Consider the following 268,496-nt stretch of genomic DNA (forward strand, 5'->3'; position numbering starts at 1 on the left):
GTTATATAAAACACTTTAAAATTTCATTAGTACTGCAATGAAACATGATCATCATGATTATACTGGACTTTGAGACTGATCTGAAAATCTATATAAAAGTTACAAGATATTTACTGTTAACATATATTTAGTAAAAAATAACTATACAGTACGAATACTGGTTTATTAATATAATGAATATTGTGATCTCTGCGAAATTGGTATTTTTATTAAATATTCTATAACTTTTACATGCATTTTCAGATTGGTTTCAAATTTGATCAATATAATCATTATAGTTATGTTTTGTGAATTTCAATAAATAAATAAACAAAAAAATAATTTATATAACATATACAATTATATATAAAAGCTTTTAACTTCATTCGTGAGTCACTATAGCTGTGTAATAATTATACTAATTCAAAAAGGGCGCGTAACAAATCGTGTAGTTTCGTGTTTTCTCGGAAGATTACGCCATCTTATCTGTAGCGGTAGCGAATAGCGTCACTAACGAAAGGGGCGACAAGTGCCACGGTCGAACTATTTACTTGAATCTGTGTGCGAGTTGATTTAGTGTGTGGGTCAAAGCGAAGGGGCAAAAAAGAAGTCATCCTAGGAATCGCTGCCATCACACGTAAGTAATGAATATATATTGAATACACGATGAAAAAAGGTCATTATCGTCGGTACAAATATTGGTGGTTGCGAAACCTCTACATTCAAATTAATTTTCCATAACATTGAATCTGGCGGTTGAACACGATACACTATAAGTTGTAATCATGTTTCGCACAAAGTGGTAATAGATACTTTACTTTGATCTTTCTCACTTTATTCCTACGAAATGTGGCATTTAATAGTGATCTGTTTAAATATTCTCTTTTCAGTAAAGAACACGATCACTCATCTTTCTATCGGTTCTTGCAAATGGAGCACAGTCATAAGAATACCGACTGTTATTTTTTCTATTACTCAACATGCACAAAGGTATGTAAAATATAAAATGCACGAAACATTCGTTGTATTTAATCATCACCGTAAAATTTTAGATGTTGGATAGATTTGTTCCATATTGTTTCTGATACATTGAATTCGCGAGGTTAGATCGGCCATGTTGGTGGCAGGCTCTACGATATCATCCGTCGTTTTAAAATAATTAGTGAATCGTGTTATTTATATACTACAACAGTTGTATTTCTTCATTTCATGATTACTTTGAACCTTTTTAACTTTGAAAAATTAACTCTCTTATATTGTTTACTGCGTTCGTGTCCGAAACAATTTTTGTTACTCATGATGATAATATTAATTGAAAATTGTGATGTTTGTCATTATGTATAAATAGTTAAATATTTATTTTCATAATGTATTATGAGAAATTATATGAAATAACATTAACTGTCGATTTTTGAATTGTTGAAGTTTGAATTATAGATTAGGTTGCAGTATTTACAATGTACATGAGCACTGCAACTATTAATGATCATAATTCTTTGTTAGTTCATTATTATTATACTTTTGATGTATTTGTATTTTATTATTTGTTTTTTTTAAATTTATAATTATATTTGTAGGGTGATAACTGTCCATTTAGACATGAACCATCTGCCTTGGGTTGTGAAACAATGTGCGTATATTGGAAGCAGGGCAAATGCTTTGATGAACATTGTAACTTTAGGCATATGGAATTAAGAGTAAGCATCATCCAAATATTACAAATAGATAAATCATTAATTGGAATTTTAAATAGTTTACTAATGTTTCTTTGTTACTTGTTCCAATAGAAAAATCGCAAGTCGATCCCATGTTATTGGGAAACACAACCTGGCGGTTGTAGAAAACCACACTGTTCATTTATGCATAAAAATGCTCGTACAATTACTAATGATCCTATTAATCCAGTAAAAAATTTTGATTTAACATCAAAAACAATGAATCAAGAATGGTCAAATCGTCAAGGTAAGAATATTATGTTATCATATGGGGTATTTCAAAATTAAACAATCAAATTATGTCAATATATAGAACAAGCATACTACATAAATATAGAAAATATTTCATTAACAAATATGTTTAAATGAGAATATCAAGTATGAAGTAATAGCAGATTTGTTAATATGGTTAATATTTTTTTGTTAATATTTCAGTATGAAAGTAAATCAACAGTGTTTAACTAAATTGTTTATTTTAATTATATGTATTATTTTAAAGTATTGTTAGTTTAATTAAATATAAATTATTACTATATGACAGCAAAAAGAAAAAAAATATGTGTATCCATTTAATTTTACATTTCAAAATACTATTCTTGTTTTTAATGAGAGCTTTATTATTTATTAATGAAATATTAAATGTAACATTCTGCATATTTTGTTTCTATATTATGTTGAGCTTTCTCGTGAATGTTATGCGATACATTATTGTTGTTATAACCTTTCATACAGGAATAAAATAAAATAAAAGGTCAATGATATTTTCGTGATTAATATATTCATTATAATTAATTAGTAAATTTTAAATTTCTGTTACATTCATAAAATATATTATTTAATTATTTAATTGCTTCATTTTAGAATACCCTGTATATTATGATTTTACAATATTTCATAATCTTATGTTATTTTCATTTACTTTATAAGATCTTTTTTCATTACTAACAGATGACACAAAATATGATGGTAGTAGTACTGAATCAGATCAAGGTAGAGGAAGCAGTGAAGCAGGCAGTTTTATTGGCAGTCCAGCTGTTGATCCTCTTATCGTCAAATTTGAAGAAGGTATGAGGCTTTACTAGCCCCCCCGTCCATCTTTCAGCGTACATTATCTTACGTCGGCTACTCTTTCCCTTCCACCTAATCTACAAACAAGCATAAATATTCCTAATGCACTGAGTATTCCGAGTAATCTGACAATCCCTAATAACGTGTCTAACAGTCTCAACATACTAAACAATATTAACATTACGAACAATTTGAATATACCACAAGCTAATGTACAAAACTCACAAACTTCCCCTTGCCATCATGCATTATCATTTTCTCACCCACAAAATTTACATTCACATTCTCCTGGACAGTCATTGTCTCCACTACAAAATCAACAGAATTCTCCGCTGCTTCAGCAGCCATCATATTCACCTATTCATACTCAGCAAACTTCTCAACCTCAAACATCAAGATTTCCTTTCCCATACCTTGAAATGACGTCATATAGACGATTTTAAAATTGCCAGGAATGCCCTAATTGTAACAATGTAAGTTTCTATCGACCAATAACCAGTATAGAAAAAATACCTTAATAAAATATTAAAACAAGGGAGAGAAACACAGATAAAATTATATGAAACAACTAAACATTGTCTTTTAAAAAAAGCTGGTGTAAAGTATTGTATAAACGTACAACATATACAATGCTTTATATGTAAAAGTGAAAAAGTTATACTTTCTATTTTGCAGTAAAATTTATTACAGATTTTTATATTGATTGAGCACCAGGAATGTTAGTACATTTCCGATACTTAATCGATTTTCACTTAATTTATCCGATTCATACAAGACTTATAAATTAATACAATTAAGTTATTTAAGAAAGAAAAAGAAAAAAAAAAGACAAGTTCATTATGAGAAAACAGCTTAAGCTGCATCAATGTCACTAAAAACTTATATAATATTTTGCTAATAGTAATGGCTTTTGATAGTGTCAGATACATATTGATGTATTGTAAATTTCCACAAGATACGTTTTAAATTTCCTCTTCAATAATAAAGACTGCACTACTTAGAATTTACTGGTACATATAATAAAATATTAATAGTTTTTATTTAGCTTACATAAAAAACGAAAGAGAGATAAAGATATATATGAAATTATATATATATATATATAAATATATGCAAGAAGAATATTTCATTAGTTATGGATATGTAGTGAAAAAGCAATAGGTGATCTATATCGTCGTCTTTATTATTGGATAGAATAAGGTTATAAAATTATATTGATATGTGAAGGATTTCTTTGAAAGATCATTTCGTAACACTTTAAGAATTATAGTCAAAGGTGTGTGTTGTTTCAATATAATGATTAAATTACACATATAATTTTGTATACACATACAGTGTATACCATGGGGAAGAGGGATAACATGCAACATTTAGATTGATCCGATAACTCTGTGTTCTCAATGATATTGGTTTAAATTTACCGACTAGTTGTAATCAGAATTTACATCTATATTTGAACACAGTTATGGTTACATTATATTTATATTATAAATTAGAAAGTTGAGAGTAACTATATCATCAAAAATGAGCATGGTAACCTAATCATAAACTAAAGGAAAAAAAAAAAACAAAAAAGTTAACAGAATAGAACGAAAAAAGAAAAAAAAAAACGTAGATTTGAATATCAATTTTTGCAGGGGCTGCTATATCTAAACTTTGCCTGTAGCCCTCTAACTGCCTATGGCTATCTTTCTCCAGCGGCAGCGCGATGAGCCTTGAATTTTCCCGAATGCCGCATAATAGAAAAAACAAGATCGGAGTACTCACGTCTTTTCGTTGTGCTATAACACTAACGAAACACGAACCTATACCGGATGAAATAAGAAGATAGCTATGGGTCGTCGCTTTGCCACACACACACGATTTGAACTCGCACAGATTTCTTGATAACCAATTCGACATCCGAGACTGGTTTAGGGTGAAGTAGTTTGTTTAGTTTTTAATGGAGACTGAGTTTTCATATGTTTGATGTTTGATCGTTTGAAAAAGGCTCAAAAGAAAGGATACTTCTTTCGTTAGAGAGATGCCCTTGAAGCATAACCATTTGTGCAAAGTGATGAAAAAAAAAAAAATAAAATAAAATAAAAAATCCAAAAAAAGATTATTCTAACATGTACTAATTTTTTGTTTGTGATTTTTAATACGGTTATGCTTTGAGCTACATGAAGTGTAAGCGAGAGAAAAAAAATTATTCGAGTCGAATACTGCCCCAGATATATGCGCACATACGCGCATTTCTTTTTGGTATAATGTTGTATGTATTTTTTACATGCGATTCGTAATAATGTTTTTCGTTTGAGAAGAAAGAAAGACGATAAAGGCGAGATGGACGAACAAGAACGAACAAAGATATATGAACCTTCATTTATAAGGATATATATACATATGTATAAGCAGTATCCGATTCAATCGTAATATCCCAGCCTTGATTTATAATATAGCGCGTACACACGAAAGAAATATGATAAATGCCTTCATATGTTTTGGCTTCCCACACGAATTAGCGAGTTTTCAAATGGCATGGGATAATAAGTATAAAACGAGCAATAGCAGTATAGCTATTCGTGTTTAGGCGAAATTTGTTAATACCGGCGTGTTGTATCAAAATTTTGTTGTGTTGTACAAACAGAAAGGAAAGAAAATCGCTTCTAAATCTTTCGATGTATAAAAGAGGGAAACGAATATTTTTCATCGAATCACGCTGCACGAGACAACAGGAATCTTGAATCTGTATAAAAGAAATTCTAACGTAAACATAAAATCTTGCAGCATGTTTCGTTTTACTCAAAGTTTCAATTATCGAAAATGTAAGAAATCTCCATGGTGAACGAGAACGAATGAGAAATTAATGACAGCATCGGGATTAAGAGAACTTTTTATTCCGATGATTCCTTTTAACGAGTTTTTTCAAATTTGTTGATAAGTGAATGTTAATCGTTCGATCTCGACCGAGGGAAATTTTATAGCTTAGATTCGTTTCTTTCGCCGATGATATCGTTATTCGATTATGTTGGATATTCTTGTACTTCGTTTTCCTACGATGAATCAGCGATTAAGAAGATTAGAGCAGAAAGCGAAGTAGATCGCACGGGAATATCAAATAAACGATCGAACAGTGAGGTTATATAATATAAATAGGAAAAAGCTACGAGTATAAGTATATGAATATATATCGTCACAAATATATATTTGTGTATTTATACATAGAAACGAGATAATTCCTAAGGAAAGAGGAAAATGCAACTTTATATCACGTATTGCATGCATACACAGATACATATTTACATATACGTACTCTTAAAAAAGAAAAAGAAAAAAAAAATAATAAAAAAAGAGAAATAAGAGCGGAACTTGGTGGAATAGTACGTGTAAATTTTGTTTCAGTCGCATCGTGATCGAGTAATAATTATATAATTGCTTCATTATTAGAAATATTTAAAAAAGAGGAAAAAAGACGTAGAATTTCTCATCATAAAAATATTCTAGATCCCAATGAAAGCAAGAATATATATGTACATATATATATGAATATACATATATTCCTTATTTTTATTACGGAATACTATTTGCGCCTAGATCCGCACGAAGAGATATGATGAAAATAAAAAAAAAAAATTAAGTGTAATCTACATTACGAGACTACCGTACAGCATGACGAAGTAATTATATTCTATTTAACTGCTAAATGATGTATTCACGATCGAAATTAATCGTCGCCGTGTCTGAATGTCATCATCGATTACGAAATCGATAAATTCGGGATTATTATTGATTCTGCGATTTTATACGGGTAGGATTCTACGTTCTAGAGCCTAGATTTTTGTCTTTACCTTTTATTGAATTTCTCTTTCTTATTTCGATGATAGCAAAAACAGCAACAACAAAGAAGGGTTAGAATAGAAAAAGAAAAGAACCTGTTTAGTTTGAGATAGGAATAGCGGTGATGTCGAATCTCAAGATAACACTGCAGGATCTTTGTATTTTTTGTTTAACTCTTGAACATAAATATGCGAATGAAAAGAACAAAATTTGTGATGTAGATGAAGAAACGCGCATGGTGAAGGGAGAAGGAATGAAAAGAAGAATGAGAAATGCGGATAAGCTTGAAAAAAAGAAAAATTATATATTATAGGCGATATAATAAGTGAGAGAGTGCGTGTATGTACGAGAAATTTCTCGATTTTTCGCTTTTTTTCCTTTTTTTTCGCTATTAACAGCCTCTTGTCAGGAAAGAATATTCATTTAAAAGAAAAAAATGAAAAAGAACAAGATAATAGTACGATACAGGTCAGTTGGATAATTACAGGCCATTGTAATTATTGAAATAATCGTTTTCCAATATATGTTTTTGTAATATATTTGCAAATAATGAGAAATAGAGGATCGCGTTCGCGAGAGTTAGAAAGAAGTCAGAGAATGGCGAAAGACGCGAAGAATGAGAAAAAGTTCCGTGACAGGCACGCTATACTGTCGAAAATAGATGCAGAGTTAAATGATTGTTTGAAATGCGACAAGATCGTCTTTTGACCCGTTCTCGCGCAGCAAGTGCAATTATCGCATGTTCTTTTCAAAGCACATGGCCTGTAATGCGTGCCACCTCTTGGCGAATGCGTGTGTGCGTGCTTATTGAGAGACGAAATAGTGTAAAACTTAACTTAGTACGTTTAACGAGCGAGGAGAAGGAAAGAAAAGAAAAAGAGAGAAAAAAGATCAGTAGCTGGACTCGTGTCGCCGGCGACGACCTTTAATCGCTATTTATTATAGTCGAATAACATTAGTAATTTTAATATATCGTTTGTTTCGTTCGTGTCAACGTTCAGCCAATCAAACGATGCTGATTTGCTTTGATTTACAATCAATTACTGTGAGGATCTTTCGATCGATTGAAAGAGTCGTTGATTATAAAATCATTCGCTTATCACAGGATCGGTAATTTACGTTCTCGTTTTCTATTGTATTTTATGAAAGAAAAATTTCTCGGTCGATCATTGCAAGTTATATAATAACGCTCTTTATATAAATTCTTTTTTGTTTCGTTGGTATTTTTCAAAGGTCTCAAATTTTAAAGCTTTCCTTTTTTTTCCCTTTTGTAACATGCTTCTCGAGTTGTGTTTTCTTCTCCGTTTTAAGGGGTGTTCGATATGCTTTTTTGTTTTTCTTTGATCTGTGAATTATTTTTATTTTTAATTGTTAGTTATCGTGTGCGTTCAGCTACAAATTGTTCTTAAATCATTGTCCTCCATCCGGGAGATGGATCTTTATTCGAATTATATTATATTACTTCGTCGATAGATGACTTTTTTTTCTGTTTTGTTCCTTTTCCATTTTTATTTATTGTTACCAAAAGTCGTCATTGCAGCGGCATGACCGTTATTATCTGTCATTCGTATCTCTGTTGTATTGATATATATTGTTACTTATTTGCGTATTTTTCCTCGAATTGTAACGCATGTGTTCTCGAAGTCGCGCGTGCGATGCTTGGATCAACGGCAATTTCAAAAATTTGTGTCTCTGTTCCGATATCTCTAATTCACAAAAAGAAAAATTTGCAAAATATCAACAGGAAAATATAATTATTGAAATAATTAACACGGAAAGAATTATTTTATATTAAGAATGCAAAAAATTATATAGTTTTTAATGATTGAATCATTTCATTGAAAAATTAATAAAGAACGAAGGAAATTGTCGTTGAGTTCGTTTAAAATAACTTGTAAACCTTTGTTTGGCGATTTACGATAAAACAAAAGGTGACCAAGTCTCTTCAATTTCAAGAATAAAAACTGATTCGATTAAAAGTGAGAGAGTGGGGGGTGAGAAAGTAGAGAGAGAAAGAGAGAGAGAGAGAAACAGACAGACAGACAGACGGACAAATAGACAGGCGGACAAAGAATGAGAAGAGAGAGAGAGAGAGAGAGAGAGAAGTAGAGATTATACGCTGAATATGCGATAAATAATTCCGTACTAATCCATGTAAACGAATGGAAAATATTAATTTTTACCGAGACGATTATTTGGATTCCAATAAACTTGATGCCATGAAATGAAAGGGAAAATAATGCTAGTGTGACAGAGACAATTTTTCCAATTTATTATTTATTTATAAAGATACAAGATTCGCGTTTTATAAAATTAATTGTATCGTCTTTTTACATTGGTCGAATAGCTTTTTTGGGTCTACTTTTTTGCATTTGTTGTATCGAATCTGAAACTATCACAAATAGTTTATCTAAGGCATTATTGTACAACAATTGCATCGTGCTTTAATATCTAATTAAAAATTAAGAAATATTCTATTTAAAAATTATAAAACACTGTAACTTTTTAACTGATTGATTCATTAATAATTTAATGATTAAAAATTACAAAGTAATGTATTTTAATATTTCGTTTAGTTTTAAAGTCGTCGCTATTTGCCCTGGACTAATAAGTAATCAGTAAATTGCAAAAGCATTCTCAGCGTTGAAATAAATATTATTTGTGATAGTTTTTCTTTCAAATTGCGTTTCAAAATTTTTCAGAATTTCTCATTGAGTGTTGCGAAGCATTTGATCCTTACTAATCTGTGTTTTGTGAAATTTACCATGTCTGCCGCTCTTTTACGTTAAAACTATGCATCGCGACACTTGATATTGCAAATGCCGCGTAGTGACACACTATACCTTTTTTCACGATCGAATTGTTGTCCGGAATAATTTAATCCACGTGATTGCAAATGGATGATCAAATTAATCTGTAAAATGTTCACAAACATTGTACCTAGTTAAAAAAGAAAAGAAAAAAAAAACAAGAAAAGGGAGATTTTTCGACAACTACTAAATTAAAGATAATTAGACAATTAGATAATTTCATTCGAAACTCGGCTTTCCTAGTTATTTTGTCAACGTCAACTTTTTTCTTTGTCGATGATCGATTCTTTGACTGTGTTGTGCCATTGTCGAGCGTTTACCCACGTTTTCTTATTTTTAATATATCTATAATATTTATTATATAAGTATATATATATATATGTATGTATATATATACGCATATATATTAAATATTATATTAAACATTATATTAAATATATATAAAATATTTATATATTTATATATATTCATATCCATATATATATAAATAAATAAATATATTAAATATATATATATTATACAATATACATTATATGTATTATATATATATATACATATATATTGTAAAAGTCTTAGGCCATTTAAAAAATATTTTTATACAGGAACAAGTCTTTATCGTGCTTCTTGTTTGTAGGTTTTGTCGATCCACAATTTATTTAGGAATAGTATTTTAAATTAGAAAAGGAAATCAAAAACGTGAAAATTATTTGAAATGTTAAAATAGAGATGACAGTTTAAAATAAATTTGTTCACATATTATTCAGAGAAAACAAAAGAAAGTTGCACGAAATATCAATTATTTCAAATTAATAAATATTTTTCAATATATTATTAATAACTCTTGAATTTATATTTTTTTTTTAGCAAATTACCAATAATTCTAGAGTCAAATATTTCTCCCGTAGTTAAAACGGAATTTATTTTTTAATAAACGAAAATTAAATTTTTTAATAAAAACAAAAGATTTCCATTTGATACCTGGCTTAAGATTTTTGCATAATATTGCATATATATATATATATACATATGTATGTATGTATATAGAAGAAAGAGAGACAGGGAAAGATTGTTTTAAATATTGGATGGTTCGTGTACTTCCCAATTGTGTGGAGAAAGAAGCCTGGAGGGAACTAGAAAAAAATCCAAAAGTGACGAATTTTTAAAGAGATTTTTGAAAAGTAATTAGTAAACAGAGAACTAAAAAGAGAAAGAGAGAGAGATAGAGAGAGAGGAAATAAGAGAGAAAGGAGCACAAAGAGATAATAAGGACGACGATATTAATTTACCTATTGGATTTTAAGCATAGATTACCTGATCACGTAAAATCAAAGAAGTTTGTACAAGTAGTGCTAGTTACTCTTAAACGGTAGGAAATAAGAAATTGTTAAAAGGGACGAAAAGAAAAAGAAAGACACAAAAAGAGATAGAAAAAATGAGGAAAGAGATGGATCACCGAACTCATATCCAAGGAAAATCGGTCAAAGTATTGGAATTGTACTCTACACTTTCGTTGTTTCTATTTTCAAACTTAAACTTTTCCCTATAACCTCAACTGGAGATCGAAGGCTACTTCAATCTACCAAAAGCGACAATTAGACAATAACAGAAATAATCTACGATCAAAACTCAGAATAAGCTCACTTTAGAATTAATTAAGAGTCTTTCGAATAATTCTAATCTAAAAGATACTTGGAAGACGCCAAATAGAATTTTAAAACGAATCAGAAGTAAAGATAGAGATTTTTAAATGAAAATTCTTAAACAAATCAAAAGTAAAGACAGAAATTTTTTAAAATATTTGTAAAATGTTGTAAAAAAAACGAGAGATGAAACATATCTAAGGATTTTAACAACAAAATGGAACATCCTCGTTCAATAATAAAACAGAGATTTCCGCAATTTCGTGGTATGTTTCTTCCAGAATCGGACAATGAAAGTGTACCGTCTCCGGTAAAGCCGCAGCTGAGGGTACCATACTGCAAAACATACGAGGAGATTCGTCTGGAGGAGATTCAAGCCGAAAGCGCCGCCTACTATTCCTATAAGGCTGAAGACTATCAAAGTGATGCTAGTGACGGGAAGATCAAGACCCGTAGGACCAAACAAATCTGTCGGTATCTGCCAATGCGCAACGATTCGAGCGACAAAAAAGAATTGGACTTCGAGGTTCTCTCATTGGATGAGATTCGTCGCCGAAAATACAAAGGTTTTGAAGAAAATAAAATCAGAAGCACAGAATCGATGGATTCAATCAATACAAAGGAATCGACAGAATGTCTGAAAGACGCCGTAGAAACAGAGGCTGAATTTAAAGAAGCAATTTCTGTTAGAGGAGTGAAGAGACATTTGAAAAATGTAGAAGAGGACACTTCTAAGTGCAAAGTGAAGTGTAATAACGATCGTAGCGCCATCTCGAGCAGTGTGCCGCCTGTGAAGCTCAGAAGATCTCCAAAGAGGTTAAGTTTGCTGCACAGTGAAGAACGAGATGGAAAAATTGGTCAAGAGGAGCCAATCGAAGAAAAGAAAGAAGGATTTGGTAGAAATAGTCCCGAATCAAGTTCTATAGAAAGATTGAACGAATCAAATTCGACGAGTTCGAATAGTAGACCTAGGAAGAATGAAGTTGAGGTTAGATTATGTGATAGCAGCACGAACGAGGATCAGGTGCAATTAGAAATAAGTGAAGAGAAGAAATCGGTTGATACGTACAATGTGGTGGATTCTAAAGAAGCAGACAGTTTGTTGAATGAAAATGAAGAGGATTATTTGACATTGGACACGTCGTCGGATGATATTTTGAAGGATATCGACGCGTTGCTCAAAGATAAAACGTGGAGGCGAAGCTAAGGAAAGGTGTACTTATGTGAAAAATCGACTGGAATAACATTTGCTCATTTTCTATGGTTTGTTTCTCTTTCTATCAATAATCGATGAGTGGAGAAATAAAATTCTTCGGTCGACTTGCTTTCCACATTTTCGAGCTGACTGAGGGATTCTGTCTGGTTTTTTTTACCACAAATGAGATAAGCGAGACTGTCCATAGATAGAATTTTGTCGTAGGTTGATTCTTCAATAAACGAAGAAGATTTTTAGATAATTATTGTACTAATTATCGTTGTGGAGACTAGTAAAAAATGAGGAGAATCGTATCTTCGAATTCGATTGTTTCGTGGAGGCCTGTATTCTATTTAAGCGATATGGGCGTAATTTGTGTCTGAAGGAATGAATGAAGAATTTTAGATTCTTGCGTGGTTATTGATCAATACTTAATATTTTTGTTCTGATTTAGCAGAATATACAGGGTATCCCAGTAATCAAGGTATGATTACACAACACTCTACGTGATAAAGCAAATTGAAAATATAGAATAACATTTGCAAAACTTGTCAAATATACTTAACTTTTGCTAATTCCAGGCTACACAGGAGTAGATAATCGATATGAGGTTATTCTATGTGCGGAAATAATTACAAACTGTAGAATACAATTTTTTCATAGGATCAATTTCCGTTTCCGACAATATTAAATTCGACAATTTGTTAAATGCACGTATTACATCAAATGACTTTAAACGGAAGAATTGTATTCCACATTTTTGTCTGATTTTCGCATGTGGAATATTTTCCTGCTGATTGTTCACTCGCATACGAATAAGTAATTATTCGAGTTCACGTGTTGTACCAAACAAATCTTTAAATTCGATTTTATTAACAATGAAAATTCCGTATGAAAAACTTTTATTTTATATCTTCAAGTTATTTTTTACGTAGAATCACGCATTTGTTGATTGTACTACGATAGCTGGGGATACTCTGCATCCTTAGTATTTTCAATATTTTTAAAATTTAATATTCAATTTCATTCAATTTCATTTTTTCTTTTATCTACTTAATATAAAATAACTAACAATTGGAAGAATGAATGATTGATTTGAAAATATAAATTAATTTGGGAAAAATAGTTTCGATTTAATGTTTGCAGAAGGTTCACGAACCTTGCTTGTTTATTATTCCAATATTTTTCCGTTCGATATGATTTTAATACAGTGTTATGTATCTTATTATATAATTTCTGTGTTATAACATTTGGTCACGAATGCATTTGCACCGTTTTTATTTATCCTTTCGTATTTTTCTTCCGATTATTATGCGCGTTTTATTTATTCGAACAAACGAGATGAAATTTCTTGTACATCATATATGTATTATATTTATATACAGAGTGTAAAAATATAATGATTTGAAATTTTAAAAACTTACAATACTTATTAAGCGGATTAAAAGATGCTTAATCAATATCGAATCTATAATTAATTTTTTCAACAAAAATGTAATTTTATATTTTCAAACAATTTAGGTACTTACGTCTCGTGGTAATACTATTATTAAAATTTATTATATAAATCAAATTTAATAAAATTTAATAATAAAATTCATAATAATAAAATTTAATAATAAAATTTTAGAACCAATGTTGATTGAACATTTTTTATTCTCTTCAGTAGATATCGTAAGTTTTTAAAGTGTGAGATACTTGCTTTTTTAACATTTCTATTATACAGGATAATTCATCTAATTTTAAGTCACCAAAAATGGCTTATAACTCTGATTTTTTATATGAAATGTATATCATGTGACTTTTCTCTGAAATGTCTTTTCTTATAACAGTCAAAATTACACGATTAATTTAATTACTCTGTATATAAATAATGAAATAATTTAAACAAGATGCTGAGAATATTTTATTCTCGTGTAGAATGAGATACTTAACGAATAATATTTGACTGCATCTCCATATTTATTAAAAATACGTTGTTAGAAAAACATCGCCTTTAAGTATATTTTTTACTGTCCAATGTTTTTGCAATTATTTTTGATTCAAATTATTTTTATTTTGGAGCAATACTTTTCGTCGTTTAACATCATTTGCAGAATATTAAATGATCCTTAAAAGAAGTCGAGACAAATTATAAATAATATGTCGAGATGAGTAAATTTTTAAATAATGATGCTTCTTAATTGGCAGTAAAAATTAGAATATTTATTAAATTAAAAATATTTGAAGACCAATATTGGACTCAAAATGTCAATTACATTCTTCGTTTTGTAGAATGATTTAAATTTCGCTTTCGCTAAAGATTTTTCAAAAGCAGTTTCGATTGAAATTCAATCGAAATCAAGATATAATTGATTATTATAAAATTACAGTAGGATTAATTTGTCCAAAATTTTGTATTCTATGAAAAATAATAACAACTAATAAGATGGTATCAATGTGTGTACATGCCTGTTTAATGTGAAATTTTTTGATCTATTCTATTTTAGATATATTACGAAACTTTGAATCGAATGGAACAGTTCTCTGACATTTCGCTAGTATTGTCAGTAGCTTTACTGTAATATTAACAATTTATACTTTTAATTTTGTTGTCAATTTCAAAATGTCGTTAGATATTTGTTCAAGAAGAAAAGTTTCGTAAAATATCGAAAATATAAATTATCAAAAAAGTGTGGATGAAAAAATGAACTTTATTACGAGAAAGTAACATAACATGAATGACGATTGAAAATAATTAAAAAGTATTTAAAAAATAAATATAGATTAATTAAATAATAATTTTTTAATTTAAATAAATGTTATTTTCTAGATGAATTGGTACAAAAGATTTGAGCATTTTTTTAAAATATGAAATTTTTACATTTTTAAGTGATATTCAATTCTTTTTTAATCAAACCATAAACCTATACGCTTAGAATCAAGCTACACCTGTTCTTAGACGAATAAACCAAATTCTGTAAAAATTGTTGTCTACGTTTTATTCGATATGAATTTTGTGGTAGGAATTAGAAGGTCAATGAATTCCATGTTGTTTCTCCAAAAGTTAAACGAATTTGTAGATCATTCATTCTATTGGTCATTCGATATTTCTACAGATCGAGGTATCTTCTAATGTGACTGTGTCAAAGAAGTATTAAATTGGAACAAATATACGATTGTTACATTTGCAAACTACTGCACGTTATGTTTGTTTTCCTTTATTATAAGTTCTATTATATTGATTTATTGGTACTTTTTAAAATTGAGATATAGAAATGATGAAGAAACACTCGAATTCATTATTTTTAAAGTAATGAATTAAAGTAGTGTTGTAATATGTATTTTAGTAGAATTTTTTAATTGTAATTTTATGATAGTAACTTATATTTGAAAATGTCTGACTTATGAATTATTTAAAAATTCACGTAGATTTCATTTTATACTTTGCACAACCTCAATATAATATAACTCAATATAATCAAATATTTGAGAACGTCAAGGTAAGTGTTATTCAAAATTAAAATATATAGATATTAATTAATATATTGTGAAATAATATTAAGAAGGAAATTGTATTTATTTGTTTTATATAAAATGACAAAAATCGCATTTCTTTTTTTTTAAGATAACTTCAGAATGAATTTGTTTTTCTCTTTTGTACGGACTGATACATTTCGTTTAGCATACTTGTATTTTTTTAAACAAATGACTCGGATATTTGGTCATTTACAAAATAATAAATAAAATAATTCTTTCGAAATATTATTTCACACGTTCAAAATACATATGTTGAAGTGTTTTTTCTCAAATAAAAATTCTCAAGGAAAATAAAGCGGGTTTTAAAAATTATGTTTCTATGCTTTCGTGGCATATAAATTAACAGTTTCAAAATATTTTATTATATTTCAAAGAATAATGCAATCGAATATTAATACGTATAAAGTTTATTTTTAAAGTACTCCAAAATTAGTTTCAAAAATTAAAATAGGCTTGATTCGTAAGAAATTAATATTAAGGACATCCATGCGTAAAAAGTAACGTTCTATGACCAACATGTTGAAGAAATAAATATTTTATTACGAAATCTCTTTCCTTTTGGATAGAGATAACTATTATTGTCCGAAATAAATACATACGTATATATGTCGAAATAAGTTATTTATTTGATATAAATAGCGTTTAAAAATAAAAACGAGAAGGAGAGCACTCATTGTCAGTGCGGTAGGAGCATAACTACGTACATATTATATAGTTTTTGTTGTATGAAAAGATACTATTTAGTATTAATTATTTTCAACGTAATATAAGCTAAAAAAATAAAATAAAATACAGATAATTGTAGAAGCTTGAAATAAACGTCAGGTCTCTTCTATAACATCTATTAATTAATTATTAATATTTATTATAATATCTTTTATGTTATTTTAAATATGTTGGTATAACTTATTTTCAGTTTCAGTTATTAACAATAATTATTAGCAATTAATAAATTATTTGATAGATTTTATCGAATCTATAACGCATAGATGTAATATGAATATGTATTGTTAAATCGATATCCTGCTGTAAATAATGAAGAGTCGAAGAAAAATAAGAAGATGGAATTTTGAATTGTAAGGTAAGTGGTAAAATCGAATATTACTTAAATGCACACACTATTTATTTTGAATGCATAATCGTACGGTTAACATACCTGGTTTCGCGTCATTCTGGTTGATCAAAATCTTCCACCGGATATAAATCATGAGTTCAACCTCGCTTTTTAATCGGATATTTGGGGGATTAGAATCAACTATAATATAAATGTGAAGATATTCTTTACGATGTACACACAACAAACGTTCAATTACTCTTGCTTCTTTCCGACTCCTTACACGAATATAAATAATACCGACTTAAAAACTATGTTTTTTTTACGCTCTCCGTTTTTTTGTTTTATTTATTCGCCTATAGAAATTACGTCTAAGAAACTGTGGTTTAAAATCTCTGCGAGACTCTTGATTGCTAACGAGATTTTTTCTTTAACGATACCATTTTCCTCTATTTTTTTTTTTTTTTTTTTTCATTATTGTTGTTCTTCCGCAAAAATAATCATTTCGCGAATTTTATTCTACAACTTCTTTTCTCTTAAGTTTTTAAACAAATTCTTTCCTTCTTCGAATTGTTCGCTGCTCTGATTCGGATATGAATTATTTTTTCTTTAATTTATGTTATGATAAGTAAAATTGTGGCCTCGTAGTCGGAGAAAATAACGACGCTTGGAATTAAGCTTGGTTTACATCGAAGAATGATAAATATTTATGCACAATGTTTTCTTGTAAGAAAATACATACGTCAGATATTAGGAAAGATTTTTTTTTTTTAATTTTGGAATCAAAAAATACAACATAATTACAAACAACAAAAATAGTAGTCATTATATATTAAGCTTGGTCGAGGTATTAAGATTTTTAATTATAGAGTAAATTTTGTAATTTACGAATTATCAAATTTGCAAATCTTTTGTTTCACGAATTTCAAATCTTTAAATTTTCAATTTTCCAAACTTTCAGGTTTCTGAACTTTCAATTTTTTTTTTTCATATTTTCCACTTGAATTTTCAAAATGATAAAAAAATAGAATGTTATGTAATAATTGAGGAAGGACATCTTAACTAGTGATAATAAATATACCTATACATAAATAAACAAAACTTTCCTAACATCGTCTGTATCATACATAGCGCTAACAAAAATCGAAAAGTAAATATAAGATTCAAACGTGATATATGTCCATTAATGTTTACCTCCAATTTTCCTGATTTATTCGTATGACTGTGTTATATTGCCACTCGTAACAAAACATTTTAAACATCTACTTCTCACCGGATGTCTCAAAGACATTTTCTAAATAGATAAGTTGTTCGATTTCTGCTGGTCGATAATAAGGTATTACACCGATATACCTTGGCTATCTATAATTACTTAATTATCATCGAAACGAAAACACTTCGTTACGTAAATCCCGCTAACAACATATTGAAAAATTTCGGTACCTAGTAGGTTCACTACAAAGAAATTTCATCTATGATGTCATCATGGACTACCATAGATGTTGGCCAATTTGATGCCATTTCGACTCATTGATAAATGCTTTTTGTAATCGTAACTCGCGATACAAACAAGAGTTATCTTTTATTTAAGAAAAAAATTGCACACGTTCTGAGAACTATTTTATTTATCATATTAGAGACCAAAGGAATTTCCTAGTCAAGAATATCTTTTTATCTTGCGGTTGCTTTTAAGGCTCATATAGAAACGTTTGAAAATTAGGAAACATGTTTGAACGTTAAAATCTTATATGGGGATTCAGATGAAACACTGATGGTAAAGTGAGAATCCACGTATACGATCGAATACCTTGATTAACTCGAACCTCTATAGTTTGGAAACCTTTATAAGATTACAATTTTTGTATATGTTCTCTTTCGCTACTGCGAAAAGATTTAAACTTATTTTACTTCGAATTATTTGTTACGCCTTTGACTGTGTTATTTTACCTCTATAACTCGAATTAGAAGAAGCCCAATCTCTGTCGCGAGTTGAATTTTCCTTCTATATCGATAGATATCAATATATGTATACATATACGTACGTATCTATGTCTTGCAATGAGAAATCGTATTTTAATCTGCACTCGCCATGATTCTGATTCTTGCATCATATGCGTGCTCGTCACATACAATCTATATAACATAAACTGCCATTTAGTTTTCTAAACAAATAATAGGTCTCTAAAAGTTGAATGTGTTCTTCTTCGAGCTTTTACAATTCGGAGAATATTAACCCTTAACACTTTGACTGCCACGTTGGTCATTGGTGACCAGAGCGCTTGAAATTCTTACAATTGTAAAAATTGTATGAAAATTGACAATTAGGGTATTTTGAATATAACCGATAAATTGAAGATACATTGAAACAAAAAGTGCCCCATTGAACAATTAAACATGTCAATTAGAATATCAATAAAAAAAAAAAAAGAGAATAAATCTTGCATCTAACGGTGCACTGTGTTTGCATCCATATCTTTGAGGAGTAATCTACGAATATTATTATAAACACAGCTTAGAAAATAATCGTAAACGCTGCTTTATAATCATATATATAATTGAAGTTAGAAGTGTGCACATACATACATAGAATGAGCAAACACTGTTTACTAATATCTTCTACACGTTCCAAATATATATTGTGGACGTTTTGCTTACGATGAAATAACGAATGCGATTAGTTCGTTGATATAAACGAAGCATTGTTATAATACATCACTATCAACTGTTACCAAAACGCCACGGTGGTCATCCGTGACCACCAATAAGATAAACGGTCCATTGGGCAAGAATGTTGTCTTACATCATCAATTTATTATTATTTTACCATTATATGCTTTGAATAATAAAAATACTCCCTGAACGTCCTGAACGAAACACGTGATTTCGGTATGACAGTCAAAGTGTTAATTGATATTGTTGGGTCGGTGGTGTTTTTAACGGTGTGAGTTAAGACACTTGATTTTAAAGTACTTCATTTCAATTTATATTCTGGATTTTTATATGATAAAGACCATCAGGAGGATTTATTATATAACATATAGAGAACACAAACTAAAATTGAATATTCTAGAATTAAGTAAACAATTCAAGGTAAATCTTTGTATCTATTATGCCTCTTTTGGTGCCGTTTTCGTTTGTTAAATCTCTCTTATTAGATCAGATTAAACTTTCTTATAGATCGGACAAACCCTTCACAACTCGAAGATTTTAGGTTTTCCATTGAGATTCGAGTCATCGAGGTTCCACTGTATCAACAATTACTTTCTTAAATGTTTAGTACAAGATCAATTGCCCCTTTAGCATTTTCTCATTTTTCAAGATATGTTGAGATATTTGAAGCTCCCGCTTTTTACCTTTTAAGTAAAGGTATATTATAAATTACGGATATTAGTTCTTTTCGAGATAGTACGGTCCAAAATAACATTTGGAAAACCGGGTGATGAGACATGGATCCTATCATTGGACTGCGGATTTCTATAGAAAGTTCGAAAATGCTCGGACACATAGAACGCACATAATATGTAAAAATATACTTTCGATATAAAATATTGAAATATCTTAATTCGATATAAAATATAAAATATCGAATGTACAGCATTTTCTAATATTTATTAGGTAAAACAATATTATACCTATGTAGTTTTCATTTTGTAAATTATGTTCATAAAAATAGAAATTTGCATAAATATCCGCAGTCCACGCATTACAAATGAAAGCCATTTATATTTTATTTTTAGAATTATGTATAACCTAAAACTTTTCTAAATGTTAGTATATCATAATTCGTATCGTTATATCATTGTGTCCATTATTAACAAAATTCGTTTCGAAAGAGTCGACGTTTACGTGTCCATATTATATAACAAATTTGCTAATGCTCTCAGTTCTACTATATGGCTTCAATTTCTTTCACAGAAATTTTACTTTTATTCAATAAATTCATATTCCGCAAAATAATTTTGTTCGATCCAACTTCTTTGGTCTCTAGCATTAGAAAAAATACAACAGCTATATAGAAATGTAAAAGAGATCAAGTGATTACAATCGTTTACGGCATAAACATTACACTATTACCATAGCTGTTTTGATTGTTTTTATAATCAATACGTACTGATTATGTTAATTCCCGACCTGTTTTATTTTCTTCTTACAATATCGACGATACGCGAGTCTACGACTAAGAGACTTCTAAAGATGATCTTTCTGTAAGTCTGCTCGAGGCAAAAGTGTCTTGTCATCATGCTTTTAGGCGTGTACGAGCATTTTCAAAGTAATATTTACCAATCGATCGCTTTCTCCTCGATCGATATTCACGAAGCTCGAATTTCATATTTTTCGTGGATAAGTCTCCGTTCAGAAGTATCAAGATATTTTCTGGTTTAATAACTCTATCTGGATGCAATAATCGCTGTAAATTATCAATTACATGATTATAGACGATCATGATTTTGCACGTACGACAATGATATTAAGAGTTTGCAAGAGTTACAAGGCGAATGTACTGAATTAGATGATCCTAATTAACAATTAATGTTCCTTTGACACGACATATTCTTGAATTTCAGAATTTATAAATCTTCAAATTTTAGAATCTTCGATTTCTTAAATATTCAAATTTTGAAATTTTTGGATGTTTATGTCTTTCGATTGATAAGTAAGTCTTTGGACTTTTGAATTTTCAAACTTTCAAGTTGACAAACTTTTGAGTTTCCAAATTCTCGAATCTTCGAATTACGAAGCTTCAAACTTACGAATTTTCAAAATTTTAGCGTTTCTGAAATAGCAAATATTAAAGTTTTCGAATTCACCGTTCCCGAATTTGTCCAAACTCTCGAATTTTCAAATTCTCAAACTTTCAAATTTCTGGATTTTCAAATCTTCAGAATTTTCGAATTTTCAAATATACGATTTTTGTATGTATCTTGAGATTCTGTTACCTCCATCTGTTTTTCAAATTATATATTCATTCTTAAGGATTGCAGTAAGAATTTCCCAATTATTTCCAACATTAACCTCACGTTCTGTAAATATCTTAATACTTACGAACAGTGATATATTTCAAAAGATCGGATGAAAAATCACTTGAAGAAAAAGCAACTGAACATAATTTCTAATTTATACTCGTTCACGTCTAATGATTTGCAAAAACTTTCATCTCGCACAAAAGAAACTTTTTGCGAAACTTCTTCTTTTTTATGCTTGATAGATCTTGTATCAGACGTGACGTATATCATTGTCATTATTTTTTATTCTCCTTCCTCCTTCCTATGTTCTTCGAACGATTTTCAAGAGATCGCCTTTGAATTCTCAAAGGCAGTCGACGATCATCGACGACAGTTGAATCGATATTTTACTGAACGATTGCAAGAGCTGCCCTTTCATCGATTTCGAACGTCTTCTCCTTGCGTTCTCTTGTATCTAACGTTTGTAAAATTAACGTAAGTCAAAGAAGCTCAAGCCTACGGAGAGGATGTCGACACCGATGACCACCACGGTCACTGTAACCGAGGGGACCAATATTGCGCTGCCATATCTGGTGCTGGTTGACCTGGTACTGCAATCGGTACACTGACACCTGGTGATATCAGACCTGCAAGATGATTTAACGTTTATTCAATGGGTTTCTTTTATTGCTTAACGCATTGTGGATCAGATATTTCATTGTTGACTACGACCAGCTATCTTTTGCGTGAAACATTTTAAAATTACTTATTTATTAATTGTTAGTAGTTAAAAATCATTGCCATGTTAGATATTTATTTTTAAACAAATATTTCAAAATTATACGCGTTTGCAAAATAAAGGTAATTATAATTTTTCACGTATTAAAAGTTTCTTTAAGTATGATACTTAGCAAAACGTTCATTTCTTTTTCCATTCCTAATGCATACTATGTTGTGTTTTGCGTTACAGCGGAATAACAGTTCTTGATTGATGAGGTAAAAATTGCAAGATATCTTGTCAACAACTGCTAAAGACGCAATACAAAATGGTAAATATCTCGTTATTCGTTCGCAATCTGTTAAGATTATATACGTATCGTTAGACGTACATTTACTTACGAAAGTATTCGCACAGTTATGGAAACCTTTCACAATTATAGTAAAACCTCGTTTATGCGAACAACTTAATGTTCTATTATTCGAACTAGGACCGAGCATAATTTCAGTTATGCAAAAATAATTATGACGAATATATTCCTGATAAACACGAATAGAACATTATATACAAAGTAAATTCTATCGCGCGTAGTTTGACACAACGATGGAATTTTATTTACGTTATCAAATAATAATTCAAGCTATTAAATGTTTCAAGATAAGAATTTTCGATGTATATGCGCTATATCACGGTGTAGTGAATTTGAAAAATAAAAATAAACAGGTATAAAACGTAGTCGACTTTATGAGTTGAAGATAAATTGCAAAATCCTATATTTATAATTTCTCTCTTTAATCCTAAAAAAAATTGATAATTGAGACAGATGATTATAAATCGTACAATATACTCTATTGTGACATAAAGAACAACCAGATATGTATATACCCGATATATTTAAAAAATGTATATTTGAAATTGAAGTATATGTTCGAAATGTTGAACATTTATAACATTTTTCAGGTCTTTAGCAAGATTTAGAACCGTAAGCGAATTTTATAGGTACATAATTTGTTAATTGCTAAACCAATGATTGTAATACGTCATTGTTTTTTTTCTCTTTATTATCATCACTTTCAGTGATCTTAATACGATAATATCGAATCAAACTTTTCTATGTATTGTAAGGCAAGTACGTAAAATTTAAACATTACGAAACTTCTATTCATTCTGTATGTGAAGATACCAGATAATAGAAGCCAATTAAACACGAGCATATAAAATCAATGATCAATCTTTTCGTTAGTACGCTTATTTTCTAATCTTTTAATTTTTTTCTAATTTTTAATATTTAAAATTTATTTCTTAATTTATTCTAATTAATTTTTATTATCTTTTTTTTTATTAATAAAACACCAGCTTGTGAAGAACGATTATTATTAAATAAAAATATTCATAATCACGTTCAATATCATATTAATGATTAACGAGTGACCATATTCTCATCATTAACTTACGACCTTTTCTGACCTAAAATGACCTTTTACCACAGCTCTTTAAATTTATATCTCGCACTCTGGGCATAGAAATATTAAAAATATTAAAGGACGTTATCTAAAAAAAAAAAAAAAAGTCCGGTCACCTTCAAACCTACGAATCTTCGCGATAAAACTACTTTTATCACGCTATCATGAGCTATAGTGTTTTTTATATATAGTTACGAAACTTTATAATTTAAGGCTTTATAATTCAGGGATCTATGTTAAGATATTCAGTTAACATTAGAATTTTTCTGTGTTCTACCCGGTTTGGTCCATATTTTTAAGAAACATAATAATAAAATAATAATTTAAAAAAAGATAAATAATTTGTTTCATTATAATTTAACCGTGTTTTAGTGAAGTTTTGTGAGTATACGATAGGACTATGAAGAATAAAAAATAAGTTTTTATTTACATATTATTTACTTTTTGCATATGTAATTTTCAAAGGAAGAAATGGCCACTGAAAGAATTGACAAGTATTGCTCAAAACAGCATGCATTAAAAGATTATGATAATTATTCAGTAAAGGGTGCATCTCACCGATTTCAATGATTTTGAAATGTTCTCGTTTCATTTTCCTATAGATATGTATAATATGTCATTGTATAATATGTATATTATGTATAATAATGACCGTACGGTCACAGTTCCCAAGATATTCCCAAAAAGTTTCAATAAAATCTCAATTAAATTAATCTTATGATTATACTTCGTTCTGGAGTAGTCCGCCATGGTTTTGTGTAGTTTAAACTAAACTTATCTAATTCATCTATAAGAAAAACAACCATTTTTAATACTGTATAAACGAATAAAGAACAATGAATGGTTTATAGGCTGTACTAAAGTATTAAAGTAGTTCCGACAAAGCCAGCATGAAATATTTTTCGATGAATCGATTGATATGTGGAATGTCGCAGTTTAATCTTCAATTTGTCAAAAATCTTAACAAATACATCTACCGCCGTTGACAAATTGTTTGTAGTATAAGAATATATAAAACAAATTGTTAATTAATACATATAGTTCTAAACATAGACTGCTTTATTACTTGAAAACTGAAGCTGAACGGATGTTACATTTATAGGAAAAATTCGTACAGAATGTTACACTTGACAACATATTTTAAGGTCATCGAAATTGGCGAGGTGTGCCCTTTGCTGCATAATTACCAAAATTAAATCTTACAGATTATTTAGATTAATACAGTGAATCATCTTTCAAGGTATTGTATCCCTTTAAAATCCCCCAAAAATCAGAAAAATCATATTATTAAACTTGAAATATGATGATATATATGATGATATATATCATGATATATCATGATATATATGATATATATGATATACATGATATATATGATATATATCATATATATATATATGATGATATATGATGAGATATGATGAAATATGATGAAACTCTCTGATCTAAGAACCGCCCAAGCCACCCAAACTTGATTTAGAGGCTAACAGAGACAACAACATTCGTATATATTCATAAGTACATATACAGGGTGATACTATTGCAGCCATGTAACGCAATTTGAACATGCTTTAAAATAAAGTGTGATTCCTTCATATTTAATTTGTAGTTATTTTATTACATTAAAACGTTATAAATTGAAAATCGCTTTCAAACGACGTTTTATCTTTACTGTTTACATTCGGTAATCTAAACCAGTTTAAATAAGCCAGTTTGCAATAATCATAATCTATTTATTGCAACTGTTTTGTCTTTAAATAGGATAGCGATAAGGATTTCTAAGCCTTAGGTGCCAGTGAATGTAGTTTTAACTAAAAAAACGTATCTTTTCACGCGGCCCATATAGCTGAAATTTCACACAGACAGGCAATGTGTTAAAAATAAAATGCATCGGAAAGTTATTATTTACCATTTCCATTTTGCAGATAAAAATATCATGTAACATGTTTCTTGAGTTTGTTTTAATAACCACTGCAATGTATTAGGCTGTCCGAAAAGTTTCTTTCGTTTTGTAAGGAAATAATACACACACAGTTTATTGAATTATGCACGAACATAATAATAGAAATATGACGAAATGAATTATACTTAATTCAAAAAAATAATATAAAACAGAAATTGTCGTTCATCTATTATCATCTTATAGAAGGAAAGAAACTTTTCGGACGACCTAATAATAAGAAAAAACATATGTAGTCCCTTTTATAAAACCCGAGGCTATCTTGGTTTCGCTTTGAAAGTAAACGATTTTCAACTTATGTTGTTTTAAAACTTTCGTTACATTCCGTACAAATTTCGTTACATAGCCGTAAATGGTTGAAAAGTCGTGCGTCGCGTTAGACCGAATGCACTGTATAGATTGCAAATGGAATTCTGTAACGATAAAAACAGCTTGGGTAACGCAGAAGCGAGTATAATCCATTACCGGGAGGTTGAATAGCGTGTTATCCGTGGTAGTCCATCGGCTAAAGTGCAAGCAGCGAGTGCAGTGAGTGCGGTAGACACTCACCGGTGGAGCTGGTGTTTTGATTGTACTGGTTCAGGCCCGCGGTATGGTATGGTTGAGTGGGACTGCACGTGGGCCGTGCCCCGTATCCAAGATGAAGAGGCTCGTAACTCGGTGGGCGAGCCACACCACACGAGTATCCGTTGTCTCGTTGTTGAAGACACGCTCCGGGACTCGGTCCCACCGTCATGCCCACGGTCATGCCCATAGGGCCCATCCCACCGCTCGTTGATAACGATGACATGCTGCTGGTAGTGTGCTGGTTTTGCTGACTTCCACCGGACATAGTGAAACTCGGCATCGACGTCATGGGGCTGATAGGTTTTACAAAAATATGTTAATTTTGGTAATACGATATCTGGTAGTATATGTGCTAATAATAATTGCACTCGTAGGATATATATTATATTACGATGTAATATAATATACACATATATATCGCATATGTATATTTATATATGTTAATTCTGATAATATAATATTTGATAATGCAATGTCTAGATTATGTTTTATATTATGATAGAAAGTCGTCTACTATGAATATATATACTAATATTTGCATTTGTCACATATGTCTGTCATTGAACCGAAAGGTTTTCCAAATAATGATATCGAATATGGACGTGTAGATAATATTTCCTTTTCTCCAAGCGGGTGGCAAAGAATTGCCGTTTTTAAAAGTGCGTCTCGGCCTATAGAAGTTTAGGAAGCTTTGTATTATTTAAATATCGAACTCTATTTGACGTGTTCGTAGCCGGCGACGTCTTTTCTAACGTTTCTACGTCATTTTTAAATCCTCAGGTTATCTCTTTTCGTATTTACAACTAGTTATATGCAATTTATAACGAATAGGGCAAACCATTGGATGGCCTACAGATTTTTAACAAATTATTTTATATCACACTGGATGACAAATAATAGATAAAAGTTTCGTCTGTTCAGCGATAAACAAACGATCAACAACTTTGAAACAGTAATCAATTTACGGCGTTTAGCTATGGTCTCTTGGAAATTATTAATATTTAATTAGGCAGCGTCCGATTAAAGTTCTTACGTCAGAACCGACACCTGGCAGCGAATGCGTTAGCAAATCATGTTAATTCTCACCTGTATGAATCAGGCATGCTTGGTATTCCTGGATAAACAGCTGTGGGCGCGAAACCATGATGTATCCTGGGTGGAGAGGGCGGTGCTTGCGGGGGTGGTTGACTAGCCAAAATACCCGAGGCTGGCGGCGGTGTTGGATGGCCAGCGCCAACTAGACTCACACCTCCGGCGTGCTGTTGCTGTTGTTGCTGCTGCTGCGACTGTTGTTGCTGTTGCTGTTGCTGTTGCGACTGCTGGTGTTGCGGGTTGTCCCTCCGTTGCGTGCGCAATTTCTCTTCGCGCCGCCACTTCGCCCGCCGATTCGAAAACCACACCTGAGTTAGTGAACGAGAAGACAGACGAAGATACAGGTCAATCGCTAGGCTACAGGTTCCGCTTAATTTCGGTCGTCCGGAGTATTTCTTTACTGTTTTATATTTTTTGCGCGATATTCTAAAGATGACGCGAACTCGATAGTAGGGAATTGGCAAATTGGACATTTTGGATATATACAGTGCATTCTTTGGGGTTTACTGTGGCTACAGAAAGTATTCACACACATCCCTATTTTCCAATGAAACGTTTTGTTATCAGGTTCTACGTTTCAGTCTCATAGTATCAAATATTTGTCACACGAGAGTACTACTAAATGATACGAAATCTGCTATACTTGGATTTAATTAATTGGTATGCAAATACTATAATAAATACTACATATATGAGAATTCTATGTTACGCAGATCCATGCCTCTTGGAAGTGTATTCTAGGTGGTGAATTATTCTGCATAGATTTTTGTAACATATTGTTACAAGAACTTAATAGTCACAGTGTGCAACGCCAAGGCTAATGTGCATAAAAATTGGGAAAATGACCGCTTTTTCGATATTTGGAATATTGACTAAATACAGAAAGCGGTCAGACGTTTTCGGAACTTCCCACAAAGTGGACATCTCGAAACAATTGCCCCAAAAATATTTCATATTGCACACAAAGTATATCCTTTCAATTGATCGCTGCGAATATCTCTAAAATCATTCGTGATACGGAAAAATGTTTTGAACAAAAGTTAAATGACTCCGATGTGGGTATAATTTAATGTCAGTAAACAACTACTATCAAGAACAACCTTGCGACACAACTTTATTTTTTTTAACGAAACCATATATCTTTTAATACATTAAGGGAGAAATATATATATGTTGGAGATGAAAGGACACCGAAGCCTTCTCTTTGCAAAAATCCCTTAACACTGTAATATAGATTCTACCCTAGACGTAATTAAGCAATTGTCGTCATTCAATCCGATTGTATTTGTTCGAGATTTGTGATAATAAGCTTGGGCTCGTAGCCGCGGTCAAGGGATGAACGTTTTATCTAACAAAGGTATGCAGTAATTGTATAGCTCTCCTTAAAAAGAAATCGTTGTAGCGGCACTCGACAGTAAACATTCCAACGCTTTCTGTCCCGTGGCTCGTCACACGCAGACCCTATTCTCCGGGTAAGATGATTACCAGATGTCGACGCATCTCCACAGTACACGTTCAGCTAGCCTGAGGACTCGTTATAAATCTGAAGATTTAGTTAACTAAAGTCCTTCAAACAGACAAACAGTCTTTGTCCCAACTACGGAAAGATAGGGGAAATCTATTTTTTTCACCAACGACGCTTCCCGCTAGCAACTTTCCCTCAAGGGAGGCAAGCATCCTTCTCTAACCACCAACATAGAAATTGACCAACTAACAGCAACGTCAATTTCCCTCACTTTCCGAATAAAGGCATCTCTCCACGAATCCGATGGTCTCGTGTCCTTGGACACACCCCATCATAGTTTTCCTCTGCAGCATCATCGTGAGGGAAAGACATTCTCTAGTGAGGTCGCTCGGTGTATATTCTATGTTTTAACAAAGAATTATTTCAGTAATACTTGTACCGTAGACAAGGAAGTTGGGTACAACTTGGACTTTGGAAGAAAACGCATTTGTCCTGTTGGCCGCGGATTCGTTATTGAACCTAGGATCATTGCCATTAGCTTCTCGAGTATCTGATTACCACGGTTACTTGTCAAATTCTGTAATAATAGTAAATATCTCCTCTACTGCATAACAATAATGTCTAGTCCAAATGAAGATTCGTTTCATGGCCTTAACCCTAATCATAATGTGAACCCGACATATATATATATATATATTGTAAAAACTAATAGTTTTTCGACATAAATAGATAAATTGCCTTTTAGAAAGAATACCAAGATAGGTCGATTGATGTATTAAGAAATGTATGGTTTCATTAAAATGAATAAAGTTGATCTGTATGTTTCTACCTACAGAAATACTACTTCTCATTAAACCCTCGGAACCATTTAATTTCTGTTTTGCATTATTTTCCGATGTCATGAATAGTTTCAGAGATATTCGGAGGAATCGATTGAAATGGGACAGTTTGTAATCGTACAGTAATAATGTAAACAAATAAACATGATTGGGGAAGAAAGCCGATTCCGCAACAGTCTATTAGATGTAGGATTTCTGTGCTTATAGTCTTACAGCATGCAAATTGAAATACATTAGGAATTTTAACATATTAGTAGTGCCGATATTTAATTTTTAATATGGTATTATAAAATATGTTGCTTCGTTTTTTATATAAGTTACAAAACAATTATGAATATTACGGTAAAAATTTGCAAGTAGGTATGTTTTGTTTATAAAAGCATAATATTCTTTCCTTTATATAACAGTAGTATAGGGAAATGATTATCACAAGAAATGTAAATATATAGCGATTATTCGGTAATTAAGTGAATCAAGTGAATCACTAATGTAGAATTCGTCAGAGACTATAAGTATGATGTTTTTAGATGAAGAAACCTATTATTTTCAATGAGGTGTTAAGGATATCGACATATAAGAATTAGTATTACAACTACCAAAGCATATAAATACGATTGGTATCAATTTTTCTATATTTCCAATTACTAAAATCATGCAAGTGTCTATTCTTTTTAATTTTGTTTAAAATTTATCGTAAATTGAACAATTATATAAACAATGAGATTTAGAAAAGAAACTGGACAAATTTTCATTCGAATTTTGTTTCCTACTTATAACTAATAGCGTTGTGTTTGCGTGTATGATTAGGTACACATGCCGTGTAATAAAGTAACTATGCAATAACTATATTATACTTAGTATTTTAAAGGTTTAATAGTAAGCGATTAAGGGATGAAGAATTCGTTGCCTCGTTAAAAGAAATTCTTTATATTATAATGGTAGGCGATTCACCTTTGAAATTTGAAGACGAATAATAAACAATAAAGGTGTTAGAAAAAAAATTATTGTGATCAATTATACTTGAAAACTTATTTAATATACCGTGACTCCCATCAATATTCGGACATTTATTAGTTTATTATTCCTCATTTAGAAAAAATATGTATATTAGATAAAATATATGATTCTATCAACTGCAATATTTGTTTTAATATATCAAAATATAGATAAATAGTTAATTATTAGAAATAAATGTTTATAATAATAATGTTCTGCAAATCGTGGTGTCTGAACATTAATGCGAGTCACTGTATGTAGTTAGAGAATATATGTATGTAGTCACCTGTATTCGAGCTTCCGGTAGACCAATCTTTCCAGCAAGTCTTTCCCTGGCGAAAACGTCTGGATAATGCGTTCTCTCAAATTCCTTCTCGAGAGCGTCGATTTGCTCGTTACTGAAGCTTGTACGATTCCTTTGAAGCTTCCTTTTTAAACGAAGACGCGCCTGATCGTCGTCCGTGCCTCCGGATACACTTCCGGCGTTGCTGTTGTCACCTCCACTGTTCGTTTCGTCCGAATGTGCACCACCCTCCAGTTCTGCAACTATAAAAAAAGTTAACAATTTATGAGTCAACTTTTAACATTTATTATACATTTAAGATGGCTGTTTATGCGGTATATTAATCTTTTACTAAATGCATATACGTCTGCAGCAAACGTCTTGCAATTTCTATGTATGTGCATTCTCAGATTGAGAATGTATTTTAATAATTTTATATAATTTTATAAATTATATATTTTTTTAAATTTTATATTAATTTTTATTTAAATTATAATTTTTTATATTTCTTTAAAATTAAAAATTAATTTAAATAATTATTATTAAATAATATAATTTAAAAATTTTAACTTCCTTTCAATAAATTTTATAATTATATATTCTTTTAAAAAAGATTTCAATTATTTAAAATATTTATATAAATTAAATAAATTTCTAAATTTAACAAAATTTTAATTTTTAATATTAATCTAATTTATATATATATATAATAAAAAAATTAATTTAAATTATTATTATTATTATTATTATTATTATTAATAATATAAATTATAATTTAAAAATTTAATCTCCCAATAAATTTTATAAATTATATTTTTAAAAATTTAAATTTTTTTAAAAAATAATATTATTATATATATTTCATTGTACATTCTCCTACTTTAATTATAAAAAATCAATTTATTTATTTTATTTATTTATTATATATATATTCTGAGAAACCATTATAATCATGACAATCGTGTCTCATTACAGTTCTAAATGTTTTACGTAACACGTACAATTACATGTATATAAATATTTCTTATGATATATGTGAAAATACTTTTGCGAGTCACTGTTGATATTGTATTGGGCGGTTACAAAAGTTCGTTTTGTTACGAATTCCTATCAAATATTAAAATGTTCATTTTACAATTGTGATTTTAAGTCGGATTAGTGATATACATATTATGTTCCTAATGTAATATTCAGATTACCTGAATAAAAGCGTTTTCAATCGGCAAAGGGACAATTAAAATAATATAAATTAAACACTTAGACATGAAAAGAGATATTTAGATATAGTAAATGTATTTCTATATCTAATGAGATAATTAGCAGAAGAGGGGAATTTATGAATTAACAATATACGATATCGAAGTTTTGAAATTAACTCGCAATTGTTAATAATTGAATATATCCAGATGGTAAGAAGAAATTACTGTAGCAAATTAATTATTCATATTATAGTTACCTGTTAAAATATGTACGTAGAGGTTTATTATAATAATTTATTGGTTTATAATTGTTGGTCCTTTCGTTACACGTATGTTTTTTAAAGGTTATCGGCATAAAGTGTTTCCTTTCAAGCCGAATACATATATTATAAATTATATAAAAGCACAAATGAGACAGCAAACGTATTACGGAGTTATTCACCGATGTAAAATAATTGGAACCAATGGCGTTCATTTTGATTAAAATTTTATATCCATTGATTCTTGTATAATTGTAATTTTACTTTCCATGACATGTTATTCGAAAAGGATTAAAAAATTAAAAAATTTCATCAACGATTTAGAATTATTAAACTTAACTTAAAAATACCTATAACTTCACTTTCAAACGTGAATCATACTAATAATTTATATAATTAATTGATTTAAAATAGATTTCCAGAGAAAATTAGGTTCAATGTTGAATTGGAAAATTTAAAAATAAAATTCATCGCTATTTGTCTCCCACTCCAAAGAAGGTTTACGGAATAAAATATTATTTACCATATACCATACATTATATATTATAAATATATTTACTATAAATAACGATGCAGTGGATTAAGTAATAATACTACTAATTTATGATAATCTGATAACACTTCCAATCTAGTTTCTATGTAGGTATATTTCTCCATATTAAAATGTTCAACTTCCCTGGTAAAAAAATAATCGCGAATTATGCGAAATCCTCCGTAAATCGATCCCCAAACCCTATCGATCTCATACAACGTCGCGAGTTTTTACCGACCCTCTCCCTCTTCGTTCCTTCTTTTTCGAGGGTCGTCGACAGAGGCCTTCGTCAGTTTTCTTATATAAATATCCACGTGCGTGCACGGTCTCGTGCATGTATACGTGCATGTAGAAACGCGAGGGGGAGGATTCGAGGGAAAGGAGGCGTTGCTGGGCGAACCTTATCGTCGGTTTCTGGGTGAGCGCGTCGAGGCGTCACTGGGTTTTGGCTCGACGACGAGAACTGCCTGGGGGTTGCACTGGGGGGAGGGTGGGGGAGCTGGTGGAATGGCTGGCTAGGGAAAGAGGGACGCACGATAAGACGCCGAGCGTCCCGACGCCAGTGTCCCTGTTCTCCCTAGCACGATACGCCTCTGTCATCCGTGCAAAGTGCCATCTTCTCTCTCTCTCTCTCTCTCTCTGTCTTCTTCTTCTTCCCTTTACTCTTCCAGTTCTGCTATTCTTTTTGCTTCCCCTTTTTATCTCTGGCTTCTATCTTTCACCTTCTTGCTTTAATTTTCACCTTCGTCGTAGTCTCTTCTTTGTTTCACTTCTTGGGACGATAATCTTCACTTTGGAGTCTTTGCTTTGGAGTCTTCGACGCGTTAATGGAAACCTGATAACAACTTCTCGATAGGGTCGAGCTACCCGTTTCTGTCGAGCCTTGCCGCTTCTTTTCCGACACTTACTGTCTGAGTTAGGTCTTTCTTCGCTTATTTTGGCAGTCTGCTGTATCGTTTTGTACCATGGATTAGGCAGATGCTAATTCATTGTTGGTCAAAGACGTACTAATAAGTTTTATCTTAGAATTAATAATAAATATTGTAATCGCTTTAATACGTCTATTGGAAGATCCTATTCTACATTCTACTTTAATTTGAAATTTTTTAACTTATTTGTTACTACATATAATCATGAAAAATGACTATGTGAAATCATATGCAAAGTTGATGAATTATTGGTTAAAGCTGGAATTTTAGTAACTGTTCTATGTTGTAACAGATTAAGAGCACTTTTAGTTAGTATGATTATAAAGACCATATAGGAGAGATACGGTAAAGATATAGTAAATTTGAGTGCTATGCTTGAAATATTGTATTCTATTTTTATTTTAAATTCACCATTGAATAAATTGCATTTAATTGAATTTAATAAATACAATTTTGGCCGCATAATTTATTTCATAAATGAAAAGGTTACAAAATTCAAAATACAGTTCTTTACCGATTTCTCATACTCAAACTAAACACATTAACAAACGTATTATCTTCCTTTCAAAATCATCAACAGAAACGTTCATTTCTTCTCTACCGTATTATTTATCTATTAAATATTATAACAAATACTATAAGATAAATATTTTATATATTTTTGTCCATTACGTGCATTTTATATATTTCTGCACCTTCAAATTTCCTATAAATATAAAAAGATCTACAGTTTAGTGATGTATTACCATTTGCCTAAGAAGGACGATGGTTTTCATAATGATATCGTCGAGGAAGTGAGAGAACTCGAGAGATAATCCGTAGTCTCCCCTTTCATGGATGCGGTTAAGGTTCATCGTGGAAGCTGGCAGGGAGCCACGTTTCTAGTACTAAACTTCTCGTGGAATCGGAGGGCTGTTACACCAAGTTTCCACTACAGGATGTAGAATCCAGAACAATGTGGAACTTCCTCTTCCTCTTGCTTCTTTCGTCTTCCATCCTTCGCTCGTTGTCTGTAGCTTCCGCCTCCGGTTAGTTCTACTTTTCGCCTGTCGTTCTCCCTTCTCTCCTCTCTCCTCTTCTCATCGTCGTTTTTTCCACCTCTCACAGTTTACACTTCGTTTGCCCTAGTTTTTCTCGTTTTTGTTCCACTGATTGTTTCTTTCGATTTTTCTACGCTCTTCTCTCTCTTTTTTTTTCGGGCTATTTTGCGTTTACTTTTGCGAATTTTAAGTCTCGTTTCGTTGGTCTTATTCTTCCTTTTTAATGTATGGTCGTTTTGGTAAGATTGCTTTTTAAAGTAAGTTTTTGTCATTCATGTATTTAATGCAGATTCTTGTATTTTGCTTTATACATATTATCTTTCATTAAGCGTCGATGCAAATTCCGACTATTATTTCTTTTTATTGCGAGTATTTAACAAAGACTTGCATTTATTCTACATTTGGAAAAAAGAAACACTACATATATCAAAAGAGGAGAATATATTTATGAGAAATTGATGAACAATTTGCGTACATGAAAGAAAGCAGAAAATTCAAACATCCTACAACATTTTAAATATTAATACAAATTACTATTATTTTCCCTTCGAATGTTAATATAAATTACTACCGGTCGCTGATGACCAATTATTATTGATAGCGCGAAGCAAATATAAAAGCTGAAAACAATCGATGTTGAAGCAATTTGAAAAATTAACATTCAAAGTTAGTTTCAGTGAAAACAATCTCGAAATAAATCACTCTTCTAAGATGAATCTGAACGTATATTTCAAAGTAAAACGTGCCAAACTTCTTTTCCCTGTAGATATATTTGTTACATTTGTAATATGTAAGCAAATTATAATACATAATTTTAGCGACTACTATTAATCAAGAAAAATCGCATAATATCACAAGCAAATTCAATTTTAAGATTATATTGATTTTAGATGTTTTGTTTGTTAGTCACGAAAACATTTTTTCCAATTACTTGAGTCATTCAACATCGAAAAATTACATTACGTTACCATTAAGCTTTCAAAACGCCTTACATACGCATATTTACATATTCACTATTATAGCAAATTTGAGTTACATATAATACAAATAATTTGACACGAATTCAATAGAAATAAATTTTTGGTATTTTTCATCTTTTTCGATTAATAATTTAAAACTCATTAAGTATATAGTACGTATGTAATAATTTAACATCTAAAGTCCATTTGAAAATATCACCATATGTATAATATATTTGAAATATCATCAATGAGGTATTATAATCTCGAATGTGTTAATTTTCGTAAAGTTCGGTGTTAATATTAATATTCGTGAATTTTCAAAAATAATATGTACATAGTATTAAAATTAAAAGAATGCCGATGCTTTAGCAGAAACGTGAAAATGAAGTCGGCCATCGCGCTTGAGCGAGCTTGAACTCGGGTTGGTGGATAATACGTTGAACGACGATATGAGAGATTTGGTTGGGGCGAAAGACCAAGGACGAGAGTAAGAGTAAGAGAAACTGAATGGCTAGAAGGGATTCCCCTCCAACGATACATTCTCCTCTCGCTTCCAACATCTGTTGCGATCTTTTCGTTTTTTCCCCGACATCTCTTGCGAAATTACAAAAGACTGATCCTTTTATCATAGAAAATATCTCGCTTGGTATGAAACGATTACGGAAAGTGGAAAAATGTAATTTTATACTTTGTACATTTACATTTTTATATGTTTAACCCTTCTAGTTCAAATACAATGCCATAAATTTCACATCTTAAACTTTATCGTCTGTAACATAATTTGTATTTTTGTATTTTCACACCATTTAACATTATTTCTATGCTATTTAAATTCCGCTACATATTATTTTAATATCTGTTGCTTACGATTAAACAGTCGAAATTATGTGTTTGTTATATCCGATGCTAAAAATACAAGAAATGTAACATAATTTGTATTTTTGTATTTTCACACCATTTAACATTATTTCTATAGTATTTAAATTCCGCTACATATTATTTTAATATCTGTTGCTTACGATTAAACAGTCGAAATTATGTATTTGTTATATCTGATGCTAAAAATACAAGAAATGTAACGTAATTTGTATTTTTGTATTTTCACACCATTTAACATTATTTCTATGCTATTTAAATTCCGCTACATATTATTTTAATATCTGTTGCTTACGATTAAACAGTCGAAATTATGTGTTTGTTATATCTGATGCTAAAAATACAAGAAATGTAACATAATTTGTATTTTTGTATTTTCACACCATTTAACATTATTTCTATGCTATTTAAATTCCGCTACATATTATTTTAATATCTGTTGCTTACGATTAAACAGTCGAAATTATGTGTTTGTTATATCCGATGCTAAAAATACAAGAAATGTAACATAATTTGTATTTTTGTATTTTCACACCATTTAACATTATTTCTATAGTATTTAAATTCCGCTACATATTATTTTAATATCTGTTGCTTGCGATTAAACAGTCGAAATTATGTGTTTGTTATATCCGATGCTAAAAATACAAGAAATAATTTTATCCATTTCAAACGAAAAGCGTTCAGTCCTGATTGTTGCTCTTCGTGTGCCTATGATCGTCGATTTTTCAACAGCTGATCGGTTTTTAATCGAAACAATGCTACTTTGATCGCTTTTACGTAACAATAACTATAGCTTCAACGATACGTAACTGGCTCGTGACCAATTGTTATATTTAAATCAATGTGTGGGATTTTGATGGTTGAACGGGAGGTCCTTTTCATTATGGAATTGATCGATGGTCAATGATTGGTAAAGTGGCGAACGCTATTTGGAAGTGGCGCGGTTGTTTCGTCGAAACGTTTTTAATACGCTTCGGTTAGTCTTGTGTTGTTTGGCTTCCTTGTCGGGTAATTGTTGCTGTTTAGGCGTGGTTAAGCATTGAGAAGTGGCTTTCCGCGAACTTTCGGATGCAGGTTTCGTGTATTTGTGAATTTTATGGGTTTTAAAATAGTATCTAAAAGATAAGATATAAGTAATGTTAAATAGTGTAAAAACACAAATAGGTAGGAAGATACTCGAAAAGAAAGGCAGTGTATTAAAAAATATTTAGATAAGACTAAAAGTCGAAATATAAAAGAAGAATGGTATGTCTGAAACGAAACAAAAATTCATTTCAATAATGCCAAATCCTGCCAGAAATGGTTTCTTTTTGTCTCCTAAATTCTGAAGAGTCTCTCGAAGAAGCAGAAAGGCACGCGTACGGTACCATACAGAAGTTCAACCTCAGACCATAGAGAAAAATAGTTCCTTTGTTGTTACACCCTTCCATCCAACTCTTCTGATGATCGTTCACGCATTTCCAATCTTCTCGAGGACTTCTCGTGTTACGAGAAATAATAAACTGTACACTAGCCACGAGTGGCATATTCGTGGTTGCCATTGTAGCAGCCGTGGTTCGTTCGAGTGCGATAGAAAAATTCCAGGGGCGAAGTGGCGACGTTTAGCTGAGTGCACCGACCACCATTATCGGCGTTAATAATGCCGTTCGCCACTCGTGTGCTCGCGGCCATTACCCAGCCAGCTTTTTCTTTTCACCGATACTGCTCTGGACTGGCTGCGTCACTTTATAGCTTGAGTTTCTCGATTCTCGAGTTAGGGACGATGTTTTAACGGTCTCGCGAACGAGACCGTAGAAATCCACAGCGTTACGAGCTCTCATTATTCTTCAGACTTCTCCTCCGCCGCATACACGCAAATTGTCGACTCTATGCTGTCGTAAGGATGTTTGACTATTTTGAGGATTTCTCTGCGAGAAGTGGGAATGTTGGGATATAAAATTGTATTCTTGTTGCGACACGCAATTGGGTTGGCTTATAATATTAAATTTGTTAGACGATAGAAAAATGCTGTTAAGAGGAAAGTTACAGCAGTGTCTATTTTCCTATGACTTCACTTTCTTTATAAGCGCAACGATGTATCAAAATTGCACCAAAGATTCAAATACAATTATATATTCTTTATATATATTTTTTTATCTTTTTTTAAATACTAAATCTTGGGATAATTCAGGGATCGATTCTGTAGTCTGAAAATCGAGTTTTTATTATGAAGTAATTAGATGAAATACAACGATAAACAACAATTAATATGCGTCTATAACAATAAATAACAATAATTATATAAACGGGAAATAGCAAGTCTTTGGTATAATGTTTACCTGAAAATCGAGAATCGATTTTCAACGTCCTGAGCTACCGATTTTTCTTCTTCAGTCTTTAAAATCTCTAATGTAACTCTCTGTCCGTCCGTTCGGGAGAAACGTGCTTCTTCTTATACTAGAGACATTCATGAATGGCCATCTCAGATTGTCACGAATAGGGAATAGTCCTTACGCGCGCGCAATGAAACACATGTACATAAATAATATTAATTTTATTTGAATTACACGTCACCTACTAAAATAAAGTTAACAATAATTAACAGATAGATAATTAATTCGATATTGGCAAAAGTCACCACACATTAGGGACATCCACCAGCAATCAACGCATGTATGTAGTAACTTTAATACCTTACAAATAAATTATATTTCTAATAAAAAATAATAAAAAGACGGGTACGATAATCTAGACTTAGGCTATCGCGACCCATACGAACACCCTGCAACACGTTTTTATGCACACAAATTCAAAGAGCGCATTGTAGATTGTGCGAAATACAAATAACGAAACTCCAACCCGCGATATTTTGTCTGCAATGCATAAATGTCAATCTTAAAACGACACAATAACCCCAAAGAGATCTTTTGATGTAAGGAATTGATGAAAGGACCAACAACCAATCGCAACTACATCTGCTACGATCAGTCAAATTTCCTTCGGAAATTTGAACACCAAGGGCGGGGGTGTCACGTGCCGCGTTCCGCACGTGACGCCACGAACCAATAACTTATGAATAATTAAACACGACCAATAATAATAAATTAACTAATAACTAACCAATCAAACTAAAAAGAATTATACGACAGACAATCAGAATGAAATAAACGAATCAATAAGAAGAAACACTACAACCAATCGGCAATGACATATAAAGTACAAATGAAATGAAATAATTAAATGAACCAATAAATAAAACAAGCCGCGATTCAAATGTATGAGATTTCTCTGCGAAAACACATGTATATATACACACACGTGTATGCATATCTGTGTGTGTGACCTACTTCGTGAATCTGAATAATTGGTAATCTAATAAAATATAAAGGAAATAAAATATACTATACTACATCAGCATTCTAATAAAAGTGAAAATTGTATACAAGATTGCTCTGCGACGCGCACATATATAGATATATAGTTACAAATTTTGGTCGTCCGTAAAACGAAAGAAGATCGCTCTGTCCGTGAAACACAGCCTGTCGTGCTACCCGTGAAACGAAAGGAATCCCTATCCTACATGAACTCTGGGGAGTTTACATATATTTTCTTTTAGTCTTATCGATCTTTCGGAACATTCCGCGCGAGAAAGTATTAGAGTACCACGGTTCAGAAATCAATATTTCGTAGGGTATTTCAGGATTTGATAGATCATGTACTTTATTAAAGATATTCCGCCTTCACACAGTCTCTTTATGTTTTTCTTTAAAAATTAATAACTGTAGCTAATGATATTAATGTAATTAACGCAATGATAGAAATATCTATTAATATTTGTCATAAAATTAGGTTTCTCAAAGATTGGACGTAATTTACGGGAATACATATATCGTAGAAACACTATCAAACACTGAACTTTTCGAGGAATCCGGATCTAAGATTTTCAGATTGGTTTCGTAAAGATAATCTGCAGAAAAAATGTAATTTATCGTCAAGGAGGAAAGAGTTAACAAAAGTAGTATTTCGTATTAACGCGACGTAGTCGGATGTTGCCAGTGTCAAATGAAGGAAGAAGTATTTATAAACTGATATTTGTATGCGCTACGCACGCTACCAACCGTGTATGAAATAGTACTTTTATGGTATTTTACGTGTTGCGATAACAATGAATAAATACGAAATCCCATGGAATCAACAGAAACTGATACTTCTTACACGCTTAAAATAAATTTATCAGTGTAAATAGCTGAAATATCACACTATATATCGTCGAAGGAGTAACAAGGGGCACGGGGGCCAGATGCACCGCTCCCTGCGCATCGAATGTTCGAATAGCTACCAATGATACAGATGTTAGCAGGATTATTCTGCGGTGTTCATCGAAGCGAAGCCGAAGTCACCAGCCTCGGGTCCGAAAATTCAGCAAAAACAGCCAGGGTATTAAGGGTCGGCTAATAACGCGTAATACCAACCACGTCCCTTCCTGCTCGCACATTTTTATTACCCCTCTACCTTTTCCCCTCCTTTTTTCCTTCTCTACACGTTTTTGGCATTCGGTAGCCAAGCCCGCAGTCTCGACACGCCATAGGTGAATCCTGTGTCGAGGGGTGGTATCCGTCAGGGAAAATAAAAAAAGATTACGCACATTGGGCCACTCGTTCCAGCATGACACCTCGTACCCCCCGACGCGTTACGTCGCGATTATCATTTTGAAATCGACTAGAAAAGCCAGTCAGTGACAATAGCCGGCCATGATGCGTTAGTAACGGCCATTCACCGACCGGACCGGCGAAAGAATGGAATGGATGGATAGAGGGGAGGAGGGTTACATCAAGGGAAGGTTTCTAGACGGAGAGAGAATGAGAGGGATGATAGTTAAACGATATATTCTCGAATGGGAAACCAGTACAAAACGGTATAGATACGTAAGGTTTTAGATGTATAATTTTCTAATGTATGAAACAAATTGTGTAACTAAAATTATATCTGTTAAATAGATTCACGGTGAACATAAAATAAAAGTAGAATTCAAACATAGCTCTCAAATCGACGATAAACAAAATCTTTACGTATACGATAAAATTTACTATATTTTACCTACGTGACGTTCATGATCGTATTTTATTTATAATTAATAATCGTATTTTTTATAGTTAAAATTACTCTTGTATTGTTGTATCGTTATATTTAACATAAAACAATTAATAAAATTTCTGTTCTAATCAATATTCTAGTCAATTCTATGTATAATGGCCCGCGAAAGTATTTGAATAGCTATTGTAAGAATCTTTCACGAATATATTATATTTCTTAATATATTTTGATTTTAATATATATATTATGTGATTATTTCAGTAAAGTTTGGAACCAATCTGAATATTTTTATAGAGCTTAGAACAAGTCGAAGCCGTTGTCCTTTTAGGATTACGAAGTTACGAAAATAAATGCTAAATAGTTTTACCTTGCTACACGGTTTTGTACAAGTGACCATTTTAATGTAAAAATTTTAATTTAAAAATAGAACGATATGATAAACGCAGCTGTAAAGAAATTGCATCAATTAATTTTCACTATTTCCATTTTCTTGGTGACATAAGTGTTTATTCATAGTAAATGACTTAAAACTGTACATTACAATAATATTTTCAAACACTATCTAATACGTAATTTAAAGCTTTACGAATTTTCATAATAAACATCACGATATAATTTTTACCCCCAAACAAATACCACCAAACGGAAACCTACCTAATCCAACTTTCTCAAACAACTATAATAATATACTTCAACTCTCTTAGACATTACAAGACAACATTAAGAAGACAACCAACCTCATAAGTAACGTCACAACATTTAAGGCATTAATATACTCGGTACAGTAATTGTTCGAACGAATTCCAACCCCTAATCCAAGGGGTACGTTTTCACCGCGAGTGTTTCCAACTCGAAACTTCTCCACGCGCATATATTCGGCATTAAGGACTGAGAATCCAATAAATTTGTCCGTGGGATTAGGCATTAGACCGAAGCGGATTATACGTTGGATTCCTATCCTGCGCCCGCGGGACGATAGCGATCAACCCTCGCTCTGTCACTCTTTCCGTCTCTCTCTCTTTAAGCTTCCTATACTAGCGATGGGCTCAAGTGCATCGGAAGTAGATTCGAACATTGATTGACTATTAGATGCGAAGCCTCCATAAGTGTTTCGAGAAAACGAAGTGGTGCTTTTAAGTAGAAATCCAATCTATCGTATACGTGACAGACTCGAACCCTCTATGAGTATTTTGGGAAATAACGAAGGTCTCCAAAGTAGAATCAAACGCTGCTCGAATAAGTCTTGCTCGGCTTGTTTTCTGTTCAAATTCTAATATTTAGAAGCTTCAAAATTTAGAGACACCGAAATTTGAAAACTTGAATACTTGAAGATACATAATTATAAGTAAATCCTAAAAATTTGCAAATACTCGAGCGAACCATTATATCTTAAGAACCCTCGGAAACGAACGTTGGATCTACGTATCGGATTTGATTCGGATTTATGAGTACGTATCGAACTTGATCCCATCGCTAGCTATAGCGTATAACATATCGCAGCCAAGGATGATCCTCCTCGACTTGTATCAGTCGTTACAAGCCACTCGATATACAGAACCCTGTTACCCTCGTAATTACTTTCGCGCGATGCTAGCCACAAGAAAGAGATATTAAAAACGATTTTGGAGAATTTTTAAGCGCGAGTAAGCTAAATATATCTATACACTAAGGGGTTCGATTCGTGATGCAAGTAAAATCATAGAGATTTTATGGCTTGAAATAAGATGAAAATTAAGAGTAATAAAATTGTATTGGAAGCGTATCGTCCACGTTGTATTCGTATTGCCCACTTATGAAACACCATGTAGGGATACCATGTCTGAATATTAATTCATTCTAACTGCCAACTTTCTTCTCTGAAATGATTATACAATAGAATTTAGAAATTTCAATCAATTTTTTTGTGGATTAAAAAAGAGAAATTTTTTAAATACCATTTTAATAATACGTATATAGGGTGACTCACGACGAACATATTTGAACGCTTAAAATAGAAAGCTTTTATGCGTATAGTGGTATGTGTTATATAAAACACTTTGAACTTCATTATCATCAGAACTGTCATGATTCTGTGTACCAATTATTTACGAGATATTTATTACAAATACATCAATATTTTATATAGTATTTAGCAAATAAAACAATCATGAAACTTGTCAGTATTATCTACACAGAGAATAGTTAAAAGTTTGATTTAAATCGATATCTGAAAATTTATATAGAATTACGAGATATTTATTAGAAATATATCAGTATTTTATAAACGGTGCACATGGTTCAATCACGAATTTTTTAAGTATCACTTATATTTTATTTACTTATATCTACTCAGAGGATTGTCAAGAATACTCTCATTGTATGTACATTGATTTAAATGAATATCTCAATTGATTCTGAAATATAGATGTATATAAATATGAGTGGCGGTCTGCAGCGGTCTACTACCTACATTTCTTCTAGGAAATTTGTACGCTTAGTAGCAAATAGTAAAAGAACGTAGAAACTGTTTGTCGCTAATCAGCGCTCTATTAACGTGCTTGTGATTGGTCAGTGACACGATGAGAGTGACAGGTTCATGTGTGTGAGAGAGACAGTAATCGAGAGTTATTGAAGAATCCGGATCTCTTCAAATGATGACATCTCAGTAACAGAAAATCGGACCGAAATGAAACAAATTGTTGAAGTGGTCACCACTTGTAGGAAAACTCCACATCTGGTCTTTTTAGCTTTCTCAAGCGCTGAAGCCATCGACAGCATATAGACAAAAGAATAGCAGGGAGGCAGACCATAAACAGTAGACAGGCGACGTTGGCAAACTGTCCTGTTTTTGCGTCCAGGCTTTCAGGACATAAATTAAAATATCGTACATAAGCACAGCGCAACAGCGGCTTAATTTTATTTTATTTAACAATAATAATCTTAAAAAAAAAAAAAAAGAGAAAAGAATGTAATAATGCATGGCTACGTCGTATCGGTCGCGTATCGGTACTTTTGCCTGTACCACCCTACAATTAGAATTCAGCGTTTATTCTGGAAAAAAAAATCATGTAAAAAAAATATGTAAAAAACCTGGAATTAATAAACAAAGATAAAGAAAAAAAACAGGCGACGTTGGCTTCGGGGTTTTCAGTTATAAGGTAACACTGCTAGCGTGCGGATCTGGACCAGCTCAAATTGTATTCCTACACTTCACTATCAAATCAAATATATTTTGTACCTTACACTTTATCCACGCGTTTTTCTCTCTTTATATATCGAATAGCCTCAACACAAATTAACATTTTGCAGGGCAGTTTACTCTTTTTGTCTCTAACTGGGTTTACAGACCTTCATTAGTTTTGTAACGATAATTCTTTAAACTTGTTGTGGTTTTAATAGGTGTTACTCATATATTTAACGCGTATCACAATAAATGTGTAATATATTGTAATATATTTACTACAAAATATTTTTTGGAAGAAAACGTGATAGGTATAGAAATGAACTCTTTTTGATTTTTGTGTAAAATGGAAGTTTTATTGTCGGGAAGAACTCATTTCTACTTTTAATATACGTGTACTTAATAAAAAAAAAAGCTAGTATACAGCATAAATCATCATCTTTGGCGTATAAATTTTGAAAATAGTCTCACTGAATGTGTGGATTGTTTAAATATTTTTGTGATTTTCGCGAACTATGTATATCATTATAATTAGACCAAATATCTTGTAATTTCTATATATGCAGATATGTAGATTTGCTTTAAATTTTACCGGCATAATTGTAATAATTGGTCGTTATTACTATACTACAGGTTTTGCAGATGTCATCTTATATTAGGACGCGCCACTATGGTGGCTCATTCTACTGACTCATTCGCTCACCGTTTGAACTAAATGATCAATTTCATTTGCTTGCTTTACACTTTTTTAGTCTTTGCAACTTTTTACGACAGTGTTAACAATGTACACGCATTTGTGTTTGTGATACTCCAGTGTCAGATATCAATTGCTGCTTTTCGTTAAAATAAATGTACCATTATCAGATGGTGTTTTTAACATGCCGATCCGTATCCTTATAATTTTTTAGAATCTTTAAGCTCAAAATGTCGCTTCAAAATGGAAAACGAAAAGCAATTTGAAAAACACTATCACGCTATGAGTGTGACAATTGTGACGTGCGTCTATGTGTCGTACCGTGCTTTAAAATATACCACACTCAATTGTATTATTAATTATTAAAGTTGAAATGTATGTGTCATATTTTTAAGAAAAATTATAATTTAATTTTCAAAAACTTCATTTCAATGTGCTTGCGCAGAGAACAGCATTATTCGTTACACATTGCGGTGCTGTACCGTTTTCGCGTAATTCGCGTCTAACTCTACAGTACAGAGAAATAGCCCCGCACACAATTCAACCGTGCCTAAGAGGTTAAAAATAAAAAATTAAATATAAAGCACAAAAATGCAAAAATGTATAAAATAACTAAAGTATAGTGCTCGTTATAGTACATATTTGGCGAATGCAAATTCTACTCAGGTTCTATTTCTTCAGTTGCGTTGATAGAAATATGGAACTGTACAGATTAGTTATAAAATTGTTAATGAAATTTTCGAATGTCTTGTATAACGCACATGATATATTCACCAAAGGTTTCTAATATTCGGATACTTTCGTGATTAAGTTCCTATATGTCTTTTGAATTAAAAAGTGTATCCATTTGGGGATTACGATTGATTTTATGAAATCTATACAAATTTCTTTTTATAGTCTCCAAATGGGAATTGTGATAACTAATGGGTTAATGCCAGTCATTATATTTTCTAAATCATCCATTTTGAATTGTTCACCCCCTCATTACACAGTCAAAAGGTTAAAACATTAACGCGTAGTCAAGTGAGCGCTGTGTAACGTTCTCATTCATGTTTCTAATGTTATCGTCATAATATTTTCATGACAAAGAAGTAAATATGATGGACCGTGAACGAGCGACAGCTAATGTTAAATGGTTGGAAAGAAATGCGAAATCGTCTATTCCGTTGTACACTGTACATTCAATGAACATGTTACATAGCAGTGTTTATGGTGCTGTCGTATGAATACAAATAGACTATAACTTTATAGATCCATTCAAATGGATGAGACACGCACGTGTTTTATGCATATGCTTAGGCACGCGTGAGAGAACAATTAAAGGGCAACTTAACAAACGTAACAAGATCTTTTTAACCTTTTTTCGTTTAATTTTTGTATACATACCTATTTGATTCTTGCGTTTGTTTTTATACTGTTGATCTAAGAGAAAGACTTTCTGTATTTCAATTTAAAGCGTAGAGATTTCGAGGGATCTGTACATCTAGAATTGTTTGTAATGGCTGTAGAAGTAGGCTTTCTTAACGGTTTAGCGAACGATTGAGAATTTCGAAAGATTTTTAAAAAAATTATTCAAATATTTAAGAATGTGATGAATGAAAGAAGGAAACATATGTTAATTTTATAACGTGAATTTGTGTAAACGAAAGGGTAGTTAGAAAAAGGTAAAAAGAGCTTTGTGAAAAAAATGTTAATCAGTGGCAAAATTTCACACATTTTTAAAATATGTGTTGCACCAGTACAACATTGTTGGGAGTTGGGGGATTAATATAAAAATATTAAAAAGTTAAGAGTATGCATTATTCATTTCTACTTTATACAAATCGAAAAGACGGTCCAAGCACTCGATAACTAAACTTGGTGTCCTCATCCAAATCTCCTATATTCCCATCAGTCTAAATCAATATTAGAACAAAACCAAAAGAAAGTGAAAAAAGGAAGAAGGAAGACCGAATGGAAACCGATTGAAAACGCGTTTCATCTGGAAAAGAAACGGAAACACGGTCGAAGTAGGGGAGAGCAGAACGAAAAATGAAAGGTTTCAAATGAATCGCGTAATAACCTCTGTAGCCTGTTGGTTTCTTTCTCCTTCTCCCGACGTTTATTCTCTCCCCTTCGTTTGCTGCCGATGGAAGAGCTGCTTATGTATTCCGGTGCACGGCTGGTTGCACCACTCCTAATGGAGTTTCCAATATTTTCCTTTCCGTCGACTCGCCTCTGTTCCTCGTTCCCTTGTGCACGTTCTCCAGCCACCTCACCAACCCCGCCGTCGTCTGTTCTCACTGTGTTGATCGATTGCCAAACTCCTTCCGCTTAAACGTGCCCCTCTCTATCTCTCAGGCTCCCTTTCAGTATCCTCTTCTTGTAGCAACGTGCTAATTGTCGTTAGCTCGTTAGGATTGGCCGCGACACTTCCACCTTTGTAATTGTTTCTCCTACTTTATTTACCTATTCGCCATTACGGGTTAATCGCTGAAATTTTTAATATACGTATCGAAACTCTCATCGATTTTTCTCCGTTCGTTTGCGAACATTAATCGCAAAAAATAAAAAATATATAGCAGGGATGATAACTTATTGAAAAAAAATAAAAGTATTTGGATACATATGACATATAATCGTATAATATGTACTTAGGAATACTACTTTCTTCAGTATTCTTATTTTAACAGAAAAGCTGATACATATGATAAGGATGATAGTGCAGCTTACATTAGATGGAAGGGTAAAAGTTAACTCAAGTGCTAGAAATAACATATATCTATAGGATTAGGGAAACGATGCAAGGTACGATATGCGATAACTATGAATTGAAAACTAAAGAACATATATTGCAGATTACATATTACAATTGAATACCGTGAAATATTTCGAATGACTAAAGAAGAGCAAGCGAAAGCAATATATTATTTTATACAATGCTAAAAATAACGGAGAGACAAAAGAATAATTAGGATAGGAAATAAGAAAAATGCCTATACCCATCGACACAAGATCATAATAGGCGAAAATCGTGAGGCGACTATTATTATTATTATATTAACAAAAAAATAAATTTCCTTTTAAGTTTGTTAAATTTTGTACATGTATATATATATATAAATATTAATAAAATTTAAAAGTTTAAAAGCTTTTAATAGTTAAAAATTGACAATTTTTCAATTGTTTCGTAATTCTTTAATTTTAGGTACTAGTGAGAAAATAAATTTGCGTTTCAATGATATCGTAATTTGATTGAAATAAAACGGTTTCTTCTCTTCCCAAATATTCATATTATTATCATTTGAAGAGCACAGGAAAAAAATATAATGCGAATAATTTTGTCGATTTTTACATTTTTATTTTACTCTACTTTAATATCTTCAACATTTTAATATTATGACGGCATTTTTCAAAGTATTAAGTAAATGAAAAGTACGTGTTTAGTCTCAAAATGAAATAGAAGAACAATTTCAATAACATGGGATTAATTGATGTTATACTATAAAATATAGGAAACGTAATTTATGTGTTACGTGTTCTTCATTCTTTATATCTAGACGCGGATGTTTATGCAAATTCAAATTTTTACGAATACATCGAAAGAAATCGAGCTTAAGCAGAAATTTGTTTCATTCTGCAAATACCATAATATGTAGATGCTTTGTCTTCGGTATTTTATATATTTATATATGTTATAATATGCACTTTTGTACCTTTCAATGTGCATTTGAATTGTGCATAATTGTACCTTTAAATTTTGCAAAACTACTTAAAAATCCAATGTAATTGTATCATTATTATCACTATAATGAAATTCAACTTTTACGTATCCTACCCTACTTCGACAGAACATCGAGGAACGAAGCGGAACAATCGTTCTAATAATGCTCAGACAGCGAAACGCGTCAATTTAGTTGCGTCGATTACTATGTCGAATTAGATTTTACTTCCTCGTACTCGAGAGTCTCGTAATCCAACCACTATGTAATTAGAAAGTAACGATCTTTTGTATCTTTCTTCTTAATTCGGGCCACCGAAATCTTCGGCAGCCACTAAATGCCGTGAAATCAACCGATGATAACATAGATTCGCGCTGCGCGATTACTTCCGGCTTCTTGAGTCGCGATGTACTTTTGCAAGTTTCGCCTTCAAACTCCCAACCGCCCTTTCCTGCAACCCCTTCACGGCATCCACCTTCTCGACCTCTTCTTCTCTTCTCTTCTCTTCTCTTGTCTCCTCTTCTCTCCTCTTCTCTTCTCACCACCTCTCCTCACCTCTTACCTTCCCTTCTCTTCTCTTTTCTTCTCTTCTTTCGTCGTAAGGTCGACATTCTATTTTTCTCTTACTCGTACATAGTATATCTATTATGTTTCTTTATCTTGTTACTCTTCTTTTATCCTTTGTTTTATTCATATTGTGTTTTTACTTTTAATATGTATTTGTTCGTTAAATATATGTTTTGTCTTGAAATATAATGAGGTATTTTGATATTGATGATTTATGTACCAGAAGATTATAGAAAAATAATTTTGCAAAGCTATTTTATTATTTCATAGCTTTCTAATATTCTTGGAAAAGAAGCTAGAATGTACGTACAGAATATTCTGTATTCGTCTTATTTATATATACTTATTTATTATCATTTTTAATAATTATTATTTACTTTTCCACATTTTTATTACTCTTTTCCTCTTAACATTACCTAATCCTAATCCTAATTCTTTTACCTCTGTTTCTTACTATTTTTCTTGTTTTCTCTTCTTTCTACTAGCTTATCTTCATCTTTACTCGATTTTTAATCGTGTTAAATAAATTGATATTAATTTATAACGTCCAATACGAGTAAACTAGATTAAATAGCATGTACAATTCATCACTGTATGACCACGAAAAGCTATTCATCCATTAAGAATAGAATTTATCCCATAAATATCAGTCGTAATACTAAGTTACAGATTATTCTCCCTTATACTAATTTTCTTCTTTATATTTTTCCATATAACTTTATTATATAGTACTAATAAAATTTATACAGTACATATGACACCTCAGAATAAAATATACTATCTAAAAAAAAAAATAAATATTTAAAGAAATAAAAACACGACGAACTATTAATAATGAAGAATATCGCAAGAATCTAAGGAAGACATTTTCCAAGTAAACGAGCAACTTCAATGGCGAACAGAGCAGGGATCCAGAACGACTATCATCGATTTTTAACCGCGAAATCGTATTTCCAAGCAAACGATTCAGAAAGAATTGCGAAGTTGTCAAGTGCAAATTTGTATAAAAAACAAACGGTACTCGTCTGTTTACGATTTGTCAAAATTTTCGTTCATGGAGCGCTGATGTCAAATTTTTTTAAATTTTAGTTTGGTGATAACCTTTTTTGAATGACGGGAAAAAGAAAAATTTTGATCGTGGACAGACGAATACTGTGTGTCTTTCTTTCACAAAAATTTGCCCTCGCGGTTGCCAATGTTGCAGACCTGATTCTTGGAATTAATTTCTCTCTAATCAAGCGATTGTCCTGACTGTTACGCGAGCTGTACGAATTATAATCGAACCAGTCTGCGAACTAGCGAAAAGCGTGGGGTTACCGAGATTGCGACGAAAGCCCCGAGGAAACTGTGGGTCGTAGGAGAAGCTCTAGCTGCATAAACGGAGCTTAACTATAGCTTGATATAAGTTGTGAAACGGGAATTGAAACAGGATCATAAGGATCATGAGTAGGGATATGCGCGAATATGTCACAAGTAGGACTTGATTCGAATGCTTTATAAGTATTTTGCCAAATAAAAACAGGTACATCCAAGTAGAATCGAATAGATCAGGAACTTCACGAGTGTTTTAGTAGAAATGCTCCATTTGATCAAAATTATTTCTCTCGGCTATTGTTCTTAAATATTTGCAAGTGTAAACGTTCAAATAACAAGCATAGGAATCCTGTCTACTGTCTATAATTTTACAGGATTTTCATAAATTTGTTGGAAAAATTCAATGAAATTCATAGTAATGTCTTTCTGACTCTAGTAATTCGATCGCTATTTGCAAAATATTCCATTCGTGCAAATATCGAAACAGCTTTAAAGTTGTAAGTACTCGTTTCAAGATTCGAAGCAAGTATAGTGGCAAGTATAATGAATGAACTAGTATAATTTTATGAGTAGTATTCGAAGTCTATGAAGCCTTGCGTATTGGATTTTATTCGGATTTATAAGTACATATCGAACTTGATGCCGTCATTAAACACGATGACCTTCAAATGCATAGCGTTGCCATTTGCAACTTACACATAATATGTATTTGACACGTACTTCATTATGATATTCGATACATACATACATACATATAATTTATTATCATAATAAATTCACACTACCAGTATTATATGTTTCGATATAAATTGGCAATTTCAAAATTTTTTAATTTTTATAAACTCATACATTTCAAAGTTAACATATCGATTAGATCAATTATATTCACAAAATATATAAAAAAGAATTCTTAATTTCGATATCCATTAAGAACGAACCCCAATTTCCCCTTTTCCTCAATCGCACATATCCAAACCAAATCGTCAACAAGAATCACACGCAATTAACACCTCAAAATCAGAATCGGAAACGTTAAATTACATTGGTCAAAGCTTAAAAGCAATTGACCGGTGTGTTACACAGAGTAATTTGTATTGGAGCCACCCCGTTAACCGCGATGTAAATCAATGACCAAGGGTGATCTCTTCTCTGGTTGGGACGAATGGCCGCGTTGAAAAGCCCTAATTCGTTTACGACTTGCAAAACGAGCCTTTTGGGAGCACGCAACTGGTAGCCAAACAATTTCTCTATCGTTATACATCCCCTTGATTCGTCCCAGGGGCTGCATCGCCAAATAAAATCGACCGTCGACCGGTGGTCTCGCTCTAGCAACTTCAGAACGCGAGGGTGGTACGTGTTCGTTTGCGTCGGGAAAAGAAACACGTTTTCACACTCGATGTTTATCATACCGTCATTGAACTAATTAACTTAGATATCCTTTTTTCAAATTTTGAATGGTATGAAATACACGAAAAAAGTAATATTATATAATACGAATATATCGAGCACCAAAACCAAAATATTTAAGCATCATGTATATTGTGGTATTTATTAAATTGTAATTTCGTTTTAGGTCATACAGAAACATTTGAAGGACAACAAAACTGAAAGAAAGATATCAAGAAATATTGTAGGACTGAACTCGTAAAGGTACTACTGGCTCAAAAACTGCAAATTTTAGTTGTGTTATTGTTCAAACAGGCGATTTTAATCCTTCGGTATCGTTGGATTATATTATAGATGTCTGCACATAATTATTTATGTCGGACTACTAAAATTTAGAGTATTGAATTTTCTCTAACAATTCTCCGTGATAAAGATTCCCGATAAAATGAAACTAAATTGAAAATTTCAAAATTAAATAATTCTTAGCTTGAATTAATTATGGCGCTCAATGATCCGTTGATAGAAGTTAAGAGTTAATACGCGTGAAATATTCAGGCTCCTTCCTTGCACATAGCTACAGAATTTGAGGATTATGTCATTGCAATCGTTATCGACAACGGTCACTTGTGAAACAGTGTTCGTGAATCTTTACGGCTAATTTAGCCTGCATGGATTCAAGAAACAGCGGGAGTAGAGGGGAAAGAAGAGAAGAACGTGCTTGACTAGACTGACTCGTGTCATCGATCAAAAGGTGAAACAGTAATTAGAAGTCATGTCAGGTACTGTTGAGTAGCAAACAATGTGTTTCATCACGGAACCTTCTCTGTTTGATGCATGATTTTTGTCTACGTGGATATTAATATACTTTCTGTTAATTTTTGCGTGCACTGAACATTGTTCGGTGTTCGATACCTATATATATATATATATAGTGAATGGCGAGGGTATTTGAACATTTACCATAGAACGTTTTGCAAGTATAGGTAATACATTTTGAAATTTCATTAGTATTTATATAATTATCTATATAGGTGAAATTTGAAACCGATGAGAAAATAAATATAGAAATTATAAATACATATTGTACTGCAAATGTATATTTAATAAAAAATTAGTATACAGTTTGAATTATATTAAACATGTGCTTGTTTTTATAATAAGTGTTAATTACTTCATTGGCTGTTTAAATACTTTTGTGAATTCTGCGAAATATAATATATACATGTACATATACTTATACTAAATATTTTGTTAATGAAATTTTTAAATATTTCGTATAATAACATATAATACAGGATATTTCAGAATATATGGGAAATATTTTATGGATGACTCCAACACACTTAAACAATAAAGAAATTTCGTATAAACATATATCCTATTTGATATTGTTCCCTAGTTACGTCGAATTCCATTTTCGACAGACTGTATCTGCTTGCTTTCATAAGATACCTTCGAAATGACCTTCCCGCATCTGAATTGCAAGCTCGTAGACGTGTTACAAGAGACGAAATTGTCTAGAAATTCGGCTAAGATACGGTAGAGATTTGTCTGTTAATCTATTACTCGGGAGAAATAAATCATATAAAATTTAGATTAAATTATCATTTATTATTCTGATTAAATTATTCCTCATTATTCCTGTTCCATATAATCTAAATTGTTGCTGGTGTCTTGGCGTACGATCCTCTATAATTCGAAACATTGTCTATATGAACACGTGTCTATATGAAATTTTTGTTATTCTTTCGTTGTACCGAAACCACCTCCCAAATATTTCCCACTTGTTTTGGGATATTTTGTAGATTCGTGAAAAATCTCCATAAATGTTCGAATACTTTAATGGACATCTGTAATACAGGGTGTCGCGGGTTACTCTATAAATCTCCTTCAACGTTTCGTTATTCGAAACCAAAGTGTTATAAACGGAGTTTATTCTGTTTCGAGGAGCCATAATGTTTGTAACTGCTTAATTGAGGTGTTTAGATTTTTTGTAAGTGAATGCATCAAGCATATATGAAAGTCAACATTATTCTTTTAAATGCAATCGTACAATTTTTAATGTATCGATCGATTCATCTCAGCATTCTGCATAAAAAGATATTTACCTACTTATCTCGGAAAATCATGACTTTATAACATACATTAAAATTTTTCTTCTGTAAAATCTATTATAAGATTATATAATATTATTAAAAAAAATAACATTGACCTTCATATGTCCTTCGCGTATCCACCTACGAAAAATCTAATTACGTTAAACTACTTCCTCCTCGAAACAGAACAACATCTGTTTGTGACATTTTTCTAATGACGAACAATTCGGAGAGATAATTGCATTTATAGATTAAAATGGAATACCCTGTAATATAATTTTGATGAAATTGATTTGCGTTGGAATATTGTAAAATACTGTATTTCATTGGAATTTATGTCGATACGTTATGTTAAAATGTCTAATATGTGTTAAAATTAAATAACAAACATAGTTTGATAATGTATGGTTTAGAAATTAATCCTCTATAAAAATGTGACTTGTTATAGATATTACTCCTTTGTAGCCTCCGTATTGACATATTATGATTATAAAGACCAATCATTACAATTCGATACATTTCTAATTTAAAAATTAGAGTGCACGTTATTTAAGACAGCCAAGTGTCGAAATATTTTTGGAAAATAATATAGTTCCCTTCTGTTCGCTATCGCCTTACATTTATCAATTTAAATCTCACCAAATTTGAACCTAACTTCGAATGAGAAGTATCTCTGTATATTTTCATCCCTTACATAAAAGTAACAAACGAAAACAAAGCTTGAGCGCAACATAGACGCGTTGTTTCGAATTCCCCATGGGGATCTGATTGCAAACGAATGCGGCAGGGGTTACAGTCTCCCTTCATAGACGATTAATCCAGTTTACTCGCAGACGTTGCCTCGGTATGGGGTTCCTGTAAGCCGAGAATCCGCACAAACGTCCCTCCCGCGCTTAAATATATTCGATTACGTGGCTTGGCCCTGGACGGACTCTCTTCTCTTGGACTTTCTTCCTTTTTTTCCTTTTCTTCTTTACGTTCAGCTTTGTCGCTTTCGGCTATCGCTGTTTTGACCCCTATACTACTTTTCAACCCCTTTCGTAACTGTAACGGGAGGATTCACGCGTTACTGTTTCGTTCCATGTGAAACTCACGTTTAGACTGTGTAGTATGTATGTACAGTGATTAATAAAAGTATTCGTACGTCCACCATAAAATATTTTTATATGTATATTTTGGGTATTATACAAAACATTAGCATTATAACGAGACACGACTGCCATGATTATATTGGCAAAATTTGAGTTCATTCTAAAAATATATATAGAAGTTACGAAATATTCACTGGCAACTTATATTTACTAAAAAATTAGTATGTACAGTATGAATAGCCACTGTAAGTCTTAAGCACGTAATACGTGTTAAAGTATTCAAAATAGGGAAGTATAACGTATGTAATATGTTCATAAAAGACGTCGGCAATTACATGAAATGTACGAATACTTTATAAGCCATTACATACCTTCGGATAGGATAGAACACATTGAGAATTCGGTAAATGAAATACGTGTTTTTTAAACTTTTAAATACTGAAAACATATAAGAACAGTTTATTAGCCATCGGAGTAGAAGCACGTGTAAAAATTTCATTCTTTTATGTACGACATTAAATCAAAAAAAAAAAAACAAATTGTATTTGGCTACCCAAATTATTATTTAATACGTAGATGTTCGTGGTTATACAAATTAATTTATTACTTCGTAACATCACAGATTTTACTGACAAATATATCCATTTCATCGTATCCAAGCAATTCGTTCAATTCGAATGCCATGGAAAGTGTATAGGGTCTGGAAAAGTTATTTGTTGATCCATCATCTCTCGTCATTACATGGACCGGTTTAAAATTTTTTTTATAAAAGAAAAACGAAGCAAAACAATTAAGATACATAGATAGTACGCGAAGATTGCACAGAAACAGAATGGTAAATTAATTTTTATCAACTTTCTGAATTTGATGTCACTTTTAATGTGGCGTAGCTGAAAGGGATACACGAATACATACTTACACACAATTATTTTTTTTTGAAATACTCAACATATGTTTATTTAATCTTAAAACCAACTGATTGACACCGCGGCGAATTTAGAAATCGGTTCTTTATAAAAATCTGACATCATGTTTTTCCCTTGTAGTCTTTATATGACACGAACCATGTTAGAAAGATTGTAGACTATAATTTAGACAAGAGAAACGTAGATGTAATACAAATGTTATTAAAATGTACAAGTGTAAAATTTCAATAATTCAGGAAGTTTACCATCATACATATAGGTACGTACACAACATTTTAGATTTTGTTCTTTTATCGTAATTATGATGTACCTGCGCTCCTTGGAGATTCGATTGCGTTTTTAATAGCGCGCTGAACTTTCTTCCGACGTAATGTTTCGTGAACATTATAATTCCCACTCGTAATTTTGGGATCGCGAGCTTGCGAAATTTACATATAGATATAAAAATTTACATAAATCCATATTTTTATCAATATTATCAAATATTTTTATCAAATATTATAGAGAGTACTTTATTTTGGGTACTTTGCATATTCCATTTTTAAACTGCTTTTTACGTGAATTTTGTGTATTTTTGCATCTTCAAATTTCCCATAAACGCATAAAAATCCGCAATCTACACATTGTTTCGCAATGCATATCCACCACTAACTATTCCATCAATTTTATCAATCTTAATCTACCTCTACCATTAACTCCACCTCATAAAAGGTCAAGGATATCTCATCATGGCGATTTATCTTGCATTTAACGTGGATTCGAGCAGTTTTCTCGTCTCTTACTTTCTCCCTATTATATGCTCGATGTATAGACACGTTCACACACAGAGCTGTAGTGGAATAGCGTACAGAAAAATGAGCGAAAAGAAGAGGTTTAGAACTGAAGACAAAGATGCAGGCACGAAAAAAACAGCAAAAGAGAGAGCGAGAGGGATAAAAAAAAGGAGAGCTAAGCCTGCAGCCTGCAGGCAAAGGTATCGGGCACTGGCAAAGCGAAAGCAGAAGGGAGACAGGCATCTCGCCCTTCTTTTGTCCCTGAGCCTCGGTCCGATATTGAAATGGAGTCATTTGAGTGTGAATAATTTGCTTTAGCCAGACCACCCCTCCGCTTGCCCCTACTTGCTATCCTTTCCTTCTCTTCTATATTCATCTCTGTTCGCTGCCAGACTCTCCCTTTTCTCTCTTACGAGATCGCCCTTCGACATTGCCACATTCCGCGAGTCACGGTTACCGATTCGTACTTTCTGATGATTTTATGTTAACCCTCCATAGGCAACCTGGGTCGTTTACACCCCGGGCGAAATTACATTCGTGAATTTCTTCGAAGCGAAATTGTTATTTTTCCTAAAAGAAACCTATTAACATTTTACTTAGGAAACGTTCGATGGAGGCATTAATAAATATCCTAGAAATTTTCATAATATTTTGAAAGTCTAGAGCAGCAAAAGAGCTAGGCGTTAACATAGGTAACTCAGCTTATTTACGGCTAATGCGAAAATATGTTTGTTTGTAAGGGCTTAAATCTTCGGATAATACGAGAATTCTCGTGACGGTGCAAAAGTAAGGTTAAGGTTAGTGTTATCGGTAGATGGCGGATATTTATGCAATTTTATACTATATTTTTAATAAGCGGAACTAAAGAAATGGAATTTAAATGGGAATTTACTTAATCTAATAAATACTATAATAAGCATTTTACTTTGAATATTTTATACAGTTTTACATAGATATTATACGCAAAATATAATAGCGAAGTTTTTATATGTAAAATAATAATTAGACTGCCGATGTTTATAGAATTTTATCTTTATGAATAATTAATTAAGAAAATGAAATCTAAATAGAAATTTATTTCATTTATTAAATATTATAATAAGTACGTATTTTATTGTAGATATCGGTTTATACACGTTTATACATTATGTACATTTATTTGTTTGATAAATCTGATAGAAAGAGACGACTTATGTTTAGCTGCCTCTTGTCGTTATTATCAATTCATTGCTTCGAAATATATTAGAATTCAAATAATTTATGAGAAATTAAAAAATAATATCAATTACAGGTAGAAGATCAAAACAAAAAGTGAGGAAATAAAAATTTGTAGATAACTAATTAATTAAACTCAACAAACCTAATCTAGATATAACATACTTAGATAAGTCACAAGATGGAAAGGAAGAAAACGATTGTTATTCATTGTGTAAAAATTTGACCAACATTATTTTCAAAAATTCGATTAAAAATTCTGCAATGTATGTACTTACGATTGTAAAACTCATAAATATATAGGCAAGAAAAATTAAATTTAACCATAGGTGAAACGTGCACGGAATAAAAAACACTGAAAATCTGATAAAATTCTATTTTCGTTGATCGCGTAATAATTGGACCTTCGTTTTAAAAAATTCGATTAGGAATTTGGTCGTGTTGGAAATTTGCGGATCAAATTTAACGGCGTCTGGCGCCGACCACGAGATTCTTTTGCGAATTGTCGCATGAATCACTCGCTGACAGAATTGTATCTGTCATTATAAATTCTAAAGGATGAACGCACGCTCGACCCTGATATCGCCGTGCACGTTCTCTTCATCCTTCTTTTCTCTGATGCTGCTCGAGGATCGAGTTCACCACTGAATTTATTAGCGCGAAAATCATAGTCACGCGTGCTGCGTGCGAAGAATCAATTAAAATGACGCCTGGAGCGTGCCGCCATCGATTCGTCGCCTGCTTTAATATTAAATCGACGTAATCGTCACATAATCGATGTCGATTCACGATACACACGGATTGTATATTAGATATATCGTATATAGTGATTGCGAAAAGTATTTGTACTATACATAAATATCCATGTATATGCACCTACGCTTATTTTTCAATGGAGCGTTTTTCTAGCAGATGCGTTTCATTCCCACAGTATCAATTTTTCGTACTCATATGAAAGTAGGTACTTACTAAATGACATGAAATTTAATCTATTAGAATCTAATCAGTTAGCGTATAAGTGGTATAATAAGCACAATAGTGTGCAAATACTTTCTGTGAACATTGCGTACATATTACACACACATTTTTATTTTTTTATTTAACGTCGCGTTATCTTGTTAGCCATTGGCGAACACGCACTGTTACTTTAACAATTATAAAAATACATTTTTCAATTTACGTTGACTATTATTTGAACCCTTAACGTAGAAAATTTGTACGTTCATAGTATATGAGACTCATGAAACATTTTAATATTTCATTAACACATATTGACAAAATTTGAAGCCAACTTGGAAATATGCATATGTGGAAATTACAAGATATTTATAACAAACATATATATTGAGTAAAAAATAGTAAATTGAAAATTTAGGAATAAATTAGTCATCTTAAGTACCTTGGTACTCGTACATAGTCTTGTTGAATATCAACATTTATTAGTATAAGTATAATGGATAATTAATTGCTTAAATAAATCGTGATCGGAATATTTGTAAATATGTACCTTGTAAATTCTATATACAGGAGGCATTAATAAATATTTATATACGTTCCTTAAATATAAAATATTGTAATAAGAATATTCTAACGCAAATATAAAATACTTTCCTGATTCTGTCGTATATTGTATAGGTACTATAAAATTGTATACTACACTCACACATACACGCAGAAAGCGGCCGTAAGTTTAGAGAGTATGTAAAAAAAGGAACAAAGCACAAGCTCTATTTACTAATTACGAATTAACGATAATTTACCACTTGCAATACGTAATTTTATCATGTTTACTTCAGATTTCTATGTACGATCTGTGATTCGACGTAATCGATGTTCTTTCGTCGATGAACAAGAATCGGCCATGGACAATGAATGGATAAATTCTTGCTGATTCAGATGACGACTCGTGGAATAAGAATGAGACTTAGAAATTTGTGATGATTAGCATATGTGGGATTTCTCAATTTAGATTAAAAATATCGTGATGAAGACCGTTCTGGTACCGATACGTCTATTAAATTTTACTTTTTAATGTTACTCTGCTGTCGTACATTATTAATTTGATTGTACGTACAGGGAAATATTTAACAGATTTTTATTTATTTAATTGTCTTCGAAGTACGATTAGAAATTTGACAGTTGCCGACGGTCGTTTTTCAATTAGAACTGTTGCGTGTTGTTAAATGTTATATATATATCTATATATACATAGACAGACGTTTGTTTCACTTATTAAGCGGTATAACAAGTACTGTATTTTAGATATTTTATATTCTTATATACATATATACATATATTTATTTTTTTATATACATTTTGTGCATTGTCTACATTCTATGCATTTTCTCAGCTTTAAATTTCCAATAAATGGACAAAAATCCGCAGTCTAGTAATCTAGTAATAAGATAATTGAATGTATGAAGTAGCGTGAAGCTTAAGAGAATGGTCAACGATCGAAATTACTCTAAACATTATTATACCTGCACTCGCTTACTATGGTAGAAACTAAGACGAACAAGGAGTAAATCTAACTGGAGAAAGAAGGTAACAAAGTTCGAATAAACGAAATGTGGTGTTCATCGAGTACGTGTCTCGAAACGCCGAAATAAACGAAGGTAAGACGCGACCGGATGGTGAGCCAACAATGATGGAGGATTCATCAGTGTTTTAGGAGGTCAATGTCACTTGATGGCAAACTGGTATAATTCTTTTTAAACATGCAGTGCGCATACGAGACTCAGTGTATATAATCCACCTCGTCGACTTTGGAAATCAGTCAACTCGACAGTTCAACCGAGTAACTTACTAGCACCACAATGAAGGTACTTCTTACAATTAGAGCGATATGTTCGAAGAACTAATTCGTAATCACTTTATTACAAATATCAAAAATTTCAAATTTTACTTGAACAGTTTCCGAAATAATACATATATTACATATATGTTCAATTATCCGGCAGCAAGTTGTTCTTAAGTATCGGAGAAGCGTTTTTGACGTCAATTTTAATTTAATATATTTAAAGTTAGTTCTTAAAGATATGTAATTGAGAATAAAGAGACATTTTTTAATAGTACTAATTTGATACTCTTATGATTGATTGTAGATATGTACTACTACTGTCTATTAACAAAAAATAATTATAGACTCTGAGAAAAACTCAGGACGAGCAACTTTGAAATTTAATAATCAATTTTCTGCCACAAAAATTTATTTGATCGTAGAATTAGATACGTAGTTTTGCGTCTTATTGGACATTTCAAAAGTGGTTATTTAAATTTCTGTTTGTAAGAGCCATACTTTTAAACCAAAAAAGTTGTTTCTTTTCGAACAATATTGGGCGGCAAGTAAAATGAACAAAAATAGTAGATCTCGATCGGAAGGACACTATTAATTTAATATTTCACTCTTAAAAGCAGCTCTTCGTCGCTTTCGTTCTTCTGACCGCCACGGTGATGGCAGAGCCACCAAGATATCGTTCTCAACAACAAAGGCAATTCTACTTCGCCAGACAGCAGGAAGAAACCACCACTGTTGCTAGTGCACCTTATGCACCTTCCGGATGGAGATCACCTGGGCCAGCCTTCAATCTTCCCCCAAGAGAACCTCAAAGACAATACGGAGCACCTAGCGCACCTCAACAGCAATACGGAGCACCTGCTGCTCCTCAGCAACAATACGGAGCACCTGCTGCTCCTCAGCAACTGTACAGAGCACCCAGTGCTCCTCAACAGCAATATGGAGCTCCTAGTGTTCCTCAATCACAATATGGGCCACCTGCGGTTCCTCAACAACAGTATGGACCACCACAGGAAACTACTACTACAGAAGTGCCAGATACTACTGAAGTAGATACGGTTGCTAGTGTCACTGAGTCTGAGGTAAGAGAATTTTAATTTGGATTCTATCGATATTTAAGTTTGGTACCAGTGAGTTTGAGATAAGAGAATTTCGTTTTGAATTCTCTTTATTTAATACTAGGTTTAGTGATGAATATTGGGAGTTTCTATCTTGCATTGGCACAAATAATTGTCTAAGATCAAAATATGACCTGTATACATATAAGTGTCTAATATATAGCGCAAAGTACACATCGCAATATTCGGTAAATGAAACAAATCTCTATTTAGATTTCATTTTTTAAATCGTGTTAATAAAAATATGAATTTCTATAAACACCTACGGTCTAATAATTATATTATAACAGTTACTTTTAAAATATTCGAAGCTATCGAACTTTTCAAACACAACGACCTAAACCATATTTTGTTAATTTTTAATGAGAAAATTATATTCGAAATTAGTGTTATTACAAATCATAGCGATAGTTTTAAAAGAAAATTGGTTTCGAAAATGTCGAGTCAGTTCGTCGATCCGCATAAAACATCTCAAACGCAGTAATGAATCGATCTAAAAGGAGACAATTAAGTTATCGTCGGAATTTTCGAAAACGTTCAATCGAAAGGATGATAACGAGAATGATCGGAGGAACTGAAATCACGGATCACTGCATCACGGATTGTATCACGCCGCCTTTGAATTTGGTAGGGGCACACGCGTGCCTGCATAGCTATCGAAAGTAAACGACGAGTAGAATACTAATGTTGTTAAGACGGCCGAAAAAGGAGAACGAGACAGAAAGGAACCCAGGGAAAGACAGGAGGGAACGATTCCCTGACGCGATTTAAAATTCCGTGGAAACCTCGCGTTGTGTTTCTCGTGTAGCCTTGTGCCAAACGGGCCTGCACTCTCCCAATCTTCTTTTCTTCTCCTTCGTTGTACCAAATAAGACGATAACAAGTCTGATAATACGTAACACGATGTTTCAACGTCGATGAAATTTAAGCGTCTCTTCCGTTCTCTTTGGTCAGCCCTCTTTACTTTGTTCGTTTTAGCGAGTGCAGCGAGAATATATATGAAATTGGTATTGTTGCAGGAGTTTTTTTTTTTTTTGGCTATAAGAAAAATTCTTACAACTTTTAGAAGAATTTTTTAAATTGGAGTAACAGGAATCTTATTGTTAGGATTTATTAATTCACGGATTTTTAATAATATTTTTAAAGTAGGAAGTCATTCAGTTTTCAGATTCCTAATAACATTTTTAGGCTGGAAAATTTTGTAGTTTTTAAATTCCGCATATGATTTTTGGAAAAAGGTTTGGAAAAAATCATATTTTGATTCATTACTTTTACATGAAGAATCATTTCTTTCTCGGTTGTACCCTATATAAATCTAATTCTATTCCTATTTTTCTGCTGTATCAGTCCGAGCCCGTCAACTCCGTGAACGAGCTCGACGACGAAGAAGTAGATGAACAACAGCCGCAGCAATCTGGCGAGTACTACGTAGCCCTACCCGATGGCCGTCTTCAACGAGTCCGCTACGTCAGCCGCCAGAACATCGAAGCCATGAAGTACTTCGCTAAGATTCGTGCTGAAAACGTGGAGCCACTCCGTGGACCCATCTACGCCTACGCTCCTCTCCAAAAATTGCAAATCGTGCCAGCTGGACTGCAAGTGTCTGTCGCCCCAGTTGCACCGATCGCAACACCAGCCGAATCGAAACCGCAAAAATTACAAATCCAACCGGTTGCTACACAAGTACAGTATCAATACGATAATCCCGCTGGAGTGCTTCCATTGGGCAGTGGATCTTACGCTGCTTACACTGGACCAAGCGACTCCAGATACCTTTTGACCTTACCGTAGGTCAATAAGAGGATTTATTGGATTCATGCGTAATTGTAGATTTATAAGTTGACGAGGACCATGAGCGCCCTAATTTGAAAGTAGTTTTAAGACAGTTGTAAATGTTACGTACATATGAAATATGGATCGTATTTTAAGTTACTTGCGAGAACAATAAAGACGATGTTAACGAGCAATGGGTAATTATCATTTGACTCTGCATTTTGTCGATTCCTCAATATCATTGCATATTTTATATTTCATTCTCAAGGAACAAATGACTTTCATGAGTTCGTTTATTGCAAAAATTGTGATATAAATAATAGTAGATTCTAAATTTAAAGAATAGTATTGGCAACATCATCGTTCTTTTCGGCTTTCGGAGTTGATCAATGTGACTTTTAAACGACTCATTTCTAGACTACGGATGATTATGCTTAGTTTCAGCATAGGAACTATAAAGGTGCAATAATTCGCATATAAGGCACTTTGAGAAACAAATCTCTGTTTAAATTGGATACATCTCTTTAGTTATATTCGTCAAAGTATGAATTTGTACAAATTGAATATTGCATCTTCGTGTACGTTGATTATTGGTATCGTGTATTTGAAAGGAAGATCGATGCCTTTGACAAATATTAAAGAGGAGAAATTAATAAATTAAGATGAGAAGATATCAAATTGTAGAGTAAAGTACTTTCAGACTTCACATTAAGGTTCAGACTTAACATTAACGTCATTCTTAAATACCATAAGCACACAGTGGTTGATAGTTAATTTCTTCAATTTCAGGTTCTAAAATCAACCGTGTCAATTCAGAAATATAGGCTTTTTTACATAATCGAGCAAAACATCAATCACTTAGGGTTAACTATGCTGCGAATCTTAACTAGCTAGCAACAATGAAAGTCAGAAATCAAACGAACCGCCTTTATTCCAGCCATATTACGTACCAATACAAGCATATTGAATAACTATGCGGAGACAGGGGGTATCGAGACGGTAATGGGAGAAATCCTGTGAAAGAATTTTCTTAGCCACGGCACGTGGACACGAGCACAGAAACGCGGATGTGTTGGTGGCAGACCCGTCGGCATGTAGACGCGCCTAACCGCAAAATTCCAGAAATTTAATATCTCGCTCGACTCTACCGGGGTTGGCCGTTTCATAAGTTCACTCCGACACAGCCAATCCCTCGTCAGGATCCTGCTGAAATTCTACAGCCACGTTCCAACCCACCAAAATGTTGCCCCCTCTCTCGCCCTTCTCCTCGCCATTCCATGCTTTTCATCATATGCCGCAACCACCGCGGCCAGTTCTCTTCTTTCTTCCCTTCTCCTACTTCCTGGTCGCGGTAAAATCGAAAAAAGGGAGGAGAGAGTCGGTTTTCCCTTGTTTGGATAACAATGACTAGATACGTATATATTGCTTTTTCGTTTATTAGACCGATAACATTTGTTAAGAATTAGAAACGATTTACGCTTTTCCTTTAAATTGATTGGCAATGGTTTGTTTATTGATGTCTATTGATAGTATTTTCAATAAAAGTTATTTTCATAAATCAGTGATGGTTTAATTATCGATATGTCTTAACTTTGATTTATTGAATTGGTAACATTTATTGAATATTATTTTGACGAGATGGTACTTGGGTTATTCGTTTAGAAGAAATTTCTGATAAGCGATGTACACATAAGCTTCTATCATAAAAATATTTGATCACCAAAGTAACAAGGTTTTAGTTTATAAACATTTCTGTGATATGAATACATATGTTCGAACAGTATGCGATATTATACTCTTTCCTATATCGGGAAATATAGGTGTGTTACATATTAATTACTAATTAATTAGCCACGCGCATTAAAAATCATAAGACTATCGCCAGACTTATCTTCAACAGTGCACATTGAAACAATTGAATCGAGCTCCAATTGCTCGAACTTTTCCAAACATTAAATACGGCTTCTCGTTTCGTTGAGAACAAAGAGATTTTGAGGACGCCTTCAAATGGCCTCAAGATTCAAGCAGCAGCTAGTTTCGAAACCGAATTTCGGATTGGCCAATTACTCCGGTCAAGCGGTCAAGACCAATTAAACTGATCTTAAAGACCAAACCAACCCCAGTCGATGAGAGAGTGAGAGAGAGAGAGTTGTGCGGTCGTTTGAAACCTCGTGAATTCCGTGAGCCAGAGTTTCTTTGGGATACTCCTAAACTCGACGCTTCTCGAAAAATATCTATTCTCAGGGTTATCCCTGAGAACAAAGAGGAAAACCACAAAAGGGAGGCGAATAGTTGTTAGTGATGGGATCAAGTTTAACGTGTACTAATAGCAAAGGATCCCTTCGTAGAGTTCGGATTACTATTGGTATTAGTTATCCATACTGCTAAGAAACATACCATTTTGCTCCAGCATCTGCATATTTGTAAGTTTTGAGAATTTGTGTAAGATTACATCGATATTTTAAGAAATTGTCAAGTTTTCGTATTTGGCAATTTTGGAACATTGAAATCTTCAAGTTTTAGGATTTTGGGTATCGATATTTCGGAATCGTGGGATGTTGAAATTTTCAAATTTTCGAGTTCCCGAGATTTTAAACTCACGAATTGTCAAAGTTTCAACCGTTCAAACTTTCGAATTTTCGATTCGTGGGATTTTTGAATTTCCAAATGTTGAAGTGTATTTCAATATCCGAATGCATCGAATTCCTTCCCGGTGGCAAACGAATTATGAGAATCACGAAATTGATTGCTTTTAATCAATTTAAATGGGATTCCTATAAATTCTGTTTCAACGTTTATACCTGTAACTACACATCTAAGGATAATAGCCGAGAAAAATAATTTTAAGCGGATGGAGAATTCCTGATAAGGTGCACGTAAATTTTCAAACCTATTTTAGCAGCATTCCACTCTATTTGCAAGTATCTATTTTATCTCTCAAAGTATTTATAGAGAGTTCGAATGTGCTTGAAAAAGTACCGCTTCTTGTTTTCAAGTTATTTATAGAGGGATTGAATCCATTCGGCGAATGTTCCATTCTGCACACTGCCTGCGACATATTTGAGGCCATCGCTAGAAGTTGCTTTGGAAAACAAAGTTTTCCGTCTGGTTCCCTCTACTCTTGCCAGGTCTGCACTTGAGCTAACAGCCGGTGCACCGCCCTTCCCACGAGATATTAATTTTTCCGGAAGTAACCTCCGCCACTTTTCACTCCCCTTCTATGTCGCGACGGTCTTTCTCTTCCTCTCCCTCTCTTTCTCTCTCTTTCTGTCTCCTCGTTTTCATCTAGAGGTGTTATTTTTAACAGAAAAAAGATGGGAAAGCAGAAAGAGGAAGAGAAAGAGAAAACACACAAAGTGAGAGCGAAAGTGTTGCGCATTTAGGGTTGTCGCTTATTGTGTGGAGAATAATTGCGGCCGAGGAGATTTTAAATAACTGGTCTTCCGCGCGAGATTACCTCCGTGTTGTAAATTAAGTCTGAGGTCAGAGTCGCCTCGTGCGCGTCATGAAATTTGTCCTTTGTGATTTGTTTATATTTCAAGCGAATCTATTACGACATTGTGTTTTTGAGCCTTCGCCATTTTCACTTTTGTAATTTAAGAATTTTTACATATTTAACGAGTCGATAATAAAATAGAAATATTATAGTATATAAAAATGTTAAAAGGGTATAGAATTTTAATACTCAATTTTAGTATTAGACTTTAATATTCAATATGATATTTACTAATCTTCATCTTTTTTATTATTCTTGCTACTTTTTATCGGATAATACATACATTATGAATAGACATACCTATATATGTATACTACATTGTATATATTTACAGATAGATTGGCAAGAAATGTACGCAATTATGTACCGTATTTACGTTTATTATATTTTTACTATTTATCTTCGTAAAATATTTCTAAAGTAAGTAAACATATCTATTTTACTTGGAAAATCTAACAATTAAACTTCAAATACCTCAATTATTAAATTTTAATATGTACCTACTTACACACTTCTCATACATAATTATTAAATTTATGAGATGAATTAAATAAATTTTCTTACTTTTCAAACATTTTATGAAGATAAGTTTTAATATTAAAATTGTTCAATTTTGTTTCGAGAATATAAATATATATATATATAGATACATATTAAGCCTTTGCTAAGGACCGTGCAATTTTATGAAAATCATATTAATCGAACTGAAAGAGTCGTTTCTGTAATATCTTTATCTACATTAAACATCCCCTAACATGATGATTATGCAAACTGTAATACTATACTTTTTGCATAAATTATTTTCAAGCAGATTAATCTCGTTAAATCAGCCCTGAAACTGAGAAAGATATGCAGCTGCATTGTCGATTACTATATTCAATCAGATAAATCTACCCTTGCATCGTGAACAACAATGTTCTACTGTGAAATTCAACACGCAAACATCCGTTGCGTAACTGATGATTATCGCGACAGGAAACAAAACTACTACATTCGCGTGAAAATAACAGAATGTATTAAAAAATTATGCATCACATTACGCTATATAAAATTACATCATACAAATATATTAATTACAATTAATTTAATTTTCTACAAATTTGTTTAATATATATATATATAGATTTGAAACCCAGTGCTTTTGGTTTTACATGTATCATAATGATAATATAAATTTATTTATTAATGTATCACAATAATAATATAAATTTGCTTATTAATGTATTATTGGAGTTTGTTTTGTTTTTGAGTTTGGAAAGATACATAGATACAATAATTAAGTCAAGACAGAAAGTGTATCTAAATCCATGTAGAAATAAAAGAATGTAATAAATGCCATACTATAGGTTTCCTTTTATTTTTTAAATATTCATTTTAAATATTCTCCTAACTCAAATAATCCTATCTTACTCTATTACTTTTAAAGAAAGGCACCCCCCACCCCCTCGATTTAATCCGCGTTGGTCTCAGTATTCATTGAGATTATCTTTATCTCTTATTATCTATATGCTTAAGGTGGCTATCCATACTGTATACTAATATTTTACTAAAGTTAAGTTCGCAGTAAATATTTTATAACTTCTACATACACATATTTTCGTACTCACTTCAGATTCTACCTATGTGATCATGATAGTAAAATGTCTTTCTCCAAAATGTTTTAAATGTTGTATTTAATACACGCACGATATACGTATAAAAGTTATCTATCATAAATGCAGAAATACTTTTATGAGCCACTATAAATAAATAATATTTGCTGGTTCCCACTGAAAGAGGAGGATATCGGTTTGGTCAGATTCCCACAGGCACTGCGGGAACCTCCCGCTATTTTCTTAATATGGACGCTCGCGGAGGCGAGACAAACGACCGAGAATACAGAAAGAACGCAGGATACCCGCGGTGCAAGGGCGCGAGGAAACCAAGCTACCCCCTTTCGCGACCCTAAACAATCCCAGGCGAGGAACGAGTAACCCTCGTGACTCGAAACACGAGAATCAGATTCGCTCACCGTCGAAACGTCCGCCCTGACCTTCAATCTTTTTTCTCAGCTCTCTGTTCCTTCTTTCTTTCGCGTCTTTTCTTTTTTCGTGCTTTTAGTCTTTTCCGTGTTTGCGGGTGGTCGTAGTAGTCCGATTCTCAGGATTTTTAATTTTGGCTTCTCTTAGTCTCACGGCCTGTGTCCGAAACATGACGTTTCTCTTTTGTTTGAAGCTGTGTTTAGAATTGAGAAGTACAGGTTGCTGAAAACACTGAGTGTTATGTTGAAATTCGTAATGATTCATTGAAATAACGAATGACGAATTTGTAAAGTTAATCGTCAGTATTTATTTGTATATTGTACGACTTGATTATAATAAAATAATTAACAGTAACATTGAATGTCTTGGAGTTGGCTCATACGAGATACATACGTAATTAAATAATGGATTTATTACAGTGTAGGAATTGGAAAATTTTTGTTCTGAATGTGTCTTTTCTGAAATATTTTAGGTTGCTAAAGCCGAAAATGAGGGTCATTCTTTTGTGGAAATTAACGATTTTAGAAATTTGGCCTTATAGACATTTGGTCGTAGGATTATCCTATACGTTTCAAGATGTTTGATCGTTTTTAATTAAATCGTATCTGTTTACGTATAGTTTGGCATTCTAATGAATTACGATTCACATCGATTTACTTAATTCCTTGATTTCACTAATTTTATCCTTTAAGCACATTCTTAACCTTCACAACTGGAAGCTTCCAGCTTTCAGTGTCTCCCTTGAGATTCGAATCATCGATTTGAGAAACAACTTACACCTGAATTAATTACATCTAACAGTAACTATAAGTTTCGTATGTTTTATTGGTATTCCTATGTCACAAAAGTTAATAGTATGAAAACGAAATGTATAGAACCTGATAAGAGGGCTCTTCATTGGGAAGTAAGGATAGTGCTATAAGTGCTAATACTTTTGTAGCCACTGCATTTCTTTATACCGTGATAGATTCATATGAATGGAGTACGTACTACTGTATATTGTCTTACTTCTATCACACAGCTTGCTGAGTTCTCGTGTGGCAGGCGACAGAGGGGAAACAATGAGCGTAAGAAAAGGGAAGGCAGATCCCGCTGAAAGTCAGCGGTAGCTTCCACGTATGGCAGACGCTGCCTGCCAGTGATTGGAGATCCCCCGTCGACAGCTACGTCGAACTCTTTTCGACTCTCTTTCGAAGTCGGCACCTGCTTTTACTTGCCTGCCTGGCTGGTTGCTTGCAACGAGAAAAGCCTTTGTGATCCTTCCGTTTCTCCGCCTGTGTCTACATCTACATATATATACATATATCTCTATATACATATACATAGCTTTTGCTGTTGAGTTTTTAGAATATTTGCGCCCGCTCCAACACACCTTTGTATAGGTTAAGGCTATGTCTGTGTCTCTGTGTGTATGAGCGTGATGTGCAACCAGTGTAAGCATATACGCATTGCGTCACAGGGCACGTCGATATTGAACCGGAGGGTACCAAAACAATAAGTTTCCTACTGCGCTTACATCGGTAAGCCTTTGTACGCGAGAACTCGCTGCTTGATTAATATCGCCGAATTAATATGGATGCAGAGAGGGAGAAGGACGGAGGCATAAACGAAGGAATGGCGATCCTCCGGCTTCCTACGCTCTCGCATCAACTTTTTATGTTTTTGTTAAAGATGAATATGGAGGACAAGATCGAACGCGATCTATTATATTCTCAATGTTGCTTTCAAGCGATTTTATCGTTGGATTAGTAAGGAATTTGTTGATATTTTAAAAGTATAGTGACTTGAAAATTTCGTGTATCGAGGGTTTATAGGATCTTAAATTGTAGGTAGATGTTTGGAATAATTGAATTATTAATCTCTTTATGCGTTTGGCTATTGGTTGTTAATATAATTGATTAATTTAATAAAGTAGTTAGATTCTACTTTGAATATTTTGAATAGTGATCTGTAAATGCATAATGTAGAAATACATTAATTATTAATTTATTTGTGTTTCTTTTTTTATCGTTCATTATTAACTTAATTGATGATTATCAATGATCAACATAATAGCTGGCACGTAAATTTACACAAAAATTTACGAAGGCATATTGTAGGAATAATTTAATTATTTTTCTATTTCGAATACGTTGAGCAGAGGTTATTACCATAAGTGCATAAAATAGGAACATATATATATTTTACTGTTAATTATTAATCCATTTGTGTATGTTAAGATTACTAATATTACCTATCATAAATAAGAAATTTTAATAAAATATTAACATTATTAATTAACATTCTAGAACAGCCAAATTTATTTTATATATTAAGTATAATTAAATAAAATAATATTGCGTAAAGTAGAAAATAATAGAAAAATAAAGTGATTCCTAACCGCGTAGTATGTAACGTGCTATCAGTTACATAAGTCAGTGTGTCGTTAGCACACAGATCAATCACCGGAGGGATTACGTAATGTTACACAATCGGACGAGCATGTTCATCGTACCAGAGACGATTGAATTATGATCTCTATGCGCGCGGAATTCTGTATGATTTCACTCCACGTCCGGCCTAATATTCTCGATTCGCTTTTGCAAATTCGAATGTAACATCTGACCGACATTTTCATTTCCCTTTTCTATTCCTTTTTCTTCAGTTAATATACTTTCAATGAAAATACATTATTAATACATTTCTAATGGAACGTAACGAAGTGAGTAAAGTTTGCATTTGGACAGATAAGACGAGGTAAATGTATGAAATTAATTAAGCTATTGCAGATCAGAATTTAATAGAATATTGCTGAAAATGGGTATTTAATGGCAAATTTTAAAATGTTCCACAATTTAATCGATTCCATATGAAGATATGATGATAAATATAATTATAACCGATATACAGGTTAGTACTATCGAGGACATATCATAATAAATGTTTTACTTTCAATATTTTATTTCGTATATTTTGTATTTTTAAACTTTTACATAAATACACAAACATCTAGTAGCATAATTATTAAATCCTTTGAACTCACAAAAGATAATCACATTTAAACATTTACATGTAAGTAGGATATTCTTGAAGTTTACTTATATTTCTTCGAGATTTGTTTAAGAGTCTACATTTTTTTATTCTTACTTCAATAATTTTCAAAAAATTTACAAAGTATGATTTTCTCCATTTTTCCACAAAATGAAGCATTGTACTTTATGATTTACATTCAATACGTATTAAGCCTTCTATAGAACTTTATATTTCTTAACTATACAATACTCTATATCGATTTTGTAATAGTTAATCATTACCAAAATAACTAACATTCGCCATTATTACATGATATCTAAATCAATGTTCAAATTTGTAGCAATAAAGCCAACATCAAAATCCATATCAATTCATTAAAGAGCAAGCAGAGAAGCAATATGTAAAATTTACATAAATATTCTATATAATATATATTCGATATATTTAAGGACAACAAATATTCTTCAGAGGTTCACCACAAAAATCATAGACAAAACAGGAACTTTCCACGAATAAAAAGATTTTTTAGCATGGGGCTCGAAATACTCAAAGAAAAAGGAGAAATAATAAATATTAAGCATATATCGAACAAATCTTTGAAAATCTCTTGTTTAATCCATAACATTAAAACGTGTAATTCTATGACGTAAATTGGCTGAAAACATATTGCAAACGAATGTTATGTTTTTCTCTGTTTTTACCACAATCCAATGTCCATATTTTACCCTTAAAAATTAGAATTAGAAAGCTCTGTCAATAGTTAAATAACTCTAAAATACCAAATAGTAAGGAAGGGAACGTTTCAAAAGCAAACTGATTTGAAACAGAAAAATGTGTGAAATATAAAAATCTGAAAACGCAAAGAAGCAGAGAAAATAATAAAACAAAATCAAAAAAGTAAACCGAAGAAAGAGGAAAAGAGAGTTCCAAGGGATTGTTGACGACTTCCCTTAAACTGCCTTCTCCCTCTGACTCCGCCCACGGCTCGAAACACGGAAGTCGCAGCCGGAGTGCCTTTTACAGAGCGGATCCTCGCGCGTCTTTATACACACGTAACACGTACTCGGTATTATTCATACGCGAGTCACGTTATATTCATCCCCCACACGGGGGTTTGGCTATACTGCACGTATCAACCGTGTGAACGTTGCCTAAAAGGCTGTCTAAGAAAAAGAGAAACGCACTTATACGGGGTGAATCAATATGAGTATTATCATTCGAAACAACTCGTTATTTGTTGACTTTATTAAAAAACGTTCGAATTGAAATTTATTTGATGGGATTGGTAGAACGAATATATTTTGATTTTTTAACGACCTATAACAAAGTGATCTTCAGGTGGTACCGAGCCTCTAAACAAAATGAAACTTAATAGCACAAAACTGCATTACTTGGGATTTTTACATGTGTATTCACCTTTATCCTTATATTTTTTTATATATATATTTATTTTTGAAAAATCTAGTGAAATTAATTTGGGCGATCGTGTAGCTATTAAAACACAAAATTGATTATATCTCATAAATGACATTAAATAAGACGTATGTTTATATGATCTTTTTTCAGTCTTTAGATGCTGAATGAGTTTCTCAAATATTTCTCACACATTGCAATACATCCTATAATTTATACTGAACAATACATTTCCGCATTTTTTATAAAGTTACATAAACTGGTCATTATATCATATATATATATATATATATCATATTAACATATCAATATATTAATAGCATAAATTAGGTAAATACTATTAAACTATAATATTTCCAAAAATTATATTACAATAAGCAATCACTGGTTAAAATAAAAATGTTGTAAAAAAATCCTAGATAAGGTAAAAATTCAGCTATAAAATGAACGCAAAATTTCCTATATCACGTAAACAAGAATCGTGTTCATATAAACTTTCTTCATTTCCTCAGATACTGATTGAGTCTGTGAAATATTTCCCACATGTTACGGGACACCCTGTGTATATCGATTCGCATTACGAGGCAGATCAGTCAACTCTGGACTCCCCCTCCCCCCTCTGTTCTTCACCGAGGAAAACGGTGGCTAAGGAGAGATCTCTTCTCTAGCCCGGCACCCCACTCTACAGCTTCTTCTTCTTATCCCGTTCGCGGCTGAGACACTTTGTCACCCTCTCACGCGCTTCCCTCGATTGAGCATAGCTTCGCTCGACGAGAAGGCTCTGCGTCAAAAAGAGTTACACAAGGGGGAAGAACGAAGACGGATAGATCTTTATTGTCGTCTTCGGCGAGAGAAAGAGTTAGGCAAGGTGGAAGATTGATCGTTGGAGCGAGTGGAAAATTGTTTTTTCAAGCAGTAGTGCTATGTACGTATACGTGGATTGTTTTTGGTTGTGCGAGGTAAGCTGTGAAATATGAAAATTTGTTGGTAACTTGTAAGCAATAGATTAATCGAAATTTTTCACTATATCTATTTCTGAAAGAAATTTAGGAACTTGACGATTTTCTGAAAGAAGTTTTTCCAGACAAATTCAGGAATCTTTTGACTTTCGGCAGAATTTAAGGAATTTTTTGATTTTTCAGAGCAACTTAAGAATTTTTTATTTCTGACAAAAATAATACATCTTGATAAGAAGTTTCAGCAAGAATACATATTTCGATTTCTGGGAGTTGAGAAATCGTAAATTGCGAAAGCAACCCTTACGTAAAACTCTTATGTATAATTTCGAAATTGTGAGAGCTCGATATATCAAACGATTTGTCTTACATTTAGAAACTTTTAAGTACAGAGAGTTATTTGTCATTTTTCAGTAATGGTCCTTGGATTCAAATTAGTTAACCCCTTGCCGTGCTTTAGCGAGTCAGACTCGCGATATTCATGTTTCGGCCAAAATCTTCATCGCGAGTCTGACTCGCTAAAGCACGGCAAGGGGTTAAACGATGCCTCATTTATATTTCCAATGTCGTACACATGCACACAACCGCCAAAGCACAAAAATTAGTGTTACTTAGTGGAAGACACGTGGCGTGATAACCTGCACGAGTTGGTGCATAAAATGGAGTCTTATTAACAGTGGCGGAACTAGAAGATTGGTTGGGCTACAGACCCGTTTCAAACCAACCGATGCACTAGCAAACCGACCAACTACAGCCGAAACGTCGGTGCATCAGATCACGTATTTGCAGCGGCCGCGGAATTTCATCTCCGAATTCCGGCCTGTATTTTCCAACTAGTTCGAACGAAAGAATTTTTCCTCGACCATCGATTTCTAGATGCGGTTGGGAATTCGTAATAGCGTAGGCCGCGGATCGAATGATTCGCATACACGCCCGCATACTGTATATTCGTACAAACACATACAAATATACAGAAGGCGTATCTACTGCGAAACAGAATAAGAGAAAAACAAGTACCTGAGTATGTACCTACATATGTACAGCATAAACATATTATGCGTCTTATATGAAATATCTTCGAATCTTATCAGTATTGTAGTGACATTCGATTATCATCGCTAACAATTTTTAACGATGTTAAAAACCTACATAGAAGCTACAAGATATTCATTATAAGTATACAGGGTGATAAGGAAATAGGTTAAACTTTGGTATCGTATTTTACTGTTTCTGAGGATGGAAACATAGATCTGGAAATCTTTCCTTTGCGAAATATAGACAGACCGTTTGCTTGCGTCAAAAATTCACTAAAATAACTGTCAGAATTCCAAGCACTGTCATCGTCTCTTTCGTCAGAAGTAAATAATATGTTAGAGTAAGCCAGTACGTATTTAAATCTTTTATAGTGAAGACAATGTTACTATCAGAATGATTATTCCAATATCGAGTGTATAGATATTCACTTGTGAATACTGCAAACTGTATGGATGGGAACGTCAGAGAAATTCAGTGTCTCTATCAGCAGACTTTTCTCAAAGACAATGTCTTTCTAAGAGTACTTGCTTGTTTCGAGGCATCATAGGATTAGAGATACTGGATCTTATTCGTCTATTACAATTAACCGAGGACGATACTGATTTACTATGAAACACGCTGCTTCTAATGTCAACATAACTTGTTTTAACATATTTGCTTCTAACAAAAGAAATAATAACAGTGCTTGAAATTTGAAATATTACGTCCGACTTTTATTTCAGGGAATTTTCAATATAAAAAGAATATGTCTATGTTTTGGAAAAGAAGAGTTTTCGGATTTATATTTACATATTCCTTTTTTCATCCTCAGGAACAGTAGAATGCGGTACTATCATAGCTTGGTCACCTACGTATTTCCTTGTCAACCTGTATATTTCGGGATGATCATAAAAATATTTAAATAAGCAATCATTCGCAACATTGATCAGTTTCAAAATGGGACCATCTTTAACACTTATTACATATATGCTTAAGATGAACACTTTTACTGTATTCTAATTCTTTTTCTAAATATAAGTTTCCGATAAATGTCTTGTAATTCCTATATATTATTCCCAGACTGGATTCAAATTTTGTTAATATAATTGTAACACTCACTGTCGTGTCTTACTATTTATAGAGCTAATGACATTTCAAGATGTTCTCTGCATTAAATGTACGAATATTTTTATAAGCTGTATAGACAAATACGACTAGATAGCACGTAGGCTAACTTTTCTCTTTGTGGAAGACCGCAGAGATTCCACGCGCATGCCTCGCCGCAAAAGCTCAACGATGCGTTTTGCTCGATCTGTCCGCCATGCGAGCGCATTGACATTCGCCCACGATGCACGTTCACGATTCATCTTTTTATTCGTCATATAAATTGTCCATGTCCATACGCGGTTTTTCTGCGTTAGACGCGTTAACAAGCAACTTTTTATTCTTCTTGTTGCGGTAGGTACAGCGATTCGCAAAAGTACTCGTACACTTACTATAGCAAATTGTTGTGTGAGGGTATCTTGTGTAGGTTGTTTAAAACATTTTGAAATTTTATTAGCCTTATAACGAGATCCATCTGCCATGATTAAGTTGCGAGATATTTACTGGAAACTTATAATTTAGTAAAAAAATTAGTACTATATTGGCATAGAAGTAACAGAATAACCATCTTAAGCATGTAATAAGTATTAAAAATAGTCCTAATGATCACTGATACCTATTAATATTGTAGATTGCTTGTTTAGATACTTTTGTGACATAGATATTCTGAAATATAGGTACATGCCCATACTTGCAATAAATATTTTGTAACTTCTATATAGATTTTCTGAACCGTTAAAAATTTTACCGATATATATCTATAATCATAGTTAACATCATTAACTAGTTAACACTCTGATTAAACTACGATAAAAAAACATTTGTTCAAAAACATTTAGTGAAAATCTCTGCTAAATAAATAGAAACTCCGATATATTTTCTCTACTCGACTTGAACTTCTTCGTAAAAGACATATCATCGTTTCTAGAATGAATTATGGAGATAAAAATATTGAAGTTAGTGCATCATGTTAGGTCCTAAATCGTAAAATATTCATCTGAACCACAATTGTCGCTAAAATTATCATTTATAAAGTTATCCCGAAGTGGAACCAATGACATTCTCCATTCCTATATATTTGATTGCGAGTACCTATCACTTAATTGAAAACAACATCAAAGTTCTATTTATATTACAGATGTTATAAGCAATTTTCATTAGATTTTATTGAAACTTTGTATTATATAAATATTTATATTATGCATATAAAATAATATAAAAGTATAATGAGTAACATTGAACCTTCTATCATTTAATAATGCAACGTCTACGTTCAAATAAGAAAAATGATACAACTTATTGAATTGGTGGTTACAGTATTCTTCCCCCGTTAATTAACCGACTTAAACTTTTAACGCACTATATGGTATACAAACGATAAATATTTTTCAATTTCGAATGCTTCTTCAATACAAAAAGACATTTGTGTCATTGGAACATCACTTTCATATCGTTGTACAACATCATTCATAATTTTAAGCTAAATTAGTTTCAATTAGCATATAAGTTTAAATAGTTAAATTAGTGCAAACATTAAGTTTATATGAATTTTTTCCACTAAAAGAATTTATTATTATCCATTCATCGTTTTACCGCAACCTAAATACATCCTCATATTTCCATTAAAATATCTGCAAAATTTGTTATTCCTAATTAAAAAAAATAAGCAAAATCCTATAAGCACCCATAAAAATTCTGTTAGAAAAAAATATGTATTAGGCTACACATTAGTACACATGCATAAATGTCCTTTTCATATCTTAGAAATGATATGTGACGAGATACACAATCTACTATGTTGCTAATTCATTGTTTTTTGTTAGCGAATTATGAGTTTATTGTCTCTCTCGTTTCGTGCTATTGTTATATTGCTCTTTGAAAAATTCTGTGTTATTTCTAATGGCCTGTGATGGCTTTCATTAATCTTTTAGCACACTTGCTGACACTGATGAGTTAACAATAGCTATCTTTTTATAAACATTGATATATTACTATTTAACGAAGATATACGAATAGTGAAGAATATACAAATACGTTCAGTGACTTTGAAGGAATGGGGCTTAAATCGTTATAACGTTTGATGATTTTAATAGAGAATTAAATAAATCAGAATGCTTTGTTCTTCAAATTTTCTTCTCACCTCATAATACACGTATAATTCACGATAGTTAAATATCCTGACTCTTATACTCGTTAGTGGAGCTGGTGGTCGTGTTAATAGTTGATCGTCATACTATGAACATCGCGTACTCTGTTCTTCCATATTTTGTTACATTTTATGTTATTGTTAGCACATTAATACGCCTGTCGGCGTGAGACACGGGTAGGAGTAACCACCTTTAGTATCAATTAGCAATCACGTTTTTGTATTTACAAAAACCATTGTCTTCTTTCACTTTCTAACTTGTGGACACTTATATAATCCAGACGCAACTGTTAAAAACAAAATCGAGCATTTTCGAACAGTTAGATCGAAAGATAGTTTAGGTTTAAATACAGGTATATATTCTAATACTATGGTGTGTATTAATGAAACTAAGACATTTGTTCGCCGGACAAATATTCCCAATAATTTCAGTCTTCCCGTTCCAGCATATAAAACAGACATATTTACAAGGTGTTCTCCACATCACGTTCTTGGCCGCGTTCTCGTCGGCAACGTGTCGACAGAGAAACTCTATGCATTGGATTCGCAGGTCAGTGGGTTGTCGCGTCGAGTCATTCAAACCGGTGTCACCAGCGCTCGATTTATCGTGTTCGTCAATCTTGGAAGACTGACCTCCCGTCATGGCTCCGGTTACCGTCCACGACGATGTTACCCACCCTCGCGTTCCACGGCCGCTGCCGCCATCACGTTATCCTGCCGAGCATGCTCCTTTGTTTTCCATTTTATTCCGGTCCGCGGCGATCAACGAACGACAGCGATGAATATCTACGCCGCCGAGCGGACGATAAAAAGACGGCTGTTCCGTGATCGCGACTTCTCCGCACCGCAACGCTCGTGCACCGAGCGTATACGTGAGCACATCGAGCCGCGACACCTTGATTATGCGGATGTAAAGAGTGGAATGGCTGATGGTTGACTCTTGGAACAGTGCTTTCCCTATAATAAATGGATCTTTCCTTTTTGCGATTTGGATTTACTTTATTTGATATAGCTGAATCATTAGAGCGGCTATTTGTATTATTTGAGTCAGTTTTGTACAAAATGACCGTGTTTTCGTATGTTCATCTTATTGGTGATAAAAGTAAGGGGCACAGCTTTAAAGAAAACAAGAAAAGAAAACGTAATAATCAGTCGTATTTTTCACGTCTCAAAATTTACGCTGCCGATTAATATTATATTCTTAATCTTAAATGAGCGTATATGTACTCTTACCGAGTTACGCCACCTTGTTTATTTAGATGTAAGAAATGGAATGGCTGATATTTGATTCTTGGAAAAATGCTTTTGCTATAACAGATATGTTCTTCGTTGAAAGTTACCAGTTTATATTTGTAAATATATTTGAGAAAGTTTCTAGTACGAATAACCATCTTGGCCAGATAATAAGGGCTAAATATGGCCCCACTGCAAATTGATGTTTATGAATACAATGACTGCTTAAATACTTTTCTGATGTCTGCGACATATTCTTAAATTCGTTCCAAATTTTACCAACATAATTATAATATTCAAGTTTCATAACAGTGCTAATGGACTTTCAATATGTTTCGTGTAAAACACATAATATATTATTAAAAAGTTTCTATAAGTGTTGAAATACATTTGTGAGCCGCCGTACTTACGTGTGTCGACATGATTCTACAACTACCAAAGTAGAACGTCCAGCGGAAGGCCGGCGAATGAGCTCGTGACCTTAAACGGAACACACACGCGAGCGATAGAGGGTAGTAATCAGAGATCGAGAGTGGAAAATCTTACTCTATCGAATTTCATGCTCGTGGAAACGCGACAGCTATGGAAACTTTCGACTTGCTGTTGCGTCGAATAATGATTCCGCGAGCGACGTTTCGAGTGAGTCGCCGAGAGGGCACTGCCAAGTGGTTCTTAAGCGACGTTCACCAACTGTCGAGGATGCGGAGAAAATGAGGAATCGGATTGAATCTTAATATACAATTGCGTCAAGCAGGAGTATACCGTGTAGAATGTACACGGTTTTGTTCGATACTGTTAAAGGGCGTTTCAGCGTAAAAAATAAAAAAAGGTGACAATTGAAAAGAATGCGCGTCCATTATTCGATAAAATCGTAAAATGAAAATCATCGTGTTTTTCAATATCGTATTTACATTTCATGATAGTTAGTAGTTTGATATATGCTCTTTTCTTTTTTTTTTTTTGCAAATACGAAAAATGTTTCATAGGTTTAATAACACGTACAATAGTAGCAATTAATTAGTGATTAATTGGTGGTAGCAATTTATGTAGTGATAATTGGTAGTATTGAATTAGGTATTTATTATTATTAGATAGCGAACATTTATGCATTTATGAAAAATTAAAAAATCTATACTCGCGTAATATGCAGATATATGCAGATGAAACATCCAAAGTACAGCACTTTTTACGATATTTAGTATTTAGATAATACGATCTTCTGCTTAATCGTATTATAGTTATTATATAGTTATTATATAGTAGATGTTTTGTTTGGATAAGGCGTACTTATTTTTGTTAGTAAACTTAATAAAACTGGAACATGAAATAAAGGAATATGGTATAATTATAGATTTGCGCAATTTATAGAAAGTGAAAGTATGATATGATTTCTAAACTTCTTTAAGTAAATATATTTTTAGAATATACGCTCAATCATTTTCATTTTTAGTTTTTTCAAATATGTGTTTTCACTGGCTATTATTGAAAACTAATTTCAATAGCCACTTTATTGTAATTTGTCATTTTAAACAAAGACCTCCATCTCCAATTCACATCTATCCATATCAAATTTAATTCAATAACATACTTCAGCTAAAATATTCTTTTTTAATCATAAAACGGCATTAGAATGAAAAATCATATTTTTTTCTTAATTTTCAATTGATAAGGGTGTTGATGTTCCCACCTGAGTTAAAGTCAGCATTAATTACATGTATAAGTATATGTATATTTTTAGCAGCTTTCAGCATTCAGTAATATTTAGCAATTACACCTGTTTTTAATAAAAATAAAAAATCTGAATCTTGTGAAAATCATGTCATTTTCCTGCGATCTTCAATTGTTCGGTAAATTAAAATCAAAGAAAGCAACTTTCTCTACCATCAGTCAGTTGCAATCACGCGTCGTCTCATCAAACAATTTCGCAGAATTCTTTCCATTAACAATGAAGGTCAAAAAACAAAGCGAAACGTGAAAAAGCCAGAATAATGAAGGAGAACAATAAAAAAAGAAAGAAAAAAAGAAGCTGCGCTGAACCCTCTGAATTTCTCTTGAAAAACTTTTCCTTTTCTTCGTTTCAGCGAAAGGATCCACCATCACAGAAAACAGGCGGAGGGAGAGACGTGTATACAAAAGCTATCGGAGAACCATTAATACGCGGATCGCGCGTTTCCACGAGGATCCACGGTAGTGGCGAGAACAACGACAACGGGTACGATGCTTACTCGACAACAAACCAAACCTACAACGAAAGACAGAGATAGATGGAGAGAGATAGAGAAAAAGGAAGATAGATAGATAGATAGTGTGTACGTGTATGTGTGTATATACGAGAGGGGGAGAGAGAGAGAGGGGGGGGGGAGAGAGAGAGAGTGTGCATTGTCCTGCTCGACGATAAAAGGTTTCGCATCGTTGCAACGTGCCTACCTACTGGGACATGGGGCTCCAGAAGACGAAGTAGAAGCAGTAGAAACGTAGAGACGACAAAACGCGTATGAGGAAAGAGGAAGAAAGAGAGAGAGAGAGAGAGAATAGAAAAAAGAAGAAAAGATAAAGGGAGATCGGGTGCAACAGATAAAGAGGTCGACGATAATGCTCTCAGTACACCCTGGGTTTGCTAGCGTACCAGGACGGCCATTATATTGTTTTACCTCTGTATCTGAACCAGAGATCAACCATGGAGAGCTCTGAGTACTTACCTCTCACCGGTGAGAATGATGATGGTTTCTGACGATGGAACGAATCACTGGGGACTAGGAGTATGTAGAAGAACGAATGTTGGCAGTAGACCGCGAATGTTTATGCAAATTTATATCTTTATGAAGATGATTGAAAACGTGGAATCTAGGTAGAACGTTGTCTTACCTATTAAATATGATAACGAGCGCCACATATGTTTTGGATATTAAGGTTTCTCGTAAAAATGTGCATAAAAATCTGCAGTCTAGTTGCTAATAAAATGAACAGTGAGCGGGTTGACTCTGATTGGTTATGTGTGAAGATATGATATGAAACGTCAATGGGATATCAAAATTACATTTTCATTTTTGGTAATTAAGGTTTCGGCGTGTTTGTGCGATACATTGTTCGAAGTTGTTGGTGTTCGTTTGGGGTGGTTTGTGAAGGTGATTTTGATGAAAATAACCTAGATTTTTCTATGGTCTCTAAAAAACCTGTATATTTTAATATCCAGTGATAACAACAATAAATTACACTGTTCGCCAACGTATCGATTTAGACTTTGAAAAAATTCTGAATTTATCAATTCAATGATACGTTACCCATCGTAACAATGTCCACGTGGGTTAGAACGTCCACTAAAATATCAATTCACATTTTAAAATTTAATCTTACTCTGAAACATTCGGCAATATTCAACGAACTGCAGATTAAGATATCCACCAAAATATGAACTTGCATTCTAAAGGTCCGAAAAACTCAACAATTTCTCTATTAAATGCCAAACTAAGCGACTATATTACGACACAGTTGGTGTCTTCTTCGCAACCATCCATCACGTCTGTGAAGGTTCGCCATCTCGACAACGTTGGCGTCGGTATTGGCGGGGTGTCTGCTGAGGCTGATTCATAATGCATCCCCGAGTTGCATTGTGCCGTTGCACGAGACACGAGACACGGTACGGGACGAGACGAGACGCGGCAGCGGCAGCGGCATGCAGAAGAATTCTATGAGAGCGGGTGGCGAGAAAGGAGAGGAAGCCAGAATAAAACTGGAGAGAAGAGAAAAAGAGAGGACGACGGCGACGCCAGAAACGATGAACAAGAGAGGCCAAGAAAGAAAGGAGACAAGGGTGCAAAGAGACTCCGTGCTCGATCGAAACGAAAGGGGTTCGGGTCGTATAGGCATTGTTTTTTCACCTCTCGGGTCCCGTACTACGAGGCGAACGGGAGGGGAATGAAAAAGAAGAAATAGAACGAAAGGGAGAAGGAAAGAGAACACGAGTTCTGAATGCCATACCAGAATTTCAATATCTCTGACATGTCGCTCACGCGATCGCGACCGCGTTCTCATTTCAATTGGAAAAACTGATTTCGTAGATCGATCATGATTTTCTCGGAAGATGATATGATTAACGATGGTAGATATACGTATGTACACAGCCTCGTTTATAAATATACTCTGGATATTCATATGTGCTAAATATGTGAGAAGCATATGATTTGCGTGAAAACCACTGGAGAAAGATATGATAAGTACATTCTTTTTAATTTTCTAATTTTGATGCCGTTTTATATAACTGAATAATAGTGTTTTAACATGATGTACTCGAAAAAGATCCTTGTAAATATATGCATTAAGTATGTAATAATTTAAAAAGAAATTTAACAGTAATGTTTTGAAAAATGCTAATAACAAAGATGTTATAATTATATAAATTTGAACATTACGGAAAGAATTAAAAAAGAAAATAATATTAGAATTTAGACTAGCAGTCACATTATAGGAAATTCCTATATACAGTTAGTTGTATTATTTTACATCCACGATAGTTCACGTTTTCCTTATTTCTTAGTTTCTTCGATTCTAATATATCCTACTAACTGAAATTATCCACTTTAATTGCAAAGGATATCTTAAATAATGAAAAGAAATATTTTTTAAAATACTTGTATATACATATTATGTAAAAGTTCCTCAATTTTTTAACAGTTATATGGAACAAACCAGAGATTTCAAAATGCAACCTTTATCATCGATTCTATACAATTTTCTTGTCTAAGATTGGAACGTTTGAAGATTCGACAGTTTCCAGAAGCAGCGAGGAACTGATGTTAAAGGATCGGCGCTATGATTGGAGGATAATGTGCTTTCGCTTTGCTCTCGCGGCACGGGGTGCCAGTTGTCGTTTCTGTTTGGCTCGAGGCGATTTCCGCCTCTTGGAATCGGTCGTTGTTGAAACACTATGCAAAAACAGAGAAGAGAAAACCTCGAAGGACGAAGACGAACCGATAGAATCTCAAACAGACGGATGCAGATAGGAAAATAGAAGCGCAAGTTGAAAGAGAAAGGAGAGAGAAACAACCCTCCTGACACAAGTTATCCTATAAACGACGGCAAGCCCGCAGCTACGTGGAGATAATCCGGCCCCCGGGGTCCGCGTGTGGTTGAGTGCTCGCAACAGTTACCATATTTGATTGTATCCCTTCTATCCTGCTGGAATACAAAATAATAACGCGTCCTGTGTAGAATCGAAGGGCTCGATTAACAACGCTTTGCGAAGAGGACGATTTCGAACGAGGAGTTTGTGATGATGGTGAATGGTGAAGAATCGTATGTACAGTTGCACATGAAAGTATTTGTACACTCGTAGAAATCTTTTATAAATATGTTAGGTAGCTAGTAATAAAAGTATGTATGTACCACTTAATAATAATAAAATATAAAATATTGTAGTAAAAACGTTAGTTCTATTCTTTCGACGCATTAAGAGACATACTTTTAAAATGTGACACGATTGTATTTACCCTTCCTTTCATTAACAAGAAACAAATTACAATATTTAAGATACGATATTAAATAAATTATATACACGTGTTACATGAAATCATAAAAATAATAGAATTAATATTATATTAATATCTCGTAGGTCTCCGCTATGTAAAGATCTACTAATACCTATGTAAATATCTATTAATGTTTATTTATTAAAAATAATTAATTAAAATTATATCTGAACTGGTATCTCCTTAGCGTTGAATTCAAGGTTTTGTAATTTCTAAATGTTTCAATTCTTTTAATTTCATTTTAGAAACTTATTAATAATGATTATGCCGATATGTATGTATAAATAATTTTGTAACTTTTCTGGGAAATGATACAGTTATACAGAATTCGACTTCTACATTTCCTGTCTGTGTTATGCAAAACATTTTGAAAATTTTGAACGTTTTGAAGGATGGTATCGCCTTTATGAACTGTTTGTTTGAACTATAATTCTATAATAACTATATACTCTCTTGAACTATATTTCTCCTTGGTTAAAAATTTTTCTGAATTTTCAAGTTGCTGCATATCACTTATAAGTAATAAATAAATATAGATCAATCATCATCATCAACAAATCATAAACAAATACTACTTCATATTATTTAGCAATATTTCGTAGTTATGATCGCGTAATGATAATATTAATAAATCACTAAAACGATGATAGCCATGATAGTGACATTTCTTTTCGAAGATTTTCATTCAGATTTTCGCAATATACTGATTTAGAAGGTGATAATAATAATATTGAAATAGATCTCAACATGTAGAAAACAACTGATAGACCAATTACATTGGCACCTTTTGAAGGATAGTCTGGAATAAAAATTATGATAAAATTTGAAGAACGTGTAACATATATCATAAGTTTACTTTCTTCTTGGAGTTCTATTTGAACATATGCTTAAAGAACCTAACAGATAGTACTATCAAATAAAGAACAAATATAGAAAATGATCAAAGTCAATTAAGTGGACGGATATTATGGCACTGGAAAGGAATCTTTAACACTTATTATACGTTTAAGGTAACTATTTATACTGTATAATAATTTTTACTAAATACGAGGTTGCAATGAATATCTTGTAACTTCCATTTATTTTCAGATCGCGTCCAATTTTTGCCAATATGTAATCATGGTAATCGCTTCTCACTATAATGTTAATGAAATTTCAAAATGTATTATATAATATATGCAATTATATGCATAAGTGTTTATCTATGGTAAGTGTATGAATACTTTTGCGATAAACAATTGCAATAAACAATGCGAGGTATAAAAGTAACTTTTTTTACAACATAACTTTCCGTAGGCGCGATATTTCATCGACTCACCATAAATACTTTTAAAGACAAGCTCACGTATGAATCAAACTTACCCATACGTTGGTTTTTTGCTGCTTGTGACACCGTTCGCCACCCTGGCGTTGGAAAACGATCGGCCAAAAGAAATCGCGCGTTTGATATGCCGCCAAAGGGATACGCGTGCACGCTCATGTACCATGAAAGAGAGGCAAACAAGGGGGATGAAGAGGGGTTAGTTCAACGAGTGCATGAGAGAGAAAGAGAGAATATTCCGTCGGTTGAGTTACAATTTCGTGTGGGTTGGACGGTCGACTGCAACCACGCTTTCCACCCCATCCAACCCCCGTGTAACCCCTTCGTCTGTGTCCTTCTCGTTTCGCTTAAACGTAACAATTATTACCGGAAAAGCGCTGCACACGCATGCGGCAAACCGCAGGGCCCGCCGACGGAATTACATTGATATTAGTATCGTTTCAGCCAGCAGATTAATTAATTAAAACGCGCCGCCTCTTCCCCCTATTCTCGAAACCACTCCCTCGTATGTACCCCTCGCTTGTCTGGATTTCTCACCGCTGGCCACTTTTACATATGTGTGAAGGTGTATTGTATTTTAGTGTGTGTATGCGTGTGAATGTTTGAAGATTTTGGATAGGTTTGTGGCGGATGTAAGAGTGGAGGTGTGCTGGCAAGTATGGATTGTTCTAGAAATTCTGTTTGATGTTGGGCTAGTTTGTGTCTTTTTGGAGTTTTGGGTTTAGGATTATTTATTAATTTCAATGTTTCCTTTTAAAAGGGCATACTTTTAGAGTGTATAGTGGAAAGCTTGGATTACTTTAGAAATTTTGTTTGACATTGGCTTGGCTTATATATATTTTTAGTTTTGGATTTGGGTTTAGGGTTGTTTGTTGATTTTAATAATTTTCTTTTCTAGACTTTAAGACAGTTGGTACATGGCTGCACTATTGATTGCACATAGACTGTATAAATGTTTATGAGTTTGCTATAATTTTAGAGATACAATAATATATATACATAAGATGCTTATGTATGTATGTACATAAAATATACAAAGAAAAAATATTCTATTTAAATCTCATTTCTTCAGTTATGTACATCAAAATGTGAATTTTTATAAACATGGGCAGTCAATTTATAACTATCGTGGTATTTCAGTCGATTTATAATAACGGTACACGAATCTTATCCAAGTTTATGAATTAATGAGAAATTGATGACTGGAAGTAGCATCTACCAGTATCTTCCTATGGGATCAGCAGATTCTACATTAATCTGCATTTAAATTAGATATAATTTATATAATATAATGCATTAAAATCATACGAGATTCATGAATGTGTGTACTACTTTTGATGTTATTACCGGTTCCTCAAATATTTAGACGGTCGTAAGTGCTAAAAAGCAATTTTAATAATTGTAATAATCATGTAGAATAAAATACCTGATTGAAAATTAATTATTAAAAACAAACAAGTTTCTATTTAGATATTTTTAGTTATGATTTATATTAAATCGATACGATATCTATATTTAGAAGAAGAAACTTTAGTTTTCTAAAAAGTGTAGAAGAAGACGCGGCATATATTTTGTTTATTATTACACGATAAATGAGAATAATAGTTTATATATTTGATGTAGCGTGGATTGTAGTGCGAAATAACGCTTTCATTCGTTATTAGATAATTATCGTTTTTAATCGTTTGTTTTTAACCATTTATTATATTTAATCGTTCATTACTTTAAACATAAATGCTTAATTTTAGAAATTGAAGTGTTGAGCAGTCCTAACACTATTTATTACGTGTAGTTATTATTGGTCTTACATATTGATAATCAGTGTTAAGTAAAGAATACATAAAGTTTCTCTGACAGAACTATTCGTGGCCCCTGTTAAATGATTATTTGATTATAATGTTAATTATATTTGACTAGAGTAATCAGGAAGATTTAACGTAATAGAAGAATGTTAAGGCCAAGTTCCGTAAGACTTCGACTTTTTAATAATACCTTGTTAATCTTTAATCTTATTTAATAGAACGTCATTTTATATTGTACATTAGTATTTTATGTTAATTATGTATATTTTTTAACATATCAATTTCTGACACGCATTCTATATTATCGCAGTATCGCTGACTATATTTTCAAATAGAATATTGATAAAAATGAAGACTGGAAGACAGGTGAAACGTAGCGAAACGTTTAAATATCTTAATTTAAATAAAGTATTGATTAGTATTAATTTCACTTACCTTTCTTTGCATGCAGAATATCCGCAGGATCCGGCGGCAAGGCTGTACAATGACTTGGACTCAAGCTGGGCTGCAGGGATGGAAACGGACTGCCAGCACCAGATGGATACCTAATGTGAAGTAAAATTTTAAAATAGAGAGATTGCGGCCTTTGCGCTTTTTCAACCGAATTATGCTCTCATTTCTTTAGAGCAATTTCCTAATTTTGATCATTTTCAATGTAAAACTATAAAGATTACGAAACATTTTAAGATCAAACAAATTTTGTAAAAGGGAAAAATTTTAAATAATGGAATAATATTGAACCGAAAACTACCAACAATTTTTAGTAATATTTTTAGTACAATTTTAGAATAATATTGTACTGAAAACTATCAAAGATCATGTTATTGATACATGGATAAGGATTGTGTCATTAAAAAAATTCTAAACGAGATTTAAATTATGATGTAAGGAATTCAGTAGTAGTTTTTATATGATATTATTTCTTTTGCTTTACTGGTTGAGTTAATATATATTATATCGGGAAAGTTTTTATAAAATGTTTATCTTTACACATATTCGTAGAGATACAAGAAAGGATATAAAATCTTATATTTAAAGATAGAATTTTATATGAATTTGTATTATCGTGGTATTTAAAAAAGGGTACTTACACGTAAAATTACTTCTATGAGAAGGTTATTCTTTTAAAAATCTTGACATTTCGATGCTTGATACTTCTGATATAGTTATTTCATCTACTATTATTTTTTATTATATTATTTCATCTTCAGAGAATGAATACATGAAAGTAATATAATTATCGTGTCATCATTTGTAATTGTATTATCAAGCGATTTTAATTGTTTAGCCTGTTTTATCATCACGTACTTCAACTTTTTATTTATATTGTATTTCATATACCGTTCAAAATTTAATGAAAAGTCTCTTATCAAATTTTTTATATTTCTACATGAAAATTGCCAAATTAAAAAACTATCTTTGTTTACAATTTTTTCAGTTCTTATAAATTACTATACATAGTTTCATAATGGTTTTATAGAGAAAAATGGTGCAATGTTAAAAGGAAGAATAAGTTACCATGGATTGGGCCTCGGCCAGCCTGTGGTTTGCCCATTCAGTAGCCTCAATTTGTCGTAAACGCTCTCAGCTGGGCTACCAGCACCAACTCCAACACCAACAGCAGCCACCCCTTGCTGCTGCTGTTGCTGTTGTTGCCGTTGCTCCTTCTGTGCTGCTAAATTTCTCAGTACCCTATTTATAGATGACACCTAAAATTAGAAATAGAACATGAGGAATTAATTGTAACTATTATCTACGTCTTAATTACAATTATTATAACTTACATTTTTATTAACATTTAACGTATTTTTAAGTATATACAGTTAGTCTTAGTTTAAAGAATGTATGCTTGGAAAGTGAATAACTTTTACCTATTAGTAGAAAATTAATTATTATTGTCAATCATTCACAGAATGGCTACCTAACTTATTATTCCTGTATATATTCCATATAAATTACTACATTAATCATTTCACGTAAAATTTATTCAAAATTAATCATATTACAAATACATATTGTTCGTTTAAAAATATTTGAAATGTGGTTAATTTTGCATAAATTTTATACGGAACGATCAGTACTAGTTATCGTTTAATATAAATAAAGACGAAAAACTATTTATTCTGTTTCATATTATACAATATTATAATTTTGTATTATAATCCATTATAATCACAATATTATAATGAGATTAATTGAGATTTTTAGATTTGAATATTTACTGATTGAGCATTTCTATAATTTATGATATGAAACGAAATATTTCAAATGGTTAATACAATAGTGCCTATTTAAAGAATGAAAATTTTAGAAATTTTTCTATACGATATAGACTTACTTTTTAAATATTTTTAGAGTTATATTGTGATATATTTTCTTCGTAACTGTTATTTTGCATTCATTACAAGAAGATGTAATAAATACAATTTTTATTGACATACCATTTGTTTCAGAAATGCAAAAGTTATAGATCTAGAACCTTAAATACAGTCTTGTATAGATTTACCATATATTATATTCGTATTATAAATCTATTATGAGCTCTTGTGTGATCTAATTATGTACATATTATGTAATTGAGATTTCCTCCGGGGAAACCCTAGAAAACGAGCTACACATCACGAGCCATGGGACATGCGGATAGAGGAACTCAGCAAAGAAACTTCCATCACTCGTTTATTTCGAATCACGTTTATTCGTACAATATCAGTTTCGAGGGACGCCTTTAATAAATTGCGCATTGGTTGGAGAGGCATCGGATTTATTATAAACACGAAACATACCGGTTCAACCGAGTTAAACCATCGAGATAGAGAAAGATGAGAGGAGTTTGGGGGGTGCGCTTCTGCCCGATGAAATGCGATGAGAGCGGTAATTAAAACGATGCGGTGAGCGGCTTGTGCTCCACGAGGGAGTTAATTACCTCCGGCTTCAATTATATCCGTCTCGCGTCACTCCAAGGGGACTTTGGCTTCTGCCAACCTAAGTACGCACTCGCGCGTCTGCGGCGCGAAACATGTGCACGCGGTCGCCTACACGCGCGATGCTACTACCGTCGATCGACGTGTAGTACGAGAGACCTGCAGCCTGCTGTAATTTCTGAGTCTTCGTTGGAATTAAGCGGAATTTCGTGAGACCGTCGCGAGATACGACGGGAGAGGTCGAAGTGGCGATCGAGTTTCGGGCGTTGATATTACACCTTACGTTGAGATAAGCAAGTCGTATTCACTATATGTATATTAAGTATGTATGTAAAAAGCCCTAAACTTAAGAAACGTTAAGACGTTCCGAACGATGCGACGTGATTCTTACCTAAATAATTAAAGAGAACCCTGGCGCGAGAATAGGAACTAAAAGTAGCGCAACTGGCTTATTTTGCGCAAAATAAACTCTTAAACTGCTTATCCCTTTCTAATCTTTTTCGAGAAAGGCAAAACATTAACATCTCAATTCTTTTAGACTGTGTTTAAGTTGATGGATACAGAGGCTGTCTCTGTAACCTTGTTAAATGAAACGTTTGCCACCATATATTTTTTTACATCCAGATACGCTTTCTACGTCCTATAAGATACTTGTGTCTGAAAATGGTTAGTTTAAAACATATTTCTTTCTTAATTTCATCAAATTTAATATACGAAGGACAAGGAAAACATAAACACAAGGGTACTGTTTTGTGTCTGCCATTCACTACCATATATGAAATTTTACAAAATGTAAAGGACAAGACCGAGGCAGAGAGAGAAACGAACTATCAGGAAATTGTTAAACCATGTTTAGAATATCGGAATCACACAGGGTGTGTCATTTTAAATTATCTACAAATGATTTGTTATATGAAGTTTATTTTGTGTTTTATAAATAATAATTGTACCTAACATCTAGCCTTGTAATTCGAAAAAGTATTGAAGTATATGAGTTAGGTTTGGATTAGGTTTATATTTTTCTATAATATATTTATTATCTAATTTATTTCTCCGCATTAGTTTTCGTTTTATAAGTATAATGTTCAATTCTCTGGATAATTCAGGGATCGATTCTTAAGTCTGAAAATCGAGATTATTGTAACAATGCTTAGATGAAATACAGAGTTAAACAACAATTAATGATAATTAATAAGAATAAATAAGAATAAATAACAATGCTTTGTACAAGGTCTACCTGAAAATCGAGAATCGATTTTCCACCTCCTAAACTACCACTCTTCCTCTGTTAATCTTCAATGTTCTAAATAATCCTTTCTTATGATCGTGTCTATTTCTAACGCTCGAAATCGTTCTTCTTCTCTAACTGTCCGTCTGTGAAATGACTGTCTGTGAAATGATTTGTTTATTTGAGTTTGAACTCTTAGGAAGTTGACATAAGTATTTTTGACATACTAGTTCAAAATATATAGTATAGGATATGTAATACTGAGGTGTCAGATACCGCGAATGTTTTCTAAACATATTAGAAATATTAAATAATTGTTAGCGAAAGTAGATTGCATCGACCTGTATTTTACTATGAATTCTATTTATTGCGAATGATTCTTATGAATTATTTGTTTATATGTGGGATAATTTCCTGATATTAGTGGAATTGCATAATACCGATAGAAATGTCTATGAACAGCATTGCACACATAAATTCACGCAGTTTCAATTAAAGTAATTTGTATGGTTTTTACACTTCGTAAATATTTTTAATTACTAGTCGTAGGTCGTTTAATTATCATATTATTTTGTAGTTTAGTTATATTGCTGTTTTAATATATCTTTTTCAGCAAATAACGCGAGGAGTTAAGAGAAATGAGAAACAGAGGGAGATAAGCGAACAATGTATTTTTCTAAATACTTATTAGAACTTTTGTTAGATATCTAGAAGACTTTTGTTTCAGATAATATTTTTTACATAGTTGTATGTAAGTAGACTTCACTGATGAAAAAAATTTTTTCAGTCTATAAAAGTATCTTATAACTTTGTCAAATATCGTACATAACAAAATCTAGCCTTCACGACATTTTCAGTACACTCGTCATCGTTCCTGTTAGCCACGTGTATACGCAGTTGATACGATTAAAACATACTTTAAAAAAAGGTGCTTTTGTCTCAGCAAATAAACGCAATCATAATTTCGAAAACGATATTCGACATTAATGATTGAAGTATGCACGTATCGAAGAATATCCAGACCGCCTCCATTCCCCTTGGTTGTCGTATCTTTTATTTATCCTCTGGCCGACGTGAGCTGCTTTCGTCGGTTCTGTCACTTACAGCTCGTATAAATCCCAGCCAAGTCGTAAAAGAATTCCCACGAACTAAAGCGGTACGTTCTTCTGCTGCCGATAGTTTCGCAATTCATTTCCCAGACGTGTATTTTCTTCCATGCGTCGCCAGCTATTCGCGCGATAACGTTAACGTAAAGTTCTTGTGGTCTCATATAAAACATTTTGGCCCTCCATTTTTAACAAGTCGTAAGTGTTTATGCACATTAAATACGCAAGAAACGTGTGATATTTAACATAATAAATTAATAACTTCATGTTCAACGCAATATATGAATATTAAATATTAAGTATTAAGTATAAGCTTATGTAAGTAAATACCTTTACATAGACATATTTTCTCAATATCCATAATTTTATCCCAACTATTTTTAATATATATCGACCAAACTGTCTACGTAGGTACAGATAGACTGCGGACATAAAATATGTAAATTGTAAATTTATATGTTTATGAATATAATTAAAAAAGTGGAACTTGGATAAAAAATTGCTTTATCTACTAAGTATTATAAAGGGTATTATATTTTGAATACTTTATATACTTTTGCATATTCTGTGCACTTTTACATCTCCAAATTTTCCATAAATACATAAAAATCCGTACTCTTGTTATAAAGAACAATATGTAAAAATGATATACAGACATTTAAATATCCGCAAATACATTTCTTCAATATGCTTCATGGTTTACATCCCTAATTTTATATCCTGCTCCATTGAACGTACATACATTTCAATCGAAATATAGATATTTGAATCTGTTTAAAGTTCAGGGTTACCTTAAACTAAAGACTTTTTCGTTTCGTCACGAGAAAGATTGTATACAGTATATAGTGTAGAGGAGAAGAGGAGGAATCGCGTGTCCAAGGATTACGCGCAAAGTTCTGTGATTGGCCATGGGAGATTTTCGTTCCCCAAGGTTTGTTAGACCCGGTGTCAGGGTTCCGTAGCGTTGAAGCGAGCTGACATCTCGGACCCATGAGCGGAGTACTGTCATCCCCCTCAGTGCACACGCGGACACACCGCTATCACGAACACGTCCCAAACACGAAACAGACATCGCTGATACTCTCCCTCGACTTGTCTTCGATGTCCTCTGACATTCTTCGACTCCTCTCCTTTTAATCTTATCAACGTCCTCAAAATTGACTTTTGTATAAAGATTACGTATGATGTAATTTTAAAGAACAGTATTACGCTTTCGTTAGTGATTTTAGATAGGAAATATTTTAGAGGAGGTTGCAGTTGATACAATTTGTTTCAGGCTATTAAACTGCGGATTTTTATGTATCTGTGAGAAATGTGAACATATGATATGTATAGAATAGCACTTAATATGCTAAAATATATAAAATATCTTTATAAAATATGAAGTTTGGATGAATATTCGCAGTCTACAGATTATATAAGAATAATGCTTGCTGTCTTGGATACTACAGTTTAAATACATTGTATTTGGAATATCAAGAGTATTATCAAATATCAACATTGTGTAATACTACAAATGTTTAAATTTGAAATATTTCGATGATGTTTTTAACGAAGTTTGTTTGAGATTAAAGAAATATGTATATGTATAAATATGTCGGTTTTATGGTTTTGTGTGCATATTACATTTGGTATTCATATAAATAGTATTATATTTCGTATACATAGTACATTTCAGTTATTAGGTGTATGCGATTGCGCGATTACTTGGTTACCAACCCAATAGTATTATATTTGGAATGTTAACAATATCATCAAATTTCAATATCACACTAATTCAGTACTCTAATTTAGAATATAATAGGATACAATGTGCATCGTTATACGATGTTTTCGCTACGTTTCGTGATTTTCCAGTTTATATTCTTCGTTCGATATATAGAATAGAAATATACGCGCTAACTAGATTCATGCGGAATGAACGCGTTAGAAAGTATCTGAAACGAATAAAAGCCAGCACATAAACGAAAATAAAGCAATGTACAACCTCCATGCTCCACAATAATCTACAACAGTTCTCTTAGGCGACTTACAAAGTACCAAACCCAGTATTTCCAATTTTCCAGTGTCAGGTCAAACAAACGGGGTTTCTTCCGGCTTTCGTCTTAACGCGATGTCATGAAACGCACAAAAGCGTCCAAGCCGAATGACTCCTCGACGTCACAAGCCCGACACAATGAAAAGTCGTTGCGGTAAAGAAGGTTCTCCCTGCGACAAAGCTGACGTTCTAAAGAACGGGTGCCAGTCAAACGACAATCCCGCTGTGACATCGAGTGTCCTGGCTGTGTTTGGCCGTTTTTCTCCTTTTTTTTATTCACCGCCGATATCCTTCTCTTTATTCCATTCCAACACATTTGCGCCCTGTGTCACCCTCGTCATTATATCGTGACAATCGTAACCATACTAGAAATCGATCTCACAATACTTTTTATGTAAGCTTTATGGCAAACCACTTGCCAAAGATTGAAATTGGTGACATATTTTCATTGGTCGATCGCGAAGAAAAGAGTTCTACGTTTTATCAACGTGTGTTTAGTATATTTTTATGAGTGTCCAGCTATAATGTATTGCGGCTTTGGTAACGCGTCTAGTGGCAGTAAGATTTAACGATTTATATTTTCCAGTTCTAGTTTTAAGTATTATTTCACGTCAAGAGACTATGGAACTTAAGCAATGCTACAGCTAGGCACGAAAGTCTACGTACTCGTATTTGTGTATATGATTCATCAAAGAAATTAGAAACGCAATTTGTCACAGAATTCTTTATATTTACGTATCAATACAATTATCGTTAATGTATTTCTAAAAGAAATTATACAAATTAAAGGATTTTACCCACAAAAGTCTTAGAATTAAGATAGTTAAGTTTGTTCCTTGCGTATTCGTAAATTTTGTTGCTTAGTGAATCTGATTGGTAATTGGTAATTGAACGATTAAGGTTCTAAATATTAATAGAATTTTTACGAATTTTCCCGAAATTTTGTTTTTATCATTAAAACTAAGTAAAACAACATTAAATACATTTGTCTTGATAAGTAAATAACACATATTTTCTCATTTTTATTTTTAAATTTAATGGAATTGAGATTTAATTAGGATTTCAAACTGATGATATAAATCTTTTAAGGCAATAATATCGATTAATTTTTAAATAAGAAGCAAAAAGATTTTAAAAAGATAATATTCGAGCTGTTTATTTTATTCTTTATTTCTTTCATTTCTTTTTATTATTTTTCATAATTACAGTTTGTATACTTTTGAAAAGTATCAACGCATCGTTTCAAAATAATCCGTATTATTCTTAGTTATCATTGTTATCGAACCGTTTAGAATAATAGCGAGGATAATATTATGACGTCTCTATCCGACACCCTTCTCGATGATTGGCCACCCTCTTCACAGATCATGCTAATTTCATCGATCCACCAGATTCTTCCTAGTTCCTAGTGTGTTTCCCAGCCCTCGCCGAGTATCGTTCTTCATGCGAGTCACATGGACTGCGGATAATATCTCTGACCCTTTTATATTTATCATAACGCGAGGTATTATGATATGTAGCATAAAAAACGTGTTGGACACGTACCGTCGACGATATTTGATAGAATGATAAACTTTGCGATTTATATCTCGATGAATAAACTTCTGGACGTAACTCAGTTATTTCTTGAGAATTCGAACACTAACTCTATATCCAGACAACAAAATTGAGAAATTGACAAAAGTTAGAGTTGATGATGCTTAGAGTAGAACTTGGTTCCCCAGAAACACAAATAACAATAGGATAGAATTTAACAAGTTGGTATTTTTTCGTAAAGTTCAAACTTGAAATAAACGTTATTTCATATTATAGCAACTTAATAAAACACATTATAGAACGAGTAAAAGCATCGTACAAAGAAACTTATCGAACGACTTAATAGAAAGCAAAAGTTGACGTCTTACACAACATCAACTGTATCTATTGAGTTCGTTCATTTAATATCGAAGCAAAGCAGCTCGCATTATCATCGCGTTGATTTATCGTTTATGTGAAACATGACGCGAGAAGCGGTGGTTATTCAAAACAGGATACGAGCGAGTCGTTCACTGAAAACAGTGTGACATCCGCGTACAGCCCTTAACCAAGACTTTCATGACTTTTAAATAACCCTCGTAAAATGCTTTTGACCAGGCTTGCATCGGTCGAACTACTATTTCAGGATGTTTTTGTCATAATAAAGCCGCGATGCATGGGGCACGTTCAGACCCTAGGATAACGGAAGTAAACCGAATGGGGAAAGAAGAGAGGAATCGCACCCTTTGCTTCTTCCGCTTTTCTCGCTTGATACACTCCGCTCTTGTGAATTTATACAGGCTATTACAGGATTGGTTCTTATTAGAATAAAATAATTACTGACATTTTCACGTTTGCAATTACGTTACTTGAAATACTATTTTAATATTATTTCTTTTGTTCAAGAAATAATCTGAGATGATTATTTCAAAGACCTATTATTTCGAATGAATCGATAGTACCTGTACCTATTATCAAATTAAAGTAATAGTGTATTTAATAAATACATTATTTCAAATACGATATTTATGTACTTATATGCTTCATTAAGAAAATAAAGATATTTTTATTTTATCTGCTATTTTGTTTTAAACGAAATTATTCGAATACCTAGTAGTATAGAATTTATTACATAAAATGCAGATGAATATTGGAATAAATATAAAAGACGTGGAACTTACTATAGAAAAGATTTTAAAGGTTAGTAAAGTAATTAATTTTTATCCTCAGTCTTCTAACAATTTCTTATAGAGAATAATAGAATCGATTAGTAATATTAGAAAGTGTACTGTGCAATTTACGCTTCTAGTTCTGGAATGGATATATGTATACATACACCGAATCACGCATCATTCGAAATCATTTAATCTTGTCTAATGAAATTTTTCAATTGTCTCGACATCGCTGTCCGAGTATTTTTTTATATAGCGGATAATTTTAATTAGCGATAATTCGCATTTTCGGAGTAGAATTTAATACCCTTTATATAGCGGAAAGCAAAGTGGTTGCAAAATGTCATGTAACCTGTCATTAAATCACCCCTTTTATTCCCAGAAGCATAGTGTGTAGTAGTGGCACGTAAATTACAAGTTACTTGATTTCTGGATCGGTTGCTATACGTTGCCACGTAATAAGAGTATATCGCGTTATGCGGTTTCAGCTCTTCGACACGTGATAACGATTTAGCGCTTCGCTTCTAAGCACGCCCCTTGTTGTACTGTATAATTGTCATTTGCTTGAGCAATATGTATTATGAGACATGCTGAGAGGAATGAAGATTAAAATTTGAGGTGAATAGGACAGTTAATTTTTGGCTAAAGGCCGGCGATTTAGTGTAGCTTTACAGAAATATTTCACTGAAATGAAATAAACTAAAGAAATAAAATAAAAGTATTTAATATACTGTTCAAATTTGTCTTATATTTTATATATTATATAAAACTGTTGAAGTTGAGTCTAGAAAGAATCTTTTGCAAAATATTATGCCTATTATAATAATTTAATAATTTATTTTTATTTTGGCCTCCTCAGCCTGGTAATGGATTTAGCTTATAATTCTTTTTATTCATCTTTCCGTACTCCTCATAACCGAAAATAAACTACTCTCAAATTTACTTAACATATCCCATTCTATTGACACTTTAGCCCTAATTTCAGTATACTATCATTTTAGTATTATGCCCCCTTTTCCTGTCTTAGTTCTCGCCGACAATTGACTGTTTCTTCGTAGTATCCTCCTTTTACTCTTACTAAACTTCCTCTTAACCTCTTTACTCCCCCACATTCTTCTGTGTAGTGTTCCAGTGATCCCTCTCTCTTTGCACATAGCCTACATTTCCTTTTGTTTTCAATTAACCAACATCTACTCGTCTTCTCCATATTTCTACGCCCTATTCTCGCTATTGATCTCTGATTACGTGCTTTTACTTCCGCGAGCAAAAGGATTACGATTATTTGTTTATCATTGTCGAACAATTAAATAATGCGATGAGAAACATTAACAAAAGGATACAAAAATATTTAGGTATAATAGTAAAATATTTGAATATTTAAATAGTGTAACATATCTCAAAAGTATTTAACTTTCAATAGCCATATCTCATATTTTTTATACGTAGAATGATAGGGAGGATCGATTTATGCAAAAAAGATCCATTACTACGATTTAAGTAAAAACCATAAATGTATTTTGCAGGTAATATATTTGTAGAAAAGTTGCACAGTAGGATATGTCACAGGTTATTAAGTACTGCAATTTCTAACGTCACTTCAAATTAATTATAGTTCCTCTTAGTTACTAGAATCATTTTCTATATACAATCAGTCACGAAAGCCTACATATACATACTTATCGTATTTTGTGTATGACTTATCAGAGAAAGTAATAATACTTGTCACAAAATTATTCATTCTTATATATGTATCAACATAATCATTATTAATGTATTTCTCAAGGGAATTAAAGAAATTTAGCTATAAGATTTATCTCACAAACACCTTGGGACGAAATTACATCAGAAATTACAAAAACATTAGTTGTTTCAACATTAATGTGTTTTAACGGTATATGCCTTAATATAATAATGATAAAGTTTTTACTAGATGTTACTTTTAATACCTAACATTTAAGACTGTCTGTGCTTCCTAACTACAGTGCATTTATAAAACTCACGTCACTAAATTCTTTCCATTGTATCAATCCAAAATTTGTTATATTATATTATATTGAAGTATGGTCTTAGCCACAGTTTCCACGGGAGGTAAAACAGGCAAATGGCGCAATTTTTCGCCGATTATTCGAAATTGCGATCGCAACGAATTCGTACGTGTCGAAATTGGGGTGAACCGGTGCGGCACGCGTCGATACGCCGATTTGCAGTATAAATCTTGCACCCTACGTTGTCACGATGTCGCGCAGTCGCCCCATAACGCGTGGGAAATCACGGCTGGATCAAGTCGAAGGATAGCAGAGGAAAGAAAGATGTGAAACGCGTGCACCGCGATTGTGTAACGTGACAGCTCTATTATGTACTCTCGATCCTGCGACTCGCCTCTGCTTAAGTTGATCTGACCGCTCTGAATATTTCCGTCACCCTTCCTGCCCTTCTCCAACGAAAATGACACGCTGACGTTGTAACTCTATTAAGATTATGGTTTTTCGTGAGCTTTCTACAGAAAGAAGCAGATAAGATATGAAGATTATAGGAGTAAAATCCAATGAGCGATAATTTGTCATTTTTATGATTTGTAACGGGACAATTTTGAGATTCAATACGCTTTATACTTTCAATTCCTCCCTTTTTATTCGACTTTGATTAAATATTATTTGGTATTAATCGTAACTGAATTGGGAGTCTCTATGCATTCATGTAAAATTTAAAGTTGCAAAAATTGTATCAAATATATACAAAATCTACAAAAATATATGTATATAGGTAATGTACTACTAAGTAGAGTGTTTGTTACAATTTTGAATAGGTAAAACGTATTTCTATTTATGTTTTCTTACAATTGTGCCCACAAAAATTATAACAGTAGAAGTGAAGCAAACCAAAAAAGGTGTTTAAGTAGTAATAGGAAAGGGATTGGGGCTTAAACTAAGCTCTTTGTATACATATACTAATTGTGGCATTAACTGCTCTAGATTCGAACATGTAATAATTCATCGTCATTAATTGAACGTCTATAGATCATTACAATTTCTCCTATTGTTCCTATTATTATATTTAGAATAATCCATTAGATTAAAACATTATGTTTTCAATGAGCAAAAAAATTATACAATGTATTTATATATCGTGGGGTACCATATAAAAGATAAGCACATGAAGCACGATGATAAGCATAATGAAATGACAATATAAGGAGTAATCAAATCGGTTCGCATAAATAGTTAACTGTATCCTCTTAATAGAATGCTTCGTAATAGATTAGCAATTGAATCACCGCGATATAAATTAACCATCTATATCGGAGTAGAACTAGACGCGAAAACCAATTCCAGCCAGCGAAGACGATCTTTTCCCGTGTATCGTTATCGGGCGAACCATTATTCCACAAGTTATCGCTATTGCTTTGATTTATTATTCGGAGCACTAAGAAGCTTTGCCGAACCCTTGGTTACATCATGGAATTCTTGTTTCCAGACGGTTATACTAAGAAAATGGCAGCAGAGAAGAGATAACGTAATAAGAGGACGCGGAAAAGTGAATGCAATGGTTTACAAATTCGTATCAACCTCAAATTGTCAGTGACTCATATCTTTGTAGAAGTTTTAAAATTTTTATTAAGGAAGTTTAATTACGTCGACATGTATCATCGTTATCTTATTTGTAGGTATTTATTTTATATTATTTTATTATTTATTTGCGAATATATACACAAAGTAGAAACTTTTATCGTTATACACACATGTGTACACTCGCGGGCACGCACACAAACACATATTCTAGGAAGTTGCATTTACGATAAAAGTTTCTACTGTTTCAATTTTGCTTATAATTGCTTTTGAAAATGAACTACTCAGTTCTATAAAAGCTACGTTCGAGTAGGACAAAAATTATATCGTTAGTTGTAATTTCACATTCAGTGCACATTTCAATCATATGTTTGATATTTTTTTAAAAATATTGGACTATTCCGTGCGGGCTGTAAGTTATACAATATCTTAAACGATACATCTGATATTTGCTAAGAAGCTTCTGTAGAGGTTTTATGTAATAGAATCTAGATATTCTACAAATGTCATTTAGTCTATACATTATAAGACAATCATACACTGATAATGTAAAGTGCTCATTAATAACATTTGAAGATACGTGTGGCCTAAAATCCGAAATAAAGAAAAAAATGAAAAAAGATATCAATGGAAATCAAAACCAAGAAACGGAGGGAACATATTTCGAAAAATTTTCGCGATCATACCCACTAAACGTGAACCAGCGAAAGAAAGGCGAGCAGGAACCGGAGTAAAAGGGAGCGATAGCGATTGCGCGGGCAAGATACAAATTACATTTAAATAGAAGTCGAGGAACGCACGGTATTCGCAATTTAAACGGATACAGAGCGAAAGAGAGATAGAAGAAAACAAGAAAGCACAGAGTGGAACACGCGAGCGAAGAAGAGACATGAAAGGCCGATTCTAAAATACAACGTGAAACAACAACGGATAGAACAGGAAATCAGAGGGGAAATACATCCACTTTTACTCGACGAAAGATCGTAGAGAGTTAGAGAACAGTGGGATCAAGTTCAATATGTGTATTGTAGTTACAAATCCTAATCAAATTCAACACCCAAGGTTCTGTTCACAAGGTTTGGAATAATAAAAGAGTTAATGATTCATTCGAGCATTTATAAGTTTCGAAACTCTATTTGTGACTAATCCGATATTTAAACAAATCTTCAAGTTCATACGTTTTTAAATTCTTGAATTTTTCAATTTTCGAATTCACGAGAAACAGGAGAATTTCAAATTCGCTATGGTGCAATAATGTTGGATTTATGTTTCATGATTAAAATAATCCTATGATAAGGTTATTTGAGTCTATGAGATATATAGAAACGAAAAAATAAATAAATAAATAAATAACAAAATTATTTGCTAAGATTAAGAGATATACACACGTTACTGAATCATGATAATTATGATTGAGGGTATTAACATTAGTTGTACTAACTTTTCTCTTTAAAATGAGTAGAAGTATGATATATTCTACCGTATATTTCATTTGATCACATCATTAATAACGTGTTAATTAAAGAAAACAATTAATTAAACAAACAGCAATAACTGTTTTCAAAGGTAGAACGCTTGAAAATTACAAGCAAATTACTTGGTTTCTATTTATCATTCAAGTCAGCCAACTTCATCCTATTGTTAAAATTTCAAAGAGTTTCGTGTAACCCGCATAATATATTCATAAAAATGCGTACGCAGACTGTCCAAATGCAATACTTTCGTGTATCACTATATTATACTTGCGAAGTACTTGAATCCATCACTAGTGTTAGACGTCTGATGCCACGTATAATCACAGCTTTTAATCTGGAACGACGAAGGGTAGTTTTCGGCGGCGATAGAAGGGCTGCTGCTTCGAAGACGCCCATGGGGTGGTACTCTGTTTCATGGTGAAACGGGGGATACGGTATTTAGCAACGCGCCGGGGGGTTCCCTAAAGTAATAGAAGGGCGGCGAGCGCGCCACGCGTCGCACGTTATTGCCTCCTGCACGTACCACGGTGAACGCGCCACCAGCAACCCTTACCATCTTCGGATTCCTATGATCCAGCGTAGCTTTCGATAGATGCTCCTCGAATAGAGGGCATCGGTCACGTGCATGATTTTCTGGATTATATCTCATCGGTTGCATGATGATTTCGATAGAGAGGTGGTATAACAATGAGAAGGGATGGTATAACTGGATAACAGGTGATGTACAGTACAGGTATTTGTACATTTACTAATATAAATAATAAAAAGCTTTTATGCTTAGTTATATCGTGCGTATTATGTAAGACATTTTGAAATTGCATTAGCACTATAACGATTTTTGTAATTAAAAACCCGCAATCTACTTATATCAAACACATTGCTATGTTTCACATATATAAATATCCTATACGTGTGTATGTGTGTTTCTAGGATATTAAATATGAAAGTTCATATTTTTATAGATGTAATTAAAAGAACGGATCCTATATATACACAACTGTTTTACTTATTAAGTATTATAACAGATACGCAATGTTTGAGATATTTTTGCATGTTATACGCACTTTTCCACTTTCCGATACATTCGGCAATATGTTCACATCTAAAGTTCCGAAAGAAATGTAATACTCGCGATTCAGTGTTTCTTTTCAGCGAACGAATTTTAGTTCTTACGGTGGCTTGGCGCATGGCAACGAAAACTCAAGGCCTGCTGACGAAGGATACCTCTGTCGAAGCGGTTAACGTCACTTTAACCGGGCCAGCAATCTTATACCGAGCCGTTCAAGTTCAACCACCGTGTGGCGGCTGTCTCGTCCAATCAGAAACGATCGACGCGCGTAAACGACCGTGTGTCATCTTGGAGACGAGCCCTGTACAGAAACTGTACATGCACGGACCGGTATAGCCGAAGGATATCGGTTTACAGGTTGACCGATTGTCTTCAACATTTCTCTTTTAAAAGGCTATCAGACACTTCGATCTTCCATCTATGTATTTTTATTTTTGGTTTGGTTTAGTTTTGCGAGACTGGTCTCTCGCCTTGAAATTACTCTGTGAATTCCTTTGCTTCGTCTTATATTTCTCTAGAAGCATAAATACGTGGAATTGTTTGTTATTAGTAAAACGCTGGTATTTATGCAAATTTCTATTTTTCTAAATATGATTTACAAAATAGAACTTGGACAGAAAAATGTCTTATTTATTGAATATTGCAAAGAGAGCTTTGCTTTGATTATTTTATAACAGTAAAGTTTCATATAAGGTGGTAATTCTTGAAGATTTTGACAGTTTGCTAGTGGTTTTCCCCTAATTCTTCTTAGTTGTCTTGATATAACCTTGTTCTTATTTCCATTAAAGTTAATTCCACAAGAACACTGATTATTATTATCGATAGTTCAATGATTAATAGATTGCGAATTCCAGTAAAAATTTATATTCTTACGAATACAAGGGAAGAAATGGAATTTGAATAGAAATTTATTTCATCTATGAAAATGTTATGTATTTCTCCATATTTAATCAGAGTATTAGAATCACCAAATTAATTATGACACTTTCACGGTGACTATTTAATCATATTATTCCAAAGTAGGAATTACCAGTTTTAGAATTCAAAAATTCTGTAAACGGAAAACTGTTATAATTTTATCGCTTAAAATAATTTATCTGTTGAAAGATTGCTCTTTAGCGTAACTATCCATTTTTGTATTTTTAAGTTTCGCGTAAACGTATAAAAATCCGCAGTCTAGTGATTAAAAAGGAAAACTCGCGTCTAAAGAAAAAGAAAGACTTCACCGACAGCTCCTGTAAAAGATCGGCCATGGAAATAAGGGGAACCATAGCTTACGAGATTCAGAAGGAAACGAAGCAGTAGAGAAAGAAAGGATAGCGTACGAAGAAACGCCTGACCAAGGAGATGAAAAAGGGTGAGAGTTAGTGGCGGTTCTCTGAGAAATACATAATGCAGTAGCCGGACGTCTCCGACACCCTGTCCCTGCCACCCTTCGCCGATTCTATCTCTGTCTAGAGACCAAGAAGAGAGCCGTGAGAGGATACATAGAGGGGTTGGTGCAGCGAGGAGGGCTGGTAACGCGAGAGGACGAAGGGGTGCATTGATTTACGTGGCCAGGCCAAGCCGAGGGTGTCTCCAAGGCGGACGTACAGGGGCCAACAATTCACTCGCTTCGGCTTCCACCAGCCATCCATTACTTTGCCTCTTCTACCGACTGAGATCTAACTCTCCCTCCCCTTTGATACCTCCGACCACTGTTGCTGAGTCTTCTTCCTCGGTTCTGCTGGAATTGTTGCGGTCACTTATTGCTAGGTGTGTGTATCGAAATGGACAGATGTGTAGTATTTTGATTGGTGGGTTGGTGTCTTTCAGTGTGATGGGATATGGCCTTTCTGTGCTAAGTTATACATATATGCAGTCTTCTAAAGAATATTGTAAGATGGCGGATTTTTATCCATTTATGAGAAATTTCAAGGTGCAAAAATGTAAAAGACGTACATATGATGTAAAAAGTGAAAAAGAAGTACATGGTGACTTATTGTAACATTTAGCGAATAAAATAAACCTTTATCTACCTTCCATTTAATTACTCGTGTTACTAAAAAGTGTGAAATTACATAGAATCGGCAGTTTAATTATAATCAATGCAAAGTTAAAATTTCGAAATTTCAAATTATTAATTAAAAACTTAGAAATCGTTAAATATAGAAGCTCCCGAAGCTCTGTCTCTTTTAGAGTATTTAAAAAATCCTTGAAAGTCGTACATACAGAATTGTAAATCACAATTAAGTCTTGTAGGAATTCGACACGTTACTTTTCCTTTCAACTGTGTTACATTAAATCCTCATTTTTACATATTGAACAGCGTTAATCTTCATATATTATATGTTTTCATATCACACGTATTTTCGCACGAAATAGATCTTCACAGTTTACTTTCTACGCTATCAAAAAATTCGTTTCATATTAAACTATTCCAAAATCTTTTGTCATTCTTAAAAAAAAAAAACATATAAATTTTTATTATCTATTATTTGTAAGTAAAAAACGGGCAACTATATGGGAAGAGAATATTGGAAATGGTGCAAGACGTGACCAACATGCTAATAGAGACGATTGGTCGTTCAAACGTTCGTCCAGTTTGCTCAAACACGTGGAAATAGCGTGCAAACACGTCCCTGAGATGGTCCATTCACTGCGGGAGACTATTAATTACAGGAACACGCTCGGTCACCACGGGAAATCGTGCTATCCCTCGATTCAACTCTCTTGCGGTACTCGTGATTTTCCACCCCTGAGTCAGGGAGGCAGAGGGAACAACGATGGTGTAGATATCACATAGTCACCACCTGTGAAAACGCCTCTGGTATCGTTTCGACATCCAATTCCCTCTTTACACAGTTAAATCAATCTAATTGATTCAAGTGGTAATAAGATGTATACGTTAATTCTTCTCATTATTAATTCTTATTATTAGAAAAAATTCGTGAATCGGAAGGAGTCTATACTTTTGAAATAATATTGTAATATTTTGAAGAATCTTTCTTATTTATGAAATATTCATATTATAATGATTAAAACTTAGAAAATGTTAATAAAATCGTATTTGTTTTATTAATTTATATTATATCTATTCGTTCCTCTTGCTCATCTTTTTCATCCTTTCAAGTTATTTATTTCTAAACTATATTTTAAAAACATTGTCATTTAAGTATTTCTTCTTTGAGAGTGCATTTTAAACGGAAGAATTTATCAATACATATTTCAAATTTTTGAAAGATGTTTTAAATCTTTATTTCTTGCTACTTTTTGATCAGAATTCGATATCAAAATAAAATCGTTAACTTTTGATAGCAACGGAGCAGGGATTGAGTTGCAGAAGCAACCTTAACTTTTAGATCGAGTGCTGTACACGGCAACCACTCGTGATTTCGAAGTGTTCATTGGGGGTGAGACATCAACGTCAACTCCCGGAAAGAACGATCGCGGTCAGGCTGACCAGCTCAACGAATGTAATCTCGTTTGACAGTGGTTCTCTCTTATTTTACAAAACTGCTTTCTATATCAATTATTATGATGTAATTATGTATTTATTATCAACGATATTTCGCTCGAATGTTTACTTAAAATTTGCTTACAGTATTTTCTGAATTTTATAATAGAGATTTCTTTTATTTTTCTCCTTCTATAAAGTACAGAAAAGCTATATCATAGTTGTGTATGTATCTATCTCATTTTTATGAAAAGAAAATCAGTTTATGATTTCTTATTGTTTTTAAATATGATACGAAAACCAGAGTTTATAATAATGGAAGCTTAAAGAAGTTTTCCCTATTTTCATTATATCAATACGTATATTTGTTCTACTATTTAACACTTTATTTTTTCGTGTTTTAAAAAAAAATAAATTGCCAAACAACTGCGTATAAATAAAGTCACACATCAGTTAAAAAATTCCTAACACCTAAACGATAATCATAAAACATCTAAATCTCTGCATCTTTAATTCCATCGAAGTTTGCAATTTAATCTATTCAGAGAATACATCTATATTGCTAAATATCTATAAATCTACTAAATATCTATACTACTAAATTCTAAGAAAAGAGGAAAGTAAAATAGTAGAGAATCACTTGGAAGAAAATTCTTAACCATTTTTTATAAAATTTGTCACATTTTTCAATTTAATGAGAAAGAAAATAACGTAGTAAAGAAGAAACAAAATTCTATAGAATCCTAATAGGAAATAGAACAAAGAGATAAAGAATCTTTCTAAAGTAATTTCCTACAAAATTGTTAATAAAACATTATACTCTTGCTTTCCATTATCTAATTGTAATAAAAAAAAAAGAAGAAAAAGTGATTTAAAATCAACATTGGAAACTGAATTTCTAAAAAATTCTTCTCTTTTCTACTGTGCTCAATCCCAATAAAAGGAAAAATAAAATAGCAGAAAATGTTTGAAATCAAATTTTTAAGAAATTGTTTTCTTTCATAACACATATATACAGTTTTACTAAAAAAGAAACTAGCAAACAAATATTCGGAAATAAATTGCTAAAAAATATCTTTTCCTTTTTATACTATTTATTTTGAATAAAAACAAATTTGAGATATAAATATTCTAAAAAAACCTAATAAAATACCCAATAACAAAGTACTTCAAATTAAAGATCTTTTTTTCTTTTTATCTAACAATTCCAGTAAAAATGAAGCAAAAGTTTCCTTCTAGAATCTAAAAATCTAAAAAAATTCTTTTCTGAAGATGTTATTCTTAATATATAACATATCAATCATTGAATACGTAAGTGAAAATCCTATAAATTTTATAATTTATTCTAATCAAAATAAAAGAATAAAAAAATGTTTAAAATCAAATTCTTAGAAAATTTTTTATAAAATATCATTCCGAATACTGTTTACATTATAATATGATCGTACATAAAATATTATTAAATGAAATTCCTAAAACTCTATAAACCTGATTCTAATAAAAACACAATAACGAAAGGAACTTTTAAAATGAAGTTCCTAAAAAATTTTGTATGAAACATTATTAAATGAGAATCTGAAAAATTGCATAATCTTGATAAGAAAATTTCCACGGCCTAAAAATGAAAACGACCGGACAATTTTCAGCCATGGATGGTATACCTTGGAGAATTGGCCGAGAACCACTGATAGTATCCCGGAATCAGTGGTGCGAGTAAACCAATAACGCGTCCGCCACGCCGGGTGCCAGATTCAAATCCAACCGGGGGCTGAAACGGCATTCGACGACGAAACGGATAGCGAAAGCTTCACAGGACATTTCGAATCCGACGCCACGTCCTGCAGCCGTTTCGGGTTTGTCAAATCATTGTCCATTCGATCGTGCACCCGTTCGTTCTCAAAGAGAGAGAATGCCTACCTATTTTATTTTCTCCGTTTTTTTTTTTTTTTTTTTTTGTTTCGTTCATTTCTTTCTCGTTAGTTCGTTTTATTCTACTTCCTAAACAGACCGGAGTAATTGGACGTTTTTTGTGACAGTAACTCGTTTCCCAAAGAATTTTCCAGATTTTTCCGTATCTTTCGCTTTTCTATTGGCAGTTCTCAATTTCGTTTAATGAGACTATAAGGATTAGTTTTGCTAGCTTGATTCTTGCAAATGATCTTACTTTTATTTGGCGTTTCGTTTGTTTTTTATTGAATTTTGGATTTTCAAAATTCAGTTTCATCGTTGAGTTTCTTCTTGATAATTTGGTTGCAGCAAGCGATTTCAATTTTGTTTTTGATTTCTGTATTTTTCATTGACAGTTTACAATTTTCTTTAATGACTTTTTTGCAATTAGGATAATATGGTTTGTGCGAGTGATTTTTGTTTTATTTTTGATTTTTGAGTTTTTATCGAGTTTGCAACTTTATTTAATAAAGTTTTTGATATTAAGAGGAGCAATTGTAGTTTTCCTTTCGGTTCCTCAAGTTTCTCATAAGAATTGAAGGACGATATATAATTACGTAGAATAATTTTGCGATCTTGTTTTATGAATGTAAAGAAAGAATATATTTTAGGTATAGCTTTCTTTCGTCAACCGTCGATCTACTTATCATAAAACAAATATATAAAATAGGTATTTGTAAGAATTAGAAAGTTGAAATTTGCTAACCAATGTCATCAGACTCGAACAAAACTTCAAAAAAATCCGCCACACATCACTCCAAAAAAAGAATACCTAAATGTACTTTAAACATTTTACAAAACTCCAGAATTCGTTATAGAAAATTAAAAATTAGTCTAATTATATTTGAAAAAAAAGATAACAATTTTATTAAAGTTCTCGCCTCTAAAAAACAATAAATTTTTCTCAAATAGTTTAAGAAAGTCCAGAAGTAATGTACCTTTAAGCACTTTACAAAAATCGAAAATTTATTATCACAAATTGAAAATTATTCAAATGATACGTTAATAGTTAAGAATTCAACCAACTGTCCGATGTTAAAGAATGGAATAAATCTTCTTCAAACATGATACAAAAATCAAGAATTTGTTATTAGAAATCCAAAGTTATTCGAATAATGGTTAAAAAAAATATAAAAATTTCATTAAACTCTCCGCCTTCAAAATAGTCTTCAAACATTTCAAACAAATGTAGATTTTATTATTAAAAATTCAAACTAAAAGATTCCCGTCCATTGTCGCGTTCTCTCGAGCAAGCAGGAGTTTTGGATATTCAAGGATATCCCGGCCGTTTTACGGGGGTGTACGAAGCGTATCCAATTTGATGGCATTACAATAACGGGGGTAATGTCTGAGAATAATGAAATTTCCCTCAATCACCGCGACCCGCTTGGAATACGTTCTTCTACCCTCCCACTACTGTTCAACTCCCGTTTTCATCCCCCTTCTTCTCTTGTCTCTGAGCTACGAGCTTCCAACACGGCGAGGACAAACGTAAGGAAAGGAAAGGATACGAGAGGAGAGGAGAGAAAAGGAAAGGAATGGAAAGGAAAGGAAAGGAAAGGAGAAGAGAGGAGAGGAGAGGAGAGAAGAGGAAAGGAAAGGATACAATGAAAGGCGAGGAAGAAATGTGCAGACGGTTCGAACGATATTGACGTTAGCGAATCGATTTCGTTCGCGTGCTATTTCGCTCCTTATCGAGGCAGAAAACGAAGAGTACTCGCGCGCCGTTTCATTCCCGACGTCGAGGGTTCGAGTTCCGGTTCTTGATTCGCGACGCGATTTTTGTGACGTTCTGCAGAAATAAAGGTTCTCGGAAATTTGACTTTTAGACGAGGAGCAAATTTTAGGTTTTGGAGAAAGAAGAATTTTTGCGGAATTTTGATCGAAGAATTTCTAGTGGAGCTGCGGCGAATCGTGATTTATGGTTTACTAATAAAAGATATTTATGCAAATACTATATTATCTTGATATCATTTTATAATTTTCAAATTTTCTTCAAATATATGAAAATTTGGCTGAAATTTCTCATCGCAAGATCAAATAAAATATTATCATTTGTATAAATGTCATAAATCTTTTATTCTGAATTTCCATATTTTCTAAATCCTAACTTCTTCAAATAGGTTATAAAATTTGAAACTTTTATAATTACTAATTTATTTATTTTATCATTTAACTGTATCCAAATCAACACTTTCAATTAAACTCCAGAATGGAGTTTTTGTTTGTCCAAAATTTATTTCGTAAAATCACTTTCTAGGAAATGTGCCCATAAGATAGTAACAGCGTCGTCAATCCCGTTTCTTTAATATTAGTTACGTTTATGATTAAAATGATCCTTAAAGAAGTTTCAAAGAAGCTGTTTTTATTACAAAACAAAGAAAAATTTCACAATTAGTAATTTAACTATTTTATTCGATTACAGAATACACTTATTTATCATAAACCTATATGTTCATCCTTTTTGAACAAGTTCCTCAATTTTAAGCTTACTTCTCGACGTTTCCAATGTCAAACTCAAACGTCAAAATTTCAGGAGATTAAAAGATCTGTAGTATCTAAATTATCTTTACTGCAGCCAGTGTGAAACAAAGCAAGCCACTTAATAATTTCCAAATCCTATACTTTATGAAATTAAAATCGGTAGCATGAAACCTAAGAAATCTACAGGTATTATCATTACCGTAAAAGTTATTCGAGAAGACAATTATCTCACAAATCGCAATCTCAATCTCAAATATTCAAACTTACCTCGAATTTGAAAATCCTAAGGAGCTTAAAAAATCTGGAGCAACTAAATCATCGTTTTCGTTCGAGCCGTCCCGTCGCGAAGAGAAATTACTTCTATCGCGAATTTCCTTTTATTTCTCGATCCGCCCGATCTACTAACTCCACTCCCTTTCCTTCCAACATTTTCCAACGCGACGACGTCGACGCAATAATTCTCGAGCGTACTGTACATAATGGAATATTACACGGGCCATTAAAGAAACGTTAATCTTGGCCACAACAAGTTCAGAAGCGCTTACAGGATGCTGAAACGCGGCCGGGATTATACTTTGTACACCAGCTTTGATTCTCCATCGCCCTGGAGGCTGTTTCGCTCTCTCTTTCCCTCTTTCGTTATATTCGACCCTCCGTCCGCGTAATTTGTTAAAGCGCTAAATTCCGCGATCATCCCGCCCCGTGTCGGAACACAAGCTTCTGCTGGAACTTACGCTACCCGTTTAAGTTAATTGACTGCTCGTTTTAATTCCTCCGGCTGTCGGTGTTTTGCGATTTGGGAATTGAATTCTTGGTGTTTCATTGGATGCTTGTGTAAATCTGGTGTGAAGATACGGTTTATGTGTTTGCGTGTTTCGCGTGAAAAATACATGTGAAGTATTCGTTCTTTCTTACTACACATCTCTATTTCGCTTGTGTCTGTAGTCTACCAAAAGTATTTGAATATTATTGTATTTTTGTAGCATTTATATACTAATTAACTATGTGTATTAAAAGCTATACGAATTGTTATTTATTATTATTTGACAAGCACTAGGATCTAAGTATAAATTCATTTCATCCGCTTAATATCATTACATGTATAATAGGCGCTGTGTTTTGAATATTTTATATATTTTTGCATACCGTATGCATTCTGTACATTTTTATGCATAAATGTATAAATACCCGCAGTCTACCACTAATAATGTTTTAAAATAATACCAAATAAAAGCTCTAAAGTAACTGCGCACCGGTCAAGTAAATATATTTACATCTGTTACTTCTTACTTTTATAAAATTCTTGCAAATGTTTCGAGTTCCAAAAGCAATGAACGCTATTGCTCACTAAATCAAATTATGTAACGCCTTTGCAATTGCAAAATACAATAAAACATATAATAAATTAGTACTTTACGTAATCACAGCTTGACATGTTGTTAGAATTTCAAAATATTGGATATTTTATCAGTTATAGTAATTCTCCCAAGGACAACTTCATATAAAATATATGCAAGAATTTCTGCCGACGGTTAAGCGACGAGTTAAATATTGTGATAATATAATATATAATATAATACAATATTTTTAGACTCGCTTCATAGTATTTACCTCTCAGCTTTCACAAAAAGCATTCCGCTTTCAATTTTTACCTCATAAACTTAAAAAAGAAAAGGTCCGAATAAAAAAAGCATCTCATCCCGGTGTTATTCCCTTTTCGTCGAGAATTCTTGCTCGAGCATCTTGCCGGAAATACGTACACTTCGGAACCATTACCGAGGCGCGATGGAGAGAAAGACAAAGAAGAAAGAGTAGTCAGCAGAGAAGAAGAGCGGTGAGAGGAAAAGAGAATTTAGCGACCCTCTCTCGTTTTTTACCCTGAGCAAGAGTCGAGAGCCCCTTAGCCACCGTTTATTGGACGCATGCAAATATCCATGGCAACGAGGGACCACCATGAGAAGCAACCCCCTCGTCTCGAGCTTTCTTCGTATTAGTGGGTGGAGTGCGAGTCTTGGAGATATCACGAAGAAAAGGGGAGGACCTTTGGGAAAAATTTTCTTTTGATCCGCTGCGCTGTTCCTACCACCGCCAGCGATTTCTTAATTGATTCCTTTGTCTCGCGAAATCCTCCTCCACTTTAGGGAAACGAACGATTCCCAGATCGTTTGGATCAGTTTTAATAAGAATGTTTATTAGAAAACTTTTGGAATTACATTTTAACAGCGTTGAACTGATCATTGTTATTATATGAACACCGTTTGAGACTTTCGAGAGTTGAATTTGACAGTGTTACCCGAGCTGTGAAAATCTCCAGACTCTCATTCTTTGGAGTTGTCTGTAATCAGTCAATTGCGAATGTATATATATAATATGTAAAAATATATAAATCGTCCAGGGTAGGGTACATATTATAGCATGTAGTAGACGAACGAAATTTTTACTTAGGTTCAATTTTTTTAGTTATGTTCATTCAAATATAAAAGTGTATAAACATTCGCCGTAGTAATTAATATAATGATAAAAGTTCTTGAAGACTGGATATGCTTTGGATACAGTAAGATATAACGTGCTTAGTTTCAATCCCTTCAGCACCGTCTATTTTAATTTGCCAAGATAACTGTTTCTTATTAGATATTAATGACTTTTGTAAGGAACACATAACATCCTGAGATTCAGTTAAAATGAGCTCAAAACTAGTGTATGCATGTGCAATGTATAGCTATATTTATTTTATTTTTATATGATACCATTTTTCTCCTATATTGAATTTTCAATGAACAATCATTGTTGTAGAATATTTTTGTACAATTGCCATTCGATATTTAAAAGAATGATATTTTGTAATATTCTAGAACGAGAATGACCCTATAGGTATATGTGAGAAATTGTAAAAGATCCTTAAGGAACCCAAATATGTAAATGACAAATACAAAAATGGACAGGTACTTCTTAAGTATACAAAGTTAGAACCTTGGATTGTATAATCAAATTTTTGTAAATACATTTCTACAACTTTGCGCCATGCATTCTACATCACCATCTTATACAAGTATCGCTTAAATATAAAATATTATAGCAAAAGCGTTAGATATACGAATTTTGCTAACACATTAAGACACAGATTGTAAAAACATAACAAAATTTATTCACTTTTACCATTATTAAGAAAAAAGAAGGAAAAATATAAAATGCAACGTGCTAGAAAAATTATATACACCCTCTGTTATATCTACCATAAAAGTAGCACGCTTAATATTGTATTGATATCTTGCAGATCCTACATAATTATCAATAATATCCTGCTATCTAACGCTGATAATGCACGATGTAATTTTATCCCAAGATTATTAAGCGTTATATTTTTTAATCTTTCCCATTTCTTTTAGAAATATATTGTAACACTAATATGCGTGTATGTTAATATGTGATTATAAATAATCTTGTGGCAAAGTATGTTTTTAATTCTTTTGTTTCTATATATATAGTTTAATAAGTGTATGTACACTTTCGTGATTGATTGTACGTTCCTAACAACTTGAACTATCGTTACTTAGTACTTGTGAACGATGGAGTATCGATGTTTTTTTAATTCATCATTCAATTGTACCATACTAATCACATAATAAGATTATATAGTTGTCCCGTGATAGCAGCTTCAAATGGGTCGACAACGATGGAATTCATGTCGTTCTCTTTACACAGAGATTTCATCGGTTGGCATAAACACACTCCCACAGTCACCTCGCAGAAAACTGATTTCCACCCTCCCCCCATTCCACTCGCTTCCCAGCCCTTCGACTATCTATGCAAATGCGTTTCTGTTTTGTGTGCGTGCAGAAAGCCCCGTTGACAATACGCTTGCGCGCTTACGACCTCCACCCTACAAAAGTCAAGCTCTATTACGCGTGTTTTGCGACATGCTTTATAAACTGTCGTCCTTGTTACCGTGGAAAGCATCATTGGACCCAAAGCTCCCTCTTTTTGCGCCCGTTTCATTTAATGTTCCGTTAACGTAAGCGCGTAAACCTCGCGTTTCCTGCTGTAATGGCTTCCGATGACTCATGCGAATTTTGTTAAATACTGTCCATTTCTCATGTTGTTTCTAACGCTAGAATTATCAGACTAGTGGAAATTATCGGTTTGTAATTTTTTATAAGAATATTATAGGTAGATTTACGAAAGGGTATTTTTGGAAATTTGAATGACTTTATACATACAGGATTGGTCAAAATTCAGAATAAGGTTTGACGAGCTGATAACTTTTGTGTCAGTGATATTACATAAAATGTGTGCAGATTTGTCCGACTAGATACGAAAGAGAACTTTTTAAATAAGTTTCATTCGCCGTCTCGCAAAGTTGGACTTTTTCCATTGCATTGTTCGTCGCTGTATTGCATATTTTTGTGCATTTATAAGCGAAGACGTAAAAATAAGCAGAATTCGCATGATATGCTAAAATAGGGAAAATTTCTAAAATATAATTATTCGTTAGAATGTTCAGTACGTAAAAATAGTACTTGGATATCGCTTTTTTCATTCAATTCATAAAAATATGAATTTGCATAAATATCCGCAATAATTATATTATATTTTGTAATTAAATAAATTCACACAATCATTTCAGGATTTGCAACTTCCATTACGGATCAGAGGATCTTAAGTAAGTGAGCATCTGTTCCGTCAACGCGACATCTGAATCCGACTATAATCTGACTATTGTCGCCATAATCCATCATAACATTAGTTGATGTATGGGAATTTAGCATTCGAATTTCTGCGCACGGTTTGTTCACGCACACTCGAGCAACTCATGGAGAATCCATCGAAAAACAAATTTTCTGAAATATCTTGGAAACTATTTATATCAAATAGAAGAATCGTGTTAATGAAGGAATTTCGTATTTTGGAGCAATATTTGATTATGTAAACAGATTTGAGAAGAGTTCATTTGCATTTCGATGGTATAACATTTATTTATTTTACTTTCTTCTCTCGAATTTCTTCAAAATTACGATTAAAACAAGTTTCCGTACTCACACTAGGGATGTTATCATTGGTGCAGACACCTTCCTGGAGCAAACGATCTCTGATCTCCCACGCAAAGATAGAGGGGCATTCGCTTTTGTAAAGGGAAATCTTGCTTACGACTTCTGCTGTGGCTACGCGCGGTTTACTGCCACCGATTGCCCTGGGCCTGATGGATCCGGTTTCATAGTACCTGCAATAATAATAATTTGCGGTACAATACGGTACATGTTAGTAACTCATGTTTGAAGTAAATTCGGAAACTTAAAATTCTCTGCTATGTAAATACATCATTGTTTCTAAGTATCAAAAATAATAATTACGAGTATTAGTACTATATTAGTATGAAAGCATTAAATCAGTATGAGTTACTTATACTGTTATTAGGTAAATAACTGTGATTATTGATGTAACGACAGTTATTTTTGACATTTTTACGAAAATAGTTATTGGAATGAATTTGTAATTTTTGTTTAAATGAACGGTAGCCGTCGCGTAAATTGTAGAAGATTTTTTTCAGAAAATTAAATGAATAAAAGATATTAATTTTTAAATATTGTGGTTATAAGTAACTGTTATAAATGATCAACATTTGTCTTTGCGGTAACCATTATCGATGATGGAAATTGTTTTCGATTATCGATAAGCACTATAGATGACGGAATCTTTTTATTAATTACAATTAACCACCGATGAGAAATTTCTTTAGTTTAAAACCATGTAAAGTAGGACGTTATAATCAATAATATTTTTGGTTACTTGTACGATATAATAGAGATAAAGTGAGCAATATTTCAACCAACCTCCCAAGAATCTTCGAGACGCAGCCATTGCTAACTTGCAAAATCCTAGAAATGTCACAAGGTCGTGCGCCCGAATGCGCTAGCTCGACGATCTTTTGCCTCGTCGAGTCTGGAAGCGGCCTACCGCCGACGAAAACACCTCCGAGCTGATTGACGCCACTGTGACCTAGAAAAAAATGGAAGGATTGTTACCAAATTCTTTTTAATAGATTTTTTAATAATTTTGAATATAAACGTTCGGTTTTTTAATTGTAAGATATTATTGACATAACTTTATTAAAAGCTTGTCAAATGTACCATAGATATAAACAGTAATGACTCCTAAACCCCGTATACATTTTTGAATTAAAAACATTTTTGGCATTTTAAATTATCATTTGATCTTAATAAGATGTAATCAAATACATCGGTATAATAAATATCAAATAAGAATAGTGGAAGAACATTTGTTTCGCATTTGATGTAAACGTAAGAATAATAATTACATAGTAGACAGATAGCTTTTATGGATACCGTAAAGACATTTGGTAATGTTGTATCTTTCGAATACATGTCAAAAACAAGACCGTTTCAATCGCTATTATTTTTCATTATTTTTCAATTTATTTCGTAACAAGCAATATCTAGCAATTGTGTATTTCAATCACAATAATAATCCAATTTTTTACAACGCTAAAAATTACCATCTTTCATTATTTCCCAATTTCTTTTATATCGTTAAGACATTTTTCGAATAAATTGCCGAAATTTCTTAAGCTCCAATAACGATATATTTTAATCACAATGACTATTCAATTCTGCTAACACTGAAAATCCACATTCTCTTCCAAGAGAACACCTTCTACTGACCATTTCTCTATTTTTCTTCGTCGAAAGTCAGCTAGCTCGTGGTTTTCACCCCCGAGAAATTAGGGCGTGGCAGCAGGGTTGCGACACCGTGGCCCGTCTTCTTCACAGCGAGTGCGGGAATATAAAAGATTCGCGAGGAGGACACCGAAGGCTGCTGACTTTCGTGTGTGTTCGCCGTGTCACCGACACAATGAGTCGAAGATTATCTACGATGGGATTCGCTAACGTTTTAACGTCTGCAGCCAACCCCCCATCCATGCTCGTTCAACCCTCTTGGAGAACGAACAGCTCCGAGAAGAAAAGAGACCGTGCCCCTCCCTTTTTTCTCCTTCGCCGATCTTTTTCCTTTTTTTATTTACCAGCGATTTCGAAGAGGGGGAAAATACGTGATCTATGACGATGAAGGTATTATATAGGAGATGTGAGAATGTTTTGCAGGTTTTTAGAGGTGGAGATATTCGTTGGAATTATAGTTCTATGAAGAGGTGAATTTCGTTAAATTTGTAGATTTGTCTATATAGACACACGTTTAGATACTGTTGAGAATGATAGAAAAGAGGGCCCAGAACTTTTAGACAGCATTCGTCAAATGATGGAAAAAAATTATATCACAGGCATGAGTCGATAAATTAATATTTTCAAAGTTGCAAACAATTTTTCGTTTTGATTAAAGCGATTGATTTGCGTGCTATGTTTATTTGTTCTCTTGCTAGTTGATACATAACGTTGTTCTTCTAACGTATTACCAATATAAATTACCAATATTATCGCATGAATAATCAATTACGTCGGAAGATACATAATGTCAGTAAAAGATGAAAACTCAATTTCCTGATATATTTTCTCTAATATCTCGATGACGCGCGTATATGGAAATGGAATAAAGAAAATATAGAAAATTTTTTGTAATTCGGAAGTTAGACAATTTTCATGTAACAGAATAATTCTTGAAGCGAGGAAATCATTGGCTTTAGTCGAAACGAAAAATTGTTTGTAACTTTAGAAATATTCATTTTTCGACCAATTTAGTAGGACTGTCTTCATTTGCTGGTATTACTATTTATCTTAAGGACCCTGAACTCCTTTTCTTTATCAACCTACATGAATACTAGAGAGACACTTTTCAATTGGTAATAGTTACATCTGAGATTTATTTATCGCAATTTTTCTGGTTAATCGAATTTTGGTCAAAAGTACCATTTTGAAATTTCAAAAGCCATCTTTGCCACTTTATCACATTTGGAACATTCTCTGTGAATATGCTTTATTAATAAACGTTGCGAACGTCCTGTCTGCCCCGTTTCGTACTACTTTTATATCGTTATCAAATCAATGAAATTATATCAATGGAATATATATATACAAAATACATTCCTTAGTTATCATGAGCACTTTAAGTACCATTGCGAATTAATTGAACGCATCAGAGTGTTTTTTTTTTCTGATGGCTTTAACAAACAATTGAATAAATTCAAATGATTTTTCCATTTTACATATTAATTATTTTTGTGCTGATAATTCGCGATAGCTAAGCTTCAATGTTTTGAGCTATTTTCATACTTATTTTATAACTTCCGTTTCTTTCATTTCCACTATCGTTCTCTATTCTTGTATGAATGTTAGTTCAGAAAGAATTAATCAATTTTAACTCCTTGATAATAGTACCGCGACACGATAGAAAATACATTTAAGACATCCCAGAAATAATCTGTTTCCCTTTGCAAATCTTCTTTTGCCCCCCTTGCAGGAATCCTTTTCCCAGAGCTAGCTTCAATTTACGAAGTAGAACGATGTGCGAAAGAGTGTTTAGACGTTGCCGATTGGTGACTTATAGATATAGGAATGGAAGAAAAGATATTTCGAATGAAAGGAACACTCGTATCGTCTAGTCTAGGTATAGAAGCACCACGATCCTCGCGCGCGAGGCCCATTTTCAAAAGTCAATCGACCGTAAGCCCCCCTTTCGTCAATCGCATACGCTCGTAAATCTTCCTTATAACTTGCGCCGACTCGGTTAGTCGTCGTCGCCGACGACGACGACGACGACGACGGCGGCTGTTCGAGTCGGCGCGAATTAGCCTTGTCTGGAAATTTTAGTCATTCGGCATTTAGTAACTTTCGTTTCGATCCTTTGCTTTATACTTTTTGTAAGATAAAATTATTTGAGGCAGAAGTATATTTGTATCAAATTGAGTAATTTCCTATTGACATGCGTGCTGTGGTCAAATTCACGTATTGTTATTATAATCAGTCAAGGTATCGAAGAATTTCACTGACTGTTCATAACGTAAAAACGAAATGAACATATGCCATTCGATTATTCCAATTTTAATATGAACATTTATTCTTTCACGTTGTATTGTATCCCATATAATTAATTTAATTCAATGGAAATATGTCAAGACGCTGAATGCATAATATGACAACATTTAGAAGTAATTTATCGATTATAAGTACTTTGGATGAAATGTCAAATGCTCGGCATCTGCTCTTTAAAAGGTACACCATATAACTAACTATATAAGAGAAAAAAGAAAGTATTAATATCTTGTTATTATTTGCAATAAGGGTACAATTGGAACGATTTAAAATAGCCGTGGCATCAGAGCAAAGAGGAAAGAGAAACAGGGGGATCGAAAACGGCTAATGAAGTCCTAATAAACGACAGGCTTAGAGTCTGGCACCCTTTCTTGATATTTAATACAAACGTTACAATATCAAAACACATTCTCTGACAGAATGGCCACTCGAGAACACCCTTTCATCGCACGTTGCTAATATGGGCAGGGTTATGCTCTGGTTGACTTAAGGGTGTACCCTTCTACACTTACACTGTGTTATAAACAGAAGCACGCGTAAAGGTATACACAATCAAGCTGTAATTCTTCCTCTCTCTCGCTCTTTCACTTTTTACACTTCGTAATAGAAAGATACCAGAATTCAAAAATTGGATGTTTCCAGAATTTTTATATACTAAATATAATTGGGTTGGCGGATATCTCAAAGCTTTCTTTACGTATAAATTATATATTTTATTGCAACATTATCGCAACAATGTAATTAAACCAAATATGCACTATTCTGATTAATTTTCTGACCTACCTACCAGTATTCCATCAGTGTAGAATTTCTATTGTTTCCGAAGAAAGACATGACTTCAGAAATGTCAAAGACTTATCCGATAAGCCGGTATTCTCGGCGAAGAAACATCTCTGTTATGTAATAGAATTTATTGCTACAAAAAATAGATATAGGCCTATTATTTTAAAGTATTTCAAGATAACTGAAAATCCTCGAACTAAGCATCAAATTTGAATTAAAACATCAAAGCGTTTATCTTATTTGTTTTCTTTAAAACCCAGTGTCATTTCAGGACTTTTTTATTTTAACGTCATTTTATAACTGAAAAAAAATATTTTGATATAAAAAATGGGAAAATTCCCATAACAGGCCATGTTTTTTAAATGACAAAAGAAGATGGGAACAATAATTAAATTATAAGTATGAGTTTTCAATTAGAAGAATTTAATTGTTAATGGTGAATCTTCAATTAAAGAATTATTAATGTCACAAGAAGATCATAGATATTCAAAAAGTAAAAACAATTTAAATGCTATAGATTTGAGTCAGAAAATCTGCACACATACATATATACATGTACGTGTCATAAAATGAAATACTCGTACTTAAATAAGCAGCTAAGTATCTTCATTCAAGGAGGCTGTTACACGCACTCAACTATACAGAGTTATTAACACATCAGCATTCATAAATCAACAGCGAAAGGGCAACACGCGGTAACAAAGGGACAAACAAAAAATGCAACGGGAGCAAATGTCGCTAAATCTCTCACCCTCTCTCTCACATTCTCCCTCGACCCTCGTTGTGGAAAGGGTGTGGAAGGCAGCGAATTGTCGAGTTTCGAATGCCAGTCCTTAACGAGCGATAATAACTCGAGCAAATAGCGTGCATTTCTAGAGTTAGTTTCTGCTTGTGTTACGCGTCCATTGTAAACGTGAGCCAAGAAAGGGAGAGGAAGAGAGAAAAGGAAGAAGAAAGCGAAAGAAAAATAAGAAAGGAAGAAAGAGGCAGGAAAGGGATAGAAGCGAGAAAAGGAAAGAATCTTGGATATTGAAGAATACAGAATGTACAAGATTGGAAAGGAAGTAGACAAAAATTGAGAGAAAGGAAAGGAGAAGAGGAGAATTAGATAAACGAGAATGAAGGAGAGAAGTGGGTGATGTCTTGGTTATTCAAAGAAAAATAGTGAGAAGAAAATAGGAGATCGGGAGTGTAAAGAATCACAGCAACAGAATGAAAGGGAACAAAGTGAAAAATGAAATGAAAATAAAAAATCCTGATAGGCATTCGATTCGTCTAATATTGCGTCGTAATGTAAATTTTCCCTGTTTTTGTATGTATTGTATAAACGTTACGATTTAATATAACTGATTTTCACCTGACACATTGCAAGAATCCAAATTCCAAATTTATACGCGATAAGCAACATTTATTATCCTCCTAAACAATCACGAGAGTTTCTAAACAAACTTGTTTACTATGCAAAATCTTCAGACTTTAAACTCTTTTTCAAAGATCTTTCATTCCTCATTTTCATCCTCTTCCTTAGAACAGTAAGTCGAAGTACCGTTAAAACGAAAAATAAAATAGTAAAATCCTTCCTTTACTTCCTGGTAACTTACACGAGGAACGATTAACGACGGCGAAACTCTCTTTGGCGGCTTTTCGCCAAGAAAAGATTCATCGTGGCCGAGACTTTCCACCGACATGACAGTATGATAAATTGCGTTCCACGTAGAATCTCGTATAATCGATAATTGATCACCGTTCTTTTGTTTTTCATAATACTCCTGATAGCGAATCAGCTATTATAACGTTAGTCGAAAACAGAAAAGCAAGAATCGTTTTCGTCGAATTTAATCCATGATGATAGTTCGCTTTTCATTGTTGCTCGTACTCGAACATTTTAGCCGGTTTATAGCAATAACACACATATAAATTGTTGATAAACTAAACTGGCCAAAAAACTTGTCACTGTGAATGTTTAGATACGCACGTTATATACGCAATTATTATTCATTTAAATCATTCATTTGCACATTTTTATCAAATGTGGCTTCCAATTATTATTAAATCATCGTTATATTTTGTATGCTTTTATTATACGCAGCTTTAAAATTTCACTTTATTATCATCTATGATTTGTATACTTTTATCATATACGCTGTTTTTGATCATTAAGTCAACATTAATTTCTACACTTTTATCAGATCAAGGTAATATTACCATAAATCGGTCAAAGCGTCGAAATACTTATGATAGTATCTGTAACACTCGAGGACACGCGACGTGCAAAGGGTCCCCTAAATTTCAATAGCTTTACCGGTTCACCATTGTTCCGTGTAATTGATTATATTACACGGTGAACCAGAGGACCACCTGGACCAAGTTGAATGAAACTAAAGAAGAAAATGAGAAGCTACAACGTGGCAAGAATAAGAAGTTGTTCGGATGATGAATGTGCCTTGTGAGCCGTCGCGTCAGCGAGGCTCTGTTTCTCCTTTGCAAACGAGCTTCCCTCTTTTTCTTCTTGACATAGACGCTATTTTACTCATTTTTATCGGTGTTCTATCGGCAGGAAGAGAAATATTTGTCCCGCACTATGATAAGCATATCTAGCCATTTAACTTGGACAAAATAAATTTCGCGTAATTACCGGATAGATTATGATTCCGCAATATTTGGTCATTTCCGGAATTTTGATAAAACGTATGGGAAACCCGTACGAAAGACTCTAGATCCTGTAACTTCTTAACTAAATGAGACAAATTCTGTAATCAAAATTGTATCTATTAGATATTAAAATTAGATACTAGACTAACACGTTCAAATATAATACTTTACAATTTATTAAATTTACTACATTTACAATAGGATAGAATCATTTCTTTTTTTCCGATTTGGCACATGGACTGGCTAAAACCGCACAATTCAACGATTTCAAACAAATAAACTTTATAATAAGTAAAATGATTAAAAGTACATAAGTTGAAGCATTATTATGTTTCTAAATGGCATAACTTTGAAATATCATTATAATTATATTATAATTTATTTTTCTATTTTTACAATATTTGCACTAGTTTTATAATATTTTCTATATCTTGACACACTGCACTATATTACGAGAAACTTCTCAAACAAGACCATTTATTACTAACTCCATCCATTAAATCAAAATTCCTGTATAGCAACTATAATACAAAGACAAGTCTCACAATCGAGTAAGACCAGTAAAGCTACGATATAGTATCCATTAACTCGGATCATTTTACGTCATTGTACTTAATTGCTCTCTTTCTAACGTAAAATGGGAGAGAGATAGAGAGAGAATTCGTAACAAGCATGGAAGCAACTTGTAAAGTCTGAACAATGCATTCTGTAACTCGATGACAAACGGTTAGTGAACGATTAAGGTTGGTTCATCTGTTGTCGGTGTCTCAATCGGCTCGACGTACAAGTGTTTCCGGGGAATGAATGAACAAGACACCCCTGGAACCATTTCAAGCCGCTCAACTTCCAAGAGGGAGGAGTCAAGGGATGCCCACTTGGCCTCGAGTACTTACTTTCGTGGTGTCGAACGTTTCTGCACTCAGCGAGGATAATCGTTTCACAGGATGAAAGAGGACGTGGCCGACCGATTCTACATCGTCCAGTTTGCTTCTGTGGATATTTTAATGCGGACTTCAAATATTGACTGAAGGACGATATGTTGTAGGAATGGCACCAAGGTGAAGAAAGCGAGAAGCGAATAAGGATGAAAGAGCGAAAATATATGATTCTAGGGGAAAGGTAAGAGTATACAATTTTGTTGATCTTCTGATTTTTATGTTACGTATAGTAGTTGAAGGAATGTACTTTAATGTACACAATTAAAAAGGGGAACAACTTATTCGACCCAGAGATATAAGTTTTTTTTTAACTAGAGATGATAGATATGAAGTTTTGCGAACAAAGTAATGGCATACCTAAAATTTAATATTCTCGAAGAAAACCCATAACCTTGAACGAAAGAAACAGTTTTGGTAATATTTGATCGGTTAACGAGTTATTAAACGTTAAAATTGCTCGCGTATGAAAAACGAAATAAATAGTGCGTTTGAACTGGTGAGCGATGTATAATTCAACGTGTCAATACACGTTAGTGTAATCGAATGAGTCTTATGAATCTTATGAATGAAATTTATTAGTGAAATTTCTGCTTTATGTCAATAACATCAATAATCGACTTCTGATAATTAAAAATCATATTTAACGATACAAAAGAGCTACCAAATAATTTCAATGATTTCTCCCAATAATAAATAAAATCACAAAGATTCCAGACAATTGATCAGATAAATCAACTCTGCTCTCTCCACTCAAATCAGAATTGACAGGGAAATAATAAAATACGTAACTTCTATAAGCTATAAAATCCCCCATTACATCGATACCCTTCAGACATACGACAAGCCAATACCAAAAGATCAATTCCAATCTATCAAGCTTTAACATCGAACATATACAAAATTCCGTATGTCGTCGACAACGTGACCTATTCTGTCGGCAAAATCGTCTTTTTAGAAAACGGGATTCTCCTCTCTCGTTCACGATCCCATATATCTTACCATGCTATATTGAGACACCTAACAGTGAAACTACACCGGCGAGGGTCAACTACGTGTAAAACTGACCGGCAGGTAAGAATATTGGAAAAACGACGGAAAAGTAAAAAAAGAATCGCCAATGACGATATAGGATAGTCATAATAGCATCATTGTTGTGGACATGTTTTCAAAATGAGGACTCTTCAAACATCTATCCCTCTTTTCCCTATACTTTTTCCACTGTGCTAGTGATGGGTTCAAATACGTCACAAGTATAGTAAATTACGAAGTATCTGAACGAAGAATACTGAACATAAAAGCTGTTATGAAAAAAGTATTACTCTGTAATCTTATTATATATATATATATATGTATTCTTATTAAGTATATTGTTACTTTAATTTTTACGGGTTGAGTTTTGTAAATCCTAAGATTCTAAAATATAGAAATTCAAAGGAATGAAAATGTTGATAATTGCAAATTGACATTGAAGTGAAATAAATAAAACAATTACATACTATGAACTATTACTTCGCGTGTTATACGTTAGTATACTATATCAATTCAAAATATCTAAATAGGGTTTAGTTTTAACAAAATAACATTAAATTGATGAATAAAAACTAGTTTTCTGTTAATATAGTCCTTAAGAATCGAAGAAGTAAAAACGTTTTTACAAAATTTCTTTCCTTTTGGACATATAAATAGGTATCATTCTCTAAAATAAATACAACAGCGAGTATATTGAGCTTGGTCCCATCGCTAGTTCTCGTGAATGCAGCACAATAAGTCTTCGAGTATTTGTTGTGCCGCTGTTTGTAGCCAATCTGCCGCATGCTTTGGACCACGTAGTACCTCTTCAGCCACGTATACACGATCGTGTTCCCCTCTTTTCCTTTTCATTCCTTTTTTGAGGCCCGGGTTCGATCTTTAAGAGGAGCACGTTTTTCCGAAAATTTGGTTCCGACAGTTATTAGCGTTATTAATGGCCGTGCATTGACAACTCGATTCATCGTCGATCGCCTATTTGTAGCGAGGGGATCGACTGTTGTACAGGCAGATGTACACCTTTTGCTCAAGGGTCAAAGGAACACGGGGATGATCCTGAAAGGCGTCAACTGTGAACAAGAGTAGGTACATGGTTCTTGTGGATAGCATTGATCGTCGTTGTTATTCTTAGTTGCGAGCGAGACATTTCTTCTAAAGTAATTGCTCGACGATAGTATCAATTAATCTTCTCAAAAACGTCACAATAATAAACTTCTTCTGCATAAACGTAACATATTTCTTGCATATATTTTACACGCATAGACGTGTCCTCTTCGAGAAATATTAAAGATTTCGTTTTCAATATGTTCAATTCCGTTTATTATTTTCACATATCCTTCAATCTTTCAATGAACTACTAAATTCGAATCAAGAATATGTGGTTGAACATAATCCGAATCCTGATTTGTTTTTAAAAAGTCATCGACATTGCTTGAATCCTGGCTGGTCGATGCAAAGATAACGAAGATAAACGGAGTGGTTGGGCTACGAAGAGAAATATGTGCGGATAGGCTAGGAAGCTCGTGGATGGGCCTTTTCCACACGATGCACCCGGAGAAGCGGCTCTGACAGATCCGTTGGCGTGGAATAACGCGTTTACGAGCTCTTTGTCCGGTCCGCTTTGGACCACGACCGCCTTGTGCTACCGTCGCTGTTGCTGCTACCTTGGCTGTCGTCGATCCAGATCTATTCGAGCAGGAAAGCTCGAAAGCACAGGTTAACCCCCCCCCCCCCCCCTAGATAATTGGATAATTTGGACCCGAACAGCCAAGAAGACCAGATTAAGTAAAAAATCGCAAACGAACAGCGAATTTGCATTCTGCGCAAATACAGTGGATTATGCTATGACGAACGAGTATCGCAATGACCAGTTCTTAACAATAAAATTCTATAATCCTTTTTACATGTTCTATGACGAACAATCCTTAAGCCTAATAAAATTCTCCAATCATTTTTATACAGGTCGAAACTAGTAACATGGGCAAATATGATATGATCGCTTCTGAAAAAATCTGAAGAGAATATAAGATAAAATATTTTCGTATCACGCATATTATTCAACCAGATCCTGTATGTTATATATGATTGCTCACGGAAATATTCAAACACCTATGGAAACTAGTAGATACCTTTTAGAAATAGATTACGTCTTATACGAAACATTTTGAAATTTCACTAACATTGCAACGAAGCTCGGCTATTATGATTATATCAGTAATGTTTCAAAGAAATTTAAAAGTGTATACAGATGCTACAAAATATTTAGTTTTTGTGTAAGTGATTTCACAGATATGACAAAGGTATTTAAACAGCCAACCACGCATTATATTAATAAACAGGCTGTAGATCTTTACACGTTTATAGAAAATTTAGAATTGAAAAAATCCACATAATACGCAAAAATATACAAAATATTTAAAGTATAGGTAGCATTTATCGTAATATTTAGTGGATGAAATAAATTTCTACTTAGACTCTGTTTGTGTAATTAAGTTTATAATCATACGAATTTGCATAAAGGTCCGCAATTTAATTCTTACTAAGAAAATTCGGCAATCCTTTCTATAATATATAGGTACAGTAGGATTTCCTATAACACGGAATTTCGTGTCATAGTTAGATAAAAAGCTTCTTTTTTATATAGCAGAAAATGATACTTGCAATAACCGAACATAACGTAACATTCCAAACCTAATCCACATCGTTCCATAATAAATACCAAAATAAGCCAAAAAGCGAAAGGAAAAAGTACGACAGTTCCATCCACAATAAGAAATGACATATGTTCCCAACTTGTAATCCTCGTAACAATTTCGCGAATTCGTATAGATCGAAAAATAGAGAAAATCCTAATCGCAATTTCTACTTGGGGGATAGTTGAGTAAACTAACTGGGGATCTTTTTTTTTTTGGTTATTGCGAAAAACGCGACGAGGCCCCAGCACGAAAACGCAGAAAGAGCGAGACGAGGGTTGAACCACGTTACTAGGAAATAAAGGCGACGAAAGGGGCCTTTTAACGTGAACACAATCGGGCATAAGGTGCACAATGACATCGACTGGCTCTGGTATTGTGGTTGACGCGGTCCCGTTTGTTCCCATGGGACTCGTGTCCACCGAGGGTTTTGACATAATTAGTTCACGTATCGGAATGATCAGCTGTGGGAATAGCGAGCCATAGCTGTCGATCTACATCTAGTTTTCAAAATGAAATGTGAGCGTTATTGATTGAAGAGAGATTGAGTCTTTATCCTTAACGTTCCGTTCCGGCGTGTTTGATGGGCTTTCTGAAAGATTTGGGCTGAATTTACGGAGCTTACGATTGTGTAAATTTGAAGCGTCCATAAAGAATATAACGACGCAATAAACTTCATTTCAATTTCATGCTGTGTAAACATTCATCCGATATTAGTATAATTATTCGTACTATTAAAATCTGGATTAGATAGGATGTAAAGCAAACTTTAATTTTTATAAAAGCAAAGCTCATAATACATTTGTGTAAATGAATGCTTATACAAATTCATTCCTTAATTGTTTGTTAATAGAAAAACTAAGAAATATTAAATATATATAAACAGGTATAACTAGGAATATAGCTAACAAAATTTAGAATTTCTGCCAACTCCACTACTAAGTACACGATATTCTAAAGAGTATTATTTACTTTCGTGAGCATTTCTTACAAGAAAACATAGTAGCAAACTAGGTACATTAAAGATATAGTGTTTGCAACATTGTCGTTCTTTTCTGCCTTTCAACTTTTGATCAATGTGATTTCTGAACGGCAAATATACAAATACTTTTCATCAATTCTATATACAAGCATCCTTTAACCAGCAGTCCTTCAAAAGCGACAAAGTATCGTCTCAAGAGGGATTAGGAATGCGAAGCCACGAGTCTGCACGGAGACCAAGCGATTTGGCCTCGTTACCAAAATACGACAAAATATGGGTCAGACGAGAGCAAAGCACATTCGGTGAGATTAGTCGAGTCGTCAGGACCTGAAGAGGTTCTGGGAGCAGGTGTGCGGGTGGAATGGTTATTATTGTGCTCGTAGAACGGTCCAGAACTTTCAGAACGCGAAGTGGAGGACCACTCGAGAGTCCTTTTTAGAAAAAATGTTTTCACCGCTCCTGTGTGTCTGTACAAGTTCAAGCGCGCGAAACGAAAGGAAAAGAGGGGAAAAAGACGAGAAGGGAGGAGGAGCGAACAGTGGTGCACAAATGAACCTTTCAGAAAATTAAATGGAAAATCCGAACGCCACGTCATTATCGTCCTATTAAGTCACATTCGCTAACGATCCACGCATTTCGCGTCTATTCCTCACGCAGCGTCGTCATTTTCATCTGGAGAGAAAAACAAACGACGATCGATAGAGAAATTGCACTCCAACTCCAGAGGTTTTTTTATGAATTTTTGTTTTGTTTTATATGGTATATATATGTGCGCTTTGAACACATATGGGAGAATGTAAACGTTCGTTTAACAAGTATTTTACTGAAGATTATTTAACGATCCTCCTGCAGAATATCGTCTAATGAATTGATGATCGTCACTAATGAATTTCTTGAATGTTTCTTGATACCAAAACAGTGAGCCGTAGATGCAACTCTAACGTAAATAATTAAAATAAAATAAGTACATGCGCAATTATATACTCAAACCACCAAACATGAATTTAGCGTTAACGCGAGGGTAGGAATAATCGCTGGTCATTTAATCAAACTACTTTTTTTTTAATGGAAAATTGTCGGGTGAATCAGAAAATTTAAATGATTTATTGGTAGATATTAAATTCGACGTTGTACGTCGTCGCATGTGGTTTATGCATAACGGTGCAACCTTTCACTTCAACAAATTAGCAATATTCTTAAATAATTGATTCTTGACTTTCGACTCAAGTCCAAATTATTAAATTAATTTCAATACATTTTTATCCCTGGTGGCAATTAAAGCAGTTAGTTTACAACACAGCAGTAGATAACATTGAGATACTCCTGCAACGTATTATTAAGAGTCGTCAACAAATGTGGATAATAGCAAGCAACTCTGAACGAGTCAAAACGGAACGATGTCTGCGCGCTTTTATTTAAATCGAAGCGAAGGTGATCACTTCAAGTAATTTCTGTAAAGGCAGGTAAACAATTAATATAATAGAAAAACAGCTATACCGGAAACAAAATCGTATCGGACATACGTTTATCTAAACGTCTTTTTTAATTTTAGTGTGTCGAATCTACCAGTGAAGTTATGCTATATATATATATAAAATTTCTACATATTCCATTAATTTACAAAAATACTACGTACATATTTCTTATCATTTTGTGGCGGAGAATTGTTTACGAACAAGTTTGTACTGTGAAACGTCAAGTTGTTGTAGCGATCTTGTTAGGGAGATGAAAAATTGACAAGCAACGTACGGCAGTTATATCAGCCACGGGTAAAGAGTTCTAAACGAAGTGTTCTACTCATGGTTTTGTTGAAGATGATTTATTGAGTTTCAGTTTCAGCTGAAATAGAGAGATACACGAGGTACCTATAAAAGCAGATATCGGAAGTGTTTGTCGAAGAGAATATTTTGAGACGGCTTAAAGTTTTTATTGTTCTGCGGATGAAACTTGTAAAAAGTGGATAAAAATTCCAATTTACCCAACAGAGATCTATCAATTGATTCTGAAATATATTTTTAAATTTTAAGTCGATACTTATACATACATATATATATTTACCATAAAACTGTAAAAGCTTTCTTCAGAAAATTGTACAATTAAAAATTTAATTATTTATTATTAAATTTTATTAACTATATAGTGAAATGATACCTGCAAAAAATTATTTTCGTAGTAATGTAATATTTTTGTATGATTCTTTCTAAAATCTATATTTAATGCACTAGAATTTTCGATGGTTATCGAGTTTTACTATCTGTACTCTGTATTAATTTTGATAATGAAATAATTTTATTTTTTCTTTAGTAATAAAAATATTATTTCTATATTGTAAATTTCCCTATAAAATCTTCAGAATGTTACGTAGATATTCAATTTTATTACCTGTCCAATAGATATAATAAAATTTTGCGGCATGAAATAATACTTAAAAGGTTTTCTTTCGGGAAGCTCCTCGGCTAAACATTTAAATTAATAACTAAAAATTAAAGTGGTTCTTCTGTGTATCCCGATATATCGTCAACAACTATAGGTACAACAGCATATTAAAGACATTTGCTTTTTCATCAAAAAACTACACGGACCTCTGTTGCAAGGGCAAATCTGTGATCCACGGGGAAAATACAATGAGAATCCGATGTAATCTCCGGAAATGTTTAGGGGAAAATTAGGCCGACAGTTGTCGACGTACCCATGGATACTATTGCCCCCTCTGAAGCAGTTTGTCAAAATATTTATTCAGTTCGGTATTCGTCGTTTTTTTTCCTTTCTCCTCTCGATTCTATTAGATCCGCCAGAAAGTCCTGTCGCTTTTTCTCTCGTCCTCATCGCGCATAATACGTTTTTCTACACTTTTCCTTATTTTCATTTTTATTGACATTAATCCTTAAATTATTCATGCGATTATCGTATAATTCGTCGGCATATAATATAAGCATCATATAATTATTCAATTTATTTAATTACCAAATTCAGTCTTATAGACTACTTATCATAAACGGATTTATTTAGAATGATTTCTCATGCATATTTGATTGTTGATGAATGATGAATAGATTGTGGATTTTTATACATTTATGGGAAATTTTAAAGTATATGCAGGAATGCATTGAGTGCATATAATATACTCGTAAATAAATAAAACAGTATACATATAGTACTACTTATAATATATGGGTATAAAAATATGTACATATAAATATGTGTGTGTAAATAACCGTAGTCTAGTGATGAAGCAAGCGTGATGATATTGTACATATCACCTATTCTAAAATATTATTTCATAAATTTAGTGATCCATATTGATTTACGCGATCTATCTTAATCGAACATCTAAATATCTAAAATTTCTATTTCATTTCTATTTTATTGAAATACATGTGTAACAACGATTAGATTATCCATTTACTTACTAACCAACGTACTAGATATATTGCAACCTCCTTACAGCCGACGCAAAATACCATAAGATGCATGTGGTGTAGCAAAAAATGTCAACTCGTTTATATCTATATTATTCAAATTTCAATTGCATTTAATTGCCATACATTATATCACAGAAGCGTCGCCCGTGTACAAATTACGCTCGATGTATAAATAATGTACCTACAGGTTAGTGGAATTCTATACACAGCAAGCTATCATTTTCGTAAGATACAATCGTTACAATTACCCATGTTATATAATTAGAAATGGAAATAGACTATATATTAGTGGTATTTTTAAATTTGTGCTGCTTTCGGGAAGGTTGCGCTATATTTATTTTTCTGTTTAATAAATGAATAAATAATCTAACCGTTATTGCGTACGTGTCTAAATGAAATATAGATGAAATAGAAATTATTTCATACTTTTTAGCGTTTTTCGAAGTTGGTAATAGCTTTCGATATTGCAGAACTGAGACAAAATAGTTTTCATTATTATTAATAAGCAATCCTCTTCCATTTCTTTATTGTCTATTTCAATTCTTCGTTCTTATTAATGGAAAAAATGTATGAGTTGTGCCGCCCTCCAAGCAAATAAGAAATAAGTCAGCTGTATTCCGCAACTGATATTATGCTGTGAACAGTGATAGAGAAGGATATTCCTATAACTTGATAGTGTGTCATATATCATTTCGCAACGAAAGTGGACTTATGTCCAAAAAGGAATCCAGAGGACAATATTTCCTGCGACGAAAACACAAGTTGCTCACTTAGGCTGTTGCTTTGGAACCATCTCGATACCAATCCAACAGTTACAAAGCAATCACCGAACATACATAAATGAAATTGTTAAACAACAAAGTGTTTGCAACGACGATAGTTAAGAATGAACAAATGGGAGAAGCTTTGCAATGAGGGTCCAACACCGCTAGAGGATGCAGAAGGTTCCATTCCGATATTTTAATCCAATTCTCGACAATCGAACATACATAAAAATTGGATTTTTGCAAAAGATATAGTTTACAAAAAACAAATGCAAAAAGGTTTTGTAACTGGACCAGCGTGACAACATGCCCCGCAAGTTACAAAAGAAATTATCTTGATTGGTCAAGCCGTTTCGGAGAAATCGACGGACATATATGAAATATATGATCGGTGCAAAAATAAAAGTTTTTTTGAAAAAAAAAAAAAATAGTTTACGATGACTGAATCGACAAAGTTTTTTAACAGGACCAACCGGAGCATATGCTCCACAAGATACAAAAAGAATCATCCCGATTGGTTCAGCCACTTCAGAGAAATCGGTGAATATACATAAAAAAAGAAAATATGCGTGTCGAATCGAGGTACACATTTTCCTCCTTCTCCGAAGTTGGTATAAAAAAATATGACATAATTTCATTTGATACTGCTCTTTCGTCAGAAACAACATCTAATAGACTGTTTGATTAATTTCAGTAGTATATACATTATCGTAACATTACGTCAGAATTTAATTATTTCGTCAATGTTCAAGATTGTCAAATTAAATAATTCTACAGAAGAAAAACCTTTGTGAAAGTTTTTGTGAAGATCAAACACAGTTCTTCTATGATATATTAACAGTTACATTTACAGCAATTGTGTAATATGTAGAATATTTTGTTCAAATAAATTGATGTATACTGAACAGAAATTAAAGGTACTATAATATTCTTTCGTTTCTCTAGAAGGAATAAACATGTACAAGGATCATTTTTATCGTCTGCCCTCCGGTAATTAACACTCAAATAATATCGCTTTGTTGTGATTGACTATAACAATTCATGGAAAATTCTTAAGAAGGAAATAAATAAATAATAATAAATAATAATAAATTAGATTAAAGGTTCCAAAATTGGGTGTACTCTAACTCTGAATTGTTATTATGCCTAATGGCCCAATAATGGCACACCTAAGACTCAATATTGTAAATTTAGGTATTTCTAATTATAAGGAGAAAGAAGTTACAAAGAATGAATTTAGCTCGGCAGATTTGGAAAGCTGGTCTCAACGATTAAAGCTACGCCGTCGCCAACTAGCGTTCACAGGCGAACAAAAGCGACGGCGACACGTCGTCGTCGCGGTATCTTTTCATACTGCCGCTATTTTCTCAGAACCACCCTCCTCGCGACAGTTTCGTAAGGGCGCGGTTTACGTCACATTTTTTGTTCGTGCTATTAGTCATACAGCACGTGCTATAGTCGTGGAATGACGCTGTCGTATCAACAAAAAAGCAAGGTTGTGCAAAAAAAAAATTAAGAAGGATGCCCGAAAAAAGCGTTGAAATAAAAGAATAAAATATTTTCATTATATTTATTATTGATATTATACTGTTGAAATATTTATGTAAATTTACACTTTACAGACTACTTTATTACTTGTACCTCATTTATAGGAAGAAAAGCTTTTACTTTCGTATTTATAATAGATTTTCTAAATACACATAGGTTTTGATTGCTGTTTAGAGATTAATCGTAGGTTTATACATACATATATCGTTCAGTTGCATTAATTCAATGGGAAGCTAATTGGATAAGAAAGTAAGAAATTGAAAGTTAAAGACCGAGTAAAGAAATAAGCATTAGGTGATTTATAAAAAATAGATGTAAGCCTAGCCAAGTATTAGAATATTGCTAAAATATTTAAGAGTTATTACGTCTTCTTATAGTATTACGTGATACTTACTGCAAACGTACAGTATGCAGCATGAATAGCCATCTTAAGCGTGTAATAGATGTTAAATATCGGGAGTTATTAATATAATGAATAATTGACTATTTAAATACTTTTGTCATCTTTACGAACTGTATCCTGCGATAATAATATTTTGCAGCCTCTATGTTCATACATGTTTTACATTGTCCGTGATAGAGGCCAGTAATAAAATAAAACTAATGAATTTCTAATTCAAAATTTTTGATTCCCAATGATACCAGTTAAGAGTAAAATGCGTCTAATATTTATTCAATGAAAATGTTTCTATTTTTGCATTGACAAAGCAAAAATATACGACAGACAAAGAAGGGAATAGAGAAGTGCATTAGCGTGGAAGCTCATTAACGCGGCGAAAGAAAAGAACGAGTGGCCCGACGACCCTCGCCATTGTCAAGACGTGAAGCTATTGCGATGGGAATTTCATGGATTCTTCACGGGGCCGTCGTGATCGTTTCACTGATTTAACACAGAAAAGTGGACGAAGGGAGCCGAAGACGTAACGCGATTGGGTGTTCCTTTTAACGCTGCCCTTTCACCCGATTTATTGTGTCGCGAATCCTCTCAGAAATTATCCACGCAATCGATGATAAATCAAATTAATTCAACGCGTCTTTATTAAATAAACACTATGTGCGTTTATAGTTACTGGCAAATTTAAGATTAACTTTCTGTTTTTAGTACTAGAGCTACAAAATCAGACAAAATAATTCACATCAGACTTTTGTCTTTTCAATTACCAAAAACGTACAATTGTTGTTTGCCATGTTAATATATATTTTTTATTCAGATATAAACGTGGTTACCAGACTTAAGATGTTTGAGCAGGTATGGAAACAAGTTTGAAAATGCAGGAATGCATAGAATGTAAATATATATAAAATATTTAGAGTATAATAAGTTGTTATGATATTTAGTATTGGATGAAACGGATCCTTGTTTAGGCTCCATTTTTTAAATTGTATTTGTGAAAATATGAATCTACATAAACACTCGCAAACTAGTGATTACATATACAATTACTCACGAAAGTACTCACGAATACTTATAGAAACTTTGCGTGAATATTTTGAGTCGATGCAAAAGTAATGGGAATATTGAAGTTTCGTTCATAAAGTACTGTATTCGTAAAATACACTATTTTGTTTAATTAATAACGTAGTTGCCATTATTGTTTACAACTTGCTGTCATCTGTCAACAGCTTTAAAAATTGATAGATTTAAAGGCAAAAGAGGTATCAACAGCACGTTTAATTTCGTCAACATTACTAAATCCTTTACCATTAAGAAAAATCTTACAATGATCGAATTAGAATGAAGTGTGGTAGACGTGTCGTGATATTTCGTCCAAGCTACTGTAATTTTTGTTGCGTCCTCGTAGCTACATGTAGCTGAGCATTGCCTTGGTATGGTTAAAAAAAAGGCGGGCATTTTTCTTCGATCGTTGTGTTTAATTTGTTCAGCTACTGATAATAGTGCTGCTGACAGGTCAAGTGCTAACAGCATGTTGAAAAGACTCGTATAACATACCATATACTTACAATACCAATTCGTAACATTGCACTTGTACATGTAAGATAATTCAAACATCTTTTCTACTCTAATATGTACTATACGTGGTATGATAACTTCATACAACTGTATTTTGCACGCACGAGTTGCCCTCAAATCAGCATCAACCAACCACTTCCTCGTAACAGCTCGCGTTCTATTCCATATTGCTATATTCCAAAGTATCGAAGAATGGCTGTGCGTCGCATACTCGTTTCCGCTATTGCGGCTGCATTAGAGATTCTACAGGCTCTAGAATACAGCGTGATTCCACCAAAACATTCTAGTAAGTACAAGGTCCCGTTTTGCCTGTTCTCGAAGCCAGCGCAAGAAAGCAGAGCCATAGATTTCACGGCTATCTATCTATCGAGCCATTTCGTACGTGTACTGGGTACAGCGGTGAATTTTCTCGAGTTGTACTCTCTTGCTGTCTGTGTTGGGCCAGAAATTCCTTCGGCTCACCCCTGGCCTCCCATCTTTTTCAGCCTGGACCAAGGCAGCCGCCGAAACGTGCCAGCCACCCGTTTCTGTTTGAAGAGGGAATTTTACAGTCGAATACATCTGATGCAAGACGTACAGTTCTACGTCCGACTATCTTCTGCCACCGGCAGACGTCTTCTGTTTCGGTGTTGGCTTCCATGGATGGATGAATTTTTAGACGTAGATGGTTCATTGGTAGGAGGACTAGGCTTTGTGATTTTGCGGATATGATGATTAATACTTCATTGGTACTGTCAAGGAAATTTAAAGTAAAGACTATATATTGAAAAGTATTCGTCAAATTTCGTTATTTTATTAACAAAATTTTATCTATGTAACATGTATGAGAATGCAACGAACGAATATATGTGCAATTGGATAAAAATTTATCTGGCTAGGAATTGGATATCATTAGGAATTACATTCAGAATAATAATAAGTAAGTTACTCAACTAAATAATATCTAATGAATGCTTTGACGTTGCCTTTAACGGATCCCGGAATAGGTTTTTGGAATAAACGAGATGACCAGTGAGGGGAGAATTAATTTTTAAGATTTTTAAGAGGAACGATGATCGATATTTAATCATTCTGAAATTAGACAAAGATAATGGCTATTTAAGTCAAACTATAAACTATTAGATCATCCCATAAGTTCGTGCCCACCTTTGTGTATACATTTCATATTTTAAAGAAAATCAAGAGAACTTTTATCTAGACGGAATAATGAAAAATGGGAAGAGGTTGTACAACGAGAGGGGGATTACATTTTTTCATGAAACTGAAAGGTGTGTGAACGATCTTAACATATTTGTCTCGTAATTTGACAAATTCGGTTATGAACAATTTTTAAGCGATCTACATTTAAAAAGAAATTATTTAACTTGTTATTAGTAACATGATAAACAGTAAAATATATTATATACCTACATTAACGCATTACTTCCTCATTCTTTCATTATTACACTGAAGACTAATGGCATATCATAATATATGCATAACCTGCATTTTTAACATAAAATAATTGATGAAACAACGATCTTACGTGTATGTATCTTAAATTGTATCTCGTTTCTTGGAATTAGTGTGAGATAAGTAGATACCATTTAACGTTTAACTACTTTTTGAACAATTCCCTGTAAATTTCTTTCGAAACTAATATTAAATGACGTTCGAAAGTATCAAGCTATTAATTATTAAACGAATCCTATTTTTTCCATTTACTTCAACATTTACTTCAACCTATCATATCCTCGATATCGAATTTAATGAGTAATGAGAATCATTTAATATTTAGTCGGTAAGTGTTGAAAAGTTCCTTTGAATTTTCTTATTTTTATAATAATATTAACTGTCGTGCAAAAGAATCTGTTTACCAAGAACGAGTCTGTTTACATTTACTTCAATATGAAAATTCAATATTCTATTAAACATTGAACAATGCACGTAAGTTTCAATACACCAAGATAAACACAAGGGAAAGGAAAAGATGAAAAGAGAGTACGAATCGACGAGCAGAAGGCTGGCTGTTTAAAATGCCAGGCAGTCGTGTAAAACAGATAGAGGGCTTCTTTGATACCTCAGCCATATTTCTTGCAGCGTCCTCGAGGGGCGGCAACCTCTCCTTGTGTCATTCAATTAATTCGTAACTGCTCCCACATAAAAATACCGACACCCTTTTTCTTTTCTTCCTTCTTAAGGAGAAAGGGTGCGGTAGCTGTGTGGAATTCCGCGTTCAAAGCTCACTTCTTTTTCCAGGGACCTCTACAGGGTAGGATAGCTTCCTTTGCTCCGCTCTTTCTGCTACTTTCTCTTGTTCTGCTACTTCTTCTGATACTTCTTTGTCTCTGTTTTCGTTCCTTCTTTTTTTTTTCTTTCTTTTACTTCGTTTAACAGTTAGAAGAGTCGCTCGTAGAACGATGGCAGCGTGTTTGCACAGGGAACAGTTACTGCTCTCGTTTCTTAGTCGAGGCGAAGAAGAAACGGGGCTCCTTTTGTACGTCGACGCTTCGCTGCAAAGGGAACTCTCACTGCAGAAGAAACATTCGCCTCGTTTTCAGCTGCTTGCCAGCAATACCTCGACATTACGATTACCTTACGAGAATTATTAACGATTTCCGTCAAAAATCTTCTACCCATCTACGTGTTTCAAATTTTTCTTCGCTTTACGGAGAAATCAGAAGTGTTTTTTACAACAGTGCACTTTCATACAAACGCAACACCAAGTCTGTGAAATATCGCGGTGTTTATCTCAACAGAACAAAATGGATCGTACGTAATTCGATAAAATAATATAAAAGGAAAAACACTGTGCGTCTATTACTTTCTCATAAAACGAAAGAAACTTCTCGGACAACCTAATATAATGTACAAGTTACGGAAAATCATTAGAAGATTATTAAGTTTTAAAAATTGTCGTTCCATTTTAAATAACATGATATTCGAATAATAATCCCGTCAAATTGGAATAATAAAATTTCTATTAAATATCGCTTCGAGTGTACGACTTTGAAAATATATTGTAACTTACAAAAATTGAAGCATGTGAAAAATCAAATTATCCAAGTTTCTAAGTATCGTTAATTCATTTATACTAATATGTAACTTTGAATAATAATGCCAGTTACTGTATACGCTATCGTTCGCGATGATAATCCAGGAACCTTAACCCTTTCTCTACGGCACACGTACCGCGAGTATGCGAATTGGTAACGGTATCCATGATTCGTTAGATGGATGCCGACTATAGTTGGATCACGCATGGCATGACCATAGTCAGCGTTAGGAATGAAAGGGTTAAAGAATCGTTCGATCTACGGATTCGGAGTTACGCATTCGGGCAAACGCCTGTCAATGCGTCGCGATGTCGACAAATCATTCTTCCGTGGCAGCCCTGCCGATCCTCGTAAAGGATCACGATGCATAGTGGCAGTTAAAGGAGAAGAAAGATGGAACACGCGAAATAAGAATACGAAGAAATCGTTATGTTTCCTCCTCTTTCTCTCTTATATCTTAACCGATAAACGGGCGATGGGGGCGAAAAAGAGACTGGGTCGAGGCATTGATCGTTTCTGAATTCTGAAGGATAGCAAGGCGGCGTGTCTTTCATTCTGCCCGATTCCGCTTTGTCGCGTGATCAAAAACGAATTGAGTATATGTATCATGTTAAATTTGTCCTATGTTAGCCCATTAACGCGTGATACTTTCTAAAACTGCATTATATATGCATCATACACGATATATTTTATAATTAAAATAAATATTTTTTATAACTAATGTAATGATGCTATTGAAAAATGTTTTAAATAGAAGTTGAATAATTTCAAGGGACATGAGCTGACATAATTAGGAGAATGCGTAAAGGACGCATGAATATCTTCGGAATATTCTACGTCGAGACGCGTTAAGGTATGATATAATTTTTAATTAAAAAGTGAGATATTTCATATAAAAATCTGAAATATCTCACTGTACCGTAATGTTTTATCACACAGAATGTTTCAAAGAGTCGGTCGATAATAAGAAATATACAATTCGCGTAAAGAATCGAACAAATGCGCATTTTAAATACAAAACTTCTGCTGCTTTCTGTAATAGATCGATTCTTCGAAATAGCCGGTCTAACAAAGCATAAAATTGCAACATCAACCAAATCGTGAGATATTTCAGATTTTTATATTACGTATTATACCTGTAGTATCAAAAGAGAGGGAGGTGTGCGTTTTGTTACGCTGCCAGGTTTTAGTATGGGTCGCGTTTCTAGCCGTCGCTCGCGGTTCTACGATGTCGCAGGCGGATCGCCTTATTTGCCCGACGAGGAGCATAATACAGTGTATCAACGAGAACATAGTTGTCGCCAAGCAGCGACTTCCAGAAACGTTGAATTCGGTCTGTTGTTTCGAAAGAATGCGGCATACGTGATCATAGGCGAGAACGGTGATCCGAGCGTAGTGGGAGTCGTCTCCCCGAGAACACCAAGAAATGATCTGAGGTCAACGCAGTCCTTTTTGAAGATTCTAAGAGCACACGTCGAGAGGTTGGATGTATAAAGCCGCCAAGCCGAACGAACACGTTGACATTGTTTATCACTGAATAATCTGTCACTCTTTATCATCATATTCATCGTTGTTAAATACACAAACTGTATCAACCTGTTAATAAATAAAGCATCCTTTACTTGTCCTTGCTCTAAACCCCATTAAGATACTACATACCTGTGTATTATTGTAAACAAGTCACATTATTTAACACATCTTTAATGGAATATTTTATAGCAAGAGCGGGATTCATTCATAATAAGTTTTATAATAGACACTAATCCATCCAATGACCGATAGTTTGACTGTATTTCGCAGATTATTCAAACAAACTAGCTAAAAACGAAACTTTTATATCGAAAAATCTATGGGGTATCTTTTGTATTGATATTTCAAAAATGAAACACATATGTACCTTTTAGTTAAACTTGTGCAAAGGTATTTTTTGTATAATGTAATATTTTTAAAGTCGGAGTAACAAAGAATGCGAGTTTACAAGTTTACAACTTTACAAGACGCAGAAAGTTTGTCCATATTGTTCGCTAGGTGAACAATTGCCATTCTTCAAACAATAAAATACGCCTAGAAAAAAATTCTATGGCTTGGTATTGGAAAATAGTATCAAACTCTACAAGAAGAATCTATGTCACGAAGAAAGAAAGAATGGAAATTGAAAAATCTTGTGGTATTTCATTTTATCCTTTTCATTCATAGAAGTGAAGAATGTGTAAAGTTGACGTAAAATTAGGAGCTTGTTAGTAGAGCTGCTAACATTGTGAACCATTAGCAAATTAATGACAGAATTTATGGAGTCTCGGTTTCGTGAACTACACGAGGACTTGTCAAACTTTCGAAACTCTCGCCCAGAAATTAGAAGCAAGTCCTCGTCGTTACTCTCAGAGTTCCTTCGCGTGGGCTACCTACTCTTGTATGATCCTAAAAACTTGATTAAATCCGATAGCATTTCCCGGCGAACACCTTATTCGTTACAATGATCTCATTTGACATCTGACTTACGAAAGAATTGACTATGCTATTTACTCGTAATAATAAGTTTTTTCACATTACCCGGCACAATGAATCACTAATTAATATTATTTAGTGCATCTATAAGTTGTATTACAGCTATTTATTAGAATTTTACAAGTTACTAAATAAATTATTAATGTTGCTAGTGCATCTTACAAGCGTTTATATCATATGTGATTATTGTATATTTCATTAAATTAACTAAATTTGTGTATTAAACTAATTAACTAAACAAAGTGTTTCCAAGTTACTGTGAAGATACATTTTGTAACTGAAATTGACATTTTCTATTACATGATTTCGTGCAGCATGTTGTATCATTTTGTTTCTTTCTTTCGATCGAAAAACGAAGAATTTCTAATAGCAAGAAATAACAGCGAATGAAAGTTAATAAAATTGCTACTAGATTTCTATTTAAAAATTCAGTTACATTAATACATCATCACTGTCTTTTAATGTTTGAAACGAAATTTAAGCTATAGATAAAGATTTAGGATGTGAATTTAATCGATCGTGTCCTTTATTCAATACATATAGTATATCATACTTCTTATGAATTGTATTGCATATTTCAAAAGCCATATTTAAAATAGATAAATTACTATATCGCAATTCTAGTCCATGAATAAATACTAATATTATTTTAACTTATAACAGAAAAATTAAACTTTGTTACAAGTTAATGTTATAATACATATAACATATAATAATTAATAATAATTTGTAAATATAACCGAAATTATAACAAGGATTAATACAATGCTCCAATAATACCGAAGGTTAAAAATCCACGATACGCGATTATTAAACATGAATTAAGCAAAACTTTGAGTTTTAAATTTGCGAAAAATGCTATCGAATCGCGTAAACAACAATCGCCAACGAAAAAAAGGAAGGAATGAGATAAAAAAAAAAAGGATGGAGAGAAAATAGAAAAAAGAGGGAACTCGATTTGTTCCCGTGACGAGGAGAAACCGGAAACACGATTTGTACGTACGATCGATCAAAACCCTCGTCTGGTGGGATCGCGGCCGACGTCGTTCCCATCGAAGCGATTCGATGAGCTAACGCCAACTTAACGCTACACACCCCACTGAGCCGCACTCGGTCAGATAACTCGTGGATTTTCGAGCACCGTACAGATTCCCGCTCGCTCACTTGTAGATTCTTCGATGATTTAATTCCTATCGACCATTTAACACGTCACTTTGAGACTCCTGCCGCAAAAAGGATACCGTAAAAAGATTGGTACTAGTTGACTTATTATATTAGTATTGTAGGAGTTGAAGAAAAAGTCATTTTATTTATTAGCAAAACTGCGGATGCTTATACGAATTTACATTTTTTAATAAAGGCGCCTAAAGAACGTAAACTACGCAAAGGTACATGTGTGTTTCATCTGAAATATATTATTTATTATTTGTATAAAAAAAATTACTATATATATAATTGTTATATATGTAATATTATATATTTCACCTAAATGTTATTTTACATATCGCAGTATTTAAGAGGCGTATATAGACTATTGCGACTGACTATGTTATCGGTAACGTATACCTTGGTGAACTTCTTGAGCAAGTAGGAAAAGCGTTACTTTTGCAAGATTGATAGTTTTACGAAAAACGTGTTCTCACGTCGCGCTTTTCTTCACCACGTAATAGATCGTTCACAGATAATTCGCAATAACAAACGGTCTATACGATCATTTTAAAGTGTCGATTTTCATTTGACGGATGGAAGGGGATGAATTCGCGGAAAAGGGTGAACGTTGTAAAGCGTAAGAGAATGGAAATCAATACGTGAAGTGAGCAGCCAGTTTCAGGGCAGCAGCCTCGGTGTCGGCTTTAGAAAGCCTTGAGACGTCGTCTGTTCATCCTCTTTGGACCCCCTTCCGTGTTAAGAGAGCTCGAGCAAACGGGAGGAAACGGAGGAAACTTGGAAAGACAAGGAGAAAGAGAGACCACGGTGAACTTCCATTCAGGACTAATGGGGTTAAACGCCTTAGCCATCAACCGAACGTCTCCCTCTTGATTCTCGGACGTTTCGATTCGGCCTCACGGCTATTTCCCAGTTCGTAGTTTCCTGGACCATCCTCTCCTTCTTGTTCTGTAAGGCTAGTATAATTTGCCGGGGTTCACCGTGCCGCGAGTTTTCGCTTTAAATGCCTTGTATGTGGTTATTATACGTTGGGGTGGTACTATAATGTCGTATCGCAGGAAATTTGGCGTGAAAGAGCACGCGTACAGGTGGATCTTCGTCTCAGAATAATTGGTTCTACGTTAATGCGAAATACATATTGTTTTGTGTTTCAGATTAGCATGTTTTTAGTTGACAATTATAGTGGATATTGAAAGTATTCGTACAGTAACAAATTTCAATAATATCTTCATAGTTAATAAGTCAATTTTTGTTATATTTGTATGCACAAACTTATCTCTTTTCTGTTATCATGAACTTAATCGCGTACGAATAAATATTATACACGTGTATATTATATATATATATATATGTATTTTTTTGCGAATAGTAATATGTTTTTCGTGAAATTCATTTCGGAGATTTTTGAGATTATGTACTGTATTTTGGTTGTTAAAATGTCGTAAATTAATGAATTGGCTACTGTACGGATACTTTTTATGCTTACCATAGTTTGCAATTAGTACTGATTAAATCCATTTAAGTTCATTATAACATGTACACTAAAGTACACGAATAAACTAAAGCAAAGCTTTGTTTACAATATCAAACTATGTATTATGCGTGATATATTTCTTATACCTGCAAAAAAAAATTAGCAAAAGAGGGGCTGGAAGATTTGACTAAAGCTGTACCGATCGAATATATATATATATATATATGAAATTACGTATTTAGTTTCGTGATAGCTAAACGTTTCCTTTATGAATGACGAAGATATGAAAAGTGAATTATTTAACACGAAAAAATTTTTATTGCGTTTTATTGTCCCAACATTCCATTCATCCGAATATCTTTGTTTTTTTGTTCGTTTGTAAATGGAAAGCTCTGCTGGTATCTTAAGTACGATATAAACGAAAGGAAAAACCAATCCTAAAAACTAAGCGATCAATTCATTGTTTGACATTCGTAATAATCATATTTAAACAATAACATTTATTTAATTACTTTAAGAATCAACTAACTAAATAGAAAATTTATTGAAGTATATGCATGTACCTGCATAAATAATTGAATAATTAAATAATTCAATAAAAAATTATGGAGACCAGTGATACTTGATCTTTCGTGTTAAAGTATGCTATAAGAAAATATTTTGTTGAAAATTCAATATTGTATCCTATTTATAAACATTACTATTTACATTAGTACTCTATATACATATATGTATATTTATCTCTTAATTAAAAATGTAAACAGTATTTATCTCGAACGAACGAATGATTTTTATAAAATTAGCAGTGAACCCGCGAGCAAATATTTTTGTTATAATCGCCTCTTTAATAACCTTTCAAAGCATGAAAGAGTAAAAGACATAGGTGCATAAAGGAGAGAAGAATTTAATAAACGTGAATTAAATTCCTTCGACGAAGATATATATTTTCTTTCTTTGTTTTCTGTTATTCGATATTTGTCGGAATAAAAATTTTGTCCATATAATGAGTGAAATTAATCTCTCTACTATTATTAAGATGATTATTACCTTTCCGATTATCAAATTAATTATTCAAAAAATCATATTTAAAGAAGATATATTCTGCATAGGTACGTTTTCTTGCTTGCGATAGAAATCTAGGAATTATTATAGTTATTCTTGCACGAAATTTATAAATTTTAATTTATTATTAATATATTATGTTAAATAATAATTATCGAGATATATATAATTTAGACTGGGTTAGATGAGTAATAGTAATACTTCTATGTGAATATCAGTGTGTGGAGGTATGTGTGCGCGTGGCGTCTCGAAAACAGACTATATCTGTAAACTGTTAACAGTCGGTTAACAGTCGGCTATAGAAGAAAGTGCTGAGGCGCGTGCATGCGCGTATCGATGAATAGAGATTGTCCATCAAATAAATATATAATTATTCTAATATGAATTCCAAGTGTAAATTTAGTGTTCCTATAACACATTATTTCAGCTATTAAGATCCACAATTCTCAACGATAATAATATATTATCAATAACTAAGTTTTATAACATTACGCATAAAATATAAAACACACTATTTACGATGATTAGAGAATTTACAAAACATTCATTATTATAAATGTTCTCACGATATAATTAAAATGTAAATTTCCAAAAAAATATCTTTCTGTCTCGATGATAAAGTATTAAATGTGCATTAAACGTTAAAAACAAATTTACGGAATTATCTAAAAAGAAAAATTCAAAATCGTCATATTTTTCGACAAAAAATATTTAAATAATGTTCCTTCAGAATAGTGAAAGGAAAGTTAAATTTTTGGTACAGTAATACAAAATTTAACAAATTGAGTGTCATTAAGACATAAAGTGATAATGCTGATAACTGCTAAAGGTCATCCACCATATATTGGAATAAGAGATACATTGATTTCTATTATTGTATATATGTAATATTATACTTCTACGTATTATTATATGTATAATAACAAAAATTAATATAAATATAATATAATATAATATAAAAAAGAAAACGGAGAAATTTACCTTTGTGTGCCATATCGTCAGCGGTGACAGAGGCTAGGAGGCCGGTGGCGCCCGGCCATGGAGCGACCGCAGCGCCCAGCTGCTGCGAAGGCAGAATCTTCGGGCCTTTAGGCACTTCCGGTCACTGAAACAATTAAATTTTTTACTTCAGATCACCTTCACTTTGATCATCAACAACACGTTCAATTCCACGACAAACTTCATAACTTTTCGTATAAAACATTTATTAAGGAATTTATTTAATTATCGATGTAATTGGAAAGAAATTCGAAAAATTATTCAAATCATTAGATTTATATCTGTTAGTTTACTTTGAAATGGATATAATAATAATTAATATCTAGCTAAGAATAATTAATTTTTAATCATGAATATTTAACAAATAATATTTAATATTTTATTTAATAGTTAACAACAACTAATATTAGTTGTATATTACATTAACAATGCAATTAATAATATAATATTCTAATCAATAATATGATAATAATACTGTACTAATTTCCAATAACTGATATGAAGATGATAAATGCGAATTTATAATACCGTAAAAATAAGTATGTAGAACGAAAGCTGTAATAAATCCTGTACACGCCTAAAGACTTTTTAAAACTGTGCCGTGTACGACTTTTGAGATTAGACCAGTGCTATTTCCAAAAATGTGTTCGCATCACTGACACCTGTGTAAATTCTTCTCATTTGCGAGTCACGCAAGTGTGGTTTCACTATCTTAAGAATAATCAAAAGCACGGTGTTCTACGACAAGTGTCTATTTCACAATGAAACAGCTGTTGTAGGTTTCGATATATCTAACGTTAATAAGAACCTGTAATTATTTGTATAAGACAGAAAAATATTTATATACTGTGATGTATTTACATATATATATATATATATTGTATACACTTACAATTTTGACGTCGAATTCTTTTTGAGATGTTAATTATTATGGAAAACGCAACTTTGAATTAATCATTTTTAATTAGCTTTGTGAGTTTTGTGATTTAATGATAAAATATTACGATAATATTTAATTTATACACTTATATATCTACATATTTATATAAACGTATTCATGTAAACAGAAATAAACTTTCTTTGGGATCTCAAATGCTTAAAGGAAAAAGGTATGTCTCACTCTGGAAATATTCAAGTACATCTTTTACTCCATGTAAAGAAACTGTAGGCCATTTACTCGATCTACTATCTCATTTTCCATACCATTTGAGTTTCTAATTTCTTATAAATGCACAAACACACATAGTCTATATATAAATAATTTCAATTGAATTTATATATTTGTAAACAGTTATGTTATGAACTTAAATGTACGTTGGAAATTTCCTTTGTGCTTACTTGAACAAATTAAAATGATAATAATTTACATTCATCGACATCGCTCTCGCGCCTAATTAATAGACGTTCATTAATCCGAATGACAGGAGAATCGTCTCATAATTACCTGCCGTAACATAGCGTGTAACAAACATTGAAAAGGTGTCCCTGCGTTCTAATTGGCTCGATCGCGGAACAACCGTGGCTCTAGAAAAGGCACGACTTGTTGAGCAAAAGAATCGGCATCCTATGAGAGAACTCAAGGGCACAATGCGTTCCTCTGCGGACGTGAAAACCCTTTTTAAAAGCTTAGATACACAGATACATTCGTATAAGCCGCATATAAACGTGTGTACACATAAGTATTTCTTCATTTTGAACGTGACGACATGTCGAGTGTTGTAATTACCCTCCTTGCGTCGCTTCTGAACAGAACACGTGTAACATGTATCGTCTGTTGGAACCTGTCAGCCAGTGGCGGAATTAAAGCGAAAAAGCAGAAATGGTGTATCATCCGGAAACGCGAAGGGGTCGAGAGTGGCGACAGTGACGCGATAATTAGCGCACAAACGAGGATCGATCTGGATACAGTGAGAGGAGAACTCCATCTGTAACTTGGCTGTTCTTGATCAATCGCAAAGAAGTCAGGCTGATTCTCACCCTTCGACAATGTCGCCGGTTTTTAGCGATATAATGTTATTACATGTTTAATTAGCAATTTCAAAGTATTGTACATTGTTTTTTTTTTTTTTTATTATAATTAATAAAGAGGATGTCAACATGGAGACGGAGTATGAGATTTATGAGTGCGATGTATTTATAAATTCCGCGAAATTATTTGAAGAATTGAAGGTTTAATTAAATTACATATTATAGGTTTGTTATGCGTTTGTTTGCTGGCACACGCACGATATAAAATTCTATTATCCGCTGTTTAATTATCATTCAATAATTATTAGCGATAGTCGCTACCGGTAACCAAATAAATTTTGATCGTTTATAATCTTTTGGTCGCTTCAAAATTAACATTTTTTAATCACTTAATTTCTTGGGAAATCTGTAGTATTTTTCGTAAAGGTTTTAAAAATAATTGTTAAGACACCTGCTTGTCACATTTATTTTAATATCAATATCTAACACTATTCTGTCATAAAAATTCTCTTTCTCTGAAACATCAACACCTCTTTGATGACAGTCTTATTCACGGTAACCGGCGTTAAATCATTCATTCACCTTATTCTAGCGATCGTCCTGAATAAAAGTCGCCGACGATAACGAACCGTAGTTGCGTTTCATTTTTTCGCGTTACACTAGCTTCTCACTCCATTGAAACTCGACTTCCCTCTGTCGCTTGCGTGCTTCGACAGCCATAACAAAAAATAACGATTTCAAGATTTATTACGTCCTAATTAGTTCATTACTCTCGTGTTTTTATCTCATCGCGGCTCACAAAGCACGGCATTACGCGTTTGGTTCCGGGACAAGCGACCAGACACTGTGCATTTCTTTTTACCAACCAGAACTCCGTTTATAGCGAATACACGCAAGTGTATGGCTCGCAAGCTAAAACGACGATTGTTCGAAGATTATGTTTGTCGTGGTGGTCTTATTTATTATTATAAATGGACTGCGGATATTTATACAATTTCGTGTTTTCATGGACATAACTAAAATAATGGATCTAAATGGGGATTTATTTTATTCCATATTCATTCAATATTGTAACAAATACATTACCTGGGACATTTTATACGTTTTTGTATATTGTACATGTTCTGTATATTTGTGTACATTCAAATTTTCCACAAATACGTAAAAAGTCGCAATCTAATCATACAGTTAATTGTTGTCCTTTGTTGTTATTTTGATATTAAATGAGATAAGAGAAAGAAAATATCAGGACAATAATCGCTACAAAAATTTTTATTAGGAAAAAGTTAATTTTTGTTTGAAAGAAAGATAGCAAACAGCACATCTTAAAGAAAACTTTTCTTTCTAAAGTAATTAAGTAATTAAGAAATATAAATTCTTAAGCGTTCTTCGTTACGTGTAACCATTATAAAATCATTTAAACTATGATACTAATTCTTATACTGTAACTTGTTTAGTTTGAGTTATAGCTGTTATAATTCCTGGGAAAATAGAATTAATATGGAAGTTTGAGTAACATTCTTCTCGTAAATCCCTGAATTTCATTATTTGAATATATGAACAATTTTTAGTTCTCAAAAAATAAATGACATACTATAAACTTAATAAACTTTATTTTAATTTATAATTTAAAAGTTGTGTTATATTATCGTACAATCCAATCCACTAGAGTAGCGGATGTCTTTTTGTTTGATCGTGCTTTTTCCACCTAAGTCAACCTAAAACATTTATGTACATGGTAAGCAAAATATTTTCTTTCTCGTTTCTGAAATTGTTTTCAAACCTGCAGTTAGTATTAACAAATTATATCGAAAAGTTCCCCGGATTTATTGAAATGTAGATACCACATTGTTCAGAAATAATTGCAGGCTTTTATTCTCTAATGAGAAATTTAAAAAGAAATGAAAGAAGACAAAAAGAAATTGTTCCACTCGTTGCTGCGTTTCGTTTCTACTATCGTTTCGTCGAGAGACAAAAATACTACCAAATGTGAGACAGAGGATTATAACAAGATTGAGAAGAGTATGAAAAAGGGAGAAGAAGAGAATGAAGGAAAAAGTGTGGCGGAAAGGGAGAAAAAGTACATCGCACTCGCATATTGTGCAAGAGGATTACCTCGGATTATGCGCGACTGAGCGCAAACAAGATCGCGCTGGTTTGTGTTTACAAGACGCCAAGCTGCCGATTTAGTAAACTCCAGCGCACAGTCTATCAACATCTATGTACTCTCTGTCGATTTGCATTAAGTCCAAACCTTGCTAATCAAAAACTTGACCCAAGACTCGATAAGAAGCTTAAATTGAAAATTTCTATCAGATGTATGTAATCTTGTCCTTTATTATCCATATTATCTTTATACATTTAATCGATCGGATTAAATCTTTAATCTTATTACTAGATGTTTGTACGTTTGTGGAAGATTTAAAGATGTAAAAAATTTGTAGAATGTACGTAACATGAAAAAATATATAAAATGTCCAGCACAAAGTACACACGAAACAAGTTCTACTTGGATTATTTATGTTCCTTTAACCATTTTGACAAAAATATAAATTTGCATATTATATATATATATATATAAAATATAAAATTGTATACTATATTTCTTATCGTTTATTATCATTATTTTATTAAATTATTAATTTATAATCTCTGGCTTTTAGTGTATATAGATTACTTATAAATTATGCATATGCGCTATAGATTATGGACGAATGATAGATAAGACATTTTAACTAAAGAAGGCAGATCTAATGAACGAAGCTTGAAAATGAAAGCGACTCCGGTAAACCTTCAGATTCTTAATAGAAATTGAATGACGTTTTTTATAAATCCTGTGGATGATAAATAGGCAAGACAATAACTTGATCTACATTTTATAGATCTTCCACTTCTTCAACTCGGAGTAACAACGCGAAATAACGGTAGAGGTTCGCATTATACAAGCGGCTGGTAATAGGTTCCATATCCACGAGCTGGCAGCGCATTATGCTTTACATTTCCGACGAAACACTGTTAATGGCACCAGCACCCACCATCGCCACCAGCAAACCAACACGGCGACGCACTCTAAATCTACCCCCACAACGTAATACACGAGCAAACCCGCAGGAATTAACTGCTCGCTCGCGCTGCTGTACGCACTGACTTCCGCCGCCATTCTATTTCGCTCACGGCCATTAATTAATAATTTCTTGGAGAAAGGGAGATGAATTTGTATCAATGGCTGGAATCTAGAGATTCTTATTTTCGATAATTTGTATTATGTAGGGACCTTTATTAATGTTAATAATTTTAAATAAAATTAAAATACTATGTTATGTATTTATATGGAGGCCATTTATTATACACCTAACACTTTTTTGTTAGGTACTTGGCGGCAAACAGCTGAAAAATCGTTCGTTAGTTCGTTCATTAATTGTTGTCTAGTCTGTCTTGTATTTTTCTCCTTATTAAATTATTTTTAAAATTTGCTCTTGAAAGCAATACATAGTACCAATGTATTTTGTTCTTACATCATCGTACTTTTATATATATGTGGGCATTTAAAAGTTTTAGGATATTTACTAGTGTTGGTTTTAGAAAAATTGTAGAAAATTTATAGATGCAAAATTCTAAAGAATATATATACAGAATATGCAGAGACATATGTATAATATACCCAATATAGAAAACTCTCTGTAATAACATTTCTATGCAACATTAATATATCTATTTTTTTAAAAAAGTTAGCAACGAATTTGTTATATACTTTGATGTGGTAAAAGAACTAGAATGTAAAAATATACATTCAACTATTTTATTTTCTTCTTAAATTCTTTGCATAATAATATTCTTGTTTATATCCTTTTATTAACTACCCTGTCAACTGACGTTAATTTATTTTATGTTATTAACTACAAATACTTGTCGCTAAAAATTATTATAGTTGAAAACAAATAACATTCAAATGAAGAAAGGTGGTTTTAAAATATATTTTTTATGCTTGCTTTTATATTACATTATTTTATAAATATGCTGAAAATACAGATTTCGCAGCGTGCACCTCGTTCATCACGCGAGACAAGGAAAGCACAAAAGGTTAATGAATTTAGGATAATTTATTCCCATAATGGTAGTTTTTATATATGTATGTAATAAATTGCTGGACGCTCCATTGATCAATGTTAATGCACATATGTATATCATTTACGCGATATTCACGGCTGCTTAACGACACGTTAATAATATGTATAGTTAACTGGCCGTTAAACGATTATAGATCTTATGGAAGCCTCTCCAGGCGTGTAAAACGATTTACTTTAATGCAATTCTAGTCTTCCAAGAGAAAAATCTCTACTTACATACGTTCTTAAAACGTTTCTTCATTACTAGAGTACAAATTCTTTTTGTAAATTGATACTTTTACGGGACCAGCTAAAGAAATCAAACTTAATATATAATATTTAATATATTAAAAATTACAAGAAATACTCTGAATATTCTATTTTTTTTTTTTTTTTTTGTATATTATCTGAATTTAATTTGAATTTCGCATAAATATACAAAAATCAGCAGTCTATTACCAATTAGTCATGCTTATCGAAACACTTTCATTTCCGTTGACATTATTAGTTTTTTTTTTTGAAATATTTAAAATTAGGAAAATTTGACATTTCAAAAGATATTTTTCATGATGTATTTTACTCAACAAAACTTCGACAACTTATCAGCTATTTTTAAAAGGCATTTCTACATCTTACATCTTTGGTCCTAATATTTTCATTTTCCGCGATATACATTAAAATTGTTCATATTATATATTTATCAGGTTCTTCGTTATTACATTACACACATTCACAATTACATTATAAACTTTCATTTATCATATAGCACACTAAACTAAAGCCTAATTTTCCAACAGCAGTAACTCTTCTAAGTAACCGAGCATGCGATTGTTCGAAACAGATGGACCATAAAGGGTTGTAGAATCTCTTTCACCCTCAAATCGTACGATCACCTCTTCGTATACAATCAATACACGCTGTCGTCTACGTAACGTGGTAGACCTATGCACGCACAAAACAGTTTTTAAGCGTCGAAAACTGAGAGAACCACCGCTAGAAAAGCCTGGCGAACAACGAACCCTTGACTCGAGGGAAAGGCACGTTCACAATGTGCACGTCGAATGTCACCGCGGGGTGTCCAACACTTGTACGCGAGGCATTCACCGCGGATGTACGAGACTCGTTCGCTTCACGGAGTTTATGCGTCGAGTCATGTAGTCTATTGCCTAATTACACCATAATACTGTACGAACGACGCGATGAAAGAGACAGAGAAACGGCAGCACTCAGACAGGCAGATGATACACACTGTTTGACGAAATATACAGTGGTTCGCGAAAGTATTCGATCATTATTGGAGACCTTTTACGTATATATTCGCTATATATTCGTATGTAATTACGTATATATTCACCTATACATTACAAAACATTCCGAAATTTCATTAACGCTGTAACGAGACACGACTATCGCGAATATGTTAATAAAGTTTAAAGGATACCTGGTAACATAATTGTGGAAAGCATACACTTCGTAAAAATCATTAAGGTGTTGAAACAGTCAATTATTCGCTATTATTCGCTATAAATAAGCAAAGCAGTACAGGTAATAAAACTATCTTTAGCACTAATCGTATGTTCCAGATCACTATTTATATTGTATACTAATTTTTTACTAGGTATATGCTTGCAATAATGTCTTGTAAGTTGTAGGTACATTTTCGTATTGGTTTCAAAAATTCTACTATTATAATTATAATAGTCGTGTCTCGTTACGTCGTTAGTGAAATTTCAGAAAGTTTTGTATAATGGCACGATATATTCATAAGAAAAATTCTGTGCTAAGTTTTCGAATACATATTTTTTTAAGCTACTGTATCTGCAGTTATTACAAAATGTATTTGCACATCACTGTATTTGTCATAACATTTACATGTTAATTAATTAGGTTCAATTATATTACGTTTCATGTGATAGTAATTTCATATGACTATAAAAGTTTCGTATCATGGAAATGAAATAAAGATTCGTTGGAAATATATTTTTGGAATATGTACAAAAATATTTTTTAATTCGTATTTTAGCCACTGTACATATATAATATACACTAGTTATGAATATATGCACTAATGGCCAAATGTTTAGAATCACTATGGGTTGCATAGAAGCCGAGAATTAAAAGAGGGTATTAGAATTCAATATATTTTGTCAATTTGGAATTTAATATATTTTATGCCAAATTAAAATTTTCATAAATTTTATTAACTGTATAGAATAGTTAAGCTTCTGATGAATAGAAGTTACATATCCGAAGGGAACTGTGGCCGTTGAACCATATTATTTTTACGTAACGTTTCTTTAAATATCGTCTTTATACAACGAATTAATAGTCTGTTTTCAAGTGTAGATCGCTTAAAAATTGTTAATAAAATAATAATTTCTTAATTTCGTTCAAATGTACTTTCCAACCAAATAACTCTCACCTTACATTATTCGCTTCAGAAATAGAAACGTTTTGAAGATTTTTATGTCATCTTTGTATCGTGCGTGATAAATAGAACTATGATAGATATGTATCTGTTCAATTATACATTGTATGTATTAGACAAGGAAAATTAGTCAAGTAATCAACTTTTTGACCAAAGTGTCACAGACAATAACAAGGCAAATTACTTAGCTTGACTGAAATTAGAATTCAATATACATATTTTGATAGCTCTGTGGAATAAAATTCTGTGTTGTGATAATTTTACATTGTTAACCAACAAGGAATTCAATTTAGTAGGAAATTTTGACTTATCGTGTTCTTCCCCTGTAGTCTTCAGTTCCACCGCTAAACGGTATCACGTTTGTGGCATCGAAAGGTGCGTCGTGTTTTCTGACGCAGCGCGTAATCGGTTTTCAGAAACGTGACTCTCTTCTGCTCGCACGCGCGATACGCGAAATACACGGCGGTGCGGTGGCGAAAGGAGGCAACCCTCGCGCTTGTCTTGCCGCTTAATAGTCAGTATCAGCGAATACGCGGTGCGTGTGCGAGGATGCAGATTGCATATACATACCGTATAATACAGCTTAAGGCACAATACAGCCTCTATAGGCGCGCTATATCAAGGATGAATGTGATTGAACAGTACGTTGAGTTTCACTGTCTCTATTTTGCCGTCCCTCTCGCTTACACACGCGCGTTTCCCTTCCGTTGCTTGCACATTCGAACAGAGTGCAGAAGCTCTTTTTGTAAGATCCGTTGAATTAACTGGTAAAAAGTCTAAACGCAGCCGTGGATATGAAATATAATGAAATCTGTATGAATGTACGATGTTTGTGAGATCATTGATCATTGTACCGGTAAATGATATAAATGTAGGAAAAAATTCTATAAAACTATAAATATATGCTTACGAAAGTACCTGAACGCTCGTACAGTCTTTTACGAATATATTATGCGTTGTACAAAAAAATTTGATAAAGTTTAACTATCATGATCAACTATTATATATTGGCCGAGATTGAAACAAACCTGAAAATGTATATAGAAGCTACAATAATTCCATAACTAATTAAAAAGAGCCGACGGTCATTGGGCCGTTGCTTTCCGTCATATAAAAATACCCATTAATAGAAATTTATCGTAAAACACGTATAATGCGGCTAAATATTAAATTCCTTGGGTTTTCAAGCGTCCCGATTTTATGCAACTTTCAAAGTGTATTATAGCATTTTGGTCGTTGGTAAATAAGTTGCGCGAAGAAATATATTAATGCCTATCTATTTAAATTACGTTTCAAAAATTGTTGTCGATCATTTTTGCCTTTGTATTTGGTAGTAAGCGGATTATATTCATACGTCCTGAATGAAGATCGTCGCGTTAAGAGTTTGAATCCTGAACCCCATAAGCTGTCATTAAATCTGTTGACACTAATAATTAGAAAACGAAGATTGTCAGGCATAAAAGCGAAAGCAAAGGATCCGGAGAAAGAAAATAATGATGAAAATCGCTCTTACGTATATTGTCAAGGTAAATATGGTGTAAACCAATAAATGAAAATTACGTAAGTGTATAGGATGTGGTAGATGGGAATATGTCAATTGCAGTAGATCCGAACAACTTAATGATTTTCAATATTACCATTGTTAGTTTATATAATATGGTATAGTGTTTCTATGGTATGGTTTTTCTCAGCCTAAATGTAAAAATCAGAAAAAGAGCAGATATATTTTTTATTTAATAAACACATACAGTTTTGATTATGCAGTTTGTTTCGTAATTATAAACTTAGAATCTCAAGCTTTGCGACTGTAATATTAAATAAAGTATTATTTGCTAAAGAGTTGATTGGAATTTCTTAATGAGTCAGACAATTATAGTTTAGTTGACGTAGGTAATTGTTGTAATAAGGATTTTGTTTAAGTAATTAATATTGAGGGTTTCATTTTTATTTAATACAGTGATATGATTTTTATTGTTAGAAAGAATTATATGAGTTTCGTTTGGATCTTGTGGAAATTAGTGTGGTAGTATTGTATGCGAAGAATTTTACGTTCCAGCAGGTAGGTATAAAAAAAAAAACAAAAAATTAAATAGAAGTCATAGAAGTAATGATTAAACTTACTTGTAAAATTTCGCATTCTTATATTCATGTACGCTAACAGCCGAAATTAGTAATTATTTTCTAGGAGAAAAAGGAATGTTCTAAACTAATAAAGTTTTGAACCGATTTTTTAAAAATCTTGTATCCTATAGTAGTAACAGCGATTTCAATCTTTTCGTTGATAGCGTATGTATAACTGATGTTTATAGAAGCGTAATTTATAATTTTCTAGTACAAATAAAGTAAAATCATTAATTTAAACGAGTGTCTATGAATAATAAAATTACCTATTCATTAAATTTACACGCGATATTTAAATAATGCAACTGAAGTATTCACTTTTGTTATTTTTAAAACTGTATTTTTTTACACAAGATTACACAATTGTTACACAAGAAGTTTTGTTCAAATTCCCTGATTCCGAATAGTGGCAAAAATTCAATCAACTGAACTAATACTTCTCAAGTCATGTAATAAATCAATTTAACGCTCGGATTTTCATTGTTCAATCAATCGATAACTGCTCGACTTAACATTAATGGTTTAAATGAAATAATTTGAAGTCTGAATTAGAGTTTGCAATTATTATTAACTTAACTTAAGTTTGCAATTAACTCCTCGTGGTCCTACAATGTATATCGAATTGAATTAAACACTATTTCATTTCAGTCTTCTTGGTTCTAATGTACAAAACACATTCTTTTATACGCGATTCAGTTGCGGTGCTGAAATATTTATATGCCAACCGCGTCTTCGTTTTAACGAGTAAAAGAATGTTTAATTTTCGATGAAATAATTTTGCACACACTTACAACCGGAGATTATACATATTAAAAACGATTCTTTCGTACTTTCTGCAAACCTAAGAAGTTTCTTAACAATAAAGAAACTTAAAGAAAACAATACAAAAACGGAAAACGATTGAACTGATAATGAGCCCAAAAACACAACTGGGTTAATATAACAAAAATACAGTGGCTACGAAATGTATTTACACTCATTGTTATTTTCTAATAACGCGTTTATTCGCGTTAATTCTATACATTTCGTTTTCACAGTACGTACAAAATTGTCGTAGTTATATGGAAATATTACTAGGTGATACGAAATTTAATATTCTTGACTGTAATTATTTAATTAATTTACAAACGCTCTAATAAATACAATAATGAGCAAATACTTTTTGTAGCTAATATATGTTAATGTTACTAATAGAATTCGGATTTTTATGTAATCTAGACAAATTTGAAGATACCTACGTACAATGATACATAGCATGAGCATGATATGTAAAAATATATAAAATATCCAAAATGTAATAGGTACCCACTTTGTATTAATTAGCAAAAATAAATGACAGAAATAACAAATTTCTGTCTAGCTCCTATTCTTTTGATTGTATTCGTGAAAATATAAAGTTACATAAAAATCAGTAGTTTAATTATTAGCTACAAAGATCCGAAAATACATTCAAGTTACGAATATCCTTAGATAGTATATGTCGTGTAGAGTATAAGTCGAATTTTTCTCGGACCGTAAAGGATTAATAAAAGTTTCGAATTCACGATTTCAGTTCGTACTTCGTGTTTCTGCTTCACCACTGGCTTTAACATTTAATAAACGTTCTTTTGTTTTTTGCAAATATTTAGAACCAAAGCACGGCATTTTTCTGTATGATAAAATCTAACGGAGAATTCGGAAAAACTGCCAATAATATTTCATGTCTTATCGAGTATTTTCTTATTTACAAGTCTATTCTGAAATTAAAAGATTTCCTATGATCTTATACCTATGTTAATGTTCTCTTAAATAGGCCCATAAAGTCTCTATATCTTTGTTATTCGCAATATGAAAAACACTTAACTGAATGTAAACTTAATATCAAAAGTTCGTTCAAACGTCGTTTCATGCAAGAGCTTTCCATGTTTCCAAGAATTTCTAATTAACCGGTCATTTACACAATTTCATTTCCACAAAAAATTAAAACAAAACCATAGAAAAATTACTTGATCGACAAAGTCTTAAATTACAGACGTCATGTGATTAGCAGAGTGCATAACAAACTTCTCGAAACGTTCGATCTTACATAAATTTTGTCTGTTCAAAGCCACAGAAGAATAATATAACGTTTGAGGGAGATAATCACGATAATAAATGAACTAAATACCAAACTTCTTAGCCCCTAACTCCAAGCCCTTGCGAATTATTAACCCTTTCGCATTGGATTAAACAATATTTTTTACCAGTTAGTACGAACCGAGTAAAAGTGATTCTAACTTAAACGTATTACCTTCTCGAGAAAGATATACGAGGGATAAGTTATTAAATCGGTTTTTATTAATTTATCTATATATTCGATTATTTATTATTAATAGAACATTATGTTATTTATGTATTTAATTCACAAAACAAAATTACCTCTGTAGTCCGAAAAATAATAATCGATCGATTCAAAACAAACAGACTGGGTGAAACATCGCTTAATTCTAATATCACTGGTATCAAACGAAGTCACGTGATTACATACCAAAAGCTGCCGTCGGCCGATGCCTATCTCCCGACCAGGCTGCTTCGGACGCCGCACGAGGAATCCGGAATAAGCAACGTGGTATCGTCACACGGTGTACTTTGGCACAATCTTCACGAAAGCACGCTTATCGCGTCTATTACAGTCACTCGCGTTTCCTACCACTATTCAACTGTCCCTTAGCTAAGAAATCGAGACTCACGTCCCTGATAAAACTCAACAATGAACAAACACCGAAAACCGTGTTCGGCAAACCTTCGGTCAATCAATCTACGATTCTCTCTCTGCTTTATCTGCTTATGTAACCCGATCTTCTTATTTCAAAATATCGTGTCCTTATACACCAAATTCACCCCGATCAAGCGAGTCCAAACCGCGTGAAACCTTGTCGAACCGAGTGAAACCGAGTGAAACCGCGTGAAACCGTGTCCTCGCGGTGATAATCGCGGAAAATTAACGCTTAGTAGCAAGTAAACGCGACGGGGGTGACTCGTACGATCCGCACGAGCGCAGCACACGTGCTGCTCTGCAGCGTGATTCTTCTGCTTTCTTGGCTCTCTCTCTGGAGAGAGAACTCCTGTGCCTCCGCACACACACACGGGGCTTAGGCAACGTGCGATATAGAAAGGGAAAGAGAGACAGAGAAAGCGCGAGAGAGATAGAAAGAGTGAGTGAGAGAGAGAGAGCACTAGCGGGCAATGCTGGCCGTGGAAATATTATTAGGTAAAGCACACGCACGGACTGGCACGCAACGACTTGCGGACTCTCGTTGGGTCGTGCTGGCGACCCCGCGATTCGTGTTGGTGCGTCGAGTACGTTGGACCAATGGGCGGAGGGCAACGTTGCCACCACCACCCTGAGAACTGGCCGACAGTGGGGATGCTGGCTCCGCTTCGTGACATCATCGATTCTGAATGGTGGAAATGCTCAACCGTGCGGAAGGCTCATCGAGGGCGCGTGGTACGGCGATGACGCGCATGCGCGTCGACCAAGTTGGCGAAAGGGTATGTGCGATAAGTTCGCGCCAGATGGAGACCGACTGCCTACTTGTGCGCCACGCTGTCCGTTTGCGAATTATTTTTTACCGAATTAAGAGCTTATTGTTTTCCCCGTTTCGTACAACTTTTGTATTGCTCTTTGAAGAACTCTGTATTATCGTTAACAACTTGCGACGATTTTCATCAGATGGATCCCTTAGTTATCAAAATGTTTCTTCCTCCTTATATGTTAAGGCTCCCTTTGTGTTTATAATTTGCGGTAGTTTAGTTAGCGCATTCTGAAACTTTCTTTTTGAACATACCCGTTTTTTTTTTTTTTTTTTTTAATTGACATCTTATACGCGGGGTATTTCACGCATTTTAAGCTATGTGCCGGAGACTACTTTTGGCGGCTTCCTGAAGTACACCAGTATCGGAAGTAGTTGTTGTAGTAGTTGATAAACGTTTTAAGAGCATCTAAACACGGAATATTCCATCCCGTATTACTGCAAAGTGTCAAGCTTGAGAAATCTTTTACACGAAGTTCATACATTGTAAATTTACCATTTCCCGTGGTACATGCGATCTTAAATCCCTGTTGTAGAAAGCTTTAATTTTGCAAAACGGTATAAGAAATTGTTGAATTATTTGCAAGAACTGGAAGGTTTTCAATTAGAATTCTTGCTTTTGAATTTGACTGTAGGTTTGAGGAAAGTTAAATGTTCCGATTTTGTTTCGCAAGTTACTTACAGGAACTCATATCGGCTGTTTCTACGAGATTTTCTGTTCGAGATTCTTCTTTTTTGCTTTCAAGTTTTTGAAACAAAAGTTTGAAGACAGTTAAATGATTTGAGAATAGATTTATTACAGTAACTCGCGAGTATGCCTTTCTAGAGACATTTTCGGTCGAAGTTGGTCTTCGTGCATTTTTACATCCTTTGAAAAATGTTATTTCATTACCGAATGTTTGGAGAATAGTAATATATACTTGTATCGTTTACATCTTTCCACGTATACGATAATAGATACGTAATTAGTAGATTTTTCATTTCTTTACATTTACATTATTCGTTTCGCTTCAGTAAATCAATGTTGAAAAATTCTCAGTACGTCTTAGAGGATCAATAACAACTTCCATTTAAACTTGAAAGGTTTTGGCAGAAACCTAGCCCTCGTAAGTTCTCACCATTGCCATGGAAATATCTACACGAGTTCCACGTTCTCACCTTGGAAACCCGGGGCGAAAGTCCCGGTAGATGTATTAAAATATAATTTTCAGTGGCCCCCTTTACGCGAAAACGGTATCTAGTCACGCGTGGCTCGGTTGTGGGTGCTATGCACTCGAAAGTACGCGGCGTATACAGGGGGTGAGTCACCCTCTCTTCTTGTGTGACGGGCCCGCACGATCTACCCCGCGAGTCGCTTCGAGACGAGGGGTGTCCCGGCAGGGAAAGAAATAACTGCATCAACCCCTGTCAGTGGCGCGCACGTTTAGGTCCTCCCTTTGCTAAGAAACAAGCTCGTTTCACACAAAACGCCTCGAACAACGAATTACAACCGATTTTCCGTTTCTTCCCGATGATACTATGATACATTCTACAAATCTATTCGAAATTTTGTTTTCAAACCTACTAAAGTCTTTTGAGATAATACGATGAATCTAAAGATTTGGCTTATTTTTTTTTTATTTTATTCATATAACTGTATTATAGCAAAATAATCATAAAAATAATACCTACTTTTTCTTGTAGATATTTTTATTTTTTTATAACTTACAAAGTAGTAAGGTCAAATACACAGTAGTACAAGTTCTAATATTTAGAATCTATCGTATTATTAACTTAAGTCCATTAATACATTATTGCTAAGTTGCTACGTTATTTTCAAATTACACTCATGTAACATTTTGTAACATGTACGGGTACGTTAAAGACATGTTGAATTCTTTGATAAATGTTTCAACTGCGAATGAAATAATTATGAAGTGAACAATTTTCCGATTGAGAAAATCTACGGACTCGAATTATACATGGGATTCTTCATCTTGTATTTTCAGCAGAAAGGCAAAAAGGGGCTTCAAAGTTAAAATAAGAAAACGGTATAATTTTATGAAATAAAATTATAATTATCAAGTATAATAAATAAATAAACTAGATGACCATCGTTAAAAAGTGTCTAATAAAAAGGTTAGATGGGTAGGTAATATTTATATCGTACTTAAGGACCAATTTTAAACTTTCCTTCTTTTGCCCGTCATTATATACCTAAATATACTCATGTGCCTATAAAGAAAAGTTTGATATTTTATTCGAACACATCGATCAATGATAAGTTTCGGGAAATGAAGCGATAACAAACATTTAAAGGTTATAGCTCCTTGCAATAAAGTATTTACACACGCGCGTTTATACATTTTTTTATAGTTATTGTTAACAAAATACATTCATAAAATAGGATACGATTTGTTAGAAACTAGTGTCTTACTATAATATTTGTGAAAATATTACTTTGCTATAAGTTTCCTATTCAATCTGGCCAGAACGTGCTAATAATCATTTAACGCAGTCATTAACGAAGCAATGGTCGGCTGTGCCGACGCTTGCGCGCAAATTAGATCAAAAACCAAATAGCTAGATGAAGGGTGGGAGTGTCTATATTTTTTTGAGCAATCGAATTAGAGCAATAGACTAATTATATTAATGAAATTATAATTGAAATTGGAACAGAACCACTTAATATTAGTAAATTTTAATTATGACCTATATAGTTAATATTATAATTTTGGGAACACAGCGAGGCAATTAAAATAACAAAAGAATTTCATACAAACGAAACATCATTTGATTTTCTGAAATGTAAAAAGTTACATTATTTGCAAATTGCCAGAGCGTATTGATTGGAAATGTGTACATGCCTAATTATAGTTTCTCAATCTTGAATTAGAGTTTTCTTTATGGATACGGACAGTATAATCAGATCTTTATCTTGAAAAAATTTATAGACCCTAATATGCAATATGTATAGATACATAGCCTTATTAACAATCAAATATTATGGCTATTAAGTATTATAATTAGATTTTCATCTAATGTAGGATTTACGTTTAATCAGCTTAACTTCGTAATTTTCTAATTTAATTATTTTGTAACTTAATTTCACGCATTCTACGCGATAAAAATTCGAGAATAATAATTGCTTTATAATTTATGTTATATATTATTTATATAATAATTATTTACATAATTACTCGCGTGTCGTACATAAAATCGAGCTTAAAATAATTGATTGGAAAACTTATTGCGTGATATAAATTTAATGAAATTCGATATTTATATATGTTTGTTGTTATTTTTATATTCACAGGTAGGATCACGATAGTTATTACAATATTGCACGGATAAATCTATCACACTGTTCTGAGCCGGAAAAACCTTTATTGTACGTGCTTACATGGACTAGGAGGAAAAAAACATGTAAAAGATATCGATCCAGTCTATCGATTGCATCTAGAACAATCTTCTAGTTACTGCTTTTTGTAACTAGCACACGCGCACGTGGAGGGCGAGCACGAACTCACGTTGTCATTTCCAACAATATTATCGTCATTATTATTTGATAATTCAATATATCATATAAGAAGCTCATTGTGTTATGTATAAATTCATAGGTCCTCCAGTTTATACCTAAATCATAACTAGACCGTGGATCTTTATGCATATGTAGTGAATTTAAAGATACAGAAATGCACAAAGATACAATAAAATAGAGCGTTATAATATTTAATAGAGTTTAATGGTATTTATAGAATTTCTGCGATCTAACTATAACTAATCGCGGTATAAACTTCTATAGCAATACATGTAACACCTATCACACATCACATTCCCATCGCATTAAAAAGGAACTTCGATCTAATTATTTATCGAAGCTATTGATCACCAATTAGATCACAGCTTATATTATTATAGTTTCTTACTATTCTTACTTCTTATACTAGTTTTTAAGCTTTCGACTCCCCTTTTTTCTCTCCTTTTATCCTCTTGCTATCCAATTTCATCGACCAGTTCAGTTCACAACTTTGTCTTTCCCTCTCTCATTTACTGTCTCTTCTATATCTACTAACATTCCTCTCTAATCCTCGCGATTTATACTATAAATGTACTGTAGTACCGGAAAAAGGGAAATTCGATTGACCCATTAAAACCGGATAAAGTGGAACGAAAATATCGCGAAGCATTGAATTTGCAAGTGATTTTAGGGATAGTCGGTTTGGTAGGTGTTCGGAGAGGCTGTAGACTGCAAGTCACGATGTGAAGCCAGCTTTAGGAGATCCACGCTGTGGAAGTAACGCGTTTCGATTTTGCGTTAGCTCAGCTACGCGTGAATCCAGCCAAGGTCAAGTCGTTCCCCGTTTCCGAGCATCCCTCCGCCGCTCGACTAAGATCGATTCTAACGAATTTCATATCTAGGCTGGATCTGCATCAGCATGGCACAATATTTCGTCACTGGCTGCGATTAGTCACAACTTGCATATTTTCCGATTTTATTGATTTAAACTCGTATGCACCTCTGACGATTGTTCATCGGCTGCGTATTTCTATGCATTTACGCAAAATTTAGAGATGCAAGAATGTACCAAATGTATAGCATGTGAAAATATATAAAACATACAGAGTACCTGTTACGATACTCGATAGATAAGACGAATCTCTATGTAAGTTATCGTGTCCATAGAAATATGAATTTGCATAAAATTCCGTATTCTAGTATTAGTCACTACTAGTAATCAATATTATTGTATATAGTATAACATAGTATTGAATAACTGCGGATTTCTATACGTTTATGGGAAAACGTGTAAAGATGCGCAGAATGCAGATGAATGAAAAAATATATAAAATATCCAAAATATAGTAGGTAATGTGTGTAACATTTAATAGGTAGAACTTTCTGTTGAGGTTCCATTTCTTTGATATTATTTATAAAAATATTTATTTTCATAATGTATTTACGTATAACAGACGTTAATTACAGTGTGCGCCGTTGCTTCGCTACAGCTAAATAGATTGGAGAAGTTTGGAGTTTGTCTTTTCGAGATCCTTTCTCATTTTGGATCACCTTAAGATCATTTCGGATCAGTGTTGTTTTCTTTTGCTTTGATACTTTTAGCGATCGGTTAGTATGTGTTCTTTTATCATTGCATGGACGTGAATGAAATTTGTACGGCTTGTCCTTAATTTCGTTAGTGCTGTCTGACTTTTTCAGTTCAATGAATTTACCAGCCCTTTTTGGAATGCATCATTTTAGACCACATAATCGTAGATGAATGTTTGCAACAGCGTTGGCATTCTTCCACGTCGAATTCCGCAATAATCTGATTTGATTTTTTATGTAATCATTGTAATAAAATTGTTACGATGTCGAGTTATGTTATACCGAATGAAGGAATACTTACAATAGTAATCACACCTTCTTATCATTTAATTTTCTTTCTTATATCTTTTTCTGAAAGGATTTATTTAGTTTCAATACAAAGGTTTATTGATGCATAGGTATTATACTTTAGTATATCTAATATTTATTATAAAAGATTTAATAAAATTAAATAGCCATTCGAAATTGTACTGTGCAATGAAAGGGTTTACCAAATTTCATTATGTTTTATTTAACAATTTCAAATGCTAAGTCTTGTAATAAATAATAATATATATATATATATTAGAATTTCTATCCATAAATTTAACATAGCAACAACTTTATCTTACCTTTAAATAGAAAAAGATAGAACAGAGTAACATATTATTAAAAAATTTGTATCTTCTTCGAGTAACTTCTAGAATACTTATAAAATAAACATATGTGACATTCATATAATGTGATGTTAATAATCTAAATACAGTATTTTATACGTACAAGTTCCTGTTAAACAGGTTCAACGACATTTTCATGCCACGCGGACAAAGTGCTCACTTAGATGTACTTCTAATATGAGCATTCACAAGAGGCAATGAATTTTATTACCTCGCTTAAAGTTTCTAGTTGGTGAGCATTGAATATCCAAACGGCGTATTGCCACTGTGAAGGCGATTTAAATAATAAGCTCCTAAACTATTTCACGAAAAAAGAAAGTGAAGCGTAAAATGTTAAGATTCAAGTGTAACTTCGATGTTGACATCCACGATCAGTTGGCTACGGAGCATGAAATTTAAAGATGCAAAAATATATAAAATACATATAGTGTACAAAAATATAAGGATACACAAACTTGGTAAACGCAAACGAGTAAAACGAACCTCTATTTAAGTTTCATTTCTTCGGCATTGTCTATAGGAGTATGAATTGGCACGAAGATTGTGATTATGTCCTTATATCATAATCCTTATGTCATAAAGGAATGTTTCTCTCTCTGAAAAGTAAAGAAAGATAAAGTTAATTTATGTATAGCTCTATGTGTTCACCAATCGTGTTCGACGAATTTGTAAAAGTAAGCACATCGTAATGGACACATAATAATGTTTGTGACAAGGCTAATCGCAATTTTGTACAATTATCATCCGCTTCTAATAGGAGAGAATTGAAATTCGATCGAAATAATGAAAATTTAAGATAATTGGAAATTTCATAGATACTTTTACAATTTTTATATATACAGAGATACATCACAAAATTATCGGCATTGTACACATGTATTTATATTATTGATATTATAGATAGATAGATATTACGTATACTTTTCGTATGTAAATTAAATAGGGCTTTGGAAAGTATTGATGCTCAAAAATGGGTTCAGAATGTCAAAAGAATACCATGGATCTTCGGTTCTCTCGAATGTTCAATTCTTCTAAACGTTATGTTCAAGCGCATTTCTAATCAATTACTCCGTATACGAAACTATACATCCTTTAAAAAGTCTATCAATCTCCGATTCGACTGGTTCGAAAGTCCTATTAGTATATTAATTTAGATAAACATTCAACTATTCTTAAAATAAGTGATCTCCGCATCACCGTTCTACTCGAATTTTCTGTTCAGCTTAAATTCTATTGACAATTGCTTCGAGTTGCAAATTTAGCGAAATTTACTAAATTAATATAACGCAAGAGAAATCACATAAATTATTATAACAGTTTTTCTTCCATAAAAGTATTGACTAAAAATGCAGTAATAAAACTTGTAAATGTTTATATAAAATTATTTTACTATTCGATCGTTATAAGTAGTAGACAATTTTAATTTTATTTTATTTCATAGAAATTAAAAATTACTACCTATGTCAATAAATTTTTATAGTTTATGTAAATTTAATTTAAACGTATATATATATATATGTATAATAAAATACATAATTATTAAATATTAAATATATATATTACTAATAATAATAATAATATTAAGTTTTTAATTCTTAATTATGCTCTACATATTAATATGTATTACACATTTTTGAAGCACACGAATAGGTATATATTAACGTATGCTTCTCAAGGACTTACTTGTAATCATCAAATCTAGTAAAATTATTTTTTCCCAACAAGTTTGTTGTCTTTAATTGTTGAACTATTGAATTATTAAGTCAGATTATAAAGATTCCCTTAAACGTGCAGAAAAGCTCAATTTTGATGTAAGCAGTAAGTCTAATACTATTTAATCAATGAATGTACATAGATAATATTGTGTATATTATACAAAAGATATAAATATAAAAAATAAAATATAAACACATGTACAAAATGTATTGTTCCTATGTTTTTCAATAATCTAAATTCACGTCCCGTCAATTCCATCCAAAATAAGTGGCTATGTATGAGATAGTAAGTGATAGGTACTTGGAATTTGTATCCGAATTTAGTGAAATTCAAATGCTGTTACTCCAAGTGAATCAAGGGATCCATTAAACAATGAACCAACCAAATACCAACACCTTCCTCAACTTCCTCTCGATCGATCACTCACAACACACCTCCTCAAACCTCATCAATCCCTCCATTCCTATAATACAAATCCACCCTTGAGTTACCCACTCACTTCCAACTTAATCTCTCTATCGACCGTATTAGCCATTCCCTATTTTATATAGGTACAGTCGCAGAATGAAACGTTAATGAAGAAAATTAATTGTAGCTAAGTTGGTCTCATTTAACATGTAATAGAAATCTGTCTAAATCTAATCTGTAGCCAGAAGGGAAAGAACTTTAACATAACGTAGTTAAAAAAAAAGGAACAAATCTTTAGGTTTAAAATAATAAATCTTTTAGAAATAGATAATAAATTCACAAAGTTTCGTAAAACAATCAAATGCCTAGCTATTGTTATGACAGTCGATATATCTGAAATATTATTAAGAGCTGACAGCAATCTATATTTTGAAATCAAATAGAAAAAGAGTTCTTTTCTATGAAAATTCAGTTCGCAGCTTTAATTTTATTTTATTTTATTTTATTACAAGGAACGTAACGTAGGGAATAAAATTAAACAGGTTTAAACTGGAGATCTCAAATTATCATCTATACCATTTATAACGATGCTATTTGAAAATTTTGAAAAATTGTATCTACCTGTATATTAATTTTCCGATAGGATTCCGAGACATTTCAAAGAAAATTTGGATCTTAACTTATGGCTTATACTTATAGGTAAAGGTGGAACCTAAACGTAGATCGGCAAAGTTCTGCATTTCGTATTTAACAGTTGAGAGTTAAAAATGCTTTCCTATAAAAGACGAAGAATTTTATTTATTGCCGATACCTATGCAAACTTATATTTTTACGAACAAAACTAAAAGAGCGAAACCTAGGTAAAGATTTGTTTCGCTTGCCAAATATGTATATTATATTGTAACTGTTTATCATAATGGATACATACTATACTTTGGATATTTTATATATTTCACCTATTAGTATAAATTAACGATACGTGCGTAAAAGGCCATAGTCTACTTATTATGCTCCTCGTGTCCGAGAGATGGACGATCTAAACGACGAGTTCGCTCATCTTCCCCAATTACCAGCTCTAACGTCTGTCACCCTGTCGAACATCCAATTGGCTAATTATGTACAAGGTGTCTGGCAAATGCTCTAAATCTTCCAAATGTAGCCGTGTTTCCTAAACGCTTGCAGGCTGAATCGCTCGCAGTTCGTCTCCGCGCAGGAGGAGGACAGGTGAAAGGCACACTACGGAAAGGGGAAAAAGGAGAGAATGAGTTTGGCAGGCAGGAGCGAAAGAGAGCATGGAAGGGTAAAACAAACAAATTAACGTCAGAGTCGCTTGTTTATTGTTGGGTGGGGACACAGTAACCACGCCTTTGTCAAGCACGCCCTCCGACCGTTATATTCCCCCTTTTGCCCCACTACCATCAACGCCCCTGAGTCAGTCAGTTTCCACCCCACTCTGGCTTGTGCAGCGATCGGTGGTGGAAATGACGTCAGTTCTGTATGCCAGCATGCAACAGGCTGCTGGGAAACCGTGGACGTTTAAAGCTTGTGAAACATTAGCCTGCACGATGCCCTCCACTGACTAATAATTAACATGCAAACGGTGGCTTGGTTGGACAGTACGGTGTGTTCACACCATTTTAGACTTTAGTTTTAATAAAATGAAAATCTAAACCACCACTCTTCCGGTTTATCGATTCATCGCCGAATCGGAAATCAAACGTCTGAACGCTCTAAGAAACGCGGACGAACGTTCGTACAGATTAAACCGAGCATTGCTAATTTAGTATGTCCGACATCGGCAGTTCCGTTGCAATTTTCTTGAACAAATAAGTGGAAAATATTTTGGCCCAAAACATATTACCAACTTTTAATTTTTATTTTATTCGTATATTTTATTTAGACACGTATACAATAGCAGTTAGATTAACCGTCAAACCTCAAGAAATTTACATTAAATCGCAATGTAGTACATCATAAAGTCACTAAAATCATTTTTTCATAGTTGCCAAACTGAAGACATCGCTTGTATCCGCGAGGATGCAAATGCTCGATGTATTAATAGCAATTATATGTACAACAAAATTGTTTACTAATTTAAAATACAATAGTCACAATTACTGATGTTGACTGTATATTAGTAGCGTTTTTAATCTTGCGCCGCCTTGGAGAAGGTTGCAATATATTTAGTAATTAAATGTGTAATCTAATGCCGCTTTTCGAATACAGTAATATTTTGGGGGGCAAAAATCTTTTATTTCGCATTTTTTAGTTAAACGATCAATATCGCAAAATCTGACCATTGGAAGAAAATTCAAAGTTCCCGATAGCTACATTCCGATATCTCCAGTAGCAGCAACATTTCAGGCCACGTGAAGTTATGGAGACGTTGAACGAAGAACGTTACCGCTTAGGCTAAGTTGGACGGAGATGTTATTACATGTATTACAAGGGATTACACCAAATAGAGCTGTCATTGGTCTCAACAAATATTTTTTAAGGGGCCAAATCTAGCTGCTTCTTAGACGTGTGAAAGGTTTACTGTGAAAAGTCTACTTCCTACAACTGATAGGTAACTAGTATGTTTGAAACGACATGGATCAAGACAGTTTAGAGCGACAAGCCTGTGTAGAGGAAGGGACAATGTACGCTGCCAGAGGCAGTTCTGTAAAGAAAGTGCCGAATTTTATATCTTCCAGCGGCGACTTTATGGAGAAACGAAGAGACACGACGAAATGAAATCGGCGAATAACGACAGGCCATTTGCAATAACAATGGTTAAAAGCGAAGGAGCGGAAAAGAACTTGGAAACTGTCCTTAGAAGCTGCAAAAGGTTTTATCCCAATAGCTCTGGGAACATGCCCTATAAGATGCAAACAGAATCATGCCGATTGATCAGGCCGTTTCGGAGAAATCGGCGCACATTCGTAGAAAAGGAATTAATTATATCACTCTTCTTTTCCAACGACGGTATGAAAAATAAAATATTTCCCCTTAAAGACGTTAAACCTGCATTGTTATGCCCAATGGAAAACTTATCTTTGACTACCAGATCTCTATTAGTTTCGGAAGTCGATAGATGTAGTATTTAATGGGTGAAAATGAATTTGAATGAAAGTATCTCTGCAGAGTGCCTGTTGAAAATAACAACGTGAGTTCTCGCTCGCCATCTATATGCTGACGGCTAGTTACAAAAGAAGTAACTAGAAGTTGTTCCTAGACACGGTCGATAGACCTGATCGATAGTTTTAGGACCCCTCTTGCTTTTTTTCTTTCATTCGTTTGTGACCCTTCTAAGTGTGTGCAATAAAGTTCTTTCTGCCTCGAGAAGTGTAGATTTATTATCTATATAACATAATAATAACTAACGCGATCCTACCTCTAAAACATAAAATAACAACAGTGCCACTATCTGAAGATGATCTTTATTAAATATTAAAAATAGTCGCAAGTCGTACATCATCAATTGCTTTTTATCGTCATTTACATTGAACTAAACATTTGCAGGAATGCTTTACGAAACCACTTACTCGCTTCTCTGCACTTAAAAGAATCGAATTTTTGCAGCATTCGAACAAACATCGAAAGGATGCTCGTTTACACTTTCATTTCGCTAAATTTGATTAGGCTGCGTGAAAAACGAATATTTATAGATTTAAATTGACCGGAACATTCTCAGGCAGAATTAATCGATACATTAGAAATGTTAAAGTACGAGTCTTTGTAGTATCTATATATAGATATATTTTCTTATCTTATCACGTGTAAAAAATTACTAATAATATTAGTTGCATTATGTAAGAGCATCTTGGTAATTAGTTGGTTCAACGACCTTTTGCACGACCGAACTATTATTATCAGATTATGCGGATGTTTGTGCAAATGTAAAATGTTTTTATAGAATGCTAGTTTAAAAAATGAAACTTTTGTACTTATAGGATATTTAAAGATACAAAAATACACAGAATGTATATAATATAGAAAAATATATAAGATATCCGTAGTGGAATACTCGTTATAATTTTTAATAAGTGAAACGAATTTCTATTTAACTTTCATCTCTGTAATTGTATATATAAAGATATTAAGTACGTCCAGATACATTAAGACCCATATCATTTATTTGGTAGACCTTTGTATGACCACAAACATTTGATACTATGTCAATGAAATGTAAAACCCGATAAAAGATCGTTATTTTCCAATGAAAATGTATCTTTCGTAACCACGATATATCGTATGTTGCTTTTTTATGCTCACAGTGCAAAACACCAATAAGTTGTACTATACAGATACGTATATAAAAATTCGCAACAGAGAGGAGCCTTAACTCGTCAGAGCGCGCGAACGAAAAGTTTAACCCCTACATCGATAACAGTGGCTAGTAGGGTGATTCCATGGGGTCGGGGAGAAGGAGGTCTATCCAGGTTCGGACGTTCAGCGAGAAAGCCGGCACGGATTGTAAATTATACTGGGCAGATAGAGAGAAATTCATGCTCTGATGACGCAGCGTTAACCACTCTCCGGTCATGCGATGATCAAAGGTAACAGTAATGGCCCGTGAGAGGATATCCGCTTGTATTTCGCCTAATATACTGCTGGCTAAATGCTGACGCGATTTCGAGAGTTGCTGTTACCAGGGAAGATGGGGAAATCCACGGACATGGTAAGGGAGAGAGACAGAGAGAGAGAGAGAGAGACAAACAGACAGACAGATAGAGAAGGAGAAAGATTGACAAACTTGAAATTGGAGAGAAAGTCAAAAGGGGTAAGAATAATTAAAAGAATGCTAGAAAAACGTAATATCGTAGAAAACTTATATTTCTATATACATCTATGAATGATCAAAATTTACTAAGTATAGAAAAAATGGAACAAAATATTGGAACTACATATAGAAGCAGAGAAAAGAAAATTGGTACCTATATGTATGAGGATTAATTGGTAATTTTTCTATCAATTTATTTCATCATCTTTGTAGCAATTATTTATTCTGAGGTATATATATTATAGGTAATATAATCGATTACTATTGTCAAATATTCTTTCATTTTGTACGTCACTGTACATATCAACGATTAAAAAAAGTAGACTTATTTCTGAAGTCTACTTAGAAGTAGGAATAAATATAACTATGGGAACAAGGACAAATCTTATAATTATACAAATTTTATTTCTAAAGTATTGGAAATATTAGAGTATCGTCTACCAAATATAATTGATTTATCATTTAACAGAAAAAAATATAAATGAATTAGTACAGAATTTTTAACGAACATTAAAAATATTGGTTTCTTACAGTGTGATAATCATTTGAAGCTTCGATTGTAATTACGTGCCATTTCTCCAACGTATGAAAGAATTAAAAGAAATATTAAAAAGATTTGATTGTGCCTTTAATACCTATTGTATAATATCATGTCACACTGTCTTAATATTAGTATTTTGTATTGTATTAAAATGCAAAATTGTATTAGAATAATAGAATTCTAGATAATACCTTTCGGGAACCTACTACGCGAATGAAAGATACGAAACAAATCTTCACAATTTCAAACGAAATAGTTTATCACAGCTCTGAACATTCCGATATTCTTTAAATTTTCAAAAATTGTAAGACTTCAATGAACGGAAAAGGAACGAAGGAGATATATCCGAAGCACACTTTTCGTAAGCTCGATGTTGAAAAAGACAAAATTCGATGATGTAAATTGACTGAAGAGAATGATAAATGAAACGACGTTAAGCCTTAACAAATTATGAACCAATCTTACCTCGTAAAATTAAAAGCTTGCAATTAGCAATGATTTTCTCAACGTGCGATCAGAGTTTGGAAATTTTAATGAAAACCAGAAAAGGATTTGAATCTGCAGAAAATAAGGAGTATGCAAAGAGAAGAGAAGGGAGACTGGAAGATCATAAATTGTTGGAGCAACGTGTGTACCTAACGTGCACGCACGGTCGAGCGCGAGATCGCGCTTAACCTGCCTTTCAAAAATTTCACACGTTACCGATCTTCCGACTCAGCCGCTCCTCTGCAAGTCGATCCATCATTTCGCTAGTTTAGCTCGGAATCCACGAAAATTATCCGATAACGCGTCACCTACCTCTCGTTTGTCTTTGCCGAGCGTCTATCATTCTCTCTCTCTCTCTCTCTGTTCCTCCTCTTCCTGATGATGGACATCGTCGGTTCGATCTCTTGATACTAGCTAACTTGCTCACGGATGATGGAAACCTTTACATAGTATATCGAAATTACGATTTGCATGATTTTAGATGAATTTTTTAAGTGAAATCTGTAAATACTGTGGATGTTTATATTATTACATTTTAGTGAATGTAACTAAAGATATGCAAGCATAAATGGATTCGTTTCATTCACTGCTTCATTCGCTAAATATTAAGTATAATTGCGCTTTGTTATACATATTTCATGCGATATCTTTGCACATTATGTACATTATGTACATATATATATCTTTATTATACTTTTAAATTTCCCCTAAAATTATAAACATCGCTATCGATAAATAAGACGACTGTTATCATATACTTGTCTATTACAATTGACGTAAATCAAGTTTCACAATGATCCTTAAAATGTAACACCAAAACAGTACTACGGAAAAAGCTACACAGCGCTTGTTACGACACTTTGGGTTAGCCTTCAGTTAGATTATTTAATTTCGACTTATATTATATTTATATTACGTGCAGGGTGTTTGATTTTAATCGATGAGAATTATTGGTAATTGTACAGAAGTTTCTCGGTAGATAGACACATACAGGTTATATAGAGACGAGCTATAAAAAATTGCAAATTACAAGGAAGGTCGTACAGTATAACATTCGTATTTATTTGCCTTATCTTTTATGCGATAGGTTTTGTAAAACTTCGAGCTATCGCGGGGAGACGCGGTCGTTAGAATACGCGTCAACGAGAGTCGTAAATTCCCGTTACGATTAGAATAATCGACACCACGAATAGTTCGATCCCCGTATTTCGGTTAGGATAATCGGGGTGGTTGATGCGGTATAACACTGAGAGTCACAGAATTATAATAATGTATATTTCCAACACTTAGTCTACACGATTGAAAAGATATCAACAATTAACAACCTTATCGCACGCAGATAATATAAATGTATACAATATAGAGCAAGGCTCTTACAATTGAGCTTAGTCTCTTGGTGGACGTAGCACGATATGATACTTAATAGAATAAGCGAATGTTTGGCTCAATGTGTAATGTTCGACGCGTCACAAGGAACTGATCGACTTTGGATGATTTCTTTGTCTCATCTTTAAGACGACCCCCACTATACTTAGGTCACGCCACCGTTCGCGCCTATGATCACGTATGTCTGTTCTCGCGTGGAAAACGTAACGGACCAAAATCGACGTTTCGAGAACTCGCTGCTTGGCGACAGCTATGCGCTCGTCGATACATTGTATGTGATCCGGCGGTCAGATAAGACGATCTGACTGAGACATTGTAGGGCCGCGAGTGACGGTTAGAAAATACAGCCTGTGTTAAGCCTCGTGGCGTAACAGGTTTTACAAAATGAAAGTTACAAAATCTGATAAACTAATGATTTTTCGATATCTATAGATTAATAATTTTTATGCAGAATGTTAAAACGGATTGATTAATGCGTTATGATTCCATCCAATAAAACATATGTCACCTTTTCATATGACCTCTACTAGTCTATAGGAAAACTAATTACATCAGATTATAACTCTCTCGGTACCATTCACTTCCTATCTGAACCATTTTTTATATAACGGGTTTACTGGCAATTCGCATCTATGGATTAAAATTCGACACCCTGTATATTATATATATATGTATTATTCACACAATGATTATTTTAATCATTCATCTTTATGTGTCCGAAAGCTACCAAGATATTATAAGTACATGTGCAGAATATTAAAGGAAAAGTATCTGATATTTAAAGAACTTACAGCTAGCGAGAAGAGTGAAAAATGACTAATCAACGATTCCGCGATAACGATACATACATTTCGTTACTGTCGACTGTATATTCAGTGGGCTGTGAAGAAATTCGCTCGTGGTATTGAATGCTAACAAACAATAAAAGTTGTTTTTAGAATCTATGTTGATCAGACATTTCTTACTCGTACAAAATTTAATAATTTTTACTAACTGGGGAAAAATTTGTGCATTAAGAGGTATAAAAATTATAAAATACAGTTTGACATTATAAAATTAAATGATTCAACCCAAGCTGTTGGCCAATATCTAAATATCAATGGATTTCTCGGATTACTTTAAACGCGCAAGAAAGTTTTTCAAACTACCAAAAACCAAACTTACGTTCGAAAGTTCGTTATTTTCTCTGATTTCCCTTTCAATCCATCTTCATTGATGTGAAGCAACGTTTCACCATGTAACGTATAGTATTCCGATCCAGCTAAGGTCCGAAAATATCCGTAGCATCTGGCCGAAAGTGTGAGAGGGGCATTGTACCTCATGCATAGTTCACATTTTCTCGGTACATTCTCGGCCCTCGGCCCTGACCAGGAACATGATTAGTATACGCACACTTGACCTAGCCGACCTATTGTCAATGCAGAGAGAGAGAGAGAGAGAGAGAAACACCATTATAGCGATACCGAACACGACCATCCCATTATTCGACACCCCGGGATACACGATGTACCGGCGTCTGTTGACGCTTTATTAAGATTCGCCTTCGCCTCTGCCCAAGCGCTTAACGCGTATATGTACTTATGTATATACGTATGCATGCATATGTTAAGTTCGCGCGAAATTTTTCTTGCAACTATGCTAAGTTTTTAAAGATACTTGAAAGATAATGGGAATTTCAAGTGGAAAAAGAGCGTACTTTAAGATATTCAAATGGTGGAGTTGAGGATTTTGTTGCAAATTTGATTATCGCTGCAGGAGATATTTATACACCATTGCATTCATTATAGCATTCGCACATTAATTAATTAGATACAAATTTACCTATATTACATTTCATACCATCTAACAATACCGTCACATGACTGTGACAATTTGACGCTATGGAAAGAAAATGTAAAACCATTGTAAAAAATGTTTTATATGGAAAATAAGACTGTATAACACAAAGGTGTTTCGGCACGTATCGTAATGAATATACGATATGCCACATAAAACTTATCCGAAATTTCATGACTACCGGTATAACGAGGCATTTTAAAAATGTATACAGAAGTTACAGGTCATCTACTGCATACATAAGTTTAGTAAAAAATTAGTAATTTGAAGAGTACGATATAGGATTTATTACATTTTACTTTTATAAATGATCGAAACCGTAATGTTTGATAAAATCTATATTCGTCACTGGAAATAATAAAATTTTGCAAAAAGGTTAGCACAACAATATACCATAATACGCGAAAGTTATTTGAAAGGAAAACATTTTCAAGCATCAAGAAGCCAAGGTGTCCATAAGTCTGTGCTCCATAAGTCGATGCCAGAAAACGAGTGTACGTAATGTCTGGCATTCTTCGAACGAAATCCGGGCTTTCCCACATGAGCCAATGGAAAGGTTACGAGGGAGTGGGTCCACCATACGAGATATCACAATAAACACTTTGAACTACTGTTGCGGGATCAGTGTCGGGAAGCAAAAGTGTCATTCAAATTAGAAGAAAGAAGAAGGTTTCATGGATTTATGTGGAGAGACGATGAGAACGAATGTGTGCCGCCTAGTGGGATTGCGTAGGATTAAATTTGAGCGGCTGAACCTTTTGCCAAAGGGTAGATGTCTATTGCTTCACACGAACATCTTTTTTTCTTTTTTGAACATATAATAAGCCTTAAACGGTATGTAGACGACCAAAAGGTTGCGTTTTAAAGATTACTGGGCTGTATTAAGATCACAAAATGCATCGTTAAACAGAAACGTGTAAAAATTATTTTAACCAAACCATATAGTATTACATTTTTAATTTTGTAAGGGATCTGTTTTATTTATAAGGATGGCATTTCGTGTTCAATTAACATACCAACGAATAGAGTTAAATGGATGTTTCTATTTGAAGACGTTGGTTTTATGCGATTTTGGGGATGGAAAAATACAACGAAGAATAATTTTCTATTTATTTAACATATTATATGTAAGTATAAATAGGTACGTGACATATTATATTTATAAAAATGAAGGCTCTACGCGTGATCCTAATTCAATAGCCATAAACTATATTGTAATACCTAGATAACTAGCGCTTCACATTCAAAACACAATAAAACCACTCACCACAAATACCCACTTATGTCTAAAAAATGAATAAATACTGACAAAAAGAAGCATACAAATGCCCAACCCATACAATATTCACCTTACCATGTTCGAAGATGTTTCTTAAGAGCCGTGCACAAAGAAGGGATCGAGAGGGTGCGTTGCACAATGAAACATTTTCCTCTGTCTACGTTTAAAATCTCCACTCGAAATCGCGTTACCGGCCGCGAACGTGCGCACTGCGAAGGGATTAAATAGCAACGCAAAGTTCTCTTACCCATTTCCACAATATTCACCGCAGGGTGTTCTTGGGTAACCGCAGATGCGACACTTCAAAGTAATGTCACTACCGGGGCTGTTACGTATGTAAACAACGCCCAACGTGTACTAGGCGAGGATAAACAGCATGGAGATGGGGGCAGATTTGCTCGTTAGGAAACGCCTGCGGGATTTAATCGGAAATAAAGGGCTTCATATGTTTCGACTTATTCTCTGAATCTTCTTATGCGTGTGAAGAGAAAATGATCGACTTTCCTATTTTATTATTAATATATACGAATCTTTTATATCTGAATTTTTAATGCGTTGACTGTGTTGCATCGAAATCTTGCGGCCTTCCATTACGACTGTATCTTTTTCTTTTTTAACTCGCTAAACCTTTGACGTCGATTGAAAATCGTTTACGCGTGATACAAACGTCTCAGTAACGATAGGCGCGATAGTCAATTTATCAATGTTTATTGTTATACGTATATGAAAGTCATATGAAAGATCTTGAAATTTCATAACCACTATAACGACTGCCATTATTCTAGTAGTCAAATTAGAAAACAATTTAAAAATGTATATAAAAGCTACGGACCGCAAATAGATAGATATTTAGTAAAAAATTATTCTGTATATATTATGTGTAGATAACCATTTTAACCGAGATTACATCGTCTTAAAAATGCTCGCGGGATCATTTTCACTTTACGAATAATTTCTCTCCAATTGTTTTCTCTTCTTTGTATTGAAAACAGATCAATGCCCATTCGAAGAACATACCCACGTACACTGACTCGTTTTTCTAAAACCATTTGGCTCTCTCTCTCTCTCTCTCTAAATTATATTCTAATTTCACTCTACTAATTTCAACAAGCAAAATGACTTTTGGCGTTTTACCAAAAATGTAATATCTTCAACGTAAAATTCTAAGAAGAAATCATGCATATAAACACTGATTTCTTTCCATTTTCTTCAAATTCAAAGAACTTTGTAATTATAGAAAAAGACGATTAGCTCGAAAATGGAGGAAAGAAAGCAGCGAGTGTTAATGTAAAGAAGCAAAAGTCAGGTTCCTCTATGTTAAACCCTCCTCTTTCGTATTATTTTTAACCGTGTCGTACTTTGACTCCTTACTTTTCGTTAACTTTTCGATATTGGAGAACATACGAAAGAATATTATTGCTTAAAACATTCCACGCAAGTATAATGTCGAAACGATAAAAGCGAAATTAAAACAAACATTTCAATATCGCGGTGGGATTAACCATACGCACAATCTGAATTATTATGGAAACAAATTTTAATCGCAGATCATCCACTTTATTACCTCGTTTGCTACCTAACATACCTTCACAGCATCCTCCGCAACACAACCCTCATTCGATCGTGCTAAAAATTCTCACGGCGTCGTTCTTTCCAACAAACAACGATGTACATGGTATATATAATTTTCATGGTGGTCCATTTCCCATCGACGGTCATCTGTCAGGCTCTTTTAAAGCCTATATCGCCACCAGTATAAAGTGTCTTTGGTATCCAACGGCAGGTGACCGGTCGTCGGGTCACCTTATACGCGTACCACGCATTTTTTCGTGCAACATGTCTAGGATTTGCACGATACAAGCCGTCATTTCTGCACCGTAAGGCGCGCGAACCTTCTCCGCGAGCCGGGGCTAGTGTTACACTTCTGGGTGGTTCACGGTTTCACCGACGAGCTCTTTCTTTTTCTCCAGGACACGACCCTAGGATCGTTTACGCGCAGCTAGAATCCTTTCCGCGAAAGTCCGCAACCGCCGACGTAATTACTCGTACTTTGAAACTCCTTGCGACGGATATCTTTTCCAATAACACCAATGTCACGTTGTTTACATTGTCCCATGTTGCTTATATAAAATACTGTATGTACAAAAATGTCAATACAATATGTCCAATACTACATTTCATTTTAATAGTATCAAATGCTTGCAATCATATGAATGATACGAAATTTGATTACATTTGTAATTAACTAATCGGCAGATATGTATATAAATGCTCCACTCAAATACTCAAATACTATTCTGTAGATACAATCACTACTTTGTGTATCTGACTTAGTAAGCAAACTGAAAACGCATTTTATACTTATTTACATATCAATACAACGATTATTAATGTATCCCTAAAAGAAATTTAGAAATTAAAACATCCGAGCCACAAAAATCTTGGGATAATATTACGATAAAGATTACAAAACCTTACATTCTTTTCAAACCCAAGGATATAGCGACATATCAATATAATAATACATCTACTATTTTTATAATTTCATAAAGATATACTTGATAGGCGTTATATAATTTTTGTAACATTGTATTATATGTTTCCTTGCTTTTCTATAATAAAGGCGAAGATGAACAAATTGGGCTACATTTTAACCATATGTGTCATAATGTTCTAAAAGAAAAAGATTGTAAACTTCGATTCAAAATATTGTAGAATTTAGTAGTTCTAACGTTAATGTAATTTCGAATACAAAAATTAAAGAAATTGAAGATAAGAAGCCATGGGACTGTTGATTTGACCATTACAAACGCCCATTTTCCATTGTTGTACGTTGACTTTTAAAAATCAAGTTGATGGCGTCATAGTATATTCCATTTCACGTATCAGAGTAATTGCAATTCGATTTTGTAATTAAAACGGATCTTGTTAAAAGTAATTAAATACCTGAAAACGAAGCATTGAAGTCAACGGTGCAGTTCTCAGAAACAAGGATCGATCGTAAATTTCGAAGGAAATAAATAATTGTTTGATCGGATTACACGGCGATTGTTCGTGCGGAATTGAAAGCGTCGATCTATCAGCATAGGGAATTTTTTGTGGAAATGACAGAATTGTGTCGGCGAAAAGGGTGTCGAAGCAAATAAGTGCAGTCGCGATACGACGCCTGTTCGGTCGCTAACAATAAGTGATCGATGGTCGGGTTCCTGACTCAGCAGACATTCGCGAAACCGAACACCATGGCTGAATTTTTGCGCGCAAATAGTATGCACGCGATAGACACCAACAAGCATATGACCTAACGTGCCTTGGCGTGTATTATCTAACTCGATTATATTCATAGACTTGATAATATCAAGGAGATTAAGATGATTAATTTACAAAGCCACGTTTACAATAAACATAAAATACCTACTCAAAGTATGGCAACAATATATCTGATATAATATTAATACATACATACATACATATATCGAACATTATATATGATATAGGTAATATTTAGCGGTAAATATTTAACGATACTTCAGCAATTATTTTGGTGTATTATAGTTTCTCTCATAATAAATTCCATGCACTTTGTTCAAATTTGTAATTTATATTCGATGACGTTTCGCACGCAGAATGACATAATGCTCGTCCACTTTTACAAACATTCGTTTCCCAAAACATTTAAAAAAATTTGCTTCTTGTTCGCAGTACGGCACGTGTCGTTAGTGATTTTATGAATTTGTGAAAAATTTAAAGATGCAAAAACGTACAAAATGCACATAATATGCAAAAGTATAAAAAAGTATTAAACAGCGGAGTATTAAAATGGAGCGTTAAGTATGAAAAAGTATTGAAAGCAGAGTACTGTAACATTTAATGGGGAAGTAAATCTTTATGTATCAAGTTCGACACTTCATTTTTGCAGTATCAAATTTTCGCAATCGTGCGAAAGCATACGAAATTTAATATTCTTGGAAATTATCTAATAAATTAGTCTATAAATGGTATAACAAATACAGTAGTATTGCAATATCTTGTCTGTACCCGCTGTATAATATTTCACCGATTTTCACGTGCAAAACAATCTTTCAGCTGCGCGAACGATTCGTCGTGGCTTCGGTCGGCCCCATAGCGAACAATGAACGGAATTATCAGGATGGCCAGGCAACACGCGCCACAAATCGACTCGTCGCGTCCTCGTTGTATACGTCAGCTCGTGGACGCGGCCACATCCGACAGCTCTAGCGCGAATCCTAAATGTTCATCGCACGCCACTTCGATGCCTCGATTCTCGACAGCGGTCCGAGACGAATCGTACAAAAGTTGACGTCTCCATCTCTCACGATCGAAACAGGCTACGACATCACAGTCACGCCCATAGTGATCCTTTTGACGACAGGTTACGTTGTTGGCTAGAGATTTATTGTTCGTACAAGGGTGCTTTGTTATTATCCACGCTCGATTCCGGTCGTTTGGGGTGCTTGTTCGAGTTGATGCGTCTCTGTTTATTCCAGTTGCCTTCTTGAATGCTATTTTATTGGGAAATGTACAGATACGTAGATAGATGGTATTACATATAATACGCTGTTTTTTTTTTTTTTTTGGATGAGTTAGTGAAGAGATTTTTGATAGATAGTCATTGATAGATAGATATAGTCATTGTTTTAGAAAATTTGAATTAATATTGAGTAAGTAAATACTGGCTAGTGGAAGACGTAAGCACGTTCGTAGATTATATATATATAACAACAAAATGTGAATATTTAAGAGACATTTGTTAAAAGAATCTTCTTTTAGAATATATATACCTACTTGTATAGCATGAAAGTTTGTTCTTTAATCATTTAACTGAAGGAAACACGATCAAATAATAATTTAGACGATGAAGAAGATTACACAAATTCCATAAACAAACAACAAAAGTTCAGTTTTTTTTTCGAAATAAATAGGCAGCTGTTATTAATAATGCGAACGAAAAATTATCTATAACTATTAATTGTAAATTATTTGCAATTAGTAAATGAAAAAAATCTTGAATACAGAGTTACGCTTTTCTTAAAAATGAACAATTTCAAAGACAAAAAAAGGAAAGAACAGATTAAACTGAAAAAAAATGTTGCAGTATACAAAAGCAGCTTTTACTAATAATAAGTGCATCATGGTACGGAATTTGCGATAAAGAAAGTCCGACACCAAGAATGTCAGTTCTATTAGCATCAAAGCAGATTGAGAATATCGATTTGCCAGTTGCATGTCCTATCAAGCTATAAATGGTAACACATTGAGCTTATGACGTTCAAAATTCTTTCTAATCTTGAACATTACTTCATTGCCATCTTTAAATATTTGATAATTACCTGTGTTTTGTATCTAAAAAAAAAAAAAAGCAATTTTTTCACAGTATTACAATATGTGAGGTTAATAATTAATTTTAATTTCAATAATAATTACATTCCATATTACCAATTACATTTTCATAGATATCACTAAACAAACATTTTTATAAAAACGAATGAATGTTTCAAAACCTGTATTTTAAAAAACGTACAGACATCGCTAGCGCAACAGTGGAACTGTCACGAATATACTGGTGAAATTTGAAAGTAATCTACGAATCTATATGGAAATAATAAAAAATATTCGCTGCAAAATATTAAGCATATAATAAATGTTAAAAATATCCGCCCTGAAGATTCAGGCTTATTGCTATAATGGATAATTTGACTGTTTAATTGCGATCCCTGCGAAATATATGGTTGTACTAAATCACTTTTAATTTCTATGTTATATTTTCAGATTCGTTTCAAAATTGACTAATACGAGCGTGATAATACTAATGTCTCGTATAGCACATATAATATATTCATAAAAGATTTCTACAAGTGTTGGAATACTTTCGTGACCAACTGTACATAATCCAACAACTCTCAACTTTCTGACTCAACAGCAACTCCAATCAACAGCCAACTCTCACACCTGAAAACAACCCCCTCACGCTTGCGCCTTTCCATTCACCACACGAGTCTTCTCAACCTCGGCATACTCGTCTCGGAGGGTGTCCAGCCTGTGTCCTGTCGCGTGTTATCTAAACACCCGGTGTCTCCGCGTGCCTTAACGACAAAAAGAAACGGACAGGTCTAAAAAAAGATGCCTGGGAAAATTGAAACGGGGACGAAACGAGCGAAACGAAGTAAGAAACATACTATCGGCATTTGTGCGACGAAGATACGACAAAGGGGCGGTTGGTAGCTAAGAGGGGTGCCGGGGGTGTTACATGTGGGGGTGGCGGCGTCGGCGGTGGTGGTGAGGTAGTCATGACGACCGCAGCGACCAATCATCCGGAAGTAACGCAGCGCGAGATAACTCTGCATCCAATCAGGTTTAAAGCGGGGACGGGGCTGGCCATCCCCCGCAGAAAATCACCCCCGTAACGAAATTTCCACCGTACGAGGGTAGATATACAAAACGACAGACGGCCCTCTCTCTCTGTCCTTCTTTTAGCTGGTGAAAGTCTTTGTCTAGCTTTCGTCGCGTTTACCCTCGTCGATGTGGCTCTCGCACGCGTTATACTCTCGAATCGAGGATAAACGGGGATGATGTTGCCTCTTATCCACCCTCCTCAACCTCTCCTTTTCTTTTAATTCATAATCTCGGACCTCGGCGATAACCTGCAGCTAGTAGATAAGGATACTGAGATGTCTTTCGAGGAGTGGAAGGATGGTTCAAGGGGTAGGAGGTATCTTGGGGTTATAGAGTAACGCCACCGGCACTGAACTTTTTTCTCTGTGGATCGTAGTAACTGAAAACCTTAAATTACTAAGCTATCAACATTTATATATGTATACGATGCGAAAATCACACGAAAGACAAAGGGTATCCCAGTAATTAGGATACAGTCGGTAAGGAGACGATTTTAATTGAGATATCATCAGAATGTGGAGTAAAATTTGTTCGTATAACACTTTGATTCTGAGTAAATTAGGCTTGACAATTTATCAAGTATTTGAACTTGACTAATTTCGAACTGAACACGAGCAAATAGTCGGCAGGAAATTAATCTACGTGTGAAAATAAGTTAAAAGTTTAACATGAAACTTTCTCATAAGACGCTTCGTTTCTGAGAAAATAGAATTTCAAGATTTATTAATTAATTATGCATATGCAAACTGTATTTTCTTGAAACTATTATCTTTAAACACTATTTCACAGAGAAAACATTACTCCATACTTTTACATATCTATGCATGTAAAATAACTTTTTGCTGTTTATTGTACTCAATTTATGATTATTATCGAAAAGGAAATATTATATGAAAAAATTTGTTCCATATTTCCGATTTATTTTTCTATGTAGAATCAGCTCTTTCTAATTGTACCACAATTACTAGCACACCATATATATCGCACATTTTCTGCAATAATGACACAATTAAAAAATTACGATTCACATGTTTCAAATATGATAAGTTAGTTATATAGATATTATAACTAATGAATAAGAACTTTCAAATCCAATACATTGTCAGCTTTGCCTTTTCGTTAAAATTTATAAAAATATATTTATAGTTTAGATGTTATGTGCTATGTCTTCCATCCCATTATAAAGATCGTACTTAATCCGCAATTTTTACATTATTTTATATATATATATATAACTAGATTGCAAATCTTTATGCAAATTCATATTTTTGTAGATATAATTAAACGACTGAATTTCATATAGAAAATTATTTTACCCATTACTACGTATTATAGTATAGCACCTTAAAATTTTGATAAGTGCATACAAATCTGCAATGCACGTCTGTATAACATAATTTTATTATTTGATCGTTGTTATTATTATCTTTATTATTGCTAATTTGTTACTACTAATTTTCGGTATTTCTTTCATTCAACATATTTTAACCTGTCGTTTTATAATACAGCATAAACTGAATAGCAACCACACTAAACATCCAAATCTTCTTCGATATGCACGTCGCGTTTCTCTCGCGAAATATTTCTCGCCGGCTGATAAACCCGGTATTATGCGTTCGCGAGGTACTCGATAAATACACACTGGGTGACATTCACCACGTAAATGCGTCAGAATGCCCCGTATATAGGAAAGATGCGTTTATGGGCTGGCAGCAGCCCGATAAGAAACCTCGTAAAACGAATGGTGGCCCATAAGTGTTCGAAGCAACTTCGACGTTGCCTTCGATGCGATCGGTTGTCGAACGTGTACCCTCCGCATTTGTCACGTTTATCGACTTTACCATGTACACCGCACGCTTTCATCGTGACACACTTTGACGTGCGAACGGATGGTGTGTTTCCATAGATCGCGAGGGGTTGAAGGGAGTTTGCGCAAATTGTGAACAGCGAATCTTGAAGTTTCGTCTGTTCTTGAGAAAGGATAAACTCGAAAATATTTGCTGGATATTTTGCTGATCCGATACGCTTGAATTAATGTTCGATTATATATTATAGTTAGAATCTATATATATATATACTGCGACAATCTCATCGATTATAAATAATGGAATCCAATTTTTTAGTTTGATTGCGTTACGTTAAATATTATTTTAGGTAAGACATTCCATTTCTTAACATGACTAAAATATAAATAAACAAAAAGAGCATATTCGTTTGTCCACTAAAAACGATAATGTAAAGTATGGCTATTTGAGTCAAACTAATTGTAATTTGTTTTGTAATCTGCCAAATTTGGTTATGAACAATTTTCAAGCGATCCGTAATTTAAAAACAAACTACTTAACTCGTCATTCGTCGCGTGATAAACAGAACTTGCTACTTTTCATTAGTTTACCTTCAATCCGGAATCTAATGAATGAGTAAATACTCTATCAATCCAATTACAGATTTTTATGAAGATACTGGTCATATACACATATATGTATAGTTAGTAAAATTTAGTTTCTTCGTTTTTAATGGTATTTAATTTCTAAGTAAATAAATGTCATAATACCTATATACACTTTTTGATTGATTTGAAATTTTAGATGTCGATAGTAATAGTAATAATTATAATGCTAATGAGATCTCAACAGTTTTGCACGACACACATAACGCAACATATTCGTAATATCATTTCCCTTATATAATTGAAACATCAGGATATTCAATAGCCTGTTCCAAGAAATAAATTCATCTTTGCGTTTATATTTAATAATTGTTAATAAATTCTATTTCCTATTTTTCTCTAACTCTTCTAATCACGAGTGCCAAAAATTCAAAATGATCACACCATTAAACAAATTGAAAGGAAACCGCGGGAATTGTAGATAGAGCCTGCTCGGAGATCGAACTTTTTTCTCAAATCAAGCGAGAGAATATTGTTTGGCCTCGCGGAAAATTTCCTTCGGTCAGGCTACTCTGAAAAAACCTTGCGCGATATCGAATCGCTAATCCACCTCGCGCCTCCTTGATTACGATACACGTTCAGGCGAATGGAAGGAATAAAGGAAAAAAATAATTTTTCCTCATCATCCCTGTCTACTCTCTCCCCCCATCTATCCTCCAACCTCATCCCCTTCGTTCGTTCGAGAGTGTGGGTGGATGAATTCCATCGTTATCGAGTCGCACCCCCATTTTACAAACGGGAAAGCTTCTCTCCCGTCCGCAAAATCCCTCGACCGAACGTGCATATTTCCATTTGACACGCCTCAACGATCGCCTGATTTTATTAAAAACCCCCGTAACCTGGTTCCGCTCTTCGCTCATACTGCTCTAAGGACAGAAATCTTCCTTCTAGATGCCTTTATTGCGACAGCGTACCTGTTTGCATCCTCTCAGGTATTCAACAGCTTAGAAAGTATGTCTTTATGATTCGCGTGTATGTGTATGACAGGTAAACGAAATGTGTGGGTTGGAAGATGAAAATCATTTGCAGGAGTTTGTTCAACGGGAAATTTCTTATAACAAACATATGATAATTAGACTGCGGATGTTTATAGGAATTCAAATGTTTGTTAATACAAATGAAGTATTTGAACCTAAATAGAGATTTATTTTATTCCCTAGATATTATAAATATTATAACAAGAATTATTCGATTATGGTTCCAGTTTTGTCGCTTTCAAATAATTGCTATTATGAGTTTCATTACCTTAGAATAGAGGGAGTGAAAGATTTCATTGACAAATATATCATCTATGTCAATGGTGCGCAAATATTTTTCGTAACCATTGTACATAGCTCTAAACAATCAATACACTATAAACACGTAATACACAGTACAGAAATAATTCCAATAATAGAAGGGTCGCTTTAAATATTTGAGATTTGGCCATATTCAGGCATCCTCAGGGCAGAGGAGCATAGATATCTAAAGAACACGGAAGAAGGTGACGACGCGACGCCTGGAACAACGGCGAGGAAACGAACGAGCTCGCTTCATTATACACGACGCTCGCACGCTTCGTTTGCCTCCGGAAGTCGTGCTTTAGGAGGGTCGTGGACTGGTAGGGGGTGAAGTGGATGGGTTGGTAGGAGGATGTGAGGGCCATCGCGGAACTACAACGGAAGAGAGAGGAAAGAGACCTGGAAAGAGATCGTGGCAACCAGCGGGACGAACCAAGGGAGGAACAAGGGGAAACTGAGAAGTAAATGGGAGGAGAGGGTAGTTTGAATTAATACAATCACAGAGGGGTGGCTCACCACTCGCAGTCTACGTAAAGAGACAGAGGGAGAGAAAGAGAAATATAACCACCCCTTTGCTTGTCATCGAAATTATACGCTGCCGACACTCGACCTCGTTTACGACTTCTATCTTTCTCTTCCTTTCTCTTTCACTCTCTCTCTATTTCTCTGTTGGTTCTTTCGTTTCTGTCTACACGGTGGATTCCTCTTCGATAGTCCTACGCGCCACGACAAGACAGCAGACGAGTTTGAAAATTAGGATCAAGAGAGGAAAAGGGTTAAATATGGCGGCACATAACGAGCTGTTGTCGTTACTGTTATCGAAAGGGTTGCGTTCTCCAGCGAGCACGAGAGATCTCGAAAATATAACGCGATTAACTGTGAATCCGCAATTCGCGCACGTTGTCTTGCTTAGCCAATCTGAATTAATGTCTTCCAGAATTTCAACTTTTCTTAACGAGCGATCAAGCGCCGCCCGCGCTGTTCACTTGCACGCCCACTCGTTTTTCTTTCACGAGAGCTTGCTTTTCGACGGTTTTCAGCTTTTAATGCCTGGGATACGGACATTGCGACACGAGATTTTTCCTGTTAACCAGTTAGCTGTTGCAACCTCTTTGAAAAGTGTGCACCTAAAATGTGTCGCAAAAAGTAAGTGATGACGAGTATACTCGTCAAACACAAAGTACGTGTAGCTATTATAATGTAGCAACTAGTAATGTAGTAACTAATGTATACTAGTCAAAAACAACTAACATCGGATTTTGATTCTTTCCATGGAAGTCAATGAAGGTTGAATAAAAATAAATAATCTGTTTGACAATTATTATATTATTATTAATATATTATTATATTATTTGAAGATAAAGGATGTTAAATTTGGGAAATTGTATATATTCGGTAAATTATAGCGGAGTTTCAAAGAAGTAACACGTAGATGCTTCCTCAGCAGAAAGTAAATGCCTCTAAATAGTGCCTCTGTGCAAGAGTTTTAATATAGTGTTTTACTGTTGGGGAAGAAGGTCCTTGGAGTGTTCACTTGCAGTCTTTTGGTTAGGCTCACTTACAATATATAGTGCTGTAACTGAATTGTTGAGATGATCACCTACTCTACTTTATATTTGCTTGTCAAACATATTATTTCTTTTATTACTAATGAAGTTTGCAGGTATCACGGAGTTTGCGTTAACTATGGTTCTAAGTACTATGGAACGTAGTGCTCCAAGCTTTGCGATATAACTTCTTCCAGGCATGCCCCACAGCTCAATGTCGCACGTTCAGATTGGTTTGATGACTATTTTATAAATTGAGAATTCGTTGTTTACACTTAATCTAGAGAATTTCCTGATAAGCCAGTACATATTTTCCTTCTAATCGATTTGATCGATCTCTTTGCGTACATGATGTTTCCATATCAACCGACAGTCTAGATGTATTCCCAGCTAGCTATTTTTCTATGGGATATCATAATCTTGGAAGGGGATTTCTTTTCCTTTTCCTGATTACCTGGGATTTCCTGCAATACGGAAGAATTCGCATTATGGTCTTCGTGAGTGATTAATATGATGGTTTCAGCAAATATGAATAGATTCGTTTTTTAAGTAGTAGATATATATTGGCAGTATAAGGTGTTTATAGAATAGGTCCCAATACAATTTCTTGAGAAGCTGCTGCGTTGATATCGTAAATGTCAGAAACTGTGTTTTGTATTTTAACGAAAAATGTTCTATTTTCCAAGTACGATATAATGAGCAGGTAATAGAATGGAGAGAACATTTGTTTGACTTTATATAAAAGGCTCTCGTGCCAAACTTTATCGAATGTTTTTTTGCGCCTATATTATCGTTTGCATTCTAGAGCGAATGTAAGTTTATTTGTTAACTTATTAGTTTGTTAGCCAGATTTATCACATAGTGGCATGCTTATTTCTCAAACGAAATTGATGTGATGGGATTAAGCCGTTTTCTACTATTATCTTTTTCATTCTGTTGTGAATTAACTTCTCTAATAGCTTTAACGTTAATAGCAAGTAGAGAAACTGGTCTGTGGAATGACAATAAGATTCAATGCTTATTGAGTTCAACTATCATAAGAACTTCAGCTATGTTCCTTTTGATGGGAAAATATTTAATAATAATAGTGAGCATTCTTGTTGTTCTCGTGCAGCTGCCATTTACTTTAAGGCCTTCTGAATTTTGCAGCTGCCTCCCATAAAGAATAATTTGTGTCTTCATTAGGGAAGACGCCATATAGCTTCCCTAAGCGTCATAGATATTATAGAAGGGAATTTTAACATAATTTTTAATTGCAAGATAAGCTTTCGCAATATGGATTATATCAATTTTGTCAGTGAATAAGGAGAAGACGTTGAACTCCTGAATTCTGTACTGTAACCCGTTAACATGCCAAATTACAATTTTCAGCGTAATATTCATTAGTATTCATTATCATTGTTGTCAAGTACGCGTGTGAGAAGTTCAATGATTGTGTTAATTTACTAACTTAAGAGTTTAGCTTGTTAGGGAAACATGGTCGTTATTAGTACAATATTTCCAGCTGATTGTAATAACAAATTTTTTATCTTTATCGTGTTCAACGCTGAATCATAGTTTCTTGTAGTAAGAAACGTGCCCTTTTCAATTTTCTGAATTTAAGCATAAGGCTTTGTATTTGTGTTCTACCGATGCCTTGTAGCGATATTGTTGTTTGAGGGGGCAGATTTGAATTATCTGTAACCGTTTTTGTATCTAAGTCTAATATATAGTCTTCGTTGTAGCTTTTATCTTACTATACAACCTTTATAACCAGAAGAATGATCTTTCCGTAAAAAATAATTCAAAGTCAAGTATTTGCCTGCACATTTGACACATGCGGCAGTTCTAATTCCTGGTATGGAATTTTTTATTTTACGTGATTCAAATGATACTATGGTATTTACTAGTTTATCGATTCTGTAAATTTTTTTGCTGTTGTCACTAGGCTCGAATTCGACGAAGAAAATTGGTAGTAGCTGTTTTACTGTTATTTATTTATTTATCATTATTTATGCCTTGCCTGGTGGTTGAATTCTTTTAATTCGTTGGTAATTGTGTCAGTGTTTATTTTAGGCTGCATCGCCCTTAAAACTACCTTATACTAATTATAACTTTATCATATATAAGGATAACCTTTCTTTAACGATGTGGTATAAATGAAAATCTTCTCTTTTAAGGCTAGAATAATCTTACTATAAATTTCGGTGGTGTTGGCTTGCATTTTGATGATTATTTTTTAGTGAAGTGAAGATTTTATTTCCTATCTCTTTTAGGAGACCCATAAGAGACTCTATAATTTGAGTCTTAATCAGTGATTGTTTAAGACTTTCTGATGTACCATTTTCTAAAATTTCGTCTAAAATTTCCTGTAACATGCTGTATAGGTTTTGTACAGGCACACTTGTCAACCATTTATCGCTACCTGTATCTATAATGCCCATTGACAGATTATTAAGGGAGCCGCTTTTATTTCTAGCGTGTTTCCGATCACTATCTAACGGTTTGTCAACTTTCACTAAATTTGCCATAGTTGCTGTATTGATATTGTTCTGGCGTTTATTAGTAGCGGGATTTTCACCAATTTTAGTAATTTTTGATTAAAGATCCTTTGCTTTTGCTGTTTGGAACTTAAACTCGCCGAATGGCAAGCTTTCTTGACCTCACACTTATACTGAGGATAACAGATGCACTAACACACACAGTTAACTATTTACTTCACGTAAAAGCTGAAACGAAACTGAACCAGAAAATGGTTTTCGAAATGTGATCACAAATGACGAATTTTTTGTCAAATACGATAATTAAATGTAATTATTGCAATCGTTAAATTGTTGTATTGTTGTAATCAAATAACTTGTATAAATTATAAAATATACTTTCTTTTTTTATCGATAATTATTAACCTTTTGAATTTCAACTTTATCAATTACTAGACACTGTCGTTCTGGGATATTTATAATATTATATTGATAACTCGTAGCATGTAATTTATAAAATAATATTAGTTGAATTATTCAGGAGAAGTATGTAGAATATGCAAAGTTAAGCACCTGTTACAATAGGTATTTAACTAAAGGGTAATTATTATTAAATACTAATTGGTAAAACTAAGTTCTATTCTTCATTTGATTTTAAACTTCCACGATGATTTTTAGATTATAATAATTTTGTCGTTCTTCGATTGTCGATCGTGTTTTTAATAGTGCGTTGCGCTTTGTTCCGACGTTTCAAGCCTATCTTGAAAAAGTGAACTGCAATGTTCTCAAAACATGGAAACAAAGCGTACCATTAAGAACAAGATCGAAATTCGACCAACTACAAACATATCTGCTATTCTTCTATTACCATCATCTTTATAAAAATGTGAATTTTGCATAAATATTCACGGACTAGGTATGATTTTCAAGAAGGATCCGAAGAAGGATCCTTTTGCAAGAAATGATAGGGATTTTATCTGAAAAGATAAAGATGCTCTTATTTCCCAGTGAAACCTATTTTTATCGAATTCTATACATTTCATTTTCATAATATCAAATTTTTTTAGTACTATGAAGGTACTGCGATGCAATGGTATGCGAATGCCTTATACAGTCACTGTACGTACAAATACCCCAAAGCAGAAGGAGAAAGCAGATAATGGAGAAAGAGGAGCGATATCGAAGTAGGAGAAAGGGGTACAAACCGTTTAGCGATATTTCACGGGGCTCTCGTTCTCGTAAGGGGTTCTAGCCCGCGCACGGTATTACTGGAAGCAGTCTTGCAAACTCAAGATAAGGGTAGACCGGTTCTCCGTTTCCGACAGTGCGAACGGCAGCTAAGGCTCTTCACCTTAGCTTCGACTTCTCGTACGCAGCAGAAGAGAATATCCGGAGAAGAAAGCCACCAGAAGCAAACCACCCCTTTTCGGTTGCCACGCACTGTAATCATCTCTTCTTCACGCCACCCTCTATGAACTCCGTTAATATCCTTGGCTTATCCATTGTCGCCATTCATTTTCTTTATCCAGTTTACTTCTTTCTCTGGCAAGCTTCCGATTTCTCGCTGAAAATATTGTCATCTCTCGGATTTCTTCGAGTAATATGTTTGTTATGTGGTTGAACGAGCCATCTATTATGGTTTAGGTAATATTATCTCGCGAATAGATAATTATATTTAAAACATTTTTTAACTGATGACTGATGAATGGTGTCTCGTTTAAATTTCGAATAACTTTGTAAATATTATTGGAATAAGGAAACAAATATAGTTTGTGTATTGCCCAATATTGTACACAGGCATAATAACAAATTCATAGTATTTAAATGCATGGTTCGTCCAACCATGTAACGAACATATTACTCGAAGAAATCCGAGCGGTGACAAAATTTTCAGGAAGAATATATCTATATATTTTCAGAAATTACATCAATGTGTATTGCAATTTTATGACAGCGCAAATGTTATTGCAAACATCTGACCTAACGCCCTATTAAAGCAAATTTCACGTGTCTATGTTCTTATGAATTAATGAATTGAAAACTTCTAAATTCATACTCATCCAGAGATCGTGTTATTATAACTCATCTTGATATCAGTTGCGGTGCTATGAAATCAAAAATACACCGTGTCATTTAAAAAGATCAAGGTTACCTTGACTTAAGTATTTAATTTGTATATTATTAAATATTTCAATTTACAGCTGATTCAAAACAGATCAACATTTGTTCGAAATATTATTTTACATTGTATTATAGGAAGAGCTTGAAAAATCGAGCATGCCATTTCACTGGACGCTCTGTATATCCTTTTATTGACAAAGATTGGGGAAATTCCCGTACGATAATGAGAATCTGTAGAGAAGATTCAACAGGACAAAAGTTATGTAGCGTCTGGACATTGAAACTGCATACTGCACATGTTTAAAACCACCCTTCATATTGTATTAAATATTGTATAATTTAACTTTCTATGTATATGTACCTAAATATATACGACACGGATGCTTCTATCACAGAAATAACAGAGACTGAAATGCTAAATTGATAATTATTACAGATCTACTCAAGGGATCGATCAATATATTTAATATATTCAATTGAAAATAAATGATCGATTGAATGAAACGATATCAATAAAAGAATGTTACATAAAATTTAAAAAGGTATATTATATGGCAAGTAAATTATTAGAAGTTTCTGTAACGAGTATAATACACCTTTTTTCGAAATAATCCTGAACGCTCTTATTACTGAAACTTAAAGAATCGATTGCCCGCTCACACTCGGGTAATTAGCGACCATTTAAATGCACGTGCACTCGAACCAACGGCTAAACCCTGCAATTTTGCTCAAGGGATGGCCAGCGTTTGTACCAATTAAAAAGAAAAAACCTCAGAGACACCCCCTCGTCGACTCGTTATTTACACCGCAAAAGAGACGCACGTGCTCGTCCAATTCCGAGCCTATAATCCTCTCTTAATCACTTGGCTGTACGCTAACAGGTGCAAAGCAATTGCCTCTCTTTCTTTTGGTCGCAGCAAGTAACGCGGTTCTGCGTATTCTGTTTCATAATGTATCAGAAAATTATTTAAACGTGAAGATTTCAATAGAAAATATACAAATTACGATATAATATACATGCATTACAAAATTTCATATGTCGTTAAACTAACCTACATTATCAAATTTTACCTCTCTGTTTTGGGACCAAATGTACGTTTTTGTTATTTCTTCCGATATTTAAAAAATACTGATTGCTATACGTTATATTATATCTCATAATATTAGTTATGTTCTTAGACATTTATAAAACTAGATATACGTATAAATATATCGCCTAATTTTAAAATAGTTGTTACATATCATCATCCTGGTCATAAAAAGTCACACGATACTTCTTATTTTGTTGGTAATATACTAGAACGTAAATACTATGAAGATTGTTGGAGAAAGATATATGACAAAATATATTTTTCGTATTTTACGAATCATGTATATGTACGTGTCATTATACGGGGTGTCTCGTAGCATCAGGAAACGCTTCAGCAGTGGATTCTGTACATGAAAACGATAAAAGAAGTTCACATAAACATATGCCCTATTTGATCTTGTTTTCGAGTTATAGCGACTTCTTTAACAAACTACATGTATCTGCCTACCTTCGCAAGAAGTGAAGTTCCAAACACAAGACGTTTTATCATTGACTGCTTTACCCTCGCCATTTCTTCAGTTCTTCAGATACTAAATTCCGCGAAATTAATTCAACTACATTCATCTTTCGATAGAATTATTCCAATATAACTCAAGAACAGAATCAAATAGGGCATGAGTTTGTATGAACATTTTTTATTATTTTCACTCTGTATTTCAATCACTCGACTAATTAAACTCATTAAATCAATCACCAAACACTTTTCAAAACCTAAATAAATCATTAAAATTTACTATTTCCTCGCGAATACTCTTTCTAACTCATTTCTCCATCAAATTCGTAAAAACCGTTACCAAACATTTTCCGAAACCCTAAAAAAGTCAACAAAAACTTGCATCATGCTAATTTCTCCTAGATATTGGAATTCTAATTCCTTCTAATTCATTTTTCCACGTCAATCCGTAAAACTGATCAAGATAGATAATCATCTAATGTCCTCCAAATCAAAAAATGTCAACAAAGATCTATGTATATCATAAACACAGATTTTTTTAGATCAAATTTGAGGGTGCAAAAATGTACAAAATGTACATAATATATTCACAGTGAATAATATTTTATGGCTAAAAGAGATCTCTATGTCTATATGTCTCATTTCTTCAATTATGTTAACAAAAATGTAAAATTACGTGAAAGTCCGTAGTCTATACGTCCGATTGATCCTTTTTAACTCTTAGCATATCGAAGATAAATCGAAATTGTTTGTCAATTTTTTTTCGTTATTGATATTTGTTGTGATAACTTTTATTCCTGTATATTTATTTACCAGAAATACTACTTATTCATATAACAAAAAAAAAAGGAAATAAATATTGATAAACAGTAAAAACAGCACAGAGATCTTTAAATGACCCACCTTGTTATATTAAAAGTTAAGTACACTATTTATAAAGGTTCAAATCCCTTATAACTAAACTGCGGATATTTATACAAATTTATACATTTTTATAAATACGATTAAAGAGATAGCACCTGGAACTGTGCACCTACTAGATAAACATTATAGAGACTACGATACTATACTATATATATTTTGGATATTTTATATATTTTGCATATTATATGCATGCTGTGCATTTTTACACTTTAGAATTCCTCGTGAATGCGTAGAAATCCGCAGTCTACTTATAACTCATATTTTCACATCGATCCACCAAACTCATTGAGCACTCTTCCAAACCCTAAAATAATCAACAAAGATTTATATCGCGTTAATTTATCCGAAAAACTGTAAATCTAATTCCTTCTAATACATCTCGCCACATCAATTCGGCAAATTCATCGGGACGATCACAGTGTGTGAACGTTCTTCGAAACCCAGAAAGTACAAACGAGGTCGGTCATTCGAAACTCCCACGCCACCCGTTATATTCTCTGGTAATGAACGCAACCACCTTGAACTGGCAAACGGATGAACGGCCAGCCAGAGCCAGAGTCTGTAAGAGCAAACTTAAACCGAAGAGAGACAAATAAAGAGAATAAGCGAGAAGGATAGTGAGACTGAAGGGGTGTGAGGTTGGTTAGGGTAAGAGGGAGCGAAGAGACGCCGTGCTAGCCACTAAAAGGGGTTGCGTCCTCTCTCCAGTGCGACGGAAGCACCTTTCTGTGTCCCATCGCTGCCTCCTTTTCCCTTTTGCCCTTCGAGGGAACTCCCACTCATAGCCAGCCGTTAACTCCAGCATTTGTACGCGTGTATACACGCGTCCCTGCATTCGAATGCCTTTGCATGCGTGTCCTCGTCCTTCATGCGTATCTGATAAGCCATTGACGGCTGAACGATCTGACGCGATTACGCGTTGCTTTGTCCAATTGCTTCGGTGGTGTCTTCCGTCTTATGGAAAATTCACTATCCTTTGTCATTTTCTCTTTATTTCATTCTTTTCTTGTTTTTTGCTTTTGGATTCGTTGGTAAAGCATCTCAACCCTTTGGAGCATAATGGCATAAGTTTTAACTCTTTGTGACACAGTGGATATGGTTACCTAACCATATCTTATGAGCTGTTACATTGATCAATTCCATAATTTAAAAGTACTGAAAAATGACGATGTTTGACGAACTTTGGTGCATAGTGGGACAAAAAATGTGCCGCCCTTTCAATACTTATACATTTATGCACAGTGTAACGTTCGTAGTGTCACGTAAAAATAAAGAGAAATTTTATTATGAAGGAGAAGACTTTATTTTTATTTCGTTTATACAAGTATAAGACACTTCCGAACTCTAGCCGTGACCGTACGAGAGTGAGTCCCTACAATCTTTTTACTTTCGGTCATCTGTTCTCTCATTACCCCCCACTACCCTGTAGGCGTACGTGATCGTTGCTACGCTTCTGGAACATTTTATGGTAGGACCGTTAGATCATAAATGAATCCTTAGGTACTCTGCCAATATACATTGTCGCCAAGGTCACCATGTGTTCCTCTCGTCGGTGCATCGGGTGCGAAGTATGCCGACCGGGACACCATCCTGCCCGAGGTGTGTGTGTGTCCTGGTCTCTGATGTAATTTACGTTACAGTAGCTTGAAATATTAAGATAACTCGAGGCAGAGCGGTGTAACAGCGCAGGAGTCAAAGGACGACGCGAATCGAGAGCGACTCGTGTTGTTGTTTTGCCTCAGGACGTTGATACAGCTTTGACGCAGAAACGTTATGATAAATAAACTTCGGGCAAAACAATGCCGCCGCTACATGCAACCGTCGAATGAAGACGCAATTAGAGCTTTTTTTTAATATTTAGAAGATATTTATCAAGGAAACTACCGATATGGAGACAAAAAAGTAATTTAATTTAATTATACGTAATCAATGTAATATCAAATATCTCTGGGTTCCTTGTATAATCCAAGATCTCAAACAAGATAATAATTCATAATAGCTCGTCGTAAATCATATTCAGGTTTATCTGATTTTCCGTAGATATAATGCTTGCGTATTAACATATTTTCTTGTCAAATAATGGAAATGGTATGAAATTTTTCTTTATTTCGTAAATATGAAAAAGCTATTACAATTATCATTTCAAAATCAATATTAAGTCAGTAGAAATGTAGAAAACTTTCCGCGCAATTTACTTAATTCACCATTTCGTTTTACGCGATTTTTTCCTCGATTTAAAACATTAATAACGTAGCTTTCTTCTTCTACGACTTATATCTGTAAAATTAAAAGTTTGGGTTAAAACTTGCATCGGATTTAGAAACTGTAATATGTGAAATGTTCATTTTTTTACATAAGTATAAAAACAATTGGATGATGAATTTGTTAATGTTTAACGTAATTTTCGTTTACATATTTTGGCTCTTATGGCTCTTTGGCTCCAAGAGTTTTAACCTTAATACTAATTTCCTGCCATCACATTTACTTGTAAAACCTTATTATAATTAAAATTTGTATCATTTCCTATCTTTGATTAATATCAGGAAATCTTCGCTTTATATCTATCGATATAAATACAATACAAAAATTAGGTAGTATCGTGACAAAGTTACATTTCTACTTTTTACAGGAAGACAATTTTAAAGTGCTAATATAATTCCAACCAGTCTCAAAATTGTCTTTTTATTTCGTTTAAGTGTTAGATACCTACATGTTTTTACTGGCCTCTTGAACATATCAAAAACGTTGAAAGTTAGATTTAATATCATATAATGTCATATCGTATAATTTCTCTTTGGAAAATAAACATTTTCCATATTACAATTTTATAATTTCATGTCATAATATACCTGCTTCTGAAATATTCGGTAATCAAAATTATATCGACTACGATGGCACACAATGCGATAAAGGACGCAACAATCAACAGAGACAGGCCTAAGATCAATTTCCATTTCAGCGTGCGTTCATAATTGTTGTAATGTATCAGAATGTACAGAGTAACTGGAATAATGGTTGATAAAGTCGATGAACAAACAGCTCCTACCACGGCGATGAATAAATCCAATTTAGGAATTATCGCTGCCAACAAACCTGTAATTTTGATTTACGTTTCGTCAAATTTATACGATCGCTCAAAAGTCGGACTATATTCATAGAATGTGTATCCTATAATACATCGGACTATAAATATCTTACTCTTGTAGTTTGATTTTTATTTTTATATATACGAAAATAAGGATAGGGAAATTTTCTAAACGAAAAATTAGATAAATGAAATATTAACGCGTTTCATTGACGCTAGAATGCCATAATGGACTCGCCTTTTGTTTAAAGAATTCTCAAAAATATAACTGATATACCGCGGATGTTCATAAAAATGCGATCAGTTTCAAAACTGTTTAAAAAATAAATGGAAACCCATACGAAGCGAGAAGGATTTCTATGAAATGAAAAAATATGCTGAACTTGTAGAATCGTGTTATCCTCTTCGATTTCGATGATTTTTAAAATATGGCTAGAAAGCTCAATATTTTAAACAACATTTTCTTACACATATAACCGTCTTATACTAACCTTAGTTTCCGAGGTATTCGCGAAAGACTGTAAATATCACCACACTATACTTCTGGCTATAATTGTACGTCTATGGATATGCTTTTCTATCTGACTAATTGCTGGCTGCTTATCATCCTCTGTCTATAGACGATAGTCGGACAAACTTAACGTCCGCTTCCACATGCATATACGGGACAACAAAAGTGCAGGAAACTCAATCAGTATAACTCAATCAGAAGTGAATATCAGAAAAGTATTAGGTTTGAATTTAGGGTAGTATTTTCAATCCAGCCGCTGCGAGGCGACCGCCAATGTAAAGTGATAAAAATTATTCTATTTCGTAACATAATAATAATTATTTATTCGTCTATTATTTTAATATTAATTTCACGCAAGCGTTGCTGGCCGCCTCGCGACAGCCGTATTGAAAAACCTGACCCAAGCCTAATCCCAATACATTGATGATATTCACTTTTAATTGAGACGAGTTATAACAGACGCTTCTTGCACCCTCGCATATGTACGTCATGCACGGGGTTTCTAAGCTCGGCTGACCCTCGTTTACAAACTCAAGATGGTGAGCCAGTGGCCGGCAACTAATACTAACATACACTGGCATAGCCGCACAACTATATACAGAAATACACTGTAGTAGTACCTGCAGTTTTATGCGAATATTTTGGAAACTAACCGAGACCGATGGTTATATGTATAGGAAAAAATGATTGAAAATGTTGATTTCTATAACATATTCAATAATCGCCGAAATCGGAGAGGACGGAACGATTCTACAAACTCACCAAAGATATTTTAATCTTAAAGAGCAAATATATAGGAATTTTCGAACATTTTTGCAGATATTATACAACAGGAAAATTCACATTGAATAAAATCGTAAATACAGTACTTGTTTATTTCTTATTCGATTAGTTAAATATCCGCAAAATAATCATCAGATATATTAAATTAGATCCCATTAACGATCAGTGTTGTTTAATAATCCAATTGTCCGGTCGATGTCATTCGCAGTATGAGAAAATTTGTACAAAGGTCAAGATATTATATAAATATTTGCATAAATATTATGATATGAAAGTTTTCTGACTTTTTTACTCGTCCGTTTACTGACTAAGAATCAATCACAAGATCGGTAGTTAGCCCAGCGAAGCGTCCTTTATTAGAACGATGAATACTTGCATCAAGAGTTCCGCTATGGCGCGCCACGAGAGAAACTGGGCTATCTATACTAAATTTCACGAAAATAGATTCTGGAACTTTGGTAATATCTAGCTTGTGATGGACTGCCATCGGATCGATTGATCGATTTCGCGAACTTCCCTCGCGAGAAAGAGGGGATTCAACCCGTTGCAACCGATCAAACCTCCCTTTGAGTTTACCTTGAAAATATGAAAGAGAAAGGAAACGAAAAGAGGAAAGAGAAATTTTCTCTAAGATCGTTTTTTCATCGTATTCGTTCGTTTTTGTTAAACATGAATATTGAATAAAATTTAGATTTCTGTCAAATATTAAAAGTGTTGCATTGATTCTGTTACAGACCTCGCATTTTTTATTTCCAAATATTCCGAGTAATGTCTGAATCATACCCTTGTTTCAACAGATAAAAAGATATTTAACGTTTCAACAAAATATTTGGCAAAATGTTGCAACGAAAAATTACACGGTCGAACAAAAATTGCTTTTAGTAACAAAGATATCTTTTTCTCTTAAACTTAAGAAATTTGTACTTAATAGAAAAATAGAATTGAGTGGGTTACTCGAAAAACGCAACGGGCTTAGATATGTATAGTGTCGAGTATTTTGTAAAATTAAGCAAACGCGAAATTGAAAGAGTGAGAGGAATGAAGACAATTATACGATAGTGAGATTATAACTTACATAACTTACTACAAACGCAAACAGAATGGTTTTCTTCTAAAAGGAAGTAACGTATGCGAAATGAAAGAAACAAACATGAAATACTGAAAGAGAAAAGAAGATGAGAATTCTAAATGAAATTGTTTTCCATGAAACATAAATATTTTAAATAAAAGGAAGATGAAGAACTATTAAAGATATTTTTTGCGCCATGAAAAAGATGTTTCTTTTTAGAAAAGGAAAAGAAACAAATCAAACTCTGAGCGAAATTATTGATCGACATAAACAATCACGTTGAATAAATAAAGAAATAAAAGATGCGAAAGACATGAAGTTATATATCACGATAGAATTGTTTTCGCTAAAGGTAAATTGAGAAAAGCTGAAGTATGCTGTTCGAAACAATTATTCACACTCGTCAACCGTAGACTCAAAAGGAAAAATTCAATAGTTTCTGTTATACGACAACCATCTGAGCTTATTAATGTTATACTTTAAACAATCTACAGTGATTACAACAAGTATTTGCACATACCCTTAGTTTCCTACGGAGAATTTTCTTTCTAGGGTTCTATATTTTATAATATCAAATTTTTGCAATCATATGAAAATATTAAATACTAAATAATAGACGCTATAATAATTTCAATGGTTTGTATATACCTTTAATAGCCAGTGTATAGCCTTCAGCCTTAGTGAGTTACCTATCTATAAACTTTTATATTCGGCATGTCAGATATTAATCTATAAATGCGAATTAATGGTAAACTATCTACTGTATAAAAAAAATGTTCAAAGCTGTGTCTCGCTATTTTTATTGTATTTCATAAAAATCGGCTATTTGCTTTTTTCTTTGCTCTTTTGTCGATATGTTTTCTGCGCGACAAGATAACAGTTAAAATACCTGCTAGACTAATGGTTTTTCGACATGATTAGAATATCAAAAATTATATGATTCCGTTTAAGAAAACGTGAATCAGAAGAAATAATTATACCAGATTATGTTCTCTGTAAAGCCATTCAATTTCTGCCTTTCCTTTATACAGCAGGTAATTGACCAGTAACTCGTATTTGTACATTAAAATCGAATACTCTGTGTATTACATGATTAATATTAAATAAAACTGAGTGAAAATATATAAATAATTTCTAATGTCAACGTGGGCGAAAAAATTTAAAAAATCCAAACAATTAGAGAATTGCTACTATGAAAGGTTCTATTAAAACATATCGACGTAAATAAGATTTACATGGTACTGCGATAAAGATTAACTTTAAAGCAATCAGTAAAAAAAATGTACAAACGCGAAAGATAAACATGGACATCAGAAATGCAAGGAGAACGATCCTCTGATCGTTTTGAGCACAATAGGTATAAGAATTTCTTTACACAGAATGAAAACTTTATACGTATATACACGTAATAAGGCTGATGCCCAAACGAACTGTCAGATTCCAACAACATGATGTTCCGTAGATTGAGTTTTTATTAAGTGCTGGAATAATATACTCGTCCAATAAGATAATAATTGGCATATAGCATTGTAATCCATATGTGAAATATATCGATAGACCCTGCATCACGAATGCAGATATTGTTCCCCTAACAAAATAAAATAACAATATCGTGTCATTGGCTATATTATAGAATACACAACCGTTCATAAATATTCCCACACTTTGATTCATTTGTATTAAAATGTATAAATTAACGATAAACTAATAATTGAGAACAACGTAGCCAAAAACGATAATTCGATAAAAAAAAAATGTTACAAATATCAGACAAAATCAGATGAAAATCTATTTTTTTTTTCATAATACGAAAAAATATAGGGATTGATAAGCCAGTAATTTAAAGAGTTCGTCATCATCTAGCCACGCATACTTTACTGTTATCCATCAACATCTTAATTTGATTTTTTATGAAAAGAAATTCTCACTTCCATTGGATATTCCAATATAATTAGAGTTTAGAACAAATTACAACCGAATAATGCAAAAAAACATCAAAATTTTTGATTTTTAAAATATTAAACAATTAAAATTAGTATCAGCCAAGTAGCCTTCTTATCATTTTGTGTATTTATCACTTAAATATTAGCGTTCGCAAGAAATGTTTTTGTTGGTATAGAAGATCTTCTTAATCTACCTTATAATTCGTATTGTAAGAAACCGATTGAAAGATCTAAAGATAAAGAATTTGTCAATTAATAAAATAATTTTACAAGACTGTATAATTACAGACTCTAGTTTTCTTATTAGGTTAATGATCTCATAATATCCTATTATATATAATGCTTATAAGGAATAAAATTATTGCAGTTGAATTTTTTTTTATCCGTAGTTTTATAATTCAAATATATCTTGTCAAAAATAAACGAGTGGTGTGTCTCGTTTGAAAGAATAAAATATATGGAAAAATTTGTACAGATCGTTTACTGGATGGTTTCGAACGAAATTGCCTCCTGAGTCGCAGCCCCATTTCAGGTAACCAACAATACCGATAAAAGTATGCAGAAGAGTTATGTGCATCATAGCGTGGTTTAATACTCCGCTGAATTTCGTGTAATTCCATGGCTTTTGCATATCGTGTTGTATTGCTAGCACCTGAGAATAATTATCCCCCATTGAAAAAGCAAACATTTTTTGATTATGGAGTAAAGGAGTTTCGTACAAATTATTTTACTACATAATTAAACTGTGGATTTTGATCTATTTATAGGAAATTGAAAGATGCGAAAATGAACAGAATGCATATAATATAGAGAAGCGTAGTAAGTGAAGCAAATTTTTGCTTAGATTATATTTCTATAATTCCGTTCATAAAAATTTGCATAAAAGTCCACAGTCTCGTAGTAACAAAATATATACTATTTCATGTAATATATAATACATAATAATATAAATTATATAAGAGGTTCGTTTTTAGTTATTTAGTCTAAAAATTGAACATTAGATTCAGCGTTCTGTTAACTGAATATAGACGGAAACTTACTATTCCAGGAGAACTCATGCCGAAGAAAACCGTGCCGACGAATTTCGGATACAAATACATGTCCGGGCCAATCACGACCCACTTTTCGCCAATTCCATCTTTCAAAGCGTATACTGCGCCAATCATGGCAGCAGCAGAAAATAGCAACAAATTACCAAAAATGGAAATAACGGCGATGTCGTGCAAATATTTCATCGTGTTTATTACAAAGCAGAGTGGAAACAGGAACGGGGCGTAATATCCTTGATCTAGGATTCTTCCAGAATCGAAAGACTTTTGTATTATCCCAGATATGAATACAACGTACACTGCGCCGATCCCTATATAACACATTAGGATTGTTGCATCGACGAAATATCTGAAAAATTCGAATGAATTTTCCAATGAAATACCATACGAAGAGGTTCGGAAAAGAATTGTTTTTCTCTCGAATTCTTTTATATCATTATAGCACGAAGGGTGAATGAACCAATTATAACGTGACCAAGGTATTGATTATGGTACTTTTATTTGACACACTGAATTTTATTTTTTATTTCTCTTCTTTTTTTATCCATCTGAATTTGATATTGATTTGTAGCCTGAAAATTTGATATAAAAAAGCGGATAACTTTTTCTAAAAAGTACTTAAATTTATTTTTCATTAAAAATACTAGTATCATTGGAATGACTAACTTATAATCCTTCATTTTATAAATTTATAAATTTATTTTATAAATTTTATTTTATTTATTTTATTTATAAAATTTATAAAATTTATTTTTCTAAAAAGTACTTAAATTTATTTTCCACTAAAAATACTAGTATCATTGGAATGACTAACTTATAATCCTTCATTTTATAAATTTATAACTATATGTTTTTAATACAGTCATGAATCGAGGTTTGTCTTTTTCCTTTGCATTAAGAATATTTTCTTTTTCTTTGGCAATCTTATATTTTCGTATTATCATACATCATATTAATATTACAATTATGTTGAACACCTAATGACTTTGTTATCTTCCATCTTCTCTATTGATCTACTGGCAATGTTTCTTTATTAAATATCGTCAATAATCGATAACCTCGAATATTAAAGAATGTATTGACGTTTCTTTGTAAAATAAATTACAAAATTACTAGATGCAACGGATAAGGTTAAAGTAAATTTTTTTAGATATAAAGATTCGTGTGAAAAAACATTATTTTATGTTTTCTATTTCTCTTATCACATAAAACCATTTGACTGGTTTCATATGAGTTACAAGATACCCTATAAATGATCAATCTTCGTTATAAACTGGTCCATACATCTTATACAAGAATGAATTCATATCTTTCATTTGCTGCAACAATAACATAATTTAGCAATTATGTTTTTATGGGAAATGAGTTTGAATCGTTATAATTTTTCGAAAACACGCATTAAACCGCTAAATTAGTATAATAAGATGTCGAACTTGCATGTAGAAAAATGTTATAATATTCTCATTTAATTCGATAAATTTATATGTGTCTTTAAAACTATTCCGATTCCGAATTTGATACGAAATTAATATGAAATAATCAAAAATGAGGAGGATCTATTAGATCGTAAGATATAAGCCATTTAAAAATAAATGATAAATTAACAAAGTTTTATAAGTATTATGAAAGAGATACTTTAATATTTTCAATATCTTAATATTATGGCGCGCAAATATATTCTAAAATTATAAAGGAGATGGGAAAACTTATTTTAATCTTAAAAACAAATACAAGCAGTACAAATTTTTAAGCTTTTAATTTTAGAAAATGAAATTTCTTTTAAATCGTTTATTATGATTTTTCCTGTACTCGTTAGATACAGAATGGTGAAAAGTAATATATGTCGAACTGAACTGCAAGATTTCTTTAACTCTACTATGTTCCTTGAATTAATTTTAGTCTTTCACAAATTTTGTAAATCTGCAAATTTTTAGGTATGAAAATTGTTTTTTTTTATTCTTAAGAAATTTCTTAAGCTTTATTTAGAATTCCTTCAATTATGAAACTTTTGTTAATGTATATGACTTCTCTCGTCTCAATTTTACCAAAAAGGTTCTTAAAATATTAAAATTGCTTGCTTAAATGAGAATCAGATTGGAACGAGAAAGTTCGAGGACTAGAACAAAATTAAAATCAACAGTAAGATCCTGTAACATTATAACATGAAACCTTGCGATATAACACGGGATTAATTAAACACCATTTTTAAAACGAATTGTTTCCTCTAAGCGAGTATCGCAAAAACTGCGAACCTTTTGAATTATGTCATTGTGGCAGCAAATGTGCAACGTATAAATTTTACAAACGTAATAATTCGTGGAGATAGCCAAGTTTTTTGAACGCCTGTCGTTAAACTAGCGACCACTACTTCGTTGTAATGCAAAATTGGTCTCTTTAATTGGACGCACATCTTGTTATGGATCTTAACCAAAACGTGAAGAGATCCTGTAATTAGCAATCCCATCAGAATCGTGCCGACGACTCCAATAAGTAAGCCAACACTTGCGAACGCATTTGGCATCGCAAATAACCCAGTCCCAACTGCGCTTTTTATCAAATTTGCCAGAGATTTAAAGTCACTGTAGAGATTTTAGAAGAGAATAGAAACGACATTGTAGAGATTATTAGTGTATTTATGTATCACATTACTGCTCGAAAGCAATCGAACACTTAACTATTTTCAACGAGATGTAAGCCCATTAGTAAATTACAATTACATGGCAAAGCAATTGGATCTAAAATAATATATTCTTTATGCTTATCATCGCTGTGTACAACAGACTATATGTGAAAAAGTATATAATAAAATATAATAGAATAGAATATTGTGACACAATGAGATTGATTCTTAAAAAACAATATTCAAGAATGAAATTATCCTTCATAATTGTCAAACTTTATGAACCTAAATTTCGTCTGAAACTTTTTACATTCAGCTTCATCAAGGAAAATTTGTTATTTCCTCAAAGCCAGTTTTTCAAACATTCAACTAAATGGGTGACACAAAGGGGTTTTTCGAAAGTACTGAAATTCGTTTTAATTTTTCTAGTGATATTTACATTGGTATGATCATGATACTTTAAAAATACTCCACGATTTAAATTATATGGTAAATAAAAAATATTCTTAGATAATTATTGGATAATGCAAAGAACGATATCGTAGGTTATTGAAATGCAATATAATTGCACGCCACCTAACTATAATAAGTTAATAATTTATTATTAATATAATCGCAATATTAATAGTTTAATTGTAGTAAGCTTTTAAATAAACAATGTAAGTTTACAACCTGCTGATTTCATAAGATCTTCTGCTCCTAATTATTAATTTGCTATTAATTTCTATGTTTTAATGTAAAATTCACATACCGGTGCTGGAAATACACCGCAATGTCTAAATACTTGCGAGCAGTAATGTATTTTATACAAAATTTCATAAAAGTTATTAAGGAACTGGTTATACGAGACTGGTTTCGGAGGCATTCGGTGCTCATAAGGATCATACGGTTCATCCTGACTTTCGGGCTCTTTTCGTCTGTTCATTTTTCTCCCAAATCTAGTATAGAAAGATAGAATATCTACTTAATATGCAAACAGTCTACTAACAGTCAACTAATTTCCTTTAATAAACAGAAATCTGTGTAAATTCATTTCTTATATTTATCCTTATATTCAGTATGTTTTTGTTAATTCCATTTACATAATGAAAGACATTTCTGAAACTTTATTTTTGAAGATATATGTTTCTAAAAAAATTCTTTGTCACAATGAAATAAGTAAATAAAAGTTACAGCTAAAATCCATCGAAATCATTTCAAAATTACATAGGATTTTATTATATATATTTTATATATAATACGTATACATAATATAATATATACTACATTATATTATATTATATTACATATATTTAAAACTACCGATATCCTTTTAAAAAATCTCATATTCGTTTGAAGTAACGAGCGTTCAATATGTTTATAGATTGTCAAAAATCGGAATATCTTGGCTAAAATATGTTCTTTTAATACGTAAAATATGTTAATAAATAAGTAAATAAACGCGTAAATAAATAGTTAAGACAACAGTTCTCGAGTTAATGCTTTGACTTAAGCTTATCTTACAAACTATGCGAGTTTGTAAAAAATATTACATTAAATACAAATACCTCGTATAAGGGTAATATATCGATAGGTGACAAATCTTTAATCGCTAGATTGCGAAATTTTATGTATTTATGGGGAATTTAAATATATAGAAATATATAAAATGTCCAAAGTGGAGTGCTTGTTACGATACTCAGGAGATGAATGAAATACCTATTTATGTGGCGCGATCACAAATATATGAATTTGAATCTATCAACTTTAAGATTCGAAGAAAGGACGTTTAAATCTTCTCCAATTACCAATTACTTCGAAAACAAAATAGATCATTAACTCGGCTTTAAAATTGAAAGCTAACCCAAAACGCCCGATATCTTCCAAAAGAAACCCTAAAATTCCTCCGAACTTATCTGCATTTGCAAAACGGATCGATTACTCTCAAATAAACTTCCACAATTCAATTCAAATTGGTGATTTCTGTTTTACGTGTTTCGATCCATATAGTTTTTGATACATATTCCGCTACGCGAATGTTCTTTACTATTCCATGTCCCTTCCTATAATCCTGTCTTTTCGTATCTTTTTACAAATAGGAATATCAAACTATAACTGAATTGGAAAATAAATATCTGAACTTTGCTATATAACAAAGAGTCTTATAAGCCATAAATAAACAAACGTCAGTAACTGGATCATCATTACGTGAGATGCTGTTGAAATTTGCATGAGTATTATTACCAACAATTTAAATGCTCATACTGAGAAAGAAGAGGATTGCAATGAACGTAACGATGCAAGTGTGTCTTCTTCCCTTGGGATTTAGACAGTTTAAAGAGTAAACAGAACGTATTGCGGCGCAGCTAAGAAATTGTTTGCTTAGCGATAAAAAAGATTTATGTAGAATCCATAAATAATTAATAAAATACTACATTCATATCTTATTCTTTATAGTTATTTTTGTACCGTTCCCTTCGAAATGTAGAATTATAAGAACACAAGCCTGTTTTACTTACCCGCGTACTTTTGTATTAAAAACTGCACAGATTAATCACGCGTGTATCTCTGAAACACATTCAAACGTGACATCTAATCCAAACCATCACAATCAAGAAAACACATTCTTCGGAAACTCCCACCATCTATCCAGCCCCAAAGAAGAAAGCGTCATTCTCAAACCCAAAGCCAAATAACGGAAGATTAAACACCTTGTAACAGAGCTGCAGTAAAGATTCTCTTTGGAAACATTTTCGGATCTGTTCGTCGCGTTGGTTATTTTCTCACGGACCACTGCGGTCGATTGCTCGACATTAACATGAATTTCTCGGACAACTAATTTCCAGAGAGGCCTGGGACAACGTCGAAAGACAGAATAAGGATTGGATAGCCGATTCCACGGCCTGCTATTGTGATCCTCTCACTCGGCTGGACCGAGCTGACCGACTTAGCGGGAACGCGAGTTCAGTTACGGAGATTTTCCCGGGGGATTTAACGCCTCGCGGCTTCTCGCGGATTGGATAAAAGGGATCATCGGCCTGAGCTTGAACCGTGAATCGTGGTTAAGGCCACGACGACAAACCGCTTTCTTTTCGAGCGAACTACCCAAGGGGGAACAGGGATCGGTTGAAGAATTCGCATTAAAATGTTGACACGAGAATTCGAATTACTGTTTTCGGCCGATTATACATTGAAATTACTTGTTTAAAATTAAGATTTTTAGCAATTACCTTACCAAAATTAGTATCTATCTATTTATATTACTGTTTTGGAAATATTATTCATAGAAATTATCACTTTGTAATTATTATTTATCAGAACAACATAATATTATACTTATAAGACCGATCTTCAAATATCGATTTTCAAATCTCTTTTTTCTCGAAAACGAAGCGTCATACGAATAGACTTCATTCTACGTTTTCGATTTACTTTTTCAGTTAGAATCACACCCACTTGGCGATTGTATCATGATCATTGAAACGCCTTATACACAAATGATGTTTTGGTATCGCTTCTCTACCATTTTAGTATTCCAGCTTTCTTCTTTCCAATATCAAATTGACACCATCATGTCTGTTATTCTCCATTTCACCTTCGATCTCGATGATTCCATCTCCTCAAATCTCCCAACATCTCGCATTTACTAACAATGGTAATTGCGTTTCTTACTGCTCCCTGACCCGAACTTAATCGTTGAGTGAGCCGGAAATCCTACCACGTGCTCCCCGTTACGTATCCCTGCAAAACTTCTGTCCTATGACCGGCTGAATCCACAAAAAAAGTTGGCGGCCAAGCTAAAAGAGTAATAGAGAGAAAAGCGCCGATGGACGAGGTGAAAAGCGAACGAAAGAAAGGGAATCGACGAATGTAACGTAGAAGGGAGAAAAAGAGAGGGAAACGCAGCGAATTCGTACCATTTGGTCCGGATTCGACGTCGGTTAACGCAGCAGGGTTGCGCGGACGCCTCGGCGGACACATTGAGGGCGCCCGCTCGACTTGATAATCGTTTGCCATTCATACACTTTTCATTGGATTGCGATTGAGCATTAAGAAACCGGAGGAGAGGCTGCGCTGCACCGCGTATTAGCATTAGGAGGCATCATCTCGAGTGTAAACACTGCATGGGTACTGCGGATTTAGTCACAGTCTAGCGCCGCGGGACGTCTCCCTGACATTATAGTTCGTTCTCTTTCTCCTTCTCTCTTCGACGCGCGTGTACACCACCAGTCAATGTGTACCTTCGATACCTATGTCGATTCTTATGTCGATGCCTATGCATGCCAACTGCTCCGGTACCTTCGATTTTCCGGTTTTTCAAATATCCTTAATTTCTGATGCCTTTCTCAAGATAACTATATCCGCGCGAAGGAGTTTTGGCAGTGGTTTTAGTCCTTGTTCTATTTTCAATATTTTCCTATCCGTAATGGACAGGACATTATTAATAATGGATGATTTCAAGGATCTTGACAAGATCTTCTTTAGCATTATTGGAATTCCTAGTGAATAGGAAGGTTTTAGCGTTTGTTTCGTGTACATTCCGTGTCTTAAATTGTAATGTAATATCGCTGTATCGTCGATTCCTGTTTCATTTCATAAATATCCACTCAGCAATATTTTACATTTTAATTTTATACGGTCTAAAACATTCCACCGATCACTCCATCTAAATTCTTGAAGTAAAAAGAACATCTCACTTATCTCTTCCTGATTAAATTTAACAAAAACTAAATTCAAACCTATTAGTACCGATCGAACGTATTCCGAGCACGCGGTAATTACAAGCTCTTCCAATACATTGCCCAAAGCTAATTGTTCATTAACATAACGTACGATCAAAGATCTAAAAATTACCAAGAGAAAGGCATTAGCGATCTTTCTTTACGCAACAAAACAAGAATCAATGGATTAACGATCGTATGGCCGTGCGTTGTACAAACAGACGCAACCAAACGCAGTCTCTGTTCAAAAGTCTCATTCGTCAATTATCCAACGTGTATGCCTCACTTTTCCATACGAATGGCCGACAAAACGGCTGCAAAGATCGCGTTCGACTCCCTCCATGTGATTCGCCGCCAGCAAAACAACATTTTGACACGAGGCGTTTATCGGGAATCGGGATTTGCTGGAACGGAAAGCGAAACAGAGTTTTGGGACGCGTTCAAAAAATCGCTGTCCGCGAAGGTTCTTGCCGCTGACGTTTTTTGGTCGCATGCAACAAGCCCGTCCACGATGAAAAACAGAAAAATAGTGAAAGGCGGAAAGAGAAAAACAGAGAAAGGCGGAAAAAGAGAAACAGAGAAAGGAGAGAGAGAGAGAGAGAGGGAGGGAGAGAGAAAGAGAGAGATGGCCGGAGGCTTGGTGCAACGGAACCGTTCCAGCGAACGATTCTGTTTGCCGACACGCACGTTCAACGAGAAAGATCGTTTTTCGGAGTCAGTGATTCGAATCGCGTGCTTCTGCCCGATTCCGATGTCCTGGAGGGCGCTTGAAAATTTTGCACGTGCCAGCGTAGAAACCGGGTCGACGACAAAGTGCCGTGAGAAGGGGATGTTAAAGGTAGTGAGAGATGGTAAGCAATCTAACTTCTCAAAGTCGAGTGGTTGCGCGTTAGTTCAGTACGGATTTTGACTCGCCAAAGAAGATCGGTCATTCGTTTGGATGCTTAGGTACAGTGACTCTTTTAATTAAAATGCAAATATTTATGGTATTTTATATTTTTATGAATATAACGAACGAAGTGGGATCAAGATTGAAAGCTGTTAAATAATGTAACGAAATATTTTATATATTTTTACATATACTATACGTATCTTTGCAGGTCAACATTTTTCACAAATGCATAGGAATTCGCTGATCACTTAATAATATTCGGATATCGCAGTTTTGGCAGATTATTGCTCTATATTATTTATCAAAGATATTAGGATAGATCTTGGAATCGAGCCAAATGAAAAAGTAAATTGTACATTACCACTTGCCAAAAGATCCAAAAACAGATTAGTTAATCTTTCAAATATCTTAGCAAATAGTCTAATTTTACTCTATTCTTTCAAAAAATGCAATTCCTTTCTTTGCATGTATACATTTGATTCAAATTCACGGGGGGAAAAAAAAGAAACAATTGACTCTCTTTCTGCGATAGCAATCGCGTTCCAGAATCTTGTTTACCGGACAACTGATTTAACCAATGGAGTTATTCGGTTCGTTGACAAATTTTCTCGGCTTAGTCTCGGAATCATACGTGACCTAATCGAGCAAACGAGCGAAATTACTATCGGTCGTCTATAAATCTTAAAATATAAATAACGTAACACCAACATCGTAAATATAAAAATAATAATTCCAGATAAAAGATAAATATGAAAGTATAACGATAGAACTCGTATTACTACGAAATCAAAAGTTTTGAAATACAAGAATCTACTTTTAAAAATTAGAAAAAATCAACAGAAATTAGTCATTTAAATTTGTTACTTAGAATCCCAATTAGAACATTCTTATTAGTTAAAGGAAACGCAGAAAAATAGCTTTGGTAACGCGGAATTGATTAATAATAACGATTATATTGCACTTTATTTACTATTTTGTAATATAATCTTTTTTTTTCATATTTACATCACATTATTGTTCTTAATAAAAATTGTCTATCCACAATATTATTTATGTAATTTATAAAATAAAAATATGAAAAATAAATCATTATAGAAGGAAAAAGGATGTGTAAAAAATTATTTTATAGCTACTATAAATATTTCTTTTCTGAAATTTCAAGAATTTACTACCAAATCACAATAAAAAGTAAGACATTTAATTCTACAATGGCGCGCGACACGAAGAATCGCGAGCCAAGTCAGATGTTCCGAGTTATTCTTCTGTCGAATTACGCACAGAAACTGATCGAGGACACCCGTCGGGCTCACGTTCCGGAATAATTTAATGACACGACCCTCGAATGCTCCGTTTCTCCACCTCTTGTTGCCACGGGCCGAATTTGGTTAAACGCTTTAAAATTAAACAGGAAATCGGCGTACCAACGTTCCGATCACGGAATTAAGCTTTATCTCGCCTTTGAATCGTGGATTATAAAAAGAGTGGATGAAGCAGAATGAAAACTTTAAGGACGCGTTCCTATATTTGACATAACCAGCCTGTTTAACTTTTTCAGAATCGAATTTTTTTCAGCTGTAGGAAAATTTGCCTTTTTGTTTATTGTTAATAGTAGGCGTCTAAATATAAAGTTCTGTGGCTCTAGGTCATAATTTTATCACAATATATGTTGCGCGTATCTAACTTCTATTAAATGATTTTCATCTTTGACGATAAAGTAAGAGGCTACGACTTTATCTCAATAGTAAATTTCTACTTATCTAAATAAAATTCATTTCTCATTGTATACTACAATATTACCGTCCACCATGTATTTATGCAAATTCGTATTTTTATAAATATAATTTATAAAAATGGAGCTTACGTAGAAAATTGTTTTATCCACTAAAAATTATAACCAGTGTTATACTTTCGATGTCTTACATATTTTCGAAAATTATATGTATTCTGTGTATTTTTGCGACATCAAATTTCCCATAAATGCATAATAATCTATAATCCATTTATCACAAAGAAATATAAAAGAGACATATAAAATAATATTTGTAACACGAAATTAATTAGTGCAGATCGTACATTTTACTAAAAATACCACATGGACAAAATGAATGCTCCAAACTGTCAAAAGTGGTAAAAAATTAGAAAAAATATCTGTGCCACTAAAAGACACTTTTTTCTTTCTAATATCATCTAAATACTCTGTACAATGTCCTTCCAAGTAAAAAGGCGCTCCATTTTATTCAAACTCATGTCGGAAATCTAATCTCGTATCGCAAACCTGACCTAAACATTTGGTCAGCGTGGAAGCTTCAAAAACACGGGGGATCAGATCGAACCGTGGAACAATTACGCGACTTCTCTCGGTTGCTCCTTTCATCGCATCAAAACGTCGTCGGCTGAATTCAGCCATGACGTATTCGCTTTGTCTCTCCACAGCTTTGACGGAGAGCGTCAGAACCGCGGGAATTACGAGTGTACCGTTGAAACAAAACGAAACAAATTAAAAAAGAGAGAGAGACAGAAGAAGAAGAAGAAGCGAGGAAAACGAAAAAAAAGAGAAAAACGAGAAAAAATACACACTCAGAGAGAATAACAACGGTAGGATGAGGACGCGAACGAAACGAGGCAGACAGTAAAGGAGGCAAACACACAGGGACTGCGGTGGCGTCGAAACCATAAGAGTGTGAAAATGTTTTGCAATTTCGAAATCAGCCGTGGCCGCCAGTTTGCGCCAAAGCGCGTTACCGGAAACTGGCAACCAGTGGGCCAGCTCGACCAGTGGCCGCCGCCGCAAAAGCGGATTGCGGTTCCGCCGGGTAACACGCATTAAAAACGCCTCACGCACACGCTACCTCGTGTCTGCCCGCTCCTTCCATGTTTCTACTCTCTTTCCCACTTTTTTAAAGGGTGAAACAGAGAGAGAGAGAATTTTCAATTCTAGCCCTTTCTATCAGCAATGGGATCAAGTTCGATTCGTATGGAAAATACGTGCAAAACCGTATACTTAAGAGTGTATGAGTTTCGAATTTATGTAACAAATTATGTGATCAAAATTGCATTTATTAAATGGCTTCATGACACACATAAAATAATAAAAATATACTTCAAAGGTTCAAGCATAGTATCCGAATTAACGATCAAAGAAAATTTCATTTTTTCCGATTTGGGCCCATAGACTGTACGTATTATATGAGATTGTCCTTGATCTAAACTAATAATAGTAATATTCAATTGGTGAAACTTAATTGGTTCTGCGAATCCACAGTGAGTGCCATTGTGTCATACGGTCATCTACGTCTTATTTCCGCACAGTCTTCGTTTACTTACATCATATTTCTCGTAAGAGAAAACGAAAATTTCTCTCAGAAGCAAAACTCATTTTCATTATTATGTGTTCTAGGTTCGTTTGCTTCAGATCTTTTGTTCGTCAATTATTGTTTCTTAAATGTTACTGCGAAAAGATTAAACAATATTTTATAAATGATATATTAGATTATACGCATCATGTAAAACTGTTTTTTACTTCTTTAGCAGTGTAATGGCATACCATAGCCATTTTAATAATGTAATTGACTATATTTTTGTGATTTCTGTGAAATATATACATATGCACTTGGACTAAATATCTCGTAGTCTCTATATTGGCTGGACTACGAAAAGTATTGGTACATGCTCTTTTGCCTTCTTTTTTAATGTTATGCGTGTACTTTTCGTAGTATAAAAATGTAGTTGTGTGAAAGTAACACTAAATGATATGATGTTTCATATAACCATTAACGAACCTAATTAATTAACATGCAACTGCCATGATAAATACAATGGAATATCAACACCAATTCTATAGGCATTATACATGCATGTTCAAAGTTTCAAACTCTATCAATACAATCATAAGAGTCGAGTCTCGTTACTGTGTTAATGAAATTTCAAAATATGTCCTATAACACACACCTTTGTGTATTTTATTTGAAACAGCTGAAACAGGGCATACATCCACCTAACAACAGTGGTGTAACTACATAGCTACTTGCGATGTACTTGGACCCATCGCTATTTTTTATCACACTCATCCTCCTTCTCTGTTTGCTTCCGCTGCCCGCTCTCTTTTTCTTTTTTTCTTTCTGTTTTCAACCGGTTGTGTGGAGTAATTTCTGCATGTTGCGAATGCCGCTCATTCGCGCACGATCTGCTGGAAAAAACAATGCGAATAGGATTAATGCTGCCGGTGTAAACCAGTTGCGGTAAATGCTCTGTTCTCTGGTGAAATTTACTTGTGCGGATTAGCGGTTTATCCGTGAATACATCGATGCGAAACGCAGGATAGATTTCGTTGATGAATGCTGGTGGTTTTTGTGGTTTGCTGCTGTTGTTCCGAGTCGAGGCTTGATATATCGTGTTTGATGCCAGTTTCCGTTTTTTTGTAGTGCAAAAGATTATATTATAAAATAGATCGTTGCAGAATATAGAAATACGGTGTTTTAAGTATTATACAGTTCTGGAAACCTTCTATGAATATATTATGTGCGTTATACAGAACAATTTGAAATTATATTGGCATTGGAACGAAATATGAATGTGTCAAGATTCATGGTTATATAGGTAAAGCTCGAAATAAATTCAAAATTTACGATATTTCGTATCTTCGTGTATCTTATAAAAAGGATATTTTTATTTATATATAGAGTATCATAAAATAATATATTTATCTTCTGATCTATAAAACAGAACTTCTTGTTTTTTAAATAAAACACACTGACCTTGCGGTGAATTTCGGTAGCATTTTATTTGAATAAGAATGACACATTTGTATAAAGTGTACTAATTGCAAGACTTTTGTGGCTGATAATACGTATACATTTCGAAATTGCTTCTCAATTTTGTTAGTGTAACATAATAATCGTATCTCATTACAATGCTAGTGAAACTTCAGAATGGCTTGTACGAGGCATATAATTTATCCATAATAGTTTGGAATTAATTGGTCTATATAATACTTCATTTACTTCAATTACTCCGTTCAAATATATTTACCTCTTAAAATATATAGTATAGTAACATAAAGTAGGACCTAATGATATTAAATCGACTAATATAATAAAACAAATTGTTTCATCCTTCGGGGACAGAAAATGGCCAACTCGAAGACTCGAAAACGTACTTTTCTCTTCATAGGTACAAATACATATCTATGAAAATATGTGCAAAGCGAACCATAAGGACGTATCCGAAGATGTTGTCGGCGAGATGAAAGGATCATCCCTCTGTACGAGATCGTCGTCAAAGGGACACGCGTGTCTGGTCCCCCGCTGTGATTTTCACTCGACTGCTCGTCTTGCCTTGGTCCCCCGAGCCGATGTGTCGCGTATTATTGCCGCTCCTCGTCCGGTTAATAATACGTCTCTTCGTCTTTCTACACTACTACCGACCGTCAGTCTACATGTCCCTTGCACAAAGAAAATTCCTTCTCTTTTAAACACCCCCGTTTAACGATTGCAAGCACCGTGCACGCGATCCGACACGACACTGCACGGCGAGACATGCAACCCTTTTTCGGTTTCCACATTTTTACACGTTCCTGAATAATTGTATAGTATACCTGTGTTCTTCGAGATTCGTGATTCTGTCGAAGAATCGGGAGATTCATTTTCGATGTTGTTTAAAAATACATATTTGGATAATTAGGTGCTTATTTTTGACTGACGTTGTAAACAACCTCAGAACAGACTATTTTTCAATTTCCCGCTTGAATTTTTTAGCGTGTAATGCGCTAAAATTTGAGATCAGTTTTACCCAAAATAAATACACTTATCCTCTAATTTGTCAATAATTTACAAAAACATAATGTTGTATATACGTAACATGAATTGTGCAAAGGTCGAATTAAAAAGAAAAAGACTTGCAAAGATTTTATTTGGTTATTTAAGAATCGTATAACGGAAGTTGAGGAAAATGTTTCAGTACTAATCCTGATCAATTAATTAAAAATATACAAAGTTGATACAAATTGTATTCGATATAAACACATAGTTACACTAAATCTACTTTTCGTATATCCTTCTCAAAAAACATTTAAGGAACATTATACTCAACGAACGTCTACATCAGCAGGAAGAATCAAGAAATTCGGAAGAAAGAGGTAAAGAAACTTTGACTTACAGAGATCACCGAGAGAAGGAGATGATTATTGTCGAGAATCGGTCTTGGAGGAACGGTACGCGACACCGCGTACCCACGATCGGGTGGTCATGTCGATAATATCGGCAAGTGGAGTGGAAGATATGCCAAGAGAAAAGCGTGGAACAAAAAATCACGTGCACCGAGTGACGTCCAAGCAGGGTGTCCCCGTGCAAGTTTTCGTGATGCCCCCCACAGAGGGCGAGCCTCAACGGGGGCGCCATTTCTGAACCCTGTAATTTGAAATCTTCACAGGAAGAACTGGCTCGAGGGGACCAAGGAGACCGTGAAAAATAACTGGCACCCCTCAGGCCGCAGTACCTCCCCCTTTATTCTTCCGCGACAATGCAGCAAACTCACGAGAAATTCACCCTGCAATCAGAAGTCAAACGTTCTCAGGAACATGTGCGATGAAAAGTGTTCGCATGCCTAAGAACGCGCGGCAATCGAGTCGTTTATTAATCGAGGGATCAATTCTACTGTTTTGTTAATTCGATACTTGCTAGAAGATTTAGGCGTATTACGAGCTTCTTAGATCTTGTTAATTTATTGTTAAACATATTGGTTTGTGTTGTTTTTGTAAATTGTTATTGTAATGTTTGTTTATGTTAACGATATTTTTCCCGGTGCCAAATATGCACTATCACTTACAGTGGCTACAAAAAGTATTTGTATGTGCTCCTATCTTACAATGAAATGTTCTTTTGTCTTTTTATTATATTCTAAATTCCATTTTCGTAGTATCAGGTTTTCGTATCCGTATGAAATCATAATTAAACAGAACGAAATTTAATGTACTTTGACCTGATTAATTAGTATGTAAATACTATAATATATACAATGGCGAGCAATTATTTTATGTAGCCACTATACTTTTCGAACGATATATTTTTTCATAAGATGAAGTAGGATTATTAAACCAGAAGAATATTTAAGCCAGGTTAAGTAATTTGCCTTGTAATTCGTCGAATTCGGTTATGGACAATTTTAAGTGAAACATATTTGAGATTAGACTACGTATTTGATTCGTTATTAGCAGCGTGATAAACAGTGAAATACATAATATTGTATACTGTGTATTGACAGCTCAACAATAATTTTCGACGAAGATACAAATGGTATTAATTTCAAGGATAGAAATTTGTTTAACTGGTGTTCGTGAATTTCACGCACATTAACAACGAGTAATTACATGTTTCTGCAGACAAATTTTGATACGAATAATTTTTAATTTCATTTAAATTTCTGTAGAAAAGAAATATACTATACGTGTAATCTTCTTAAAACGAGTTTTATTTTATTATGAAAACATCTTAAAATTCGTATAATACAATTATATGTAATTGTAATAATAATTACAACAGCATCATTTAAATAATTGAATCAACGTAATACATGCTTGATTAGCTGCAAATGTGTTAATGAAACGATATAAAATTTACAATACAACAGAACATGATAAACAATATTGCAATGAGCAATTGATATACCAAAGGAAAATCGTTAAGTAAACAACCCCATAGAACCGCATCAATATCTCTCCCAATGCCCACATCATTCCAAACACAATTTCGACTGCCAATATTTCAAAAAATTCGCATACGAATGTATCATCCATATAGGGTGTCCTACGCACACTGATACCACGTATAAAGTTCAAAATTGAATCTAAAGATGTTGAAGCTCAAAATGACTCAAATAACCCTACCTTATTATATATGAACGAGTAACGTCTTAAAATGCAATTTTAATATAAATATCGTCAATTCATCTCTATGCTTTATCAAACAAAAAAGAGAACTTGTTATTATTATGTATTTTTGCTATAACCTTTTAACAAAACATTTGGGAATCTATGTTTCTTACTTTTATTCAGAGAATATGCTGACATTATTTTACGAAAAAAAGCCTGAGACATTCTACGTTTAAGTGAAAAACCAGTTTGTTGTTATTTTATATTTTTGTTATAACTTTTTAACTAAAAATCCGTGAGTACGTGACATTTTATTTTTATGCATGGAATTTATTGGTATCAGGCGGAAAAAACCTGGAACACTCTGTATACACCTGCGTTCTCCACGTTCCAAAATATATACACACAGACACATAGACAGAGGCGAACGACGATATTACAAAATTATCGGTATACGTCAATGTTATCGGTGCTAGGCCTGCAGAGCAGAGCACGTAGATACATGGCGCGATATGCTCGACTGGTATAATAGAGCCGATCGGACGGGGTCCCTACGTGAAATGCAAGTTCCCCATAGAATAGATTTCCCTCGTGCAGGTCTCCGGTGTCCGAGATAATGCGATAACCAGGTTTACTACACGACTACTGCCGCCGTGTGTATTCGCCAGCCGATCGATTGATGCCGCTGCCCGTTGCAAATAAATCGTCGGGCCCGGCAAAAACTCTACCGTTCCGATGACGCCTGACCAATTTCAGCGGTCTACGTGGAAACCAATTGAAAGTGAAAATACATATCTGCACCGTGAACGCTTCAGAATTTCATTCGTTTGAGAATCCTTTGCATTAAGAGGTTTAAATGAGGTGTAGGAGAAAATATATTTAATACACAGTTGCTCAGGAAAGTATTTGTAGATACCCTTTATGAATATATTATGCGTGTTATACGAAACATTTTGGAATTTCATTATCACTATAATATACTTAATGATATTGTTGCAGATATTTATGTATTTATGAGAAATTTGAAGGTATAAAAATACACATAATATGCAAAAATATATAGGATATCAAAACTGTGATATTCGTTGGACACATTACTTAATTAGTATTCAGTTATTACTTAATTATTTAATTAGTAATTGAAATAAATCTTTATTTAGTTTCATTTATTTTACTTGCACTCGTGAAAATATGAATTTGTATGAACATCTACAATCCAATAATAATCGTATTCGTAGAATGTACATAAAAGTAGCAAGATATTTAATGCATGTATATATGTATGTATGACGCAGGGTTTACATAAATATATTAACAGTCAATTATTCACCACTATATTAATAAACCTCGATATTCGTGCTGTATACTCGAACAATTTCAGATCGATTTCCAACTTGATCAATATAATTATGGCAGTCCTGTTTCATTATAGCGCTAAACAAATTTCAAAATCTATTAAATGACAATATACTAATGTATATAAGCTTTTTTATGATAAGTATTCAAATACTTTGGTGTATGTAACAAGTACGGTAGATAGAAATGTATTTACATTAGAAACGTATTATAGAATTGACAGAACTTAATAGTGTATCATTAAAGATCATATATATATATATAATGATATAGTGTTTAAAGTATTGAAGTTAGATGGAACATCTTGTATATATCTTAGGTTTAGTTGTCTTCACAAAAATATGAATTTAAAATCTGCAATCGAATAATTACATGTTTAAAATTATATCTTAAACAAGCGTAATACTTTTGAATGTATATTATATTATTATATTATATATGTTATACATTAATATTAATATATATTATATTATATATGTTATATATTAATATTAATATATAACATATATAATATAATAATATAATATATATGTTAATATATTATATTATAATTATATTATATATGTTATAATCGTCGAGTGTTGAGGATCCGATAAGGCGGCTTTTAAAGTCCTTTAAAAAGCAATACTTCGTCGGGGCGACGGAGGGCGAAAAGAGAGAGAGCTCTCAATAAATATCTCATATATATATCTCTCATATATATAATTATATATAATCATTCAATTATCATTATATATAATTATATAATTATATTATATATGTTATATATTAATATTAATATATAACATATATAATAATAATATATATAATAACATATAAAATAACATATGTAATAACATAATATATAACATATATAATATATGTTATATATTAATTCATATAATTCATATAACATTCATATATATTCATATAACATATATAATATAATAATATAATATACATTCAAAAGTATTATATAAAATAAAATATAATAAAATAATAAAATATAATACTTTTGAATGTATATTATATTATTATATTATATATGTTATATATTAATATTAATATATAACATATTAATATATAACATATTAATATAACATATATAATAATAATATATATAATAACATATAAAATAACATATGTAATAACATAATATATAACATATATAATATATGTTATATATTAATTCATATAATTCATATAACATATATAATATAATAATATAATATACATTCAAAAGTATTATATAAAATAAAATATAATAAAATAATAAAATATAATACTTTTGAATGTATATTATATTATTATATTATATATGTTATATATTAATATTAATATATGTTATTATATATATATTATATATAACATAAATATAATTATAATATAATATATAATTATAAATATAAATTAAAATATATATTAATATTAATATATAACATATATAATATTAATATTAATATTAATATACAATATAATATATAATATATAATATATAATATATATAATATATAATATTAATATTAATATATAACATATATAATATAATAATATAATGTACATTCAAAAGTATTATATTACATTCAACAATTCTATATTCAATGCTATATTTTTCTGTATGTTACTTTAAGTCTATTGACTCGCAAATGCTGCAAAAATATCGTATACAAACATGACAGTTGTTAGACACTTTTACAATATTCTATAATTATTACTAAATGAAAGACAAATTCTGTAGACTCGTAGATTGTGCGAAAGCAACATTTTTCACACAAAATTTTCAAATGCTTCTATACCCAAATTTTTCCTATAGATATAACCTTTTACTAGACTGCAGATTTTTAAACATTTATGAGAAATTTAAAAATTCAAATATGCACAGAGTGGATATCCCAATATACAAAGATATATAAAATATCCAAAGTAAATGCTTTTTGATAAACAAATGGCATCTCCGTTTAAATTTATTACTTTGGTTGTGATCATAAAAATATAACTTTGCTTAAAGAACCGTGGTTTACACATGACCATAAAGATTTTATATAATATTCGTGTGATTTGAGCAATTTTAAATCAGTAGATTGCGGGATCTATTATAATACAGAATCATTTGTGCGAGTTAATGCGATGCTCGGAATGACCGACACGCGCAGCCAAGTATTTAAGATCGCAGGATAAGAGAGTCACGTGCTGGCAGGATCCATGAGATATTTATTGAGAGCTCTCTCTCTTTTCGCCCTCCGTCGCCTCGACGAAGTATTGCTTTTTAAAGGACTTTAAAAGCCGCCTTATCGGATCCTCGACACTCGACGATGAATCGTCACAGGATGGCAGCTCATGTTACTCGTGTTCCGCAATTTTTCCTCTTTGTTGGTCCATCAAAATTGTCGAGTGCTCTTCTTCCGCCATCCACTTCGTGCATATAACTATTTTTTAAGATTAATTCTGTTTATTATGCTTTTCTGTTCAGAGAATTAGGCTTTTGAAATTTTGTATTATAAAATTATGATTTTATATAGATGGTTATACAACAATCTAATGTAAAAAAATGTTTGTTTTTAAGAAAATTATATAATTCTTACCATGATCATTTCTATTCCGATTCAAAAATTTTTTTTCTTCAATAAAAATATTGTTCCAGACTTCCTAATATTAAGATCTTGTTGTAGTCTCCGAATTTTTCTATTCCGACCTCGGCTTTCTTTGAGCAAGCAGAACAATTTTAAGGTTCTACGAAACTTTTTAGTCTCCATTGAAACGAAAAATCATACGTATTAACAAAGATTTCATATTTGGAGGGATCTTAAAAAAAAATTTGAGAAATTTATGAATTATAAAAAGACAACTTTCGAACTTAAGAATTTACAAACTCAAAAAATTTGTTGATTATAACACGGGAAGGAAAATGATTTAAGAAATACAATTGACTGAAAGAAATCTTGCGGTTTAATTTAACACACATTACTTCCATGTGCAAAGTAGGTACCAGAGAAGAATATGATAAATTAAATTTTCCACTTTTTAAAAGGGAACTGTTTCAAAATTCAATATATCAGTAGATACCGTATTGGGTACCAAAGGTACCTTTATTCGATTTCAAAACTAAACGCAAGTTTTACCATCTCCGTTTTAATTTTATATTATGTAGAGTGGAATATTGCACGTTATATTATTAAGATATGGAAAATATTAAAATATCTTCTCCGTAATAGTTACATCTTTGACATCTTACAACACTTCGTTTATCAGTTATGTTTAAAGGGCATACGTCCTTAAATCTAATAAATTCTTATCATTTTTTATTATTTCATATTAATTTTGTATCTAGAATTTCACCATTCGGATCGGAGTAGTTTTAAAAGTAGTGCGAATTTATCGACTTAAATGAGAAATAAACTGTCTTAAAAAGTGTACCTCTTCATTACAAAAGGAATGTCATCGTTAGATTCTAACACACTAACAACTTTGTAACACGGAGGCTGAAGGGCAGAACGCGAAACTGCGGCGTGCACCGACAGTTTCCAAAGATCCCTAGAGAACGTGGAGTGCTACGGTTTCAGACGAGCAACGCTAACGCCCGTGTTATGGGGTTGTCAAAGCACAGACAGAATGACATCTCTATTATCACACGAACAAACCATAAAGGAAAGAGAGAGTTTCACATATGAGTAGAAGAAAGAGAGAAGCAGAGAATATCACACAGAAACGTGTGGCACTGAGATAACAGATCTCCCTGATGACAATCCTCCTTGGTGGCATCCTAGGGTACATATGGATGATCCCCATGACTGTTAAACAGATCCCGGAGCTACTGTTGCAAGACTTTATCTCGAAAGATACCACTGATAATTTCGATTCCCTCAAATATTTCAAGGTTGAACGGATATAGTGCTTCGATGACAGTTTCTGACGATAATCGTAATGGGTTTATGGAAGAGACGTGGGGTGAAAAACATTTCTGTTTAGAACAACATAACAGCGAAACTAAATATTATTCTGGTTAATGTTATAAATTAAATTTTATAAATTTCATAAATTTCATAATTTGAACTATTCTGATTAATTAGGACAAGGAAGTTAATTTAGAATATTAACTAATTATTATAAGCTCCATGATGTGATAGTATAAACAATCTGTAAACTTAAACTTTAATATATAATCTATTCGTAAATTTTTCTATATGTATATCATGTGACTAATATCTTGGAAATATGCGAGAATGAATAATGCAAGAAAATGTAAAATATATGGAACGAGTGAGAACGTACGAGTGTATCTAGAATAAACAATTTCTAATATCAATCTAGGTAAAATGCAGTTATAGATGAAGATAAAGTAAAACAAACATCTCTGCATTAAAAAAGAAATAAACTATCAGAAACCCTGACAAGCATACAATACGAATAAAAAAGGCAAGGTAGGCCGACATACAATCGATGACTGTTATTCTGGACAATATGAATGAGACACATTCGAAACAGGACACGGAGAAAACGTGACCAGTAAGCTGGCCACAGCTTCCGGTTCGCTGCCACATAATTTCGTTACTTTGCACGAAATTGGATTAAGGGGTTCGTTAAGGGCGCATTAGCGCACGTTAGCACGTTATACGATGACCCTAGACTGAATTACATTGTGGCGTTTGGTCAACTTTCAATGGGCCATGTCGAAAGACCCCGCTGGGCTCCGGAAGTGCCACAGATTTCCACGTTTCCCCTGCTTTTCGATGTCTTATTTTCTGTAGCGCCGCTGGTTGAAAGGACAACGTACTTACTTATGGAAGCTTTTTCACACCGTTCACAAGTGTTCACCCTCCTTTAGCACATTTTCATTGTTGCTTATTGTCGGAACATGTTAAAATTTCTTCGTATATTATTGTTATAGAAATGTTTGAACAGATTTAACAATTGAAAAGAATTTTATTGTACGGTTAAATTATGAATGTATAACATTAAACTATATGTTACTATAACAATAAGACTACTTAAGTTTTACTTTTCTATACTATTAAATTTAGAAACTTGAAAAGTTTGTAATTGAGTCATTCTCAATTAACATAATTTCATGTTTCGTTGTTGTATCCGATGCACAATTTTGTTAGCTATAAATAGAAATGATCAACTAATAATGTAATAAATTAAAAGGAAAATATCTCAGAATTAAATGATGTAACTCACAATTAATCTCTTATAGTCACCTGTGATCCAACGATAGCATTTACGGTTAAACGATCGAATACATAGAAAATCACGAAAATTCCCACAGTGTATCATGAAATAAGTCGCCCAAATGATGAAAGTTCGTTCGAAAAAAGTGACATATCGACAAAGGAAAGCAAGGGCAACGTCTTCGTTAAGAGATGCCCGTGGGGCAGAGTTAAAGCGTGTCGGAGTCAAAGAATCGATTAGAATTGGGCTTCGCCGCGGGATTCCTTGCGTAATTCGGAGGGAACCTCGTGGCTCGCTGCAGAAAATAAGAAGAGGGACACGTGTGAGGAATAAAGAGAGAACAGACCAAGGTGAAAAGAGTCACCCGTTGTTACGCGACTTCTTATATCCTCGATTTAAAGGCAACCCATGTCCATCGGCCCTTTTCCACCGAAATTCAATATTTTGGCTATCGAATTTCCATGAACAATACCAGATTCATCTCTCTCTTCACCTACCTTCATTCCTACCTTCATTCTACCTCTCTTGCTTCAATTTTTTTTTTCTCTTTTTCTTTTAGAGCAAAGTCGATGAGATAATTTTTAAATTGGCAACTGATTAATTGAAACGATTGATTCGTGAAAAGTGAGGGATGCATTTAATTGTAAAGTGACTTTATGAAGACTTTTGTGAATAGATATTATGCAAATAAACGCCTTCTGCTGTGATCTTTAACTTTGAATTTGAATGTCCTTGAAGTTTATAATTTTCTAATAAAAAGATATAAATGTATCAAGAAAGATAAAAGTATATATTTTATTTGGGTTTTCAAGCAGTAAGATAGAATTTTTAATTATTTTTCTATAGTTTTATGATATATTATTTGATAATCCCAGTATCTTATATATCGATGAAAACGATAAACCTATTTGAAGAAAAATCATCCATTTAAAAATTGATGCAAATCAACCAAACTATTTACATATTTATGAGTGGCAGTATATGTAAATACATTGTGTATTATTAACATTGCAAACCAGTATTTACTTAGAAACATTTTTATCAGGGGTCAATTAATGCAAACTCAAACGTGCCTCAGGAATGTATCCGGGCATTGACTACAGAATATTTTTAACACTTAAATCATTATAATATGTAGATTGCGGGTTTTTATTCATTTGTAAGGAATTAGAAAGTGCAAAGTTACACAGAATGCATATAGCATGAGATAATATATAAAATATACCAAGTGTGCTGCTTTCTATAATATATAGCAGATAAAACAATTTTCTATCGAAGTTGAACTTTTCTCGTTATATTCTTAAAAATATGAACGCGCATACAAATTTTCAGTCTAAAAATAAATGTTAAAGATGGTTCCACCGAATATTGAGATTCATTGATATAACAGGTAATTAACTGTGTAAATATAATACTTTTGTAATCTCTACGAAATATACACTTGTATTAAAGACCTTATAATTTCAAATTTGTTTCCAACTCTACTAACATAATCACGATAATCGAGTCTTATTACAGTGCTAGTAAAATTCCAAAATGCTTCTTATAAGACGTGTAATATATTTATAAAATGTTTAAATACTTTCGTAAGCAACTGCAGCTTCCAGTTATAAAAGAACTGGTTCTTATGAAAGATCGACATTAGACCGATAGGAGTTAAAAATCGGCCAGAATCAATCTTAGAATCGGGATTCCGGTACGGTTAATAAAGATCTGAGGAGGCATAGTCCCACGGCAGAATAAACACGGAGAAAAGAATCGCCCGCTGCGACCAACACCGAGAAGGGCGTGGCGGGAAAACATGCAGTCACAATGTTGGTCCAACTACACGACAATTATCGATAGTACCCTTTATAATTAAAAGAACTGAATCCCTTGGGCCCCTTTCTGGGCACGAAACGGCAGTATATCTAGCATCTTTTTGATATCCCATGGTGACGATCCGGTCGAATAATAAATACTTCATCGAAGCGACGACTTTTCTTCTTTAACCGCGAAGGTGAAATCTAGTTACTCTAACTATGCGCTTGTTCGTTTTCTTTTTGTAAGACTCGATAACGTGCTGAGACATTGTACTGTATCTCAGTCATTGTAACTTGTTATTGTCATTGTTACGTGAAGTTATATGTGTATGAGAATTTGATGGATCGAGGGAAACATGGAGATTTATGGGAATTTAATTATCAAGTAGTGTCATTGTTTGTACATGACTATAATATAATTTATGTTGCATTATTAAAAAAAAGGTATATTCGAGGAAAATATGAAAATTTGTGAAAATCTAATTATCGAATAGTATATTCGAAGTATATTCGAAGTATATTATAATATCGATATATATATATATCGTATATTCGACTTATATATATATATAGTATAGTATATTATAATAGTATATTCGAAGAAGATATGGAAATTTGTGGAAATTTCACTATCTAATAGTATCACTATAGTAATTAATGTTAAATTACTCAAATTAATGGTATACAATTTTATTTTGTATTTTACATTCTCCGTGATATAGATTAATAATAAAATTAAATTATCTTAAATTGTTATATATAGTATGGATCCTAATGGCTGAATGATACCAGTTAGAGATAATATTATACGTTACAAGTAGATGATTTCGTGATATGACATGGTACATTGCGCGACAAAAAAATAACACACACCAAAAATGTAATATTTTCACAATTTATACGTAATTGATACCTATATCTATTTTTTACTTACACATTTCTATCATACAATACAATCTGTTATTATAGAAAATAAAAAAGAATTTTACTGACCTTCAAAATAATTTTACTGTCTTTCATATTTTTCATTCATCAAATTTTCGCTCATTACACGGCAAAATTGCATATACATGATCCTTATTTACATAAGTTTAATGAATGGAAGCAAGTCACTTCCTTGGTTAGCAGAGCAGAAAATCTTAAATTACTCTGACAGCATTGATTCACAGATCTTTGTTAACTGGACAGATATTGTCCACTCTTATGAATGCTACAGGTTCTTAAATTCTTCCATAATTTCATTGTAGTCTACAACTTGATGCTGAAGTTTATAAATACATTAGAAAAATAACAATTTTGAAAATATTATTCACGTTAACTCACGTCTTCTCCATCAGTTCATTGAGAGCCGATTATTTCCTATTTAGCGAAAATAATTTGCATATGCGAGATAAATAAATGAATTAATATCTTCGTGTAAAATAATGGTTTACCCATAACTGTTATCGTTGGATCATAGCGAGCCACGACGATAGTAATTTACATTAGAATACTTAATATTGGGATATGCATACATATATTTCGTTTTTATTTAATATTTTATGATTTACACGATAAAAATTAGCAATGTGAAACAAATATATAAAACACTAAAATAGAATAACTCCTTATATAGAACAAAACAAAATATTTTAAGGATAAGTGTTCTTATATGTACACATGTATAATATAATGAACAGCGAACCTGAATATAGTGACCATAGTGAACGCAAACAATGTTTAAAATTATTTTGCAATGTAGCTCTATTATGTTATATAACTTTAGTTCTTTCTTGTAATGATATATTCGTAAACGTCTAATCTCTATTAGAGGCAACTCATTGAACTTTGTAGGTTTTCGAAACTATGGTCAATAATAATTTCCAGTTCAAGCTCTCCAGAGGAAAAAGAAAGTATTAAAGATCAAGGGATCGATTCTTAGATAATCTACCAAACAAAATTATTGCGTGACTATGAACATTTTGAATGAATTTATGATTATCTAGTAATAATGAAAAAATGAACAGTTTACACCAAAACTATATTTAAATAATTTGAAATGAATATGAATTAAAAAAAGATACTACGTATATCACGTTCGGATAGAGTACAAAGTCACTGACATTACTATGTATTTCTCTTGCGCGGCATTATTTTAACATGATCTAATTACAATTAGATTTCAATGATAACTGATAATGACGACAAAAATAAGTAAAACCGTGGCAATGTCAGGATTACGCTACATTCCGGCGTAGACAGTGACCTGACGGTAGCCGCATTTTTATATAGTCTAACCTAAATTTAACTCATTGATGATAATCATATTGAATAATAATATCCAGGTGCCGCTAGGTAACCAATAACGCTAAAGTGAAATAATTTTCGACGAAACGGTAAATATATAGAATGTTGTACTTTATTCTAATTTTCAGATAGTCAAAAATGTAATAAATATAGTATAGATATGTAATATCAACAGAAATTATTATTCTATATCCTGAAAACTAAAACTGGGCAACGATTATGTGCATAGGAACAAGTAACTCAGAATCTTGATTTTGACAACATATTTCAAAGTCGTCGAAATTGCTAGGGTTCCCTATTCCACAGAATTACTAAAATCGTTATCAAAATAAGAATGTCAGATCACGGAGTGAGACACGCACAATGTACTTTTAACCCAAAGTAGCTATCACGTGTGAGACGTTATTCCAACCCAAGTATTTAAAATAAACAGAAAGAGGAAAGATGTGCAAAAAGGGTGATTCTTCCTAGTTGCAGTAGTTGGTCGATCGCGCGTGAATGCATCGAACGAAACGGATTGTTTCGACCGTCGAGAGTAATATTCCATTCAAAGGGCAGAGAGGGGCTATCAACCTCCTCGATAGTCCTCGAGACTGCAAGTAATTTCGAGTGATTTCAATTTCAATTTAACCCCTCAAGCCGATTTCATGAGTTCTCCATTACCTTATTTCGAAGATCGACAGTAGAGACGCAATTATCCGATATCGTTGACGGAATAGAAAGTCTCATTATGAATTCGCTTGTTCGTTCCATGGGGACCATTACGACGACGGGATTCGATTTCAACGAATGTCCTAAGCGTATATAGTTTAAGAAACCAATATCGCCATTCTTGATATCTATTACAGAAATAGAGTCGAAATAGAATATCGTTAGTGTGTAGTGATTTTAGGGAAGGTGTAATGCGAAAAATTGGTAGCTGAGGATAAAAAATAATATTGAAAATGGGCAAATTTTGGTGTTTCTCGGAAATGAAAAATTTTTTCATACAATAGTATAATTTTGATGATACATGTCAGAATAAGGGGAAAGATATAAATATACGTTGTTGTTATTATTCATAATATGTTAAACATTGTATCGAAGAATAATAACAATAATGGAATAATAAAATAATTTTATTAAAAAGTGATATTGGAATACAATTATTATGGCACAAATTAACAGTAAACCTACCGCGATCAATAACTGTTTTTTAAATTTCGTTTAGAATTTCCTACGTACGTTATCATGCCGTCATTTAACTTCACGACTTTTCTTATAATGTACGTATAATGAATTTGTTATTGTTCACTTCTTTTCTTATTGTTTGATTTCTGAAAAAAAGATATGTAATGTGCCTTATCTACCACGACTGATCATTTGACCAGTTGAACGATTTACATCTTTTTGTAATAGTAGTCTCTTGAAAACTCAATTCTGAAACTAAAAGTGCTGGGAAACAGAAGCATTCCGAGTGTTGGGAACTAAATGGAATGTATATAGTGCAAAATTATATGCATTTAGTGTATTTCTGTGTGCACTCGGTGCATATGAGGCTAAAACGTAGATATATCATTTCTATGGAATAAAACGGCATTTTTCTCAAACACTGTAAAATTCGAGCTATCGCGGGGAGACGCGGTCGTTAGAATACGCGTCAACGAGAATCGTAAATTCCCGTTACGATTAGAATAATCGACACCACGAATAGTTCGATCCCCGTATTTCGGTTAGGATAATCGGGGTGGTTGATGCGGTATAACACTGAGAGTCACAGAATTATAATAATGTATATTTCCAACACTTAGTCTACACGATTGAAAAGATATCAACAATTAACAACCTTATCGCACGCAGATAATATAGATGTATACAATATAGAGCAAGGCTCTTCCAATTGAGCTTAGTCTCTTGGTGGACGTAGCACGATATGATACTTAATAGAATAAGCGAATGTTTGGCTCAATGTGTAATGTTCGACGCGTCACAAGGAACTGATCGACTTTGGATGATTTCTTTGTCTCATCTTTAAGACGACCCCCACTATACTTGGGTCACGCCACCGTTCGCGCCTATGATCACGTATGTCTGTTCTCGCGTGGAAAACGTAACGGACCAAAATCGACGTTTCGAGAACTCGCTGCTTGGCGACAGCTATGCGCTCGTCGATACATTGTATGTGATCCGGCGGTCAGATAAGACAATCTGACTGAGACATTGTAGGGCCGCGAGTGACGGTTAGAAAATACAGCCTGTGTTAAGCCTCGTGGCGTAACAAACACTACGAGCAGAAATTACAGAAATTCTGAAGTTTATTCGGTTTGATAACAGCAATCAAAGAAGCCATAACTTACAAACCGATAAATTTATTTTGATTTCTGAAATTTGATGTAAATTCGATGTATTACTATCGGTGAACAATTGTTTCCAACATAATCAAGGTATAAATTTATTCATTACATGCCCAATAAACCGGACAAATTTGGTACCAAATCCTGGATAGCGACCAATGTAAGTAGCAAATATATTATAAAGGCTTTCCATATTTAGGAAAAGATGAGATGAGAGAACCTTCAGTTTCGTTTGGGGAGCTTGTCACTCTGAAATTAGTAAAACCGTATACAGGACATGGAAGAAATATAACCATGGAGAATTTTTTTACAAGCGTGTCGTTAGCGACTAAACTTTTAGCAAAAACAACTACGGTTGTTGGAACAATTCGCGCAAATAGAAGAGTGCTACCCAAAATTGGCAAAACAGACAAAGGACAATATGACACGCTTTTCAATAAAATTACATCATTCAAATAATTGTATTCTGACAATTTAGAAAACTAAACTAGGTAAAAAAGTACTAGCCCTTAGTTCAATGTATACATCCGTAGAAAATGAAAAGAATCGTGCCGGTATACCGGTGACAATTAGATTATATAATAGCACCAAATTCGGTGTAGATGTGATCGGCCCAATGGACAAAAAATACGCTGTAAAATCTAAATCTCAGAGATGCCCTCTACAAGTATTTTTCAAAATCGTAGACTTAGCTGGGACAAATGCATGGATTTTATAAAAAGACATCACGGAAGAAGGAATTTGGGGGCAAGAATTTTTATTTCAATTGGAAGAACAACTTTCCATCAAATAACAAAAAGGGCAATAGCCAGGCAAAGAAGATCCTGTAGAACCAATCACAAATGCAAGTATAGGTTCACATGAATGGAAAAAATGCCAGATAAAGTATTACAAAAACGATAAGACCAACAAAATCTGTGTAAAATGTAAAAAATATGTACATGGAAAATGTACAATTGAGAAATCTGTAAAAAAATTTGCTGAAAAAGAATAAAATATACATTATTTATTCCTAAATAAAAGAAATTATATATTTTTATTATCAAATTTGCTATTATCTTCATTCTATATTAAGAAATATAAGTTGTTTTAAAGACCGGTCACGGTAGGAATAGGTATACGTAAAGTGTCGGTAGAATTAGTATTAATGTTATAAATAATGATATAAGGAATGATCGTTACTGCATATAATTATACGATACATAAAAATTTTGCAAAATTACAAGGTATAAAGAATACTCGGTATTGCAATCAAAAGTTTTAATATTTTAGTAACAAGTTTAACAACGATATATTTAAATCTACAATTAATGTAAAATTATACTACATACATAAATACTATACAATACTAAATGACGAAACTGCTTACGCAATTACTTAGATTAATAGAATGGTTATTGTATTAAAATGTATACTATTGTTTAATAAAAAATGATTCACTTACAAAGACTTGTTTAGATATACATACGTACATATATTTTACTTACTATCGTAACTTAATTTATATTTGACAATTAAAAGCGATAATCTATTATAATGTTCAGCCATCTGTGGTACAACAAATCTTGATTTGTTATTTATCATTGACACTCTTTACTAGTAATTCTAAAAAAAATTCAATTATTAACCAAAAAATTCCAAATTCTAATTACCACCTCAATTATTTATCTCGTGGACGGCAAAATGGTCAATGTGAATAATTTCCTCTTTTCTGTCTTTTACGTAACAGAAACTTACATCGTTGGGGTAATTGAGGATGAGATGCTATATATTTTGATAACTGTGCCCAAACTTTATAACAGAAAATTTGTTCAGAAGCAAGTATCGTTAATGAAACAGACTATACAAATGTATATTTCGCAGGAATCACATATTATTCGTTATATCGATAAATAATATTTAGTGGGTCGATGTTTAGTTATTATATATTTATTTCTTATTATATTATCATACATATACTTTTATGAATCATTATATAATACAAAGGCAAGTATACTGTTCTGTATGGCTCACCGTTACGCGATATAATCTCATTTGCATATGTATGTAACACTATCGGAGTACTTATCTTTATGATTGTATTGGATCTATCAGAAATAACCAACGAGATCCGCATTCACGCAAGAAACTTGAATTTTGCTAGAAATGTGCCTTGATTTGACGCATAATGAAGGATTTACAATAAAATCAACTTTACGCTATCCCGATCCTACTTAGGGCAATAAGGCCGCGCCACGACGTGAAACGGGTTAACTTACACACATTTCAATGGAGCAAGATTCGCTTCAAAAAAACGAATTCCAAAGAAAAGGACGCCGATGGAACTGTTAAGGGAGACGGTGTCGCAGAAGGAAGAGACGAAGGAAGACGAAAGGGGCAGTGAAGAGGGAAACTCCAAGAGGTAGAAGATCCAACGGCTGAATTTTCGGCGACGAAAACTGAGCGGAGGATGAGAAACGACAATAACTTCTCGGCTCGGCGTACAATTTGATTTTATGCAACGCTTGGCACGCCTCTTAGCGCGAGATATCCTTATAACGTTTAACTAGATTGTTATGATTGTTGTCCCCGGCACCATTTCTCTCGCTCTTCTCCCTTCCTTCAGTTTTCTTCCCTCCTCTCATCCCTCTTTTGCCTCGTTCGTTACGTATTATATATGTACGATGCACACAGCAGAAATAAACACATACATAAGTATAAAAGCGCACACAGAGACTGTTGGCAGCGAAATTCCGAGGGAATTTCAACCTTCTCATCCACTCACCTTCTTTGAACATGTATATACAGGGTGTCGTAGATTTTAAAATTGAAACTTAATCAGTTTATTCTATAGATCCAACTAGGAAAAGAAACATAAACATAAATCGTATAAAACATTATTAATTAAGAAATTATGACAAAAATACGTAATAGAAAGGGAACAGTAACAGATGTGCTACAGCGATACAGTAGGAATAGGTCAGAAATATTTATGTTTGGTCTATTAGTGCGAACTATATTGACTATTTGTGGTCGTCAACATACTTCATCTTAAAATATCTACCATTCTTGACAAGGCAACATTGACAGTGAAATTGATTACTCTGTAAAGTTCATTTTTATTTTGTTTCATTTTGGTAAACGCATCATTAATTTTTTTATTAATTCATCGAGCGAACTCGTGTTTTGGATTGTTATTTTTAATAATGTTTCAAACGATCTATGTCATATATAGACATATATAATGTAGATAATATATAGACAAAGTTTTACCGCTAAAATCTGAAATACGCTGGCTAAAGCGTTTCAGAGGTTGAGTTTAATTAAACAGAGAATAGTAGTTTCCCAGTTGTTTTATTATTATTTAACGGACAATTGTCAATAGATAAATGCAATTGATATGGAGAATAAATAATAAATTAAATTAAAATATTAACCACCTATCCTATCGTATTTGTTTATTTCTCATAATTGCATAAACATTCGCAGTTTGATCATCATTTATTGTTGCAATTCTTAAACATGCTATACATATACATATGTAAATATATAAATATATCCCGATCTCTCTCTTTCTCTTTATGTACGTTCTTGCAGCTGATATATACAAAGATATCGCAGGATACTGCCGCATTGCAGCTGTTAATACAATAATCTGTTAAACAGCGTAACTTGCTATGTACGTGAAAATATCTCGTGACGTTGGTAATTTCAGGCAATTTCAAGAATTGTAACCGCTCATTTAATTTTACTAAACCTCGAAATTTTAATATGTATTATTATTTTAATACAACATGCATAAAATTGAAATGACTATATACAAATTTATTTTGTTTTGAATTTACAATTTCATGTTGTTTTAACTAAGTTATAGAACTTCAAAAAACAGGATCTAGAGCAGTTTTATGATTTGATTTTCAACGTTCAAAAAAGTATAAAAACATATAAATGTTTATATAAATAGGAAGATTCGATATTTAACGAAATACCAGGAACTTGGAACTATACAAATATAAAAATTGAAATTTAAGAATGAAACATCAATGTTCATCGGAATCCAAAAATAAAAACTCACACGGAGTTAATCCAATCTCCCGATAAACACGCCCAACCTCCACTTACACCTGCACTTCCAATCACCTCTAATAAAAGGTACGCGAGGCAAGCGAGTAGAAATCGGGCGCGTATCCGTAGAGTAACGGTGTGATATTCATATTCTTGGCAGCAAGTCCGCCAAGAGCAAAAGGTTGCCTGTACGAAGAGAACGAGAAAGAGACAGAGAAGGGGAACAAGAGGACAGCGGAGGTTGCCGATGGTTGGCAGAGCGTCGAAGCCAGTGGTGCAGACCAGTGGCCCGATGGAGGCAACTCTGGTATTCTAACCCTACAACCAGCCAAGGGGGGGGGGGCGCCGCCGTTGCTGCTGATGCTGCTGCTAGCTGCTCCAGGTATACTGTCTGCGGTGCTGGTTGCACACAGCGACAAAGAATGTTGGTAACACGAACGTAGGGATAGAGAAGAGAAAGAGAAAGGGGGAGTGCTGGCGATGGTAGGCCCTGGATACCACTCTAGATATTTCTTATCCCAGCGCACGTAACCCTCTAACAAGCTAGCAAAGTTTACCAATAAATTGTATGACGGCAAACGTCGACTGGATCCTAGCGAACCGAATATCGCTGGTACCGCGCTGTTTCCGCTTCCAACAGCGTACTTATGCCCTTCTACTTTCTTTAGAAGCTTCAACGTTGATCTTCATCGTAAATATTTTCGAAAGAATCTACAATCTGTGGAGTGGGTGGATGAAAGAAAATTGTGGGTTTTGGTAAATTGAAGTAGCCCTTTGAAGATTGGTTTGAGAGGAGAGTTATATGGTGTGTTTGAAGTAGTTTGAGGGGAGTTTGAAGAAGTTTGTGAATGATTTCATGGGGTTTGAAAGCTTTATGAGCAGTTTTGTGATATGTAACATGTAACTAGACTGCACGTATTTATACAGATATGATATCTATCCACATAAAATATGCAAATATAGACAAAAGATGTGCAAAATAGGGAAAACCTACACAAAACCTTAGTTGTTACAAAATAATTGCTACAAAAGGTACTCGCACACCATTGTATTTATTACAACATTTATACATATATCAAATTATTAAATTTTATATCATTTAGTAGTATGTTCTTTGTGAAATTATTAAAAACTTGATACTATGAAAATTAAATCTAAAATCTGATAAAAGGACGCTTCATTTGAAGATAAGAGTATGTGTAAATATTTGTTATAATCACTGTATGCACCAGAATAAAATCATATATCATGCTTATCTCGATAACTAAGTAAAAAACACCCAGCGACCATTTGCCCATTACTTTTTGCTATATTGAAATGTTTATCAATAGAAAAATACAAAACATGTAGTAGACCATACCACGCTGTGTTCACTTCCAACAGCGTACTATGCTTTATTACTTTCTACTTTGAAGAGTTCGATGCGCATCTTCGAAAATATTTTAAATATTTTTAGAAGGATCTATAGCGGGAGTAGATGAAAAAAGAGACGAGTTTTGGAGGGTTGTCGTTCTTTGAAAAATGGCTTGAGATATTGTGCGGTTGTGTTTGAAGTAGTTCGAAGGTATTTGGGAGAATTCGTTTCGTAAAATTTGGAAACTTAGTGTGCATTTGATTCGAAGTTTGAGTAGCAAATTTGTTTGTTTTATGTGTATTTTACAATGAAAATTTTAACTATCTGAACCAACTTGCTTCGAAATTGAAATTGGAGTATTATTACTAACGAAATTTCACAAGACACGTGTCACCAATTACCAGTATGTATTATTAAATACTTCTGTATAACATTAATGATTTTAATAATAAAATAAATCGCAGATTTGCTTCAAAAATTTTTTTAATCAAGTAGTTATATTATATTATATTATGGAAATACTCCTCGATCGACTATGAAAATGTTTTATTTTATCTTCACAATTTCTTGTATTTTCTGAAAATTTAATATCTTCAAGCTGTGCCTACTGAAACAGGTGACGATATATCACATAGGTACATGATATGCAGTATATTTTTGCATAAAAAATCCAACACAAGGAGGCATTTTTATACTGTATTATACAAAAATACATATTCTCATAATTTCCTAGTCATATAATAAATTTTTATCTAGCCTTCGTTTCTCCACTTGTACTCTACAAATATATGGCTCTGCGCAAATATTTGCAGTCTGACCATGGCACACCATTTGTTACTGAATATTATACAATAATTAAACCGCGGATTTTTATGCCATTTCATATCTTTATTAAGTAAACTAAACGTTATAACTGAAGAAATGGAACCTACATAAAGATTTATTACAAAATGTTATAACGAGAACTTCATTTTGTATATTTCTTATATTTTTGCATGTTGTAGCATTTTGTACATTTTCACATCTACGAATTTCTCATAAATACAAACAAATCCGCGTTTTAATAACAATTTTTCAAATTATGCTTCTTGGTGAATTTTCAAAGGAAAAAGATAGTACGAATTTTTTAAAGTAAAGAGCCTCACTTGCTACGTCTTCAACTTTTTCAACAATTTCTTTCTATTTTATAGCTGATGCGTGGCACACAAATTCAATGTCAATGAGCGCCAAATGTCGGGACACGTTGGCAATGAACGAAAGACAGGGAAAGGGAGCCGGGGCGATCATATTGAATGGTATTTCGTTGACATAATGCGACACGCGTGAGCACACTTTATAATGGAGTCACATCACGTCGGTTACACAATCACAATACTAATCCGACATAATAGCTGCCTACTTTCTTGCCGATTGCACGAAAAAATCGCAAGCAGTATTCTTTTACAAAGAACGATATAATGAATAGAATGTTAGAAATATAATAAATAGAAGATATGTGTATAATAGCGTACGCAATGAATAAAATGTTACTTCATAAAGAATGTAAAATTATACAATATATCTCGGAAAATATTATAGTATTGTAGTATCGTGGAAAGACTGTCTAAGAAATATATACAATGTAGCAAGAAAGTCTAAGTGCCGACAGGCCGAAATTGCCGGGAAACTCCAATAGGCCAAGCGGCCCATCAATATAGCCTCGGTCATTCGGACAAATAGTTGCTCGAAAGAAGACGTACGTGACTATGATCGCGGACAATTACGAAACACGTGCGTGGTGGGGGTATACAAAAATGACAAAGGAATACTTGAGAGAGAAAGATGATTAATCGTTAATTTGTTGAGTAAGTTGAGTCGAGAGAATTAAGTCGAGAGAGAGTTGAGAACGAGTTGCGAATTGGTTAATCATTAGTTGCCGAGTTATGAGTTCCTAATTGTTAGTTGGGAGTTGTAAATTATCAATTTAATTGTCTTAGTTATATCGCATTAAGTTCACGTTGAATAACCATCATTTCCTGTTCAAACCACTGTAAATAAATCCATCTATCAATAAATTTATCATATAGAATAGAAATCTCTGGAAATCCTAATTTCTAGTAATTCTGATGATTCTATAGTATACCTGAAATTAAAAAAAAGATAAAATATGATTATGATAACAATATATAAAGAATAGTGACATTATACATATGTATAAACCTGATTTTGAGAATAGAAGTTATAATGTGAGATATAATAGACATTAAAGTATTTCGAGTATATTTTGTCAAGTTATTACTATACAATTAAATATCATAATAATTCATTTTGAATGACAAATAATTCACAATGAAGATTTCATTGTGTTCGTCAAATATTAAGTTATTACAAGTTTAAGATGAACTTTTACTTGACATTCAATACCTGTTAACCACCCCTTCTCGTAGTTTAGCGAATCAGACTCGCGATGAAGATTTTGGCCCAAACATGAATACCGCGAGTCTGACTCGCAACCAGATAGTTGGGCCAGACATGAATATCGCGAGTTTCATATTCATGTTTGGCCCAAGTATCTGGTCGCGATATTCACGTTTGGGCCAAAATCTTCATCGCGAGTCTGGCTCGCTAAAGTACGGGAAGGGGTTAAACAATGCTTTCTGATCACCTCAAAGTTATGAAGTTGTATATATGTCGAGTTATTGTTAGGATTTCGATGAAATAATTAATAAGTATAACAAAAGCTATTGACAATGTTTCTGGGCTCTTTTACGAATCCACGGTCAACGGGTAAACTCTTTGTACAATGGAATACATTTTGTAGCACGCAGACACGTTAACTCAGACGCTGGGCTACTTTCAGACTGACTGCAAGTCAATGACAGAAAACTCTCCAAGGAGATTGCGAATAAAAGACAGATACAGTCACACATGTCAAATACATATCGATCGGGAATATCAACAAATTCCCAAGCGCCGTAGGGACTAGGCAGTCCCGCGTAAACCAACATTGCTCCTGATCGAGACTCGATTGTTTATACAGCGGTACCTCCTCTGTAAGACATTTCGTTCATCCCGTGACCGTGGCTACGTTCGGCGACCAGTTATGTCACCTCGAGCCCAAGTATTGGGGAATCTTCCAAAAGAAAGGCCCGATGTCCCTACATCTCCGGCATATAAATTGATCACACGAAATGAGAAGATTCCAATAAAACAATAAATAAAAATCCTTACAGTAAGTCGATTTTTCTCCTTTGTAACAAATGATAAATTACAATGCGTATTGGAGTATGTAAAATTGGAGTGTAATATCATGGATGAGGGACCTGAGGGGTGTTGTGCGGATTATAAACAAGCGGTTGCTGAGCAGGTATGTAATTAGGCTAAGACAAAAGCTGCTAGGGGACAATAAACGAATTAACAGCAGTATGAGTTGAGATGTCAAAAAATGCGGATCGCGTTAATGAGAGTCGTTGATTAATTATTCAGTTGTGTTAATTATTATACGTTTGCTGCGACTAGTTCGTGTTTAACAAACATTATTCCCTGTTCGATTAACACTCGTTCAATCTGCTTATTATTAATAAACTAATTAAAGTAGTTACGATACTACAGGAGAGATACTAATACGTTTGTGTGTGTGTAATTATGTGTATGTAAAAATGTATGTAATTATTCACATATATATATATAAGGGGTAATAATTATATATAAGGGGTACTCCTTTCTTTGGCTCCTTTTCCTACATTATCTTATACTGCTGGAAAAGTTTATCGAATGTCCAACTGGACAAATTATAAAGTACAAATTAAATAAAAAAAAAAATATTATTTTATACTAAAAATATCTATTTCAAAATCTATAATTAACCGAACGATTGTCAAATTTTTTCATTTAAAGCAATTTTTTGTTAGGAAAATTGAAAAACAGTTCCGAAAATTATCAAATTTTCGTTCTACATAATACGATTTATTTTTATCTCTTTCTATATTATACAGAATCTAAAAATACGTTTCTTGTACTTTCGGCCACTAGGAATATGCATAGAATAGCTTTCAAATATTTATGTCAAACAATAATTACACGCACAAGCTAAATTAATATAAAATATTAATTCGTCTATTTACAATTAGACATTGTATAATTTAGAATTTATCACTTGTCTATGTACTAGCATTAATAATCAATACCTAAATTACTCTACATACAATGAAGCATTATTAAATTCAAGTGATTAATATTCTTTAATATCCACGCAGTAATATTTACGTATAGTGTAATAATTCAACTTTTTAAAAATAGCAATTATTAAATTATAGTATAAATAAAAATATAAAGAAATCGTCGAATTCAATAATTGCATGTATATGAATAATTCTACTCGTTTTATAAGAAAACTCATTTTTGACTGATTCTAAATTGGTCACATCAAAATAAGAAAGACCAAATATCTGTACACTGTAAACTGTATACTACAATTACGAATACACCGTTTTATAAAAATCGGTGAAAATCTTTTAAAAGGCCGAGAATAGAGCAAATCGTTAACCCTTTGCAGATATGGGCAAATGTAGTAATTTTGGGGACATGCATATATAATAACTAGGTTCCGAAAAAATACCGTGTTGTACGAAACAAACAACTAATGTAAAAATGAGGATTAGGTTTCGATAGTTAACATATACTACTTTTTCATAGGTATGTTTATTAAAATAATTAATAATTAATCTGTATTACATATTATTAGTATCTATGTTACTTATAAGCTTTTATTTAAAAAGCTTTCAGAAAATTTTTGAACGCGAATGGCCGATATTCCACGGACTAAAAATGAGTTAAAAGTGTCAATATTCCAAAATTTCGTACTCAGATCTGAGATAACATATATGCTTGCACAAATGAAAAATATCAGATAATTGTAAAAAGCGGTGCTTAAAAATTCTTATTACGTGCTATTTTGTACAGAGATTTCCCCAATTCTCGAACCGTGTTAGAGCGAACCCTTGCTGTAAGAATACCACGTTGTACGGGGACTACCTCAATTCTCAAACCATGTTAGAGCGACTCAGTGTTGTAAAAGTACTGTGTTCTATGTTGTACGAAAGGTACTGTATTTCATTTTCGATCGAAAAACTTAAAAATTGGCCGAAATTCGATATCTTTACGCTCTACAAACAACGAAAGTTTTTTGCTGGTCATCCGTCGATCGGCCTGTGTTTGCTTTCGAGCGCGAAACAACGTGCTCAAATATATCTTGAATCGTCAATGAAGCGAATCCGTTTAAGTGAAAATCACTGAGCGGTCTGCGAGCCCGTAAATATTGTACCGGTGTAGCCACGGGTGGGCAGAGCGAAATGAACGTTTGTTTGGGGGTGGTTACTCGTCGATCTCTCTCCATTCCTTCTTTTTCTAACCGGTTGCAGCGTTCACGCGTGCTTTCTTGCCCCTTGAAGTGGTCCGTGCGATATACCGGAAGAATCGATTGCACACGAAGAGACCAACGAAGAAACGGTTAAACCTTTTCCAACTACATCGCGTTTTCCTGCTGAACTCTCGTTGAGGACATTCTATCGATCATTCTTCCGGAAACGAACCTGCCTCCGGTAATTCTACGATTCTTTCGCGCTGGACAGTTGAAACAAGGACACCATATTCGTGTTTCGCTACTAGCTTGTTTATTGCATAGAGACACGGTTTGCGATTATTCTTGCAAGTATTCGAAAAGTAAGAAAAATTCTAGGTCTGTGCATGTATGTTTCTAGGCCTGTAACTTTGTAATTTAAGAAACAAATTGTGTTTAAAAATTGTGGTTAAAATTGTATTTATCAAATGCCTTCATAATGAATATAATGTCATCGTGGCAGAGAATACAGGTATAGGTTAATTAATTATGAAATTAAACAGATTATGTATTTAAAAGTTAAAATACGTGATTGAATTTAAATTGTCAAAATGAGAACAAAATTTTCTCTCATATTGAATGTACGTTTACATAGTACATAGGGAAGTTTATATAGAAATATATGTACAATTAGTAATGAAAATATTGTAACTTCTATATACATTAATAGATTTTCTGATCGATTTTACATTTTTACGATGTAATCGTGATAATTATGTCTCATTACAGTACTTATAGTACTAGTGAAGTTTTACAAAGTTTTAACTTATAATATATATATAATATATATTCATAAATTTTCTTTTTAATATGTAATATACACATCTTTTCCATAAATGCTAAATACCTTCATGAATCACTATACTTGTAACAGGAAGAATAAAATTAAAAGTAAAATTCAAACTAAAATTATTCGACGAAACAATTTTGTGCAACACGATTTCAGTAAATCTGAACTTAGTGGTCAAAGGAGCAAACACATGGGAGGTCAGAGGAAGTGGTATATAACGGAAGGAATATGCTCACCACGGACTTTTCAATGTGAAATATCTTCAAAAGAATGGACCGTCCTAGATCGGGCCCACATGAAATTTAATGTCAAGCCAAGTGCTTCGTCTTCTTCGAATGTTTCATTTCCTTTTTTTCATTTTACTTCACACAATGGAAGAGAAAAAGTTGCGTTACAAATAAATTTTTGTTCCTATTATAAGCTTTTGTAAAATTTATATATACTGTTTATAAAGTATACTTATATCAATTTGTTTAATTATGACACTATTTTTAGAATGAAAATAGAAAATAGAATGAGAAAGAATATAAATTTTTTTTAATAAGTACTAGATAACTAAAATTAATTTAATACAACAGTCATTACTTAACCACGTTGCGTGATTGACTCGTTTCGTGTCTAGTCGCTTCGTAGTCAAAGAACAAAACAAAAGACTAATTAAAGCAAAAAAATAACTTCAACGGCACTCTCTGAAATATTTTTTAACGCTATATTCCAGAATGTTCAGGAAAGTACGCTCGGTCCTACATTTATTTTATCATAGATCTATTACTTTTTTTATACGCATCATAATTATATAAATTACAATGTAAAATGCTAAGTAGACTATAATTTGTTAGAGTTTTCCAATAATAGATCCATTTCCAGAATCCAAGAATCGGGTATTTGCAGATGCTGTGAAATTCATAACAAAGGTACGAGTATGCCCATTGAAACAGGGTATATACGTAAAAGTATTGGAACGTCTTGAGATCAAGCGAATTATCGATGGCTCTGTGGAGAAACTGTAAGACAGATTGATAGATTCAATTGACGTAAAGATATCGTATAACAAGTTTCACTGTGAATAATACTAGTTTGTTTGGCGGCAACGAGATTCAGAAAATCGGAAACGCAGATATGTGAAAGTACACGCGATTTTCCCAAAGATGTGAAATTGAATAAACAGGTCTAGATACATATCTACAGTGCATAATAAATCAATACAATCAGAATGTATATGATCAGCGAAGTATTTCAACTCATCACAAGATCAAGTTCCACGGTTGCTTATACGGGTGAATTCGCCCCTGAATATCGGCCCACTTTGCACACAAACGTGTTGTTAATCTCGTGAGCGCATATTTTCACAAGACACGTTCTTCAAGGCTTTCTCTGTCGGCGGTGCTCGCTCATTAATTTTTCACGCTCGTCCCAGTCTCATCCCGAGTTGCGGTGCTCTCGCGAGCGCACGCGTTAGGACTTGTTCAGACCTTGAGCGCCCAACGAGGCGAACTCGCGCGAACGGGAATCGCTCGCTCGCACGAGCAACCCCATAAATATTGTAGCGACGCGAGCCGCGGGAGGGTTTTCTGACTCGTTGGCGCTAATACGAGCACCACTCCCGCTGCTTCTGAAGCTCCGAGGGCTTTTTTCGCGTCTGAAAAATACGCGAATACCGGCACAGGCCCCCGAGGGTGTGTGTGCAAAACGAATTAAGCGAAACCTTTGTGTGCCCGCTACTTTGACACCTTCTTTCCAGGTCCGGGCTTTACAGCACGCCTTACGTCCACGCCGTTTAACTTGCTTGCTAATTCGGTCGCGTATATTAATGTGCTGTCCATAGCCGGGGCCCTTTACATGCTTTTGTCCTTCTCCAAAGGCGTCGTCGGTGTAGATAGGAAAAACAGAGTTTAACCTCTTGAGGGATAAGTACTGATACATATACATATGTGTTCTTTAGTTTTCGAAGATATTATTTAAATTGATAATGCTCGGTAATAAATAAACAACAATTAACAACGCTTTTCAAATCAATAGCATTATCGAATTAACAATATAGCATTTCTCAACGACTGTAGAAAATCTATGGAGATTCGTTCTTGCCATGTAATTCTGTCTTTTCTATTCTTTTCTTTTATCCACAAATTATTTTCCAACACTCGCTTCGTATCGAATGCGAATTTCAATTTGAGATAACATAATTTTATATACAATTTTTATAACACGCTACATGTCTTTGCTATATAGTAAGTTACATGTTTTCATAGAATGTCGGTGGAGTTTGAGAGATCAAAGGATATCACATTGTTTGTTGTTTAACACCAGCACTATACATATGTATATGTACAATAATATTGTAGAAAAGATGTTAATTTTGTTTCTATAAAATGTCAATCTTTTTTATTATAACTTTACTATGTGTATGTATAATATATTTTGCTGTATATATAGCGTAGACGTAGCTTTATGCTGAAGCATTCGAGGTGTTTGAAAAAGATTAATTTGCAGGATAAAAAGAATGTTATCTCTACAGAAAATATTTATGTAACCTAGCAGCCAGTAGAATATAGGATTTTTAAATGTTGAAATAAATTGATAATTTTTCTATCTCTGTTTGAAGGAAATTTAATATGAAAAAACTGATTGTTCTATTGCCCGGCCATCTTTGCCTACCTATTAATTTGGATATGACAGGTTTTACTGCAATATCAAATTAATCTTTCCAAATTAAACTTCATTTATTTGTTTGAATAATATAAGTTACGTAACTACTTATACTTTTACTGTTCGTATAGCGCATATTAATAAAATAAAATTACCCTTATCCTTATCTAAAAACAACAAACCATCTCAATGTCGAAAGAACTGAAAATTCTTCCCTGGGTACATGAGAATAAGTTCGAATCGACTCATCGAAGAGAATCCTTCATTTACTCCCTGAAAAGCTATAGTACAAAAGATACGCAATCTAAGAGAACAACATTTTTACCTTATTTCGTTGATTCCTGCTGGAGGAATTTCTATTATCGTCGTGAAACAAGGATGTTCGTCAAGAACGAGTAAGGAAAAGAAGAGAAAACGGACGAAATCTTGCGACTAATCAGCGGACCGTCGCGTTGGGTCGGTTTACGCCTAGCACCTCGTTCCACTTACTTTCATTCCTCCTTTCTTTCGCGCATCTTCTGCTTAACTGTCGCCTACAAGAATGGCAAAAGGTGTAAAAAGGAGGTGGCCGGAGCTTTTTCACCCTCCGTCGCTCGCAATCACGACCAAGTGTCGCCTTCGTTCGAGGGTATAAGTACCGATCCTCCTCGTCGAATACATTCAAGCAGCCGAAACCGGAAATGGCTGCCTCGAATTCTTGGAAAATTCTCCCTTAACATTCTTGATCCTGTTATCGATCAATAGACCATCGTCATTCTTACAAGCGATATACAATAAGCATTAGAATATACTTAGATAAGCACAGTTATAACGAATATTCACTTGTAAATTTTCCATAAATGCATAAGAATTCGCAACCTACTAATGTCATCATACAGTAGAACATAATGAATGATCTAAATTATTAAAGAAAGATTAGAAGGTGAAATTTTTGTATTTATGTAAGATAATGATTCAAAACACAAATATCTGCGAAAACAATAATATTTGCCAACATTATAAGTGGACTGCGGATTTTTATGCATTTATGGGAAATTTAAAAATGCAAGAAAGCATGTAAGATATCTTAAGTATAATATTCTTTATAATATTTAATAGCTTTCTATTTAAATTCTATTTTTTTCTTAATTTTAATATATCTGCAGTCGGTCAGTTTTCAAAAGAGAGCTCTGATTTAGAACATCATTTCCGAGATATTTTTGAAAAGTTTCCAGAGAAGTCATAAGACATTTTTTAGCGACCTTTTGCGTGCATATTTGTTAGAATTTGAAAAATATGTATCAAAATTATGTAAGCTACATATCATTGTGTAAATCCTCTTTAAAACGCTGTCCTATTGGCTGATGCGATTCCCCGGTATCTGAAAGAACAAGTAAAAAAGGTACCTTGATTAGTATGATTACGCCTGTGGCGTAAACGAGAATTTCAAAAATATAATTTTGATTGTCTTCGCTTGAAAAAATTAATAAACGATGTGTACAAACAACTGAAACAAAAAAGTCTCTTCTCAGGAAAGAATCCCCAAATAATAATCTTATATAATAAGAAATCTTAAATAATAATAAGAATTTCAAATCAGAATGCCACTTACATAAATAATAAAAATCTATTCTATATATGTTGATTCTATAAAAATATAATAAATATTGTTTTCGACTATAACTTTGTCATTAATTTATTCGTTTTACTGATATTCGAATACTATTACACTAAAAATTAGTTAAAGTGTTTACATACCAAGATTATACAATATATTGGTATATATTCTCATTTCGCAATGAAGAGGTCATCAATCAAATTTTCTAATTTTGTAATGTATAATGTATATGTATGTATGTATGTATGTATGTATATATATATATACATATACACATACACATTATGTCCAATTTTCAAACGAGGAACCATACTTCTTTTTGCGCTCCACACATCCATGTTTCCCACAACGCGACCGTAACCAGCAAATTCATACGAAACTTACCGACAGAAGCAGAAAGATCGCCGGAAGTTTTTCACGAGTGCGCCAGAAGGAAATAAGGAATAAGGAGAGGATGCAGGGGAAAGAAGTCGAGGAAGGAGGACGAGGCGAAGGAAAGAGATGGCGTTCAGCCAGCGACGCTGCCAGTGTCTGCCTTAATATCCGCCACTAACATTATTTCATAAAAGTATTACTATAAATCCAAACTCGCGTTATTTAAGCACCGTGCCTTCCACGAGGGCCAGTTTCTCTCGCTTCCACCGGCATCGCCCTCGTCGTCGTCGTCTCCGACTCCCTTCGTTCTCCTTTCTCCTTACATTATACCGGGCAGAGGCAACTTTTGCCACCCTCTTTTCCCTCCGTCACATTAGAGATATATTATGCAGATAGTGGAGGCGCCAAGAGAGGAGAAACGCGAAAGGAACTACGGAAATTTAAAACTTTATTTACCCTGCGTTGAACGATTTCGCCGCTCTCACCCTTCGTTCCAGCTTCCTTCTTTTCCATCGTTTTTCTTTTCTGGTTCCAGACGATGTGTCCACCTTTTTTTGTTTTTCATTGTTCTTCCTGAATTGCCGTGGGTCTCTATGTTAAAGCTTGGTTTCTCGGTATTCTTGCATAGTTGAAATAGATAATATCATTAGTACAATTTTACAAGGCACAAATTTCAGACTGTTAATAAATTCTTTCGTACACCAGTTCACAAAAGTAGTTGAACACTTGTATATCTTTGTGAATATATGTATTAGGTTACAGGAAAGATTTACAAATTTCAATAGCATTATAATAGGCTATTACGATAATATTGGCAAAGTTCGAAACAAATCTGAGGATCTATATAGAAGTTACGAGATATTTAATACAGGTATATATTTTGCACAGGTTACGGTAGTAGCTATTTAAACAGTCAATAATAGGTATAAAAAAATGGATATTAAATATTGACTTAATAATGATTTAAATTATAAACAAAAAGTATATTATCTGTATGTTAATTTTAAATAGAAGAATGAATCTCTTCGTTTAATTTTATTTGGCTATGTCAACATTTGACGGAAAATGGGAATCCTACATAAGAAGAGAGAAGAAGTTTTTTGCAAAAATGTCATTGTTTATTATTACCTTTAAAAAACGGTTAAATATCTGTATCGTTACTTTTACTTTATTCATAGAAATTAGTATTAATATATGAATACTTATCTAGCAATTAAAAAGTCAAAGAGGCATTGAAACAATTTTACACATCACACAAATCAACCTATACGATCGCTATTGCGTAATAAAAATTGTCTTGCTATATCATTGTAGTTATTAATTTGTACGATTCTGACATCATTCATAAGACCCAAAAAGAACAAAATACCACTCAAATACCACCCCCAGTATCCTGATCAACCTTATACCTATCTCTGTCATCTGAATAATACTTAAAATCCCTAGAACCCACTACCACCCCTAAAGAAAGAAACCAATAGAAAAGAAGTTCAATCAGCCCCAACCTAACGATTCCTACACATTCTTCCCAATCCAGTTCGACGTGTTTTAACGCATGTCGTTCTGCTCCAAATCCTCGTAATTCGTAACCAGCGAGATCTCGCGAGACGAGACGCGGTTCGTTGTTCATCCAGCCTCCATTTTTCTCCCCGTTGTTCCCAGCTCCATCCTCTACCCTCCGAATCTACGCGCTGCGAATCATTCTTTCCTTCTCTCTCTCTCTCTTTTGAAATTGCCCCGTTCCTTCGCTCTATCATTTCCTACCGCTATAATACGTGAAAAATATTTTAGAAGATGATTTAGACGCCAAAAGCAATAACAAAAGTCGGTATAATTATACACTAGCTACAAAAAATATTGATTCACGAAATTTTATTTTTCTACTAATGTTAATAAAATTGTTCTATGCGATCGAAGGTGCCATTTTTCTTTAGAGACAAAATTATTAACCAAAGTTAGAGCATCATTATACCAGGTTCTATATATATTTCATTTTTGTAATATCATCTTTTTGTAGTCATATGATATGAAATTTAATATCCTTTAATTAGTATGTAAATGATAGTATAATAAATACAATGGTGTGCAGATACAGTCAACCTTCTCTCCACGCGGTTAATACGTTGCGTGTTGTATAGAAGCCACGTTAGAAGGATATCGTGCAATAGAAGCGCTGTTCAAGTTTATTAAATCGTACTGCATGGAAATCATATTATAAGATTCTGGTGTTATAGGAGGACCGTCGCAATTTTTGCACCGTATCATATCGAAACCATGTTTTAAGAGTACTATGTTCTAGGGTTGTGTGTACTTTTTGTAACCATTATATATCTTGCTTGACCAGGTTTACGAGATATAGTAAGCATTTATCATTTTAGAATGTAATTTTCAAGTTTTCCTAATCAGTCGAGAAGCGTTTCTGCTACGTTTTTATAATCAAAACTCCAAAAAAGACAAGTGTGCGATTTATTTCGTCGTTTACATGAATTCGAGTTCTCTATAATCATAATCCAGATTGGCTAATCCTGCTTGCTATGAAATAACGTTATACAGTTGTAATGTAAAACTCGCCATATATTTCGGGAACAAAGTCAAACGGAATATACATTCGTTCATAAAAATTGGGACACTTGCTGATTTTACTATTTAGAAACCTCATTTCCTTTGAGTGTCCTGATACTTATGAACGGGAATGTTCGTTTACATGACCTGTCTTTAAATACTACATCAGACTCTGAAATATTGCCAATCTATATATCATTTCTTGATTTTTCATCCCATTCTGTCGTCCTCTTTCTCATTTCTTCGCCCTCCAACCTCTTCGATCCCTCGTTTCTTCTATTCCTTGTCTTCATAACCCCACTACTGTTCCCTTGATCCGTAAATCCGCCTCGGGAGAAGCACGATCGGTCGCGGACGGAACCGAATCGAAAATAAAATGTGGCACAAGGTCTCCGGGGTATTGCTGGGGTTAACGGAGGCTGTGGAAAAGGGTGCCGGGGCAAACGGGCCGTGCATAACGAACCGAGAGCCGCGTAAAATTCGTAGGCGAATGCTCTTTAATTAGCACGCCGCGCTGGGCTCGCTGGAGAAGCTGTGCGCTCGCAACTTCCACGGAGGATGAGGAACGGAAGAGGAAGAAGATGAGCCCGGTGGCTGGCTGTGGGAGTATGTAGGAGGAAGTGGAAGAGGATGAGAGGGATGGTGGCGGTGGGCCGATGGAGGCGAGGAGAGAGACTTAAATAATTATCGTTTCGAAGCCGCCTCGCACGGAACCGGGAACGGGCTGAGGCCGCATCTGTTTCTGATTATTAATTAATATCAACCAACCCGGGGCCGTGTTCGCATGAGCGAGCTCGCTGCTCTCTCATACGTAGCCGACACCGGCATGGAAAAGCGAACCACTTCGTGTTTGCAAGTGTGTACGTGTATGGTCCGTACATGTATGTACATACGCGTGGGCTCGTGTGTGTACAAGGCGTTTCAGAATTACGGGTCGATTAAGCAAAGAATACATAATGGGAAGCAAAAATCGAATATTTTATGACATTTATAATGAGAGACAAAAGCATTCTAGCAAATGCCGATTAAGAGGGAAAGGCAGGCCAGGGAACTAGAGCCGCAGGCTTCATCTTCCCGAAGGCGACGTTATTTGAAAAAAAAATACATTTCACAAGTTATAGCGAGTGTATTTTCATAAGCAAAATAAAATGAAGAAACAATTGTGTTTTAAAAATGTATACTCTAAACTTTTTAATATGATCTGCTAGAAAATAAATTTTATTTCACATTTACGTACATTATTTCATTCTTACCATCCCTTATTCCCTTATGCTTCTATGAGGAATGTTTCCACTTGCTCAATAGTTCAAGGGCTAAAAATTCTTAACTCGCCTCTGATTCGCATCGTTGGTTTGTCATAGAAATAAAAGAAAATAATATTTTTAAAATAAATATTTTATATTGAGGGGAACTTGTGCAAGATCGTACATCGTGCTTAACTAGACTAATTAAAATAATCGATTATCATTCGGCAGTTACCTTTCATCGTAGTAATGTGTTTGTTAATAAAAGTTTATTACAAAACACGTATATACTACAGTGATTTATCGAGTTTCTTTTGTTTTCAAGTAGCCAAATCTTACTTTTGACGTTTCTCAAAAGTGTATTATGGTATTTTGTTAATCAATAGATAAGGTACGCTAGGAAATGTCTTCACATTTAGTTGTTAACAGTACATTATGTTCCTACATCCTGGAGCACATCCGTGTAAAAGATAGTATTCAAAAATTATTCATAAATAACCATTTAATTCTTTTGGCGATGACAGTTAAACAATAAAAGTTGGTGAACAAACAAACCTGAGAGAAATGTTTTTACGTATGCACTGACTACATTTATTTATCGTAGTATTTATATATCAATTAATTAGATCCAAATATATAATAATATTTCGTATTATCTAGTAGAACTTTCATATGACAATAAAAATTTGCTACTATAAAAATAGAACATGGAACCTAATAAAAAAGTTGATCGTTTGAAAATAAGGATACGTGACAACAGTTTCGTAACTGCTGCATCTAAATACTATGATTGATTTGTAGTAATAGCGTTTGAATATTAGTAATAGTGAAATGCGTAAGTTAATGAGAAAGTTTTAACCAAAAACGATATTTATCATATTTTTAGAGAATCGACATACATGTAACAGATGTTTATTGTTCATTTAAGATGGTGTTCTGGACTAGAATTCAATTTTTACGTATTACTTTAGGAATTGTTCCAAAGAAGAGATAAGATCTATCACTTCTTGTTTTATCGACCTGTAGTTCTGTATCAACCTGTAGTTACTCCTGTACACACTGATGAATTTCGTCTGTATATTCTGCGCGCTATTCGCCGATAAACAGAAAGAGAGAGGAATATAGGCGAATCCCATATTCATATGTTGCACAGAAATGAACAGAATGCTCGGCGGGCATTAAAATTAATGAAACGAACGGAACACGCGTTTTAACGAAAATGTATGTGGGCGATCAGGCGGAAGCATGCTCTCTCGGACATGGAACCAGAAACATACAAACGCCTCCGGGCTTCGAATATAGGTACATCTACGTATGTACAGTCTTTGCTCTTTCTAACGCAAGTTCGATAATCTACATCGCGATACCCACCATTATCATTAGCGAGTTCTTAGCAAAATCCTATTCTATTTTATGTTATTTTATTTCACTTTATTTCATTTCATTCCATTTCATTTTATTTTATTTTATTCCATTTTATTCCATTTAATTCTATTTTAATTTTATTTTAATATTATTTAATTTTATTTTATTCTGTTTAATTCAATTTTATTTCATTTAATTTTGTTCATTTTGTTTTATTTTATTTTATTTCAAAAGTGGAGTCGAGAGCCGAGGATAGGAAAATGGTTTTTCGAGAACTTTATTTTATTTCGTTTTCAATAGAAAAAGATTGCTACATGGGAAATAATATGCAACGACGGAAAATATCGGTCATTTTAAGTAATTCTATCTCTTCATTTGCAATTTCAATTATTAATATTAAATAATCAAATCAAGCAAATATCCAGCGACAAATGTCGAAATGCTAACTGTGCAAAAAATTAGCAACAGCATTAATATATTACATTGGTAATAAGTTCGTTTGCGTTTCCTTAAAAGAACATAAGTTATTGTTAGGTATATATATATAAGATCTGTTTAAGTAACTTTACACCTCATCAAGCCACAGCTTTTATCTTTTATTAAGAAAAGTCAATACATGTATATGTGTATTCTCATATTCTTTAAACTATTTAATGATTACTCGTAAACAACATTTTTAAAAAATTGAAACAACTGATATTTTAATATTAATGGTATAGTAAATACATATATATATATTCTAGTAATCTCAAATATCGTAATCTCGAAGGAATAATTTCCGCTATGTTATGAAAGAAATTTGTATCTCTGATGTGTATAGATAGGTATTAACAAATAATTTGTTCGTGCAACATTCACAATGTAAATTACAAGTATAGAAGCATAAGGTCTCTCTATGTTCGATAAAAGTATTCTCCAAACATCTACTTTACATATTAAAACCTATGGAGTGGCGCACAATCTATCATTTTATAAACAAACACAAAGACATTAAAAAATATCTTTGCAATAAATACACTTACATTGAACGTCGGTTTTGACGAAGAAATCATTACAGCCGGACTTACAAACCCTTCATTTTCATGATATTCAAATATTTGATTTTCTTCGGGAATATGCATAATTACTAAACACAGTTCAAAATATACAGATACTTCCAACGAAATTAGTATTGACTTTTATTTGGTTGGAAACATTAACACCCTTATACATATCATATCTCTATATTACTTTAATTAAAATTACCAACGTTCAGCGTACCTGTAATACATTTAGGGAGATATTAGAAGTCGGCAATTTTAGTATTCAAGAAAGGAAATATCGTTTGACTTTGCCGTGGATGGAATCATAGATGGATCGAAGCACACGATTTTACATGAGATGAAATTTGAACAACATCGTAAGGATCGTTGGATAAACGCACGACTATAAATTTATCCATTATCCAGTGATTGGTTCGCAGATGTTCAAACCCTTCCGAATATTATATATTTATATTGTTACACAAAAGTCAATTGATTATTTTGATTATCTTAGTTCGTACATAGATGTTCAATTGATTAGGACAGTTTCCTGCGTTTTAAGAAGCGACCGTTTAAAATCAAAGTTTCAATTCTTTTCGTCTTTGTTTGTTACTCGATAGAATGTGTTATATTGCAAAATTATTACCTTGTGACATAACATAAATATATTACAGTAAGAACTATTTAAATACAATATTCATAATATTTATTAATAATTTTATCGACTTTGCAAGTAATTTATGAGATGCAACAATAACATACAAAGATACATAACTGTTATTATGTACAGAAGGTAATTTACTTTTGCAACGCAAATAGCTTCTTGTAATAGTTTCTTGTAATTATCAATTATCGCTAAATACAGTTTATCACAGACAAGAAAGTCAATGATAGAACACAGCGATCAAGTAGTTAGGGTTTTATACTTAACGCCATCGTTCGGTGAAAGAAATAACTGTGTACAGTAAAGGTAAAGAATACAAACCATTGAGCTTACTCAATAACTAAACTACTTCTCATAATTTTTACCATTTACTTAAAGTAAGTAACTATAGAGCATTTCATTGATACAGAAAGATGTTTTTTGAATAAATATTGATTATGAACCATAATTAAATATGTATTCTTTGTATTTCCAATAATCATTACACGAAAGTGCTCACGCTCGTAGTTCTAGTCGTTTCGCAATACGGGTGCTGTACCATGCGGCCAAATGTTGAGGTTAACTAAAGTTAGCACATACAAGAACCTATGTATTTAAGCTTAAAGTTAGGGATCTGCCTTGTTTGGTTGCACACTAGCATAGACAAGAACCTATTGAGTTCTATGCTATGAGAACTCTTAAAAGAGAAATTAATTGTTTATTATATTTTTGAACAATGACACATATAAAGCAGGATTAGAAATACTATAAAATATCGGAATATAATAATGTATTAACGAAAAACAATACATTTTATACAAATATTAGATATACCTAATGTAGTATCGGAAAGGGTAGCATTAGGATAATTTAGATTTGTAAAATTCTCCTAATACTATTTATTTAAGATAAATAAAAATAACAGATATTAATTGGACAGAGAACGATAAATGTTCAACTTGAACAAAAATCTTATTCTACTCAAATCACTCTCGCAACTCTATAACTCTAACAACTCAATCTCTCAACAACGCTAGCAACTCAGGCAACTCCGCTGACTCTCTCAACTCTTAACTCTACTCTTCGGCTTCTCGACTAACTCTGACCTCTCGACTCACTCTCATTTCTCGATTAACCGCTCAACGCTTCTCGATCAACAACTCTTTGAATTCAAATTGTCCCCCTCCATTAGCGCTATTTTTTCCTCATTCTTTCCTGTTAACGTTCCACAAGGACTAGGTGACTTTAGTCACATGGGCTTTTTTCTATATAAACTAATAACCGAAGGACAGACGACATTGTTTTGGTTAGTTTCTAACCAGGTTTTTTCCTCGCGATACTACACTAATATGTATGTATATCTCCATACCATTCCATAAAGGAGAACCATTCAAAACGTTCGAGTCAGACACTTGTATTATTCAGGTATAAATTTCTGTCTTCGAGGAAATGCCAACTACTTTTCATCCTTTCTCTTGACTCTTGAGACTCGCGTCTATTCTTTTTGAGACTACTGTTTTGTGTCTTCTTGGGCGCGGATCTTCCTCGGCTTTAAAAGAAAGCTCTCCTTTGAATTCTCCTAGAATCATTGCAGGAATTGATCCTTCAGAAACTGTGGAATTCGGAACAAGATTGTTTTGTATGCTGACTTTATATTGATCTCCGTACTTGGACGTGTATTTTGGGCTTATATAAATACTTCTACTTCACGTAACTTTTTACAGAATTCATTTCTGGATTTTTGAATTCTTTCCAGGTTCTATTTGAGATATTCTATTTGTGCTGCAAGAAAAATACAAAGTCTGAGCGTCCAAGGCGGCCGCCTATTCTTCGTCACCTTCAGCTACGTATAATCAGTACGTATTGAACACTAATAAAAGAAACACCAATACCCTTGGTAGTCGAGGTTATGCATACGTAACCAATCGCCACCCTTAAACAACTATATTTAAAAGTAATAAATAATACGCTTTGTACAAAGTCCTTGAGATACTCGTCAATAATTCGTCAATAAACTAATCTCCTTGATCACTTATAACCGTTGAGGTGATGTGCGTGATAGGTGTAGAAGAATCACTCGATATTGTTCAACAATAATTATTCATTGATTTAGGTTCGCGATATACATTCGTGCGCAGAACGCGCGATACAATTACCGGTTCACGGTTACAAGTTCGAGCTCGGCGTGATACGTTTCGCGGTGCGATTCAGGTCGGGACGATTGTACCAGTTGTCGAGAAATTCGGATTCGCTATTACGGCCAACTACCAACGGACATTTCGGATCGGCGTCTCTCGCTCCTCTCACGTTTTGTGTCGCGATGATGCTCCTTAGGAAAACTGTACAACTGGGTGTGTCTAAGGATACGGAATCTTCGGATTCGCTAAGGAAAGTGTTGGTTCGGAAAGTGAGGGAAATGGACGTCCCTGTTAATTGGGTAAATTCTGAGCTGGTGGTTGGAAAGGGACGTTAACTACCCTTGAGAGAAAGTTGCTAGCGCGGAGCGGGTGATACGTGTAGGGGCTGTTGAGACAAAGACTATTTGTCCCTTTAGAGAACCTTAGCTACATACATCCTAAGATTTATTGCGGGTCCTTAGGCTAGCTGAAAATATTCGGTGAGAATATATCGATATCTGGCAATCATCTTGTTCGAAGGGTAGTGTTTGTGTAGCGAGCCACGGGACAGAAATCGTTGGGAAGTTTGTGTCGAGTGCCGCTACACCGTCAATGTCGCTCGCGATCGCATCCGTGTATTTATATTAGTTGGGGGAAAGCGGGAACACTTGAATTCGCCGTTGTTCGACGGTTGCGCGTAGCGGCGACATTGTTTTGCCCGGAGTTTATCTGTTTTTACATAACATATAATTTAACGGTTTGACAAACCGAGACAAAACCATAACCTGATTCAAAATGTCCGTTGACTTATGTGTCGCTACAAATCAAAAGAAAAATAGCAAACTATTACTGAAACTGTTACAGAAATCAAGGGACTGCTCAAGTAATAAAGCAAGAACATTGAAATGTTAATAAAGATGATAATTGAGCAAAACGCAGTACTTAGAGAATAGGGTAACAGAAAGTGCTGATGTGGCATTGCATTCTTAACGCCCACCAGTGTCAAAAGTCAACTCCTCCTCCAAGTCGGCGGGGCCTGGTAAACATTGGCTTGCCAGTAGCTAACGGACCAATGGCTAAACACCTTTTTCCATCCTGTTCCTTTACCACACTCCTATCATTAAACTTTGACGTGAAGTTCTGGGGGAAGATGCCCACGGCATTAGGAAGGCGATGTGGGAGTAAAAACCCACCTTTCCCGAGGAACGGAGCAATGTGGCATGGGCAGGGGGCCGTCGCAGATTAACAGCCTGCTAAAATGACATGCACCGTGCACAAAATGACACAAAATGACATTACAAAAATGGGGACAGTATTTTCAATCCTTAGGTGACAAATACATCGCAGCGGGAGACTTCAACGCAAAGCACACACTATGGGGCTCAAGAATTAATACACCTCGAGGTAGAATACTAGAAAAATATATTAGAACTAGTAATCTCAACATATTATCCACAGGAACACCAACAAACCGGCCGACAGATCTAAAAAAAACTTCTGACTTGCTTGATTATGCAGTTATAAATGGTGTTACGTTGCGTGAAAAGATCCGCGCGACGTCCTTCATTGTCTGACCGTCAACGCCCAAACACCGTTAGAGAGACCTTCAATAAACCTGTGATGGCACTTGACAAGCTAGATACCGCCACTCGACACTAACTAGTGTCGGACGACGACAGTGCAGTGGTTAGCGCCTTAGGTTACGAACGTTCGGGACCCAGGTTTGAATTCCGGCGACCGGAGTCCGATTTTTCTTCTACGCAACTAAATTAGGAGAAAAATTAGCAATACCCCAGCAGCGACATCTACAACCAGCAACAATAACTATCACGGACTATATTCCACCTCAAACCTAAGTCCCCGCCATAAACCGAGTCTTATTAGCTTGCAGGAGCCTTTAATCCTGCAAGTATTTTCGGTTTATAGCTGGTACATAAAATAGTCCTTAGGTCTATTGTGTACGTTCTTACAAATTACGGAGAGAACAGGTAGTTTTCCCATAAACAATGTTGCCCATGAGCCACGTTGATAGGAGGAAGAAGCCTCCTATCTTCATTTCTAACTTGGTTATAACCAATCGACATCGCGAATCGTTACCCTCACTTTCCTAACTAAAAGTGTGAACAACGAATCCGCGTTCTTCGTTCAAAGGGCACACCCATACCGAGCTTTCCTCCGTAATTACATAGGAACGAACATCACTGTTCCTACTGCTACGACTGTTCCTACTGCTTCGACGGCTTCTACGCCATTAGGAGGGTCAACTCTAGTTGTTCTCATAACCAAAGGACAGTCATTTCATCACACTAGACTTGTTCTCGAAACTATAGAACAGTCAATTTGCTCTCATCGCCATAGAGCAATCACGTCAACTGCTAATGCTCCTATTGCTTCTACTGCTTCTGCGACAACAGGAGGGTCAACTATACTTGTTCTCGAACCTATAGAACAATCAACTTATTCTCTAAACTACAGAGTATTTACTACATCCTTCTAGTCTTGTCAACTTGTTCTTGGAACGACAGAACAGTCTATCATCGGGAGTCTATATCAACTGAACATTCAAGCAGTTCTGTCTCAGTTCGAATACTCTCAACCTCAAGACATCTTCGAAGACCATCTATCTACCCGTACTCAATCTCAGTCTTCAGATCAGTCAATATCTTTTTTTTTATTTATTAGAATACTTACAATCAATTCTCGTTGAGAATTCCCAGTAACTTAATTTGGCGTGATACAATGACATGAATTATAATAGCTTTACATTGTTGATTCTAGTAGAACTAAAGATTTAATCTAGTGGGTATTTTCTTTTTAGTCTGCGGATCTGGTCCGTCGTGTCCAGTAGTTGGGTGACTAGTGGGTTGTGGTGGTTGTTGATTCTTGTGTTGTATCTGCTTCTGGACTTGCATATTTCATCTTTGACTGTAGGTATCTTGAGGTCACGGTGGATTGTTTCGTTGGTAACATACCAGGGTGCATTTAATAGGGATCTTAGCGTTTTCGATTGGAAGCGTTGGAGTATTTCAATGTTGGAGTTACTTGCTGTTCCCTATAGTTGGATTCCGTAGGTCCAGACAGGTTTTATTACGGCCTTGTAGAGGGTTATTTTGTTCTGTATGTTTAGTTTGGAGCGTCAGCCCGTGAGCCAACAGAATTTTCTTAGTTTTTCCTTTAATTGCTTTGATTTCTCTGAGATATGTTTTTTCCAAGTTAGCCTCTTGTCCAGGGTCATGCCCAGGTATTTTACGGAGTCCTTGCTTGGGATTATTGTGTTGTTAATGGTGACCTGGGGGCAGGTTTGTTTTCGGAGCGTGAAGGTTACATGAGAGGATTTTTTTCGTTTATTTTGAAGCCCCATTTTTGGAACCACTTTTCCATGGTGTCGAGACTTCGCTGGAGAGTGGATGAGGCAATTGCCGGGTCTGCGTGGGTAGCTAATAGAGCTGTGTCGTCGGCAAATGTTGCTATTGTTACCTCGTTTGATATAGGTAAGTCGGCAGTGTAGATGGAGAACAGTAGGGGTCCGAGGACACTACCTTGGGGTATGCCGGATTCTATTGGGAATGTTGCGGAAGTTGCGTCTAGGCATTTAACTATGAATTGTCTGTTGGTTAGGTAGGATTTTAAGATGGAGTAGTATGGGTGGGGTAGGATTTTTTAAGCTTGTAGAGTAGCCCTTCATGCCATACTTTGTCGAATGCCTGTCGGATGTCTAGGAATACCGCTGAACAGTATTTTTTCTTTTCAAGGGTTTGACTGATCATGTGGGTTATGCGGTGGATTTGCTCTACTGTTGAGTGTTGTTTTCGGAAGCCGAATTGGTGGTCTGGGAGTGTTTTCAATTCTTCTAGGAGTGGGAGGAGACGATTCGTGAGCATCCTCTCGAATAGTTTAGACAAGGTAGGTAAGAGACTGATTGGGCGATAAGAGGTGGTTTCATATATTGGTTTACCGGGTTTAGGGATGAGGGTGATTAGTGAGATTTTCCAAGCCTTGGGAAAGTGTTGAAGGCGGAGGATAGCGTTAAAGATTGATGCGACGAGTGCAATCCCTTTTATGGGAAGTTCCTTGATTGCTTTATTTCCTATTATGTCGTGACCTGCTGCGTTCTTGGGGTTTAGGCGACTGATTGCTTCTATAATCTCTGCAGAAGTGAAGGGTTCAATAGGAGGGGACATTTGGAAGGGAGTGTGCAGGTATTCGGTAACGTCTGCAGCAGCTACGGAGGAATGGGGTTTGAATACTTCAGACAAGTGTTTGGCAAATAGGTTGGCTTTTTCTATGGGGCTACGCGCCCATCCACCTTGCGGGAGGCGGATTGGAGGTATTATTTGTGGGGGGCGCGTGAGTTTCCTGGAGGCCTTCCATAGTGAGTAGTTGGAGTCGGCTGTGGGGGACAAGCTGGCGAGATATTTGTGAAAACAGTCATTATTGTAGTTTTTTATGGTTTTGGATAGTTTTCTAGTTGCGTTGTTTAGTTTGCGTTTGTCCTCCGGTGTTCTATGGGTCTGCCATACTCTTCTTAGTCTACGTTTTTCTGCTATTTTTTTTAATATGTACTGGGGATATTCGTGTTTGCTGATGGACGTTATTGCCGGTGTGGAGAAGCGGATAGCGTTTATTATGCTCGTGTTTAGGTATTCCGTGGCTGCTTCGATTTCTTCATTGGTTTTTAGTGAAGTTGACGCTGAAGTTGTGTGTGTGAAGATTTCTCTAAAGAGCTGCCAGTTGGTGTGTTGGTTATGAATGGAGCCATTAGGTGTATTCTCGATGATAGTTGAACTGATTGTTACTATCACGGGGGAATGGTCAGAGGAGAGATCAGCCGAGGAATTGATTTGGACGTGTCTTGACGAGATATTTTTAGTTATGAGAAAATCAAGGAGATCGGGTATTTTGTTTGTGTCGGTGGGCCAGTGTGTGGGTCCGTATGTGGTAAGGTAGTTGAGGTTGTTGGTGAAAAGATATAGAATGGATTCGGAAATACAAATAATTCCCTTTATTTAGCACACAACTGTTATACATATATCTTATACTCTTAAGACCTCAAAAACCTACTCGCACGCACGCTTGTTGTCAACCGACTCTTCCAGATACTTCTAACGACTGGCTCTTGTCTTTTGTCTCAACCAAGACCCGGACGTCCTCTGATGCTTACACACACATTCACATGTACAGTGTAAATGTATCATATTCCCAACAATTGTATTGGAAAAATTT

The 268,496-nt window shown here is 33.4% G+C and overlaps 4 protein-coding genes and 1 long non-coding RNA gene across 11 annotated transcripts; 2 read left to right on the forward strand and 3 right to left on the reverse strand.

Annotated features, from left to right (window-relative positions):
- Positions 1-477: 477 nt before the first annotated feature.
- On the forward strand, positions 478-15,400 carry LOC100647711 (zinc finger CCCH domain-containing protein 11A). Of its 2 annotated transcripts, none has more exons than XM_012318808.3 (6): positions 478-616; positions 870-969; positions 1,557-1,676; positions 1,767-1,941; positions 2,643-2,759; positions 11,313-15,400. In XM_012318808.3, the coding sequence occupies exons 2-6, from the start codon at positions 910-912 to the stop codon at positions 12,236-12,238; spliced, it is 1,398 nt and encodes a 465-aa protein (XP_012174198.2). In that variant the 5' UTR covers positions 478-616; positions 870-909; the 3' UTR covers positions 12,239-15,400. The 2 variants fall into 2 exon arrangements, with proteins under 2 accessions (XP_012174198.2, XP_012174197.2); XM_012318807.3 differs by lacking the exon at positions 478-616 and adding an exon at positions 633-781.
- A 4,726-nt stretch (positions 15,401-20,126) lies between these two features.
- On the reverse strand, positions 20,127-163,543 carry LOC100647828 (paired box protein Pax-6). Of its 4 annotated transcripts, none has more exons than XM_048404816.1 (10): positions 162,758-163,543; positions 149,611-149,734; positions 119,439-119,604; positions 118,648-118,831; positions 91,172-91,362; positions 90,089-90,198; positions 31,129-31,388; positions 27,537-27,850; positions 26,349-26,743; positions 20,127-22,389 (listed from the first exon to the last, which is right to left on the reverse strand). In XM_048404816.1, exons 2-9 carry the CDS (start codon positions 149,621-149,623, stop codon positions 26,389-26,391), a joined length of 1,593 nt encoding a protein of 530 aa, XP_048260773.1. In that variant the 5' UTR covers positions 149,624-149,734; positions 162,758-163,543; the 3' UTR covers positions 20,127-22,389; positions 26,349-26,388. The 4 variants fall into 4 exon arrangements, with proteins under 4 accessions (XP_048260773.1, XP_048260772.1, XP_048260771.1 ...); XM_048404815.1 differs by having other exon boundaries at positions 26,433-26,743; positions 27,537-27,823; positions 162,758-163,542; XM_048404814.1 differs by having other exon boundaries at positions 26,433-26,743; positions 162,758-163,540.
- On the forward strand, positions 61,631-64,804 carry LOC100645733 (gamma-gliadin). Of its 2 annotated transcripts, none has more exons than XM_003402401.4 (3): positions 61,631-61,744; positions 62,340-62,801; positions 64,185-64,804. In XM_003402401.4, exons 1-3 carry the CDS (start codon positions 61,739-61,741, stop codon positions 64,626-64,628), a joined length of 912 nt encoding a protein of 303 aa, XP_003402449.2. In that variant the 5' UTR covers positions 61,631-61,738; the 3' UTR covers positions 64,629-64,804. The 2 variants fall into 2 exon arrangements, with proteins under 2 accessions (XP_003402449.2, XP_012174199.2); XM_012318809.3 differs by having other exon boundaries at positions 61,635-61,744; positions 62,337-62,801.
- A 37,435-nt stretch (positions 163,544-200,978) lies between the features above and the next one.
- Positions 200,979-209,460, reverse strand: LOC105666767 (proton-coupled amino acid transporter-like protein CG1139). The gene is made up of 5 exons (XM_012318816.3): positions 209,128-209,460; positions 208,561-208,739; positions 207,548-207,732; positions 203,546-203,789; positions 200,979-201,000 (listed from the first exon to the last, which is right to left on the reverse strand). The coding sequence occupies exons 1-5, from the start codon at positions 209,458-209,460 to the stop codon at positions 200,979-200,981; spliced, it is 963 nt and encodes a 320-aa protein (XP_012174206.3).
- A 24,770-nt stretch (positions 209,461-234,230) lies between these two features.
- Positions 234,231-237,688, reverse strand: LOC125384863. Of its 2 annotated transcripts, none has more exons than XR_007223682.1 (3): positions 237,630-237,688; positions 236,468-236,643; positions 234,231-236,397 (listed from the first exon to the last, which is right to left on the reverse strand). It is a non-coding gene; the product is annotated as an uncharacterized LOC125384863 (long non-coding RNA). The 2 variants fall into 2 exon arrangements; XR_007223681.1 differs by lacking the exon at positions 237,630-237,688 and adding an exon at positions 236,981-237,471.
- Between the last annotated feature and the right edge of the window lie 30,808 nt (positions 237,689-268,496).

The sequence above is a fragment of the Bombus terrestris genome, chromosome 4 (genome assembly GCF_910591885.1).
Source record: "Bombus terrestris chromosome 4, iyBomTerr1.2, whole genome shotgun sequence".
In the NCBI taxonomy this organism is placed as follows: domain Eukaryota; kingdom Metazoa; phylum Arthropoda; class Insecta; order Hymenoptera; family Apidae; genus Bombus; species Bombus terrestris.

Excerpts from the sequence above, each read along its gene's own strand:
- LOC105666767 (XM_012318816.3), bottom strand. The coding sequence starts at position 209,460 with ATGTGTTATATAGGGATCGGCGCAGTGTACGTTGTATTCATATCTGGG. Across the intron at positions 203,790-207,547 it reads GGGCATCAGCCTTATTACGT|GTTTGTTGGCAGCGATAATT; the intron begins GTATATACGTAT and ends TCAAAATTACAG. Across the intron at positions 201,001-203,545 it reads ACCGAATATTTCAGAAGCAG|GGTTTGGAAGAGTGCTCAAT; the intron begins GTATATTATGAC and ends TGATTATTTTAG.
- LOC100647828 (XM_048404814.1), bottom strand. Across the intron at positions 91,363-118,647 it reads CCAATGATAACATCCCTAGT|GTGTCATCTATAAATAGGGT; the intron begins GTGAGTACGGAA and ends TTCTAATTTTAG. Across the intron at positions 31,389-90,088 it reads TATTCTGCATGCAAAGAAAG|TTGCAGAACTGGAGGGTGGT; the intron begins GTAAGTGAAATT and ends CTTTTTTTATAG.
- LOC100645733 (XM_012318809.3), top strand. Across the intron at positions 62,802-64,184 it reads CTAGTGTCACTGAGTCTGAG|TCCGAGCCCGTCAACTCCGT; the intron begins GTAAGAGAATTT and ends CTGCTGTATCAG.
- LOC100647711 (XM_012318807.3), top strand. Across the intron at positions 970-1,556 it reads ATTACTCAACATGCACAAAG|GGTGATAACTGTCCATTTAG; the intron begins GTATGTAAAATA and ends TTATATTTGTAG. Across the intron at positions 2,760-11,312 it reads TATCGTCAAATTTGAAGAAG|AATCGGACAATGAAAGTGTA; the intron begins GTATGAGGCTTT and ends TGTTTCTTCCAG.